Source organism: Pristiophorus japonicus, chromosome 1 (assembly GCF_044704955.1).
Source record: "Pristiophorus japonicus isolate sPriJap1 chromosome 1, sPriJap1.hap1, whole genome shotgun sequence".
Classification (NCBI taxonomy): Eukaryota; Metazoa; Chordata; class Chondrichthyes; family Pristiophoridae; genus Pristiophorus; species Pristiophorus japonicus.
Window position 1 is genome coordinate 385196210 of NC_091977.1, and position 288358 is coordinate 385484567.

General features: G+C 44.3%; 1 protein-coding gene across 6 annotated transcripts; it reads left to right on the forward strand.

Moving 5' to 3' along the window:
- The first annotated feature begins 17469 nt into the window (after positions 1-17469).
- On the forward strand, positions 17470-205559 carry LOC139274021 (junctophilin-1-like). 6 transcript variants are annotated; one of them, XM_070891076.1, is made up of 6 exons: positions 17470-17955; positions 39538-40297; positions 120316-120434; positions 193118-193764; positions 203534-203629; positions 203796-205559. In XM_070891076.1, the coding sequence occupies exons 1-5, from the start codon at positions 17577-17579 to the stop codon at positions 203612-203614; spliced, it is 1986 nt and encodes a 661-aa protein (XP_070747177.1). In that variant the 5' UTR covers positions 17470-17576; the 3' UTR covers positions 203615-203629; positions 203796-205559. The 6 variants fall into 6 exon arrangements, with proteins under 6 accessions (XP_070747177.1, XP_070747184.1, XP_070747191.1 ...); XM_070891083.1 differs by having other exon boundaries at positions 205170-205559; XM_070891090.1 differs by lacking the exon at positions 203534-203629.
- Positions 205560-288358: the final 82799 nt, after the last annotated feature.

A 288358-nucleotide genomic window follows, 5' to 3' on the forward strand; every position in this document is an offset into this window, starting at 1 on the left:
TTCCCCTCGCTGTGGGTCTGCCTAGTGGCACCTCTCCAGTGTGAGGCGCAGGCTGGGACGGTGGGGCACTGGATGTTCCAACATGCATTTCACCACCCGCAACCTCGGAAGGTGTGAAACCATGGAATGTCACCACGGAGCTCATGGAGGTTTCTGGCAGTGTGATGCCCTGTACTATGGACTGGTCCATATCACGATCAACATTCTCCCATGAACACATTTCCATGGACCCCTCCTTCCACCACCCGCCTTAGTCTGGAGCACAGGCATCTGGATCTTCTTGTTGATCTTCAGGATGTTCAGGATTGTCTTCTTCTTCTGCAAAAAACAACAAAACAGTCAAATGGTTAGCAGCACAGGAGGGGTGCAGGATGGGTGGCATGAGTAGTCTCACGCGTAGCAGGCCAGTCAGCAGGTTGATTTGAAGGGCGACGATGCATTTTAATGACTCACCCTCACCCTTGCGTGTGGGTCCAGCTTGTGCAGAGCTGATTCTTTTACTGCCGGTGCAACTCAGCAAGGCAGCAACCCTCTGTTCCAGGGGTGACAGTTGGTGCAGATTTGGCGGCCCTCCTACTGTTCCAAGACTTCCCCTTTTGTTGTGGGCCAATTTCTTCTGCAAAGATGAATATATAACTTTTCACACATGGTGCGCTTCTGATGGGTGGGACACATACAGATGGTCACATTTACATTGCAATTCCATTTAAAGATGAAGATATTACTTACACTCACTACTTGACCAATGTCCTGCCATTTCTTTTTGCACTGGCTTCTAGATCTTGCGGTATTCACCCCTGCTGAGTATTCTTCTGCAACTAGGTTCCATCGTCTTCTCATTTCTTTGGGTGGAACTTTTGTGGGACCACTCTTGCCGATATCCAGCTCCAGCCATTTGTCCTCAATGACAGTGACTAGTTTCTCAACTTCCTCATGGAGGAAATTCTTTGTTCTTGTTGCACGCTCTTGCATCATTGGTGTATTGGACTTACACTCAGGTAATCTTGAAAAATCACAGGTCTCACCTTTCTTCCACCTATGCAGCACTCCTTTCCACTCCTTCAGCCACCCAAAAATCACTATTCACACCATACCTTTATATATGGGCCATTGCCAATGCTGTTGAGACACTGAGGATGCTCTCCCTTTAATTGGCCGATTGCCAAGCTTCCTGTTCATTGCGCATGCGCGCACGCTGAAACACACATTGCGCACGCGCGCACAATGAAATGGACATGCGTCCCCCTGCCGGCACGTGAGGAGACGCTGAGTCCAAGCCCCGCCCCACTGCCGGCTGCACTGAGCACGCATGGCCGAAGTTCCGCCCACCACCCCCGCAGGCTCTGCAGCGCCACACCGCGGGACCAGAACGTTGAAGGAGCGTTTTTTGCCCCACAAAATTGGTGTGCCACGGCTAACTATGCCGCTCTAGGCAGCTGGGGAAATTTGGGCCCATAGTCTTAGACTAAAGGGGCGCCCATTTAAAACTGAGATGAGGAGAAATTTCTTCTCTCAGAGGGTTGTAAATCTATGGAATTCTCTGCCCCAGAGAGCTGTGGAGGCTGGGTCAGTGAATATATTTAAGGCGGAAATAGGCAGATTTTTGAGTGATAACGGAGTAAAGGGTTATGGGGAACGGGCAGGGAAGTGGAGTTGAGTCCATGATCAGATCAGCCATGATCTTATTGAATGGCGGAGCAGGCTCGAGTGGAAAATGGCCGACTCCTGCTCCTATTTCTTATGTTTCTTACGGTTCTTATGTAACACCCAGATCACTCTCTTTCACAAGTGGCTTCAATTCTGTTCGCTGCAGGGTGTATGCATATTTAACATTAGACCTTCCCACATGCACAACACGACGCTTTTCCAAGTTAAACATCATTTGCCAAACACGGGCCGATTCCTCCAACACATTGAAATCTGCTTACAATAGATGAGCATCCTCTCATCTGACACTTGCACATATCTTGGTGTTGTCCGCAAACTTGCAAATTATTCCCCTAACACCTACATCTAGATCATTAATAAAAATAGTAAATAGCAAATAACACCAATCCCTGTGAGACAACAGTGGTAACTGGGTTCCGAGTAGATTCAAATCCATTGACAACAACTTTCTGCCTATGGGAACTCATCCAATTCTCAATTCAATCGCAGCTGATTACTATTAATTCCATAAGATCCTATCTTGTAGAGAAGCCTTTTGTGAGGTACATTAGAAAAAGAATTCTGAAAATCCAGGTAGACAATGTTTACTGGGTTACCTTCATCCACTATTAAAACTAGGGAACCTTCCCTGATCCCAGGGAGTACACGAGGAACCATTTTTGACCTCGGCATACTCTTCAGCCCCAAGCTGAGCTTCTGACTATTTATCTTCTTCATTGAAACACCACCTACTTCATCCCTATGTCACTGCCTGCCTCTGCCCCTATTCCAGCCCATCTATCATGCAAACTCTCACATATGCCTTTGTCACCACCGGACTTACTTTTTTTTTGTTTCCTCGGCTTCCTCGTAACTTGGGGTATTGGACGGACAACCCAGAGATCGTAAGTTCAAAATTTACTACGGCAAGCTGTGAAATTTAATTCAAAAAATCTGGCAATTTGTAGGCTGGCACCAGAAAAATGATCTTGAAAGCTGCTGAATTGTCATAGAAACCTAACTGGTTCATTAATGACGTTCAGGAAATGGAATTTACCACCAATGGCTGGTATGGCCTACATGTGACATCAATCCCACACTATGTGGTTGACTTTCAGGGCAAATAGAGATGGGTAATAAATACTGGTTTCCACTTTCATCTGAAGTGTCCTCAGTGGAAGTCCTGCAGCCTTTCTGCAATCTTGCATTATGTGTAAGATAAGATGTAAGATAAATGTACAGATAAAAGATAATGATTGGATTCACTTAATTCTCTACATGACACATGAAAGTAATGAAAGCATTACACTGTCCACTTCCATGGATCATTTTGCTTGACTAAAACAAGCTCCTCCGCACGCTGGCTTTTTGAGCCATCCTTTTGTGCACCCTTTTTACTCAGCTGTTGCTTCTGTTGCTAAAGCTAGACTGCTTTCTACGTGTCTGACATTCTACTGTATTTCCTGACTTTCACAATCAGAAATAATTTTTTTTTAAATCTTCCTACACAATGGGTGTAAGGTATTTACCAATTACAGAAACAAGCTATCAAATTGCTCATTATGTATAGTCGAAAAGGAACTGAAAAATCCTTAAATGTGATGCTGTGTTGTAGCCAGATCCTTAAAAAAAAGTGTTTTCAGCAGGGAAAATGGGTAAACATAGAAACATAGAAACATAGAAAATAGGTGTAGGAGTAGGCCATTCAGCCCTACGAGCCTGCACCATCATTCAATAAGATCATGGCTGATCATTCACCTCAGTACCCGTTTCCTGCTTTCTCTCCATACCCCTTGATCCCTTTAGCCGTAAGGGCCATATCTAACTCCCTCTTGAATATATCCAATGAACTGGCATCAACAACTCTCTGCGGTAGGGAATTCCACAGGTTAACAACTCTCTGAGTGAAGAAGTTTCTCCTCATCTCAGTCCTAAATGGCTTACCCCTTATCCTTAGACTATGTCCCCTGGTTCTGGACTTCCCCAACATTGGGAACATTCTTCCTGCATCTACCCTGTCCACTCCGGTCAGAATTCTATATGCTTCTATGAGACCCCCTCTCATCCTTCTAAACTCCAGTGAATAAAGGCCCAGTCAATCCAGTCTCACCTCATATGTCAGTCCATCCATCCCGGGAATCAGTCTGGTGAACCTTCGCTGCACTCCCTCAATAGCAAGAATGTCGTTCCTCAGATTAGATGACCAAAACTGAACAAAATATTCCAGATGAGGCCTCACCAAGGCCCTGTACAACTGCAGTAAGACCTCCCTGCTCCTATACTCAAAACCCTTAGCTATGAAGGCCAACATAACATTTGTCTTCTTCACCGCCTGCTGTACCTGCATGCCAACTTTCAATGACTGATGTACCATGACACCCAGGTCTCGTTGCACTACTAATCTGCCACCATTCAGATAATATTCAGCCTTCATGTTTTTGTCCCCAAAGTGAATAACCTCACATTTATCCACATTATACTGCATCTGCCATGCATTTGTCCACTCACCTAACCTATCCAAGTCACCCTGCAGCCTCTTAGCGTCCCCCTCACAGCTCACATCGCCATCCAGTTCAGTGTCATCTGCAAACTTGGAGATATTACACTCAATTCCTTCATCCAAATCATTAATGTATATTGTAAATAGCTGGGGTCCCAGCACTGAGCCCTGCAGCACCCCACTAGTCACTGCCTGCCATTCTGAAAAGGACCCGTTTATCCCGACTCTCTGCTTCCAATCTGCCGACCAGTTCTCTATCCACATAAGTACATTACCCCCAATACCATGTGCTTTAAATTTGCACACCAATCTCTTCTATGGGACCTTGTCAAAAGCCTTTTGAAAGTCCAAATACACCACATCCACTGGTTCTCCCTTGCCACTCTACTAGTTACATCCTCAAAAAAATTCCAGAAGATTTGTCAAGCATGATTTCCCTTTCATAAATCCATGTTGACTTGGACCGATCCTCTCATTGCTTTCAAAATGTGCTGTTATTTCATCTTTAATAATTGATTCCAATATTTTCCCCACTACTGATGTCAGACTAACCGGTCTATAATTACCCATTTTCTCTCTCCCTCCTTTTAAAAAAGTGGTGTTACATTAGCTACCCTCCAGTCCATAGGAACTGATCCAGAGTCGATAGACTGTTGGAAAATGATCACCAATGCATCCACTATTTCTAGGGCCACTTCCTTAAGTACTCTGGGATGCAGACTATCAGGCCCTGGGGATTCATTGGCCTTCAATCCCATCAATTTCCCTAGCACAATTTCCTGTTTTATAAGGATATCCTTCAGTTCCTCCTTCTCACTAGATCCTCGGTCCCCTAGTACTTCCGGAAGGTTATTTATGTCTTCCTTCGTGAAGACAGAACCAAAGTATTTGTTCAACTGGTCTGCCATTTCTTTGTTCCGATTATAAATTCACCTGAATCTGACTGCAAGGGACCTATGTTTGTCTTCACTAATCTTTTTCTCTTCACATATCTATAGAAGCTTTTGCAGTCAGTTTTTATGCTCCCGGCAAGCTTCCTCTCATACTCTATTTTCCCCCTCCTAATTAAACCCTTTGTCCTCCTCTGCTGAATTCTAAGTTTCTCCCAGTCCTCAGGTTTGCTGCTTTTTCTGGCCAATTTGTATGCCTCTTACTTGGATTTAACACTATCTTTAATTTCCCTTGTTAGCCACGATTGAGCCACCTTCCCGTTTTATTTTTACTCCAGACAGGGATGTACAATTGTTGAAGTTCATCCATGTGATCTTTAAGTGTTTGCCATTGCCTATCCACCATCAACCCTTTAAGTATCATTTGCCCGTCTATTCTAGCCAATGCACGTCTCATACCATCGAAGTTACCTTTCCTTAAGTTCAGGACCCTAGTCTCTGAATTAACACTGTCACTCTCCATCTTAATAAAGAATTCTACCATATTATGGTCACTCTTTCCCAAGGGGCCTCGCACAACAAGATTGCTAATTAGTCCTTTCTCATTACACATCACTCAGTCTAGGATGGCCAGCCCTCTAGTTGGTTCCTCGACATATTGGTCCAGAAAACCATCCCTAATACACTCCAGGAAATCCTCCTCCACCGTATTGCTACCAGTTTGGTTTGCCCAATCTATATGTAGATTAACGTCGCCCATGTTAACTGCTGTACCTTTATTGCATGCATCCCTAATTTGTTGTTTGATGCTGTCCCCAACCTCACTACTACTGTTTGGTGGTCTGTACTCAACTCCCATTAGTGTTTTCTGCCCTTTGATATTCCGCAGCTCCACCCATACAGATTCCACATCATCCAAGCTAAAGTCGTTCCTTACTATTGCATTCATTTCCTCTTTAACCAGCAATGCTAGCCCATCTCCTTTTCCTTTCTGTCTATCCTTCCTGAATGTTAAATACCCTTGGATATTGAGTTCCCAGCCTTGGTCACCCTGGAGCCATGTCTCCGTGATGCCAATTATATCATATTCATTCATTGCTGCCTGTGCAGTTAATTTGTCCACCTTATTACGAATACTCATTTCATTGAGGCACAGAGCCTTCAGGCTTGTCTTTTTAACACACTTTGCCTTTTTAGAATTTTGCTGCAATGTAGCCCTTTTTGATTTTTGCCTTGGGTTTCTCTGTTCTCCACTTTTACTTTTCTTCTTTCTATCTTTTGCTTCTGCTCCCATTCTACTTCCCTCTCTCTCCCTGCATAGGTTCCCATCCCCCTGCCATATTAGTTTAACTCCTCCCCAACAGCACTAGCAAACACTCCCCCTCAGATATTGGTTCCGGTCCTACCCAGGTCTGGTTTGTACTGGTCCCACCTCCCCCAGAACCGGTTCCAATGTCCCAGGAATTCGAATCCCTCCCTTCTGCACCACTCCTCAAGCCACATATTCATCTAAGCTATCCTGTGATTCCTACTCTGACTAACACATGGCTGTGCATTACTATACACTTTTTTCCTTCTGGATTCTGGATTTAAATTAAGCCCAGATTGATGGGATGAAAGTCATTGCTAGTTGTAAGGATTGAAATTAATGAAAATAATTTGGCAACTTTCAACTCAACAGCACAAAAGTGGTTGGACTCATGAGATAGAAATTACAACTGACACTGATTTTGTATGAACACTTAACACTGTGTTAAAATACTGCAGAGAGGAATTTAGTATTACCGCATTAAACTTTGTATAAGAACAATACCAATCATAATTGCTACCCTCTGGTGGCAAAGGTATTTCTTGCTAAGTACTCTCTATTTCTGATCAGCCTGCTATGACATTCACTGGGCAGAATATAGAATGTCCAAGATACAATTTCAGAAGCTCTTTGGACCCCATTCAGTTAGTTTCCTGCAGCAATAAGACTGAGTGAATGCCTTAGAAATTAAAGCACAGTTTTCTACCCTTTTCATTCTGTTTTATTATTCTTACTTAAAGGTAAGGATGTCTTTGGTCAGCAGGTGGAAGAACTACTAGAGTTTTCAGGAACACTGATTAAAGTTACTTCCTGTCGGCAGGTTCCACCTGTGCATCCAGTAGTAACTTCTGCTCCAACCACACTCCTTGTAATCGGGACCAAGTTGGATGAGAGGAGGAAAGTCAGTCATTTACCACATGGAGCAACATCATTATTAGATGTTCGGGCCAGGGAAACAAATCATGTTAGCTCTCCTTTACACTTTGAGTCAGAATTCCTGGTGCTCCATGAGCATTGTCCATTTAGATCACTTAGTGAATCAATTTTAAGAGCTATTCTTTTAATAGAGGTATTTTACTGTCCTACGTGTTAAAGGAGCTGACAGCAACCAGGAGTGGAAACATTACAGGACATTACCCTAGAATCTTCCTTTGAAGATGCACTGAAGATTCTTCTAAATGATGTGCACCCTTGCAGTAAAGAATATATAGCTCAGGCATTTTGATATATTGCAGTTAGATTTAAAATGTTATCATGTCAATGATTTGCAACATTTTGCACTGGTGAGTTCTTAGTTGTTCTCATTAGCAAAAGGTTTCCTATCATTCCATCAACACTAATATCCAATCTAATTAACAGCCACGACAGATCAAGGCATCAGTGAGGCATCAAAAAGGTTAGAACAATGAAACAATCATGATGAAACACTGATAGATTCTGTTCAATCTACTGCAAAGGTCAGGTTTGACTCATTCGGTAGCCTCCTGTTTTTGAGTCGATGGGTTATGAAGTCAAGCCCCACTCCAGAACTTAATCCATAGTCTAGGCTGATTCTGACACTGACTTTCAGATGTGGTTGAACTGTGGCTCTGCCTGTTCAAGCGGTTCCACTCTTATCTATCCAGTTGTAGCCAGAGAATCTCCTGCAATTATTTCACTTCCTGCCCCCGCTTCAAAGCCCCCCAAGGATCAATCCTTGCCCCATCTATATGCTGCCCCTCAGCAACATCATCCGAAGACACAATGTCAGGTTCCACATGTACGCTGATGATACCCAGCTCTACCTCACCACCACCTTTCACTGCATCGGTACTGTTAGACTAATTGTCTGACATCAGTCTTGGATAAGCTGAAATTTCCTCTCATTAAATATTGGGAAGACTGAAGCCACTGTATTCAGCACCAGCGACTAACTGTGTTCCCTAGCTACAGATTCCATTCCCCTCCCTGGACAGGTTGAACCAGACAGTTTCCAACCTCGGCATCCTATTTGACCTGGAGCTAAACATCCGAACCTATATCCTTTCCATCACAGAGATCATCTATTTCCACTTCTGTCCCTGCCTCAGCCCATTTGCTGCTGAAACCCTCAACAATTCTTTGTTGCCTCCAGACTCAACTGTCCCAATGCTCTCCTTGCTGGCCTTCCATCTTCCACCCTCTATAAACTTGAGCTCATTCAATATGCTGCTGCCCATATCCTAACTCGCACCAAGTTATGTTCACTCATCACCCCTGTGCTCACTAACCTACATTGGCCTCCAGTCAACCAACATCTCAATTATAAAATTCTTATCCTCGCATTCAATTCCCTCCATGGCCTCATCCCTCCCTATTTTTGTAACCACTACCAGCCCTACAATGCTCTGAGAACTCTGTATTCCTTCAATTCTGGCCTGTTGTCTACCCCCACTTCCTTTGCCCTCACATTGGCGACCGTGCCTTCAGCTGTTTAGGCCCTAAACTCTGGAATTCCCTCCCCAAACCTTTTCATCTAGCCGCCTTTAAGACGCTGCTTAAAACCAATTATTTTACCAAGCATTTGGTCACCTGTCCTAATGTCAGCTTCTTTGGCTTGGTGTACATTTTTATCTGAATATGCTCCTGTGAAGCACCTTTAGATGTTTTACCAGGTTAAAGGCACTATATAAATGCAAATTGTTAAATAAATGCAAGTTCTTTCAATAAGTAACTTCCTCCAGTATACAAAGAATACAGGACAATTTCAGCAACTAGAGGAAATCAATTCCCACAGAGTCGTGAACTTTGATCAATATGTAGAGCAAATGAGTTGTTCTGTTATCAGTCAGATCTGCTCAAAAGCTGGCCTTTTCATTGTCTCTGGGACTTTTTGTGCAAAATTCCAATACTCAGGCAAGAAATTGCACTGCTCAGGTCAAGTGCAGAGACTCGTGGGATTTGTTGTTGATGTAATGCTGCACCAGATCATTTCCCCATCCATAAGTAAATATGATGCATCATTGCAGAAAAAGGTGGACAACACTGTTTATAGACATCTCATTATGGTAAAGTAAGGTGTTATATATAACATAATTAAAAGAAGACAAAATGGTTGTTGTGCCTGGTAGTGTGCTAATTATTTGGTTTGTACTGTATTATATATATATTTATATTCTAGTAATCAAGTGCAAGTTATTTCTCCTGAAAACTTGCAGTGATTGTATCAAAGCAATCAACATTTCAATGAAGATTGTCGTATATAAATAACGCGATGAAATGAGAACTGTTAGCAAACAGAACTGAATAAAACCACCCTATAAAATCCACGGTATATATTGTTATGGAGCAGGAAGTATCCTGGAGTTCAGCTGTGGTTATACATTATTTTTAGTGTGTTCCTGTAGTTTGTGACGTTATTCAAACGCCTTTGTTTACTTTTGGCTTACAATCATTCACATATCCATTGTTATATATTTAATTACAGTAACAATACGATAAAATCATACCAACAAGGTGATGTGTGAAAAGCATCCATGTTTTCCCCATTTAACTAAGCGTCTGATTGATATACTCAGTATTATGTATGTAACCCTTGGCAACCTGTATCACACCACCACCAGAGGGCCTACCTGTTGGCGTCCCAAGGGATCCCAGCATCCCTTGGGAGCACTGTATATCAGCAGGCCCCCCATGCTGTACCAGAAATCTGGAGTTTGATTAAAGGAGCTAAGATCACACTTACTCATTGCATACAGTACTCAGTTATATCACTTTATTATGAACGTAACAATTGGCGACGAGATAACGAAGAACCACGCGAAAATGCAAAGAACTGTTGGTATCCTGGAGAAATTCTCAGAAGGGGACAATTGGGAGGCCTTCGTGGAACGACTCAACCAATACTTCATGGCCAATGAGCTGGAAGTGGACGAGAACACTGCCAAACGAAGGGCGATCCTCCTTACCGTCTGTGGGGCAACAACCTATGACCTCATGAAGAATCTTTTAGCTCCGGTGAAACCAACAACCAAATCCTATGAAGAACTGTGTACGCTGGTCCGGGAGCACCTAAATCCGAAGGAAAGCGTCTTGATAGCGAGGTATTGATTCTACACGTGTCAACGGTCGGAAGGCCAGGAGGTGGCGAGCTACGTCGCCGAACTAAGGCACCTTGCAGGATATTACGAATTCGATAGATTCCTTGAACAAATGCTAAGAGACTTTTTTGTGCTTGGCATTGGCCATGAGGTTATCCTTCGCAAATATTGACTGTTGAAACACCGAACCTGAGCAAAGCCATAACGATAGCCCAGGCATTTATGTCCACCAGCGACAACACCAAACAAATTTTGCAGCATAAAGAGGTTTCGGCCAGTACTGTACACAAAGTAACATAGTTTTCAGGCAGGAATGCATATGGCACAACGTACACGCCGGCAGCTGCACGACCTCAGATGACCCAAAGTCTGCCATCAATCGTTAATGCGAGGCAGTTAACACCTTGTTGGCGCTGTGGAGGTGATCATCGAGCCCATCAATGCCGCTTCAAACACTATCCGTGCAAAGGCTGTAGAACAATGGGACACCTCCAGTGAATGTGCAGATGAGCTGCAAACCCTGCAAACCACCACGTTGCAGAGGAAGATCGATCCATGGTGGATCAGGCTGAACTAGAGACTCGAACCGAGGAGGCAGAAGTGTACGGGGTACACACCTTCACTACAAAATGCCCACCGATCATGTTAAAAGTTGAACTGAATGGAATTCCAGTATCCATGGAACTGAACACGGGTGCGAGTCAGTCTATAATGAGCAAAAAGGCCTTCGACAGGCTGTGGAGCAACAAGGCACACAGGCCCAAGCTTCGCCCCATTCACACCAAGCTAAGAACTTACACCAAAGAGCTGATTCCTGTTATTGGCAGCGCAGAAGTAAAAGTGTCCTATGATGGAGCAGTGCACAAACTCCCACTATGGATTGTGCCAGGGGATGGCCCCACACTGTTCTGCAGAAGCTGGCTGGGAAAAATCCGCTGGAACTGGGACAACATCCGAGCGCTTTCGTCCATTGACGACGCCTCATGTGCCCAGGCTCTGAGCAGATTGCCGTCGTTGTTTGAGCCAAGCATTGGAAGTTTCTCGGAGGCAAAAGTGCAGATCCACTTGGTTCCTGGGACACGACCCATCCAACACAAGGCACAGGCGGTACCATAAATGATGCAAGAGAAAGTGGAAATTGAGCTGGACAGGCTGCAGCGAGAAGGCATCATCGCGCCGGTGGAGTTCAATGAGTGGGTCAGTCCGATTGTTCCGGTTCTCAAAAGCGACAGCACGGTCAGAATTTGTGAGGACTATAAAGTAACGATTAATCGTTTTTCACTACAAGACCAGTACCCGCTACCCAAGGCAGACGACCTATTTGTGACCCTGGCTGGAGGAAAGACGTTCACCAAGTTGGACCTGAGCTCGGCCTACATGACGCAGGAGCTGGAGGAATCTTCGAATGGAGAGCCTGCTAAAGTCGGTTCCACGCACTGTGGTTTTCCAGGACGACATACTGGTCACAGGTCGGGACACCATCGAACACATGAAGAATCTGGAAGAGGTTCTAAGTCAGCTAGATCGCGTGGGACTCAGGTTGAAATGCTCGAAGTGTGTATTCCTGGCACCGGAGGTCGAGTTCTTAGGAAGAAGAATCACGGCAGACGGCATCAGACCCACCGACACCAAGACGGAGGCCATCAAGAATGTGCCAAGACCACAGAATGTGATGGAGCTGCGGTCGTTCCTGGGACTCCTCAACCATTTTGGTAATTTCCTACCTGGGTTAAGCACCTTGCTATAACCCCTACATGTGCTACTACGCAAGAGAGATGACTGGGTATGGGGGAAATCACAAGAGGTTGCTTTTGAGAAAGCCAGAAATCTGTTATGTTCCAACAAACTGCTTTTTCTGTATAACCCATGTAAACGATTAGTGCTAGCTTGCGATGCGTCGTCATACGGGGTCGGGTGTGTGTTACAACAGGCTAACAAATCGGGAACATTGCAACCGGTCACCTATGCATCCAGGAGTTTGTCCAAGGCCGAAAGAGCTTACAGCATGATTGAAAAAGAAGCTCTGGCGTGCGTTTACTGGGTGAAAAAATGCTGTTTGGCCTCAAGTTTGAATTAAAAACTGACCACAAGTCGCTCATATCGCTATTCTCAGCGAGCAAAGGAGATTAACACCAATGCCTCTGCCCGCATCCAAAGATGGGCACTCACGTTGTCGGCATACAACTATGTAATCTGCCACAGACCAGGCACAGAGAACTGCGCTGATGCTCTCAGTCGGTTGCCATTGCCCACCACCGGGATGGAAATGGCACAGCCTGCAGACTTGCTCTTGGTGATGGATGCATTCGAAAATGGCCCACCAGATCAGGACCTGGACCAGCCAGGATCCTTTACTGTCCTTGGTAAAAAAAACTGTGTCCTCCATGGGAGAGGTCCAGCGTCCCACCAGAGATGCAGAAAGAGATCAAGCCGTTCAAGAGGCGCAAAGACGAAATGTCCATACAGGCGGACTGTCTTTTGTGGGGTAATCATATGGTTTTGCCTAAGGAAGGCAGGGAAACATTCATACATGACCTACACAATACCCACCCAGGCATAGCAATGATGAAAGCTATAGCCAGATCTCATGTGTGGTGGCCCGGCATCAACTCAGACTTAGAGTCATGCGTGCGCCAATGCAACACTTGCTCTCGACTGAGCAATGCACCCAGGGAGGCACCGCTAAGTTTGTGGTCATGGCCCTCCAAACCGTGGTCTAGGATCCATGTTGACTTTGCAGACCCATTCCAAGGCAAAATGTTTTTGGTTGTTGTGGATGCTTATTCAAAATGGATTGAATGTGTTAATAATGTCTGTAAGCATGTCCACCATCACCATCGAAAGTCTATGAGCCATGTTTTGCCACACATGGCCTGTCGGATGTCCTTGTCAGCGACAATGGGCTGTGTTTCACCAGTGCTGAATTCAAGGAATTCATGACCCGCAATGGGATCAAGCACATCACATCTGCCCCGTTCAAGCCTTCATCTAACGGCCAGGCAGAATGGGCAGTCCAAATCATCAAGCAAAGTTTGAAATGTGTGCCGGAATGCTCCCTGGAGACTCGCCTGTCCCGAGTCCTGCTCAGCTACCGCACAAGACCCCACTCACTCACCAGGGTTCCCTCAGCCGAGCTACTCATGAAAAGGGCACTCAAAACAAGGTTGTCTCTTGTCCACCCTGATCTCCATGGTCACGTCGAGGGCAGGCGGCATCAACAAAGCATGTACCATGATTGCGCAAACTTGTCACGCGATATTGAAGTCAATGACCCTGTATTTGTACTCAACTATGGAAATGGTCCCAAATGGCTTGCTGGCACGGTCATAGCCAAAGAAGGGAGTAGGGTATTTCAGGTTCAATTGGCTAATGGACTAAAGTGCAGAAAGCATTTGGACCAAACCAAATTGTGGTTCACAAACAGCCACGAGCAACCTGAAGAGGACACAACCAACTTCGACCCTCCAACATACACACAAGTGGCAGCCGACATCATGGTTGACCACGAAGCTGAACTCACCACCCCTAGCAGCCCGGCAAGGCCAGCTGCCCAGCTGCCCAGCAAAGAATCAACCAACTCACCCACACCTGCATTTGGACCGAAACAATCGACAAGGGAGCGAAAAGCCCCAGATTGTCTCACCCTGTAAATAAATGTACTATTGACTTTGGGAGGGAGTGATGTTATGTATGTAACCCTTGGCAACCTGTATCACACCACCACCAGAGGGCCTACATGTTGGAGTCCCAAGGGATCCCAGTATCCCTTGGGAGCACTGTATATAAGCAGGCCTCCCACGCTGTACCTGCACTCTGAAGTTTGATTAAAGGAGCTAAGGTCACACTTACTCATTGCATACAGAACTCAGTTATATCACTTTATTATGAGCACACTCTCAGTATATACAGTATATCACTTTCCCTGCAGTTATATTTCATCCATAATTACTTTTTCTTGGGAAAGATCTTCTAAATGCAGGTAAACGAATCTATGTGAAGTCACCTGATCTACCTGGGTCCCTCCCTGACCCCACTTGTCAGTTCCCTTGTTTGTGTGTGAATGCCAGATTAGTCCCGTTTCCAGCCATCCCTATGTGAATCTCTGCACTCTTACGAACATGACCCTTCCAATCCTCACCGCTGCACAGCCATGACCATATTTATTCTTCCTTCTATTCTGGGAGCCTCGTGACGCACTGTTTCTCCAATTACGTGTTCCAATTACAGTATTTGACAGCCTTTGAAAAACATCTGGCGTCAGACTCAACCACGATCAAAATCGCTGCAGAGCTTGTGTTTTAAAAAATCATACTTGGTGCTTCTTCCTGCCAATAGCATTCGTTCCTTTGAACCATGGATCGGGAATATTACATTTTCTATTTAACATATCAGTAGCAGGGAACCAACTTTTAACAAAGTTCCTAAATTTGTAATGTTCCGATTACAAATAGTTAATGAGTGTACCTGAGTGTAAATGTTTGCAATATGCGTATCTGGTACCCGAAACAGAAGATGGGAAATAGTTTCATTTTGCTATTGATGTAATCCAAATCAAATGTAAATGGTGACGTATAAAGTGTCATCCAATAAGAACAAACTACTTGGTGTTAAAAGTTCAATTGTAAACCCATTACAGTTATCACAAATATGGGAAACCTTGACCTGCCCTCAGAAAAGACAGATGTCGTGCTTGGGGTTAGTGGAAAGGAGAATGATGCAATGAGCTCCACCACCAATGGCAATGAATGAAACTATATGCATATTGAACAGCGACTCGATTCCTTAGTCCATCCAAGTCATTGTTTTGCGCGATAATATTTGCATTTCTTACGTTGGCACACAGAGTTCATACAACGATTGTGCTGCTGTTCCTTCAGGATTTTAAAAACATTTTTACACTTTGGTACTGTTGGGTTGTATAATTCTGTACCCATTCTCATGTCGAGTTCTCACTTTCTTCCTGCTTTACTTCTTTTGTAGTCTCCAACATTTGTTTGTTTTTTCACTTCTCTTATTGACTATCCAGTCCGTTTTTCTGATCTGTCCTCCCATACCCTTCACCAGGAGACCTATCTGAAATGAGCCCGCTTCCCTTCTCTTTTGCTTCCTCTCTTTAACAGGCCTTTGCTCCGTTTGATTGTTTGTCCTCCTCTTCACCTCCTTCCGCTTCATCTTCCTTCCTCGTCGTTTTGCTCTATTCCACGTTTTTCAATATTACCTTTAAACAAATGTTAGCGCTCTTCAGTCTCCATTTTTAATCTCTATTTCCTCGTTCTTCTCGTCGCTCAGTCTTCACGCTTAACTTCTGTTGTTATTCGTCTCATCTTTAGCTTTTTCTGCTGTTGCTCCTTATTGTTTTTTTTCATTTTTCTCCCGTTCTCGTATGTGCCATGTTTTCCTTCTGGTTCTTTCCTCTCTCGCAGTCTGTCTGCAGGAGGGCGGCTACTGGTCGTGGTGACTCTGGTTCGGCCAGTGCTGCCAGTCTCTCCAGTGCTGTGTGCACCTCCCAGTCAGTCTCTCCAGTGCTGTATCCACCTCTCAGTCATTCTCTCCAGTGCTGTATCCACCTCCCAGTCAGCCTCTCCAGTGCTGTGTGCACCTCCCAGTCAGTCTCTCCAGTGCTGTATCCATCTCCCAGTCAGTCTCTCCAGTGCTGTGTGCACCTCCCAGTCAGTCTCTCCAGTGGTGTATCCATCTCCCAGTCAGTCTCTCCAGTGCTGTGTGCACCTCCCAGTCAACCTCTCCAGTGCTGTGTGCAGCTCCCAGTCAGTCTCTCCAGTGCTGTATCCACCTCCCAGTCAGCCTCTCCAGTGCTGTGTGCACCTCCCAGTCAGCCTCTCCAGTGCTGTGTGCACCTCCCAGTCAGTCTCTCCAGTGCTGTGTGTACCTCCCAGTCAACCTCTCCAGTGCTGTGTGCACCTCCCAGTCAGTCTCTCCAGTGCTGTGTGCACTCCCAGTCAGTCTCTCCAGTGCTGTATCCACCTCCCAGCCAGTCTCTCCAGTGCTGTGTGCACCTCCCAGTCAGTCTCTCCAGTACGGTGACTACCTCCCAGTCAGTCTTTCCAGTGCTGTGTGCACCTCCCAGTCTCTCCAGTGCTGTATCCACCTCCCAGCTAGTCTCTCCAGTGCTGTGTGCACCTCCCAGTCAGCCTATCTACCTCCCAGCCAGTCTCCATTACTGTGCCTTTGTCCCAGCCAGTCTCTCTAGTCCGGTCCCCATTACCCAGCTATACCTACTTGCTTGCCAGCCTCTCTCGCACTGTGGCCTCCTCCCAGCCAATCTCTCACTCTGCCTAATTGCCTGCCAGTCTCTCTAATCACAGTTTATTGGCTCTGCCTGTCTCTGGAGTCAGTGCCCATCTTTTTTGCTAGCCTTTCCTATCAGTACTTCTGTCTCATCTGCAAGCGATTTTAGTCAGTAATCGACCTGCCAATCTCTCCCGTCAGTTCTTCTGATGGCCTTTCCATTCTCCACTGTCCCCAATTACTGTGCTACCTCCCCACCAATCTCCCCAGCCCCTGTGCCCATCTCCCTCCCTATTCTCTGCAGCCCCTGTGCCCATCTCCCTCCCTATCCTCTGCAGCCCCTGTGCCCATCTCCCTCCCTATCCTCCGCAGCCCCTGTGCCCATCTCCCTCCCTATCCTCTGCAGCCCATGTGCCCATCTCCCTCCCTATCCTCTGCAGCCCCTGTGCCCATCTCCCTCCCTATCCTCTGCAGCCCCTGTGCCCATCTCCCTCCCTATCCTCCGCAGCCCCTGTGCCCATCTCCCTCCCTATCCTCTGCAGCCCCTGTGCCCATCTCCCTCCCTATCCTCTGCAGCCCCTGTGCCCATCTCCCTCCCTATCCTCCACAGCCCCTGTGCCCATCTCCCTCCCTATCCTCTGCAGCCCCTGTGCCCATCTTCCTCCCTATCCTCCATAGCCCATGTGCCCATCTCCCTCCCAATCCTCCCCAGCCCCTAGCCCGCCTCCTTTGCTGGTCTCTCCAGTCACTGTCGAGCCCGCCTCCCCCGCCAATCTCTCCAGTTAAAGTCAATGAGCCCGCCTCCCCGGCGCTCTCTCCAGTCAGACGCCGCTCGCACTTTCTTTCCACGCTCGCTGGTTTCCTCCCTCCTGCCCGCTCTCTGTTGCTCCTGAGCCCGATTTCGGTCCGCCCGCACCGTTTCATGCATGACTGGAGGAAGGTTTGACTTCGACGATGGCGGGAGTTACTGCGGCGGCTGGGAAGACGGCAAAGCCCACGGTCACGGCATCTGCACGGGGCCGAAGGGCCAGGGCGAGTACAGCGGCTCCTGGGCGCACGGCTTCGAGGTGGTGGGAGGCTACACCTGGCCCAGCGGCAACACCTACCAGGGCTACTGGAGCCAGGGCAAGCGCCACGGGCTGGGGGTAGAGACCAAGGGGCGCTGGTGTTACCGGGGCGAGTGGACGCACGGCTTCAAGGGCAGGTACGGGCTCCGTCAGAGTCTCAGCAGCCCGGCCAGGTACGAGGGCACTTGGAACAACGGGCTGCAGGACGGTTACGGTGTGGAGACCTATGGAGACGGCGGTGAGTACCGGGGACTGGGGGGACCGCTCATCGCTTCCTCCCGAGTGCCACAGCACTGGCCCACGGCAACTTCACCTGGGCTCCCAGCGGGAACACAGGGGTGGAAGCACTAAAACAAAGATTATTTCTAAAACAGGTTCCATTCAGCACCCTGATTCCATTCAAGACTGTTGCAACATTGGACTGGATCTTAATTTAAGTCAAAAACATGACATTTAGGAATATTCCAGCTCACTAAAGCAGGAATGAGCAAGTTGCCCCCGCCTGGGGAAGTGTCCCCTCGCACTCTGGCTCCAGCTCTGGCCACACCGACTGAAGACACAGCCCCACAAACTTGCACTCAAAGAGCAAACTTCCACACCATCGTCTTCTGGGCAACCAAAACACACACACACACACACACGTCAAGCGTGTCAGATTCATAGGAGCTGGATTGAAGTGGGGAAAATTCAAGCAAAATATTCCTCAGTTTGGTGGGAGATTTCCGAGTAGTTGTAACGGGTGTATGGAAGTAGCCACGCACGGTTTTATTGGCGACCTGTGGGGAAATGTTTGGGAAGTACACCCTGTTTAAGAGCAGTTTTGTCTGCTCATGTTTATGTTCTGTACCAGATTGGGGGAAGAGGCTATTTTATTTCAATTCATAAGCGAGCAGACAAGAGTTGAAGCTAGATTAAATTCGACGTTTTAATGCAGCCTTAAATATATTTATTCCGCAGTAAGGGAACATAAACTGCGGAATAACATCGTTTCTTAAATTCTGCTGTGCATGCAGACAACCCCGTGAAATCGGTGGTCTATCAGATGTTCAAAGTGTTGTGTGAGCTGCTCATCGAGTCCAAGATATCCAAAATATCACAGAATTATGGTCATATTTCTTTTTAGAAAACATCAGTAAATTTTGAAGCAACTGAGCTCGATTCACCGTAAACCATCTATAGCAACAGCTGATTAGACGGATAACAGGCGGGGTGTGTGTTAGTGGTCAGTCGCTTCCAATAGAAATATTGACAATATATGAGGCAAGAAGGCAAGTTCCGCACACTTTATAGTCGGCACGATTGCATACAAGGCATTATAACACATGCGGAACATTAATAACTTCAAAATGGGTCATATATTAATGTTCATAAATTTCTGTTTGTATATACTCTGATTGCTTACAATGAATACAGATACTATTCTAAACCTCAGATACACTTTTGTGCACATTTTTAAAGGAAAAGTAAGCATTTAATAAAATTATTCCTCCCCTAGCTCCATTGCAAAGTTACTGAAATATAGTCTAAGTCGAGTGTGGGCATTTCATCTATATTGGCCCTCTGTAGTCTTGCCCCATCTTCCCTAAGTAATCCCCTCCAGTTTTGCTTTCCTGCAAGCACACCGTGCTGCTCCTTGTCCTTGCTCCCTCATTTCCACTACTGGCAGCTGGCACTTTCACATGTCATCCTGTGTGAGAAGTGTTATAGATATAACAAGTTGTCGCTGCAACTTCTGAAAATGGCATATGGATTTAACAAGTCTAGGATGCCACGGTTTTAGCTTTACAAAGTTACAGTTCTTATTTGGACATTTCATATAGGTATAATAATTATTACAAACACCATCTTTGCTAGAATGTTTCCAGAAGAGAAAGTGCTCAGGATAGTGAATTCCCCTGTACAATGGGATATCGCAGGAAAAGAAGCCAAAATTGTACACGTTTGCTTTGAAACAGCATAATCAGTAGACATAATGACAAGATTGGTCAAAGGATTACAATTGTTTTAAATTGCATGGGTAATTATCTGAAATGTAACATCCTTGTACTTCATTTTCACAAAGGCAATTTTTCGGCACGTGCGCTGTGAGAAAGTAACAGATGTGGTTAACAATAAAAGTTCTTCCTGTGACTAAAATATAACATATGCTAGTTGTACTAAAGGTACAAAATATGAGTAGAATATATGTATGTGAAAATATTTTGTTGCTTTTAAAAGAAAAACATAGTTGGGGCCACAATTTGATTTCCATCTCAAAGACAACAGAACTGACTGCAACAAAAAGTAAACTTTCAACCCATCTATAGTTAGGGCCAAGACACCCCAGATTGCTCATCAGTTAAATGCCCTGCCTGGTGAAATACTGAACCATACAGAATAGGATTTTTGGTCTGTTTGCAGTTAGCTAATAACAACTAGGTTGGTAGTATGGCTGCTACAATTTACCTCAGCATTCCCAAGTTAGGGAGAAAAAGAGAAGGTTCCCATTCCTAAAAACGATTCTAAAATCTGTGATGGAAAGTGCGTATGTGTCAATGTCAGGTATAGTCAGGATTGGTATGGTCAGCTTGGTCCAATAGTCGCTGTCTAAGTTTATACAAAGAGAATAGCAACTTGCATCATGTACTGGCAGGCTGATGTCCATGGAACTATACTACAGCACTTAAGAGAGGAGAGAAAACTGGAGAAAAAATAAAATTAGGCTGATAGTCTTTTAACCATAAGTTATATAAATTTGTGGTGATAAGAAAAATAAAAGACCATGTTAGGTCTAGTCACTGATTTATTTTCCTAATAAGGAACATTAATATACAGTATAGCTGTCAAAGTAAAGTCTTACAAACACTGAATTCACCTCATTTTATATCTTCCAAAAGGAGCACTGTAAATCATGATGTTCCTTCAAGCACTGAAACATTAAAAAATATGAACCTAACATTGATTTTCAGAAAAAATCGTGAACTTAGTTTAATGTCAATGTTCAAATGAACAGTTTTGTCACCCGTCTGCTAATGGAAATGACTGGAGTTTATCGAGGTAGTTGAGAGTAATCAGATCATCAACTAAAAATAGTTTTCTAACTTATCAACCTATGTCATCATTGACCAAAATACCCAACCTGGGAGCAGAGTACTGAGTATGACATTTAAACACACTCACAAACATAAGACATAATCTGCATCACATCAAAGCAAAATTAAGTAAGGGTTTATGTGGTTATGCTATTGAAATTAAAAGGCTGGGATGCATTTATTGTACATGATATGAACAGTATTGGTAACTTTTAAGCCCTTAGTGAGAACTCCCAATGCATAAAATCCTTTATACTTTTTAGAGTCTTCCAGAAGTAATATTGATTTGTATCCAAAATGCCACCAACCAGGCAAGAATGTGAGCCTGTAAGTGCGTTATTACATTAACCCATTAGAGTTCCATGAATTAAAATTCAGTCCATATTCATGGTAATACATTATAATCTTTCAGATCTACTGATTAAAATCATATCTATCATAATTAACTTTAATATATGTTCATAAAATATAATTATTTAAAAATTGCTTTTAATAGGGACATAACTGCAACACCATTATTAGTGAATAAATCAATGTATGCCTAACATACATCATTGTGCATTATTTCTACATAGATACCCAGAGTGCTCTCTTTTATAAAATTTAGGATACTGTTATTTAAATGCAGTAATTGTATTGTTAAACTGAAGAAATTCACTGCTTGAGTTGGCAGACTTGGTATGGGGTACAACTTCATGCTGTAACTGAGGAAGAACCAATTCTAGTTTATAATGTACATACTATGTTCTTGAAGTAGATGAAAGTTCGTGACTGCAATATTACTTTCTGTGATTCTATACTGATTTCAGACAGCCAAAACACAAGCCTGCTCAATTTTATGTTAGGAGTACATCCTAATAGTATCAGAGTTTTGCATTGTCCAGAATTTGAATTGATTTGGGGTATTTGGGAATGCTGTGACCAATTACTGCATTATTTTTTCTTGCTAATGTAATGTATATATTCTGAAAAAATGGGATCAATGACTACTTATGTTATAGCAAGGTCCAATTTCTAAATAATTCATTAGTTGAAGTTTAGCTTTTGAAGCTTGCCAAAATGTATTATATAATTTTATGGTGTAACACAGCTTTTTAACTCCGTGGTAAGTTTATTCTCAATATTTCCTCCCACACTCCAGATCAGCATGGTGTTAGGCAATTAATTTTGATGTTCGAGAGGAAATTGAGAAGGCTCAAGCCAGTATCGCCATGGTCCACCATAAAATTCTCTCCATGTGTTGCTTTGTAATTCAGTCCTTCAAACAAATGAACATTTTTGTTTTAGTTAGTTTCAATATTTTTTCCAAGCAATGATACCCACTGCTGGAAAATCTCGAATCAATGTTGTCATGGAAACGGGATTCTTTGGTTGAGAGTATACGTTCGAGGCATTTTTTTAACTGCTTGTGTTTTTTTTTAGCTTTAGCAAGCAATGTTTTGTTTGGGGAAATTTCAGTTTGAAAAATGGATTCTGATTGTATAAGCAGAGATCAAGGGAAATTATTAGAAATGGTTGTCAGCAAAAATCAATTCTTAAATTACATACTTGAAATATTTATTTGTTCTTGTTTATGTGGATGTGAATGAACAAAAGACCCCTATTACCACTGATAAAACAGCACAACAATGGATTCATTCTCAATCAGGCAAACTATTGAAAATATTAGTTATGGTAATTAAGATTTTTAAAAGTTAATACAAAGAATATCAACTGTTGCTGTTATAATTCAGACTACTACTCAATACTCTGCAACAATCAGCTTCCACAGGCAAGACTGTGTTGAGCACCATATGCAAAATTCAAGTTAGCTTGTTACAATGAGGCCTTGTACTAATGCATTGAAAATAATTTGTCAACCCAATTTATACTCCTGATATCTCCAAATCAACAGAAAAGCACCACATTGATACACCGTGTAACTAGGGCTAAAACTACTAATTTAAAGTTATCGAGAGATAAAATTATACAGAACGAAGAATACATTGGCAGATTAGATAGCAATACATTTCTTAACTTGCACTGGTGCATTAAACTGTTTTTTAAGTTTAACATAACAAATCACTTTAGAGATACTTAATCCTTTTTTCTCCAGAGTCCTTAAACCGAGGTTATATTGCCATAGATGGGCTTCTAGGCACTTAAGAGTTCTGGCTCACTGCTGCTAAGTGCAGCTCAACAGTTGAGTCATGTGAACTAAAGAAATCACCATCAGGCTGAGCTGCCTCTGGAAACAGAACTGTGAATCAAAATAAGAATAAGATGGTATCATCCATTTACAATGTTTTCTAGGATGTCTGCAGAAGGTACGGCGGACAAGCAGGAGAATTTCATCCCCATATCTTCTGCTGTTGAGGAAATGCTATTTCTGGCAAAAAGGCATTACCTGTTCCTTCATGCAAATACAGCGTCTCCTTATCTGATTAGTTACCACCAGCAACTTGCACATATATAGTGCCTTTAATGTAGCAAAACACCTTAATGCACTTAACAGAGGTGCAAGCAAACAAAAATAGACACCAAGCCAAAGAAGGAGATACGAGGAGGGCTGATGAAAAGCTTGGTCAAAAACGTGGGTTTTAAGGAGAATCTTAAAGAAGGAGAGGGAGGTGGAGAGAGAGAGGGGATTTAGGGAGAGAATTCCGAAGTGTGGAACCCATGGCTGTCAATGGAGTCTGGGGGTGACTAAGATGTGGATGAGTGTTTCAGCAGCAGATGTGCTGAAGTAGGAGTGGAGGCAGGTCATTCTCAGAAGGTTGAAGTAGGTCTTTGTGATGAGGAGGATATGGGGCTGGGTGCTCAGCTTCCGAGCCCCCTCCACTCCCAAACTGCCTCCCAATTAAAATTGTGGCTTATTTACACTAAAGTATAATGTAGAATTTATATCATTTGAAACAGGATGGATCCTAGATCCATTATAACTACACTGAGTAATTATATGTTTCTTTTCCACCTTGATACCTGTACAGCACTGCTGGATTCAAAACTGCTCTGATTATAAGAACATAAGAACATAAGAATTAGGAACAAGAGTAGGCCATCTAGCCCCTTGAGCCTGCTCCGCCATTCAAAAAGATCATGGCTGATCTGGCCGTGGACTCAGTTCCACTTACCCGCCCGCTCCCCATAACCCTTAATTCCCTTATTGGTTAAAAATCTATCTATCTGTTATTTGAATACATTCAATGAGCTAGCCTCAACTGCTTCCTTGGGCAGAGAATTCCACAGATTCACAACCCTCTGGGAGAAGAAATTCCTTCTCAACTCGGTTTTAAATTGACTCCCCCTATTCTAGTCTCCCCGACTAGTGGAAACAACCTCTCTGCCTCTATCTTGTCTATCCCTTTCATTATTTTAAATGTTTCTATAAGATCACCCCTCATCCTTCTGAACTCCAACGAGTAAAGACCCAGTCTACTCAATCTATCATCATAAGGTAACCCCCTCATCTCCGGAATCAGCCGAGTGAATTGTCTCTGTGACCTCTCCAAGGCTAGTATATCCTTCCTTAAGTAAGGTGACCAAAACTGCACGCAGTACTAAAGGTGCGGCCTCACCAATACCCTGTACAGTTGCAGCAGGACCTCTCTGCTTTTGTACTCCATCCCTCTCGCAATGAAGGCCAACATTCCATTCGCCTTCCTGATTACCTGCTGCACCTGCAAACTAACTTTTTGGGATTCATGCACAACGACCCCCAGGTCCCTCTGCACCGCAGCATGTTGTAATTTCTCCCCATTCAAATAATATTCCCTTTTACTGTTTTTTTACTAAGGTGGATGACCTCACATTTTCCGACATTGTATTCCATCTGCCAAACCTTAGCCCTTTCACTTAACATATCTCAATCTCTTTGCAACCTCTCTGTGTCCTCTACACAACCCGCTATCCCACAAATCTTTGTGTCATCTGCAAATTTTGTTACACTACACTCTTTCCCCTCTTCCAGGTCATCTATATATATTGTAAACTGTTGTGGTCCCAGCACCGATCCCTGTGGCACACCTCTAACCACCGATTTCCAACCCGAAAAGGATCCATTTATCCCAACTCTCTGCTTTCTGTTAGCCAGCCAATTCTCTATCCATGCTAATACATTTCCACTGACTCCGCGTACCTTTATCTTCTGCAGTAACCTTTTGTGTGGCACCTTATCGAATGCCTTTTGGAAATCTAAATACACCACATTCATCGGTACACCTCTATCCACCATGCTCGTTATATCCTCAAAGAATTCCAGTAAATTAGTTCAACATGATTTCCCCTTCATGAATCCATGTTGCATCTGCTTGATTGCACTATTCCTATCTAGATGTCCCGCTATTTCTTCCTTAATGATAGCTTCAAGCATTTTCCCCACTACAGATGTTAAACTAACCGGCCTATAGTTACCTGCCTTTTGTCTGCCTCCTTTTTTAAACAGAGGCGTTACATTAGCTGCTTTCCAATCCGCTGGTACCTCCCCAGAGTCCAGAGAATTTTGGTAGATTATAACGAATGCATCTGCTATAACTTCCGCCATCTCTTTTAATACCCTGGGATGCATTTCATCAGGACCAGGGGACTTGTCTACCTTGAGTCCCATTAGCCTGTCCAGCACTACCCCACTAGTGATAGTGATCATCTCAAGGTCCTCCCTTACCACATTCCCGTGACCAGCAATTTTTGGCATGGTTTTTGTGCCTTCCACTGTGAAGACCGAAGCAAAATAATTGTTTAAGGTCTCAGCCATTTCCACATTTCCCATTATTAAATCCCCCTTCTCATCTTCTAAGGGACCAACATTTACTTTAGTCACTCTTTTCCGTTTTATATATCGGTAAAAGCTTTTATTATCTGTTTTTATGTTTTGCGTAAGTTTACTTTCGTAATCTATCTTTCCTTTCTTTATTGCTTTCTTAGTCATTCTTTGCTGTCGTTTAAAATGTTCCCAATCTTCTATTTTCCCACTAACCTTGGCCACCTTATATGCATTAGTTTTTAATTTGATACTCTCCTTTATTTCCTTGGTTATCCATGGCTGGTTATCCCTTCTCTTACCGCTCTTCTTTTTCACTGGAATATATTTTTGTTGAGCACTATGAAAGAACTCCTTAAAAGTCCTCCACTGTTCCTCAATTGTGCCACCATTTAGTCTGTGATCCCAGTCTACTTTAGCCAACTCTGCCCTCATCCCACTGTAGTCCCCTTTGTTTAAGCATAGTACGCTTGTTTGAGACACTACTTCCTCACCCTCAATCTGTATTACAAATTCAACCGTACTGTGATCACTCATTCCGAGAGGATCTTTTACTAGGAGATCGTTTATTATTCCTGACTCATTACACAGGACCAGATCTAAGATAGCTTGCTCCCTTGTAGGTTCTGTCACATACTGTTCTAAGAAACAATCCTGTATGCATTCTATGAATTCCTCCTCCAGGCTACCCCGTGCGATTTGATTTGACCAATCGATATGTAGGTTAAAATCCCCCATGATTACTGCTGTTCCTTTTTCACATGTCTCCATTATTCCCTTGATTATTGTCTGCCCCATTGTGAAATTATTATTTGGGAGCCTATAAACTACGCCCACCAGTGACTTTTTCCCCTTACTATCTCTAATCTCCACCGTCAATGATTCAATATTTTGTTCATTAGAGCCAATATCATCTCTCACAACTGCCCTGATATCATCCTTTATTAATAGAGCTACCCACCTCCTTTCCCTTCTTGTCTATCCTTCCGAATTGTCAGATACCCCTGTATATTTAATTCCCAGTCTTGGCCACCCTGCAACCACGTTTCTGTAATGGCCACCAAATCATACCCATTTGTAATGATTTGTGCCGTCAACTCATTTACTTTATTTCGAATGCTGCGTGCGTTTAGGTAGAGTGTTTTAATACTAGTTTTTAAACCATGATTTTTAGTTTTGACCCCTCCTGCAGCCCCTTTATATTCATACATATTGTCCCTTCCTATCACTCTGTGGTTTACGCTTACCCCAGTGCTACTCTGCTCTCTTGCCTCCTGCCTTTTGCATTCTTTCTTGGGGTCCTGTTCATCTGAGCTCTCACCCACTCTAACTAGCTCAGAGCCCTCTCCTGGGTTCCGAATACTCCTCGCATTGAGGCACCGAGCTTTCAGGCTTGTCTTTTTATTACACTTTGACCCTTTAGAATTTTGCTGTACAGTGGCCCTTTTTGTTTTTTGCCTTGGGTTTCTCTGCCCTCCACTTTTACTCATCTCCTTTCTGTCTTTTGCTTCTGTCCCCATTTTGTTTCCCTCTGTCTCCCTGCATTGGTTCCCATCCCCCTGCCATATTAGTTTAACTCTTCCCCAACAGCACTAGCAAACACTCCCCCTGGGACATTGGTTTCGGTCCTGCCTAGGTGCAGACCGTCCGGTTTGTACTGGTCCCACCTCCCCCAGAACTGGTTCCAATGCCCCAGGAATTTGAATCCCTCCCTGTTGCACCACTGCTTAAGCCACGTATTCATCTGAGCTATCCTGCTATTCCTACTCTGACTAGCACGTGGCACTGGTAGCAATCCCGAGATTACTACTTTTGAGGTCCTACTTTTTAATTTAGCTCCTAGCTCCTTAAATTCGTCTCGTAAGACCTCATCCCGTTTTTTACCTATATCGTTGGTACCTATTTGCACCACGACAACTGGCTGTTCACCCTCCCTTTTCAGAATGTCCTGCACCTGCTTCGAGACATCCTTGACCCTTGCACCAGGGAGGCAACATACCATCCTGGAGTCTCGGTTGCAGCCACAGAAACGCCTATCTATTCCCCTTACAATCGAATCCCCTATCACTATTGCTCTCCCACTCTTTTTCCTGCCCTCCTGTGCAGCAGAGCCCACCACGGTGCCATGAACCTGGCTGCTGCGGCTCTCCCCTGATGAGTCATCCCCCTCAACAGTACCCAAAGCAGTGTATCTGTTTTGCAGGGGGATGACCGCAGGGGACCCCTGCACTATCTTCTTTGCACTGCTCTTCCTGTTGGTCTTCCATTCCCTATCTGGCTGTGGACCCTTCACCTGCGGTAAGACCAACTCGCTACACGTGCTACTCACGTCATTCTCAGCATCGTGGATGCTCCAGAGTGAATCCACCCTCAGCTCCAATTCTGCAACGCGGACCGTCAGGAGCTGGAGGCGGATACACTTCCCGCACACGTAGTCATCAGGGACACCGGAGGCGTCCCTGATTTCCCACATAGTACAGGAGGAGCATAACACGTGTCTGAGCTCTCCTGCCATGACTTAACCCCTAGATTAACTTAATTTGGCAACAACAATGCTAAATGTTACTTACTGATATAGAAAAGAAAAAGAAAAACTACTCACCAATCACCAGCCAATCACTTACCCCCTTGGCTGTGACGTCACCTTTCGATTTCTTTTTACTTTTTTGCCTTCTGTCCCCGCTGCAGCTGCCTCTCGCTGACCCCGGACTCGCGCTGCTCCGAGCTCCCGCCTCCTCGACCGACTGCTCGATCTGCCCGACTCCCGCTGGCCTTTATAGGCCTCTCGCCGACCCCGGACTCGCGCTGCTCCGAGCTCCCACCTCCTCGACCGATTATTTCAGTTCTGCTCAGATCCAACCAAAGTAGTGCTGCAGCAATGGAATAATGTTTTTGCTTTGTTCGGTCGACTCCAATCTAACACTGGGGGGGGGTAACTAGTTGACTGGGAAACCCGTGGGATTGGGTGCAATCCCCGGCCAAGCCCCCTCCCCATCTAATATTACTCTCCATTGTAAAATCGGGCGGGGTGTAAAGCCAGCATTGCCCCCGATCCCACCTGTTTTCCTACGGACGGGTTAGGATAAAATTGCCCCCAATTGGAATCTACAGTTCCTTGCAATCCAATGGACATTTACATCACAAGGCACAATAAAGCTGTCATTTTTACCCACCCATTAGCCTGACTTGGTTGGTAGATTTATTGGTCACTGGGTATACTGGAAGCAGACATAGGAATCTCAAATTATCCAAATGTCAGAACAACACGGTATAAAATAAGGGTGTGAGCAATATGGGAGCAGTGAAATTTACTTCTCTGGTGTTACTAGAGCTTCCTGCAGATGCTGTGATGTGATTTATTTCTTCTAGATGATTAGTAGCAATTTATGTGAGTGGTTGTTAAGGTGTAACCTGCACATTTGTGTATCTGGGGTTTTGACAATGAGGAGTTTTTTCAGTCTTTGTCTGCTTAATGGCTTGAAGTGTCTCACTCCATTTTGGTAGATGGTCAGGTTCCTCCTCGGGTTTTAGTTCCACTAGCTCCATAGTGTCTTTATCTGTGATGTTAGTTATTATCTGAGCTCTTTAATACAGATGATGAGGTGTAGACTGCTTTTAGTGAGCCACATAAATTCCTTTAATTGTGTTTGCATAAAATTGGATTTTCTTTGCTTTGATATCCTACCAACCCTTTTGCATCCTTCTAAACTTGTACTGGGTGTCATTTCATAGAAGCGTGTAATGTTGTGACTATATTGTTGTTTTGCTAGTTGAGCTATGCTGTTCCTTTCTGATTAGGAATATCTAGAATTTTTTTTACTTCATTCTCATCAAGGCACTTGTAATGGACTCTTGAGTTAAATACATTGGCCTCGAAATTTGTTGGTGCCACGCCCATTTTACAGATGTAAAGCAATACAACAGGCAGCACGTGCTGCACATTTCACGGTGGAAATGTGCCGCCAGCCATGTTGTTACACGCTGAAATATAGGCCTCCAGGCATTGGCAAATGCAAACAGGGGGCCGAACATCTTAAAAATTGGGCTGCCTTGAATACTGCTGGCTCCAGGCTGGCTGAGTTCAGGATAATCAAGTCTACATGTGGCCTATCCAGTGGTCCCGGCTCATGATTTCGACCGCCTTCCACTGCTGGAGGCCACCACCTAAAAAGTAAGTTTAAAAAAAAAAAGTACTTGCATGAATGTGGAGCCACAGCTCTGTAACAGTCCCAAAGACTATTGCCGGCCTCTGTTTGGCCCCCTACCGATTGCCTCCCTCCTTCTCTCTCTCCCTGCCCTTCCCGCTCTCCTCCCAGGAACTGCCTGAGGGCCACTTCCGGCGAAGCAATGACCTAAAATTTGACTCTGCTTCACTGGCAAGCTGCCTGGGGATACGCAGCAGGTGTCTTTCGAGCTTGCCAATCTAATTTTAGTAAGGCCTGAGGCCCAATATTGAGTGTGCCATGGGCATATCTGTTCCAGCGCAAGGATTGGTCCCTGCACTCAGTTCATGTCGGTAGGCCGACTCGATCCATTTTAATCCCTCTTTTCCTAAAGCAACCATTCATTACTGTTCACTCTGTCTGCCAGTTTTCACAATGACATCTCGCCACGCTTCTTGATCTTTTTCAATACAAACGTTTTGAAGATATGAATGCATCAGTTTGTCAGCATTTGCCGCTAAGCTGGTAACTTCCAAGGATGGGATAGATCGACATTTTGATGTTATCATTTGCCATTGTAGGAGCACTTATTACAGCTGCATATCTCTTGTACTGTAGGTGTATTTTGGTGGAAGCGTTAACCCATTAAAATAAACTGATTATAATGCTTGTCTTATTATAGGAGACAATGGAATGTCATAACGACAAATGTCATGATTTGGTTCTTCCAATGATTTTAACTTGTGTTCACACTTAAGAGGCAGTTTTAATAAGTAGACTAAGGGGCCGAAATTACCTTCAGCGGGAAATTGGGTAGGGCACTTTGAATTAACCGGAAATTTAGTGCCCGGCAGGATTCAGAGGGAAGAGCCGGAAAAGTGGGTTCTTTAACTCTGACACCGCCTCCCAGCGCTTTGGGGCACTGTTTGAGGCAGTGTAGGGGCGGGTTTGTGAAGGAGTTGGGTGGCGCTGACGTGTCACAACGTCTCCCCTTCAGTTAAAGGGGAGAGACGCTGCAAGGCCGACGGGGGCAGTTGCGGATGGGTCGGCCCTGCCACTTGCCCCCGGGCTGAAAGGCGGTAACGGGCCTTAAAGAAAGGGACAATTTCCGCCCCCCCCCCCCCGCACCCCCCATGTCTCCTACGGAACCCGCACCCATATGCGTGCATTAATGGAACAGCATGCCACAAGGCTACCATTTACCCTTTTAGTTACAATATAATGCACTGCATCTGACAAGGCCAGTTTATCGCTCTGCCAGCAAGGGATTTGGTTCTCACATAACCAGTCCCAGTCACCTTTTAGCTGGGATCACTAAAGCAGCCCAATAGAGTAAAGAGAAATGCTTTTTATGCTTAAGTGGGACATATGGAGCTGATCATGTGACTTGTTGACATCATTCCATGACTGACACTTTCTTGTCCATTTTGAAACCTTGTTTAACTTTCTAAACATAATTTCATAGCGAGTCAGCACAATATCCTAAAATCATATGGATATTAAAGAAATAACTTGCATTTATACATTTATTGCATTCATGGCCTCGGGATGTTCCAGAACACTTCACGGCCAATTAAGTGCTTTTGTCATCGACCTGAAACATTGACTCTGCTTCCTCTCCACAGATGCTGCCTGACCTGCTGAGATTTCCAGCATTTTCTGTTTTTATTCCAGATTCCAGCATCCGCAGTATTTTGCTCTTGTATAAGTGCTTTTGAAGTGTAATCGCAGTTGTAATGTAGGGAAGCAAGGCAGCCAATTTGTGCACAAGGTCCCACAAACAACAATGAGATAATGACCAGATCATTTGTTTTAGTGATGTTAGTTGAGGGATAAATATTGGCCAGGACACCAGGGAGAACTTCTTTGAATAGTACAGTGAGATTTTTTACTTGCACCTGAGAGAGCAGACGGTTTATCATCGGCACCTTTGACAGTGCAGCACTCCTCAGTACTGCACAAAAGCAACAGCCCAGATTGTGTGTTCAAGTTTCTGGAGTGGGACTTAAATCCACAATCTTCTGATTCAGCGGCAAGAGTGTGACCACTGAGCTAGCTAAACTTTATTTTGAATTTACGTGAAAACTTAAGTTGCCCTGTTTTCTTTTCCTCCACAATTTTAGTTCTTTCCTCCTCTGGCTGTCCAATGTATGCATGAGTAGCCTGATGGGAGTTCCTTATTGATTGTCTTTGTGCATAGAGTCAAAGAGCCCTGTACAGTGAGGAACTGAGCCAATTAATCTAATATACAACTGTGTTTCAATCCTTAATTTTAATACTATCATTATAGATAAAGGTATTGTACTTCATGTAAGTGAAAAGATCTAACTGAATAAAATGAATGATAACAAGGTGAACTTTGTGTGGAATTGGACAAAAAGTTCACTTATGTTTTAAAAGGAAAAATTCTGAAGGAATTTCTGATTTATAAGTAACTTTGATTCATGCACATAGTCAATTAAAGAATATTGACTGGGACCTACTTTGGAGAATAGTCATGTGTATCAAAAGGAAGTGCAATTTGAAACTAACTGCAGCAAACTTCTATTCTGTTGCTGGTATGCTTCGAGTAATTTCATCATGTTGAAGTAACAGCATGTGTGGTACAAGCTAACTGTGTTTAGAAAATCAATCATACTACCTGTATGATGACCAACAAAGGCCAATCCTAAACACTGCCAACTCTGCACTGTTATCGAGCATATTTGTAGACTGCTGTAACATGATATCAAAAAAAAATGTGCTCAGCTGTTTCTTGATAACACTCCTGTGAAATGACTTGGGATGATTTATTACTTTAAAGGCAGGTTGTTGTTATGGCAAAGGGTATGGGGCCCGACCACATCCCGGCTGTAGTGACTTCTGCTCCAGAACTACCCACACATACAGCTCCAACACTGGCATCTACCCGATAATGTGGAAAATTGCCCAGGTATGTTCTGTTCACAAAAAGCAGGGCAAATCCAATCCAGGCAATTACTACTACATCAGCGTACTCTCAATCATCAGAAAAGTGATGGAAGGTGTCATCGACAGTGCTGTTAAGTAGCACCTGCTCACCATTGCTCAGTTTGGGTTCCGCCAGGACCACTTGGCTCCAGACGTCATTATAGCCTTTGTCCAAACATGGATAAAAAAGCTAAATTCTAGAAGGGAGAGTGACTGCTTTTGACATCAGGGCAGCATTTAACTGAGTGTGGCATCAAGGAGCCCTAGTAAAACTGAAGCCAATTGCAATCGGGGAAAACTCTCTGTTGGCTGGTGTCATACCTGGCAAAAAGGAAGATGATTGTGGTTTTGAGAGGCCAATCATCTCAGCCCCAGGACATCGCTACAGGAGTCTCGGGGCAATGGCTTAGGAACAACCATCTTCAGCAATGACCTTCCTTCCATTATAATGTCAGAAGCAATGTTCCAGTTAAGGTACGCTACTGCGCTACGCTCTCGAGGTCCCACGCAGGCCACTCAATGGCTTTTAAATGGAAACACTGCGTATGTGTGGAAATTTGAATATGTCACGCAGCCTGTTAAAGAGGCTGTGCTCCCCCCCAAAAATTAACGGAAGCATTAGTCAGAAATGGGGATGTTCCCTAATGATTGCACAGTGTTCAGTTCCGTTTGCAACTCGTCAGCTGATGAAGCAGTCTGTGCCTGCATGCAGCAAGACCTGGACAACATTCAGGCTTAGGCTGATAAGTGACAAATAACATTTGCACCACACAAGTGCCAGGCAATAACTATCTCCAACAAGAGAGAATCTATCCACTGTCCCTTGACATTCAACGGGATTATTATCCCTGAATTCACCCACCATCAACATCCTGGGGGGTCACCGTTGACCAGAAACTTAACTGGACCAGCCACACACATAATGTGGCTTCAAGAGCAGGTCAGAGGCTGGGTATTCTGTGGCATTTGACTTGCCACCTGACTCTCCAAAGCCATTCCACCATCTACAATGCACAAGAAGGAGTGTGATGGAATACTCTCCATTTGCCTGGATGAGTGCAGCTCCAACAACACTCAAGAAGCTCGACACCATCCAGGACAAAGCAGCCTGCTTGATTGGCAGCCCATCCATCACCTTAAACATTCACTCCCTCTACCACCAGCATACCCTGGCTGCAGTGTGTACTATCTATAGGATGCACTGCAGCAACTCGCCAAGGCCTCTTCGACAGCAACTCCCAAACCCGTGATCTCCACCACCTAGAAGGACAAGGGCAGCAGGCTCGTGGGAGCACCATCACCTCCAAGTTCCCCTCCAAGCCACACACCATCCTGACTTAGAAATATATCACTGTTCCTTCATCGTCGCTAAGTCAAAATCCTGGAACTCCCTCCCTAACAGCACTGTGGGAGTACCTTCACCACGGACTGCAGCTCAACATCACCTTCTCAAGAGCAACTAGGGATTGGCAAATAATGCTTGAGTTGGCAGCGACGCCCATATCCTATGAATGAATTTTTAAAAAGGCAAGGCGTTAGAAATCTTTTGAAGCTTTGAAATGACTAAAAACCTTTGTTACTGCTAATTTGAATGACAAATGCTTCCCCCAGGAGCAGTGAATATTAGAATGTGGATTTCTGATCATATTCCCACATGCTAAGTTTCAAATGTCCACATGCCCGCAAGTGTGAGAAAACTATATAAGCCAATCATTCCTCCCGCTATATAGCCACATACACGCACACAATCAGAGGGATAGTGACTTAAGGCTATTCTGACAAACCCTTGCGTCCCCTATAATAAAAACAGAAAAAAATTGGAAATACTCTGCAGCAGACATCTATGGAGAGAGAAGCAGAGTTAAAGTTTCAGGTTGATGACCATACATCATCACCTCGAGTCACCTGCCCACTATCCGAGAATTGTAGGTTCACCCTATGGACTGGCGAAGCAGAGAGTTCCTTCCAAATTTTTATTTCTAACTAATAATACAAAATTATGGCAACTTTGAACAAATTGGATCCAAGGAAGCTTCTCAGCCATGTGCAGAATTTAAGTATAATGGGTCATATGTATAAATTAAGATCAAAGAAAGAAAATAGGAAATGCAGGAGGAACTTTTTTTACTAAAAGGGTAGTTAGTGTGTGGAACCGATTACTGGCACTGATTTTGGAAAAGAAACTAATAGGTTTCAAGAACCTAGTGAGACCCTATACAGTCAAGCAGAGTCAGCAAGCTTTTATGAAAGGGAAATCACGTTTGACAAATTTGCTGGATGTAACGAGCAGGGTGGATAAAGGGAAACCAGTAGATGTCGTGTATTTGGATTTCTAGAAGGCATTCGATAAGGTGTCACATAAAAGGTTACTGCACAAGATAAAAGCTCACTGGGTTGAGGGTAATATATTAGCATGGATAGAGAATTGGCTAACTAACAGAAAACAGAGTCGGGATAAATGGGTCATTTTTAGATTGGCAAACTATAACTAGTGGGGTGCCACAGGTATCACTGCTGGGGCCTCAACTATTTACAAACTATATTAATGACTTGCATGAAGGGGCTGAGTGTAATGTAGCCAAATTTGCTGCTGATAGAAAGATAGGTGGGAAAGCAAGTTGTGAGGAGGACCCAAATAATCTGCAAAGGGATATAGATAGGCTAAGTGAGTGGGCAAAAATTTGGTAGATGGAGTATAATGTGGGGAAATGTGAGGTTATCCACTTTGGGAGGAAAAATAAAAAGACAAATTATTATTTAAATGGGGAGAGATTACAAAATGCTGCGGTACAGAGGGATCTGGGGGTCCTTGTACATGAAACACATAAAGTTAACATGCAGGTAGAGCAAGTAATTAGGAAGGAAAATGGAATATTGGGCTTTATTGCAAGGCGGATGGAGTATAAAAGCAGGGAAGTCCTGCTACAACTGTACAGGGGGGTATTGATGAGGCCACACCTGGAGTACCGCATACAGTTTTGGGCTCCTTATTTAAGGAAGGATATATTTGCATTGGAGGCAGTTCAGAGAAGGTTCACGAGGTTGATTCCTGAGATGAACGGATTGTCTTATGAAGAAAGGTTGAGCAGGTTGGGCCTATACTCATTGGAGTTTAGAAGAATGAGAGGTGATCTTATTGAAAAGTATAAGATTCTGAGGGGGCTTGTCAGGGTAGATGCAGAGTGGATGTTTCCCCTCGTGGGGGAATCTAGAACTCGGGGGCATAGTTTCAGAATAAGGGGCCACCCATTTAAAACGGAAATGAGAGGAATTTCTTCTGAGGGTTGTGAATCTTTGAAATTCTCTACCCCAGAGAGCTGTGGAGGCTGGGTCATTGAATATATTTAAGGTAGGGATAGACACATTTTTGAATGATAAGGGAGTCGAGGGTTATGGGGAACTCGCAGGGAAATGGATTTGAGACCAAGATCAGATCAGCCATGATCTTATTAAATGGCAGATCAGGCTTGAGGAGCCAAATGGCCTACTCTTGCTCCTGTTACTTATGTTTTTATGTAAGAAGGAATTTGGCAGGTTCTTATGGGATTCAAGGTGATTAGAAATGCACCATGCGTGTACTGTGGATAGACCGACTAGATAGACCGACAGTCTTCTGCCTGCAACTTTTATTATGTTACAAATAAATAGATAGCTATAGTGAAAGTTCTGTGTGTATATTTAGAAATTTGATTCAAACATGTATATCAAAAGTAACCAACAACAACTTGGTAAAACCGAGCCACATAAGGAGATACAGGTACAGCAGAGAGAATCCGGAGTTCCGGAATCTGGACCCAGGGACAATCCGTGGTGGGGTCGTCCGGATTCGGGAAAATGTTCCAGAATCCGGATGGGCCTCAGGCCACCGCCAACCTCTCCGCCGCTGACCTTGCCCCCTCGCAAACAAAATTAACCTTTTAATCTAATTTTGGTGCAGAAATTAAAAGATTAAACTGACATTATGAAATAATTTTGCTATGAAGTGACCATTCATAGCTGGAAAATTAATTTGTTTGAAGGATACATCTTTTATTAAGTAACAAAACTAACCAATTCCATCAATAACATGATTAACTACAACTGGTCATTGGATCATTTTTGTTCAAAATTAAAGGACAGTCACACAAAGCTTAGTAACTAAGTTATGGATCATTTTACGATCTGCTGAATACAATAATAGGAGTGTCCAAAGAGACTGAACTACTTGTACAGCTATTGACACACCTGTTGCCAGTTTTGATAGTCTGATACGTTTTTTTTTAAAAGGTACAATGATGACAACTTTGATCTGCTTCCAAAATGTTGTTTTGGTGAATATCTTTCCACAGCAAAACTCAATTCACTGAGAAATAAAAACATGAATTATTTCACAGTTAAGTGGCAGCTGTTTCAAGACAATATTTAGCCACCAAACATTCAACAATAAGTTTTAACTGATATCATTTCCATTCCATTCTGTTCTGACTAATATAGGGGTTCAAAATTGCCCCAAACGGGAAGCACCTTCTGTTTTTAAGTGTTCTGTCCACCCCAATGCATGGGGCGGACAATCCAGGGAAATTCAGCTCTTTGGTTTTTTTTTGGAGTGGGGCGGATGAGGGGTTGTCGGGTGGGTCGGAACGGCCATCACACCGAGTCATCAGCACCGTGTTAATAACGTCAGCACGACGCAGACATGCTGCGTCGCGCTAACGCGTCACAACATCCTTCCCCTTCAGTTAAAGGGGAGGGCCGCTGCGAACTCAGCAACCACTTTAGTGGCGAACACTGGGCCACCAGGGAAGGTTTCGGCTGGGCCAGTGGCCTGGTACCCAAGAGGGGGTGCCGGGCTGCCTGTTGGCGGCCTGGCCGAACCCATGGCCACCAGTATCGGGCCGACCTGGCAGTCACCGACAATTAAAATAAAATGGTGGCCGCGGCAGTGCGCCCTCCCCTTTAAGGACAGATGCGCCGCCCAGCCACAAGAAGCTTCCCACCAGGGAAAGCTGTCGGGGGCACCGAGCGGCATTCGATCCACTCCCGTGGGGCAATTTCCCACGCAGAGCGGAAAGAGGGTTTCCGCCAGTCGGAAAGGGGCGGCAACACGGGCGGAGCGGAGACGCTCTCCACCAGGAAAATCCATGAGGGCAACTTGTTAAATGGCTGCCCCTCCACGCCGACCAAGCGGTGAGTGCTTACGGACCCGTGGCCGCCTCTTCTAGAATGGCATAATTTCGGCCCCGTAGTGTCCTACATTGACAATTTGGGATTTCATTAATTTTGCTCCAAAGCTGGGGCTGAAGTTGATGGCCATGTGATTCTCAAGAACTGGTAAAAGGGAACCATGCAAAGAGAAACCACATCACTTTTTACGTGCTATGTTGGCGTTACTCACTAGTGTCAGCTGTGGGCTCTGTTGGTAGCACTCTCACCTCCCACTCCAGAGACTTGAGCACAAAAAGCTAGACTGACACTCTTGTGCAGTACTGAGGGAGCACTTCACTGTCGGAGGTGCCGTCTTTCGGATGCCCCCTTAACCCGTCTGCCCTCACAGTCTGACGTAAAAGCTCCTATGGCACTATTTCAAAGAAGAGCAGGGCAGTTAACCCGAGCCAATAATTATCCCTCAATCAACATCAGTAAAACAGATTATCTGGTCATTATTACATTGCTATTTGTGGGAGCTTGCAGTGTGCAAATTGACTGCTGCGTTTCCTACATTACAAAAGTGACTACAATTCCAAAAAGTATTCCAAAGTGCTTTGGATCATGAAAGGCGCTATATAAATGCAAACTTTCTTTTTAAATTTTCAAACTCACCAAATATTTTCACTAAGATATAATCAAAAGATATTGGAATGTCTGTATACTTACTTAAATACCATGCTTATTTAATGTTCTATATTTTGAAGAGAAAAAGTCTAATTTTGCTTTCTGAAGGACTGGAAGTATATTGTATAAATGCATATTTTCTGGACTTTTCTGGTCCCATTCAACTCTAATATGTTGGTTAATTTTATCTTTGAGTTTAATAATAACTTTGCAGAAAGACCCTACGAGGATTAGTCTATATATATTCCAGACTTCAAGTGGACTTTTACCGTGATTCCCAAATCTTTAAAATGCCATAAACCTTTGCACAGTACCTGTGAAAGCCAAAGGCAGTTTTAGCCATTTTATTTTTGAACTTTCACCTTTGGTATGTGCTAAAATCTTCTAAGGCAAAGATCTGCCTGAGCCACCAGAACAGCTTATTACACAGATAAAGCTTAGCTGCACAAGGTCTGCAAAGTTGAGGTTGCTTGGATTACAGAACTCCAACAGAGCATTGCCACTGTCTCTTTAGTTTCTCACACCACTCGACAATTGCATTATATCTTGTTGCATCCTTTGTCCAGTCATAGCAACAGTCTGATTTCTGCCTATGAGACAGATACCTCTTTGTGGCACACTGCTAAGAATGTGATCAAGTGATTCATTTCAAGGTGGCAGAGATTGATAACATAGGTTATTATATATACTTGGCAGATAATGGCAAGTAATCTTATAAGTGCTGAGCTGGAACACCACCCAGAAATCATCAGCCCATATTACAATGTTCCCCACTTTTTTTTTAACCATTCCTTATTTATGAACTTGTGTCAAACTTATTTAATCCCCCTATTTTGAATTGTAATGCCAGATTTTCCAGTACAGTGTTAGTATCTGTATTCAGTAAGTATTCTTGGCAGTGCAATCACAACAGAGATTGGGGCATCTATTTAACATCTTTTGCCATAAATCCATATATCTTTTAACTGTGAGAATCATGGAAACATAAAATGGGACTTAAATGTCCGTTGCATTTTTGTGTTGAGTATTTAAAACTTGAGTTTCAGTTAAGTACACATTGTAATTCCTTTTTAATCCATGTTCTGAAGGAACGTACCAGGGACAGTGGGCCGGAGGAATGCGTCATGGATATGGTGTACGCCAGAGTGTACCATTTGGTATGGCCACAGTCATCCGCTCACCACTCCGAACTTCTCTAGCATCGCTTCGAAGTGAACAAAGCAATGGCACAATTCTACATGATATATCTGCAGATAGTCCAGCTGGCACAAGAGGTGGGTTTGTCCTCACATTTCACAGTGATACAGAATTAATGACTGGCAAGAAAAAGGGCTTTTTCAGAAGAGGATCACTCCTGGGAAATCTAAAGCTCAAAAGGTCCGAGTCCAAGTCATCTTTGGCTAGCAAACGTAGCTCTGCTCGGAGTGAAGCATCAATGAGTAGAATAAGTTCAGCAAATAGTGATGCCAATTCAACAATCAGTTTTGGAGATGGTGATTCTGAATATTTACCAGTGGAAGACCATGTCGATGCTACCACAACCGAATCATATATGGGGGAATGGAAAAATGATAAACGCAGTGGGTTTGGTATAAGTGAGCGTTCAAATGGTATGAAGTTTGAGGGAGAATGGTTGAATAATCAAAGGAATGGTTATGGATGTACGACCTTTCCAGATGGCACAAAGGAAGAAGGAAAATATAAAAATAACATTTTAGTCCGAGGAAAGAAAAAGCACCTTATACCCATCAGAATCAGCAAAATTAAAGAAAAAGTGGGGAGAGCGACAGAAGGAGCACATCGAGCAGCAGCGATTGCCAGAACAAAAGTGGATATAGCAGCTTCGAGGTGAGTAATCATATTGTGTAGGTTAGCTATGCTTTGGCTACCTTCTAAAGTTACTTTAAACATGATTAATTTGAATACATTATGAAATATATATATAACTTTTAACATTTGCAAGTTGTTAAAATAAAAGTAGTTAGTCTTGTTCAAACCTACTATTACTCTGACAGTTTCACAATATAACAACTTAATGAAGAAGTAATATCAATTTAGAAAATATGCTGCATTTCTTTTTTTTTGCATTTTCTCCTGTCTCCTAAAAGCGATGACTCAATAATTATATCCCCCCCCCAGCCTGAGGTCAAATATGAAGCATTTCTGAGATTCTGTTATGCCAGTTTTTAAACCTGTATTACTTTTACTGAAATTAATCCATCAAGAACTGATCTTCCTTTGCAGTATTCAAATTATGCATTGCTTTCAGTGATTGCTGTAAACTTTTAACCATTGGCTGTTCAAGCTATTTTGTACGGTAGACCTGTGCATCATATTATCATAGGCAGTCCCTCGAATCGAGGATGACTTGCTTCTATGTCAAAAAGTTTCAATGAAGGACCTAAAATTCCAGGTCCTGAACTAAATCTTGAAGGGTGGAAGATGTCTATGCATGGATTTTGTTAACGTGTGGTGGCCACTTGACAGAGCTAGGTCTTGGTCCAGTGGCAAGGATTAACCAAGACGACTAGAGACTAGCTCTGCTGCACGGACCTATTGCGGAAACAAAATGCAGTGTGGGCTGGCCCATGCTGCCCCTGGGCCCTCGGCTCTTCTGGGCCCCGAACGCACGCTTCTCCTGGGTCCTGATCACATCCCTCTACCATCTCTCGCCACTCCTTCGCCTCGATCTCGCCGCTCCTGCTGCACCTGCCCACGCTCCAACCACCGACCTGGGCCTTCGTGATGTCCCTCTTCACTGCCGTTGCTCTCCTGCTCCAGCATGTGCTGCTCCCTGGAGTGGTATGCCGCCACGCTGCTCCTTCTGCTCCCCGGCCTGCTCCGATGGTGCTCGCAGGCCGGTGGTCGTGCAGTCTGCTGGGCCAGGCCGGTGCTCCTTCCACTCCCTGGCCTGCTCCGATGTCGACCAATGAGAGCAGTGATGGATACCTTCACTTCCTGCCCATAGAACAATGCTTCTCTTGTTGAACAATCTTTTGTGGCCAGTCACTTATGGTACTGAAAGTACTTGTGAAATTGAAATTCCCAATTTATGTATCTGGAAAATGACAAACATAGTGTGAAACAAAATTGGAGAATTGTGTAGAATATTGGTCATAATTATTTGAGTTGAGAATAGCAAAAATTGTACCATATCAGTGAGGAGTTCAACTATAGTTTTGAAAGTGTTGATACTGAACAATTTTAAAGAAGAGGAATTGTGCCTGGCGACTTTCAAATTGCAACAAGTAATGACTCTCCAAAAACGTGTTGTCAAATTTATGATTCTTTCTTGTTCTCAATGAAATGGTCACAGATGTAATAGCTCTGCTTCTTGCATTGCCTGTTGAACCCATGATATTACTCCGTGAAACCACCAATATGAAAATGCGGAAATGCATTATTTTGGCAAGATATAAATTCAATATTTTTATGAGAATTGTAGATTAAGAGATGGTCTAATTGAATAGTTGTTTAAGATGATTAAAGGTTTTGATAGGGTAATTAGAGCAAAAGTATTTTCTATTTAAGGAGTGTCCAGAACAAGGGGGCATAACCTTAAAATTAGAGCTAGGCCATTTTGGGATGATGTCAGAAAGCACTTCTTCACACAAAGAATAGTGAAAATCTGGAAAACTTTCCCCCAAAAGGGTGTTGAGGCTTGGTCAATTGAAAATGTCAAAACTAAGATTAATAGATTTTTGATTGGTAAGGGTATTAAGGGTTACGGAACCAAGGTGGGAGTAGATGGAGTTAAGATGCAGATTAGCAATAATTTAATTGAATGGCAGAAGAAGCTCGAGGGGCTGAATGGCCTATTCCTATCTTCCTAATATTTTGACTTTTGGGTTTTAATAGAAAGTTTAAAAGGTATGCCGTGCACCTCTCCCTGTCAGATTATTACTTTACCATACAGGCTCATATATGAACTATATTTTTATTAAGTCTGTAACACCGATGAACCTAAATGATTCACTTGCCTTTCACCATGACACCATTAATGAACGATCTAATCAAATCTGGGCTATTCAGCAATAGTGACGTTAATGTCTTTTTTCTCCCAATGCCACCTTTACTCCAACTATTGCCACTGTGCGCAATAGTCAAACTGTCTTTTTTCCCTAGAACATTAAAGGCCCTGTGCTGCTGAAGGTTGGGACTTGAGCCATTTTCAGGCTCCATTTATTAAATAATGACAAAAGAAATGCTGTTTGGCAGTGAAGTTTGTAAGTATTTAATCCAATGGTACAATATATAACAGTCTCTGATGTGTCTGTGACCTTTGGCAAAAATATAATATAATTGTGAATATAAGATCATCAGTTTGGGAACACTGACATCTGAAATTTGGCCCTAGACCTACTCATTGAGCTTCATTCCTCATGGTTATTATCCATTGTTGTTTGTGGATAATCTATTTCATATTTTATCTGCTTATGTACAATAACTAGATCATTGCTAGTCACATATCATTTTAGAACTTGAAAACCCACTTGTATAATTTTCTGTAAAATTCAAACAAGAGACAAGTGGTAATTGTACCCACAGCCTGAAAGCAAATTGCCTAGTTTGGACATTTGTAAAGCAATATTTCAGTCTGCTTTTATTAATGTCACCAGTTTGTAGTTATCACTGCTGCAGTATTATCCTTTTTTTTAAAATTTGTTCACAGGATGTGGGCGTCGCTGGCAAGGCCAGCATTTATTGCCCATGAGAAGGTGGTGATAAGCTGCCTTCTTGAACCACTGCAGTCCATGCTTCTTTGTAGCAGTTTTGTATAACTGAATGACGGGCTAGGCCGTTACAGAGGGCAGCTAAGAGTCAATCACATTGCTGTGGGTCTGCAGTCACATATGGGCTAGACTGGGTAAGGATGGCAGATTTCCTTCCCTAAAGGGCATTAGTGAACCAGATGGGTTTTTATGACAATCCGGCAGTTTCATGATCACCATTACTGATGCTAGCTTTTTTTAATAATTCTCGATTTATTTAATTAAGTGAATTTAAATTCTCCAGCTGCCATGGTGGGAATTGAACTTTTGTCTCTGGATCATTAGACCCGACCCCTGGATTAGTAGTCCAGTAACATAACCACTATGCTATTCTGGTACAGAATATGCTGCATGGTATTTTCTACTATATTTATCGTGTGTCTTTGTTACTTCAGGTACACAATAATAATTATCTCTTCCACAATAACCTAGCTTTGTATGATAGTTCTGCGACATTCCTTGGCACAAATCCCAGTTAAGCATAACAGACTTACTTTATCTGGAGAATTCTTTTAAATTAATTTATCCTATCAATCGCACTGCATTAGGTGCAGTGGAGAGTTACAGAACTTATGTGTAGTTTATCCTCTGATAAATCCTAAACTTGGGCTAAACTGTATTTTGCTGATACAGGTTACTGCACTTGAGAAAGTTCCTACTTCTTGAACTGTTACTCCTGCATAACAGTTTGTAAGTCAAACAGCAACAATGCAAAGATTAGATTCTTATAAGGGACGTCAATAAGGTGCAAGCTACTCATTGTAAAATCCTAATCCTGCTTGCTCCAAGAGGAAATGTTTGAATTCAAGTACATATATAGTCAGGGTTGGGTCCGAGTTAGTGCTTTCATTTTCAGTCTTCAATTACACAGGAACCTAAAGCTGTTACTTCCAGAAGCTTACTGCCATATAATTTTATTTTGAGTTGTTTTCTTCCTTACCCTACCTCCTTCCCGCAGGTACCTCACACCAAGTACTCTGCCAGTGCTACTCTGTAACCACCTGCAAGTCGATGGCAAGGCTTGGCTGAAGTGCCTCAGCTTCCAATTTCTGTTCCTCTGTGGGGAAGTGTATGACCTTGCCTTGTATTACACAGGTGTTGACAATGGGCACATATTGTTAGTTGATCTGTTTTTATGTCAGATACCTCAAGAGCATTGGGTAATTGCACTAGGGTGGATTTGCAATGCAGTGGATGTTGATTGAATACAGAACTCCGAATCTCCCCAACCGTTCCCCCCCCCCCCCCCCCCCCATCACCACCACTACCACTTCGCAGTGGTTAGTGACATTTTTGTCAAAATGGGCAGATTTCCAAAGATAATTTAATGAAATATAACATTCAAGTTATTTGTTTTGAAAAGACCATGGGGCTGATTTTCCTGGGGACAACACTCTGGTAATGCTTATTTCCAAGCACAAAGGTCTGGATAAATTGGCAGAGCCCCATATTACCAGGTCTCCACCTCTTTTATATTGATAAAGATTACCAGGGCTCCCCCACAAGAGGCAGAACAAGGCCTATACCTACAGCAGGCACAGGTGAAACATGACCATTTAACTGAGACAGGAGGGAATGTCCCTGGCCCTCTTACCCCACTTTTCTGTAGTTCCATTGCTTGGGCACCCAGATACAAGAGTGGTCCGCAGAAGCTGGTGCTGGACCTTCCAATTGGACCCACGCAGACTATTTGGACCATGGTGTTGCTGCTGTAGGCCTCGTGGGCCCGCAGCTGTGACTGACTTTCTTGCCCCACTTCCTTATGCAAGCTCCTGCCAGGGGGCAGGCTTGTGATGGGAGTGAGACTGGGTCATGATAATGTCCCACTCTGACAAAACCAGGCATTCTGAGGCACATCAAGTGTGCTGTACCTGTCCAGAACCTGGGACAGGCCACCAAGGAAAATCAGTCCTCACCTATACTATTTTGGCAAAAACAATCCCAACAACAATCATTTTTACTGCCAGAGAGCCTTGAATTTCACTGTTGGTTAACAGCATGTCAATACGGAAGCATTTTTCTGAAATTCTTCTTTCCGCTATTTTAGAACAGGCTTCACAACAGGTTTATTTAACCTGCTGAGTGTAAATGGGCTATCACCGCCACTAAAATAGCACGAGACAAGTGCATTAACCATTCAAATGTTATCACACAGCATAATTTTAATGTTGATGCCTTTTGCTTCAACTTTTTAAACTGATCTTGTTTTACAATCTACCATTGTCAAATTCCTGAATTTTATATTGTTCTGTGAAAAAGTTCTTTTTTATTTTGGAAAATATATAGGCTCACGTATGAACTATAGATTTTGTTGCAAAGTCTGTGACACTAATGGACCTAAATGTTTGATTTACCTTGCACCATGACATAATAGCTGTTAAATCTGTCACCATAAACTGCCAAGTAAGAGATGATGATATAATCTAATCTGGGCTAATCTATTTCTAGCAGTGATGCTGCCAATGCCTGTTTCTGCCAGTGACCCTCTTCCTTCCACCAATGCTACTGTGTGCTCTGCTCACATTTTCAGAACGTTAGTGTTGGGGAACTTGTACTAAATGCGGTGGGTGTTTCCCTAGCAGACACTACTAAAGGAAAATTGTGGAACCTGATAAAACATATCTCCAATAATGTCTCAAATGACTTAATGTCCCTTATATAAATGTCATATTGTAATACTTTCACTTCAGACTCAGAATGGACTTTAAGTAAAACTGTAAACTCCAATGCATTTACAATCAATACACAGACCATTCTTCCAATAGTTTTGAACACCAAATTGTTTTTATCACCACATCTGCATGGTAAAGCAAGGGTATGTTTTCAGCACAGAACTTGACAGTAGAGACTTAAAATAATAAAAACTCACACAAGTTGAAAAATATTTTTCATAAATAAAGACAGAAAATGCCGGAAGTACTCAGCAGGTCAGACAGCATGTATGGAGAGAAAAACAGAATAAATGTTTTAGGTCAATGACTTCATGAGAACTGGAAAAAGAGATGCAACAGTTTTTAGGCTGCATCTATTTGCAACACTAGATATGATCCTGCCTGCTTTTGACAACCCTGCGATGTGTAATTAAATCCAGTCTTGCCATTGAGCATATAGAATGTGGAAGTATAGTTAGCTTTGTGAAGATCCTCTGTTAATAGAATTCTGCAATTGTAATTATAGTTGTCCTTGGCTAGTAAAATAGTAGACTTGGTGGACGAAATTGTCCCTTTTAGCGATGGCTGTTAGCACCTCCGGGCACTGCAAGAAAATCACCCGCGCGGAATTGGGCAGTGGTTGTGCGGAGGTGCTATGAGGTAACACCCCACTCGGCAGTGCGTGGGAATGATGATGTCATGGCCGTGCACACTGCCCCCTTAGCGACCCGGAAGTGAAATTGCCCCGTGCAACCTACTTTAGTGCCTGCCGATGACAATGGCAGTTTGAGCTATTGAGTTGCAGTCGGGAACCGAATGCGCCAGCACTATTTAAAGGCGCCATCTTGCAAAGTTTTTTTTTGTTGTCCATTAGTTATTTCTGGTTTGCAACAGTTAGTCAATGTGGCTGGTGGACCAAAAGCAGCAATTTGTTTGCTCAAGCATTGTTCTGCCTCCAACCTTTCCCTTGTATCACTCACGGCACTTTCGACATGGTACCATTTATGTTGCTTCATGGGGTCCGTGTTGGTAGTCGACTGCCTGCTCCGACTTTACCGTCAGAGGATGCTTCGCTGTGCGCTGCCAATTACAAAGGAAAAGGCATCGAGAGAGGGAGAGAGAAAGACTACGATTAAGACAGTAAGCATCACAAGGAGAGGCCCATGGAGCAAGGCACAGGGACAGGCAATGGGACAGGCACAGAGAACCACAGGAAGAAGCACATCAAGATGTTGCCAGAGGAAGAAGGCACTACAGGGGTGGCAACAAAAGGCCTTACTCTAGGTATGCTGTCAGTAGTTCTCTGACATCTATTTCACTGAGGAGCAGTGTGTGCGAAGGCTGCATTTTAGGAAGGATGTGGTCACAGAGCTCTGTCATCTACTGCAACGAGACCTCAAACTTCAAACAAGAGGGAGGAGGGTTCTCTCTGTGGCAGTCAAGGGTCGCAATCACTCTGTTTCTACGCCAATGGATCTTTACAGGGAGCAACAGGAGACATCTCCAACATTTCCCAGTTTGACATTCATTGCTCCATCCTTGAGGTCACAGATGCTCTGTACAGAAGGAGGAGGGACTACATCTGCTTCCCCATAAGCAGAGAGAATCAGAACGAGTGTGCATGTGCCTTTGCCAGGATAGGGGATTTCCCCATGTTACAGGGTGCCATTGACAGCACCCACGTTGCTTTGAGGGCACCACAGCATAATCCAGAGATCTTCTGTAATCGCAAAGGCTACCACTCACTGAATGTCCAGTTGCTGTGCGACCACACACGCAGAATAATGTCCATCAATGCCTGCTATCCTGGCAGCAGCCACAATGCCTTCATCCTGCACCAGACCTGGTGTGACAGCTCTGTTCTAGCCCCCAAATGAAGCTCGGAAACGAGGGCTATTCGCTTTCCACGTGGCTCATGACTCCCCTCCGTAACCTCACCACTCCTGCCCAGCACTCGTACAATGAAAGCCATCCCGCCACCAGGAACATTATTGAGCAGACCATCGGAGTGTTGAAGTAATAGTTCTGCTGCCTTGACCGTTCAGTCCTGCATTACTTGCCTGAGCGGGTATCCCTATTTGTCGTTGTCTGCTGCATGCTGCACAACCTGGCCACCATGAGGGCACAGCAATTGCCTCCAAGCATAGCCGCACCATCTCAGAAGGAGGGGGACCAAGAGGAGGAGCAAAAGCAGGAGGACGAGGAGCAGGAGCAGCAACAGCCGCGACGGAGGATTCAGCGAGTCCATTGCAATCCTGCAATGGAGGTCCGTGACCATCTCATCAGAGCTCGTTTCCACTGATTTCCATCCCACTTCCTGGTTCCTGTGGACGTCCCCATCACCATATCAATTTGCCTTTCCATACCAAATCTCCGACACTGAAATGAGAGACAACAGTAAACATTAAAGACACCAATTACCATTTATGAAACGAGAATAAAATGTATAACTGTGTATTTAATTATCACCCTTGTGCATTTCCTTATAGCCCCCTTTTCAACGACCTATTCTACAACTTCTCCGCAATGTCTCCCCTGTGGCTGCAGCATGGCTGGTGGAAGGCTGCTGTGTGTCGGGGCCAGAGACTACAGGTGGCCTTGTAGCATGCCCTCGACCATCTCTGGGCCTGGAAGGCCTGGCTGCAGACTTCACCATCTTGGGCTGGGCAGCGGCAGTCTGGGCTGGCTGGGTGATAGGCATGGACAAGTGCAATGATGGAGTGGCAGTGGTGAGATCAGAAAAACTGTCATCCTGAGAGAGGACAGCAGGTTCCTGCTCCACTGACCCAGTGCCACTCCTCCGGGGCAGCACCTCAGCACCCCCTCTGGTCTGACAGAGCACAGATTGCTGGGTTGCTGCGACACTGTGTGATCCCCGGTCCCAGCGGTCCCAGGTGGACCCAGCGGCGATGGCAACAATTGGGGCTTGCGTGGCAGGTAGCTGAGACTGCCTGACATCACCAAGACGTTGAGATCGGTCTGAGCATCCATGCGAGCAACCATTGACTCTTATTGCTGCACCAAGACCTTGCGTTCGCTTCCACCTGTGCCATATTGCTCATGATACGTGTCATGAGGTCTGGATCTGCACGGTCTGTCTGAGTCCATCATCGTCTGCATACTGGCAAAGATGGGCTCCATGGTGTGTGCAGAGCTGTGTACAATGTGGGAAGCGAATTCATCCACACTCCTTACGACTTGCGACTGGCTCCCGGGCACCCTTGCATTGCACCTATCACGTATGAGTGTATGGCCATCATCCTTTGTGTGAACACCTCCCAATCGACGTCCTCATCTGAGTCCTGTGCAGCAGAACTTGGGTGTGAACTCTCCCTCCGGGGAGATGGCTCCCGAGCTTCCCTTTCCCCTTGACCCTTCTGCAGCCCACTCGGCCCTGGTGCATCACCCAGTGCATACCCGTGTCCTAAACTAACCTCTAATGACCGTGTGGTGCCAGTATCTGAGTTGGCGCCTGTGGTTGAGAGAAGCAGTGATACAGTGCTTGGCTCTTCATGCCCCCCGCACCCCCACCTCATCCTCCTCTCGCTCTTATCTCTCGTGACTGGCTCATTATGTGCTAGCTCATTATCTGAAAGCGCAAATGGCACAAGAGTCGGCTTGAGGGAAGGAAGGCAGACAGAATGAGGGGGTGGAAAGTGATAAGGCCGCTGCCTTTAATGGAGAAGAGGGGATAAAGATATTATTGTTGCCCCCAGCGGGCTCGACATCTCCGGCGGCCATGGGGTCCACCACCTGCGGGCCACAGTACTTGCTCCTCCAGGTCGGAAAGCCGGCACAGTTCAGCTTCCCCTCCCCCCCCCCCCCGCTCCAGTCCGCTGCTGTTCCCTTCTGTTGTGTGCCATCTTGGCCTGCAAAAGAAAGGAAGCTGTGAGTATGAGTCCTGTTATGTATGTGGAAGATATGCTTGTCATGTTAAATGCTGTAAATGTAGGCAAGGTATGAAAGGAGGGTGTGACTGTGAGTAGGCACAGATGGTTGGTGATTGCCTGCTGGGTTAACTGCGGGTTTGCAGAGTGTGCACAGACAGAGGTTCCGAGGCTGTTTGCTTTAATCAAGGGGCACTTGAGGTTTAATTGATTTATTGTTTTGCAACAAAATAGTTGTTAGGTGTGTGTGGGTTCTATCCATGGCTCTGCTGCCCGACACCTCCTCAGCACCTCTGCCCACATGGCCCTAAAAACCTGTGGAGTTGGTCTTCTCCCAGATGGAGGGAACAGTACTGCCCTCCTTCCCTTGTCGACCTCCAACAATAACAGCAGCTATCACACACCTTGCTTGCAGCTCAGTCAACTGAAGAAATTATGGGAATGACCAGGTGCTGCCTGAAACGACATCCCCATTAGGAACTGGAATGAACAACAGCCTCATTTTCAGTGCATGAAAGCCAACTGAAATTAGGTGCATAAATGTTGGCACCCCACTGAGGCCATAGCGCCTCTGATACCGCCACGCTGCATTTGAGGGAAAAGTGCCTGAGCTTCTATCCCCTTCCACCCCCCCACACTCGAGCACCTGACTTTCTCCCCACTCACCCCCGCAAATTCCTGCCCTTCTGCCCCCTCCCCGAGCTCCTGACATTCAGTACCTGAGTTCCTGGCCTTCTCTTTTTACCCCCCCCCCCCCGCAACCATATTTCTGACCTTCTCCTTCCCGCGCCTACAAGCTCCTCTCTCTTTCCCTCTTTTTTCCCCCCCCCCACCCAGCATCGGAGCCCCATGTCGGCTACACATGCGCGCGTGCGCAGTACCAAGATGGTCTTCGGGCGCCTCAAACGAGGTCACGTGCGCAGAGGGATGCAGCACCATGAAAATAATCACCGTAGTTTTCAAGCGAATACAGAGGCAGGGAAAGGGACGATGGGAGGAAAGAACAAAAGGAAAGGTCTGTGATAGGGCTGAAGGCAGGAGAGATTAAATGACAAAAGGAATGATGGCGCAAGGCAAAAGGAGATGGTAATGGGACAAGTAAAGAAACAAAAGATGGGTCGAGAGGAGATGGAAATGCGAAGAGAAAAATCTGAAAAAATAAGGACAGAGGTGATGATCTGAAATTGGTGAATTCCATATTGAGTCCAGACAGCTGAAAAGTGTCTAATCAAAAGATGAGGTGCTGTTTCTCGAGCTTGTATTAAGTATCGTTGGTATAGTTGAGTAGGTCGTGAACAGAGAGGTTAGAGTGGGAGTGAAGAGGAGAATTAAAGTGATAGGCGACTGGAAGAACATAAGAACATAACATAAGAACATAAGAACATAAGAATTAGGAACAGGAGTAAGCCATCTAGCCCCTCAAGCCTGCTCCGCCATTCAATAACTTCATGGCTGATGTGGCCGTGGACTCAGCTCCACTTACCCGCCCGCTCCCCATAACCCTTAATTCCCTTATTGGTTAAAAATCTATCTATCTGTGATTTGAATACATTCAATGAGCTAGCCTCAACTGCTTCCTTGGGCAGAGAATTCCACAGATTCACAACCCTCTGGGAGAAGAAATTCCTTCTCAACTCAGTTTTAAATTGGCTCCCCCGTATTTTGAGGCTGTGCCCCCTAGTTCTACTCTCCCCGACCAGTGGAAACAACCTCTCTGCCTCCATCTTGTCTATCCCTTTCATTATTTTAAGTGTTTCTATAAGATCACCCCTCATCCTTCTGAACTCCAACGAGTAAAGACCCAGTCTACTCAATCTATCATCATAAGGTAACCCCCTCATCTCCGGAATCAGCCTAGTGAATCGTCTCTGTACCCCCTCCAAAACTAGTATATCCTTCCTTAAGTAAGGTGACCAAAACTGCACGCAGTACTCCAGGTGCAGCCTCACCAATACCCTATACAGTTGCAGCAGGACCTCTCTTTTTTTGTACTCCATCCCTCTCGCAATGAAGGCCAACATTCCATTCGCCTTCCTGATTACCTGCTGCACCTGCAAACTAACTTTTTGGGATTCATGCACAAGGACCCCCAGGTCCCTCTGCACCGCAGCATGTTGTAATTTCTCCCCATTCAAATAATATTCCCTTTTACTGTTTTTCTTTCCAAGGTGGATGACCTCACATTTTCCGACATTGTATTCCATCTGCCAAACCTTAGCCCATTCGCTTTACCTATCTAAATCTCTTTGCAGCCTCTCTGTGTCCTCTACGCAACCTGCTTTCCCACTAATCTTTGTGGCATCTGCAAATTTTGTTTCACTACACTCTGTCCCCTCTTCCAGGTCATCTATGTATATTGTAAACAGTTGTGGTCCCAGCACTGATCCCTGCGGCACATCACTAACCACCGATTTCCAACCCGAAAAGGACCCATTTATCCCGACTCTCTGCTTTCTGTTAGCCAGCCAATTCTCTATCCATGCTAATACATTTCCTCTGACTCCACGTACCTTTATCTTTTGCAGTAACCTTTTGTGTGGCACCTTATCGAATGCCTTTTGGAAATCTAAATACACCATATCCATTGGTACACCTCTATCTACCATGCTCGTTATATCCTCAAAGAATTCCAGTAAATTAGTTAAACATGATTTCCCCTTCATGAATCCATGTTGCATCTGGTTGATTGCACTATTCCTATCTAGATGTCCCGCTATTTCTTCCTTAATGTTAGCTTCAAGCATTTTCCCCACTACAGATGTTAAACTAACCGGCCTATAGTTACCTGCCTTTTGTCTGCCCCCTTTTTTAAACAGAAGCGTGACATTAGCTGCTTTCCATTCCGCTGGTACCTCCCCAGAGTCCAGAGAATTTTGGTAGATTATAACGAATACATCTGCTATAACTTCCGCCATCTCTTTTAATACCCTGGGATGCATTTCATCAGGACCAGGGGACTTGTCTACCTTAAGTCCCATTAGCCTGTCGAGCACTACCTCCCTAGTGATAGTGAATGTCTCAAGGTCCTCCCTTCCCACATTCCCGTGACCAGCAATGTTTGGCATGGTTTTTGTGTCTTCCACTGTGAAGACCGAAGCAAAATAATTGTTTAAGGTCTCAGCCATTTCCACATTTCCCATTATTAAATCCCCCTTCTCATCTTCTAAGGGACCAACATTTACTTTAGTCACTCTCTTCCGTTTTATATATCGGTAAAAGCTTTTACTATCTGTTTTTATGTTTTGCACAAGTTTACTTTCGTAATCTATCTTTCCTTTCTTTATTGCTTTCTTAGTCATTCTTTGCTGTCATTTAAAATTTTCCCAATCTTCTAGTTTCCCACTAACCTTGGCCACCTTGTACGCATTGGTTTTTAATTTGATACTCTCCTTTATTTCCTTGGTTATCCACGGCTGGTTATCCCTTGTCTTACCACCCTTCTTTTTCACTGGAATATATTTTTGTTGAGCACTATGAAAGAGCTCCTTAAAAGTCCTCCACTGTTCCTCAATTGTGGCACCGTTTAGTCTGTGTTCCCAGTCTACTTTAGCTAACTCTGCCTTCATCCCACTGTAGTCCCCTTTGTTTAAGCATAGTATGCTCGTTTGAGACACTACTTGCTCACCCTCAATCTGAATTACAAATTCAACCATATTGTGATCACTCATTCCGAGAGGATCTTTTACTCAGAGATCGTTTATTATTCCTGTCTCATTACACAGGACCAGATCTAAGATAGCTTGCTCCCTTGTAGGTTCTGTCACATACTGTTCTAAGAAACAATCCCGTATGCATTCTATGAATTCCTCCTCCAGGTTACCCCGTGCGATTTGATTTGACCAATCGATATGTAGGTTAAAATCCCCCATGATTACTGCCGTTCCTTTTTCACATGCCTCCATTATTCCCTTGATTATTGCCCGCCCCTCCGTGAAGTTATTATTTGAGGGCCTATAAACTACGCCCACCAGTGACTTTTTCCCCTTACTATCTCTAATCTCCACCCACAATGATTCAACATTTTGTTCATTGCTGACCAAATGGAGATGCTCCACAAAGCAGTCACCCAATCTGAGTTTGATCTCTCCAATGGTGAGGAGACTGCATCGTGAACAGCGAATATGCTGTATTAAATTGAAAGATGTACAAGTAAATTGCTGTTTCACCTGAAAAGAGTGTTTGGGGTCCTGGGAGGGGAAGAGGTAAAAGGGCAGGTGTTGCATCTCCTGTGTTTGCACGGGAAGATGCCGTAGGAAGGGGAGCGGGTGTTGGGGGTGGTGGAAGATTGAACCAGGGTGTCGCAGAGGGAACGGTCCCTTCAGAATGCTGAAAGGAGAGGGGAGGAGATGATGTATTTGGTGGTGGTGATATCATGATGAAGGTGGCAGAAATGGCGGAGGACAATCCGTTGAATACGGAGGCTGGTGGGGTATTTGTTACATACAGTAGTTGATTTATGGAATGAATTTCCAACAAAAGCCACCTGAATAGGGATTCTCCTGATGGCACAAGTTATTTATGCAATGAACAGCTAAACTATACAAGTTGAATCTCTTGTCTATGTTGAGTTAGATGATTTTAGTTCTCCTGGGTTTGGGGAGATTTGACCAGTGGCCCATGTTGGAAATACATGTTACATTGAATTATGTCGAAAGCCCAGAAACAGGCCATTTGGGCTACGTGGGTGTTTATGCCTCTTCCCACTCATTTACTTCATCTCACCACATAAGCATATCCTTCTATTCCTTTCTCCCTCATGTACTTATCTGGCTTCCTCTTAAATGCATCTATGCCAGTCGCCTCAACCACTCCATGCGATAGTGAGTTCCACATTCTCACCACTCTCTGAGTAAGGAAGTTGTTCCTGAATTCCTTATTGCATTTATTAGTGACGATCTTCTATTTATGGCCATTAGTTTTGGGCTTCCCCACACGTGGAAACAGTCTCTCTCTACCTACCCTATCAAATCCCTTCATAATTTTAAAGACTTCTATCAGGTCCCCTCTCAAATCTTCTCTTTTCTACAGAAAAGAGCCACAACCTGTTCCGTCTTTGATAGTTGTACCCTCTCAGGTCTGGTATCAACATTGTCAATCCTTTCTCCAGTGCTTTAATCTTTCTTGTAAAATGGGAGACTAGAACTGTGTACAGTACGTGTGGTCTAACCAAGGTTCTATATGAGTTTAACATAACTTATATATACACAATATAATCTTATAGCACAAAAGGAGATCATTCGGCCCATCATGCCTGTGCCAGCTCTTTAAACTTCTCTTTTTCAATTCTATTTCTCTAGAAAGGAACCCCAGTGCTTAGTTTATACTTTTTATGGCTTTTTAGCCTGCGTTGCTGCTTGTAATTATATATATATCTGTACCGTTCGATCCCTGTGAGCCTATACCCAATTTAGACTTTTGTTTTCCATGGCCCATTTATTCTTACAGCCTCCTTATTCCTGCAATCAAAATGCACCACCTCACACTGATCTATATTGAAGTCCATTTGCTATTTACATGCCCATTCTGCAAGTTTGTTAACATCTAGTATTTTGTTGCAGTCCTCCTCAGTATTAACTATACCCCCGTAATTTGGTGTTATCTGCAAATTTTGATATTGTACTTCTGATCCCGACTCCAAATCATTTATATAAATGATGAGCAACAGTGGTCCCAGCACCGATCCCCATGGAACACTACTTTCCACCTTCTGCCAGTCTGAGTAATAATCTTTATGCCATCTCTTTTCTTTTCTGTAGCAGCTTGCTATTCATTTTGCTACCTTGTCCCCTGACTCTACATGCTCTGACCGTAGTCATAAGTCTACTACGTGCTACCTTAATCGAGGGCCTTTTGCCTGTGTGGATGTTGAGTGAGGACGGGACTGGGGCTGGGGCTAGGTTTGGTGCACTCCATGTTGGGAAGCTTGCTGATGCTCATTATCATGACTTCACACATGAAGCATATGCACTTGGGAAAGGTACCTGAGTGAATGATACCCTTACAACCATACCCCCAGCAAGAGACCAACGGCTTCAAGAAGGGTACGGGGTAAATTGATGTGGTGGAAAAATTAAAACCAGCTGGCTAAATGTCTGAGAATGGGTTGGAAATGTTCTGATTTTGGAGACATCCTTGGCATCCTTTTCGTGGCTGATGTCACATTTTGCTTAGTAAATCTATGTAACAAAACTACAGATTTCAACGTAGGAGGTGGTTTCGAATTAGATTTCATAAAACAGGTTTTTACTGATGACTAAATGGAAGAGAATTTTCTGTGTTCACAGCTGTTGTGTATGCTTGGGGGCGGGGGTGCGATGTGGAACAAACCCTAATATCTCTAGTTTCCACCATCGGGTAACATTGTCATTGAGGGAGGAAAAGCTACTTCACCATAATCAATGTTTGTATTCTCTTGTCTTTAATTTTGTAGATGAAATGGTAATAATGAAGTAATGCTAGAAACTAGACTTTGGAGTGGGACTATTCTGTGCATTAAATAACTCTGCAGCAAGAAATATGACTAACTGCATTCAATCATGCAGTGTTTATAATTCAAAGATGACCAGTCCCTGTCCCACTTCTCTAATTACTATTCGACAAATTAGAAACCGTTTGCAAATTCTCTTTCATTCTTTGGACAAGAGTTGCACTTAACTGAATCCAAATACTGATATTTCCCCAAATTGAAAGTTTAGCTGTTTAGTAGTTTAATCTACAGCTTGTGATGAAGTATTAAGAATAGACCTATAGGGCTCTAAGTAAAGTGGGATGTTTTTTAGTATCTTTTGTTGAAACCTTCCTATTATTTTGTTTAACAATGTCAAGATAGAAAGCTTCTAAAATTGCCATCACTTCACACAAGATATGATATTAAGAATTGAAATGAGACCTGACAAATCCTGTAATCTGTCTGAATTACTCTGATTAATTTGTATGTTTGTAATTAATGTCTGCTACTTGCTGGTCGTTCAGTTCTAACCACCTATTTAATGAATAGTTCTGTCTGGTCCTTCCAATCTCGGGCAGTTTACAAATGCCAGAGTTGCATTAGTTTGTGTATTCTGTGTGGAAATGTCTGCCCTTTTGTTATAAAATGGAATATACTGACAGTAATTGTAACATGCCCCTTGCAAAAAAGAGAAAAGATATCTACAGAAGGCAGGCATGTACTTGGAATATTTGAGTATTAATGAAGTGTCCAGCTGTTGTTTTTTTTTATATACTGTGGTAACAGCTGACCAGAACCAGAGTTTAAATTTATCAAGTCATTTTCATTGTCAGATCTGCGAATAGAATTCTTAAATTGGTAATAGTAATCAAGGCCTTGTTATACTAAATTTTGTTGTCGTGACTTGCATTGACGAGTTGGACTTAAAACAGATATAGGTATGCTACATATAACATTTGCTATTAAACTCAAGTGGAATGCCTTAACTAAACATTAAATTCCATTCTCATAGTTTTGCAGAGTACATTTTATTCCCTTTGCAGTGCTAGAAACAAATGATTCATGTGATAGCACTGCCTTCTGTTCATAAACACCAACTTGCCATCTCATTAAAGTAGTTTTGGCAGATTTGAACCACACTTGTGTCATCCTGGCATAAGAGACTAATGATGCAAAATTTGGATTGGTAGCGCCGTTGTTTGGGCATTACGGGTGCTGTTCGGGTACCAAAATGGTGTCCGACACGGACAAATTGCGGCTGACGTTATATTGGTGAGAGCATTAACGCGCGCAGCGAACATCCGCCAGAAGTATGCAGAGCTGGCAGATCATGACGTTGATCAGTGTGCAATGCTGATTTGACACCAGCGGTGCCATTTTGGAGCTCATCGCTCCAGCTAACGACCTCGCTTAAGCTCACACAGCTGAACATACGTTCAGCAGTAGAAGGACACCGCCCCCCACTCCTCCTCCAGCGCTTTTTAAAGGAATCATCAACTGCTTACAGGTTAATTGCTGGTTTATTTCTTCTGGATGTTGCCACGATTCTACAAGTGGTTTGGTGCTTTCTATAGTTGTTTCAAGTTGCAAAAGGCTACAAGGAGTAATGTGACAGGTGCTCAAGGCTGCTGCACAAACCATTTACTGCCAGACATGGGTTCTCAACAAGAGGCCATATCCATCCAGAGTGTTCAGGGAGCAATTCTCCTATCTAAACCTTAGCAAGGAACAGCGTGAAACGTCTGCACTTCAATAAGGACATCCTCACTGAAATCTGCCGCCTGCTGTAGCCACAACTGCAACCTCCGAGCCGGGTAAGAATCGCATCACCAGTGGCTGTGAAGGTGACCATGGCGATGAACTTTTATGTGTTGGGCTCTTTCAAGGCTGGAGCTGGAGATATTTGTAATATCTTGCAGTTTGCCATCCATTATTGGGTAAGGTAACTCACTGAGGCTGTCTATTCAAAGAAAGCTGACTAAATTTCATTCTCTCTTGTCGGAGACAAGCAGGTGGATTGAGCATACGGCTTCGTCAGGATTGCAGGCTTCCCTATTTCTCCATTTACCAACAGTCCTACACTTTAACGATGTTGGTGTGCTGATTGCATTGCAATCAATGGGCGCAGGTTAATCGCGCATTGCGACCCCCGGGCCCATTTTGGGGGCTATCCAATTTAGCCTTCCTTTTGAAAATGGCTGTTTGTAGCTATCCATATGTTCTGTTTGCATGCTAGTAATGTTGCCACAATAATTTGAAACTAAAAGGTAATGAAAGTTGGAATACTTAGCCGCGTTCGGAATTTCCTCAGAGCTCTTCCCAAGCTGTTGTAACTTCGCTGGAAGTGAGGCAGAAATTCCACCTACACATGTAAAAAGGCGTTCTCGACGGAATGGCAGCAGCTCCGAGGAAATTCCTTTTAATTGGCCCAGATTTTGCAGTAAAAATAACAGAGAGACAATCAGCGTTCACTATTATTGAGAATAAAACGGACAGCAATTTCTGGCAACCGCAAGTGCGTAGTTAAAGGTGGAAATCGGGAAGTTGCTGTCAGAGTTGCCATGCTCCTCCAGAAGCTTCCGGTATCTCCTTAACCAGAGCGAAGAATTCTTCATAAGCAGCACAGAATCTGAAACAGGAAGCATTAATATTTTATTCAATGCCAAATCAGGTACAGAAAGCGAAAGAGAGAGGGAAAGAAAGATCGGATTGAGAGAGAAATAAAAGAAACAGGAAGAAAAAAACTTTTAAAAAATTACACTTTTTAAAAAAAATCTCCAACAATAATTAACTCTGAAGGAATGAAACTCTACTCTACCGGTATCTCACCCAGAGACTCACTATTGAAACACATGGAATGCATGAAGTTGATCTACTTACGGACTAAAAAGTTAATGTTTATCCATTCTAATGCAAGTGGATTTTTAGCAGCGTGATGAGTCTTAATTACTTTCAAACAACCTCTCTGGCCCTGAAAATTAACTTTGTTTTACAAAAGTAGAGTTTCATTCCTTCAGAGTTAATTATTGTTGGAGATTTTTTTTAAAAAGTGTAATTTTTTAAAAGTTTTTTTCTTCCTGTTTCTTTTATTTCTCTCTCAATCCGATCTTTCTTTCCCTCTCTCTTTCGCTTTCTGTACCTGATTTGGCATTGAATAAAATATTAATGCTTCCTGTTTCAGATTCTGTGCTGTTTATGAAGAATTCTTCGCTCTGGTTAAGGAGATACTCAGTTGTCTGCCCTGTTCACATAGGTTCCAGATCCCCTGTAAATGGATTTCCAATTACCGCCATAGAAAGTCTGTGGGCAAGTGTAAGTGTAATGAACAGCTGGTGTGTTTGTTTGCCACTGACCGCAAAATCCTGGCGATAGTTTTTCCACTCCCCTGGACTGTTTGACCATTTAAACAAATGCAGCATAGTGAAGTTGGTTAACTTTCTTTGAACACTAACCGCCTACAGCAACCTCAGTATATCTGTACACCTAGAAAAGCTTGTATGCCTTTTTCTCCTCAAATATGCACGTTATGGATGTTTTCTATTAAATATTGAATATATTTCTTTGATTCTCACTTTTTTGGTTTTCACCTAATATAATACATTTTCAATCATTCTTTTTAGGATTATGTTAAAAAAAAGTAGCTATTCTAGGAATCAGCAGACCTTGTAGCCTGGAGCTTTTGCCACTGCCTGGTTTTGTGGTATAAGTTGTGGGCAAGGGAGCAGAGAATCCTTTCGACAGGATTCTTGGCCCATTTTTGCACACTCCGTTTTATGTTGTTTTGCAGCCAGCAGAAGAGCCTGCCATTTGGGAGGCTGTATACAAGTGAGGCAGTATTGAAACAGACATCTTGCATCAATTGTTTTTGTTGCTCATTTCTGATTGATTTACACTTTGTTTTTATAATTGCTTCAGTATAAAACTGGAATCCTACATTGCTAGGCATTATTTTGAAGACAGGAAAATGTATAAGGACTGACTTGTACCTTTACAGGTGGTATAGAAGTCTGTCATTTTGTTGCTTTTTGCTGTAGCCTGGTCACCTATTTTACATTTGTCCTTGTACCATTAGCTGAGGGGCAACCATTTACTCCTTCCTCCTTTTCAAATAGACCACAATAACAAATCAAATAGGAACCCCAGTCTATCTTTGCCTTTTGGAAGATGAACATGAGGAGTAATGGAGAGAGGCCAAGCTGGTGAGGCTGGCCAACCCCAGTATCTACACAGAGAATACAAACAGATGCGTTCCTCCCTGTATTTGACTGAGGAGCAGTGATTGTGGAGGCTTCACGTTCCAAATGAAGCCATTACTGAGTGCAAGTGGCTCTGAAGCCCAGCCTCATCATATATCTCATTCTGTTGGTGGCTGTTCGGGCCATACCCACCCTTAACTTCGATGCCACAGAGTTATTTCAGGCTGCTACTGGGGACATCTGTAACATACACCATCAAAGATCCATTGATCTTTTGAGCTGACTGGGTGATCTACACTTTTATCAAAAAAATACTTGCTTCCTTTTCACATTCCAGAGCCATAAATGGGCACCAAAACTGCCGCTGGGTCAGTTGTACCGTTTGAGGATCGAGGTCACTGGAATCCTGTTTTTCCCTCCTCTCACCGTCGCCCCCCCACCCTTTCCCAGGTTCTAACTTCTTAAAGTGGCATTAGCACTATTTTCCTTTGGTTAGCTATCATTGGAGTACATTTTTTTATATTACAGAAATAATGTGCTTCTCAGTTAACAAATATAGAAAAGTACTACATTCTGATGACACAAAGAAATTTGATGTCTGGGATCACCCTTGTGAACTACCATTGACTTCAATTTGTAAACTTATGCACAACATTGTGCCATGTCCCAGATGCCCAGCTCCAGCACATGTGCAGAATACATTTGGGTCCTTTCAGTTTAAGATGATATTTGCATAGTTGAAGTTTTGATATCTTTTCTGCTTTTTTAAGTATTGTTTTGCCAGGTTAATTTTCACAAGGATACTTGCCATTTATAGTTCTCTCTGTTTTCCTTTTTGCATTATTGTCTGCTTGCTACAATGCATCAATAGACTTCTCCAGCCAGGATTGTTAATACTATAATTGGCTGACAAAGGAAGTGAATAAAACTTTATGAGATAGAGAAGATTGGATACTAATGGCTTCCATCCAGAAATTGAATACTTCCACTGTTGCATTATAGTCTCATTGGTAGTTTGGGTGACATTTAAAGAAAGGAGCATGTCTGAGGCAGTCAAGTTTGAAATCCGGACATTCTTTGACCTTTTGATAGCAAATTAAGCAATAGATTATGACTGTTTTATGAGGAGATTGTCAGTTACTCTTGATTAACACAACAATTTAAATTTATATGGTGTTTCTCATATAGAAGAACAAGGGCAAGAGTAAACACAAAGCAAAAGTGAAAGAACTGGAGGGGGAGGAGGGAGAAGAAACCAAGAGCACCGTTGGAGAGTTTTCAAGGGACTTTGGAAAGTCGAGAGAGAGATAGTGAAGCAGATTGGTTTAGAAGAGAATTTCACCAGGCAAGGTGGATGAAATAACTTACAAATAACAACTCAGAAACATGCTGTTCGGCCCAGCCACTCCACGTTGTGTCCACTCTGTTCCCATATCTCTTTATTCCCCTATCCTTCAATCACCTACATAGGCTATTCTTAAAAGTTGACATAAGCTCTGCTTAAAATCACCAACTCTGTTAATGCATACCACAGTCTCATGATCCTTTTTATATAAAAGAAATTGGCGCCTCATGATGCAGTGGAAAATGTTATGCCCAAACTATAACACAGAATCAGAGGAGGCGAGGTTGCTGTCTAGAATATAATTGATGGAGATCATTTCCTAAATAGCGGAGAGAGGCTACGAAGAGATTTGAAAACAAGCCAAGGCCTTGAAATACATTCGCTAAAGCACAGGGAACCAGTTGTGCTTGGAGTGGAGGAAGTGATCGGTGCATAGAACCTCATTCTATATACGACAGACCAGAAAGTTCTAGATTGGGGGGGGGTGCGGAGGGCGGGGGGAGAGGATGAAATAATGGCATAAGTGGGGAAAAGTGACAGACCTGGGGTTCTATTTTCCCCAGTCATTTGCACCATTTTTTTTGGCGTATTTATTTTTGTTCAAGTTTCCCCCTGCGATCTGCGCCGGTGTAACTGACTTAGTTACGATTTTTCTAGGCCAGTTTTATTTTTACGTTCCCTCATGTCTGCGCCGGTTTTTATAATTTTTCGCAGTTTGGCCAACATCTTTTCCTCCCTAGGTTGGCATATCAGGCCACTCTATAAAAACTTTCTGGGCACTGAAGAAAACCAGCGCACATTGACAAATCGGCACTGAAAGACGCCATTGTTTTTACATAAAAGATTTTGGAGGGAGTCAAGAACACTGTAAAAATCAATAATAAAGTTCAACTTTTTTTTACCTGTCAACGTAGTAAATGTAAATTTGTTGGATTTCAGAAGTTTTCTCTTTTTTTTTAATCACTCACACGCCACCACCGAACGTCTTGAAGCAGGGCTGGAGGGTCGTAGCTTTGGCTGTCAGAATCGGCCCCGCTCCTGGACATGGGCTCGGCTAGAAATCAAGCTGTGGGGGTGGGGAAGGGAGAGCGAGAGTGAGCGAGGTGCCGATCGGAAGGATTCGAACCCAGGGAGCAAGGTGCCGATCCGAAGCCTTCTGAAGACTGCAATTGGTGGATGGGGGGGGGCGGGGGAGGCGGGGGGAGAGAGAGAGAGAGAGAGAGAGAGAGAGAGAGAGAGAGAGAGAAGGGGAGAAGTCACAAGACTGCAATTAGTGAAGGGGGGGGGGCGGTGGGGAAAGGAGAAGTCACAAGACCTTGGGTGTGGTCCATCCCTACAGACTTTGGGGAGAGAGAGAACTGCGAACATGTCCTGCCTGCTTTCCTGCTATCTTTCAAAGGTTACATTTAAGTATGGGGGCAATACTGACAATGCCATACCTTGTGCGAGCCTTCTGCATCATGGTGCTACATAGGAGACAATTGATTCGATGTCATCGCATCAGGAACATCAGAGCCCGTAGGGTGCTGGGCAGGAGGCCTCACCCACCTCTGGTATATTGAGATAGGTGCTCGTACCTCCACCCGAGTGATGCAGACTGTGTCAGAAGGCTGCGACTCCACAAAGAAGTTGTAACTGGGATCTGAGTTGGCCAAAGCAGACCTGCAACCTCGAAGCATCAAGCGGACTGCTTTGTCAGTTGAAATGAAGGTCACAGTTGCACTTTCATTCTATGCCTCTGGCTCACTTCAAGCTACAACTGGGGATGTGTGCGCCATCTCTCAACATGAAACACATGTCTGCATTCGCCAGGTAACTGCTGCACTGTATGCGTGTAGAAATGACTTCATAAAGTTCCCCATGATGGCCCAAGCAATCCATGAAAGGGCTGTGGGCTTCTCCAGGATTGCTGGCTTCCCAAAGGTACAGAGCTGCATTGATTGTACCCACATTGCCTTGCAAGCATCTTTGGAGGATTCTGAGATGTACAGGAATAGAAAAGGCTTCCACTCCACTAATGTACAGCTTGTGCGTGATGACATGCATCATATCATATGTCAGTCATTGCGCGATACCTTGGGAGCACCCATGATGTGTTCATCCTACGCGAGAGTGTTATGTCTGCCATGTTTCAGCAGCAGCAACCAGAAAGGCAGAGCTGGCTGCTGGGAGACAAAGGGCACGGCCTCGCCAGCTGGCTCATGTTGCTCCTACGCAAAACCCAGACGGAAGCCGACCGTGAGTACAACATGTCGCACATTGCGACGCACAGCATCATAGAGAGGACCATTGGCATCTTGAAACAGCATTTACGGTGCCTGGACCATTCCGGAGGCTACTTGTTGTACTCGCCTGAGATTGCCGGTCAGTTCACTGTTGTGTGCTGCATGTTGCATAACTTAGCCATCATGTGGCAGCAGCACCTGGTAGTGGAAGACCCACCTGCGGTGCGAGTGGCTGATGGTAATGATGCGGAAGATGCAGATGACGAGTAGGAGGAGGAGGAGGGCGGGCCATTGTGCGCCTTTAACAATTGCTCGAGCCTTGCGCCAGCAGCTCATCCGTGAACGCTTTACTGATGCCCGAGGGCTCAGCGACAACTATTCCACATGGACATGTTTACTGTTTGGAGCTGTTCCGTAACGTTGTGTTGTGTTAATGGAACATGATTCAGTTTTAATGTAAAACATATTTTATTCAAAGGTTTAACCAACAGTTCTTTTGTTCTTAATTTAACTTTAATAAAATTATTCTTGGATCAAACTTTACTTTAAGATCGCTTAAAAACTTTCAGGATCATTTACAAACTTTTAAACTTGTAAATTTACATAACTTACAAAATTTTTTAATTTGAATACAGTTACAACGGTAACAATAATAATAACAATAACAACAACAACCAACAACAACAACAGCAGCAGCAAAGAAAGGCTGCACCCACCCATCTCTCCTGCACCTTATTCTAAGACCACCCGCTGTGCTTGGTCTTGGACACTCCACCACCCCTGCCCACAGGCAGCACAGTGTTTCTGGGCTTGGTACCAAGCTTATTCTTTCTAAGATCTCGAGTACTGCGCACCTGTTGAGAGGGGTGGGGGTGACGTCGGCGGCAGGTGGCAAATTGGAGGTCCCAGGTGGTAAGTTGGAGGGTCCCGCTTAGGGCCCTTCGAGGTTGGTGTGGTGATTGGAGTGGCAGTGACAGTTGATTCTGTCAATAGGTGCGGGGTCTGGGCGTGTTCCCTTATTGCAGCAGCTAACTCCAACAGGCTGTCCCTCATGCGCCCTGACAGTGTCTCAACGACCTGCAACATTCCCTCCCTCATATTGAGCAAAATTCTCTGAACTATCCACAACATTTCCTCCCCCATGGTCAGTGACAGTGTTTGCACTACCTCTGACATTCCCTCCCTCATGGCCACTATTCCCTCACTGATGGTCCCGGACATTGTTCCCAGTTCTCATGTCATTGCTGTTACTTCTCCTGACGGTCCCGCTACCTCATCACTCACCCCACTGATGGCTTCCAGGAGTGATCAGGTAAGGTCAGTGCTCTCCGCACTCAATGATATCATCTGAACCACATCTGTTAGATCCTGCAGCTCAGGAGAGCCCGGTCGAACCCTCCCTCTCCTCCCCACGGGTGTGGCTCACACCCCAATACTGGGACCCACAACCTCGGAAAGTGTGAAATCATGGAATGTCTCACCGGCACCCAAACCACTAGTCACGGAAAGGGCTGTCACCTCAATGAGTGGCACCTCCTCCAAAGTCAGGACAACCGTGGGAGCTTCATCCAGCTCCATCCCCTCCCCCTCACCCCCATGTTCTTGCTCTGGAGGGCTGGATTGGAAGAAGTTCTCCTCTTCAAGCTCGTCCGTGTTTGAATCTTCTGCATCGTCAGGGTTGGCCTCAAGTTCTGCAAAATATAACACAACAGTCAAATGGTTGGCAGCAGAGGAGGGGGCAGGGTGGGTGGCATGAGTAGTCTCACACATCGCAGGCCAGGCAGCAGGCTGATTTGAAGGACCACGATGAATTTGCAGGACTTGCCCTCCCTCGAGTGTGGGCCCAGCTTGTGCAGTGGTGATTGCTTTTCTCCAGGCAGGACCCATCAAAGCAGTGATCCTCTCTTCCAAAGGTGTCAGTGGATGCAGATTTTCCGTCCTCTTCCTGTTCGAGTTCTTTTCCTTTTATTGTGTGCCACCTTCCTCTGCAAAGATGAAAACCTAACTTTTTAAAGAGGGTGTTTGTCTCCTGGGTGGGACATACAGATGGTCACGTTTACAATTGCAATTCCTTTGAATAAATGAAAATATTACTTACACTAACAACTTGACCAAGGTCCTGCCATTTCTTTTTACACTGGCCTCCAGATCTCATGGTGGTCACCATTGCACAGTAATCTTCTGCAACTTGGTTCCAGCGTTTCTTCTTTTTCTTTGGATGTAACTTTTATGTGACCTCTGGTGGTGTGCAGCTCCTGCCATCTGGTCTCAATCACAGTAACCAGTGCCTCCACTTCATCCTGTAAGAAATTCGTGGTCCTTGGACTGCATTACATCTTGTATTGCTCCAGCTGCGATTTTTCCAATGCTCTTACACAGCACTCCTTCTCACACACACAACTGGCTCTTTAAAAATGGGCGATTGCCAACTTGGAGCTGTACTGTGCATGCGCGTCTATTGCAAAGACGTCAGAAATGTGACTTTTTTTCCCGCGCATGCGCAGAAGGTGCAGCATCATTTTTTCGGCGCAGACAGCAGGCTCCACCCCCCACCGAGGTGACTGGACACGCTGCGTGGCACCAAATTCGAATTATACATCAGGGAAACTTTTTGGCAAATTATTTCTGGCACACCTCTGCCTAGAAAAATGGGCGTAACTGGCAATACGCCAGAAAACAGGCTTGGGGAAAATTGAGCCCATAATGTCAGCTGTGGCTCAGTGGTAGCACTCTTGCCTCTGGGTCAGAGGTTGTGGGTTTAAGCTCCACTCCAGAGACTTGTGCGCATGTTCTCGGCTGACATTTCAGTGCGGTACTGAGGGAGTGCTGTTTCAGGTGCGATCCAATTTCTAGGCACTAAATGAAGTTGCCATTTTGTGAAGTACAAGACTGAAAGGGATTTTACTTTGGAGTTTTTTGTCAATCTCTATCAGTATATTTGTAAGGAAAGTGAAAGTTAAGTTCCATTTTCTTGGCATTAGGGTTTAGGAATGGTATTTATGTTTGTAATCGGTGAACAATCTGAACACATTCACTTGTGTATTGATTAAAGTGAACAGGTGCTGGGACTGGAGACATACTATAACTTCAAGTCATTTTGGCACAAAATTGCACTTTCAAATGCTGTTCGGTCCATCTATCACAAGGTTCTAACATTGCTGGAAGCTCCTTGTGCAGACAATCTTCCGTTTAGTTAGTTTAGATTTCTACATTAGCCCCTCATCTGTATTGAAAACTATTGCTAGATATCTAAACTTTCCAGGTGCCTTTCCCCAGAAGGTGACAATTGAGTTGGGACCAAAGGATTTGGCAAAGTCATCCCAGAATGTACATGAACATGATCCCAGTAACTTCATTTACTTCTAGTAGAGGTACAATGTTTACAACAATTATACCATCATCAATGGCTCAAAAATGTTTCCTTATATAACTTACCAATGTAGTCCTATTAAATCTTTACTGTGGACTGTTGAAGGTGAACTTTACTTCTGCAGTGCAATTAGCAAAGGTTTAATATTTACAATGTTTGTATTGTTCTACCAGAGAATATTGATGCTTGTCAGTGCCCAGCATTTGAAAAGGATCCAGTTGGTTTTAAGAAACATAATTATTATAGTGTGTTCGTGTTTTAATCTGTCAAAACCATAAGTGTGTTCATTTGAAGACGATGACTGCATAATTTTTCTAAAAATTTTAGAGAACAGAAGCTTGATTGTTTTGTTCAAAGTTCAATTGGGAATATATGAGATATAAAGAAGAAAATTAATCCATTCTCCATCAATTTTAATCTCTTGCCTTGGTGAGCACATGACATCCAAAATATGTCATGTTAAAAAGAGATATTGCAGAAAGTGGCACTGCCAGAAGCTGCACACATGCTTTCAAAGTGGCAAATGGCATTCAGCACAAGGATTAATATTCAGTCTATGAAGCCACCAGATGAAAGCGATTCTGCTTTCTTTAGACTGGCTTCGTTCGAAGATCCAACTTCTATCCAGTTTATAAAGAAATTATTGTCACAGCTCTCCTATGCAAAGCATTACAGTGTTTATGGATTCCTTTCAGTTGTATGTTTAAGTTTCACTGAGAGGATTTATCTTTCAATGTGTTTTTTAGTGTCACTGGTAGCCAAGTCTTCACTGCCATAAAATCTAGATTATTTGTAGCATTTTATAAAAATAGTTGGGTTAGCAAGAATGAAAACCCCTTCAGATGAGGAGAATATACATGTTCTGGTGTGTCAGCAGAGAACTCTTACTAAATAAGGCAATGCACGAGTTGGCTTATCAGCAGTTGACAGGAATATAGTCTACTAACAGCTGATATAGAAGCCCATCACTACTGCGCTGTCATCTGCTCAGAGTTTTATACAGATTATGTTTATCACCAGCTAGACTGCTGATTCAATGAAAATTCAACTGCTACAGTGCATTTTACATTTTGACTCTTCAAGCCAAATCAGCCATGGTACTCGAGCCTCCTAACATGCCTCTCAAAATTACTCTACAAGGGCTTAACTTTTCATGTGTAGTGTCCAAAGCTATGATGATTTGTAGTCCCTGTTACTCTTAAAAGACACTGTTTTCTTTTAGCTTGCTTCACTGTATGTTGCAGTCTGTAGGTCTCGTGCGAGAGTGTACGGTCTCTCATTCATTCGCAAAAGGCAAAATCTACAGCTGAATGAGTGATGTTCTCAGTTTATTCATTTCAAACTGATCTTAATCCCAGTCTGAAACTTGGTGCATGATTGTGATTGAACATTTCAATTTAAAAAATTCAAATCTTATTGCAATGTCCAATTTGTAAATGAATGAGCAATGCCACTAATTAATTTCAGATTTTTAAAAAAAACGTATTTTCTTCCAAACTCCTTCGGGCCGGAAATTAAGTTGCCGTTTTTTTTTTTTGAGGCGTTACTGTCGGGCGGTAGATAAATTTAGCGCCAGGCAGCCAAAAATTCAGCAGCTGCACACTGACCGTGAAGTGGAGCGCTAAGGGAAGAGTTTCACATTTATCTTAGGGTTCTAGGCTAGCTGAGCAACTGAATATCTGGAGCTAAAGAGCCGGCTTTCTAATGCCTCCAACGAAAAAAAATTGGAACAAACCACATTCTCTATTATTTACTCACCCCAAATAAAGTTAAATTGCAAGAAGATTGTTTTTTTTTTAAATCACGCTTGTCTCATGCTGTCATTTCTTCCCTCCCCACCGCTGGGACAGCTCTGCATGCCAGTTTTTAATGGCGGTGTCACTACGGGTCCAACGCAAACCAAATTTTGAAAGCGGGTTGATACTGGAGGCGATGCTCCCGAGCGATAATCTTCCGCGGTGCCGGTATCGGGATACTGAAATTGCCGAGCGGTGTGAATGCCAGCGCTCACGGCTGCCAACCCTTTAGCGCCTCTGTTCCAACCCTCGCGAGAGGCAGTATCCCAGCGAACTTCTAGCCCTCTATGTTGATCGATCATTGGTATAAATTTGGCATTTTTGGAGTAGAAACATGAACTCATACACTTTATTCTTTATTTTTATATACAGCTAAACGTTGCTCTGAAATTCAATCATTTGATTAATTGCTGCAAAGCACAAATTAATAGAAATAGTTCATTTGCATTTTGTGCATGAAATAAGGAACTAATTTGTATGGGTTTGATCAGTTCATAATGAGAACCCTCTTGATTCAGAATATACATGTTTTATAAAGTGTGCCGAACAATATAATTTAAACCTTAGTTCTAAGAACTTGCCTGTTTGAAAGTTTCATAACTTTGCTATCTGAATATTTTGTTTATTTTTCAAGTTAGTGTACGTGTGAATGATAAATACAGTTGTACCTCTCCAGTCCGGCACCCTTGGGACATGACCGGTGCCGGAACAGAGAATTTCCTGAACCACGGGAGGTCTCTTTTATCGGTAGCGGTGGCCAGCGCCCGGACTCCTGTATGTGTGAGTGTGTTCCCTCAGCACCCGCGCAAGCACTCACTGACTGACAGACGCACCCAGCCGATCGCCGAACACACTGACTGATCAGCCATTGCAGCCAATTGAAACTTTAAAAAAATAAACGTTCCTCTCCTGCAGGCCCAACTAATGCCGAACCACAGCTGTTTCTGGCTGAAAGAGTCCCAGACTAGAGAGGTACAACCTATATCACCAATTTTGTACATTTGCAACAGAAAGGTTATAAAAACAATGAATACAGTTTGCAATGATAAACCTTTTGTTTTGGTCTAGCCACCCAAGTATTTTATAGCTTGCTCTCATTTTTATAATGCACAATACTGTTAACACCTATAATGACTTTCTATACACGTTAGGACTAACCTAATCAAATCAGTAAAGAATAGAACCCCACACCCATTCTAATATTTTTGTTGGAACTGTATAAATGTAATTCACTGAAGTATCACTACAGTGCTTGAAAGGTTTCCTTTGCCGTTTCATTGCCACTTTGCTCAGCATTCACCTCCAGTGTGGTATATTTTTCTCTCTCCATTACTTTTGGTGAAATAGATTCTATGACCTGAAATATCTGTGCCATAGAAGGCAGAAAGCGAAATATTCACTTGGGAAAGGCCGGGAATTTGGGGAAGTACCCAGCTCCATTCGGGTTTGCCTCGTTCGCAGTGACCCTTTAAGTTCTGATGAAGGGACCATTGGCGGATTTTCTGCCAGCCAAATCTATCAAGGGTTCTGGTTTGGAGGTGTTCCCGGACTAGGTGAGAATTTAAAAAAAAAATCTTTCCTGGGATGTAGATGTCACTGGCAAGGCCAGCATTTATTGCCCATCCCTAATTGCCCTTGAGAAATTCCCCCATTATGCCCTTTGGTAGGCAACAGCAGAATTCTCACCAGCTGACAGCTGGCGTGAGTCCTGTTGAGGCCTTAAAAAAATCCCCCAAACCTGTACTAGGCGAAGGTAATCAATCACAGAGGAATTTTGAGGGGCCTGGATATAGTGGATAGCAAGGGCCAATTTCCCTTGGTAGAGGGGTCAATTACAAGTGGGCATAGGTTTAAGGTGATTGGTGGAAGGTTCATAGAGGATTTGAACGGAGACTTCTTCACGCAGAGGGTTGTGGGAATCTGGAACTCACTGCCTGGAAGGGTGGTGGATGCAGAAACCCTCACCACATTTAAAAGGTGCTTGGATGGGCACTTGAAGTGCCGTAACCTGCAGGACATAGAAACATAGAAACATAGAAAATAGGTGCAGGAGTAGGCCATTCGGCCCTTCTAGCCTGCACCGCCATTCAATGAGTTCATGGCTGAACATTCAACTTCAGTACCCCATTCCTGCTTTCTCGCCATACCCCTTGATCCCCCTAGCAGTAAGGACCTCATCTAACTCCTTTTTGAATATATTTAGTGAATTGGCCTCAACAACTTTCTGTGGTAGAGAATTCCACAGGTTCACCACTCTCTGGGTGAAGAAGTTCCTCCGCATCTCGGTCCTAAATGGCTTACCCCTTATCCTTAGACTGTGACCCCTGGTTCTGGACTTCCCCAACATTGGGAACATTCTTCCTGCATCTAACCTGTCTAACCCCGTCAGAATTTTATATGTTTCTATGAGGTCCCCTCTCATTCTTCTGAACTCCAGTGAATACAAGCCCAGTTGATCCAGTCTTTCTTGATAGGTCAGTCCCGCCATCCCGGGAATCAGTCTGGTGAACCTTCGCTGCACTCCCTCAATAGCAAGAATGTCCTTCCTCAGGTTAGGAGACCAAAACTGTACACAATACTCCAGGTGTGGCCTCACCAATGCCCTGTACAACTGTAGCAACACCTCCCTGCCCCTGTACTCAAATCCCCTTGCTATGAAGGCCAACATGCCATTTGCTTTCTTAACCGCCTGCTGCACCTGCATGCCAACCTTCAATGACTGATGTACCATGACACCCAGGTCTCTTTGCACCTCCCCTTTTCCTAATCTGTCACCATTCAGATAATAGTCTGTCTCTCTGTTTTTACCACCAAAGTGGATAACCTCACATTTATCCACATTATACTTCATCTGCCATGCATTTGCCCACTCACCTAACCTATCCAAGTCGCTCTGCAGCCTCACAGCATCCTCCTCGCAGCTCACACTGCCACCCAACTTAGTGTCATCCGCAAACTTGGAGATACTACACTCAATCCCCTCATCTAAATCATTAATGTACAGTGTAAACAGCTGGGGCCCCAGCACAGAACCCTGCGGTACCCCACTAGTCACTGCCTGCCATTCTGAAAAGTACCCATTTACTCCTACTCTTTGCTTCCTGTCTGACAACCAGTTCTCAATCCATGTCAGTACACTACCCCCAATCCCATGTGCTCTAACTTTGCACATCAATCTCTTGTGTGGGACCTTGTCGAACGCCTTCTGAAAGTCCAAATATACCACATCAACTGGTTCTCCCTTATCCACTCTACTGGAAACATCCTCAAAAAATTCCAGAAGATTTGTCAAGCATGATTTCCCTTTCACAAATCCATGCTGACTTGGACCTATCATGTCACCTCTTTCCAAATGCACTGCTATGACATCCTTAATAATTGATTCCATCATTTTACCCACTACCGATGTCAGGCTGACCGGTCTATAATTCCCTGTTTTCTCTCTCCCTCCTTTTTTAAAAAGTGGGGTTACATTGGCTACCCTCCACTCCATAGGAACTGATCCAGAGTCAATGGAATGTTGGAAAATGACTGTCAACGCATCCACTATTTCCAAGGCCACCTCCTTAAGTACTCTGGGATGCAGTCCATCAGGCCCTGGGGATTTATCGGCCTTCAATCCCATCAATTTCCCCAACACAATTTCCCGGCTAATAAGGATTTCCCTCAGTTCCTCCTCCTTACTAGACCCCCCGACCCCTTTTATAACCGGAAGGTTGTTCGTGTCCTCCTTCGTGAATACCGAACCAAAGTACTTGTTCAATTGGTCCGCCATTTCTTTGTTCCCCGTTATGACTTCCCCGTTATGACTACGGACCTAGAGCTGGTAAGTGGGATTAGACTGGATGACCTCTTGTTGGCTGGTGCAGATACAATGGTAGGTACTGCAGGAAGTCGAACACGGCCAGGGTGATCTCCTGGATTAGTTTCGATCGCCTGGATGGGTTGGAGAGGCATTTTCCCAGATTTTTTCCCCGCACAATTGGTCTGGGTTTTTATCTGGTTTTTGCCTCTCCCAGGAGATCACATGGCTCTGGCTGGGATGGAGTGTAGAATGTTTCGGTAAAAGGGGTGTCGCGGTCATGTGGGCTGGGTGCTCTTTACCTTTCCACCATTGTTCATAAGTTTATATGTAACCTTCAGGGTTGCTGATCGAGGGCCGTGCGGCTCTTTGTCGGCCAGCGTGGACATGATGGGCCGAAATGGCCTCCTCCTGCGCTGTGGATTTCTATGTTTCTATGAATCCTGTAGGGACAAAGGGCTAAAACTTTGCTTCCAAAAACGGGTGCGGGGCCCATGCTAAGGAATCCAGGCAGCACACAAACTTTTTGATGTCTGTTGACTAGCATGATTGTGGCGTGCAGCCCAGCTCTGAACGCAATGCTGAATGGCTCGCTCATCAGGTGCCCAAATTCATGCGAGGCTCGCACAAATTAAAGCTAGCCTGTACTTCTTAAAACCAGCCTACACCTCTTAAAGGGGAGGTGCAGTTTGACGAGAGCAGGCGCTAGAAGTAATTGCAGAAGGGATACAGGAATGGCGCAACATGCCAGAGAGGGAGCTCCAAGGTTCCCTGATGCAGCACTGGAGGGCATAGTCCAGGAGGTGGACAGGAGGAGAGAGGTCCTGTAACCCTTGGGAGCCAGGAGGCCCTCCAGACAGACAGTCGATCATGGACAGCCCAGGCAGAAAGGGGTTGTGTTGGTTGCCGACGTCCTTCCTCATCTTCCTTCTCCTCTTCCCCCTCTTTTAGCAGCTTGCCCTGCTCTATGTCACTTGTTCTCATTCTCCCTGCCATGGTGCATAGACTACTGCACTCATGTCTGGGAGCAACTGGTCTGAGCTGAAGCCTTGCAAGTCAGTACCAAGACTTTGAGCCTGTTCCACAACACTCCCTGTAGACTTGAGGCAACTTGAAATAACTGCAGATACCACTAAACACTTCTACAAACTCCGCAGCAGTTAATAGAAATCAATCAGCAACTAACCTGTAAGTAGTTGATGATCCCTTTAAATAGTGCTGGTGGGGGTTCCTTCCTGCTGCTCAACACATGTTCAGCTGTGCGAGGTTAAGAGTTGTCATCAAAAATGGCAGCTGATTGATGTCACAATCTGCGTACTCTGCATACTTCCGGTGCGTGCTCCCTGCAGCAATGCGATCAACCTCACCAAAATGACATCGGAACCAAAAGTGTGTGTGCACTCTTCGAATGCCATTTTGGAATCAAAATGGCGCCTGTAGCACCAAAACATCAGGCGCTACAGAGCTGAATTTCTAGGTCAATGATTATGCTGAGCTCAAAGACCGTTTTGGCCATTCGCTTTGAGCAAGGCTGGCCTAAGGTTCTGCTTTGCTACTCTAGCACCCTCCGAGCAGGCCCCAGAAGTTTCTAAAGTTAGTCAGTGGAGGGAAATATACTCAGTGCTTACACGGCTCTTTCTTTCTTTTTCTGGCTCAATCAATAGCCTTTCACAACCATGATATTCTGTGAGGGAAGTTAAAATAAAAGTTGTGGAAGGTAATGATAAACGAGCTTCACAATGCTAACCATTGCAGGTAGTAATGTACGACCAAGAGTTTTTTCCAAATCACAGCTGGATGGTGAAAGGATTAAGATAAACTAAAAATGTCATGACTTCATTATAGCTTACTGAAGCACATTATGGGCTCAGTATTCATGTGACTACTGCTAAGTTAATTAATCCTGCACGACATTCCATGAACCTTTGCATGCTCTAGTCATCAAGATGCTGGATTTGTTCCATTTTCAATATTATAACTGTTTCAGTTCCGTTTTTTTAAACCATGTTGATAATGGGCCAAAAATTGAGGCCTCACCGTACAATGTGCGCACGCACCTGAAGAGGCCTCGCAAATGCCGCTTCTCAGCGCCGATGTGCATGCGCCGAGAACCGGTTTTTCCGATCTGTCAAAATTTATTTTGTCAGATCCAACGTGTCCCTGTAGGAAGGACATCCGCGGGTCAGAGATCGGGCGATTTTCCCAACTCCGTCCTTCAAACTCTTATGCCTACTTTTACCAGCATTAGAGTTTGAAAACATAGAAAAATTAAATTTAATCACTCATTTTTTAATTAAAAACCCTGTAATTTAAGAAGTTTATTTTTAACCCTATTAAAACGCACAAGAATTTGGAATTTTTAAAAATTTCTCAGTTACATTCAATTTCAGTTAATTTTAATTGTGAATTTTTTAATTTATTGTGGTGCATTTCTTGTTTTAGGGGGGTTTTCTCATTGATAGTAATGGGAGCTTGTACAAACAAAGCACTCCCATTATTATCAATGAGAATATTATATAGTGATTGGTGGTCCAGGCCAAGGTGATTCCAGGATATGAATACGTACCTGGAGGATATGTTCCCGTACACTGCACTGCAAATGGAGGCTTCCAACTGGAATCCTACGTTCCTCTGAGACCACCAGGTATTTTCGTAAAAGAATTTTGGGTCGGAGACATTTGTCTGAAGGAAGCCTCCGACCACAATTTCCCCCCCATGTCCGTTTTAAAACAACCGTGACTGGAAATGAGAGCTGGGGCATTTCATTGCTTGCAGCATCACTCCCATTTCAAGAAATTGATCATTTTTTTTTCCTCCATGGAGAAGATTTGAGAATGAGTTAAACAAAATGGATTCACCCCGATTTTTAAAGAAGCCACGGGCTGGAGGAGTTGATGATATGTATTAAAACCAGACGAGCTGGTTTGTGGAATGTCACAGTTCGTAGTCTATTTTAAACTGATAACGATGAAGGTCACTTGTCTCATCCCAGGTCCATTCAGCCAGGATGTCCCTTAAACGTGTTGAGAATAGTGTGGGCTGTTTTGTTTAAACTCACTAACGGGAGGTGGAAGAGAGAGCCAGTTTTATTGACAGGTCTACTGGCTAATTGCTGATCAAGGAAGGAGTCAAAAGGACAACCTTCCCATTGTCTATGTACTCACAGAAATGGGACAAAGACCCACATGGACAATCAGCCAGACAGCTATGACATGAGAGGAAGTCTGGCCTAGCGAGAGGATGCTTTCCCATCTAAAGTCCTGAGCCATTAAAGAGCAGAAGGCTGACAAACAAAACTTAAGAAAGCCCACGAAAAGGGACAAAAAAACAGAAAATACTGCAAATACTCAGCAGGTCAGGCAGCATCTGTGGAGAAAGAAACAGAATTAACGTTTCAGGTCCATGACCTTATGTCAGGACCTGAAACATTAACTCTTTCTCTCTCCACTAATGCTGAATGACTGGCTATTTCCAGCATTTTCTGTTTTTATTTCAGATTTCAGCATCTGCAGTATTTTGCTTTTCCACTAAAAGTGATAGTGTGGCATTTTAAATATTTTTCTCAAGGTAGTTAGTTAAATCAAGGAGAGCTGTGGCTCCATCTGTTAGTCTGTACATTCACATGTTGTCTTTTACATTAAACAATGTAATGGCCCTGAAATTCCAATGTCCCGGGTCCATACGAAGTTCCTACGGATCCGGGAAGGCATCAGAAAAGCCAGGTTTCAGCACGCAACGCGCATGCCCTGAAAACCAGCTTTTCCGATCTGTTAAGTTTCTGGCTTGATAGATCTCGCGCATATCAGGAGCGAGGACACTTGCAGGGCAAGATTTCCGATATTAACAAATATCTTGCCCTGCAAAAGTCCTTTAAAATCTTGTGCCTGAAAAAGCAGGCATATAACCAACTGTTACAGGCGAAAGTGTTTAAAAATACATAAAATCATTAAAATTAAATTAAATAAACACATATGAAAACATACTTTATTGTTTAAAAAACCCTCCCCATTACGGTAAGTTTGTTTTAAGGCATCTTATAAAAAAATATTTTCCCGACTTTTTTTAAAGATTTAAATGATTCTTAAATATGTCATGTATTTTTCTATTTTTTATTGATTTTTTGTGTGTTTGAGGGGGGTTTCTCATTCATAATAATGGGAACTCCAACTTACGGAGTTCCCATTATTATGAATAAGAAAATACTGTACCTTGATTGGTTGCCTAGAGCCATGTGACTACAGCTCCAGCCCTGCGCACGTCCTAACGTGCACGCGCTCCGATGCATAGGAGTGAAGTCCTCGGGCTCTGAAGTTCGAGCGGGTGCAGCAGCAACAGGTAAGTGTGCAGTTTTTTACCTTTTTTCGTTAGTTTGCCCATGGGAAGACCTCTAGCGGAATTTCAGGCCCATATCTGGCCTCGTCACTCTCAGAATTTCCCTGCTCGCTTTGAAATAGATTGGAGAAGGGAACATGAGGGCATGTGCAAAAGAAATGTGTCCGCAATTTCCATGGGCATTCTCCAGTAAGAGACCAGCAAAACCCCGTGATATGGCATTAAAGGCTAAAAATTCCATTTGCATCATTTCTCTGCAGTTCCAGATGATGTTACAGCGGTAGACTTGGAGAACCCTGTGGAATTTCAGGGCCACAATATCCAGTTCAAAATTACAAGCAGGTCTTATTGTGCCACCCTGGGTTACGTTATTGTATAATATGGTCATGGGCAATCCAGGCACGCTTCTGAATGCAAGACGTTCAGATCACATACAAGTCTGAGAAGCACCCCATTTACCTTCGAGAACATCTAAGGTAGACTCAAAACTTACGACAGCACCCTATAGAATTTTCTCGGGGCTTTTGCGATTGGCTGCGGTAATTTTGCGTAAATCAGATTTACGCGGTTTGTCCGGGGTCTCTGCCGATCTTCCAACAAAATTACAGTGCAAACCGCTGGTAACGGATGACGGCGGGGAGGGGTTCTCTTCAAAAGAAGGCAAATTCCACTGTTGCAAGTGTGTGTGTGTGTGTGTGTGTGTGTGTGTATCTGGTGCTCGTTAATTCCACATCGTGGTAAAGAATTTCATAGGCAGTCGAGATCGAGGAAGACTTGCTTCTACTCCAAAAGTGAGTTCTCAGGTGACTGAACAGTCCAATGCAGGAATTACAGACTCTGTCGCAAGTGGGACAGACAGTCGTTGGAGGAAAGGGTGGGTGGGGAGTCTGGTTTGCCGCACGCTCCTTTTGCTGCCTGCGCTTGTTTTCTGCATGCTCTCAGCGATGAGACTCGAGGTGCTCAGTGCCCTCTCGGATGCTCTTCCTCCACTTAGGGCAGTCTTTGGCCAGGGACTCCCAGGAATCGGTGGGGATGTTGCACTTTATCAAGGAGGCTTTGAGGGTGTCTTTGAAACATTTCCTCTGCCCACCTGGGGCTCGCTTGCCGTGTAGGAGTTCCGAGTAGAGCGCTTGCTTTGGGAGTCTTGTCAGGCAAGCGAACAATGTGGCCGCCCAACAGAGCTGGTCGAGTGTGGTCAGTGCTTCGATGCTGGGGATGTTGGCCTGATCGAGAACACTGATGTTGGTGCGTCTGTCCTCCCAGGGGATTTGCAGGACCTTGCTGAGGTATCGCTGCTGGTATTTCTCTAGCAATTTGAGGTGTCTACTGTATATGGTCCATGTCTCTGAGCCATACAGGAGGGTGGGTATCACTACAACCCTGTAGACCATAAGCTTAGTGCCAGATTTGAGGGCCTGATCTTAGAACACCCTCTTACTCAGGCGGCCGAAGGCTGCGCTGGAGCACTGGAGGCGGTGTTGCACCTCGTCGATGTCTGCCCTTGCTGATAATAGGCTCCCAGAGTCTGTGGCTCTCGTATCGGACTGCTCAACCATCAAAGAATTCACTTTGGGAGTGGAAGCAAGTCTTCCTCGATTCCGAGGGACTGCCTATAGGCTCCCGAGGTCTGGAAAGTGGTCCACATTGTCCAGGGCCATGCCGTGGATTTTGATGACTAGGGGGGCAGTGCTGTGTGGCGGGGTCAGGTTGGTGGAGGACATTTGTCTTAGGGATGTTTAGTGTAAGGTCCATGCATTCTTATGACTCGGTGAAGATGTTGACGATGACTTGGAGTTCAGCCTCTGTGTGCAGACACAAGCATCATCGGCGTACTGTACTCATTGTAATGACTATTAGCTCAGAAATGGATATCACTGAAATTGAAGCATTTTTCTTAGCCTACTTATTCTTGAGAATTTCAAGTACTTATTACAAGATAGATATATACTGCCTAAAGACACAGCTTTTCCATAAGTGGTGACTTTGTTGCTATAAAATGAGCTCCATTTCAAGTCGACACTTTAGAAGGTGCTTGCTGCGCTGGTTTTAAACATGCTCAGCCCCAAAGGCAAGCCAGGTGCAGAAGGCCCGATAGAGATGGGTAATCTAGCAGGAGCTAGCAAGACTGAGGGGTCGAAATTTGGTTCCTACCGTCAGCTGGTGCATGAGTGAAGCGGCAACGGGGTGTGAACAGCTGGCCAGCAGCATTGGGCATGGGTGCCGCCTAATGGGAAATTCGGTTGTTCTTTTTCAAGGACATAAGGATTTGCCGCCCCGTCGACTACCACCATGGAAATCATGACGACCATATACGTGCGACGCCTCCTTGGTGCCGGTCTCTCCAAATTCACTTTGGCCGCCTCACTTACCAGCTGGTGCCGATGACGCCTGAAAAAGTTGCCGTGCGCAAGGTGAGGAATCTAATCCGGGTGGTCATTTACAGGGAGTTGCAGCCAGCCCACAGAGTTCACGGTCCGTGCTGCGTTGGCTGCTCGCACAGTTCGATGGTGCTGGTGCCCTGCGACTACTGACTCCGAAGCTTCAGGACTAGCATCTCGGAGACATTATTGCCTTCACCGTCAGATTCATTTGGAACGAGCATATCGCTTTTATTGTGTTCCTAACACAGATGAGACTACACACAGGGAGATTAAAGTAACAGTGACCTCAGTCTTTATTAAGACACTCCAGAGTGAGGAACAGGGTTTAGGGGCCGGCTTATATACAGTGCTCCCAAGGGATGCTGGGATCCCTTGGGACTTCAGGGGATGCGCTCCCTGGTGGCGGAATATGGGAGTGCATGCTTTACAGATACACAACATCACTCCCCCTGCCAAAGTCAAAGTGAAAACTATTTACAAGGTGAGGCGGTCGGGAGCCTTTCTTTCCCTGGTGGACCGCCTCGGTACAAATGTCTGTTCTGGTGTGTTGTCTATGCCCTCGCTGGGCTGGCATGTTGTTGGCCCTGCAGGGCTACTGGGTGAGCCTGACCTTGCTGGGCTGTTGGGCGTGATGGGTTTGATTTCCTGGTCCAGGGTGGTGTCGTTGATCCTTTGGGTGTGTGTTGTGGGCTCGAAAAAGGTGGTGTCTGCTGTGGATTGTTCAGGGCAGTCTGTGAACCGCAGCCTCGTTTGGTTCAGGTACTCCCTTCTTTAGCTATCAAGGTGCCCGCGATCCACTTGGGACCATGTCCATAGCTTAGCACATACACAGGGTCATTCAGATCAATTTCCCGTGACACAGTGGCACGACCTTCGTTTACATTTTGTTGCTGCCGCCTGCTCTCTACCTCATCATGCAGGTTGGGGTGAACCAGCGAGAGTCTGGTTTTAAGTGTCCTTTTCATGAGTAGCTCAGCCGGGGGCATCCCTGTGAGCGAGTGGGGTCTCGTGCGGTATCTGAGCAGTACTCGGGACAGGCGGGTTTGGAGTGAGCCTTCTGTGACTCGTTTGAGGCTCTATTTGATTGTTTGTACTGCCCGCTCTGCCTGCCCATTGGAGGCTGGTTTAAATGCGGGGGCCGAGGTGACATGTTTGATCCCATTGCGGATCATGAATTCTTTAAATTCGGCACTGGTGAAACATGCCCGTTATCACTGACCAGTATGTCAGGCAGGCCGTGGATGGCAAACGTGGCCCACAGGCTTTCAATGGTGGCGGTGGCGGTGCTTCCTGACATTATTTCACATTCAATCCATTTTGAAAAAGTATTCACCACCACCAGGAACATTTTACCGAGAAATGGGCCCGCATGGTTGATATGGATCCTCGACCATAGTCTGGAGGGCCAGGACCACAAACTTAGTGGTGCCTCTCTGGGCGCGTTGCTCAACTAAGCACGCACGCTGTATTGCCGTACACAGGACTCTAAGTCAGAGTCAGTACCGGGCCATCATTACTGTACCCGGGTGTGTGCTGTGGAGATCCGAGATGAATGTCTCCCTGCCCTTTTTGGGAAGCACTACGCCGTTACCCCACAAAAGGCAGTCTGCCTAAATGGATAGCTCATCCTTTCGTCGCAGGAACGGCTTGATTGGCTCTTACATTTCAGCGGGGATTCTGGCCCAGCTCCCATGCAGTACACAGTTTTTTACTAGGGCCAGCAGAGGATCTTGGCTGGTCCAAGTCCTAATCTGGCGGGCCGTGACAGGTGATTTATCATTTTCAAACGCTTCCATGACCATGAACAAGTCTGCGGGCTGCGCCACCATCAACAAGTTTGCAGGCTGTGCCATTTCCACCCCCGTGGTGGGCAATGGTAGCCGACTGAGAGCATCCCCACAATTCTCAGTGCTTGGCCTGTGGCGGATGGTATAGTTATACGCTGATAGCCGCGAGTGCCCACCTTTGTATGCAGTCTGAGGCATTAGTATTTGTCCCCTTGTTTTCAGCGAACAGGGATATGAGGGGCTTGTGATCGGTTTCCAGCTCAAATTTGAGGCCAAACAGGTACTGATGTATTTTCTTTACCCTGAACACACACGCTAATGCCTCTTTCTCAATCATGCTGTAGGCCCTCTCGGCCTTAGACAAGCTCCTGGAAGCATAGGCGACAGGTTGCAACTTCCCCGCAACGTTAGCTTGTTGTAATACACACCCGACTCCGTACGACGACGCATCACATGCTAGCACATGTCTTTTACACGGGTTATACAATACAAGCAGCTTGTTGGAGCATAAAATGTTTCTGGCTTTTTCAAAAGCAATTATTTGTTTTTTTCCCCATACCCAGTTCTCACTTTTACGCAATAACACATGTAGGGGCTCTAAGAGGGTGCTTAACCCCGATAGGAAGTTACAAAAATAGTTGAGGATTCCCAGGAACGACTGCAGCTCCATGACATTCTGTGGCCTGGGCGTGTTCCTGATAGCCTCTGTCTTGGCGTATGTGGGCCGAATGCCGTCCGCCGTGAACTTTCTCCCCAAAAACTCCACTTCTGTTGCCATGAAGACGCATTTCGACCTCTTCAGCCGCAGCCCTACGCGATTCAGTCAGTGGAGGACCTCCTCCAGGTTTTGTAGGTGCTCGACGGTGTCCCGACCCGTGACCAATATGTCGTCCTGAAAAACCACCGTGTGTGGTACCGACTTGAGTAGGCTCTCCATGTTTCTCTGGAAGATCGCTGCAGCCGACCGAATTCCAAACGGGCATCTGTTGTAGATGAACAGTCCCTTGTGCGTGTTGATGCAGGTGAGGCCCTTCGAAGACTCCTCCAGCTCCTGCGTCATGTAGGCCGAAGTCAGGTCGAGCTTGGTGAATGTCTTGCCTCCTGCCAGCGTCGCAAATAGGTCGTTTGCCTTAGGTAGTGGGTATCCTGTACCGAGGAACGATTAATAGTTATTTTATAATCGCTGCAAATCCTGACCATGCCATCACTTTTGAGTACTGGAACAATCGGGCTGGCCCACTCGCTGAATTCCACTGGGGAGATGATGCCCTCGCGTTGCAGCCTGTCCAGCTTGATTTCCACTCTCTCCCTCACCATGTGAGGTACCGCTCGCTCCTTGTGGTGAATGGGTCATGCCTCTGGGGCCAAGTGGATCCGCACCTTCGCCCTGGAAAAGTTTCCAATGCCTGGCTCAAAAAAGGAAGGAAATTTGTTAAGAACCTGGGTACGTGAGGCCTCATCGACATGTGATAGCACTCGGATGTCATCCCAGTTCCAGCGGATTTTCCCCAGCCAGCTCCTTCCAAGCAGTGTGGGGCCATCGCCCGGGACAATCCAGAGTGGCAGTTCGTGCACCGTGCCCTCGTAGGTGACATTGACCATGGCGCTGCCCAGGACAGTGATGAGCTCTTTGGTGTACATTCTCAGTTTCGTGTGGATGGGGCTCAGGGCTGGTCTGAGTGCCTTGTTGCACCACAGTCTCTCAAACAGGTTTTGCAGAGCTTGCAACTCGTTTGCCAGCTCGTTGGAGGTGCCCCATTGTTCCACAGCTCTTGCAAACATACCCTTTGAAGCAGCATGAATAGGCTGAATGGAAGCCTCCACAACGCCAACAAAGGTGTGAATTGCCTTGCGTTCATCTTTTGTTGGGGATCCTGAGTCATCTGAATCATCTGGGTCACTTGAGGCCTGCTGGCAGTTGCAGACTCGTGGTTTCTGCCCTGTATATTTCTGCTCGCAAACACAGTTCCAGTTAATTTATGAACATTGCTAGCACTTGTATACTGAGACACTTGTTTGGTGTTAGCACAGGCGTTTATGTCCACCAGTGATATCGCAATGGCCTTGCTGAGGGTCGGTGTCTCTACAGTCAAAAGTTTTCGTGGGATGGTCTCGTGGCCAGTGCCCAGTACAAAAAAGTCTCTGAGCATTTGCTCCAGGTAGCCATCAAACTCACATTGTCCTGCAAGTCGCCTTAGTTCGGTGACATAGCTGACCACTTCCTGACCTTCAGATCACTGGCACGTGTAGAACCGATACCTCGCCATCAGCATGCTCTCCCTCGGGTTAAGATGCTCCCGAACCAGTGTACACAGCTCCTCATATGACTTATCTGAGTGTTTCACCGGAGCCAGAAGATTCCTCATGAGGCTGTAGGTCGGTGCCCCGCAGACTGTGAGGAGGACCGCTCTCCTTTTTGCAGCACTTCCTTCTCCATCCAGCTCGTTGGCTACAAAGTATTGGTCTCGCCGTTCGACATAGGCTTCCCAGTCCTCACCCTCCGAGAACTTCTCCAGGATGCCCACAGTTTGCTGCATCTTTGCGTTGGATTCGTATACTTGTCGCCAGTTATTGTGTTCCTAACACAGATGAGACTGCACACAGTGGGGTTAAAGTAACTGACCTCAGTCTTTCTTAAGACACTCCAGAGTGAGGAACAGGCCTTAGGCCTTCGGGGCCAGCTTAGATACTGTGCTCCAAAGGGATGCTGGGATCCCTTGGGACTTCAGGGGATGTGCTCCCTGGTGGCGGAACATGGGAGTGCATGCTTTACAGATACACAACATCTTTTACCTCTGCAAAGTTATGGGGGCAGTTATCGGACAGCACGTTGTCCTGTGGTGACGATTTCAAAGGCGCCGGCTGCAGAGACGGCTTATGGCAAATGTGGATGCTGGCCAGAGGAGAGACCCCAGATGGCTGAGCAAGAGGTCGTACAGTCGCAGGGTTTACTATGGGCATTATTGTTACCTTGAGATGTCCAAGGACCAGTGCCAAAAAAGGCTGAGGTTCTACCAAGAGGTGGTGATGGAGCTCTGCCACCTCCTGCAGACATACCTGGCAGATAACATTGGCACCAGGACCTCGCTGTCAGTGGCAGTGAAAGTGACAGCAGCCCACAACATCTGTGCTATCGGCTCCTTCCAGTCTCCTGTAGGTGATATATGCAACATCGCGCAGTTTGCAGTACATTGCTGCATTCGCCAGGTTACCGACGCTCTCTACAGCAAACGAATGGATTACAGAGAGGACCTGGATGAGCGATCCCATGATGTTGCCAGGATAGCGGGCTTCCCCAGGGCTCAGGGGCCCATCGGGACATTGCGGGCCCCGCCTCACCTGACCAGCTTATTCACCCGGCGATCTGCTGAAGACATCGCGCCCCACCCTCCAAGCCTCCATGCATAAAAATGGCAACAACAAGATTGTGACAAATAAAACAAATTTTTATTTACAGAAAACACCATAGTGTGCTGTAAAGAAGCACTAAAGGACGTCATCATCCACCGCAAACAATAATTGAAACCACACCCCTTGAAACATTATCACCCACATCCACATGCAACTATTCACATTACTTCATGGCCAGCATCAAACAATTCTTTATTGGCTCATCCAACTGCAACTATTTACATGGGTTCACATTTGAACAAGGTCATCATTTCTGGCCACTAGCACACACACATTTATAGGCTCTTTCTCGGTGCTTTCCCACTCCTTCCCTTCTCCCAGACCTACTGCTCCTCCTCAATCGGGTCTCCGTGTCTGTAGCAAGGTTGGTAGAAGATCAATATGTTGGTGCCGCTGCCAAAGCTGATGGCCAAGCAGGACGTTCAGCACCAGGTCTGGCCATGGAAGGCCGGGCAGCGGTCTGAATCACCTCGGCATGGACAGCAGGACTCTGGTGGATGGGTCGCAAAGAGCGGCAGGGACAAGGATGGAAGGATGTCGTTCTGAGAAGACATCACATTCCAACAGACCCAACACACTGCAACTCACCCGGGGCAGAGCTGAGGCATCTAGAACTATCTCGCTGAGCACAGATAGCTGCCGTGCTTCGTCAATGCTAGTTCCCCGTGCAACTAATTGGGCCCCAGACACAATGGCAGTGGTCAGTGCCTGTGTGGATTCAAGTTGACTCTGCATCAGAGCAGATTGTGACTGCATCACACCACAGAGCTGATTGATGCACTGATGACATGACAGTCTGCAGGCCTACCATAGCGTCGGCCTGGTGCTCAACGGCTACTGCCATGTCAGCCATAGCCCATGCCACCATGTCTGGGACCCCACGGACACTTGAAACATCCAACATCCTTTGGTATCTACCAAGGATGGGCACGATGGGCTGCTGAGACACAAATGTAATTGTTGAGGTGGCCTCTACCACACACAAAGCAAGTGCATCAACATTCTCTGGCACCTTTGACAAAACACCCAGCCGATTGCTGTGCATCTGCAATGAACAAAAGAACATAAGAGATAGGAGCAGGAGTAGGCCATTTGGCCCCTTGAGCCTGCTCCGCCATTTAATTAGATCATGGCTGATCTGATCTTGGGGCTCAGCTCCCCAAAACCTTTTACTCCCTTATCGCTCAAAAATCTGTATCTCCACCTTAAATATATTCAATGACCCAGCCTCCACAGCTCTCTGGGGCAGAGAATTCCACAGATTTATGACCCTCATAGAAGAACTTCCTCCTCATCTCAGTTCGAAATGGGCGACCCCTTATTCTGAAACGATGCCCCCTTGTTCTAGATTCCCTCACGAGGGGAAACATCCTCTCTACCTTGTCAAGCCCCCTCAGTATCTTATGTTCCAATAAGATCACCTCTCATTCTTCTAAACTCCAATGAGTATAGGACCAACCTGCTCAACCTTTCTTCATAAGACAAATCTCTTCATCTCATGAATCAACCTAGTGAACCTTCTCTGAACTGCCTCCAATGCAAGTATATCACTCCTTGAATAAGGAGACCAGAACTGGCCTCACCAATACCCTGTACAGTTGTCCTTGCTTTTATACTCCATCCCCTTTGCAATAAAGGCCAACATTCCATTTGCCTTCCTGATCACTTGCTCTACATGCATACTAACTGCTATGCTCAAAATAAAGGATGAAACTGAGTACTATGAGCAAGTGTGACCTTAGCTCCTTTAATAAGACTCTGGAGTGCAGGTACCTCGTGGGTGGTCTGCTTATATACCATGCTCCCAAGGGATGCTGCAATCCCTTGGGACACCGACAGGTAGGTCCTCTGGTGGTAGGGTAATGCAGGTTACAAGGGGTTAAGTACATAACACTAACTTTTTGTGTTTCATGCACAAGGACCCCGAAGTCCCTCTGTACTGCAGCATATTGTAATTTCTCTTCATTTAAATAATAATTTGCTTTTCTTTTTTCCTGCTAAAGTGGATACACTCACACTTTCCTACATTATACTCTACCTGCCAAAAGTTTGCCCACTCACTTAGCCTGTCTATATCCCTTTGCAGATTCTTTGTGTCCTCCTCACAACTTGCTTTCTCACATATCTTTGTACCATCAGCAAACTTGGCTACATTACACTTGGTCCCTTCATCCAAATCATTAATATAGATTGTAAATAGTTGAAGCCTCAGCACCGATCCTTGTGGCACCCCACTAGTTATTGTTTAATAACCGGAAAATGACCCATTTATCCTGACTCTCTGTTTTCTGTTAGGTAGGCAATCCGTTATCCATGCTAATATATTACCTCCAACCCCGTGAGCTCTTATCTTATGCAGTAACCTTTTATGTGGCACCTTATCGAATGCCTTCTGGAAATCCAAATACACCACATCCACTGGTTCCCCCTTATCCACCCTGCACGTTACATCCTCAAAGAACTCCACCAAATTTGTCAAACATGATTTCCTTTTCATAAAACTAAGCTGACTCTGCTTGACTATTATGCTTTTCCCAATGTCCTGCTACTGCTTCCTTAATAATGGGCTCTAGCATTTTTCCAACGGTAGATGTTAGGTTAACTGGTCTATAGTTTCCTGCTTTCTTTCTGTCTCCTATTTTAAATAGAGGTATTACATTTGCGGTTTTCCAATCCACTGGGACCCTTCCAGAACCCAGGGAACTTTGATAGATTACAACCAATACATCCAGTATCTCTGCAGCCACTTATTTTAAGATCCTAGGTTGCAAGCCATCAGGTCCAGGAGATTTGTCCACCTTAGTCCCATTATTTTACAGAGTACTTTATCTCTCGTGATAGTGATTGTTTTAAGTTCTTCCCTCCCTATAGCCCCTTGATTATCCATTATTGGGATGTTTTTAGTGTCTTCTACCGTGAAGACCGATACAAAATATTTGTTCAAAGTCTCTGCCATTTCCCTGTTCCCCATTATTAATTCCCCAGCTCATCCTCTGAGGCACCAATGTTTACTTTAGCTACTCTTTTCCTTTTTGTATACCTGCAGAAATTCTTACTATCTGTTTTTATATTTCTTGCTAATTTACGCTCATAATCTATCTTTCCTCTATTATTTTTTAAGTCATCCTTTGCTGGTTTTTAAAAATTTCCCAATCCTCTGGCCTCCCACTAATATTGGCCACTTTGTTTGCCATTGCTTTCAATTTGATACCATCCTTTACTTACTTAGTAGATTGTCTTGCGAGATCCTCTACTTCGGCCTCATCATCAGAATGCTGCTGAGCATCACTCAGGCACACACTCACCCTGCAGGGAGCTGGCCCCCTGATCTCCCATGGCATTGCTATATGCCACTGGGCCCCGGAGCATCACCCATCTCCATCTCTCCGACCACGCCTTCTGACCAAAAGCTGCTGGCCCCGCTCCGTGAGGATGCTGGATCCTCTGTCGCATCCAGAGAGGTGTCCTCCAACTGCTGGTCCTCTTCACCATCACCCGCAGTGGAAGGCTGACGTGCAGGCCCCTGGCTGTCTGAGTCATCATCTGAAAACACAAAGCCAGAGAAGAATGGTTACCTGCAGGGGAGAGGGCCAGAAGCGGCAAACGCATTTGAGAATGGCAGTCCCATTGAAAGAGCTGAAGGATTATGGTGTCAGGCCTAAGTGTCCTGCTGGATGCTGCAAATAAACTCAACATACCGTCACTGTGCCCAGGGGGTTCGGCCTCACCCACCCCCATGGCGCCAACTTGAACGGCCATCAAGACCGAGACGCGTTCCTCGAACAGTGTCAAGTCCTGGAGTTCTGAGTCCCCTCCTGCAGTCCGCATTGTGGGTGAGCTTGTCCTGTGAGATTAAAGAGAACGGCTGAGTTAGAGCCATTCTATCAGTGTGTCTTAAGTGCCCTACATAGTTCAGTGGATATAACTGTATGAGAGTCTTCATGGTTAGATGTAACTTCCATTTACTGCATGGACTTGCATTGCAATGCTTGAATTAAGGGGCCAGGACCTAACAATAACAGGGAGGCAACCATCTTTGAGATGCATATGAAGATTGAGGAGTCAACAACATCAGAGATGGGTCTGCAGAACCAAGTAGCAAAGTTAACAGCACATGCAGGCCCTTGTAGTGGGTGAGGCTTCAAATGGGAACCTTGCATCTGGCCTCACCCACGTAGAGCATGGAATGTGAAACATTACATTGGGCAGAGAGTGCACATTGAGCTCAGCATAGCATGTTGACAGTTCAAATTTAAGATACTCAGCCGCACCATCTCATTCCACTTTTTTCAGCATTGAGTGGCTGTCCTGGCCACCTTGTTACTCGCAGACACTCGTTCTGCGATTTCCCTCCATAGCCATCTGTACATCTGTGGTTGTGGTCTCATCCCAGCCTTTGTCCTGAGCAACCTCCTCCGCCTCTCCAGGGCATCAAGGAGTGCATCCACGGCGGCATCCGAGAACCTGTGGGCACGCTGATGAGGTGCTGCTGCTCGGTCTGCCATCCTCACCATCGTCATCTCAGCTGGTGGCACCACCTCAAAATCTGCGGTACCGAATTTCAACCCCTGAGTCTCCTCATAGAATCCCACTGCCATCTACTATGTCTGTGGCGCAGCTCCAAATTCTGCCTAACGCCCGGATGTTGAGCCCCCGCTTAACAGGCTGCTTACCACTCCCGGGTAATTGTGCGACTCCATGATTTTACGCTGCAATCCACTTTTCAGGCAGCAAAACTGATTTTCGCGTTTTGGAGCCTCGCCTAACGCCTGACTTTAAAAAATCATCTCAGCAGGTGATACCGCCTCAAAATCGGCAGCACCGAATTTCAACCCACATAGAATCCCACAGCCAGAGAGAGTGCGCAGAGAGTTGGAATGGGTGGAACTTCCGAGCGCCCCAATCATGATCCGCGATATCCGAGCAGATGGTGCTGGGTAGTGGTTCCTTGGCCCTGGCCTCTCTACCAGGGTGAATTTGGTGCACAGATCTGCTTGGCAGCAGAAATGGGCTTAGCTGCAGGTCTTGCCTGGATCCCCATAAGAAAGCTGCTTAATATTTATTGTCAAGCGTATGAGGGGTATCGTGGGATATGGGCCTAGAAATTGGCCCACTTCCCGCCATGAGTCACCACCACGATCCCGTCTAAAAATGGCGGCCGCCTCTCTAGCACTCTTCTGTGGCATGGGACTCTGCGGCTACCATTTTGATGAGGGCCTTCGTGCTGCCGATAGCAATGCTGGCCCTGGAAATGTAAATTAAGAGAAGGTGACAACTGCTACCCCAGTGGCTGCAGCATGGCTGGTGGAAGACTGCTGAATTGTGGGGGACACTACAAATGGCCTTGCTGATCGACTTTGAGGAGCTGGTGGCTGGGAGTGTGAAATCAAGTGAGTGTTTCCTCTTCCTCCACCTCCATCTCCACCTCCACCTGCACTGACTGGGTGCTTTCTTTGTGTGTGAAAAATGAGGAATGCACAAGGATGGAGTTTTGTTGAGGGGGAGGGCAGGAAAGCAAGAGGTGCATATGAGAAGAAGGATAATGTATGAGGATACTGTTATGTATGTAAACATTACCAATGTGTAAGACTTGTCACCAGGGGGCGCACCTGTGGGAGACCCAAGGGTCATCTGCACACCTTGGGCAAGCAGATATAAAAGGCAGTCTACCATGCTGCTTCCTCACTCTGGAGTTACATTAAAGAGACCAAGGTCACAACAGTTTGAGCTTACAATATACAGTCTTGTGGAGTTATTCTGAACATAACAGATACCAACATCTTGTAACCTTTCAGCCTCTCCACTGGCCAAGGTCTCGGCCATGCTCCTGCCAAGAATGGCCTGTACCGTCTCCTCAAGCGGGGTGGGGGCGGGGAGGAAGTGAAGCTAGGAATGGGAGATGTGCCTCGTGATTGGTACAGATTTTTGGTAGGTGAGTGATTGTGGAGACGGGAGAAAGGGGGGTGGGGATTGTATGTTGAGAAGTGTGAACCTAGTGATGCAGTTGATAGGAGATGGCTTTTTAAGATGAAGTCATTGACCAAGAGCACTGGTCATAGGTCATGCAGCTTCTTTGGGCACTGGAGCCAGGTAATGGGGTGACACTGCTGGCAGTGACGTTCTCCATGGTATGATCCCACGTCGTTCTTTCAGGTGGGCTTCCTGGCCCCTGTGGGCAGAGGACCGCTCTTGCAGTGTTAACCCCTGCACAAAGCTGGAGTGCTGCGTGCGAGTCCCTGGGTGTCCCTTCACTGGCTTGCTGAGCCATTTGTGTTAGTGCTGAAGCACCTTTCCCATTTGTTTTTAGGTGTGGAAGTGAATTCAGCTTTAAGAGGTGAATGCTTCCATTTGGGACTTATTTTTAATTTTTTTCAGAAGGCAGTTCAGCTGTAAGGGCTGTAAACTGAATAATTTTACATCATTTTTCTAATTTCAGAAGGCATTGTCCTTTTCAGAAAACCACAATACATTGCCCTTTTGAGATTCCACAATGCTTTGCAAAATCACAGCCTCGCTTTCAGACTGCTCAAAGCTGCTTGTGGACACCACATTGGGGCCTGATTCTGGGACGAACGCCAGCAGGGAGGGTGTTGCACGATGAGTTTAGCCCTAGGCTAATAATCATTGGTCCCCAGCAACCAGTTTTCAATCCTACCAACACCACCATTTTCGGTGGTTGATAACCCGCGGCCACGGTGGCACTGACAGCTTTCGTGTCGCACTCACATTTTTAGCCCATGATGTTTTGTAGACTGGAATCAGCCAAATAGACCACAATAGTCTGGTTCTATACATTTCTATATTCATGTTTTTCATGTCCTTTTTTGGAAACTCTCTATAGGTGCAAGTTTAGCATTGATACGAAGCAGCTTGTAGATTGTAAATTGGATCAAAAGCAAAGCTGGGCTTCCTCCTTTGGAAGTATCGCTCTGGTATCAGATTAGGTCATGAATCCAGAGTCAGTCTGCAGTTACACCATAACTGTTGTGTTATTGTGAAGTGAAACGGCTTCACACTGATGCATCAGTTGTAGTGCAAGTGTACCCTCATCTCAATGTACTGGTCAATCTCATTACATTGTTGTTTGCTTTTAAATCTTTTGCAATATTGTGAAATATATTCACAAAGTGTGGGAGTTTGTGGAGAGCATGGCGATCCCGGACAACCACGTGTGCAGTAAATGTCTGCATCTCGCGGAACTTCCAGCTCAGAGTTACCTGGACACTTTGATCCAGGAGGCAGTCACACCTGTTAGTTTAAGTAGTGATGCAAGTCTGGTTAGTGATCCGGGACAGGAGAACTCCTGACCACCCCACCCCACCCCCGCTGCAGGAATCCTGACCATCTCTTCCCCCGCCCTTCTCCCCTCACCTCCCTCCCCACCCCCACCTCGAGCGCCTGACCTTCTCCCTCTGAGCTCCGAGCTCCTCTCTGCACAGTTTTCGATTCGATCCCCGACCTTCTCCACAGGGAACCAAGGAAAGGTGCCGGTTGAGGTTGAGGCTACAGGCTGTAGTCACCGCAGCACCAGATGCACATGTCTGGTACCAAAACGGTCTTCGGGCTCCCCAGACAGTCTTCAGGTGCTCCAAGCTCCAAACGGTGGTGCATGTGCAGAGGGACTCGGAACATGGTGAAAATAATCACTCCGAAGCTTTTTCTTCGTGCTGGTCAATAAATTCTAAATCAGGACACCAAGTTCGGTTGGTATCAGCAACTTAAGATGTATGAAATTTAATTGGAATGTGGGTTTAATTGTTACCTGCAGCTCCAAGCCTCAAGGCTCCATGGTGTGCACCTCTGCAGCCCACAAAAACAAAAGCTTAAGACCCTTTTCTGTACCAAAGGTTGCTGAGCAAAATGTTTCCATTAGCTATTTGGGAAGAGTTCTGCCTTTCCCCCTTTTAAGTATTCTGTATGGCTGATGGTTGCCGTAGAAATGGCTCCTTCTATCGCATCATCTATAAACTCATTTTCTACATAGATGATCAGCTGTAAGGAAAGATTCTATTAATGTTTCGGGCTCAACCTTGGCCAACATTAAAATCTTCCATCACCAGTCTTGTAATAACCTGATTTGTTCTTGTGATTGTTTTGAACAGTTTTACTAAAAATGGATCGATGCATGTTATTGGCAAAGATCGTTCAGCTCAAAATCAATGCGATCAGGTTGTGTTTCATGTACCCTTTTCATTTTTTTTCAACTATCTCATGCTGTAAATATTGTACTTCTATTTTATAATCTATTTCCTCCTCTCCATTTACTTTTTCACATCCAGTGTATGGTATAACATTTTTATGTGTTTTTAAAAAAATCAATTGGAAGTCTAATATTATTTGCCAGTATGATCATTTTAGGCAGATAAAGTATGGATGAAACAGACTGAACATGCCCTACATTATTAATTAGTCCAATTGAAGAGCAATATTGATAGCCATACAGATCTCTGAATAATTACTTCCCTTTAACAGTACAGAATTGATCATGACTTTACGCTTAAAGAGTTGGGCCTGTGTGGATAGGGGTGATTTGATTTGGGGTTTCTAATATAATGAAGGGACCAGATTGTGTTTAAGTACACATTATTTCAAGTGGATAGGTTAGGGAGCTCACAGTACAAAGAGTTGGGTATTGTATAATATAAGTCAGGGTCAGTATGGCCCCCTCAACTAGTTTTGATCGTCTAAAGAGTTCGGAGAAGAATTTTCCAGGTTATTCCCCCCCCAGTTGGCCTGGGTTTTTACCTGCTTTTTGCCTCTCCCAGCAGATTACACAGCACTGAGTGGATACGGAGTGTCTATATCGTGATGCATAAGGTATCTGTTAGGATTATTTAGGGCAGGCTAGATGGACCTGGTCATTTCCTGTCTGACATTTTTGTATATTCGTATGTAATCATTGTCAAACAATAAAGCTTGTCAAAATCTTTTACTTTCTATAAAATAATAGTATAACAAAGCTAAGATCTTGATTAAGAAAGTGGATGAATAATCTATCACCTATTTTGAACTAAGTTTCTAATAATTCTATATCCCAAGTATGAGATATTCTGTAACTAATTCACTGCACATGTTGGGCCAATTTTTGCTTTGGATGGGCAGCAGGCAATGCGAGAGGCCTGAGCCATTTTGATGGCGGGGCATTTGCACTTCATCGGCGAGCTACAAGCATTGAGCCAGCACTCAGGCAGCTCAACAATTGGCAGGTGGGTGGGAGTGGGGAGAGTGGGTGGCAAATCTGGCTGTTCCTCCACAGGGCTGAGTTAATGATTGGCTGTTAAAGGAGGACATTGTGGGGGTGGGGCTCGGACATGCGGCCAGCAGATGGGAAGATTTTTGTAAGAGATTCATGCTCCTGGCTCCCCAAATATCTTTTTAAAAAAAGTATCTGGTTTAGGAGTGGCCAGCAGTAATCCATTTAAGGACTACGGGAAAGGCTGCTCTACATCCAATACCAATGGGCGGAGGGTGCGGGCATAATCTCCACCCATTTGTATCTTAAAATTGTGTCAAAGCCGCCCATGAGAGGGCCCTAATGAAAATGCTGGTGGGCGGATCCGGAGGCGGAACGGAATAGTAAATTCAGCCGGGCCATATATGGAACACTAATGCCCCATGTCTGCCTGGTGGAGGCCATGAAAATTGGTGCCACTTGTAATACAACATCATTTTCAAGATTCATGGGAGGAAAATATCATGAAATTCAATGTTTCATTTGTTTTGTAGAGATGTTTTGTAAGCACCTCAAAGCACTGGAGAAGTACCACCAACGCTACCTCTGCAAAATCCTACAAATCCATTGGCAGGATAGGCATACCAACGTCAGTGTCCTCTCTCAGGTCAACATTCCCAGCATGGAGCGTGGTCAATGCTTCGATCAGCTCCGAAGGGCAGGCCACATAGTCGCATGCCTGATACAAGACTCCCGAAACAGGCACTCTATTCCGAGCTCCTTCACACCAAGCAAGCCCCAGGAGGGCAGAGCAAATGCTTCACGGGCACCCTCAAAGCCTCATTGAAAAAATGTAACTTCCCCACCGACTCTTGGTGGTAGTATGCAGGTACAACAAGTAATCAGGAAGGCAAATGGAATGTTTGTCTTTATTGCAAGGGGGATAGAGTATAAAAGCAGAGAAGTCCTGCTACAACTGTACAGGGTATTGGTGAGGCCGCATCTAGAGTACTGCGTACAGTTTTGGTTTCCATATTTAAGGAAGGATATACTTGCATTGGAGGCTGTTCAGAGAAGGTTCACTAGGTTGATTCCAGAGATGAGGGGGTTGACTTATGAAGATAGGTTGGGCCTATACTCATTGGAGTTCAGAAGAATGAGAGATGATCTTATCGAAACATATAAGATAATGAGCAGGTCGACAAGGTGAATGCAGCGAGGGGGCATAGTCTCAGAATAAGGGGCTACCCATTTAAAATTGAGATGGGGAGGAATTTCTTCTCTGAGGGTTGTAAATCTGTGGAATTCTTTGCTCCAGAGAGCTGTGGAGGCTGGGTCACTGAATATATTTAAGGCGGAGATGGCCGGATTTTTGAGCGATAAGGGAATAAAGGGTTATGGGGAGCGGGCAGGGAAGTGGAGCTGCATCCATGATCAGATCAGCAATGATATTAAATGGAAGAGCAGTCTCCAGTGGTCAAATGGCTTACTCCTGCTCCTATTTCTTATGTTCTTCTTGTGTTCTTATAGAAACATAGAAAATAGGTGCAGGAGTAGGCCATTCGGCCCTTCTAGCCTGCACCGCCATTCAATGAGTTCATGGCTGAACATGCAACTTCAGTACCCCATTCCTGCTTTCTCACCATACCCCTTGATTCCCCTAGTAGTAAGGATTTCATCTAACTCCTTTTTGAATATATTTAGTGAATTGGCCTCAACAACTTTCTGTGGTAGAGAATTCCACAGGTTCACCACTCTCTGGGTGAAGAAATTCCTCCTCATCTCGGTCCTAAATGGCTTCCCCCTTATCCTTAGACTGTGTCCCCTGGTTCTGGACTTTCCCAACATTGGGAACATTCTTCCTGCACCTAACCTGTCTAACCCCGTCAGAATTTTAAACGTTTCTATGAGGTCCCCTCTCATTCTTCTGAACTCCAGTGAATACAAGCCCAGTTGATCCAGTCTTTCTTGATAGGTCAGTCCCGCCATCCCGGGAATCAGTCTGGTGAACCTTCGCTGCACTCCCTCAATAGCAAGAATGTCCTTCCTCAGGTTAGGAGACCAAAACTGTGCACAATACTCCAGGTGTGGCCTCACCAAGGCCCTGTACAATTGTAGCAACACCTCCCTGCCCTTGTACTATGTTGGGAATCCCTGGCCCATGACAGCTCAAAGTGAGAAGAAGCATTCAGGAAGGCGCCGAATACTTTGTGAGTCTCATCATCAGGAACATGCGAAGTCAAGTACAAACAGCGGAAGGAGCATTCGACAAACCAAGTACCCCACCCACCCGTCCCTTCAACTGCCAGCTGCCCCACCTGTGACCGAGTCTGTAGATCCCGCATTGGACTCATCAGCCACCTTAGAACTCATGTTAGCATGGAAGCAAGTCATCCTTGACTCTAAAGACTGCCGAGAAGAAGAGGTGTAAATATATCATCTATCTTTAATGCATTTAAACATAATAATTAGGTTTTATGATCTTGGTTTCTTTTAGTATTTGATCGCAGTGGGCCGCATATTAGAATGGACAAGCTCTAATCTCGTACACTATTTTCATGCTACATTAGATTGGGATTGATGGTGCAAACACTGACAGTAATATGCTCTGTCAGTTGGGCTCAAGATTGCGAGCAAGCTCCAAAGTAGTTTTCAATCCAACTTGACTCAAATTTGTTTCAAGTGTTCTGAGTAAAGATCAGTTGAAACGTTGGATGCCGCAGCTGCATATTTCATGTAGGTGTTGTGACGATTAATGGCTGAGGTCATTGCTTGGAAAATTTTATTTTTTTACTGCTAGAGAATCTGAATCTGAAATTTAATCTTTGAATCTGTAAATGAATTCTGCAACCAAAGCTCAAATTCCTTCAATGTGGTCAAGCAAACTTGAGATATTTGTCTCGAAATTGCGGTCAGCGGCATATCTCCGGAGTACTCCTCCGACCCGCGAAACATTTGCCAATGTGCCTCCTGGCGCTCCAGCTGCGTAGAGTTTCAGGGGCCGAAATTGCCCCTTCCGATAAGGCCTCTGGCTGGCTGAAAGCAGCGGCAATGGGGCGGCGCGGAATGGCCACCAACTCTGCGTGGAGGGGCTGCCATTTTGGAAATTGCCTTTCGTGAGTTTTGGAGCGGTGCCCGAGACCGCTCTGCCCGTTTTCCCACCGTGGTGTACACGCGCCGACCCCTTACCGACTGGTGGGGAAATTGCCCCTTTCCCGGTATTGCCCCGCGGGAGCGGCCCCGCCGCTAATCGGTGCCCCCGACAGCTTATGCTTATGCTGTCGGTACACTCTCTGTGGCAAGACGGATCGACCGCAGTCGCCATGTTGTTTTTTTTGTTGGCTGACTGCCAGGTCGGTCCGACAATTATGGCCGCAGGCCTGGCATCCCCTCTTGGGTACCAGGCCGCTGGCCTGACTGAAACCCTCCCTGGTGACCCAGTGTTTGCCACTAAAGTGGGTGCAGAGTTTGCAGTGGCCCTCCCCTTTAATTGAAGAGGAGAGAAGTTGTGTCATGCCAGCGCGATAACGTCATCAGCTCGGCGCTGATGACTGACGGCCTCAGCTACTCCGCCCTGCTCCCACTTCCGCCCCGCTATTGACAGCCACTCAACCCTGCTCAAAAAAATCCCTGAAGTGGTGAATTTTGATGGATAGGCCACCCCAATACATGGGGCAGCCAGAACACATCGAAGACGGTAGGCGCGCCTCATTTCCGGCAGTGGGCAATTTTGGCCTCCCAGTCTCTGGCCTCCAGGCGTACGGCAACGTAAAGGCCCAGGGATGCAGGTGATTCGGAAGCGTTCCTGAGATTATGTGGACCCAGTCCTCCAATCACAAAGGAGGATTCCATTGCACTCATTTATGAAGGGAATACCCTAATGGTATGCAATGGAATCCCCAAATAATTATACAATGTACATAATTATAATAAATATAAATGTATATAAATGCAATTTTATTCATAAGTCCCTTCATTTCACCAACCTCAATAAAAATTTTATTTTTTGATAAATAATTTTAAACATAATATTTGCATAAACTCATTTAAAGGCCCTATGCCTGCTTTTATTAGCCGTAAGAGATTCATAGGCAATTGCTGGACAGTTATTGGACAAATAGTCCATCTCTGTGCCAGCAATACTAAGTTTCTATGTGGTTTGGGTGATCTGTCAAGGTATACCTTGACAGATCGCAAGTTCCGGATTTTGCGCATGTGGAAACCCGGACGCTGCAGGGCCTTTCAAATGGATTACGATAGCATACTCCGAGATTATACCAGCTAGAGTTTCCTATAATTTTTGGCGATTTTTCTCAACGGTACAGCTGTTTTTCCACCCGGCGAAAGTTTCCCCCTTAGTTTTTTAATGGTATCGCCCACATCTGAACATGCCCGCGGGAACCAAACCGCCGACGTGCACTGCCGAGAAAAATCGCCAGGACATAAGTTTGGCCTCAGTGGGAGCTTGTCCAGATCGCCGAGGGAACCGCCCTGTAAAAGCTGCTTAAACAGGGTGGTAGGTGAGTGCTCTGCAAAGAAAGGTAAGTTAAAGGTTCTTTCTTTATTTTTTTAACATTTTAAAGTGCCGATTAGGTGTAAAAGTGTCTTGGGATGTTTTTTATTATTTTTTTATTGAAAATTTTTTTTTCAAGTTTTCCCTCCTTCTTAAGCCTCGGACTAAATTTTAAATACTTACCGTCCATTCTGGTAAGAACTGTCCATTTTACTTAATTTTCCCTTAACCGTCGAGAAAATCGGCGACAATAAAGGCGCAACGCTCATTTTCTCGCTGGGCGATTAGTTTTAATTATATATAAATTATTTAAATATAAAACTGGAAATTCTCGCCGGTGTTACTCACCAAACATTAGCGTTTTTTCTGAGCGGGCAATCGGGCGTGAGGGGCTCATAGGAAAGTCTAGCCCCGCAAGTTCAGGGCCATTATAATTAAGGAGGAAATCTGTTCAAAACAGTAGCTAAATAAATACAGTATTTTCAAAGTCATTGGTTAATGAGATGGCTGTCTTGATTTTAATGTAAATTGAATAGTTTTGTACAGAAATACAGCATCCATTTATATTTTTATGATTTTGAGTTTGACAGCCGCATCTACATTACACTACATTTTTGGAAGTGCTAATTTCCCAGTATTTTCTCATAATCATTCAAAAAAATTGCAGCGTTACCCTGGCCTCACAGGTGTACTTCAAAAAGAAAACCACATCCCAGAGTCTGGTTGTAGTATCAGGGTTTGACAGCTACACTGCTGCAACAACAACAACAATTTGAATTTATATAGCGCCTTTAAAATAGTAAAACATCCCAAGGTGTTTCACGGAAGCGTTATCAAACAAAATTTGGCATGAGCCACATAAGCAGATATTAGGGCACATAAGAAGTCAGTTTTAAGCAGCGTCTTAAAGGAGGAAAGAGGTTTAGGGAGGGAATTCCAGAGCTAGGCAGCCATTAAGAATCCATTAAGTATCATTTCAAATCTGCTGTGCAAATAAAAATAAAAATAACACTAAATGCTGGGTATTCACAGCAAGTCAGTCAATATCTTCACAGTTTTAAATTAAATCTGCTTTTGTATTTCTCAATCCATCATTAAATTTGTGGCCTATTTTTAGACTGTCCTTTAGACAGTTTTTTGGGGCAGAAAATTACTGCCCAGCTGCAAATGCAATAATTGCAGTTTAATAGTTGAACAAAAAGGAAATAAGGGAATTGACTCCATAAGAATTACACGAGCCAAGCTGATCCCCGGAACCAAAAAGCAGGAACTTGAGATTCCCAGAGGCGGTGATGGCTCTGAGAGTGGCGGAAGGTGCGGCTGGGAAATCTCGAATATTGGGAACTGGTCTCAAATTCCCCTTCCTCCCTAATCCACATACCAGGAGGGATGCCTGGTAGTTGAATGCAAGCTCCATGAACAAAAGAACCTGACAGAAGGTCAGAAATTATTCAACACCGTCAGGAAACCCCTGAGAAGATTACGTTCGCCCATCGAGCATGGGGATAACTGGACAAGAAAAAGATGATGAAAAAAACGCATGAAACTGAGCTCTTTTTGGCTGAAGCATGTGGCAGAAGCTGCTATTGGGGCCTCTACTAATTGCTCTGGTAAGAATCTTCCCCATGTATATTTTATGTTGGAGATCTAGAATTAATTCACAAATATTAATCTTTGAAGCCAAGAAGCAAGAAATTCAAAGATTTACAGAGCCAGGAGTCCCAGCTATTCACAATCTATATCAGTGATTTGGATGAGGGGACCAAATGTAATATATCCAAGTTTGTTGATGATACAAAGCTCAGTGGGAAGGTAAGTTGTGAGGGGGATACAAAGAGGCTTCAAGGGGATATATTCAGGCTAAGTGAATGGGCAAGAACATGGCAAATGGAATATAATGCGGAGAAATGTGAAGTTATCCACTTTGGTAGGAAAAATAGAAAAGCAGAGTATTTTTTAAATGGTGAGAGATTGGGAAATGTTGGTGCTCAGAGTGACCTAGGTGTCCTAGTACACAAATCACTGAAAGTTAACATGCAAGCAATTAAGAAAGCAAATGGTATGTTGGCCTTTATTACAAGAGGATTTGAGTATAAGAGTAAATACAACTTACTGCAATTATATAGGCTCTGGTGAGACCACACCTGGAGTATTGTGTACAATTTTGGTCTCCTTAGCTAAGGAAGGATATACTTGCCATAGAGGGAGCGCAACAAAGGTTCACCAGACTGATTCCTGGGATAGGGGGATTGCCCTAATGAGGAGACATAGGGTGCAAGTTTCCCCAGGAGTTGCTCCTTTTTTTTTGGAGCAACTTGATTTTTCTGCATTATCTTTTTAGTTGCAATTCTGGCTATTTAATTTGCACCAGTGTAAGTGAGTTAGTTAGTTTTTTTTTTTAGTTTTTTTTTCAAAAGGGGGCGTTCCCAGCCATTTACCCCTGTTTTAGGCATTTGGCCAGCAAATAGTTGCTCCAAACTAACTTAGGCCAGCATATGTTGCCACTTCTGTCCGCATAGAAAAACCTTACCTAGAGTTTAGGAATCGGTGCAAGTAACTACATTTAAAGCACCACCAAGCACCAAACAAAGCACAAAAAGTAATAAGCATTCAATAAAAAATAAAAAAATAAAGTAAATAATTAAATTAACAAGTAAAGAACTGAAGTAAATCTTACCTTGAACTAAAGTTGGCAGCGACTGTCCGTGCTGGAGTCCCTTCGGCCTGGGATGGGGAGGGAGAACTCGGCATCCTAAGTGGGGGGGCGGGCGGAGAATGCTCAACGTGACAGGCTGGTGGCGGGGGGGGGGGGGGGGGGTGCTGGCATCTGAAGTGGAGGGAGGGAGAAGGCTGAAATCGGCAAGGAGGCGTGGCGGGGGGAAGAGGGAGAACGCTCAACGCGGCATTTTAAGGGGAGGAGGGAAGAGATGCACTGCAGGCCCGCACCAGCTGGTGCGGGAGTCCCTTCGGCCTGGGATAGGGGAGGGAGAACGTGGCATCCTGGGGGGGGGGGGGGAGAATGCTGAACGTGGCAGGCTTGGGGGTGGGGGGGTGGGGGGGTGTGCGTGCTGGGCGTGGTTTGTGCTGGCATCTGATAGACCATTGCGCATGCGCGACCGCTCCATTGCGAATGCGCAATGCTGCCGGCACTGAAACCAATGCTGGACCCTAGCTCCGCTTCCCCCTCACTCACCTGCACCATGCTGTGGCTGAAGACACCCCGAGGATCGGCCAGAATTGCAGGTTATCTTTTCGGTGCAATTTTTCTCCCAGGAAGTCGGCAGACCTCCGTGAGATGCGCCGTTTTTTAAGGGGTGGGGGGGGAAACTTCAGCTCATACTCTCTAGAGGTTAGAAAAATGAGAAGTGATCTCATTGAAACATACAAAATTCTTACAGGGCTTGACAGGGTAGATGCAGGGAGGATGTTTCCTCTGGCTGAGGAGTCTAGAACCAGGAGTCACAGTCTCAGAATAAGAGATTGGTCATTTAGGACTGAGGAGGAGAAATTTCTTCACTGAGGGTGGCGAATCTTTGCAATTCTGTACCTCAGAGGGCTGTGGAAGCTCACTCTTTGAGTATATTCATAGCAGAGATTGATAGATTTTTGAATATTAAGGGAATCAAGGGATATGGAGACAGTGCAGGAAAGGTGGGTTGAGATAGAAGATCAGCCTTGATCTTATTGAATGGCGGAGCAGGCTCAAGGAGCCAAATGGCCTACTCCTGCTCCTAATTCTTATGTTCTTGTGAGTAACTTGAGCGTCAAGGTGCCTGTGGCCAGGATTTCTTCAATATTGGAAATTGACATAGGTGAAACCCCGCCCCCCACCTCCCCCCTCCCCTTCCCCAGCAATATAGTAAAATCACAATACCAGGATCTAGTACTGAAAAAGAACCAGTGCTATCATTGTGTATCGTGTGTTAGATTTATTTATCAATAAATACATTATCAATATTATGGATGTGACCTGTACTGTAGATATTAATCAGTCTATTAATCTTTGCTGCAGAACCCAGGATGTTGGGTCTCCAATTAAATAATCATCACGTCAGAGAGCCCAGGTCACCTATCCACACACACTTTTTTAAATTTATTCACTGAATGTGGGTGTCACTGGCAAGACCAGCATTTATTGTCCATCCCTAATTACCCTTGAGAGGCGGTGAGCCACCTTCTTGACAACTGAGTGGCTTGCTAGGCCATGTCAGAGGGCAATTAAGAGACAACCACATTGCTATGGGTCTGGAGTCACATACAGGCCAGACCAGGCGAGGACATGAGTGAACCAGATGGATTTTTATGACAATCCAATAGTTACATGGTCACCATTACTGATGCTAGTTTTTTTATTCCAGATTTATTTTTAAATTCCCCACTGTCTCTGAATCAGTAGTCCAGGCCTCTGGGTTACTGCTCCAGTAACATTCACCATCCTCCAAATCCAAATCGCACTTCTCCTGTTGGATCTGATGCTTTCTGTTCCCTCCACAATGGCCATGAACAGAAAGCCTAAACGTTTCTTTTTATTCATTCATGGGATGTGGGCGTCGCTGGCAAGGTCAGCATTTACTGACTATCCCTAATCGTCCTTAAGAAGATGGCGGTGAGCCACCTTCTTGAACCGCTGCAGTCCATGTGGTACTCTCACAGTGCTGTTACAGAGGGGGGGTTCTAGGATTTTGACCCAGCGATGATGAAGAAACGGCAATATACTGCCAAGTCAGGATTTTGTGTGACTTGGAAGGGAACGTGGAAGTGGTGATGTTTCCATGTGTCTGCTGCCCTTGTCCTTCTAGGTGGTAGAGGTGGCGGGTTTGGGAGGTGCTGCCGAAGAGGTCTTGGCGAGTTGCTGAAGTGAATCTTGCAGATGGTACACACTGCAGCCACAGTACGCCAGTGGTGGAGGGATTTAATGTTGAAGGTGGTGGATGGGGTGCCCATCAAGCAGGCTACTTTGTCCTGGATGGTGTGGAGTTTCTTGAGTGTTGTTGGAGCTGCACTCATCCAGGCAAGTGGAGAGTATTCCATCACACTCCTGACTTGCACTTTATAGATGGTGGAAAGGCTTTGGGGAGTCAGGAGGTGAAACACTCACTGCAGAATACCCAGCCTCTGACCTGTTCTTGTAGCCACAGTATTTATGTGGTTGGTCCAGTTTAGTTTCTGGCCAATGGAGACCGCCCCAGGATGTTGATGGTGGGGGATTCGGTGATGGTAATGCCGTTGAGTGTCAAGGGGCGTTGGTTAGACTCTCGCTTGTTGTAGATGGTCATTGCTGGCACTTGTGTGGCGCGAATGTTACTTGCCACTTATCAGCCCAAGTCTGAATGGCATCCAGATCTTGCTGCATGCGGGCATGGACTGCTTCATTATCTGAGGAGTTGTGAATGGCACTGAACACTGTGCAGTCATAGAAACATAGAAAATAGGTGCAGGAGTAGGCCATTCGGCCCTACGAGCCTGCACCACCATTCAATAAGATCATGGCTGATCATTCATCTCAGTACCCCTTTCCTGCTTTCTCTCCATACCCCTTGATCCCTTTAGTCGTAAGGGCCATATCTAACTCCCTCTTCAATATATCCAATGAACTGGCATCAACAACTCTCTGCGGTGGGTAATTCCATGGGTTAACCACTCTCTGAATGAAGAAGTTTCTCCTCATCTCAGTCTTAAATGGCTTACCCCTTATCCTTCGACTATGTCCCCGGTCCTGGACTTCCCCAACATCTGGAACATTCTTCCTGCATCTAACCTGTCAAATCCCGTCAGAATTTTATATGTTTCTATGAGATCCCCTCTCATCCTTCTAAAACTCCAGTGAATACAGGCCCAGTCGATCCAGTCTCTCCTCATATGTCAGTCCTGCCATCCCGGGAATCAGTCTAGTGAACCTTTGTTGCACTCCCTCAATAGCAAGAATGTCCTTCCTCCGATTAGGAGACCAAAACTGAACACAATATTCCAGGTGAGGCATCTCTAAGGCCCTGTACAACTGCAGTATGACCTCCCTGCACCTATACTCAAATCCCATAGCGATGAAGGCCAACATACCATTTGCCTTCTTCACAGCCTACTGTACCTGCATGCCAGCTTTCAATGACTGATGTACCATGACACCCAGGTCTCATTGCACTTCCCCTTTTCCTAGTCTGCCGCCATTCAGATAATATTCTGCCTTTGTGTTTTTGCCACCCAAGTGGATAACCTCACCTTTATCCACATTATACTGCATCTGCCATGCGTTTGCCCACTCACCTAACCTGTCCAAGTCACCCTGCAGCCTCTTAGCGTCCTCCTCACAGCTCACACCGCCACCCAGCTTAGTGTCATCTGCAAACTTGGAGATATTACACTCAATTCCTTCATCTAAATCATTAATGTATATTGTAAATAGCTGGGGTACCAGCACTGAGCCCTGCGGCACCCCACTAATCACTGCATGCCATTCTGAAAAGGACCCGTTTATCCCGACTCTCTGCTTCCTGTCTGCCAACCAGTTCTCTATCCATGTCAGTACATTACCCCCAATATCATGTGCTTTAATTTTGCACACCAATCTCTTGTGTGGGACCTTGTCAAAAGTCTTTTAAAAGTCCAAATACACCACATTCACTGGTTCTCCCTGGTCCACTCTACCAGTTACATCCTCAAAAAAATTCTAGAAGATTTGTCAAGCATGATTTCCCTTTCATAAATCCATGCTGACTTGAACCGATGCGGTCACCGCTTTCCAAATGCACTGCTATTTCATCTTTAATAATTGATTCCAACATTTTCCCCACTACGGATGTCAGGCTAACCGGTCTATAATTACCCATTTTCTCCCTCCCTCCTTTCTTAAAAAATGGTGTTACATTAGCTACCCTCCAGTCCATAGGAACTGATCCAGAATCGATAGACTGTTGGAAAATGATCACCAATGCATCCACTATTTCTAGGGCTACTTGCGTAAGTACTCTGGTATGCAGACTATCAGGCCCCAGGGATTTATCGGCCTTCAATCCCATCAATTTCCCTAACACAATTTCCCGCCTAATAAGGATATCCTTCAGTTCCTCCTTCTCACTAGACCCCCGGTCCCCTAGTATTTACGGAAGGTTATTTGTGTCTTCGTGAAGACAGAACCAAAGTAATTAACTGATCTGCCATCAGCAAACATCCCCACTTCTAACCTTATGATGGAGGGAAGATCATTGATGAAGCAGTTGAAGATGGTTGGGCCTAGGACACTGCCCTGAGGAACTCCAACCATCAGAACCATCTTCCTTTGTGCTTGGTATGACTCCAGCCAGTGGAGAGTTTGCCCCCTGATTCCCATTGACTTCAATTTTATTCGGGTTCCTTGATGCCACACTCGGTCAAATGCTGCCTTGATGTCAAGGGCAATCACTCTCACCTCACCTCTGGAATTCAGCTCTTTTGTCCATGTTTGGACCAGGGCTGTAATGAGGTCTGGAACCGAGTGATCCTGGTGGAACCTAAACTGGGCATCGGTAAGCAGGTTAATTGGTGAGTAAGTGCTGCTTGATAGCACTGTCGATGACACCGTCCATCACTTTGCTGCTGAGTGAGACTAGACTGATGGGGCAATAATTAGTCAGATTGGATTTTCCTGCTTTTTTGAACTGGACATACCTGGGCAGTCTTCCACGTTGTCGGGTAGATACCAGTGTTGTAGCTGTACTGGAACAGCTTGGCTAGAGGCGCGGCTAGTTCTGAAGCACGAGTCTTCAGCACGACAGCCGGGATGATGTCGCAGCTCATAGCTTTTGCTGTATCCAGTGCGCTCAGCCATTTCTTGATATCACGGGGAGTGAATCGAATTGGCTGAAGACTGGTTTCTGTGATGGTGGGGACCTCGGGAGGAGGCCGATATGGTTCATCTACACGGCACATCTGGCTGAAGATGGTTGCAAACACTTCAGCCTTGTCTTTTGCACTCTCATGCTGGGCTCCACCATCATTTGAGCATGAGGATATTCAAGGGCTCCTCCTCCCATTAGTTATTTAATTGTCCACCACCATTCATGACTGGATGTGGCAGGACTGCAGAGCTTTGATCTGATCCGTTGATTGTGGGATCGCTTAGCTATGTCGATAACTTGCCACTTCCGCTTTTTAGCATGCATGTAGTCCTGTGTTGTAGATTCCCCAGGTTGGAACCTCATTTTTAGGCACGTCTGGTACTGCTCCTGGAATGCTCTTCTACACTCCTCATTGAATCAGGATTGTTTTCTTGGCTTGATGGTAATGGTAGAGTGAGGGATATGCCGGGCCATGAGGTTACAGATTGTGGTGGCATACAATTCTGCTGCTGCTGATGGCCCACATGGATGCCCAGTTTTGAGCTGTGAGATCTGTTCTGAATCTATCCCATTTAGCACAGTGATAGTGCCACACAACATGATGGAGGCTGTCCTCGGTATGAGGATGGGACTTCATCTCCACAATAACTGTGCAATGGTCTCTGCTACCAATGCTGTCATGAACAGATGCATCTGCGATAGGTAGATTGGTGAGGATGAGGACAAGTAGGTTTTTCCTTTGTGTTGTTTCTCTCACCACCTGTCACAGGCACAGTCTGGCAACTATGTCCTTCAGGACTCGGCCAGCTCAGTCAGTAGTGGTGCTACCGAACTACTCTTGGTGATGGACAGTGAAGTCCCCCACCCAGAGTACTTTCTGTGCCCTTGCTACCCTCAGTGCTTCTTCCATGCGGTTTTCAACATGGAGGAGTACTGATTCATCAGCTGAGGGAGTAGGGGGTGCGGGGGGGGGCGTTAGGTGGTAATCAGCAGGAGGTTTCCTTGCCCATGCTTGATTTGAAGCCATGAGACTTCATGGGGTCCAGAGTGGATGTTGAGGACTCCCAGGGCCACTCTTTCCTGACTGCATACCACTGTGCCACCACCTCTGGTGGTTCCGACCTGCCAGTGGGACAGTACTTACCCAGGGATGGTGATGGAGGAGTCCGGCGGAGTTTGATTCTGTGATTATATCAGGCTGGTGCTTAACTAGTCTGTGGGACAGCTCTCCCAATTTTGGCACAAGTCCTCAGATATTGGTGAGGAGGACTTTTCAGGGTGGGCTGGGTGTGCCGGTGTCGTGTCTGTAGCTGGTGCTGAGGTCGATGTCGGGTGGTCCGTCCTGTTTTATTCTTGTTTCTCGTAGCGGTTTCGTTACAACTGAGTGGCTTGCTAGGCCATTTCAGAGGGCAGTTAAGAGTCAATCACATTGCTGTGGGTCTGGAGTCACATATAGGCCAGACCGGGTAAGGATGGCAGATTTCCTTCCCTAAAGAGCATTAGCGAACCAGATGGGCTTTTACGACAACCCGATAGTTTCATGGTCACCATTGCTGATACTAGCTTTTTAAAAATTAACTGAATTTAAATTCCCAATCTGCCGTGATGGGATTTGAACTCATGTTTCTGGATTATTAGACCAGGCCTCTGGATTACTATTTCAATAACATTACCACTATGCTACCATTCCCTTGCAGATAAAAACAATTAAACTAACAAAATAGTGCCATTATTTTGAAGAAATAAAGCACTTTACAGTACAGAATGTGTTTCACTGATATGGTTATAGAATTGTAAGTGTATTTGTTCTGACATAACATTGATAGGGCTGTAAGTAGGTAGGATTTCAGAAAACTAATGGCCTTTACTGATGCCACAGAATATATCGATCTTTCAGTGTGGTTTGATGATGGCTTTTTATATTGCACCTGTACAATGATGACTAGCCATATTGGTACAGCAAATTTCTTTAATTTAAATGGGCCTGAATAAAAAGTGTACAAGTCTTTATGCCACTGTTGACTCATTCTCTGTTGGCATAGTCTGTTGAAGTCCATGGTAATCCGTAGCCATGGCTTGAGGCATTTTTGGAGGGGTGAATAGTGAAGTTATGTTGCATGCAGCACAGCACAAATAACTCTGATGTTTCATTCTAAGTGGTGCAAGCACTGAAATTACTGTTTGGGAACATTGAAAGTTTCTGTGTAATCAATTGCTCTGTTTTGTATACCCAGTTGTACCTGTGCTCTTCTGTTGTGGTACCCCAAACACCATTCTTGCAGTTGGTTACCCAGTCCAAAAAGCCAAACGATGTAACTGGCTAAAGTTGATGGAGCTATATGTTGATAGTGGGTATTGCACCTTCATCACAGGATTATTTTCTGGCAATCACAGATCACTTGCATATTAAAAAATTAAAGTTCCTGCAATATGTATGGCTGCTAACACTTGCACCTTCACATGCATGATTTTCAGCAAAGCTGTTCCATCAGTGAAATCTTGTTATTTTATCCTCTGTTTTTCTGCTCATGGAACAGTGATAGATCAGCTTTCATTGCCTTGGACATCTTCAGTTATTGGGGGTCTTATTTGGTATAAAAGAATTCCATAGTTTTGAGATCCTCGGAAAGACTGCGATAGAGTAGCAAGCTTTGTAATAAATCTGCATTTCAGCATGGCGAAAATGTAGACCGCAGGCAGAAATGTGAGCTGTTTAGAAGCAGATTGAGAAATGGAGGAGCGATGCAAGTTCCACTTGAGGTCAGAGGCAATATAGAGGTCAAGAACGCTGATCAATTAAGAAGGACTAAGGATGGAGCTATCAAAGGTAAAAAGTAACAACTTTTGGTAAGACTTCAGAAACAAAAAGAAACGATCTTTGAAGAACAGAAAAAAAACAAGAGTTTCAATCCCCCATTTTGTAGAGGCCAAGATGTAATTATTTCACTGGAAGTAGACTGGAGGTTTTTTGAAAGAGGCACGATGGGTCGAATGACCTCCTTGTGCTGTAAGATTCGATGATTGACAACTGAGAGGAGAGCATGCAATCTGAAGGAAGTTGATGAATCTAAAGTGGAACCTTCAGAAAACAAAAAGATAGGGTTAGATTATGAATGGACACAATCAGATGAAGAGGGACCTGAGTGGTAGAGACGACAGAGCCATGCAAGTCCCTGCGTTAAAGGCAAAAGAGCCAGAGGATGAGTTGTCGATTGCAGCACAAATAAAGCAATTTGAGAGGAAGCTGGATAGTCATGAGCATAATTATAGTAGAGGCCAAATGATGGAAAGTTGTTTAGAAGTGCAGAGTGCCAGATCTTTAAAAGACTTTAGAAATGTCCAAAGAAAGCGCTCCAGAATGAGTTTCAAAGATGCAGAGCATCTGCAACAAGATCATCACTAGAATGGGCATGGCAAAAATCATACTGACGATCGGGAAGTGGGCCAGAATTTCATGGTGATGGGTAATTTGAGGGTAATTGTGGGTAATGTGAATTTCTATAACTGTAGAGAAGGACATATGTAAGTGCAGAAGGTGACTGTTGGAAATGTGAGAGGGATCACTTTTCTTAGGGGTAAGGTGAACATGACCAAATTTCCACGAGAAAAGATGTGGACTGAGAGTGTATGAAGATTAATAATGGAAACATAATAAAAATGTTCTCCTGGGTTGAATTTTCATTTGCATGAAGAACTAATTCCCCAAATTAGCTTCTCATGTTTCCAAGCCTCATTATACATCAAAGAGCACAAAACAAAAAGATTAAAACTGGTAGTTGCCTGGAAGGAGTCAAGAGCAGACTGCTACATTGTGAGCAGACTAAATGGTGCTGGTTTAGGACTGCTATTCACATCACCGTGACTGCAGTGCTCTTGGGTGACGAGTGGAAAAGAAATGCGATGTGGGCATACAGACAGGGTACGAAGGAATTGCAGGAAAGGGACTGTATAAACCAAGTGGATTACACAAAGGCCATTTGTTGTTTTAAACTAAATATCTAACAGTGGCAAAAATGTGAACCTGAATGTAACTAAACATTGGATAAGACAGACTTACCTTTATTTCAGTGCTGTCTGGGATTGGCTTTACTAGAAAATGTCAATACACATGTTCAGTTAGATATAGTTTTTTTTTATATTATGCAGCTATGTAAGCAGTTACCAACACTACTGCCTTGGGTAGATGGGTGATCCAGAGCAATAAAGTCATAAAACATTGTACTGATTAACTAAATTTGCAATGTTATGGTACACGGATGAAAGAGGTGACTGCACCTGCAGATCTAGGCTTGTTATTCTTAAACTCATAGCTCACCAAATAAGATTGCAGATCTTATTTACCTGTCAAAATGAGCAAACATGAGAATTTCTTTTGTCAAGTCACTTTTTCCCCTCTGCAAAATATCAGTATACTTTTCTTTAGATGAAACCAATTACTAGGATTAATTATCACTAACTCCAAGTTTCCTAGTCATTCCCTGTTCAGCAGAGATAACAATAATATCTTGGTAACAGAGGTCATGTATAGTAATTCATCTCTGATCACTTAGGAATGATCAACTCTTCAATCAAATTTTCAGTATACATTATATAATCACATAGATGCCTGCAGAATATCTGATTCACATATAAAGAGATTTACTTGGAAGGAAAACTGCATCCATTCATATATACTAGTATGCTGTAACTCTAACTGAAGTAAAGAAGGGACAGTTAATGTTTCTGTTACCAAGATTTAAATTTCTATTAATGATTAAAGCCATTACTTATCAAAATTGGTAAAGGAATAGCAGGATATGCTGATAGAGTTAGATGAAGTAGGGTGGGAAGAGGCTCATTTGATGCATAAACACCGGCAGAGACCAGTTGGGCCGAATGGTCTTTTTCTGTGCTGTAAATTTTGTGAGTCCTGCCTTCAAGTCCAAATGTGGTTGTACATACAAGCAATTGAAAATGGTACACACTCTGTTAACTTGCTGTCTTTCAGTGAGGAGGTACTGCAGACTGGTAGAACAGGAATTTTTGGCATTTTAAGTTGCAGCTATGCCATCTAGTGCATGCTGATTATGGCTCTTTATAACTCCAACTAGCATGCTTCTAAAATTAGCAAAACCAAAATGAACATTTAGGGTTATCTGTAGACTCTGCAGAGTCTACAATCACTAAAGATCCAAGATAACCCTGTTCTGTTGCCAGTGTTGACATCGTTAGATATGATTGAAAATATATTGCCAATACGAGGTATTCCCGTCCAATATTCTACAGATGATTCACAATTAAGTTAGCAATTCATTTCTAATCCATAAAGCATTGATACTTTATGCAGTACAGATACTAATTGCTGCCACTAAATATTATTGGCCAATATTTTATGTAAAGTTTTTAACCTAAAATAAAAGCAAGTTTAAAAAAAAAAGATAGACATCAGTTTTACCCTTATTATATCCAGTGGATTTCAGCTATGACAACACCTCCTAGCCTGCAAGATACAAAATTATATTACATTAGGCCAAGATGTACAGGTGCTGTACCATCACTCCGATCATACAGATGATGTACATAGGGCCAGATTTTGCTGTCAAAGTAGTGGTGAGGCTAATGGCATTCGCTGTTTGTGCATAAATGGTACAGCAACTTCAGGCAAATATCCAAAAGTTGCTGTCCGAATTGCGCAGCTCCGCCATTAACTTTGCAAAAATGGCATCTCGCCGTCTGCCTTGCCATTAAAATGCATTTAATGGCGTGAAGTTGCTGTATTTGCATGGTAGATACAAACTAAACCCGCCACCGATATTTAAGGTTAGTAATTACAAGTGAAAATACCCTTTTTAGCAATACGATAATTGTTAATGCTCCACTATGGATCCAAAAATTAACCATTCTAAATGTGGTGCCTCATTCCTTCAAGTTGTGAATTGTTTTTGGAGATTTTATAAATTTCATTTTAAATGTTACATTTTTTTTTCCTTTCTGTCTTTTTTCGCTCTCTTAATCCAAGCTTCCTACAAATTGAAATGCTATGTGCCAGTTAGTAGAAGTATGGCCCAGTTTAATAAGAGTTAACTCTTCCGTTGCTCAGATACTTAATGCTGACCTGTGTGCCTGAGTTTCAGCAGCTCAGTAATAATAATTGAACTTGTTTAGAAATGGAGACTGCGATTGTTTAGTATATGGCTGGCTATTTTAGTAGAAGGCTGGTTATATCGGCTGCTATTTCTTTCATGCCAAACGTTGTCAGTCAAGTATCAGATCCAAATTGGCCATAGGCATCACAAGACCATTGTGCTCTCCTCCCTGCCAGCTCCTGCGTTGACTGTCTGATGTCACCATTCCATAGAGATCTTCTTGTTCAATTCCACCATCTCATCTGTTGGCTTTTTTCCCAGCTGTGTCCCATTCCATCAACTGCTGGCTGTACCAATCCTCAGCAATGCATGTGCAGGCCCTGCTTGTTGAAATATTGTCACATAATAGGTTGTGTTACCGCAGATAAAAGCATGGAAATTATGCTGGGTAATATTGTATGTTAATATCACACTTCAAAATTATCAAGATATATAGATACTAATGTTATCAGTTTAAATGCCAACATTGGCTCCCGCTCCACCAACACATTAGCGTTTAAAATTCTCATCCTCACGTTCAAATTTCTCCATGATCTTGCCTCTCTCTAGCTCTCCAACCTTCTCCAGGCCTACAGCACTCCAAGACTCTGAATTCATCCAGCTCTGGTTTCCAGACCCTTTGTTCCACCATTGGTGGCTAGCCCTTCAGATGTCTATGCCCTAAGCTGTGGGATTCCCTCCCCGAGCCTTTCCTCCTTTCCACCTCTCCTCCTTTATGACCCTACTTAAAACTTACCTTTTTGACCAAGCTTTGACTCTGCCAATTTTTGTCTATTAACGCTCCTGTGAAGCGCCTTGGGACACGTTACTACATTAAAGGTGCTTTATAAATGCAAGTTGTTGTAACTTCATTGAAGGAGAAAAGAATTTGATGCATTTATACAATAATGCACAGCATAATTTCCAGACTGCAGTATTCTCCAGCATGAAGTTGTCATGCTGCTGGAGGACATTAGCAGTGGGGTTTGTAGAGGAGGCGGTAACAGGAAGTGAGCTGGGGCCTGCCCAGAGACTTCAAGGTAATAACATCACTTTAAATTCCACATAATATACCTCCTTTACTATCACAGTGAGCATCACAGAAGTTTTTTTATATGCAATATTAAAGGAATCTGTGAATTAAGGGCTGCAGCTGTTAATCCAGTCCTGAGTCCAGATGGATTTAGAAACCACTTAAGCTTCACATGGTTTGTAATAAATCTAGCTTTTTCATGAAGTCATATCTTTTCAGTTACTTCCACATACTTGATTCTTTATCCTAACATACTTTTAGGACATTGCCAAATAAAAGTTTTGAAGCATGAGCTTTAGAGGGGAGGAGCCTAAAGCTCAGTGTGCCCACATGATGATGAAGGATCTCGTCATCAAATATTAACCTATCTTTTCTCTTCTTAGATATTGGTGGATTTACTGTGTATTTCCAGCATGTTCTGCTTCGAGCATTCATAGCTCACAGATATTATACTGTTTGTAAGTTACTGGATCCAGGATACTGGTTTCTTTTTGATTGTTTTTGAATTGTATTTCATCCAATATGATAAAATTGAAATATTACACTTCCAATGAGAGGATTCATGTATTTTGTCATCCATGGTAACTCTTAGGTACATTTGAGTTCCCTCGATATAAGTGCCTCGCTGATTTAAACTGAATCCTGGGGCTAAAATATTTGCATTTCTGTAGCAAGGTCCAAATACGTTCAAGAATGCGGTCACCAAAATCACACAATAGGAGTTGATGTTGCTGGTCTTTTTCCTGTCGTTTGGTAGATGTGAAATAACTGACCATTTGGCCAGAAAATGGGAACATCTCCAGCTGACTTTCAGTTTTTCCTTGAGTTGTGCATATTTCTTGATTTACTATTTCTGTGAAAATCCTTGGAAGAGAAACCGTAGGATAAATATAGCTCATGTTTACCAGTTTTTGCAGAGACAGGTAATCCAAGTGATTTATCCAGGAATTCTGTAAAGTTTTCATTGTTCGAAATTAAATGAAATGGGCAATTTCATTAACTTACTTCTATTAAAGATACTGGTACTGTAGTTAGTTGCTGTCTTTTCGCCTTCTCCCACCTATTCGGTTTACATTTGATTTTACTTAGATTCTTGATTTTGCTGAACTTGGTACCAAAGTCGTCTCGGCATGAAAGGATGGCATCTATACGTGTGTCATGATGCTTGTAACATTTATCTGTCATGTGACTGAGTGGCATTTTGTAAGATATCTTGGCCTAGAAATTCCTTACCTTAGTGCCACCTGTTAGCACTGGAATCCTGGCAAGAAATGGTGGCCATCGCTCCAGCACCTTTCTTTGGCACGGGAATCAGCGGCCGCCATTTTGGTGAGGGTCTTGGCCCTGCTGGCCCTGGAAATGTAAATGAAGAGAGGGTGACGTCAGTCAGTGTGCAACATCAAGTTGACGCCATGTCTGCAAACTTCGACCTTAGCGCTGAGTGCAGCGCTGGGTTCTAAGCTCGCTAAGCGAGCGTTCAGCTGATTGACAGAGATGCTGTCAGCACCTCTTAAAGGGGTACACACATCTTTCAGGTAAGTTTGCATTTAAGCTTTTGGACTAGATTTTTTTTATTGAAGTAGTGGCTTGGAAGCTTGTAAGGTCTCGGATGGTAAAGAAAGGCCCCTGAGAAGACAGAAAATACTGGAAATACTCAGCAGGTCGGGCAGCATCCTTGGAGAGAGAAACAGAGTTCACATCTTGGGTCGAGATGCTACCTGACCTGTTGAGTATTTCCAGCATTTTATGTTTTTAGTTCAGACTTACAGCATCGACTCACACAGGGAATGGGAAGACGCAGAAGGAAAGATGCAACCCAGACAGCCCCTTTGTGGCCAGGATATCCGGGATGGAATCATCCACCTACAGTACCAGTGACCATAACCCCAATTCCCCTTTCATCATTAGTCCCACACCTTACCTTCCCTCGGTTACTGACCATCACAGCATCGTCCTGGCCACAATACTGAAAGGAAGTCACCACAAAGCAAACTTTCCAATCCAACTTTATACATCTATCATCCAATATGACATCAAGAAATCAACTCCTCACCCTTATGCATCCCCTTAGTGACTGCCTTATGTGTGCCTTTGTCTATCCTACTAATGTCATGCATTACAGTGGTTGCAGCATGGCTGGTGGAAGGCTGCTGACATTCAGTGGGGGCCACTGCAAATGGCCTTGTTGGTCGAGTTGGTGGTTGGGAGTGTGAAGTTGAGTGAATGTGTGTGTTTCTTCATTCTCATCTCCCTCTTCTTGGTCAACCACAGGCTGGGCAGGCTGCATTTCATGGGTGTGTGAAATGAAAAATGCACAAGGGTGGAGTTGTGGTGAGGGGAGAGCGAGAAAGCAAGACGTGCACGCGAGAAGGAAAGAAAGACTTGCATTTATAAAGTGCTTTACAGTCAATGAAGTACTTTTGGAGTGTAGTCATTGTTGTAATGTGGGAAGGAGGATAACATACAAGGATACCAGCATCTTCTTTCCTTTCAGCCTCGCCACTGACCAAGGGCTCAGCCATGCCCCTGCCAAGAATGGCCTACACTATCTACTCCAAGAGGGTGAGGTGAAGCTAGGAATGGGAGGTGTGCCTCGTGTTTGGTACAGATTGTTGGTAGGTGAGCGATTAGGTGGAATTCGTGCATTGAGCAGTGTGTGAGGCTAGTGGTACAGTTGGTAGCAGACGTCTCTTGACGATGCATTCACTGACCTGAGATCATGAAGCTTCTTTGGGCACTGGAGCCAGGTCGTGGGGGCAGCACTGCTGGCAGTGATGGCCTCGGTCATCTTGTCCCACATGCTTTTTTCAGAAGGGCCTTCTGGCCCCTGTGGGTAGAGGATCTCTCTTGCCATGTTAACCCCCTGCACAATGCTGGAGTGCTGTGGCGAGAACCTGGGTGCCCCTTCCCTGACTTGCTGAGCTATTTGTGTTCGTGCTGAAGCACTTTTCCCATTTTTTAGGTGCAGAAGGCAATTCAGCCAGAAGAGCCGAAGACTCCCATTTGGGGATTCTTTTAAATATTTTTTTCAGAAAGCATTTGAGCTGTAAGGGCTAATAACTGCCTATTTCTACATGATTTTATTTCATTTCAGAAGGCAGTTCCCCTTTAAGATACCGATCTGCTTTCTGAAATGACAGCCTTGCTTTCCGAGCAGGCTGTTCTAACTGCAATGACACTACGGCCATGCTACATTGGGGCCTCCTGTTGGGACAAACGCCAGTAGGACGGCGTTGCACAGTGAGTTAAGTGCTGAGCTAATGTTAATTAGACCCCAGCCCCAATTTTTCGGACCTACCAGCACCGCCATTTTCAGCCCGCGGTGGCACTGGCAGCTTTCATGAATTTCTAGGCCCTGGAGTTGACCTGCCTTTGGAAGTTTCTTCCCATATAACCCTGCAAGCCAGTGCCCTAATGGGTTGGGTGGTATTGACAAGTAGCAGGAAGTTTACCTGTGCCCTGTGTTGGCGAACTGCACAGGTTTAATTTAGTTAAACTCTAACAGTGTCCCTGCACACTCCCGAGTTTCTATGCCTTGGATCTTGCCGACCTGTGCTCTCTGACGTAGGTAAGTGCAGCATGCCCCAACCAGAGAGAGGGTGTGCACTTCACAACAAACCTCGGCCTGTGTGGATTTCTGAGTAACTTGGTTATGGAGGCTCTTGAGTATAGTGATGGATTATTGCATGTGTCACATACTCAAATAATCAAAAATAAAATATTGATAGTTATTCACCATCTTGTAATCTTTTAAATATTATGTGGATTACATGAATAGCATACTATTATTTAATATGCTATAATATGAGATTATGTAGATTACGTTGCTTTAAGGTACTTTGATGCAACCAACCAATCTGATCATTATCATAGTCCAACTTTTCATTTCTCGAACTTAAAATTTGTATACCTATTTCAAAGAATGGCTATATTTTTGCAGAGTAAATTAACAAACAAATCCCTAAAATTCACATAACTCTCTCAGAAGCATCATCAACAAATATGAAACAATTCCCTGTAGCTGTTTTTTCAAAATAGGTTCAGTGCTGTAATGTGATATGTAATTGATCAGATTACATGGCCTTACTATAGCTATATCACAGCTAAGTCACAAACCTAAGCAGTTTCTTCATCTTGCTAAATTCTGGGAAGTAATGGAAACCTTATTAAAATGATGTTGAAGCATTTAAGGCCTGGATTTTCCTGCCAAAATCTGTCTATGACTTTGAGTTGTATGGAAATATGTAAAGGACAGTGGGACAGGGAAGTCCTTCCACTGAAACACTGCCACAAAAAAATGGGCATCACAATTTTCTTCTGATCGCTCCAATTGTCAGTCGTGCCTGAGGCTGCCCTGCTACGTGTAAATGAAGGCAGGGATTTTGCCACATTTTCCCTGGGATTTCCCTATGTTTGCACCAAGTTCCCGGCCCAGGAAACAGTGGTAGTGTTGGGACCAGTACGGTATTCATGAGAGAAAAAAGCCCAAAGATATCAGTCTTGGTTCATTGGTGGTTCTCTTGCGTCTGCGTCAGAAGGTCGTGGATTCAAGACCTACGATAGAGACTTGAGCACATAATCTAGTCTGACACTTCAGAAATGCACTGAAGGAGTGTTGTACTGTCAGATGTGTCACCTTTCGGAAGAGATGTTAAACCAAGACTCCGTCAGCTTTTTCAGGTGGAATTAAGAGATCTCATGTCTTGAAGAAGAGATGGGGGTGTTCTTCCAATGTCCTGGCCAACACTTCACTCAACCAACAACACTGAAACAGATTATCTAGTTATTTATTTCATTGTTGTTTGCGGGAACTTTGTTGTGGGCAGTCAGTGGAGTACCATTTTATCTAGTAGTAGGATTACACCCAGGATGCTGGCCCATGTGGCATAAGTGCAGGTTTGAGCTCTTGCTAGATGGACAGCTGATCACAGGAGCTGCTTAATGAGTGGCAGGTTAACAGAACAACTTATCATAAGATTTGTGTGTATTGTTACCATTTTCTTGAGCACTGCATGGACACAAATCATACCCAATTGAATGGTGATTTCACCAGTGGTTGGTGCAAAGCTTTAGTTACAGATGCATTCTTCTTTGCGACCCAATCGTGGAAGGCACCTATGCCCAGCCTTCAGATAATGCCTTCCAGTAGCTGTTGTCCCAAATCTGAATTTCCTCATTAGCTTTTCAATGCATGTCTGCTTCGGCATCATAACAGAACCTACCCTGGACATCTTGCAAAGTGCCAGTAACCTTGATGTTCTCGGCATCTAAATTCAATGCCATGCTTATTCATCATCAACTACTCAATCTAGGTCCTCTTGTGAGGGACTTTGGCAGAGAGATGTGGCATTTTGAGTCTGATTCACCCTCCGGCATACGCAGTATTGACCGGAATTCTTCTTTCCTGCAACCATTTCCCCCTTTTTTCCACAATTCATCTCACCGTTTCATTGTTTCATCCTGTATACCGCACATAGTTATTTTGCATGCCTAAGATATGTACCATGAAGGAGCACTGTTTGGACAGATCTGCCGCAAGCTTAATCTGCACTAGGACTTTGTTGTCATTGAAGAAAATTAAGAAAGGCCAAAGCACCCTTCTCGGCATGTCCATGAAGGCTTGTGTGCACACTGAAGTTGGCATCCACTGTGCCTCAGAAGGACAATCTGAGGCAAGCCGATGGTTCTGCGCACTGTTCACCATTCTCTTCACACCTACAACAGATGTTAGGCACATATAATATTTATACCAAATTACTAACATTCTACCATTAGCTAACCAATGTAGTGTGGAGTCATTATGGCCTATCTGTGCAGCACACTGCACCGGCTTTTCCAGCCTTCATGCAGGTGGGTCTACAACCTGTTGGGCAACTAGGTATAATGTTCTCTCCAGTGCACTCACGGGTTTGTCGAGCCATGCTGTAAGTTTAGAGTTGAAAGGAGTTGATATTTTTTCTGCTAATCTGACACTTCAGACATTTTAACAAGCGCAGCAGCAAAAGCAAGGTCCAAGTGCCCTCTGTGCAGTGGTTTCTGTACAGAGAATAGCCAGCGGCAATGAGCTTTCGAACTGACAAATCCAATCAGAAATCTAGTGAATATTAAAGACATAGTACCAAAGGTATGCATCAAAAATAGTGCTAATTTAAATTTAAATTGTTTGTCATTGCACTTTTACACAGATGCCTTGATATCACAGGTTAATCATGCTGGATTATTTTATTCGTAAAAAATGTCAGGATTGGTCCATTTAAAAAAAAAATACTCACTATAGCATAATCAAAGTCCTTTTTAGTTGAACAAAAGATAATAATTTCAGCAAAAATGATTGCATTAAATTTGACTGTCACACTATTGCTGTAATATTTTCTGCAGTGATAATTATGATTTTGTAAAAACAGTATTTACAAAACTGACATTCATCTTTATTCAAGAGGACTAAAGGGATATATTTTAGTTATATAATTGTAGATATTTGAAATACACATTTTAGTAGATTATGCACTTGATAAGAATGTAATGTAGATGTTATCTTAATTTTTGAAATTCATAGCGATGAAAATAATAATTCTCCCTCTAAACAGTAAAAACAGAAATTATCCAAGATGGAATATTTTTCTCTCCTTTGCTGTGCATGTGGCAAATTGTAACATTGCTAAGCTGTTGTTCATGTTTATTTTGTTTATGGTATGCATGGAGATTAAAAAAAAGAGAATCCTACTAAATTATATGATTCTACATTAAGTGACTCATAAGCCCAAATACAGTGCAAGATAAAATAATGCTGGCAGTACATTGCTGAAGTTTATTTTTATTTTTTAATCTAGAACTGCACACGCAAGGGCCAAAGCTGATGGAGCGGATGCAGCCGCACAAGCCGCACGCCAGGAATCGGACATTGCAAGGGGAGTTGCCAGGGAGCTGTCACCAACCTTTTGCCAGCCAGGTAAACCTCCGCGTCTAAACACCCAGAAAACTAATTCAGCAAATGGATTTCATTTTATGTTTTTTCAGAAATAGAAATTTGGTACTTAGAATTTACGAGACCTTTCCTTTGAAGTGAAGGCAGTTCATGTATGCAAACTTGTAATGGTATGGTGCACCGGCTTATTGCTGCATTTAGGGTAGAATTTCTTAAATAAAGCTCTTAAGTCTAATTATGTCATTTCTTTAGTGAGTTCCAAATACCTCACTAATTTCAATTTTCAAAACCTCTCGTGTCTGCAGTATTACAGTATTACAATCATAACTAACGGCGGTAAATCTGGGTAATTGCTACGTTAATAGCAGAAGTTACAAGGCAGTAATCATGAGTTCACGAGTAATGAATCATGATAACTGTTTCAATAGCTTATAACTAAACATTGTTTAACAGCCTTCAAATACAGTTTCAGTTTTATGTTAGGGAAAGTGTTTTATTTTCTGGTCAGATCGTTTTGTGAATATTGTGTAATTGCCAATGTGAACCCTGTCTCTGATGTGTGAAAACATTCACATGAGGATCTCCTGGACATCCATTACTTATCAGGACATATGGAGGTGATTTTAAAGTAATTGGTTAGAAGGGTTAGCGGGGAGTTGAGGAGAACTTTTTTCACCAGAGAGTGGTGGCGATCTGGAACTCACTACCTGAAAGGGTGATAGAGGCAGAAACCCACATCACATTTAAGAAGTACTTGGAAATGATCTTGAGGTGCCATAACCTACAGGGCTACGGATCAAGAGCTGGAAAGTGGGATTGGACTGGATAGCTCTTGGTCGGCCGGCCCGGACACGATGGGCCAAATTGTCCTCTTTCCGTGCTGTAAATTTCTATGATTCTAAGATCCAAGGTAACCCTGTTCTGTTGCCAGTGTCGTCATAATTAGATACGATTGAAAATATATTGCCAATACGAGGTATTCCCTGCCAATATTCTACAGATAATTCACAATTAAGTGAATAGCTCTTGATAGCTCTTTTTCATCCAGCACAGACACGATGGGCCGAATGGCCTCCTTCTGTGCGGTAAATATCTGTGATTCTATGGTAAACCCTATATCCAGTATATGTTATAAACTCTCAGTATGCTTTCACAATATCCGTTTGCTGACAGCATTATGCATCAGATACAAGAGTACTCTATCGGTCAAAAAAGAATAAACCAGCAAACCAAATTGTACATAGTATACAAGAAACACTCAGGAGTGAGTTTCAAGTATTAACCTAATTGTGGTTTTCACATATTGGTTGTAAATGTAGCATTGCTATTATGGTTTATGAAGTCCTCTGAACCCTTTGATTAGATAACCAACTTTCAACTTACTTCTAGGAACGCATTATATAATCAAATAACATAATTTTCTGTGCACTATTATAAATGTCCACTCTTCTGTTTGCAGTTTCCTTTTTCTTGCTCCTAAACCGTGTCTCCTCATGAGCTTCTGGTATTTGGAAGTTCTCTCACCATCAGTTTTTCTTGCTGAATTTTCTACCTAAAGCTGGCTCAGGTTTTATATTCCTCATTATTGCATATAATTGATGTAGATTTGCTGGAGGTGGAATTCTTTTATTTCTCTGAACGTTTTTATGTTCCTGAATACCATTAGGCTATTAAACATGCAGTCCTCTGAAGAGACACATGCTTATAATATGTATGCATCGAGAGGCAGTTATTACATAAGAACATAAGAAATAGAAGCAGGAGTAGGCCATTTGACCCCTCGAGCCTGCCATTCAATAAGATCATGGCTGATCTGATCTTGGCCTCAACTTCACAGCGAAGTATTTTCGCCAATGTATTTCTCTTGTGTCTCTTCGACCTGAAGGTGTTGAGTTGTGTGGAGGTATATTCCACGGCATCTGAAAAGTTACCAGTATCTGAACCAAGTGGCCTTTCAACATGTGTGAACCTAGATACTGAGGGGTCAATTTTAACTAGGGGGCAGGAATCGGGGGTGCACGTGCCAAAGCGAGTGACAAACCGTCTGGTCGCCCAGAGTGTGAGACCCAGAAGATTTGAACTCTCGGGCCTCATTTGAATACCTCGAAACTGATTCCTACCTGAAGACATCGGGAATGATGTCACTGCCAATGGGCAAGAGTTGAAAGTCCACCAGTTCAGCCAAAGCCTCTTTAGATTCTGAAATATAATACCATTACTTACTACCTTCAATAAATAAATAGCTGATCAATGTACTTAACTGATGCTTTTTCTTTTCTTATTTACTGCTACAGTTAGGTAGAACATTCACAGTAAGTGCTGCACAGACCTGCTCCCCCTTCCATGTTTGAAATGGGCTTTACTTCTATTTGGCGGTTCTCTTCTCTCCCAAGTTAATGCAATTGTTTTTGTAATTCAATCATTAGTCTATAAAATAATATGCACCACTGCTTCAAAAAATATTGAAAAAATGTGTAAGGGATAATTCTGTGAGGGTCTGCTTCTGATGTGGAGCCTCACTGGAGCAGATTTCGGGTCAGAGACAGGGCTGTGACACTATAGGACTGATTCTGCAGCCTGTATTCCCATTTACTGAGGCATTGTGCCAGAAACAAAGTCTTTCAAAATTGCCTCGCAAAATAATCAATTTCAGTAATTTGTATAGATGACACATCTTATGAACATTAACAGTTAGTTCTTCCTAAATAAGAGGTGGAGTCACGAGGTGGGGTCTTAACTGTTTCATTTGACCCAGATTTGCATATATGAATGAGGCCTGCATCGATTTTCAGCCGGAGATCTGGTCACCAACATTGAGGTCATCTCTGCCTGAAAATGGGATCAGGCAGACAACCAGTGGTCTAGTCAGCGGGTCAATCTTCTACCAGCAGCCATTTCTACTGGAATTTAATGTTTATTTTAGAACGGATGTAACTTTGACATAGCTGACTTCCAATCCAAATTTCAGTCCACTGAAGCAGAACCACTTTTGAACCAAAACAAAAATCAGAATTTCAAGCCCTATTTCCTGGAGCACCAATATGTTGTCCATTGCACCAAGTGGCATCTAATATAAGTCAGTGCAACAAAAGGTTTCCAATTTTTTTGTAGTAGCATTTATTCTGGGAGAGAGAAGGGCGGGGGAGGTTGTGCCCATGTAGCTGGAGACAACAAGGCTGGCCATTCCAGTCACTCTTGTGAAAGCAGTTCCATTAACAGAAGCTTGGCAACAGATCCTCTTGGCCATGGAGGTTGGATGGTGAAGGGAAACTGAGTGAGAAAATTGGAGAGAAGGAAAGCAGTAAACTATCAGCAGAAAATGACTACCTTCCATCATTCTTGGTTTCTTTTGCAACAGATATTCCATAAAGGACAGAGGTCACCCTCCACTGGTATTTCACAGTTCATTATATATTTTATTTGTTGCAAGTGTGTAGACATTTGTAAATCTAAATTTTCAACTTTGGTCTTAAATTACGGAAATTATAGCAGGAGAAGGATATTTTGACATTTGAGCAATTGTAAATAAAATAAAGTGTAATTTTTCATCCTCTGAAATGTTTGTTACATGTCATTGGAAATGTTTTTATTCGTTGTTACCAGCATAGTTTGTTACAGAGGGGATACTTGTTCTGAACATAGGCACCCAGTTGTGGAAGCAGCTGCTCCTCAGTGTTAATAATGAGATTACATCCTCAATCTGAGCTGACTTCTTTGTTTGCAGTGGTTCAGCTCATTGCTGGAACTTGCCGGGCATTTGCTGATGATTAAATCGAAGATTTTAACTTCACATAGGGTAGTTCCCGAGAGCGTGGAAAATGTAATTCTTGGATTTAACTGGAAACCCAAACTCCTGCAGGCAGCCTCAAAATTGTAAAATTTGCCACTCCGAAAATAGTTTGATTTGGGAAAAAAAGAACTTGCATTTATATAATGCTCTATTCATATCTCAAAATTGTTCCTAAACACTTCAGATAGAATGAATTACATTGTGCAGTGCCTATTGTTATCCTCATCATAGGCGGTCCCTCGAACGAGGATGACTGGCTTCCACGAGTTCACAGGTGTTTCGATGAAGGACCCGATGTTCCAGTCCTAAACTCCAATTGAGGGGATGGAAGATGCCTGTGCGTGAATTGTTTTAACGTGTGGTGACCGTTGCACACCAGCCACCACACGGGCTTGACAGAGCTCGGCCTTTATCCAGTGGCAAAGGTTAACCCAGGACGACTGGAGACCTGCTCTGCTGCACGGACCCAGCGCGCACACATATCGCAGTGTGGGCTGGGCCCTCGGCTCCTCTGGGCCCCGTACCCACATCTGTCGCACCTCCGCAATGATCTCTCACCGCTCCTCCGCCATAAATGTTCACCGCATTTCGCCATAAACACTCGCCGCTCATCCACCCCGACTTTCCCACTCCTCTGTACCTGGGCCCTACCAATGTTCCTGCCCGCACTCCAAAATGGCAACCAGAGTTTTGCAGCTGTGCAGTCGCCTGGGAAATTGTTATGTGAGTAAATGCAATAGCCATTTTGTGTACAGTACAGTCCCACAAACAGCAAAGGGATGAATGACCAGTTAATCTTTTTTCTGTTATTATTGATGGAGAGGCCATTATTGGTCAGAACTCTCTGATCTTTTAATAGTGCCATGGGATCTTTAACATTCTCCTGAACCATCAGAATAGGTAGATGATGCCTTAGTTTAACATCTCACTTGAGAATGGATTTAACGGCCAGTGTGAACCTTACAGATATGGGAGCCACTTTGAAATTGTCTTCCTTTACCTACCACTCTGAAACTACTTAATCTTATTTGACCTTTTGTGATTAAAAACAAACCCTCCACTTTAGATTCTCCTCTCAGTATTTGATGGAGTATAGCACCAAGGGGTGCAAGCAAACTGAGGTCAATGGCCAAAGTGAAAACCCTCCAGCGGTTGGAGTCATACCTGACACTCAGCATTAAGGAAAATGATTGTGGTTGTTGGAGGCTATTCATTGAAGCCCCAGCACCTCACTGCCAGAGCTCCTCAGGGAACCATTGTTGCTGCTTCATCATTGACCTTCGGTCTGTCATATGGTTAGGAGAGAGCGGTTCACTGATAATTCTAGTGTTCAGTTCTATTCACATTTCCACTGATAATGAAACAGTCCATGCTAGCCCACAGCAAAAGCTGAACAATATCCAGGCTTTGATTGACAAGTAGCAGGTAATATTTGCATCACTTAAGTGATAGGCAATGACCATCTCCAACAGGAAATGGCCCAACAAGCCCTGACCATCAACTGCACCATCACCAGTGAATACCCCACCATTAACATCTTGCGGATCATCAGTGACCAGAACCGTAACTGGAGCAGCTATAAGATCAGGACAGAGGTTGGTTATTTTGAGTAGCTCACGTCATGACCCACTGCACTATCTACAAAGCTCAAGTCAGTAATGCAAGGGAATATTTGCCACTATTCTGGGTGGGTGCATCTACAATAAAACTGAAGAAGCACAACACTATCAAAACAGAACATTTCACTTGATCTGTCACTAGACGCAATATGCACCCTGCACTACTGATGCACTGCGGCTGCATTATTTAGGATCTACAGCGTGCAGTATAGCAGTTCACCATGGTTATTTCCAACAGTGTTTCCCATCCCTATGATCTCTACCATCAAGAAGGACAAAATCAGCAATGTTGTTGGTATTAACATCATATCTGATTTTCTCTCCTAAATCACACAATTGGATATATAATGTTCCTTCATCATCAATATCCTGGAATTCTCCACCGAACATCATCGTGGGAGCACCATTACCACGAGGTAATATAAAAGAAGCGGACAAGGTGGTCAAGGTGCCCACCGAGCGAAGAAAAATGGTCAGATTTGGGACAGATTCCTCAACGGAATGTGCATGATGGTGGCATATCAAAATACGTTCAGAGTGAGAAAAATAGTTTTAAGGTAGCCCACCATATCTACAGGACTCCGCAGTTGTATTTGAAGCAAAGAATTCAAATGTCTGGAGCTCCAAGACACCTTCCACCCCCATACTGCCCCTGCTCACCAGTCACTGAGGATCCCTGCACCATGTGAAATTTAAATGCACAATGCAACGCATTACTACTCCCCAAAATTTTGGAAAAAGTTGTCACTTGTTGTCGTTTATTGAGAGCAGGGTGCTACCGTGTTTGTCACATCATAATGAATTTATGAATGCTGTACAACTTTAAAAAATCTCGAGTATTTTGTGATTAGGTATTTTTGAGGTCTGCACAGTGAAGCATGTATATAGAGTATTTTTACGACAGAAGCAATCATGAGAGTGCAGAGTTTTAGTACGCAGTACTTTATCTTCTACAGCCTCCCCCCCCTCACATCACTAGAATAATGATACAATGATTTGGGGTTTATTTGGATTTTTTGGAGGATATTTTTGCGGAGGCAAGAATATTGAGATCAGTGCAGTGAGTCAGATGCCACAAACTGCAGAGATGTAAGTTTGATGCCTTATTCACCTCTTGAGTAAAACTGGTCCCGAAGTTTTGCGGGTATTTCCTGCTCTCCGCCCGTAAGTGTCCCAAAGAAACCGTGTCAATGGCCGAAAATGATTTACGTGGTTTCTCCGTGGGTTCCACGAGCAGGAGACGGGGAGGACCCCTGCACAATTTCATGAAAATGTATTCCCTGCAATGTGGTAACACTGATTCATAACACTCATGAGTGCTGTTCATGATTCTTATCAATGAAACATAAAGCATGAATGAATTGCATTTATGTATCTCTCAGGAGCCTCTCAAAGTACTTCAGGTTCAATCAATCGCATTGAATTGCAGTGCTTGTTGGTTATATAAGCAAACAATAATTAATTTCAGAAAACGATTATATATTATATCACATAAAATTTTAACTAAAAGTTAAACATTATCGAGAGGAAATTGCTGAGCTATAAAATAGCAAAGATATTTTCATTTTTCACAGTAAAACAGATTTATGTTTCAATCAACCACATATGAAGAGATATTGTAATCCATTACAGTATGGGCCTCAGGCAGTGAAGCTGCAGTGGGCGGAAACTAGGTAATCTATCTGACTCGCTCTTGAGCTAAAAGATGCACTTTGTGTAGCATTGCTCACCTGCCATAGGAGCGGGAGGTCGAGAGGCGGAGCGGCAGCATCCCAGGCCTACAAAAGGCCAGCGTGAGTCGGAGGCCTACCGGTGCAGCTGCAGCAGGGAGAGAAGGCAAGAAAGTAGAAAGAAATTGAAAGGTGATGTCACAGCCAAGGGCGTAAGTGATTGGCTGGTGATTGGTGAGTAGTTTTTCTTCTTTCTTTTCTTTTATCAGTAAGTAAAATTTAGCATTGTTGTTGCCAATTTAAGTTTATTTAGGAGTTAAGTCATGGCAGGACAGCTCGGACACGTGTTATGCTGCTCCTGTATGATGTGGGAAGTCAGAGACGCCTCCGGTGTCCCTGACAACTACGTGTGCGGGAAGTGTATCCGCCTCCAGCTCCTGACGGACCACATTGCGGCACTGGAGTTGCGAGTGGATGAACTCTGGAGCATCCACAATGCTGAGAATAATGTGACTAGCACGTTTAGCGAGTTGGTCTCACCGCAGGTAAAGGGTACACAGCCAGATAGGGAATGGAAGACCAACAGGAAGAGCAGTGCAAGGAAGGTAGTGCAGGGGTCCCCTGCAGTCATCCCGCTGCAAAACAGATACACCGCTTTGGGTACTGTTGAGGGGGTTGACTCATCAGGGGAGAGCAGCAGCAGCCAAGTCCATGGCACCCTGGCTGGCTCTGCTGCACAGGAGGGCAGGCGAAAGAGTGGGAGAGCTATAGTGATAGGGGATTCAATGGTAAGGGGAATAGATAGTCGTTTCTGCGGCCGCAACCGAGACACCAGGATGGTATGCTGCCTCCCTGGTGCAAGGGTCAAGGATGTCTCAGAGCGGGTGCAGAACATTCTAAAAAGGGAGGGTGAACAGCCAGTTGTCGTGGTACATATAGGTACCAAAGATATAGGTAAAAAACAGGATGAGGTCCTACGGAACGAATTTAGGGAGCTAGGAGTTAAATTAAAAAGTAGGACCTGAAAAGTAGTAATCTCAGGATTGTGACCAGTGCCACGTGCTAGTCAGAGTAGGAATCGCAGGATAGCTCAGAAGAATACGTGGCTTGAGCAGTAGTGCAGAAGGGAGGGATTTAAATTCCTGGGACATTGGAACCGGTTCTGGGGGAGGTAGGGCCAGTACAAACCGGGCGGTATGCACCTGGGCAGGACCGGAACCAATGTCCTTGGGGGAGTGTTTGCTAGTGCTGTTTGGGAGGAGTTAAACTAATATGGCAGGGGGATGGGAACCTATGCAGGGAGACACAGGGTAATAAAATGGAGACAGAAGCAAAAGATAGAAAGGAGAATAGTAAAAGTGGAGGGCAGAGAAACCCAAGGCAAAAAACAAAAAGGGCCAATTTATAGCAGAATTCTAAAGGCTCTAAGTGTGTTAAAAAGACAGCCTGAAGGCTCTGTGCCTCAATGCGAGAAGTATTCGGAATAAGGTGGACGAATTAACAGCGTAGATAGCAGTTAACGGATACGATGTGATTGGAATCACGGAGACATGGCTCCAGGGTGACCAAGGCTGGGAACTCAACATACAGGGATATTCAGCATTTAGGAAGGATAGACAGAAAGGAAAAGGAGACGGGGTGGCATTGCTGGTTAAAGAGGAAATTAATGCAATTGTAAGGAAGGACATTAGCTTGGATGATGTGAAATCGGTATGGGTGGAGCTACGGAATACCAAAGGGCAGAAAACTCTAGTGGGAGTTGTGCACAGGCCACCAAATAGTAGTAGTGAGGTTGGAAACAGCACCAAGCAAGAAATAAGGGATGTGTGCAATAAAGGTACAGCAGTAAATCATGGGCGACTTTAATCCACATATTGATTGGGCTAACCTAACTGGTAGAAATGCGGTGGAGGAGGATTTCCTGGAGTGTATTAGGGATGGCTTTCTAGACCAATATGTCGAGGAACCAACCAGAGAGCTGGCCATCCTAGACTGGGTGATGTGTAATGAGAAGGGACTAATTAGGAATCTTGTTGTGCAAGACCCCTTGGAGAAGAGTGACCATAATATGGTAGAATTCTTTATTAAGATGGAGAGTGACAAAGTTAATTCAGAAACTAGGGTCCTGAACTTAAGGAAAGGTAACTTTGATGGTATGCGGCGCGAATTGGCTAGATTAGATTGGCAAATGATACTTAAAGGTGGATGGGCAATGGCAAACCTTTAAAGATCATATGGACGAACTTCAACAATTGTACATCCCTGTCTGGAGTAAAAATAAAATTGGGAAGGTGGCTTAACCGTGGCTAATGAGGGAAATAAAGGATAGTGTTAAATCCAAGGAAGAGGCATACAAATTAGCCAGAAAAAGCAGAAAACCGGAGGACTGGGAGAAATTTAGAATACAGCAGAGGAGAACAAAGGGTTTAATTAAGAGGGGGAAAATAGAGTACGCAAGGAAGCTTGCCGGAAACATAAAAAATGACTGCAAAAGCTTCTATAGATATGTGAATAGAAAAAGATTAGTAAAGACAAACGTAGGGCCCTTGCAGTCTGATTTGGGTGAATTTATAATGGGGAACAAAGAAATGTCAGACAAATTGAACAAGTACTTTGGTTCTGTCTTCACAAAGGAAGACACAAATAACCTTCCGGATGTACTAGGGGACCGAAGGTCTAGTGAGAAGGAGGAACTGAAGGATATCCTTATTAGGCAGGAAATTGTGTTACGAAATTGATGGGATTGAAGGCCGATAAATCCCCAGGTCCTGATAGTCTACATCCTAGAGTACTTAAGGAAGTGGCCCTAGAAATAGTGGATGCATTGGTGATCATTTTCCAACAGTCTCGACTCCGGATCAGTTCCTATGGACTGGAGAGTTGCTAATATAACACCACTTTTTAAAAAAGGCGGGAGAGAGAAAATTATAGACCGGTTAGCCTGACATCAGTAGTGGGGAAAATGTTGGAATCAATCATTAAGGATGAAATAGCAGCGCATTTGGAAAGCAGTGATAGGATTGGTCCAAGTCAGCATGGATTTATGAAGGGGAAATCATGCTTGACAAATCTTCTGGAATTTTTTGAGGATGTAACTAGTAGAGTGGATAGAGGAGAACCAGTTAATGTGGTGTATTTGGACTTTCAAAAGGCTTTTGACAAGGTCCCAAACAAGAGATTGGTGTGCAAAATCAAAACACATGGTATTGGGGGTAATGTACTGACGTGGATAGAGAACTGGTTGGCAGACAGGAAGCTGAGAGTCCGAATTAACGGGTCCTTTTCAGAATGGCAGGCAGTGACTCGTGGAGTGCCGCAGGGCTCAGTGCTGGGACCCCAGCTCTTTACAATATATATTAATGATTTAGATGATGGAATTGAGTGTAATATCTCCAAGTTTGCAGATGACACTAAACTGGGTGGCGGCGTGAGCTGTGAGGAGGACGCTAAGAGGCTGCAGGGTGATTTGGACAGGTTAGGCGAGTGGGCAAATGCATGGCAGATGCAGTATAATGTGGATAAATGTGAGGTTATCCACTTTGGGGGCAAAAACACGAAGGCAAAATATGATCTGAATGGCGACAGATTAGGAAAAGGGGAGGTGCAGCGAGACCTGGGTGTCATGGTTCATCATTCATTGAAAGTTGGCATGCAAGTAGAGCAGGCGGTGAAGAAGGCAAATGGTATGTTGGCCTTCATAGCAAGGGGATTTGAGTATAGGAGTAGGGAAGTCTTACTGCAGTTGTACAGGGCCTTGATGAGGCCCCACCTGGAATATTGTGTTCAGTTTTGGTCTCCTAATCTGAGGAAGGATGTTCTTGCTATTGAGGGAGTGCAGCGAAGGTTCACCAGACTGATTCCAGGGATGGCTGGACTGACATATGAGGAGAGACTGGGTCAACTGGGCCTTTATACACTGGAGTTTAGAAGGATGAGCGAGGATCTCATAGAAATATATAAGATTCTGACTGGACTGAACAGGTTAGATGCGGGAAGAACGTTTCCAATGTTGGGGAAGTCCAGAACCAGGGGACACAGTCTTAGGATAAGGGGCAGGTCATTTTGGACTGAGATGAGGAGAAACTTCTTCACTTAGAGTTGTTAACCTGTGGAATTCCCTGCCGCAGAGAGTTGTTGATGCCAGTTCATTGGATATATTCAAGAGGGAGTTAGATATGGCCCTTACGGCTAAAGGGATCAAGGGGTATGGAGAGAATGCAGGAAAGGGGTACTGAGCTGAATGATCAGCCATGATCTTATTGAATGGCGATGCAGGCTCGAAGGGCCAGATGGCCTACTCCTGCACCTATTTTCTATGTTTCTATGAGAGTGTATTGTAGGTTAAAAGAGATCACACGAGCTTTCAAGTACTAAAAAGTGATGGAAGGAGAGGAGAGCTTTGCTTCCTGCCACCGCACCTAATGAAGTCAAGAGACCAATTTCCATCAATAAAAGGAAGGGAATCCAGCACAATCCATTCATTGTAATGGGCAGCAAATTGTGGGCAGTGTGCCCCTGGTTTCCCATCATGCGCTCCTTGTGAGAGCCACTTCCTGCTGGGAACATGGGAGCATAGGATCGGCCCTCGTATCTCTACAGTGCTGTACTTCAGGGACTGAAGGAAATCTGATGCGATCAGCCTGAACAGAAATGCTCCTCCTGTTTGCTAATTGCAACATGGCATTGATAGGAGCCATGGCACTGCCCTCGATCATCCTGTAATCCTGGCTAGACGAGGAAGCGTTTTGGCAAGAAATGGACATAAAGGAAACTAAATAGGGAAAAGGAGGAAATAAAGAAGAAAATTCTGCAACTGTGTAGCAATGCACTTGAAGTCAATCCAGCTGGTTAATCAGAGCTGAATCCATCAGCTGTAGTGAGATTTTTTTCTTGTTCATTTCCATTGGGCATTTCACTTCTGTCTGTTGCCTGCTGCTCTCCTCCTGAGGATAATGTTATGATTAACTGTGAAGGGTAACTGTAGCAGAGCAATGTAACCTATCTTTTGTGGAGATACTTACAATCTGTCCTTTGGAGAGATGCAAACCTGATTTTTTTTTAAACAACTTTTTTGTAGCTATCTTCAATTATTTGAAAGTTATATAGTCGATTGTATTTTTTTAAATCTTTCTTTCTAACCCATTTTAGCAATGACTGATACCACATGTGTTTAAATACACTTTACACAATGTTATTTAATAACCTGAGACCAGAGGTATAAAAATAATAAACATTGATTTTGTTTATTTGTAGCAAATGAGAGGGACTACTTACTGTTGGTAGTATTAGTCACGTGGTCCTGTGGAAGTGTATTAGTAATCACTAATTAATATGTTTATTGTGGTGTTGGTTGAGGGAGGATGGTTGGCCAGGACACAGAATAGCTCCATGCTGTTGTTCAGATAGAGCCATGAGATCCTTTACATCCACCTGATTATACCTTGGTTTAATGACTCATTTGAATGGCTGCATTCTGACAACACATCTTACTTCACTGGAGTGTCAGCTTTAGATTATAAATTCAAGTCCTGGAATAAAGCTTAAACCTACAATTTTCTGATTCGGAGGCTTAATTTCATACATTCGAGGGAGGGGTATATACGACCACCAGACCTTTGGCAATTTGCTTGAATATTTGTGATACATCCCCTGACGAGGACCCTGGACTCACCACTATAAACTGGCCTGCTGGATGGGTGCTGAGACTTGCAACCACGCCCCCCACCCTCAAAGAGGAATATGGCTGCATCTCCAGCCTTGTGTGAGAGGGCCACTTTAAAGACATAAAGAGAAAGACCTTGCATTTATATGGTGCCTTTCACGCCCTCAGGATGCCGCAAAGTGCTTCAAAGCCAATGAAGTACTTTAGCAAAGTAGTCACAATTGTAATGTAGGGTAACGTCACAGCCAGTTTCCACACAACAAGATCTCTCAAACAACAATGTGATAATGACTAGATAATCTGCATCAGTGGTGTTGGTTGAGGAATAAATATTGTACAGGATACTGGCAGAATTCTCCTACTCTTTGAATACTGCCATGGGTTCTTTTGCATCCAACTGACAGGGCAGGCAGGGCCTCGGTTTAACGTCTCTTCTCAAAGACTGTGGCCTCAATATTAACACGCCTGCCCGCACCCCCATGACAAGTGTGAAAGGATTGGCGTTAAAAAGCGTAACATACACAACAAGACCTCCACCTGACATGCACGTCCTTGTCGCCATTTTTGTGGTGGCAGATAACAGTCTTAATTAATATATGTTAGTTGGGCTATCACAATGGAAGGTAAGAGCCTGTATCAGCACTCCTTGTGGGCCGGGAGTGCTCCCCGATCTCCAGCCTCCCACCAGCCCTCCCGGTCGCAGGCCCCTACCCTCCTCCTGATTGTCAGAAACAGTTCCATGGGTGCCTGGCTGCGACTTAGAAACATGGAATCATAGAAAATAGGTGCAGGAGTAGGCCATTTGGCCCTTCGAGCCTGCACCACCATTCAATAAGATCATGGCTGATCATTCCTTCAGTACCCCTTTCCTGCTTTCTCTCCATACCCCTTGATCCCTTTAGCCGTAAGGGCCATATCTAACTCCCTCTTGAATATATCCAATGAACTGGCATCAACAACTCTCTGCGGCAGGGAATTCCACAGGTTAACAACTCTGAGTGAAGAAGTTTCTTCTCATCTCAGTCCTAAACGGCCTGCCCCTTATCCTAAGACTGTGTCCCCTGATTCTGGACTTCCCCAACATCGGGAACATTCTTCCTGCATCTAGCCTGTCCAGTCCAGTCAGAATTTTATATGTTTCTATGAGATCGCCGCTCATCCTTCTAAACTCCAGTGTATAAAGGCCCAGTTGATCCAGTCTCTCCTCATATGTCAGTCCAGCCATCCCTGGAATCAGTCTGGTGAGCCTTCACTGCACTCCCTCAATAGCAAGAACGTCCTTCCTCAGATTAGGAGAGCAAAACTGAACACAATATTCCAGGTGAGGCCTCACCAAGGCCCTGTACAACTGCAGCAAGATTTCCCTGCTCCTATGCTCAAATCCCCTTGCTATGAAGGCCAACATACCATTTGCCTTCTTCACCGCCTGCTGTACCTGCATGCCAACTTTCAATGACTTCCTGCTGCTGATGATCCTTCCCGCCTGCGGGCCAGGCTATCCATTCGGCTGGCTGCTGGGCAGGAGGCAAAGCTGCAATATGCCAAAGAGGCTATACCATTAAGATTGTCAGGACCTCCACGTCCCAGACCTTGATGGGTTCTTTAGGCGTTTTCGACCTCACCCACTCCCTCCGCGAATCCCCATAAATATCAGGGCCAATATTTGTCAAGTCTCTGGAGCTGGACTTTGAGCCCATGTGTTTTTGATTCAGAGGCAAAAGTGTAAGCAGAGCCAAAGTTGTCCCTAAAAAAAACTTGAGACGCCAGGTATTGAACTCTGGCCTCACATGCAAAAGCATACATTCTATCACTGAATTCTAGCCCACCCACCTCCCCAAATAATCCCTCAATCGTTAAGTACCACAGTCCACTGCTATCGGCCAAGTCCATTTGGTGAGATCAGGCAGACCTGTGTCAATGGTGTGGCTAGCTTCTGATTTAGCTTTGTTAGTCCCCACCCCATCACGCGGTTGGTTTGTAGGAGTGCGCGGAGGCTCCACTCCCACAAGGCCATAGAGGAAACTTGCACTTAAGGCTGGGACCTGGTGTACCCAGATTCCAACTGACTTTAAAGCCATTCTGATGGATTTTCACAGATTTACGGTGGCAGTCTGGTGAAGTAGCCATACAATTTCAGGCCCCATTGCAAATTGCGTCCATGCAAATCTAGTTTCTGCAATCTTTTGCGCAAGTTTAAACAACGTCACGCTAGAAGTTCAAAATTATGTTTGAAAACCCCCTCTTGGGAGCAAGACCACTGGCCCAGCCAAAAACCCTCCCTGGTGGCCCAGTGGACCTAACTAAAGAGGAGAACATAACTGAAGAGGAGAACATAACATAAGAAATAGGAGGAGGAGTAGGTCATTTGGCCCCTCGAGCCTGCTCCGCCATCTCATAAGATCATGGCTGATCTGATCCTGGCCTCAACTCCACTTTCCTGCGCTTTCCCCATAACCCTTGACTCCCTTATCATTCAAAAATCTACCTGTCTCTCCACCTTAAATATATTCAATGACCCAGCCTCCACAGTTCCCTGGGATAGAGAAGTCCAAAGATTCACGACCCTCTGAGAGAAGAAATTCCTCTCATTTCTGTCTTGAATAGGCGACCCCTTATTCTGAAACTATGCCCCCTAGTTCTACATTTCCCCATGAGGGAAAACATCTTCCATGCATCTACCTTGTCCAGACCCCTCAGAATCTTGTATGGTTCAATAAGATCACCTCTCATTCTTCTAAACACCATGAGTATCGGCTCAACCTCTCTTCATATGACAACCCCTTCATCTCAGGAATCAACCTCGTGAACCTTCTCTGAACTGCCTCCAATGCAAGTATATCCCTCCTTGAATAAGGAGACTAAAACTGTACGCAGTACTTCAGTTGTGGTCTTATCAATGCCCTGTACAGTTGGTGCAGGATTTCCCTGCTTTTATACTCCATTCCCCTTGCAAAAACGGCCAACATTCCACTTGCCTTCCTGATTACTTGCTGTACCTGCATACTAAATTTTTTGTTCATGCACAAGAACCCCAGATCCCTCTGTACTACATCATTTTGTAATCTCTCCCCATTTTAAATAGTAATTTGCTTTTTTATTTTTCCTCCCAAAGTGGATAACCTCACATTTTCCCACATTATATTCCATCTGCCAAATTTTTGCCCACTCGCTGAGCCTATCTATATCCCTTTGTAGATTCTTTACGGCCTCCTCAGAACTTGTATCATCAGAAAATTTGGCTACCTTACACTCAGTCCCTTCATCCAAGTCATTAATAGAAATTTAAATAGTTGAAGCCCCAGCACGGATCCCTGTGGCACCCCACTAGTTACAGTTTGCCAACCTGAAAATGACCCATTTATCCCAACTCTCTGTTTTCTGTTAGTTAGCCAATCCTCTCTCCATGCTAATATATTACCACCAACCCCATGAGCTCTTATCTTGTGCAGTAACCTTTTATGTGGCACCTTATCGAATCTTTCTGAACTCCAAATGCACCACATCTACTGGTTCCCCTTTATCCACCCTGCTCGTTACATCTTCAAAGAACTCCAGTAAATTTGTCAAACATGATTTCCCCTTCATAAAACCATGCTGACTCTGCTTGACTGCATTTTTATTTTCTAAATGTCTTGCTACTACTTCCTTAATGATGGACTCCAGCATTTTCCCAATGACAGATGTTAGGCTAACTGGTCTATAGATTCCTGCTTTCTGTCTCCCACCTTTTTTAATTAGGGGTGTTACATTTGTGATTTTCCAGTCCGCTGGGACCTCTCCAGAATCCAGCAAATTTTGGTAGATTACAACCAATGCATCCACCATCTCTGCAGCCACTTCTTTTAAGACCCTAGGATGCATGCCATCAGGTCCAGGGGACTTGTCCACCTTTAGTCCCATTAGTTTGCCTAGTACTTTATCTCTAGTGGTAGTGATTGTTTTAAGTTCCCTCCCCCACTAGCTCCTTGATTATCAGTTATTGGGATATTTTTAGTGTCTTCTACTGTGAAGACTGATACAAAATATTTGTTCAAAGTTTCTGCCATTTTCCTGTTGCCCATTATGAATTCCCCAGTCTCATCCTCCAAGGGACCAACGTTTACTTCAGCTACTCACTTCCTTTTTATATACCTGTAGAAGCTCTAACTGTCTGTCTTTATATTTCTTGCTAGTTTACTGTCATATGCTATCTTCTCTGTCTTTATCATGTTTTTAGTTGTCCTTTGCTAGTTTCTAAAATTTTCCCAATCTTCTGGCCTTCTACTGTTCTTCGCAACATTGTATGCCTTTGTTTTCAATTTGATACCATCCTTTACTTCCTTAGTTAGCCACGGATGGTTCATCCTTCTCTTAGAATCTGTCTTTCTCACAGGAATATACCTTTGCTGAGAGTTATGAAATATCTCCTTAAATATTTACCAGCACGGTGCTGATGACTGACAGTGGCGGTCACTCCGTCCCGCCCCCACGATGAGGCCACTTCCGCCCCACTGGAAAAAAAACATGAAGAGCTGAATTTCAACAGATAGGCTGCCACATCCATTGCAGTGGCCGGAACACTTCAAAAACTGTATGTGCTCCCCGTTTTCAGATGGAGGGCAATTTCTATCCCAAAGTGTCAGCTGTGGCTCAGTTGGGAGCACTCTTGTCTCTGGGTCAGAAGGTTAGGATTCAAGTTCTACTCCAGAGATTTGAGCACAAAAATCTAGTATGACACTCCAATGCAGTACTGAGGGAATGGTGTGCTGCCTTTCAGATGAGGCGTTAAAACCGAGACCCCGTCTGCTCTCTCAGGTGGACATAAAATATCCCATGGCGCTATTTTAAAGAACAACGGGGGATTATTCCTGGTGTCCAGGCTAATATTTATCCCTCAATCAACACCACAAAAACAGATTCATTTGGTCATCATCACGTTGCTGTTCGTGGGAGCTTGCTGTGCGCAAATTGGCTCCCGCATTATCAACATTACAACAGTGACTTCACTCCAAAAGTATTTCATGACTGTAAAGCGCTTTGGGATATCCTGAGGTCAAGAAAGGAGCTATATAATTGCAAGTATTTCTTTCTTCACAGTAGTTACAAAGTATTTCATAGCAAGGGCAGCAGCTTGGGACATTTCTGAGAGGTGTGATAAGGCGCGATCAGTTGGGTTCTCGGTTATGACATAAAGAGAGAATGTCCCACTGTAGTGAAAGATGGTATGTTATCTTCTGCATCAACTCAGTAACTTTAGATACACTTCTCGCTACTGTCTAATGTTACCAGGCTGTCTTCAGTTACAAATGTTCAGAATCTTGGGTTGGTAATCACATCCAAACTATACTTGGTCAGATAAGTGCGATAACCTGATAGAGGTGTGAGGAATACTGAAAAGCAATTAGGACCAATTTGTCAAGCAAAAACTCCAGGATGTCAGTTTAATATTGCAGTGCACATTATTTAACCATAACCACTCCATATTTGTTAATTCCACAATCTCCACACACCATAGTAGACTTGATTGGTTTCTGGGAAACATGTGCTTAGCACAGAGTGTCACGCAAAACAAATTTAGTGTTGGCACGTGGCAACAACATGAACCCCTTATGGATTGATTCTATAGCCCTGACAGAAGTCATGTGGCTGAAGACCAAGATGGACAGGAAACCATCCAGCCTCCTCCAGCGTGAGGCCCAGGAGATTTTAACATAGAAACATAGAAAATAGGTGCAGGAGTAGGCCATTCGGCCCTTCGAGCCTCCATCAGCATTCAATAAGATCATGGCTGATCATTCGCTCAGTACCTCTTTCCTGCTTTCTCTCCATACCCGTTGATCCCTTTAGCCGTAAGGGCCATATATAACTCCCTTTTGAATATATCCAATGAACTGGCATCAACGACTCTCTGTGGTAGAGAATTCCACAGGTTCACAATTCTCTGAGTGAAGAAGTTTCTCCTTTTCTCAGTCCTAAATGGCTTACCCCTTATCCTTTAGACTATGTCCCCTGGTTCTGGACTTCCCCAACATCAGGAACATTCTTCCTGCATCTAATCTGTCCAGTCCCGTCAGAATTTTATATGTTTCTATGAGATCCCCTCTTATCCTTCGAAACTCTAATGAATCCACTCGATCCAGTCTCTCCTCATATGTCAGTCCCGCCATCCCGGGAATCAGTCTGGTGAACCTTTGCTGCACTCCCTCAATAGCAAAAACGTCCTTCCTCAGATTAGGAGACCAAAACTGAACACAATATTCCAGGTGAGGCCTCACCAAGGCCCTGTACAACTGCATTAAGACCTCCCTGCTCCTATACTCAAATCTCCTAGCTATGAAGGCCAACATACCATTTACCACCTTCACCGCCTGCTGTACCTGCATGCCAACTTTCAATGACTGATGTACCATGACACCCAGGTCTCGATGCACCTCCCCTTTTCCTAATCTGCCGCCATTCAGATAATATTCTGCCTTCATGTTTTTGCCCCCAAAGTGGATAACCTCACATTTATCCACATTATACTGCATCTGCCATGCATTTGCCCACTCACCTAACCTGTCCAAGTCACTCTGCAGCCTCATAACATCCTCCTCACAGTTCACACCGCCACCCAGCTTTGTGTCATCTGCAAACTTGGAGATATTACACTCAATTCCTTCATCTAAATCATTAATGTATATTGTAAAGAGCTGGGGTCCCAGCACTGAGCCCTGCGGCACCCCACTAGTCACTGCCTGCCATTCTGAAAAGGACCTGTTTATCCCGACTCTCTGCTTCCTGTCTGCCAACCAATTCTCTATCCACCCCCAATAACATGTGCTTTAATTTTACACACCAATCTCTTGTGTGGGACCTTGTCAAAAGTCTTTTGAAAGTCCAAATACACCACATCCACTGGTTCTCCCTTGTCCACTCTACTAGTTATATCCTCAAAAAATTCCAGAAGATTTGTCGAGCATGATTTCCCTTTCATAAATCCATGCTGACTTGGACCAATCCTGTCACTGCTTTCCAAATGCGCTGCAATTTCATCTTTAATAATTGATTCCAACATTTTCCCCACTACTGATGTCAGGCTAACCGGTTCAAAATTACCCATTTTCTCTCTCTCTCCTTTTTTAAAAAGTGGTGTTACATTAGCTACCCTCCAGTCCATAAGAACTGATCCTGAGTCGATAGACTGTTGGAAAATGCTCACCAATGCATCCACTATTTCTAGGACCACTTCCTTAAGTACTTTGGGATGCAGACTATCAGACCCTGGGGATTTATCGGCCTTCAATCCCATCAATTTCCCTAACACAATTTCCCGCCTAATAAGGATATCCTTCAGTTCCTCATTCTCACTAGACTCTCGGTCCCCTAGTACATCCGGAAGGTTATTTGTGTCTTCCTTCATGAAGACAGAACCAAAGTATTTGTTCAACTGGTCTGCCATTTCTTTGTTCCCCATTATAAATTCACCTGATTCTGACTGCCAGGGACCTACGTTTGTCTTCACTAATCTTTTCCTTTTCACATATCTATAGAAGCTTTTGCAGTCAGTATTTATGTTCCCAGCAAGCTTACTCGCATGCTCTATTTTCCCCCTCCTAATTAAACCCTTTGTCCTCCTCTGTTGAATTCTAAATTTCTCCCAGTCCTCCGGTTTGCTGCTTTTTCTGGCCAATTAATATGTCTCTTCCTTGGATTTAACACTATCCTTAATTTCCCTTGTTAGCCACGATTGAGCCACCTTCCCCGTTTTATTTTTACTCCAGACAGGGATGTACAATTGTTGAAGTTCATCCATGTGATCTTTAAATGTTTGCCATTGTCTATCCGTCAACCCTTTAAGTATCATTTGCCAGTCTATTCTAGCCAATTCACATTTCATACCATCAAAGTTACCTTTCCTTAAGTTCAGGACCTTAGTCTCTGAATTAACTGTGTCACTCTCCACCTTAATAAAGAATTCTACCATATTATGATCATGCTTCCCCAAGGGGCCTCGCACAACAAGATTGCTAATTAGTCCCTTCTCATTACACATCACCCAGTCTAGGATGGCCAGCCCTCTAGTTGGTTCCTCGACATATTGGTCTCGAAAACCATCCCTAATACACTCCAGGAAATCCTCCTCCACCGCATTGCTACCAGTTTGGTTAGCCCAAACAATATATCGATTAAAGTCGCCCATGATAACTGCTGTACCTTTATTGCACGCATCCTTAATTTCTTGTTTGATGTTGTCCCCAACCTTTCTGCTACTGTTTGGTGGTCTGTACACAACTCCCACTAGCGTTTTCTGCTCTTTTTTGGCGTTCCGCAGCTCCACCCATACAGATTCCACATCATCCAAGCTAATGTCCTTCCTTACTATTGCGTTCATTTCCTCTTTAACCAGCAACGCTACCCCACCTCCTTTTCCTTTCTGTCTATCTTTCCTAAATGCTGAATACCCTTGGATGTTGAGTTCCCAGCCTTGGTCACCCTGGAGCCATGTCTCTGTGATGCCAATTATATCATATTCATTAATTGCTGCCTGTGCAGTTAATTTGTCCACCTTATTACGAATACTCCTCACATTGAGGCACAGAGCCTTCAGGCTTGTCTTTTTAACATACTTTGCCCCTATAGAATGTTGCTGTAATGTGGCCTTTTTGATTTTTGCCTTGGGTTTCTCTACCCTCCACTTTTACTTTTATTCTTTTGCTTCTGCCCCAATTCTACTTCCCTCTGTCTCCCATAGGTTCCCATCCCCCTGCCGCATTAGTTTAGCTCCTCCCAAACAGCACGAGCAAACACTCCCCCTAGGACATTGGTTCCGGTCCTGCCCAGGTGCAGACCGTCTGGTTTGTACTGGTCCCACCTCCCCCAGAACTAGTTCCAATGTCCCAGGAATTTGAATCCCTCCCTTCTGCACCACTCCTCAAGCCACGTATTCATCTGAGCTATCCTGCGATTCCTGCTCTGACTAGCACGTGGCACTGGTAGCAATCCTGAGATTACTACCTTTACGGTCCTACATTTTAATTTAACTCCTAGCTCCCTAAATTCAGCTTGTCGGACCTCATCCCGTTTTTTTACCTATATCGTTGGTACCTATATGCACCACGATAACTGGCTGTTCACCCTCGCCCTCCAAAATGTCCTGCAGCCGCTCCGAGACATCCTTGACCCTTGCACCAGGGAGGCAACATACCATCCTGGAGTCTCGATTGCGGCCGCAAAAACACCTATCTATTCCCCTTACATTAGAATCCTCTACCACTATAGCTCTCCCACTCTTTTTCCTGCCCTCCTGTGCAGCAGAGTCACCCACGGTGGAATGAACTTGGTGGCTGCAGCTGCCCTCCCCTGATGAGTTATCCCCCCTCCCCCAACAGTACCCAAAAAGGTATATCTGTTTCGGAGGGGGATGACCACATGGGACCCCTGTGCAAGCTACCTTCCACTGCTCTTCCTGTTGGTCACCCATTCCCTATCTGGCTGTGTAACCTTTACCTGTGGAATGACCAACTCACTAAACATGCTATTCACGGCATCCTCAGCATCGCGGATGCTCCAGAGTGAATCCACCCACAACTCCAGTGCCGCAATATGGTCTGTCAGGAACTGCAGTAGGATACACTTCCTGCACATGTAGTCGTCAGGGACACTGGAAGCGTCCCTGAGTTCCCACATAGCACAGGAGGAGCATGACACGTGTCCGAGCTCTCCTGCCATGACTTAACCCCGGGATTAACTTAATTTGGCAGCAACAATGATAAAGGTTACCTACTGATAAAGGAAAAGAAAAAGAAAAACTACTCACCAATCACCAGCCAATCACTTACCGCCTTGGCTGTGATGTCACCCTTCAATTTCTTTCCACTTTTTTGCCTTCTCTCCCTGCACCAGCTGGCCGCTCCTCCGAACTCCCACGCCGCCTCCCGACTGTTGGGCGTTTTATCGGCCATTCCTGCGAATTCCTGGGCCTCATCTGCATAGGCCAGGCCCAAACTAGTGTGATTTTGGGCAGCAGAAGGAACTCGAGGGAAAGATCCCCAGCAGCCAAATATGTGATTAGGAAGGGGTGGGGTGGTTAGGGTCAAGAGAACATAACGATCGAGGGAGATAGAGGGAAGAACTGGCTTGGTGAGGGCCACAGTTTCCTTGTGGGATCAGAGGAACATCCTGCTCCTTGAGCACACCAATCTAGGCTGACAATCCAGGGCAGTGCTGAGGGAGTGCTGCACTGTCGGAGATGCCGTCTTTCGGATGAGACGTTAAACCGAGGCCCCGTCTGCCCTCTCAAGTGGACGTAAAAGATCCCGTGGCAATATTTGGCAGAAGAGCAGGGGAGTTAACCCCATTTTGCTGGCCAATATTTATCCCTCAGTTAACATAATAAAAACAGATTATCTAGTAATTATCATATTGCTGTTTGTGGGAGCCAGCTGTGAGCAAATTGGCTGCCGCAGTTCTCGCAATACAACAATGACTGCAGTCCAAAATTACTTCATTGGCTGTAAAATACTTTGAGTCCGATGGTCATGAATGACGCTATATAAATGTCGGTCCTTCCTTCACTTCCTTTTCCTTCCACTCCCTTCCTTTTCCTTCCACTCCCTTCCTTCCTTCCCCTTCCTTCCTTCCTTTTCCTTCCTTCCCTTCCTTCCTTTTCCTTCCTTCCCTTTTCTTTCCTTTCTTCTCTTTCTTTCCTTCTCTTTCCTTTTTCTTCTTTTTTTCCTTTTTTTTCTTCCTTCTTTTTTCCTTCCTTTCCTCTCTTTCTCTCCCCGCCCACCCCCACCACTAGATTTTCAGCAGATATGTCACCGAAAGCTGCTTGGAATGCATTGACATCAATGGAAAGAAAATTGGATGTGGTGTAAAACGGCCTGAAGATTTGCTATATTTTGCGCTGGTGGCATTGAAGTATTTCACTCCATTGAATTCAAAATTCTTTACAAATCCTCAACAGCCCGGCCCACCCTATCTCTGGAACGTCCATCAGCTTTTCATCCCTGGCCTTCTGAGCTCTGACTCTGGCCTCCTGTGCAAAGCTGCAATCACCACTCCTGCATCAGGTGGCAGAGCTGTTTCAGCTCGCTCCCTATACCCTTCCAGCTTGCTGCTTATCTCCCCTTTAAAGGCCTCCTAAAAGCTATGCTCTTGGTTATCTCTCCTCACTCTTCTATTACTGCTCTGGGTTCATTTCTCCTCTGTGAAGCACTTTGGGGCATTTTACTATGTTAAAGATGTTGGGATAGAACTTATCTGCTTGTTCTGCTGCAGATGGTAGTCAATAACAGTTTTAAGTGATTCATTTATCGCCCTTACTGAGGAAGACCCTCCTTATTTCAGAAGAATGGACTTCCTAAAATGTTCCTGATCGCCCTGCGAGAAAGCTTGATACTCCCTGAGGAATGGCTGAGATACGGAAGCAGCAAGGTATCAAGAGTTCAAATCCCATGTCATGCCATTCTCCATTATTGTGCGTTATCTTACCTCAAATGTATACTTGGTGTGTGAACGAGTGGCTGGTCTCTTTGTTTACACAGGCAGCATTCCAGTAACACAAAAAAGTTTTCAGTATGTCTATATCAAACTCTCGTGCACAACTCAGTTTGGAAAACAATACAAAACTGAACTGCTGATAGTTGTGTTTTATCTGAAACACATTACTAAAGTAACTTTTCACAATCTGCACACATTGAAGACTTGAACATATTTGGCTTATGTAGTCAGTGAGTTTACTCAGTTACCTAATCCTAATGGGATACAAATGTCAGTGGTGTCGTCTGACTAAAAGCTCTGCAAACCAATGAGTGTTGTAAACGGCAGGAGGCCAGCTAATTTTATAATCATGTAGTTGTTGCTTGATCAGCAACAAATAAAATGCAAGTGCAAATCTCAGTTATAAATGCATACTCAAGTCACTATGGCAGAAAAAGAGGTCGTAAAGTGCCCGGAATCATGAATTCAAGCGTATTTGATTGGCAGGTGTGTTTGGTAAAGGAGTACTAGTCAAGCAGTAGCAAATGCAGTTCAGCCGCAAGGTCAGCAAATTGCGCAAACATTGTAGGTCTTTTGGGACCAAGGAAGAACTGAAAGTTGCTACATGCATTACAACTGCACCACTTTTAGTCTCGTTCTGTACCAGATAATATGATGGCTTTTCTTCAAGCATCTACTTTTCTTATCCAGCTTGTTGAACCATTCAACGAAAACGTGCCATGAAATCCAGCATCTTTAGTTTTAGTACTACTACAATGAAATTCCCGCCCGTCGGCTCAGCAGCGACGATGGGGCTGATTTTTAGTGTCGGAGGTCTAGAATTCACTAAGTGTTCAACCATTAATCCTTGGGTACTCTCACTAGGTTTAACATGCCAACAGCCAAGTTGCTGGGGTGGCACTTGGAGCTACTGGTAAGAGCTTAGTGAGTAGTCGGGACCAACTACTGGTAAAGCTACCCTTCTGGGTGCTGTTGTTTACCATGCAGAGGTGCTACCTTTAACGCACACCCATTAGTTTTAGTATATGATCATGTTTTTACTGGATCAGCTTTGCGTTGTAATTGTATTGTAGCTCTAGATGGTTGGGTAGTAAAGTCTGAGGATTCAGTTTTACTGCTTTTTAGTTTTGGTGTTAGCCTTGGCTCACTGGTAGCTCGCTCGCCTCTGAATCAGAAGGTTGTGGGTTCAAGCCCCACTTGAGATTTTAGTGTAAAATCTAGACTGATACCCCAGTGCAGTACTGCAGGATTGCTGCACTGTTGGAGGTGCCGCCTTTCAGATGAAACATTAAACCGAGGCTTTGTCTGCCTTCTCAGTTGGACATAAAAGATCCCAAGATACTTTTTGAAGAAGAGCAAAGGAATTCTCCCCGGTGTCCTGGCCAATATGTATCTCTGAACCATCATCACTAAAACAAATTATTTGGTCATTGTCACATTGCTGTTTGTGGGATCTTGCTGTGTGTAAGTTGGCGGCTGTGTTTCCTACTTTACAACAGTGACTACACTTCACATTGGCTGTAAAGCACTTTGGAACGTCCTGAAGTTCTGAAATGCGCTACATAAAATGCAAACTCTCTTACTTCATGTACTGAAAACTTTACTTCTCTACAACTGGTAACGTCTTTTATTTGAGAAACCACACTCCTATCAAGTGCATGTTCTTCTCTGTGAACATGTACACTATTTTCTGCTATTTCACCTCTTTTGTTCCACCCTACACATTCAATGATGATCATTGTTGACTGCTCAGCGCCACAGAGCACTTGTCATTTGTCATAAATAAATAAAAAAGGGAAGGAAAAGTAATGTTCTTACAAAATAAGAGATCGTGGATTAAATTAAATTTAGGGGTTATACCAAAAGTAAAACCATCCTGACATCACACGCTAGCAATAATTATGTAAATTATTAAAAATCTTTATTTTAGTGATAATGAGGACCCCTATCCCTTTTATATTATGAAATATTTATTCTATTTCTCAACTCTCTTATTTGTGCATCATCCAGGGCTGAGAAGGCTGGTGACCTGTGCAAAAGCAACCTTGGATGACTCTCCTTCCACTTTTTACACCAACCTCTCTCCGCTGCTCTCCCCTCAGTACTTCCAATAACACCAAAGCTAAAATTGGATACTCGTAGGGTGATCATCATCATAGGCAGTCCCTCAAAATCGAGGAAGGCTTGCTGCCACTCTAAAAGTGAGTTCTTGGGTGACTGAACAGTCCAATATGGGAATTACAGTCCCTGTCACAGGTGGGCCAGACAGTCGTTGAGGGAAAGGGTGGGTGGGACTGGTTTGCCGCACGCTCCTTCCGCTGCCTGCGCTTGTTTTCTGCCTGCTCTCGGCGACGAGACTCAGCACCCTCCCAGATGCTCTTCATCCACTTAGGGCAGTCTTTTGCCAGGGACTCCCAGGTGTCAGTGGGGATGTTGCATTTTATCAAGGGTGAAATTGGTCTTGGGTATTAGTACAGATGGGGATAGCAAATCGTCAGTCGGTATTGCATCCCGCCCGATTTTCTTTTTCATTGACTTCAATGCCCATTTTACGCTATTGCCCAAGACCCATTTTACCTCGCATGTCTGGGATCTTGCGCATGAAGCCACGTCCCATTACTACATGGCACAAAGTATTGATGCCTCAACACACTGCTTCACTGTACTAGTAAATGTTTAGCTTATAACATCGTATAATTCTATCCAATTTGAAACCGCTAGAAATAATGCATTATAAATGTATTTAACTGTCGGGGTGATAGAGAGGGACATATTTTGGTGCCTTTATAGCTGACATTAGTCTCACTGGTTCCAAAAGGAAACTGTTCCATACCCTAAAGCCGCTATCTCTCACTTTTGGATGCTGCTATAAAATATTGAGTTTTTTTATGTCAATTATACTGACTACATGAGCTAAAAGGCCCACTGATTTATATTTGTGAAAAACTACAACCTGTAAATGAGAGATTTATAATGGTTCCAATTTGGATTCCAAGGCAATCAACAGATTTATTATTTTGGACAAGAAATGGGAGCTGATATGATAAAATGGCAAGAGATTACCCTAAATAATTTTACCTTTGAAAGAGTGACCTTTACTTGCTGTCAATTGACATAGTACCAGTTACAGCTGATGAAACTTCATACAAATTACGAAGTGACATTAATTTGAACTATATTAGGCAAGTGCAGGTCTTCAATGACGGCTAGCGGAGACATAGCTGAAATCCCATAGAGTTGGAAGCCATCTGGGAGGTTACAACCATAGAGTTCAGCTCACAGAGAATCTGCAGCAGCTGTACATTCTTTCTCTTTCAAGCTTGATACCATGCCCACTGAAAACAAATAGTAATCCATATTCAGTGTGGTCTAATAAATACAGTCTGTTAAATTTCAATTTCTGCTTCAGAGCTCGAAACACTATAGAGGCAAACTGCCATGTCTAATCATTTGCATTAGGATTCTGACTTTGGAAATCATCAGAAAACTCCAGTCACACATTTAAGTTTGATTTAATATATGTCCATCTTAAAATTGCAGTAGTCAAATTGGTGTTTTGGTAATTGACAATAGTTTGCAGCACAACATATAAATCTGAAGATTAAGCCTCACTACAGTTATGTTTCTTGTTGTGCAGTATCTTTTTTCATCCTTATTTGTTCCCCCGTTTGGGTTGTCACCTCCATGCATCTTTCTCAAGCTTCTGAAAAAAGTGGGAGAATTGGCAGGATCCTCCGTGGCTACCCTGCTAATGGTATGCTATGTTCAGCCAGCAGCAGACGCGATTGCTTTTAGGGTGAGAAGCAGAATAGCATTTCTATTTTGGAAAAAGTCCAAGGTGAGGTGCTATGCTCCGAAAATAAACTTCCTACTTTAGGAACCTGAAAAAAAATGAAAATACCCAGAACTTGAACATGAATCCAGAGTTATCTAGAGTATGTATTTTGATTGCTGCTCTACCAGGCCATTTTAAACAGGCCACACATTTAAAATATCACTATCTCTAACTTAAGATGTGCATTAACCTCACGTTCAAAACTTTTCTGACAAATTGTACTTGTCCAAGAAAAGTGTCATCAGTAAAGGCACATTGGATCAATTAGTTGTGTGATGTGGTATTGAACTTTCCAGACTAGAAAGGTCGCAAATTTGATCCCTGGTATCCACTGTTATAGGCCAATTGTAGCATGCTGTACCGACTGAGTTCAGCTAAGTTCTCAACCTTTTTGCTTCTGAAGCCACCCCCCACCCCAGAGTGGGGTGAGGCACATTGGGAGAGAATGGTAATGAATCAAACATCATGCAGTCATAAAATAACCGTTTATTATTGGATTTAAACAGTGGAAAATGCATTAAAAATATTGTTGGCACTTTAGTTTTAAAGTTAAACTTTGTAAATGAATTGAGAGAGAGAGGTGAGAAGTCAGGCGAGTCACATGACTGATATGGTGCTGATTGTGATGGCTGCCGATCAGTCAGTAAGAGCTGAGCCAATCCTGGGGCTAGATTGATGTTGTTGGGAGAAGCCATGGGGCGGCAGACCCCTTGAAATCTTCTCAACGAGCCCTTGGTTGAGCACTCCTGCTCTAGGGAAGGGAGGGAAATAAATCACCGGCTATACAGTGACCCCTTACTAAAAAGTTCACCTACGTCCGAATGACTTGGTGACATTTATCGGTACAGTGTATTTATAGCAAAATAAACTACAATAAATGTACAAAACTAGAAAAGAAATGGACATTTTTAACAACCCTAGAATGGTGTTACTGTCAAATGTTAAAAATGCAACAATTCTTAATGAAAATAGCAGTCCACAGTGAAGACCAAAGACTTCCAACAAAGTTGTCTGTTTCTTGCACTCTACATTTGAAGGTTTTATTTTGTTGAAACAATTTTTCCAATCATTATACCAGCATGGATTACCAATATGGTTCAGCGTTAACTTTGCTTACTGAACGGCATTGTGTTTTAAGGAAGTATTGAAATTTTGAGAGTTGCATGCAGCCTGCTATTTCTGAACAAATTGGTAATGCAGCTGTGAAATTTAGTCATAATGGGCCCAATTTTGGCCATGACTTGCATCAATTTTTTTGGAGTAAGTTGTTTTTTCTGGCATAAGTTTAAAAAAAATGTCATTTTCCCCAAAACATTTGCTCCAGAGTAAGTCAGTTAGGTACAATTTTTTTAGTTCTGTTTTTTTTTCAAAAGGGGGCGTTCCCAAACACTTAATGCCAGTTTTGGCCATTTATGCCACTTTGGCCAGCTAAAACTTACTCCAAATCGACTTAGGTCAGTGTATGTGGCCAGCTCTGAAAAACATTGCGGGCAGTTAAGAATTCGGCGCAGGTTAGTAAATTTAAAGCACCAACACTTACAAAGCACTTAACAAAGCACAAAAATAAGCATTCAATAACAAATAAAAAGTACAAGGAAGCTGAGGACCTGCACCAACACTTACAAAGCACTAAACAAACCACAAAAAATAATAAGCAATCAATCAGTAACAAATAAAAAATAGAAGTCCACCTTTATGCCAGAATCAAGTCACCCCCCCCCATCAAAACACTTTCTCCCCCCCCCCCCCACCCCCCCATCAAAACACTCTTTCTCCCCCCCCCCCATCAAAACTCTCCTCCTCTTTCCCCCCCCCCCTCCCCATTCAAAATACACTTTTCTCCCCCCACTCCCGCCCATCAAAGCTCACCTCCTCCTCACCGCGCCCCCCCACAATCATAACTCTCAAGCACAACCATCAATAAATAAAACTGAAATCCTACCTCGGCCCGGGAAGTCAGTGGGCTGGCCGGCCGGTGCGGGAGGCCACTCAGCTGGAGATAGGCTGCGGCGAGAATGGGGCGTCCCTTCGGCCGGGGATAGGGGCTGCGAGCATCGGGTCCTGCTCACAGCCCGTAGGACACGCTGGGAGGGCAGGAGCATGCCGCAGACTTCACTGTGCATGTACGCAGCTGCCGGCAGTGCTTTCTGTGCTGGCCTGTTGCTCCGCCCCCCACTTCACCTGCTATGCCACGCTGGGACACCGGAGAGTCGGCAGAGCGGGCAGGATGGGGCCCCTTTTTTATCGGCACCATTTCCAGCGCGCAAAGTTGCCGCATTTAAGGTAAGTGCGCCGAAAAAGGGGTTGCCGAAAATTGGGCCCCACAAGAGTAAAGGTTTGAAGTGTTCATTATATTCAATTACCTTTGTTAGTAAGAAGCACAGTGCAACTTCACTAATTCCTCCATGGGTGAAAGCTCATTGTTTGTATAAGAGAAAGCTTTCATTCACTAATCAATTATTTTGGCATACTTGCCAACAATATTCCCTCTAATTTTGTTTGGCGTCACATGGCCCCTTTAAGGGGCTGCGTGGGCCATTCAAAATAGCACGCATGCGCGGTTTTTGTATTGAAAAGCCGGCAAACTGGCTGCACAGGATCCCTGGAGCGCAGGGAACATTGCTTGCCAATATAAATTGCTGACTCACGATAACCAACTAGATTAAATCTATGCAGTATTAGTGTATGAAGTGATTTTGATCCCTTGAGATAAGCTACTCGTTTGAAGGTCCTGCTAAAGGGCCAAGTTCTCTAAGATGTTTTTGACATCAGGATGTGCAAGTGCACGTCCAGCTAGTTTCCTCCTCTCTCACAGTATATTAAGTGTTGCATGTTCACCATCATTCTTTTTTCTACAATTTGACAAACATTTAACACTGGTAGACTTCAAAGTGCAACATTAGTTGAGATTTTGGAATTTGTAAATCTGTTGCACAGTAATCATTCAGACCTCCTCTACAGCGTATCCTACTGTTCATTTTTCAAATTTGTACCTTTTTGTAAATGTTTTTCAGCTAGTTGACACTTTTCACATTGGTTGACGTTAATTATCAGTGTTATTCAATGCTGCACCAAGGTACTCAATGTCAACATAGCTTGATGGGCATTGCGCAATGTACAATAAAAAGGCACTTACAACAGTGCTAAATCAAACAGTACAGCAACCAATGCATGATTGCGCTCTTTGGTACAAGCATTGAACATTATCATTAATAACCTAATGCCAACTAGTGCAAAAAGCATCAATTAATTCCAGTGAGAAAAATTAAAGACCTCCAAAATCTGTAAATTAAATGCACGAATGACCTTTCGTCTGAACTGGAAAAAGTTAGAGATGTAACAGATTTTTAAGCAGGTGTGGGGGCAGGGAAATGGGGAGGGGAGGATAGGATAGAACAAAAGGTCTGTGATAGGGTGGAAGGCAAAAAAGATAGAGACAAAACGGATGACTGCAAGGCAAAAGGAGATGTTAATGGGACACTTTAAGAAACAAAAGATGAGTCTAGATAGGGTGTAAATGGAAATGGCAGAATCATCAACAGCTGATGTGGGAAAGAGAGAAAAAAATGAAATAGAGGCAAAGGTTATGGTCTGAAATTGTTGAACTCAATGTTAAGTCCAAAAGTCTGTAAAGTGCCTAAATGAAAGATGAGGTGCTGTTCCTCGAGCTTGCATTGAGCTTGGTTGGAACAGCATAAGAGGTAGAGGACGGAGAGGTCAGAATGGGAGTGGAGCGGAGAATTAAAGTGACAGGTGCCCGGAAGCTCGGGGTCACGCTTACGGACTAAATGGAGATGTTCTGCACAGCAGTCACCCAATCTGCGTTTGGTCTCCCCAATGTAGAGGAAACCACATTGTGAGCAGTGAATACAGTGTACTAAATTGAAAGAAGTACAAGTAAATCGCTGTTTCACATGGAAAGAGCGTTTGGGGCCCTGGACAGTGGGAAGAGAGGACGTAAAGGGGCAGGTATAGCATCTCCTGTGCTTGCACGGGAAGGTGCCGTGGGAAGGGGAGGGGGTGATTGAGGAGTGGACCAGGGTGTCGCGGAGGGAGCGGTCCTGTTGGAATGATGAAAGGGGAGGGGGAGATCAGTTTGGTGGTGGGATCATGCTGGCAGTGATCCTGTTGTTTGGTGCCAAAAGAGTTTCTGGTGTGTTAAAGCAGGATAAAAATATAATTTAGGGAGCTAATTTTGTGTGGTTTAGGGGATTGTACAGTTTTATCTCATCATAGAAACATAGAAACATAGAAAATAGGTGCAGGAGTAGGCCATTCGGCCCTTCTAGCCTGCACCGCCATTCAATGAGTTCATGGCTGAACATTCAACTTCAGTACCCCATTCCTGCTTTCTCGCCATACCCCTTGATCCCCCTAGTAGTAAGGACCTCATCTAACTCCTTTTTGAATATATTTAGTGAATTGGCCTCAACAATTTTCTGTGGTAGAGAATTCCACAGGTTCACCACTCTCTGGGTGAAGAAGTTCCTCCGCATCTCGGTCCTAAATGGCTTACCCCTTATCCTTAGACTGTGACCTCTGGTTCTGGACTTCCCCAACATTCGGAACATTCTTCCTGCATCTAACCTGTCTAACCCCGTCAGAATTTTAAATGTTTCTATGAGGTCCCCTCTCATTCTTCTGAACTCCAGTGAATACAAGCCCAGTTGATCCAGTCTTTCTTGATAGGTCAGTCCCGCCATCCCGGGAATCAGTCTGGTGAACCTTCGCTGCACTCCCTCAATAGCAAGAATGTCCTTCCTCAGGTTAGGAGACCAAAACTGTACACAATACTCCAGGTGTGGCCTCACCAATGCCCTGTACAACTGTAGCAACACCTCCCTGCCCCTGTACTCAAATCCCCTTGCTATGAAGGCCAACATGCCATTTGCTTTCTTAACCGCCTGCTGCACCTGCATGCCAACCTTCAATGACTGATGTACCATGACACCCAGGTCTCTTTGCACCTCCCCTTTTCCTAATCTGTCACCATTCAGATAATAGTCTGTCTCTCTGTTTTTACCACCAAAGTGGATAACCTCACATTTATCCACATTATACTTCATCTGCCATGCATTTGCCCACTCACCTAACCTATCCAAGCCGCTCTGCAGCCTCACAGCATCCTCCTCGCAGCTCACACTGCCACCCAACTTAGTGTCATCCGCAAATTTGGAGATACTACATTTAATCCCCTCATCTAAATCATTAATGTACAGTGTAAACAGCTGGGGCCCCAGCACAGAACCTTGCGGTACCCCACTAGTCACTGCCTGCCATTCTGAAAAGTACCCATTTACTCCTACTCTTTGCTTCCTGTCTGACAACCAGTTCTCAATCCATGTCAGTACACTACCCCCAATCCCATGTGCTCTAACTTTGCACATCAATCTCTTGTGTGGGACCTTGTCGAACGCCTTCTGAAAGTCCAAATATACCACATCAACTGGTTCTCCCTTATCCACTCTACTGGAAACATCCTCAAAAAATTCCAGAAGATTTGTCAAGCATGATTTCCCTTTCACAAATCCATGCTGACTTGGACCTATCATGTCACCTCTTTCCAAATGCACTGCTATGACATCCTTAATAATTGATTCCATCATTTTACCCACTACCGATGTCAGGCTGACCGGTCTATAATTCCCTGTTTTCTCTCTCCCTCCTTTTTTAAAAAGTGGGGTTACATTGGCTACCCTCCACTCCATAGGAACTGATCCAGAGTCAATGGAATGTTGGAAAATGACTGTCAACGCATCCACTATTTCCAAGGCCACCTCCTTAAGTACTCTGGGATGCAGTCCATCAGGCCCTGGGGATTTATCGGCCTTCAATCCCATCAATTTCCCCAACACAATTTCCCGGCTAATAAAGATTTCCCTCAGTTCCTCCTCCTTACTAGACCCCCCGACCCCTTTTATAACCGGCAGGTTGTTCGTGTCCTCCTTCGTGAATACCGAACCAAAGTACTTGTTCAATTGGTCCGCCATTTCTTTGTTCCCCGTTATGACTTCCCCTGATTCTGACTGCAGCGGACCTACGTTTGTCTTTACTAACCTTTTTCTCTTTACATATCTATAGAAAGTTTTGCAATCCGTCTTAATGTTCCCTGCAAGCTTCTTCTCATACTCCATTTTCCCTGCCCTAATCAAACCCTTTGTCCTCCTCTGCTGAGTTCTAAATTTCTCCCAGTCCCCAGGTTCGCTGCTATTTCTGGCCAATTTGTATGCCACTTCCTTGGCTTTAATACTATCCCTGATTTCCCTTGATAGCCACGGTTGAGCCACCTTCCCTTTTTTATTTTTATGCCAGACAGGAATGTACAATTGTTGTAGTTCATCCATGCGGTCTCTAAATGTCTGCCATTGCCCATCCATAGTCAACCCCTTAAGTATCATTCGCCAATCCATCCCAGCCAATTCACGCCTCATACCTTCAAAGTTAGCCTTCTTTAAGTTCTGGACCATGGTCTCTGAATTAACTGTTTCATAGGCGGTCCCTCGTATCGAGGATGACTTGCTTCCACACCAAAAAAGAATGAGTTTGCAGGTGTTTCAATGAATATTCCAGGTCCCGAACTACATGTTGAAGGGTGGAAGATGCCTGTGCGTGGATTTTTTTAACTTGTGGTGGCCGTTGCACACCAGCCACCACACGGGCTTGACAGAGCTAGGTCTTAGTCCAGTGGCAAGAATTAACCAAGATGACTAGAGACCAGCACATATCACAGTGTGGGCTGGCCCGTGCTACCCCTGGGCCCTCGCCTCTTCTGGGCCCCGAACCCACACCTCTCCTGGGCCCCGATCACGTTGCATCATGATCATTCGCCGCTCCTGCACCCCAACCTCACCGCTCCTGCTGTACCTGCCCACGCTCCAATCAGCAACCTAGACCTTGGTGATGTCCAATCCAGTCGCCCTCTTCACAGCCGTCACTCTCCAGCTCGTGCTGTACCTTGAAGTGGTACGCTCCTTTGAAGGCCCCGACCTGCTGCTGATCAGTTTTATAGTGCACCAATTGGCTATTAAACGGCCAATTATGCTAGTATTTCCAAGGGTACCCTATGAGGCGTGTCCTCAATCACAACTGCAACTCCATCCTCAGAAAATCAGTTATGGATCCTGAATCGCCTCTTGCTGCTGTGTTGGGAATGCTCACTTCTGCCAAGTGAGAACTGATTTGTGCAAGGGAACAGTTGATGGGGGGAAAAAAACGAAGAACAACAACTCCCCAATGTATATATATCAATGGGAAGCTTATGAAGAAGGGGAGATTGTGGAGAAGGAGATCTAAAGGAGAGGCTGGTGAATATTAGGGAGCAAAAAAAGGTTAAGGGAAATCAGGCAGAATCCAGATTAGACAGACTAGAAAACAGGGTGAGTGGCCACAAGGCATTGTTTTTATATTTGTTCTCTGGCTTTGGGCGATGCTGACAGGACTGCGTTTATAGCCCATCCCCCATTGCCCTGGACAACTGAGCAACTTCTAAGGGAACTTCAAAGGTCCTTAAGAGTCAATCACTTTTGTGTGGGACTGGAGTTACATGCAGGTAAGACCAATTAAGGCCAGCAGTTAGCGTTCGCTAAAGGAAATTCGTAAACCAGTTGGGTTTGTACAACAATCTGGCGGCTTAACAACCCAAAGGTTATCAGGCCACAATGAGATTGTAAACAGCATCCCCTGAGTTCCTAGTCCAGTGCCATAACTGTATCCAGATTGAGAGGCGCTACCTGGCCACTACTGTAGAGCGGGTATTGAGAAGTATTTTGTTTATTTAAATAAAGCTATGTTCCATCTGTATCCTTATTTTTCCAGAGGATACTTTAAAAACAAACCTAATAAAAAAATTTTATGTTTGTTAAAAACATACCTTTAATCTTAAACACCCGATTAACCATTCAGACCTATTTTGTCAGCTCCTGAATGTGAATCTGCATTTGCATCACTGTGCTGAACTTTAGACATGTAAAGCCAGGATGATTGGTCTCCATCCATTATAAAGGCAGCAGGGGGTGGATGTTGTTAATGTGTTAAGATGAACCAATAAATACATACAGAAATACAGGTGAAAACATTCTGTACTCAGAGTTTGTACACTCAAAGCCTATAGTAGAGTAACAATGAGGGAAATTTTAAACCCCCCTCCCCCGCCAACGAGGATCTTCTGCCATGATCAGCCGACTCCCTACATTACCCCCCCTGCCCCCACCCCACAAACCCACGATCATGAGCCTGTCTCCTGACCCTCCTGCCTGCCAGTCCGACACCCCCTCACCAACCCCCAATCTTTCCAGGGTGCCAGGAACTGACCCCAATGGTCCACAGCTCTGTCCTTCTTCCACTGGCTTTCCTGCCCAGCGACCAACTAGTCTGTCAATCTGGCTGGCTGTTGGGTGGAAAATGGAGTAAAAAAAATGATAATGCCCTGCCGTTAAATTCAGCAGGACCTCACGCCTTTCCGAGATTCCCTCCGCAGACGCTAACCCGCTCTCTCCTTGCCTCCCTCTAAATATCGGTGCTAATATATGACTTGTTTACTCATGGTTAAGTAATTTTTTTTTTTAATGACTGACATAACACATAATTAGAATCTCAATATCAGACAGCTTAGGTTTTACATGCACAACACAAGATGCATCAATGTTCGATCAGTGACCTTGTGACTAAGGAGCCACATTGTACTTAATAAACTAAAAGGCCATTTTCATTTCTGTAGTGGAAACCATTGTAATAAAATCTTGTTTCCTTTAACTGCAAGTTTCCTACATTTGGAGATTCATTAAACAGGAGGAGGCAGCAGATTCGGCTGCATATAAACTGAAAATAGGCATTTGAGGGAAACAGAGAAAGAAATGAAGACAATTAAAAGAAGAATTACATTTCTAAAAAAAAAATCAAAGAAATGCACCGTCATGCTTAATGAAGTGACTGAAAAAGCTGTAGGCTGAAGAATAGATGAAACACAACTCCAAATAAAGAAATGAAATAATTACAAACCTGACTAGAAGTTTCTAGAGTTTCGGTTTAATGTATAACATAGATAGACTTGTATATTCTAGCCCCCGCTGCCCAAAAATCAGCACAAGATTGGAAAGTGTGGGTAGAAATTGACTAGATCATAATCTGCTAAGTTTCCATTTCTGCCCCCCACCCCCCTCCCCTTCCCAACATCAAGAATGCAGCAAAGGTCCACCAGTTAGGCAATGTAGGCCATGCAAAGAATGATGTCATCCACCACATTTCTCATCAATATAAGCTTAAGGATTTCTGTTCCATTGTCTTCCTTCATAGGACAGAAATACTCTGTACCTGTAGAGGGAAAAGTTGCTCAAACTGCAGACATTTTTAGGAACCTGATTGCTTTCATTACAGAGGGCTAATAGAATATTGCGGCAGTCAAAATCTGACTGTACAACTGCATTAATGATGAATCCTTGTGAATTCATGTTAGAAATAGTAACATTAGTGGGAATTACAACAAATGGTATTATTAAATCCTATAAACCCATTGAGGCACAAAGTAATAGTGCTGGTAAACAGAACCTCATTTTCCTAGTATTAGAGTGAAGCTTCCTCATTGTTGTCCCAATAATTTGCCCTCGCTCCATCTTGTATGGTTAACCTCTTGCTGCACAATATGATTTTTTTTCATTTCCTGCACCAGCCATCCTTTGAGCTTCTGATTGAGATTGCCATTTCAGTGTTAATTTCTGCTAAACTGTGAGTAGTTTTATGCTCTAGATTAATGCCAAACTAATGTTGTTTAAGTCACTTTGAGCCAACAGACAATCATAGAAGGATAGTGGGCCCAAGTTTCCACATGATTTGCGCCTGATTTTTAGGAGCAACTGGTGGAGAACGGACTATCTTAGAAATCGCAATTCTCCACATTTTTTTTTCTGCAGTTCTAGTCAGGTAGAACAGTTCTACTTTAGAACAGAATTTTTTCTTCAAAAGGGGGCGTGTCCGGCCACTGACGCCTGATTTCAAAGTTTCCACAGTAAAAACGTACTCTAAACTAAAGTAGAATGGAGCAAGTGAAGATTTTTGTAGAACTGAAAAAACCTGTTCTACACATTAAAAAATCAGGCGCAGGTTACAAATTAGGCGTCCAGAACGAGGTGGGGGGGTAGGGAGGGGGAAGGGAACTCATTAAATTCTACAATCAATCCTTATTTATACTTCTACAAATATTAGACAAATAAATCCAACCTGAATAAACATTTATAAGCAAAGAAAAGATTACATAAACCATCTTCCTACCTGTGTGAAAGTGCATCAGCCATCGTTCGACGGAAACCGCCGTTTGTTGCCGCGCAAGGGAGGGAGGGGAAGGAGACAGCGGCTTGTTGCCGTGGAGGGGAGGGAGGGGAAGGAGACAGTGAGAAGGGAAGCCTCAGTGCTGATGGCAATGTGGTTTTATTAAAAAATGTTCAAAAATTAAACAGCTACAAAGAACGACAAAAATGGCCGAGTGCCAATGTTTTTTTTCACACTGAGCATGCACGAACGCTCCAACGCGCACGAGCAGCGTTGCCGGCAGGAAAAAAACTAATTTAAATAGTACCCACCCCCTCCCACTTACAAAATCGGCGCGAGTGTAGGCTCCGCCCCCCTGGGCGCCGCGCCAAACAGACAAGGAGCTGCAAAGCGCTCGAGAATAGCGCGTTTTTTTTCTGCCGCCGTTTTAGGCGCGAGAAACAGGCGCCCAGCTCGGAGGAGCGCCCGTTTTTCATCCTGTGGAAACTTGGGCCCAATAGCACTAGAAGGACACCATTTGGCTGACTTTGTCTGCCAGCTCAATGCCAAAGTAATCCAAAACAAGTCTCGCTGTCGTTTCTCCCATGGCTCTTTATCATCTTCTGCTTTAAATATTTATTCAATTGAAAGATGTAACCACTCCCTGTGGCAACACCCTCTGGGTGAAGAATTCCTGCTAAGCTATTTCCTCATTCTTCTGGTGACAATTTTAATTTGAGGACCCCTTGTTACTGACTCCTCAGACAGAGTAAATAGTCTTTCCCTGTTCATTCTATCATTTTAAAAACCTCCTCTTAACCCTCTCTGTTCCAGTGGAAATAGTCCCAGTATTTCGGGTCTTTCCTCATACCTACAATTTCCTATCCCTGACATCATTCTGGTGAATCTACACTGTATGCGCTCTGTGGCTTTGATGTCCTTTCTATATCGGGGCACCTAAAACTGCACATGTTTCAGTCCACAGATAGAGTACCATTACTTTGTACAAATTTATCATTACTTCTTTACTCTTGCATTCTATGTCCCTATTTATAAAATGCAAAATACGGTTGGCTTTTCTGTGGTTTTAACTGTCTGGATTTACCCATTCAAGGAAGCATGTAATGAACCCTGTTGGTCTCTGTCCATCCAGTACTGACTGCTGGGGTCCACCACTTCCCATCTCAACAACCTCCATTTACCGTAACTCACTGTTCCCTGTCCATCAACAACTTTATATGCATGCTGCTACATTTCATCTTACCACCAAGCTTTTGTAAAACACCTTATCAAATGCCTTCTGAATATCTATAATCATTACATCTACAGTATTTACTTTATCTATCCAATCAGTTACTTTTTCAAAAACTTCCATTAAATTTGTCAAACATAAGTTACCTTTAACAAATCCATGCAGGCTGGCCTTGATGAATCCATTTCTAAATAATCACTAAATTTTGTTTGAATTGTAACTTCTAATAAGAGGTTGCCACAACTGACAGTTTAGCTGCCTTTCCCTTCTCGAACAAAAGGGTTCCATATGCTACTTTCCAGTCCCTTGGCACAATTTGAGTATTTAAGGAGGATATGCCTTTACTCTTTCTTAGAAACATAGAAAATAGGTGCAGGAGTAGGCCATTTGGACCTTCGAGCCTGAACCACCATTCAATATGATCATGGCTGATCATGCAACTTCAGTACCCCTTTGATATTATCTGACTGTCTTTTTTCACGTTCCTTTTAGCCCCTCTAAACTCTCTTTTGACTTCTCTAATATACTTTCTATGGCTCAATTTTCCCCAAGCCTGTTTTCTGACGTATTGCCAGAGTTACGGCCATTTTTATAGGCCAGAAGTGCAGCAGAAATATTTTGCCAAAGTTTCCCCGATGTATAATTTGAATTTGGTGCCGCACAGCATGTCCAGTCACTTCAGGGGGTGGAGTCTGCTGTCTGTACTGAAAAACGAAGCTGCGCCTTCTGCGCATGCGCGGGGAAAAAAGTTATGTTTTTGACGTCGTTCCAATGGACGCGCATGCTCCGTACAGCTTGGATTTGGCAATCGGCCTTTTTTAGAGTCAGTGGTGTGTGTGAGAAGGAGTGTTGTGTGAGAGCATTGGAAAAATCACAGCTGGAGCAATACAAGATACAACGCAGTGCAAGGACCAAGAATTTCTTACAGGATGAAGTGGAGGCACTAGTTACTGTGATTGAGAAGAGATGGCAGGAGCTGGACACCAGCAGAGGTCACATAAAAGTTCCACCCAAAGAAATGAAGAAACACTGGAACCAAGTTGCAGAAGATTACTGTGCAATGGTGACCACCATGAGATCTGGAGGCCAGTGTAAAAAGAAGTGGCAGGACCTTGGTCAAGTCATTTAGTGTAAGTAATATTTTCATTTATTCAAAGGAATTGCAATTGTAACTGTGACCATCTGTATGCCCAGCAGAAAGACACACTCTCTTTAAAAAGTTGCATTTTCATCTTTACAGGGGAAGGTGGCACATAATAAAAGGGAAAGAACTCGAACAGGAGGAGGCCCGGCAAATCTGCACCCACTGACACCCTTGGAAGAGAGGATCACTGCTTTGATGGGTCCTGCCTGGAAAAAAAATCAGTCAATACTGCACAAGCTGGGCCCACACTCGAGGGAGGGTAAGTCCTGCAAATTCATCGTGGTCCTTCAAATCAGCCTGCTGCCTGGCCTGCGATGTGTGAGCCTACTCATGCCACCCACCCTGCCCCCTCCTCTGCTGCCAACCATTTGACTGTTCTGTTATATTTTGCAGAACTTGAGGCCAACCCTGACGATGCAGAAGAAGATTCAGACGAGGACGAGCCTGAAGAGGAGAACATCTTCCAATCCAACCCTCCAGACCAAGAACATAGGGGGGGGAGGGGATGGAGCTGGATGAAGCTCCCACTGTTGCACTGACTTTGGAGGAGGTGCCGCTCATGGAGTTGACAGCCCCTTCCGTGACTCGTGGTTTGAGTGTTAGTGAGACATTCCATGGTGTCACACCTTCCGAGGTTGCAGGTCCCAGTGGTGTGGTGCAGCGAGGCACACCCAGGGCCCCACCTTCCGAGGTTGCGGGTCACAGTAGTGGGGTGTGAGCCACACCCGTGGGGAGGAGGGGAAGGAGAGCACGACCGCGCTCTCCTGAGGTGCAGGATCCAACAGATGTGGTTCAGATGATGATATTGAGTGCGGAGAGCATTGACCTTACCTGATCACTCCTGGATGCCATCAGTGGGGTGGACTGTCGGGAGAAGTAACAGCAATGACACGAGAACTGGGAACGATAGCTGGGACCATCAGTGAGAGAATAGTGGCCATGAGGGAGGGAATGTTGCAGGCCGCTGAGACACTGTCAGGGCGCATGAGGGACGGCATGTTGGAGTTAGCTGCTGCAATAAGGGAACATGCCCAGACCCTGTGCCCATTGGCCCATTGACAGAATCAACTCACTCCCACTCCAATCCCCACACCAGCCTCTGAAGAGCCCAAAGGCTGGGCCCTCCAACTTGCCACCTGATGCCCCCCCCCCACCCCCCCGCCCCCCCCCCACCTCAAGAGGTACGCAGCACCCGAGATGTTAGAAAGAATAAGCTTGGTACCAAGCCCAGAAACACTGTGCTGCCTGCGGGGAGGGGTGATGGAGAGTCCAAGACTAAGCGCAGCGGGCGGTCTTAGAAAAAGGTGCAGGAGAGATGGGTGGGTGCAGCCTTTCTTTGCTGCTGCTGTTGTTATTATTATTGTTGTAACTGTTCCCAAATTAAAAGCTTTTGTAAGTTATGTAAATTTGCAAGTTTATAAGTGATCTTAAAGTTTTTAAATGATCTTAAAGTAAAGTTTGATACAAGAATAATTTTATTAAAGTTAAGCTAAGTACATTGTAAACTTTTGAATAAAATATATTTTACATTAAAACTGAATCATGTTCCATTAACAAAACACAACATTACGGAACAGCTCCAAACAGTAAACATGTCCATGTGGAATAGTTGTCGCTGAATCCTCAGGCATCAGTAAAGCGTTCACGGTTGAGCTGCTGGCGCAAGGCCCGAGCAATCGTTAAAGGGGCACGATGGCCCGCCCTCCTCCGCCGTCATGCTCCGGCCTCGGGCACTTGCCTGACTTCCTCATCATCGTCATCATCCTCTTCCTCTTGCTCGTCACCTGCCATCTTCCACATCATTATCATCAGCCACTCTCATCGCAGGTGGGTCTTCTTCCACTACCAGGTGCTGCTGCCTCATGATGGCTAAGTTATGCAACATGCAGCACACAACAGTGAACTCACCGACAATCTCAGGGGAGTACAGCAAGTACCCTCCGGAATGGTCCTGGCATCAGAAAAGCTGTTTCAATATGCCAATGGTCCTCTCAATGATGCTGTGCATCGCAATGTGCAACATGTATTGACGGTCAGCTTCGGTCTGGATTGCGCATAGGGGCATCATGAGCCAGGTGATGAGGCCGTGCCCTTTGTCTCCCAGTAGCCAGCTCTGCCCTTCTGGCTGCTGCTGTTGAAACATGGCAGATATAACACTATCGCGTAGGATGAACACATCCTGGGTGCTGCCAGGGTGTCTTGCATCGACTGACATGATATGATGCATGTCGTCACGCATGAGCTGCACATCCTGTACACCTTGGAATCCTTCAAAGGTGTTCGCAAGGCGATATGGGTACAGCCCTGTACCTTTGGGAAGCCAGCAATCCTGGAGAAGCCCACAGCCCTGTCATGGATTGCTTGGGCGGTCATGGGGAACTTTATGAAGTCATTTCTACACGTATACAGTGCAGCCGTGACCTGGCGAATCGAGATGTGTGTTGCGAGATGGCTTGAAACGATCTGGAGACATAGAATGAAAGTGCAGCTGTAACCTTCATTTCAACTGACAAAGCAGCCCTTCTGATGCTTCTAGGTTGCAGGTCTGCTTTGACCAACTCACAGATCTCATTTGCAACTTCTTTGCGGAAACGCAGCCTTCTGACAATCTGCATCACTCAGGTGCAGGTACGAACACCTGTCTCAATATACCCACGGTGGGTAAAGCCTCCTGCCCAGCACACTATGGGCACGATGTTCCTTATGCGATGAAGTCGAATTAATTGTCACTTACGTAGCACCATGATGCAGAAAGCTCGCACAAGGTATGGCATTGTCAGTATTGCCCCCATACTTAAATTTAACCTTTGAAAGAAGCTCAAAACGGCAAGAAAGCAGGCAGGACAAGTTCGCAGTTCTCTCTCTCTCTCCAGGTCTGTATGGATGGACCACACCCAAAGGAAGGTCTTGTGACTTATCCTCTCTTTCCCCCCCCCCCCCTTTACTAATTGGAGTCTTGTGACTCCTCTCTTCTTCCCCACCCACTCATTGCAGTCTTCAGTGCAGAAGGCATCTCACTCCCCGGGCTCCAAGCCTTCCCTTCGTTCCTCGCTCTCCTTCCCCCTCCCCCCACAGCTTGTGTTGTAACCGAACCCCGAAACCCTGTGTCCGGGCGTGGGGCTGATTCTGCCGGCCAAAGCTACGACCCTCCAGCCCTGCTTCAAGATGTTCGGAGGTGGCGTGTGAGTGAGTGAAAAAAGTGAGAGAACTTCTGAAATCCAACAAAGTTACACTTCTACGTTGACGAGTAAAAAATGTTGCACTTTATTATTGATTTTCACACTGTTCTTGACTCCCTCCAAAATCTTTGATTTAAAAACAATGGAGTCTCTCAGTGCCGATTTGTGAATGTGCGCTGGTTTTCTTAACTCACCAGAAGGTTTTTCGGGAGTGGCCAGATACACCGTCCTAAGAGAAAAAAATGTTGGCCAAAAAACCGGCGCAGACATGAGGGAATGTTTTTTTTAAAAAACTGGCTGTCAAAAATCGTAACTAAGTCAGTTACGCTGGCTCTATTATTCGTTACACCCCATCATCATCCTAGGCAATCCCTTGGAATCGAGGAAGACTTGCTTCCACTCTTAAAATGAGTCCTTAGGTGGCTGAACAGTCCAATACGAGAGCCATAGTCTCTGTCACAAGTGGGACAGATAGTCGTTCAAGGAAAGGGTGGGTGGGACAGGTTTGCCGCGCGCTCTTTCCGCTGTCTGCGCTTGATTTTTGCATGCTCTCGGCGATGAGACTCAAGGTGTTCACCACCCTCCCAGTTGCACTTCCTCCACTTAGGGCGGTCTTTCGCCAGGGACTCCCAGGTGTCAGTGGGGATGTTGCACTTTATCAGAGAGGTTTTGAGGGTGTCCTTGTAATGTTTCCTCTGCCCACCTTTGGCTCGTTTGCCGTGAAGGAGTTCCGAATAAAGCACTTGCTTTGCGAGTCCTGTGTCTGGCATGCGAACAATGTGGCCTGCCCAGCGGAGCTGATCAAGTGTGGTCAGACCTTCAATGCTGGGGATGTTGGCCTGGTCGAGGACACTAATGTTGGTGCGTCTGTCCTCCCAGGGGATTTGTAGGATCTTGCGGAGAAAGTGGTATTTCTCCAGTGACTTGAGGTGTCTACTGTACGTGGTCCATGTCTCTGAGCCATACAGGTGGGTGGGTATTACTACAACCCTGTAGACCATGAGCTTGGTGGCAGTTTTGAGGGCCTGGTCTTCAAACACTCTTTACCTCAGGCGACCGAAGGCTGCACTGGTGCACTGGTGTTGAATCTCATCGTCAATGCCTGCTCTTGTTGATAAGAGGCTCCCGAAGTATGGGAAGTGGTCCACGTTGTCCAGGGCCGCGCCATAGATCTTGATGATGGGGGGGGGGGGGGTGGCGCAGTGCTATGTGGCGAGGACGGGCTGGTGGAGGACCTTTGTCTTATAGATGTTTAGCATAAGGCCCATGCTTTCGTAAGGCTCAGTAAATACCTCGACTATATCCTGGAGTTCAGCCTCTATATGTGCGCAGGCGAGGCACCGCCCACATACTGTAACTCAACGACAGAGGTTGGGGTGGTCTTGGACCTGGCCTGCAGATGGCGAAGGTTGAACAGGTTCCCACTGGTTCTGTAGTTTAGTTCCACTCCAGCTTGTTGACTGTGAGGTGGAGCATGACAGCGAGGAAGATTGAGAAGAGGGTTGGGGTGATAGAAACATAGAAACATAGAAAATAGGTGCAGGAGCAGGCCATTCAGCCCTTCTAGCCTGCACCGCCATTCAACGAGTTCATGGCTGAACATGAAACTTCAGTACCCACTTCCTGCTTTCACGCCATACCCCTTGATCCCCCGAGTACTAAGGACTTCATCTAACTCCCTTTTGAATATATTTAGTGAATTGGCCTCAACTACTTCCTGTGGTAGAGAATTCCACAGGTTCACCACTCTCTGGGTGAAGAAGTTTCTCCTTATCTCGGTCCTAAATGGCTTACCCCTTATCCTTAGACTGTGACCCCTGGTTCTGGACTTCCCCAACATTGGGAACATTCTTCCTGCATCCAACCTGTCCAAACCCGTCAGAATTTTAAACGTTTCTATGAGGTCCCCTCTCACTCTTCTGAACTCCAGTGAATACAAGCCCAGTTGATTCAGTCTTTCTTGATAGGTCAGTCCCACCATCCCGGGAATCAGTCTGGTGAATCTTCGCTGCACTCCCTCAACAGCAAGTATGTCCTTCCTCAAGTTAGGAGACCAAAACTGTACACAATACTCCAGGTGTGGCCTCACCAAGGCCCTGTACAACTGTAGCAACACCTCCCTGCCCCTGTACTCAAATCCCCTCGCTATGAAGGCCAACATGCCATTTGCTTTCTTAACCGCCTGCTGTACCTGCATGCCAACCTTCAATGACTGATGTACCATGACACCCAGGTCTCGTTGCACCTTCCCTTTTCCTAATCTGTCACCATTCAGATAATAGTCTGTCTCTCTGTTTTTACCACCAAAGTGGATAACCTCACATTTATCCACATTATACTTCATCTGCCACGCATTTGCCCACTCACCTAACCTATCCAAGTCACTCTGTAGCCTCATGGCATCCTCCTCGCAGCTCACACTGCCACCCAACTTAGTGTCATCCGCAAATTTGGAGATACTACATTTAATCCCTTCGTCTAAATCATTAATGTATAATGTAAACAGCTGGGGCCCCAGCACAGAACCCTGCGGTACCCCACTAGTCACTGCCTGCCATTCCGAAAAGTACCCATTTACTCCTACTCTTTGCTTCCTGTCTGACAACCAGTTCTCAATCCACGTCAGCACACTACCCCCAATCCCATGTGCTTTAACTTTGCACATTAATCTCCTGTGTGGGACCTTGTCGAAAGCCTTCTGAAAGTCCAAATATACCACATCAACTGGTACTCCTTTGTCCACTTTATTGGAAACATCCTCAAAAAATTCCAGAAGATTTGTCAAGCATGATCTCCCTTTTACAAATCCATGCTGACTTGGACCTATCATGTCACCATTTTCCAAATGCGCTGCTATGACATCCTTAATAATTGATTCCATCATTTTACCCACTACTGAGGTCAGGCTGACCGGTCTATAATTCCCTGCTTTCTCTCTCCCTCCTTTTTTAAAAAGTGGAGTTACATTGGCTACCCTCCACTCGATAGGAACTGATCCAGAGTCAATGGAATGTTGGAAAATGACTGTCAATGCATCCGCTATTTCCAAGGCCACCTCCTTAAGTACTCTGGGATGCAGTCCATCAGGCCCTGGGGATTTATCGGCCTTCAATCCCATCAATTTCCCCAACACAATTTCCCGACTAATAAAGATTTCCCTCAGTTCCTCCTCTTTAATAGACCCTCTGACCACTTTTATATCCGGAAGGTTGTTTGTGTCCTCCTTAGTGAATACTGAACCAAAGTACTTGTTCAATTGGTCTGCCATTTCTTTGTTCCCCGTTATGACTTCCCCTGATTCTGACTGCAGGGGACCTACGTTTGTTTTTACTAACCTCTTTCTCTTTACATACCTATAGAAACTTTTGCAATCCGCCTTAATGTTCCCTGCAAGCTTCTTCTCGTACTCCATTTTCCCTGCCCTAATCAAACCCTTTGTCCTCCTCTGCTGAGTTCTAAATTTCTCCCAGTCCTCAGGTTCGCTGCTATTTCTGGCCAATTTGTATGCCACTTCCTTGGCTTTAATACTATCCCTGATTTCCCTAGATAGCCACGGTTGAGCCACCTTCCCTTTTTTATTTTTACGCCAGACAGGAATGTACAATTGTTGTAATTCATCCATGCGTTCTCTAAATGTCTGCCATTGCCCATCCACAGTCAACCCCTTAAGTATCATTAGCCAATCTATCTTAGCCAATTCATGCCTCATACCTTCAAAGTTACCCTTCTTTAAGTTCTGGACCATGGTCTCTGAATTAACTGTTTCATTCTCCATCCTAATGCAGAATTCCACCATATTATGGTCACTCTTCCCCAAGGGGCCTCGCACAATGAGATTGCTAATTAATCCTCTCTCATTACACAACACCCAGTCTAAGATGGCCTCCCCCCTAGTTGGTTCCTCGACATATTGGTCTAGAAAACCATCCCTTATGCATTCCAGGAAATCCTCCTCCACCGTATTGCTTCCAGTTTGGCTAGCCCAATCTATGTGCATATTAAAGTCACCCATTATAACTGCTGCACCTTTATTGCATGCACTCCTAATTTCCTGTTTGATGCCCTCCCCAACATCACTACTACTGTTTGGAGGTCTGTACACAACTCCCACTAACGATTTTTGCCCTTTAGTGTTCTGCAGCTCCACCCATATAGATTCCACATCATCCAAGCTAATGTCTTTCCTAACTATTGCATTAATCTCCTCTTTAACCAGTAATGCTACCCCACCTCCTTTTCCTTTTATTCTATCCTTCCTGAATGTTGAATACCCCTGGATGTTGAGTTCCCAGCCCTGATCATCCTGGAGCCACGTCTCCGTAATCCCAATCACATCATATTTGTTAACATCTATTTGCACAATTAATTCATCCACCTTATTGCGGATACTCCTTGCATTAAGACACAAAGCCTTCAGGCTTGTTTTTTTAACACCCTTTGTCCTTTTAGAATTTTGCTGTACAGTGGCCCTTTTTGTTTTTTGCCTTGGGTTTCTCTGCCCTCCACTTTTCCTCATCTCCTTTCTGTCTTTTGCTTTTGCTTCCTTTTTGTCTCCCTCTGTCTCCCTGTATAGGTTCCCATCCCCCTGCAATATTAGTTTAACTCCTCCCCAACAGCACTAGCAAACACTCCCCCTAGGACATTGGTTCCGGACCTGCCCAGGTGCAGACCGTCCGGTTTGTACTGGTCCCACCTCCCCCAGAACCGGTTCCAATGCCCCAAGAATTTGAATCCCTCCCTGCTGCACCACTGCTCAAGCCATGTATTCATCTGCGCTATCCTGCGATTCCTACTCTGACTAGCACGTGGCACTGGTAGCAATCCCGAGATTACTACTTTTGAGGTCCTACTTTTTAATTTAGCTCCTAGCTCCTTAAATTCTTTTCGTAGGACCTCATCCCTTTTTTTACCTATGTCGTTGGTACCAATGTGCACCACGACAACTGGCTGTTCTCCCTCCCATTTCAGAATGTCCTGCACCCGCTCCGAGACATCCTTGACCCTTGCACCAGGGAGGCAACATACCATCCTGGAGTCTCGGTTGCGTCCGCAGAAACGCCTATCTATTCCCCTCACCATCGAATCCCCTATCACTATCGCGCTCCCACTCTTTTTCCTGCCCTCCTTTGCAGCAGAGCCACCTACGGTGCCATGAACTTGGCTGCTGCTGCCCTCCCCTGATGAGTCATCCTCCCCAACAGTACTCAAAGCAGTGTATCTGTTTTGCAGGGGGATGACCACAGGGGACTCCTGCACTATCTTTCTTGCACTGCTCTTCCTGTTGGTCTTCCATTCCATATCTGGCTGTGGACCCTTCTCCTGCGGTACGACCAACTCACTACACGTGATACTCACGTCATTCTCAGCATCGTGGATGCTCCAGAGTGAATCCACCTTCAGCTCCAATTCTGCAACGCGGACCGTCAAGAGCTCGAGGCGGATACACTTCCCACACACGTAGTCGTCAGGGACACCGGAAGTGTCCCCGAGTTCCCACATGGTACAGGAGGAGCATATCACATGACTGAGCTCTCCTGCCATGTCTTAACCTTAGATACCCTTAAATTGGTAATAACAATGTTATAGTTCACTTACTGATATAAAAAATAAAAGAAAAGCTACTCACCCAACACCAGCCAATCACTTACCCCATTGGCTGTGACGTCACTTTTTGATTACTTTCTACTTCTATTTTGCTTTCTCTCCCGCTGTAGCTGCACCGGTATGCTTTTGACAGGTCGCTCCCCTCTCACCAACTGCCGCTGGCTCTCGATCTCCCGCTGGGCTTTTGACAGGTCGCTCCCCTCTCACCAACTGCCGCTGGCTCTCGATCTCCCGCTGGGCTTTTGACAGGTCGCTCCCCTCTCACCAACTGCCGCTGGCTCTCGATCTCCCGCTGGGCTTTTGACAGGTCGCTCCCCTCTCACCAACGTAGCCCTGTTTGATCCCGGTCCGGACGTGGATTGGGTCTGTAATGGATCCATTGGTAAGGATCACGGCCTGCATGTCGTCGTGGAGCAGGCGGAGGATGGTGACGAACTTTTGGGGGCATCCGAAACGAAGGAGGACGCTCCATAGACCCTCGCGGTTGACGGTGTCAAAGGTCTTCGTAAGATCGAAGAATGCCATGTATAAGGGCTGGTGTTGTTCCCTGAGTTTTTCCTGCAACTGTTGCGCTGCAAAAACCATGTCTGTTGTGCCCCGTAGGGGACGAAATCTGCACTGTGACTCCGGGAGGAGCTCCTCAGCCACAGGGAGAAGACGGTTGAGGAGGACTCTAACAACGACTTTCCCAGTGGCTGAGAACACGGAGATTCCTCTGTAGTTGCTGCAGTCGGACTTGTCCCCTTTTTTAAAGATGGTCACGATCACTGCATCTGAGATGTCCCAGCATGCTCTCCTCCCTCCAGATGAGAGAGATGAGGTCATGTATTCGCGCTAATGTATATGCGGCACTGGACTGCGGATGGATGAACTCTGGAACATCCACGATGCTGAGAATGACGTGAATAGCATGTTTAGTGAGTTGGTCTTACCGCAGGAAAATGGTACACAGCCAGATAGGGAATGGATGACCAACAGGAAGAGCAGTGGAAGGAAGGTAGTGCAGGGGTCCCCTGTGGTTATCCCCCTGCAAAACAGATACACTGCTTTGGGTACTATTGGGGGGGATGACTCATCAGGGGAGGGCAGCAGCAGCCAAGTTCATGGCACCGTGGATGGCTCTGCTGCACAGGAGGGCAGGAAAAAGAGTGGGAGAGCTATAGTGATAGGGGATTCAATTGTAAGGGGAATAGATAGACGTTTCTGCGGCCGCAATCGAGACTCCAGGATGGTATGTTGCCTCCCTGGTGCAAGGGTCAAGGATGTCTCGGAGCAAGTGCAGGGCATTCTGAAAAGGGAGGGTGGACAGCCAGTTGTCATGGTACATATAGGTAAAAAAAGGGATGAGGTCCTATAAGATGAATTTAGGGAGCTTGGAGCTAAATTATAAAGTAGGACCTCAAAAGTAGTAATCTCAGGATTGCTACCAGTGTCACATGCTAGTCAAGAGTAGGAATCGCAGAATAGCTCATATGAATATGTGGCTTGAGCAGTGGTGCAGAGGGAGGGTTTCAAATTCCTGGGACATTGGAACCGGTTCTGGGGGAGGTGGGACCAGTACAAACCGGATGGTTTGGGACCGGAACCAATGTCCTAGTGTTTGCTAGTACTGTTGGGAAGGAGTTAAACTAATATGGCAGGGGGATGGGAATCTATGCAGGGAGACAGAGGGAAGTAGAATGGGGGCAGAAGCAAAAGATAGAAAGAAGAAAAGTAAAAGTGGAGGGCAGAGAAACCTAAGGCAAAAAGCAAAAAGGGCCACATTACAGCAAAATTCTAAAGGGGCAAAGTGTATTAGAAAGACAAGTCTGAAGGCTCTGTGTCTCAATGCGAGTAGTATTCGGAATAAGGTGGACGAATTAACTGCGCCGGCAGCTATTAACGAATATGATATAATTGGCATCACGGAGACATGGTTCCAGGGTGACCAAGGCTGGGAACTCAACATCCAGGGGTATTCAACATTTAGGAAGGATAGACAGAAAGGAAAAGAAGGCGGGGTGGCATTGCTGGTTAAAGAGGAAATTAATGCAATAGTAAGAAAGGACATTAGCTTGGATGATGTTGAATCGGTATGGGTGGAGCTGCGGAATACCAAGGGGCAGAAAACGCTAGTGGGAGTTGTGTACAGACCACCAAACAGTAGTAGTAAGGTTGGTGACAGCATCAAACAAGAAATTAGGGATGCATGCAATAAAGGTACAACAGTTATCATGGGTGACTTTAATCTGCATATAGATTAGGCTAACCAAACTCGTAGCAATGCGGTGGAGGAGGATTTCCTGGAGTGTATTAGGGATGGTTTTCTAGACCAATATGTCAAGGAACCAACCAGGGAGCTGGCCATCCTAGACTGGGTGATGTATAATGAGAAAGGACTAATTAGCAATCTTGTTGTGCGAGACCCCTTGGGGAAAGGTGACCATAACATGGTAGAATTCTTTATTAGGATGGAGAGTGACAGTTAATTCAGAAACTCGGGTCCTGACTTAAGGAAAGGCAATTTCTATGGGTTGAGGCGTGAATTGGCTAGAATACACCGGCAAATGATACTTAAAGGGTTGACGGTGGATAGGCAATGGCAAACATTTAAAGATCACATGGATGAACTTCAGCAATTGTACATCCCTGTCTGGAGTAAAAATAAAACGGGGAAGGTGGCTCAACCGTGGCTAACAAGGGAAATTAAGGAAAGTGATAAATCCAAGGAAGAGGCATATAAATTGGCCAGAAAAAGCAGCAAATCTGAGGACTGGGAAAAATTTAGAATTCAGCAGAGGAGGACAAAGGGTTTAATTAAGAGGGGGAAAATAGAGTACGAGAAGAAGCTTGCCGGGAACATAAAAACTGACTGCAAAAGCTTCTATAGATATGTGAAGAGAAAAAGATTAGTGAAGACGAACGTAGGTCCCTTGCAGTCAGAATCGGGTGAATTTATAATGGAGAGCAAAGAAATGGCAGACCAATTGAACAAATACTTTGGTTCTGTCTTCACAAAGGAAGACACATATAACCTTCCGGAAGTACTGGGGGACCGAGGGTCTAGTGAGAAGGAGGAACTGAAGGATATCCTTATTAGGTGGGAAATTGTGTTAGGGAAATTGATGGGATTGAAGGCCGATAAATCCCCGGAGCCTGACAGTCTGCATCCTAGAGTACTTAAGGAAGTGGCCCTAGAAATAGTGGATGCATTGGTGATCATTTTCCAACAGTCTATCGACTCAGGATCAGTTCCTATGGACTGGAGGGTACCTAATGTAACACCACTTTTTAAAAAGGGAAGGAGAGAGAAAGCGGATAATTATAGACCGGTTAGCCTGACATCAGTGGTGGGGAAAATGTTGGAATCAATTATTAAGGATGAAATAGCAGTGCATTTAGAAAGCAGTGACAGGATCAGTCCAAGTCAGCATGGATTTAGAAGGGGAAATCATGCTTGTCAAATCTTCTGGAATTTTTTGAGGATGTAACTAGTAGAGTGGACAAGGGAGAACCAGTGGATGTGGTGTATTTGGACTTTCAAAAGACTTTTGACAAGGTCCCACACGAGATTGGTGTGCAAAATCAAAGAACATGGTATTGGGGGTAATATACTGACGTGGATAGAGAACTGGTTGGCAGACAGGAAGCAGAGAATCGGGATAAACGGGTCCTTTTCAGAATGGCAGGCAGTGACTAGTGGAGTGCTGCAGGGCTCAGTGCTGGGTCCCCAGCTCTTTACAATATACATCAATGATTTGGATGAAGGAATTGAGTGTAATATCTCCAAGTTTTCAGATGGCACTAAACTGTGTGGCGGTGTGAGCTGTGAGGGGGATGCTAAGAGGCTGCAGGGTGACTTAGACAGGTTAGGTGAGTGGGCAAATGCATGGCAGATGCAGTATAATGTGGATAAATGTGAGGTTATCCACTTTGGGGGCAAAAACGCGAAGACAGAATATTATCTGAAGGTTGGAAGATTAGGAAAGGGGGAAGTGCAACGAGACCTGGGTGTCATGGTTCATCAGTCATTGAAAGTTGACATATAGGTACAGCAGGCGGTAAAGGAGGCAAATGGTATGTTGACCTTCATAGCTAGGGGATTTGAGTATAGGAGCAGGGAGGTCTTATTGCAGTTGTACAGGGCCTTGGTGAGGCCTCACCTGGAATATTGTGTTCAGTTTTGGTCTCCTAATCTGAGGAAGGACGTTCTTGCTACTGAGGAAGTATAGCGAAGGTTCACCAGACTGATTCCCGGGATGGATGGACTGACAAATGAGGAGAGACTGGATCAACTGGGCCTTTATACATTGGAGTTTAGAAGGATGGGAGGGGATCTCACAGAAACATACAAGATTCTGACAGGACGGGACAGGTTAGATGCGGGTAGATTGTTCCCGATGTTGGGGAAATCCAGAACCAGGGGGCACAGTCTTAAGATAAGGGGTAGCCATTTAGGACTGAGATGAGGAGAAACTTCTTCACTCAGAGTTGTTAACCTGTGAAATTCCCTGCAGCAGAGAGTTGTTGATGCCAGTTCATTGGATATATTCAAGAGGGAGTTAGATATGGCCCTTATGGCTAAGTGGATCAAGGGGTATGGAGAGAAAGCAGGGAAGGGGTACTGAGGGAATAATCAGCCATGGTGGTACAGGCTCGAAGGGCCGAATGGCCTACTCCTGCACCTATTTTCTATGTTTCTAACAGTGCCTCTGTGCCATACTTCAGTGCCTCAGCAGGGATTCCATCCGCTGCCGTAGCCTTGTTGTTCTTAAGCTGCCTATGCCACATCCCATAGATGTATTCTAAAAAGCATTCCCCAATTTGGTCACATCTATTATGGCCCGAATTTTGTTGTGCTAATAATGGCGGGGCTGACAGCGCTTGCCATTATTAGAGTAAAATTGACTGCAACTTCTGGCGTCTGCACATGCACAGTTAAACGCAGAAATCCAGAAGTTGCGATCAATGATGCCCTGCTCCTCCACAGGTAGCACCGTTGTGGTCGTTGCTGATGGAATCTGCACCGAGATCACTGTGATGACATGAACTTAGGCTAATTACCCACTATTCTCGCTCTGAAGACAGATGAAAATGTGAGGGCTTGTACAATCAGGAGTAACTGAATTTTTAATGGCATAATAAGTGGTAAATATTGCTGAACAATCTCTCTGGCCCTGAAAAATTTATTTTACAAGTGTGGAGTCTCATTCAGAAGAAAATGAATGTTGCATATCTTTTTCAGAATTCAAATTTTTACATAGTTTTTCTGTTTTATATCTCTTTCTTAATCCATATGTATGCCCCAATCTTCATTTTGCTTCCTGTACAATAATTCAAATGTAATTTATATTTCCTGCTTTTTAACTTCCTGCTTTGCAGTCTGCGTGGCTCGGTAAGGATTCTTCAATCTGATTGATTGAAGAGCTTCCCTGCTGCTTGCTCTGCTCACAGATGCTACAGATCCCCTGTAGAGGGCGCCGCCTAGAAATCTCCACTGACAAGCCCGTGAAAAGTTTCTGGGCAACTCGACATGAAGAGAACAGCGAAAGCTGTTCCTTCGCCGCTCACAATAAAATCGGGGCCAGCATTTATTCCACTCTATCTTGGGATGATTAAAAGCACCTTGTTGTTCTTCCTTTTACTTCAGAACTATATACAAATTTCTACTTCTATCTCCATTGCTTGATGGCCTGTAAACACAACAAGAAGTGTACCATTTTCTTTTCTATTCTTTTACTCTATATGGATTCTGTCTTAATACAACCCCAGAGCATCCTTTTGTTCTGGCACTGTGATAGAATACTCTAGTAACAATTCCACCACACCCCCATTTTCCCTCCTTATCTGTCCTGAAAATGTTATATCCAGGAATGTTAAGTGTCCATTCCTGTTGAATTCTAAGCCAAATTTCACCCTATCAATCTGGGCTGAATTTAAATCCAGAATGAAAGGACAGTGTGTTAAATGCACCGTCCAGACATCTTTGGAATCCAGTGTTGGCATCAAGCATTTCCAGGTCAAGTAACCCTCCGGCCATTTGCAGAGTAAGCTTCCCTCCACCCTGCTACAATAATATGACTTCATTCCAACATTGTGAGATAACCCCTAATGCACCATTATGTTCAGTCATCCAGATGTCATTTTTTTTCCAAGTCAATGAGTTGCTTATATTTTTTAATCCTCAGAAGTGGCTGCAATAGAACTACTTCAGCCTGCCTTGTACTTTGATATGACAGTAATTCTTGGTTGACAGCATCATGCCTGTCAACAAAAACTAACAGTATCCCCATAACCCACCATAATTTGCAAAAAAAACACAAGCTGTATTTCTGAAAGCAACTTTTATCTTGTTAGAAACAAAAACAAAAGTTCTGTCCTTCAATTTAACACCTCTACTATCAAGGGTATGTTCTTTGGAGCCTATACTATGCTATAAGGACTGCCGCAAATTAGCTCTATCATTTTAACAGCAGTCCTGTTTTAAAAATGTGCGCAACAGAGCCATGACGTACTAAGGGTTGCCATGGTTTCAGTTTCTCACTACAGTAACGGTATTTAAATTTTGAAATGCAATGATATTGGACTACTTTAAAATCGAAAGTTATTTTGTCTTAATTTGTTAAAATTCCAGAAGTCTGTTTTGGGCTGTCATCTGTTGTACTGCAATGTAGTTCATTTTTTTTAATGTTTATTTTAACAAAGTATAGCAGAATTTCACTGAAGAGGTTTTCATTCTGCTGAGAGGCTTTTGCTGCAACACGTTCTAGTTGTCATGCTTCACCGGTTTTGACTATTTCCAATAGATATTTTGGAGCATTACTGCTTTGAATGATTGTTACTGTTATTATTTCTGTATAGTGGTTGGCTATCTTTAAATATATATTTGAATTGACTGGATTTTTCTGGTGTACTTTGCTTGTATTTGCTAGTGAATTTCCTCAGAAATCTGGAGGTAAAAATGTTGCTCCTTCTCCCCAGCTCTCACTGGGGGTACATATCCTGAAATTGCACACTCCCAGCCCACTATTTTCCATGTATGAAAATTAATGGATGGAAAAATCCCAGGCTGGGAATGCGCAGTTGCACGAATTGCACTCCTGACACGTACCAGGAGAGCAGAAGCTGAATTTTTGCCCCGTAGTGGAAAACTTATTCAGCGCCTCATTCCCATTCTGTTCGTGTGTTTTAATTGCCAGTTCACCTTTTGATGATGTGAGATTACTTGCTTGCCACTCATAGTCACAATCTTGCTGCATGATGATCATGAACTTTGACTAGGAGGTTCCTTGCAATTTTGTTTCAAGTGATCTTTCAAAATATTAAATATTTTTCAGCAGCAAGATGCTGGGCATAGAAGATTTTTTTTAATTAGTAGTACCTAATGCTCTAGAGTTAATCCAGTCTTAACTTGTGATACCTGTACTGCATCCACAGTCACTATACCTTTGTATCTGTGGATATCTTCCCCAATCTCCACCCCCCCCCCCCCCCCCACCCCGCCCTCCCCCATGCTGGGTTTAAGCATTCTGATTTATACAATACAGGGTAGATGTGTTTCCAAGTACACCCACAGTATGATAATCAGAGAAGTCAAGTTAAATGATGAAATAATAATCCCCATTTTCATTCAACTGGAAGAAAGCAAATCCACTCAAACAGCACTACCCAAATATCGAAATGTCATCACACGGAACTATCTGATTCAGGACATGTCTATTGTATTCCATGCCATGCAGTGCTACCTCCAGGGTTAGCTTAAAATCTACCAGTGTCTGCCATGGTTAACTAGCTTAAAAGAAAAAGAAAAAATAATGTAAAATAGTTCATAGCCATCTGTGTGTTCTACCATTGTCTGAGCCTGCCACTATTGAAAGTGAATTTGGCAGCTGTGGTCACTCAGTGTAGCCTTCTAAATGTTGAGAATGTTTGGAACTCAAACAAGAATCTGAAAATATGCTGAAACTGCAACAACCTTCAGTTATAAATGGAGGCTCCTAATCTCATTTGAAGCAATAGTGCTTATAGGTACATAGTGCAAGATCAAGTTCAGGGTTTCCTATTGGACTTTTTAAAAGAGTATGTTTAATTTTCTGTATGTAAAAGTATTTTCAACAGCAGTACTCTAATGTATTCAAAGATCATCTCTGTGCTGCTTTGGACAACATAATAATGCTTAGGGTTTTTTATTTTTAAGAAGGATCAGGAAGGATTTACAGCAGCTGTAGCTCACAGCATGGTTAGGGCTGAAAGAAAGACAGGCACCCAGATATCTAGTCAGCTAAAGATAGTAACTCTAATCTCAGCACCAAGGTACGTCTCTGCGTCTGTCTTTCAACGTGCAGACAAAGCGTTATGTAAATGATCCAGATGCTACTCATGTGAAACACTAAATGGATGTCAGAAGCTCAAAAGTGTGTCCTGTATTGTTAATGTTACCTGGCTAGCCGGTGCATGGATTTTCTGCCCATTGACTATGAATACACATTAATCTAGGTCATCTCCAGACTCTTATCTGGATAAATTCAGTCCCTGGCAGCTCTTCCTTTTAATTTCAAAAGTTTAAGTAACTCAACTGTTTTCAGTATTTATCAGATACCAAACTGATTTTTGTGATGTTGGCACTGTACTTATCATGTATCAGAAGAAACTAGCACTTAAACAATTTTATTAATTTGTAATCTATCTATATTATAAAAGTGCTACATTGAGATCACACTTGGGCATCATGTCCGCATTACTCCAGGATATTATCGATGTATTCACCGAGGCATATGAAAGCATGGGCCTTACGCTTAACATCCATAAGACAAAGGTCCTCCACTAGCCTATCCTCGCCACACAGCACTGCCTCCCAGTCATCAAGATTCCTGGTGCGGCCCTCGACAACATGGACACCATACCTCGGGAGCCTCTTATCAACAAAGGCAGACATTGATGTGGAAATTCAACATCGCCGCCAGTGCAGCCTTCGGCTGCCTGAGGAAAAGAGTGTTCGAAGACCAGGCCCTCAAATCTACCACCAAGCTCATGGTCTACAGAGCTGTAGTAATATCCGCCCTCCTGTATGGATCAGAGGCATGGACGATGTACAGAAGACACCTCAAGTCGCTGGAGATATATCACCAATGATATCTCTGCAAGATCCTGCAAATCAACATCAGTGTCCTCGCCCAGGCTAACATCCCCAGCATTGAAACACTGACCACACTCGATCAGCTTCACTGGGCAGGCCACATAGTTCGCATGCCAGACACGAGACTCCCTAAGCAATTGCTTTATGCGGAGCTCCTTCACGGCAAACGAGCCAAAGGTGGGCAGCAGAAACATTACAAAGACACCCTCAAAGCCTCCCTGATAAAGTGCGACCTCACCACTGACGCCTGGGAGACCCTGACCGAAGACCGCCCTAGGTCGTTGAGGGCGTTGAGCTCTTCGAATCTCAACGCCGCGAGCGTGAAGAGGTCAGGCGCAGGCAGCGGAAGGAGCTTGCGGCAAATCAGTCCCACCACCCCCCCCCCTTCACCCGACGAATGTCTGTGGCTCTCGTATTGGACTGTTCAGCCACCAAAAAACTCACTTTAGGAGTGGAAGCAAGTCTTCCTCGATTCCGAGGGACTGCCTATGATGATGATGATGAAGCAGATTTCAGTGTCACACTTACAATTTATTGAACCTCCATTTCCTCCACCCTTTACCGAGGTGTACATTTATTAATTTAATAAATATGATTGAAATTCTCCAAATTTTTCTAACCGATCAACTAATTCTCAGATTTATTAATTGGGATTCAAATTTATTAATCCTAACTCAGTGATATGCTGGAAAGAAGAAAGCAAACTAACCAAATCACTGCATAAAAAATGGTATCCATCAATTTTTTTCTCTCAGCCAATTAGCTACTCCAGTAAAAAAAAATTAGAAACTAACCAATATGGAAAAAAATGCAAAATATGTTTTAAAATTGGCCAACTCCTTATTGAAGCACAGGTATTAAGTTTCCCCTCCCCGTGCCCACCCCCACAACCTCCTGGCCTAACTTCTGTCAGGATCCTGGGGCTATCGACTACATATCTGCAGCATAAATAAGATCGTCTATTTCCATCTCTGTAACATGGTCCATCTCCGCCCTTGCCTCAGCTCATCCGCTGCTGAAGCCGTTATCCATGCTTTTGTTACCTCTAGACTTGACTATTCAAACGCACTCCTGGCTGGCCTCCCACATTCTACCCTACGTAAACATGAGGTTATCCAAAACTCGGTTGTCCGTGTCCTAACTCACACCAAGTCCCGCTCACCCATCACCCCTGTGCTCGCTGACCTACATTGGCTTCTGGTTAAACAATGCCTCGATTTCAAAATTCTCATCCTTATTTTCAAATCCCTCCATGGCCTCGCCCCCCGCCCATCTCTGTAATCTCCTACAGCCCCACAATCCCCCGAGATATCTGCACTCCTCTAATTCTGCCCTCTTGAGCATCCCTGATTATAATCGCTCAACCACTGGTGGCCATGCCTTCTGTTGCCTAGCTCTGGAACTCTATGCCGAAACCTCTCCACCTCCCTACCTCTTTTTCCTCCTTCAAGACGCTCCTTTGACCAACCTTTTGGTCACCTGCGCTAATTTCTACTTATGTGGCTCAGTTTCAAAATTTTTTAAAATCTCATAATACTCCTGTGAAGTTTCTTGGGATGTTTCACTTCATTAAAGGCGTGAGAACAATTTATAATGTATTCTAAATTGCAGTAGCACTTTAATTTGTGTTGTTCATGCTCAGATCTCTAGGGATCAGTGTTGGGACCACTTCTGTTCTCAATATATGTAGATAATTTAGATTTGGGCACAGGGAGCATGATATTAAAATCTGTTAATGACACAAAAGCAGGGGGTTTGACAAACAACCAGGCAGACTGTAAAATATTTCAGTAGGACATAGTCGGATTAGCAAAATGGGCAGACAGGTGGAAGATACAATTTAATGCGGAGAAGTGAGAGATAATACAGTTTAGGAGAAAACATAAGGAATAGAAACGTGAACTGAAGATGCTGAAGGGTGTGGAGGAACAGAAAGATCTAAGAATTCAAATACATAATTTGAATTATATAGTTTCTCGACAGTGTGGGTGCAGGTAGATAAAGCCATAAAAATGCCAACCGAATTTGGGGTTTTACTAATTGGGACATGAAGTACAAGAGTAAAGATGTGCAGATAAGATGTACTGTGTGTAATTTTGGGTGCCCCATTATAGAAAGGACATTAAAACCATAAAATAGCATAGATTCACCAGGATGATGATACTGATGAAAAACTATGTATATGAAGAGAGACTAGAAATACTCGGACTATTTCTACCAGTGCCGTGAAGGTTAAAAAGGGATCTAATCAAGGTTTTTAAAATTATGAAGTGTTTCAGTAGGTTTAATAGGAAATGAGTATTTCCTCTGGCTGGTGTACGTTACAAGTTGTATGTTCAAGAATGTTGGTGCTGGTCACTCCCAGAAGATAATCTTATGTTCAGGATGTGCCCAATATCTAACTATATGATGATGTAACTCAGCCATAGGGCCCCTTTGTAATCTGAACTGGATATTGTTTCTTTTGCACATACCTTCACATGTGCTTCTCCAATCTTTACAAAGCCTGACTGAAATACAACTTTTAAATTACCTCCAGCATCTGCAGATTCCAGGTCCAGCTTCAGGCCTTCACCTCATTATCATCTCTTTGAAGCCTGATGAGCTCAAGACTCTCTGGGGCCGAAATTCAGGGTCTCAAAGAGACCCGTTAATGTCCGTTTGCGGCGGCCATTCCTAAAAATCGAATGGCCACCGCTGTAGGCGGACCCAACCTAAATTCTGATCGGGGATTTTTTGGCTTGGACCCCATCCCGCCCGAGTGGTTGCACTGCCTATGAAAACAATAAAAAAGCAATAAAAATACTTACCCATCGATATTCAGCTCCATCATTGATCCCCCGCCACCCTTAAATGAGAGAGCCCACTGTCGCGGCCGCAATGCAAACATTTTTGCCAGACAACTTGCCAGTTGGCCAGCAAAATACTGCCTCCGGGTTTGGCCGTGCTGCCAACAAGCAGCCTGGCACTGGTCCAGCCGAAACCCTCCCTGGTGGCCCAGTGGCCAAAGTTTAAAAAATAATAGACTCTCTCTTTCCTTTAACGGGGGGGGGGGGGGAAAGAGTGTGGTGACGCACACACGCTGTGACCTCACCACAACCCCACCGCTGATTGACAGCGGCGGAGGCCCCAACTGACCCATTTTCAGCCAGTCAGCCTGGCTTTGAATCTATGGCCCGCCCCTGTATGAACCATTTCCTGTAGGATTTTGAAAACATTTCAAAGTCCTGAAAATGGACCTACTTTTACCGTACCAGGAGTTCCATCGGTAAGTACCATTCAAAAATTCATAGGTGCGCCAGCTTTCTGGTTGCACCTGAATTTCGGCCCCTCTCTCTCTTCCCAGCCGGTAATTCACAAATCAGTAAAACTGAATACCTCTCCTTCACCCTTTGTGGTGTGGGCTCAAGAAATCATCTGCGATTCTCTAACTGACCATCATTGCTTCATGAGCCTGGGATTAGTCAATTGACATTCATTGCGCTCAAATTTGGCCCACCCCTTTTTTCGGCACACTCACCAGAGATGCGCCGACTTTGTAGGCTGAAAACAGTGCCTAAAAAATCTTCCCTGATTCTGGCCGCTGTGTTGCAAGTTGCGGGGCTTGGCGCGGCGTGGCCAGTCGATTAGGGGAGCGGAGCTAAGGCCCTGAACCAGAAACAGTGCCGGCAGCTCTGCACATGCGTTTTGGAGTGTGCGCGCATGCGCAGTAACTCCTGTCCCCAGCATCTGTGTGCGTGCTGCAGCGTGGGACCTGATGCATCCCGGGCCTGCCGCACAGTAACAAGACTTTGATAGAGAAGCCTGCCTTCTTCCAAAGCACTTGGTTCTTTTGTTGGCTGCCTGCATTATTGCCACTTTATGCCAATATTCTACACACAACTTGAGGACATTGCCATGCAAAGGTTCAGGTAGAATTGTCTATTTTGAAATCCATCTCAAAAGTTATATCCAGGTATTTTTGTAGAAAAACGATTATAAACGTCATTAGGTTGGCAGTTTAATTTTCCACACACTCAATTTCCCCAGGGGGTGGGGGGGCGGTGTGATAACTGTGTAGCCAGTAATTTTAATGAGCTTATTCAAGACTTTCCTTAACCCTGTAGATGAAAATACTTTCCTAACCAAGTTAATAGAAAATACTTTCAAATACATTTATAATATATTCTTGAACATTAGATTTGGTGGAATAATTTTGCTTGAATTTTCAAAATATTTAAAAGCATAAAATAAACAGTAAATTTCCTGGCTATATGGTATAAAATATTTCTATGATGGTGGGTGAGCTTAGGCGGCTGGGAGAACATAAGAACATAAGAATTAAGAGCAGAAGGTACTTCTATTTTTATTTGGATATTTTGAAAAAATTATGTAAATATGTTTTGTCTCTTTACTTCTTTTATATTTGTAGTTTAAGCTTCCATGAATGCTTCTGTTATATAGTAAATTAACTTTGTGAACTTTGTCATATGACGTCCTATATAGCTGTTTGATCCTATTCACATTCTTTAGTCTGCTGGCCTCCGATGTACCTGCGCTGATTTCTTAACTCGCCAAGGGTTTTCTGTGCGGCCACAAGTGGCCACATACGCTGGCCTAAGTTAGTTTGGAGCAACTATTAGCTGTCCAAAGTGGCTTAAATGGCCAAAATGGGCGTAGGTGGCTGGTAATGCCCCCTTTTGAAAAAAACTAAACTAAACTAAACTAAAAAAAATCCTAACTAACTCACTTACACTGTCACAAATTGAATGTGCAAAATGGGGATTTTTAAGATGCTCCAGAAAAATCAAGTTGCTCCAAAAAAAAACGGAGCAACTCCTGGGCAATTTTGAGCCCATTGTTTCCATTTGAAGTAGACTGTGAGCTACAGCATTCTCACACTGGCTTGTAAAGCTTCAATTCATAGCTTCAGTGCCTGGCCTATTAACAACTAAACCCTTCGCCTCAGTGCCTGCCGTCTGTGGCTTTTTTAAACCTGTGTGACTTCACTTTGTTTTAAAACATAATGTTTAAACATAAATTATCCCCAAATTCTTTCAGGATGGAAATGATCAAAATTCCAAAATGTGACAGGGAGTGACTGCTGAGGAATCATTAAGTTTAAGTCACCGTGAGTGAGGTGAGAGATTAGGAGAGATTACTTTATGCAGAATCACAGGGTGTAGTTAAGGCAGAGACCATTGCATCTTTAAGTGTCAGTGGTTGCACTCGTGGGCCACCCGACCTACGAGAGGACACCACCGCAGGTTGGGAGTATAAAGAGCTGGAGCATGCCACTACAGCTTCCAGCGCGAGTCGTCCCAAGTGTGCGACGACTTTGAGGTGGGCGACTGGGTGATGTTATCAAGGCCCAGGTCGCCGGTTAGAGCGTGGGCAAGAACATCGGCGCGCCCAGGCACAGCGGAGGAGAGGGAAGGTCGTAGCGAAGGTGCAGCGAATGAGGGTACGGGGCCCAGAAGAGCCGAGGGCCCAGGGGCAGCATGGGCCAGCCCACACTGCAATTTGTGTGTGCACTAGGTCCGTGCAGCAGAGCTGGTCTCCAGTCGTCCTGGTTAACCCTTGCTCTGTCAAGCCCATGTGGTGGCTGATGTGCAACGGTCACCACACGTTTAAAAACCACGCACAGGCACCTTCCACCCCTGGAGTTCAGGACTGGAATATCGGGTCCTTCATTGAAACATCTACAAACTCATCCCTTTTGGTGTGGAAGCAAGTCATCCTAGTTCGAGGGATCGCCTATGATGATGATCTTGTCCTGAGTCAGAAGGTTGTGCATTCAAGCCTCACATCACAGACTTCAACACATAATCTTGGCTGGCAGCTCAGTGCAGTACTGAGGGAGTGCTGCACTATTGAAGGCGCCGTCTTTTGGATGCAGCGTTAAATCGAGACCTCATCTGCTTTCGGGTGGATATAAAAGAACCCACGACACTATTACAACAACAACAACTTGCATTTATATCGCGCCTTTAATAACAACAACTTGTATTTATATAGCGCTTTTAATGTAGAAAAACATCCAAAGGCAACACAGGAGCGTTATCAAACAAAGTTTGATGAGCGACATGAGATATTAGGGCAGATGACACAAAATTTGGTCAAAGAGGTAGATTTCAAAGAAAGAATGACTTGCATTTATATAGCGCCTTTCATGGCTACCGGACGTCTCAAAATGCTTTACAACCAATTAAGTACTTTTGGAGTGTAGTCACTGTTGTAATGTGGAAAATGCGGCAGCCAATTTTTGCACAGCAAACTCCCACAAACAGCAATGTGATACTGACCAGATAATCTGTTTTTGTTAGGCTGATTGAGAGATAAATATTGGTCAGGACATGGGATAACACCCCTGCTCTTCTACTGGTGCCATGGGATCTTTTACGTCCGCCTGAGAGAACAGGCAAGTCTCACCCAAAAGAAGATATCTCCAACAATGCAGCACTCTGTGTTTGCCAAGATTTATGTGCTCAGGTTCCTGCAGTGGAACTTGAACCCACAACCTTCTGACTCTGAGGCAAGAATTCTACCCACTGAGCCACAGCTGACACCTTAAGGAGCATTTTAAAGGAGGAAAAAGAGATAGAGAGACTGAGAGATTTAGGGAGGAAATTCCACCTTGGGGCCTTGGCAGCTGAAGGCACGGCCACCAGTGGTGGAGCGATTAAAATCAGGGATGCGCATGAGGTCAGATTTGCTAGAACGCTGAGATCCCGGGGGAGGGGGATTGTCGAGCTGGAGGAGATTACAGAGATAGGGAGGGGCGAGACCATCAAGTGATTTGAAAATGAGGATGTGAATTTTAAAATCGAGGTGTTACTTAACCAGGAGCCAATATAGGTCGGAAAGCACAGGGGGAATGAGTTAACAGGATTTAATGTGAATTAGGACGCCAGCAGTCGAGTTTTGGATGACCTCAAGTTTATGGAGGTTAGAACCGTGGGAGGCATGCCAGGTTGCTTTGGAAATGTCAAGAGCAAGGGAGTTTTCCCGCTATCCTGGCTAGAATTTATCCCTTAACCAACACCTAGAACTGATGATCTGGTTATTTACTTCATTACTATTTATGGGGCCTTGCTGTCAGTAAATTGGCTGCCATGTTTTCTACATTACAACAGTGACTACATTTTAAAAGTACTTTATGGCTGTAAAGTTCTTTGGGACATCCTGAAGTGGTGAAAGACACTATATAAATGCAAGTACTTTCTTTCCCTTAAAGGAAAGATCAAATAAATATTTTAAACAGAAGATGGTACAGGGCTATGGGGAGAAAGCCGAACAGCGGAATTAGTTCTGGGTTGTGTTATGTATGTAAACATTACTAATGTGTAAGACTTGCCACCAGGAGGTGCACCTGTGGGAGACCCAAGGGTCACCTGCACACCCTGGGCAAGCAGGTATAAAAGGCAGTCTACCATGCTGCTTCCTCACTCTGGAGTTACATTAAAGAGACCAAGGTCACAACAGTTTGAGCTTACAGTATACAGTCTTGTGGAGTTATGCTGAACATAATAATTGGCGATGAGTAACAGATCACGAACTTTCACACGGTTATGGCTGCTGTTGGTATTCTTCAGAGCTTTGTTGAGGGTGATGATTGGGAAGCCTTCGTTGAGCGTCTTGACCAGTACTTCATGACCAACGAGCTGGATAAGGAAGAAACCGCGGTCAAGCACAGGGCGATTTCTCCTCACCGTTTGCGGGTCCACGATATATGGCCTCATCAAAAATCTGCTATGAAACCAACGGACAAGACATCTGAAGAGTTGTGCACGCTGGTTCAGGAACACCTCAAGCCGAAGGAGAGCATCTTGATGGCCAGGTATCGCTTTTATACGCACCATCGCTCCGAGGGCCAGGACGTGGCAAGCTATGTCGCCGACCTAAGACGCCTTGCGGAACCGTGCGTATTTGCTGGATTTTTGGGGGACGTGTTGCGGGACTTTTTCGTGCTTGGAATCGGCCACGAGGTCATTCTTCGCAAGCTGCTGTCTGCCAAATCCCTAGATCTGAGCAAAGCCATCACAATAGCCCAGGCTTTCATGTCCACGAACGATAATACTAAACAGATATCATTGCAGCATCGAAGTTCACCGGCAAGTACTGTGCATAAAATAACGCATTCAGCAGGCAGAACTGTACATGGCAGTGCCTAGAAGACCTAGGATGACTCAGAGTCCGCCGTGGGGCGTGATTGCGAATCCATTAACACCATGTTGACGCTGCGTGAAGTAATCATCGAGCCCATCAATGTCGATTCAAGGTCTACGTGTGCAAGAGCTGTGGAACAATGGGGCACTTCCAGCGAATGTGCAGACGTGCTGCGACTCACCACGTGGCAGAGTCGGCAGAAGATGACCGATCTGGCGCGGATCACGCTGAATGAGTAAGAGAGGCAACTCAACCCGAGGCTGAAGAGGAAGTGTATGGGGTACACACCTTCACCACCAAAAGCCCTCCGATCATGTTAAAAGTCAAATTAAATGGCATTCCAGTTTCCATGGAATTGGACACTGGGACAAGTCAGTCAATTATGAGCCAGAAAGCTTTTGAGAAACTGTGGGGCAACAAGGCACAAAGGCCAAAATTAAGCCTGATCCAAACCAAGCTGCGCACTTAACACCAAAGAGCTGATACCAGACATTGCCAGTGCGGCAGTGAAGGTATCGTATGATGCAGCTGTGCATGATTTACCACTATGGATTGTACCAGGCGATGGCCCAATGCTGTTCGACAGAAGTTGGCTAGGAAAGATCCGATGAAAATGGGACGACATCAAAGAACAGCGGAATTAGTTCTGGGTTGTGTTATGTATGTAAACATTACTAATGTGTAAGACTTGCCACCAGGGGGTGCACCTGTGGGAGATCCAAGGATCACCTGCACACCCTGGGCAAGCAGGTATAAAAGGCAGTCTACCATGTTGCTTCCTCACTCTGGAGTTACATTAAAGAGACCAAGGTCACAACAGTTTGAGTTTGCAATATACAGTCTTGTGGAGTTATTCTGAACATAATTGGTTGCTCTAGCAAAGAGCCAGCACATAGAAACATAGAAACATAGAAAATAGGTGCAGGAGCAGGCCATTCAGCCCTTCTAGCCTGCACCGCCATTCAATGAGTTCATGGCTGAACATGAAACTTCAGTACCCCCTTCCTGCTTTCTCGCCATAACCCTTGATCCCCCGAGTAGTAAGGACTTCATCTAACTCCCTTTTGAATATATTTAGTGAATTGGCCTCAACTACTTTCTGTGGTAGAGAATTCCACAGGTTCACCACTCTCTGGGTGAAGAAGTTTCTCCTCATCTCGGTCCTAAATGGCTTACCCCTTATCCTCAGACTGTGACCCCTGGTTCTGGACTTCCCCAACATTGGGAACATTCTTTCTGCATCTAACCTGTCTAAACCCGTCAGAATTTTAAACGTTTCTATGAGGTCCCCTCTCATTCTTCTGAACTCCACTTGATCTGCCGAATAGCCTCCTTTTATGCTGTAAACTTTTAGAATCCTATGGTTTCAAACAAAAAGCAACTATTGTCCATATAAACAGTAGCAACTCATACACTGATATGTCTCTATTTTGGAGAGGGATTTTGATTAAAGGCTAATTTATATTTTATAACATATGCTATATAATAAAATATATCACATCATCATGAATATATTGAAATACAAGCGATTTCAGACCTCAGTGCAGAGAGTGGGAAATATTAGAGGGATCTTCTGAACAAATCAGTTCTCTGTGGGAAAGCTGATGCTCAAAATGTAAGATCTGTACATCTAAACAACTAAGACAAGAACTAAATATGAAATGATAGTTTCTCCAATTGTGAAGCTGCAATGTATATGGTGATGTGATCCATTGAAGAGGGTAGAGTTAAACCTCACAGGAGCAATCTCAAATCATATCTTTAGAAATGTACTTGCTCATCAATGCTCAGTTTAGGTTCCACTAGGTTGGGGATAATATATTAAGATGGATAGAGGATTGGCTAACTAACAGAAAATGGAGAGTCGAGATAAATGGGTCTTTTTCATGTTGGCAAAATGTAACCAGTGGGGTGTCACAGGGATCAGTGCTGGGGCCTCAACTATTTACAATCTATATTAATGACTTGGATGAAGGGACCGAGTGTGATGTAGCCAAATTTGCCCATGATACAAAGAGAGGTGGGAAAGCAAGTTGTGAGCAGGACACAAAGAAACTGCAAAGGGATATAGATAGGTTAAGTGAGTGAGCAAAAATTTGGCAGATGCAGTATAATGTGGGAAAATGTGAGGTTATCCACTTTGGTAGGAAGAATAGCAAAGCAAAATATTATTTAAATGGAGAGAGACTACAAAATGCAGTGGTACAGAGGGATCTGGGTGTACTCGTACATGAAACACAAAAAGTTAGTATGCAGGTACAGCAAGTTATTAGGAAGGCAATTGGAATGTTGGCCTTTATTGCAAGGGGGATAGAGTATAAAAGTAGGGAAGTGTTGCTACAACTGTACAGGGCATTGGTGAGACCACACCTGGAGTACTGCGTACAGTTTTGGCCTCCTTACTTAGGAAGGATATACTTGCATTGGAGGCAGTTCAGAGAAGGTTCACTAGGTTCATTCCTGGGATGAAGTGGGTTATCTTATGAGGAAAGGTTGGGCCTGTACTCATTGGAGTTTAGAAGAATATGAGGTGATCTTATTGAAACATTTAAGATTCTGAGGGGGCTTGACATGGTAGATGCAGAGATAATGTTTCCCCTTGTGGGGGACTGTAGAACTGGGGGCATGGTTTCAGAAGAGGTCACCCATTTAAAACCAAGATGAGGAGGAATTTCTTCTCTGAGGATTGTGAATCCTTGGAATTTTCTACCACAGAGAGCTGTGGAGGCTGGGTCATTAGCCTGGAAATCCTGGCCTCCCCAGGTCCGTACTGTGTCTACAGAACCGGGAAGGCATTGCAAAAGCTGATTTTCAGCGCACAATGCGCATGAGCTGAAAACTGGCTTTTCCGATCTTTCAAGCTCCAGCTTGACAGATCCTCCACATCTCGGGAGCGAGGACATTTGCAAGGGCAAGATTGCAGTATTTACCCATATCTTCCCCAGCAAATGTCCTGAAAACTCTTGCGCCTGATAAAAGCAGGCACATAGCCTACCTTTACAGCCGTAAGAGTTTTAAAACATACAAAAACATAATAAAATAAAATTTTAAAAACCCATGTTATTGTTAAATACCCTGCCCACCACGGTAAGTTTATTTTAAACCATAATCTAAGACATTTATTAACTTTAATTTCAATTAATTTTAATAATGTGAGGTGTGTTTTTTATTTTTTGTTATGTTGTTTAGTGTGGTTTTTTTTCTCATTAATAGCATTGAGAACTCGTAGATACGGAGTTCTCATTGCTATTAATGAGAATGCTGTGGAATACTGTACTGATTGGTGGTGTGGTGCAGTCACATGTGACTGCACCTTCTGTGTCCGAACTTTGAGGACGGGAGCGCACTTCGCAGCGCGGGAAGAGAAGGCCTCCCCACCGGAATCGCAGGCTCTCTAGGGAACAATAGGTAAATTCGTAAAAATTCTCCAGTCGGAGGCGTTTGTCCGAAAGGTAGAGAGGCGTAGAGGTTTAGGTAGGGAGTTCCAGAGCTTGGGGCCAAGGCAACAGAAGCCACATCCACCATTGGTTGAGCGATTACAACCAGGGATACTCAGGAGGGCAGAATTAGAGAAGTGCAGACATCTTGCTGGGTGGGGGGTTGTGGGGCTGGAGGAGATTAGAGAGATATGGAAGGATTTGAAAGTAAGGATGAGACTTTAAAAATTGAGACGTTGCTTAACCGGTAGCTAACGTAGGTCAGCAAGCACAGGGTGATGGGCAAGCAGGACTTGGTACGAGTTAGGATATGGGCAGCCGAGTTTTGGATCACCTCTAGTTTACATAGGGTAGAATGTGGGAGGCCAGCCAGGAGACTGTTGGAATACTCAAGTCTCGAGGTAACAAAGGCATGGATGAGCTGAGGCAAGGGCGGAAACGGGCAGTGTTACAGACGCAAAAACAAGAAAGTTATGCTCAACCTTTACAAATCTCTGGTTAGGCCTCAGCTGCAGTATTATGTACAATTCTGGGCACCATACTTTATGAAGGCTGTCAAGACTCTAGAGAAAGTACAGGGGAGGTTTGCCAGGATGATACCAGAGATGAGGAAGTTCAGTTATGTGGAGAGATTGAAGCACCTGGGGGATTGTTGTCCTTAGAACAAAGAAGGTTAAGGGGAGACCTAATAGAAGTATTCAAAATTGTGAGGAGTTTTGATAGAGCAAGTAGGAAGAAACTATTTCCTCCGGCAAGTGTATCCATCACCAGAGGTCATATATTTAAATAATTGGCAAAAGAACTCGAGGAAAAATGAAGAGAAATGTCTTTACACAGAGGGTTGTTAATATCTGGAATGCACTACCTGAAAGGATGGTGGAATCAGATTCCATTGGAACTTTCAAAGGGCAATTGGACATGTTCTTGAAGAGGACTAATTTACAGTGCTTTGGGGAAAAGGCTGCAGCCTGGGACTAAATTGGACAGCTGTTTCAAAGAACTGGTAAAAGTGTGATGGGCTAAATTGCCTCCTTCTGTACTATAAGATTCAAAGTATTAACCCATTTACTTTGAACAAGTAAAACTCTTAATAGCAGAGGGAGGAATTTCAGGCCAATGAGTTAAGCATTCATCTTTGTGGACCACATTTTCAGACCATTTTGATTCTCTATTTAATTCTGTTTATTCTATTCTTTGGCAACAGTAAGCCCGAGCCATTTTCTTTTAGTACATAAAGCTTTTTGTTGCTACTTTTCCCATCTTGTTTTTTAACTGTTACACCTTGCCAATCTTTTTATGTTTGAATTTTGTTCTCCTTTTATGTTCACTTTGTTTCTTTCCCCATCTTAAAAGTTTCATCTTATCTCTTGATTCTTCTTGAATCTCCTTTTGTTTTACTACTTCACCTCTGTTGTGTTTTTGAACTTTGTTGTCATCTTCTGTCATTTGCAGAATTCATTTGATTATTTTTGTTTTCTTACTTTTAAGTATTTATCTGAATGTACTAAGCCTCACTAATCTGCCATCAGCAAAGCAAACCTGGAGAGTGATGAACTCTATGCTGTTCTATATTTTTGAAAGAAACACTGCAAAATATTTTAAATGTCTCAATTTTCAACAAAGACTGCCATGCAATGCTGGTAAGTGTTAGGTGGCATCTATTGGCCTGGAATTTTCAGTCCTGATGACAACGAACTGGCAACGTTCACCGTCATGTCACCTTTGAAAGTAACTGCAACTTCATGATTTAGCATCATTCACAGCTCCTCCACAGGCTGTGATGTGCCTCCACTCCCCCCCTCCCCCCCAAAAACAGAGCCAGCAATCAGTGACATCTCTCGAATTATAGAAACAGATGAAAACTTCGGCTCTTCTGCAGTATTACGCTGTTAAATTCCCCACTAAAAGTTAGACCCAAAGGGATTAGGGTTTTAACAGCATATTGACTGCTAAACAAAGGTTATGGCCCTGAAAAACAAATTTTAATTTTGTGGACTGTCAAATTTATCTATTTTTAAATTTTTAGAAACTTTAAACAAAATTATTATTTTTTTAAAGTTTGTTCATCTTTATTTCAGATTTGCCGCGATCTTTGTTTTGCTCTCACTAACATTTTTAAGAAGTTAGAATTTTAGGAGCTTATCCACTTCCTGCTTCACTATCTGTGAGAATTCTGTGTTTTGATTGGCTGCTTAGACAGCTTGTTGACAGCACAGCAGTGAGTACCCTGGGTTTAGAACGACCCTTGTCTCCCACCAAAATAAGGCCTAAAGGCTACCAGCTCTTTCAATCCTGAATGTCTAAATTTTTGTGTCATAATTCTCTAAACTCCATAAATGTAACATTCAGTAATTATCCATTTTGCAACAATTTTTTTTAAACAGACACTCTTCACATCTGTAAATGACTATCATTTAATTGAAATGTATGCCCTTGTTATTTAATCAGTATATTAAAATACATGTATTTCCTCCTTTGTCACTTTCACCCCCTCACTATTAGTCTTTCCCTAATTATTGTTTTATCACAAATATTTTCCTCTTTCTCTAGGTCTAGATTACATTAGACAGAGAATGCAGGAGGCAATGGGATATACAGAGAAGAAAGAAGAGCCTCCACTTCCACAAGAAAAGAAAGCGTCTTCAGCAAATAACAGCCCTCATTTCTACAGGAAAGGTACAACTCCACCGCATACTCCTGGACACAGTCCTGGCCCGACACCTCCTCCTTCACCACCAATATACAAGAAATCTCCAAATACCAGCTGGAATGAAGGCTCTGCCAGCAGTGTAAACAAGGACGTATCAGGAGCTTCAAGGAATAGATCATCATCAAAAAGTGCCAGCAAGATAAGTACTAAGCAAGGGAGCGAGTGGAAACCGCTCAAGTCAGCGACTGCTGGCAATGGCCAGTTACATAGTGCATACCATAGCTACTTTGTGCGCACCGATGTAACACTGCCACCTGAGGAGCCGGAGGAACAGGCTAATCCTTCACCAATGGCACTCGGAAGGTTACCACCACCGCCAAAGCCAATGCCTGCAAGGCCATCGTCTATAAAGTCTTCTGTCAAGGAAACTAAATCTGAGCCAAAATTGAAGAAACAGTTATCCATTGTTGTTCCTGAACCAAAGAAACTATCAAAATCTCAATCACGTGGAGTTAGTGTGGAAGAAATAGAAGAAATTGTAGAGTCGGTATGTATCCATCATTTATTTATCACTTTGTTTTATATAGCATCCTGTAAAGTACCACTAAGGGAAAAATAAAAAGGTTATTCAGACTAATCCTACAGCAATTCCTCTCACCTGACATAACCAGAGCATATCGTATGTTACCAGTCAGCTTTGTTCAAGTCTTTGAGACCATCCAACCGCTTCACCTGAGAAAAGAGACCTTGTAACCTTGTAGGTGTTTCAAATAATATTTCCAGGAATAAAAAACTAACAAAGATGAACGGTTCAGAGCTGAAGAAAATCTGTAAATAATAACCAAATTTTTGGTACATTTTGGCAATACCAGATTGCCATATAAAGTGCCCCAATAGCGCTGGTACTGGGCATTGGCAACAGCCCCTATTACTTAAATGACCCTGTCCCACGGATTTGGGACAGGGTCAAGGCAAGGTTAAACAGAACAGTAATTCTACCCATAATCCTTCCTCAATGCACCAGCAATGGGCAATAGTTTTTTCCATCTGCCTATTCCTCTTTTTCCCGTGCTCCCCTAGAAATTCTTCCAATTTCACCACCGATATGGCCAATGAAACGTCTGCCTGCAGGTAGCAAGCGTATCTGGTATACAGGGCCCACAATGCCATTTTGAAATGACAGTCGATCCCAGAGTGATCGGTTGCCATTTGGAAACTGGCTGATCGGAAAGAAAAACCTTTTTGGCACTACACCGAATGTGGCTCATTCTGGCCCAACAGGCTCCTGTTGATCTGGGACAGGTGGCTGAGATTAGGTGGCTGGCTGATGACTAGTGTTTGCCTGTTGGTTCTGCATGGGTAGTTACTGGTAGCAGACTGATGTAGATCGGTGGCTGCTTGCTGGTGATGGAAAGCTGGCTGGCTCAACTCAGGCACAGGGCTCATCACTGGTTGTCATCATCATCTTAGGCAGTCCCTCGGAATCGAGGAAGACATGCTTCCACTCTTAGAAAGAGTCCTTAGGTGGCTAAACATTCTAATGCGAGAGCCACAGTCCCTGTCACAAGTGGGACAGACAGTCGTTGAGGGTAAGAGAGGGTGGGACAGGTTTGCCGCACGTTCCTTCTGCAGCCTGCGCTTGTCTTCCGCATGCACTCGTCAACGAGTCTCGAGGCGCTTAGCACCCTCCCAGATCCTCCTCCTCCACCCAGGGCGGTCTTCGGTCAGGGTCTCCCAGGTGTCGGTGGGGATGCTGCACTTTACCAGGGAGGCTTTGAGGGTGTCCTTGTAACGTTTCCTCTGTCCACCTTTGGCTCGTTTGCCATGAAGGAGTTCCGAGTAGAGCGCTTGTTTCGGGAGTCTCGTGTCTGGCATGTGGACGACGTGGCCCGCCCAGCGGAGCTGATCAAGTGTAGTCAGTGCTTCAATGCTGGGGATGTTGGCCTGGTCGGGGACGCTAATGTTAGTGCAGCTGTTCTGCCAAGAAATTTGTAGGATCTTGCGGAGGCATCATTCGTGGTATTTCTCCAGCGACTTGAGGTGTCTACTATACATGGTCCATATTTCTGAGCCATACAGAGGGCGGGTATTACTACAGCCCTGTAGACCATGAGCTTGGTGGTAAATTTGAGAGCCTCGTCTTCGAACACTCTTTTCCTCAGGCGGCTGAAGACTGTGCTGGCGCACTGGAGGCGGTGTTGAATCTCCTCATCAATGTCTGCTTTTGTTGAAAAGAGGCTCCCGAGGTATGGGAAATGGTCCACGTTGTCCAGGGCCGCGCCGTGGATCTTGATGACTGGGGGGCAGTGATCTGCGGCGAGGACAGGCTGATAGAGGACTTTTGTCTTACGGATGTTTAGCGTAAGGTCCATACTTTCGTATGCCTCAGTAAATGCGTCGACAATGTCCTGAAGTTCAGCCTCTGAGTGTGCACAGACGCAGGCATCGTCTGCGTACTGTAGCTCGATGACAGAGGTTTGGGGTGGTCTTGGACCTGGCCCGGAGACGGCGAAGGTTGAACAGGTTCCCACTGGTTCTGTAGTTTAGTTCCACTCCAGCGGGGAGCTTGTTGACTGTGAGGTGGAGCATGGCAGCGAGGAAGATTGAGAAGAGGGTTGGGGCGCTGACACAGTCCTGTTTGACCCCGGTCCGAACACGAATTGGGTCTGTAATGGATCCGTTGGTAAGGATCAGGGCCTGCATGTTGTCGTGGAGCAGGCTCATCACTGGTTGTACTCACTGAGCCATCAAGAGAGCTTATTTTCAGCGTTTTTGTGCCATAGTGTGCACATGATCAAATATTTCGGTGTATACAAGTCTGCACTAAAACAACGGAAAGTGTACAAAATAAAGCGGCAAAAATGCCTACAGAAGAAATCTTTGATATAATCGACAGTAGTGGTTTTCAAACTGGGGTTCATGAACCACTGGAGTGCTTAGAGTCGGTGATGGAGAGCAAGCCGGTGCGGAGCGGTCGGCACTGCTGACCACGGCAGTGAATGGTTACCATGGCGGTGGCAGCAGCAGCCAGACGCTACAGGAAAAAGAGGAGAAGGAGGGAGGGAAAACGACTGCGGGCCAACAGTGGCTGCAATGCCACTAGCAGCAACAGGAGTCGGAGGCGGAAAAGCGCAGGGCCAGCTGTTCAGAGAAAAACCGACCCTCTCGAAACAAAGATCCCATCCCGACTACCAGCCGGCTGCAGCTGCGCCGGGATTTAGCCAAAAAGAACAAGCCCTGTAAATCGGACATAACATTACATTAAATCTGTTTGTCCACGGTCACAGGCTGGTCAAGGAGCAAAACTGACATAATCTGGGCAGCACTTGAGTACACTGAATAACCAATGCATTTGTAATCTTTTAAAACATCAATGCTTCACAATCACTATCATTTTATACATACGTACTTGAAGGATTCCTGTTTTGTAAATGTCACCATAGCTATATTACAATTCATTGTCAGAAAATCCTGGTACAGTATCAATACAAGGGGGCAATAATAATTTAGATGAGGGGGCTGTGATTACTAATCCATTTGAAAAGGGGTCGTTCAACCAAAAAGGTTTGAGAACCATTGATCCACCACATACACAATTCTAAAATTGCCACTACTGTCCCATGAGCCCATCCCTTCCATTCCAGTGCTGAAAGTTAGGTATCTCCCTCCAGCCTGCTATTTCTTGCTCATTGTGTTGCTAAGGATCCTATACTTCAAAAAGGTATGAGATAAAAATTGAGTGCTCGGTAAAGAAGCCAATTTATCCTTCGACTTCCCATAAGAAAACCCACGGAAGATACTTTGAGAAGTATTCAAAAGGCAAATGTTCATTCCAGGACTTGTTCGGCTCAAGTTATTTGCATTGGGGAAAAAAGATAGAGGTGGAATGTAATTAAGATTTTCAAACTGATGAGAATTTGGTCAATATTTGGATTTTTTTTCTTTACTACATTCTGAATGAGGAACCACAGGATATTTACCATTTAGCCAGATGTTCCGATTACTGTAGAGTGAAGTAAATTAAGTGACTGACCCTTTTATTTATTCCTAGTCTTTTAGCTGCTTTTTTGGAAGAACAGAATGTTGGTTTACCACAAAAAGAATTGGTTGTTTTTCCAGTTCTTCAACTGTTTTTCCTTGTAATCCTGTCCTATACATTGATTTTGTAGTTTAAAAAATAATTTCAGAAAACCAATTTGAAAATTTAGTAGCTCAATCATTTTGAAGAAGTTCCCCATCCCCCACCCAACTTAGAGATGCAAGGCCTATTTTAATTCCCAGCTTGGGAGCCTTCGTCGGAGGCCCGGGAGATTTTAACTGATTTTTAACGCATTTGTGTTTTCAAAAAGAAAAAACCTAAAATATTTTTTAAAAGGCCATTCTGGAAGCTCACTTTATATTTTAATTTGAAACCACCTCTATAACCATTTATTCCTGTCCACAGAGATCCCTTAAGAGTTCTAAAATGTGCTAATTTACTCAAATTTCATTGGTGGAAGTTTTGATCCCAGCATGGACATGACAACTGAGTCTGGAGTATAAGCAGCAAAGAAGATGAAGAGGCAACTTTTAATTCTGTCCAGCAAAGTTTCAATTGTATATACTTTTTTAACAAAAACTTGATATGTGTTTAGCGTGTGCTATTTTGCTGATTATTGATTTTTAACTTTGTCATGATCATGAACTTTATTTTAGCAGCAAAAAGATAAGTACATTAGAAATAATAAAATGGAAAAAGTCCATTCAGCCCATAATGTTTCCACCTTCCACCAACGATATAGGCCCTGAAAGCTCACACTGTTTGCAGCGGTTCTGGGGGCTAAAGTCGGGACAGCTAGCCAATAAATTTTGGTGGCAGCCATGTCCGCAAGTTTCTTGCTCCAAAAAATGAAAGGTACTAATTTTCAACTATGATTTGGTCGTTCCAGCGACCCACCCACCAAATCCCCATGTTCCTAATTAACATCTATGTAAATGAGGGCCATAGCCCTGAATTTCCTGTATTTACAAAAAGCAAATTATTGCAGATACTGGAAATCAGGAGAAAAAAAAGAGAATACTTTTGCAACTCACCACATGGAATTACGCGTACTCCCAAATCTCCATATATTATCAGTTAAACCTCAGAGCCTCAGTATTTTAAGGACTTCCTGGAAGCATTATCCCTTCTCCCATCATTGTGTCTCATGAACTATTCGATCATTTCCATCTATACCTATGCCACAAACAACCAATTGTGCTCCCAACCAGACATTTAACCAACTCCTTTTTGGAGGAGCTAAATTGACTGAGCCTCAACTGCAGTTGCTGGGTGCCTGTTCTGTAAACAATGGAGGAAGTCACGTGAGTTAAGTATTACTGAATATAAGAATCTTGTTTAAAAAATGTTACACATGAATTGAGGAGGTGACAAGCAAACCAAAACAAAGCATGATGAATTACTGGGATTTAATAAAAAATATATTATCAATTAGGTTTAGAATGTAAAAACATAAGAAATAGGAGCAGGAGTAGGCCATATGGTCGCTCGAGCCTGCTCCACCACTTCCCTACCCGCTCCCCATAACCCCTTATCCCCTTATCGTTTAAGAAACTGTCTATCGTTCATTTGGAAAAGCAAAATTTGGTCAGGCAGAGTCAGCATGGATTTATGATGGGGAAGTAATGTTTGACAAATTTGCTGGAGTTCTTCGAGGATGTAATGAACAGGGTGGATAAAGGGGAACCAGTGGATGTGGTGTATTTGGACTTCCAGAAGGCATTTGACAAGGTGTCACATAAAAGGTTACTGCACAAGATAAAAGTTCACTGGGTTGGGGATAATATATTAGCATGGATAGAGGATTGGCTAACTAACAGAAAACAGAGAGTCAGGATAAATGGTTCATTCTCTGGTTGGTTGGCAACCAGTAACTAGTAGGGTGCTGCAGGGATCAGTGCTGGGACCCCAACTATTTACAATCTATATTAACGACTTGGAAGAAGGGACTGAGTGTAACGTAGCCAAGTTTGCTGACGATACAAAGATGGGAGGAAATGCATGTGTGAGGAGGACACAAAAAATCTGCAAAAGGACATAGTCATCATCATCACAGGCAGTCCCTCAAAGCGAGGATGACTTGCTTCCACGCCAAAAAGGGATGAGTTCACAGGTGTTTCAATGAAGGACCTAATATTCCAGATCCCGAACTACATCGTGAAGGGTGGAAGATGCCTGTGCTTGGATTTTTTTTAACGTGTGGTGGCCACACGGGCTTGAAAGATCTAGGTCTTGGTCCAGTGGCAAGGATTAACCAAGACTAACTGGAGACCAGTTCTGCTGCACAGACCGAGCATGCACACATATCGCCCATGCTGCCCCTGGGCCCTCGCCTCTTCTGGGCCCCAGATTCACGGCTCTCCTGGGCCCCGGTCGCTTCCCTCTATGGACTCTTGCCGCTCCTTCGCCCCTCCTGCTGTGCCTGCCCACACTGCAGTCAGCGACCTGGCTTCGTAGCCATCGCTATCTTGCAGCAGCGTGCACTGCTCCCTGCAGTGGTATGCCACCGCACGCTGCTCCCTCCAATGGCCCCGGCCTGCTGATAGCCTGTCTATGTCCTTTTGGAGAAAGACCAAGTGAGTGGGCAAAAATTCAGCAGATGGAGTATAATATTGGAAAGTGTGAGGTCATGCACTTTGGCAGAAAAAAAATCAAAGAGCAAGTTATTATTTAAATGGAGAAAGATTGCAAACTGCCGCAGTGCAGCGGGACCTGGGGATACTTGTGCATGAAATGCAAAAGGATAGTATGCAGGTACAGCAAGTGATCAGGAAGGCCAATGGTATCTTGGCCTTTATTGCAAAGAGGATGGAGTATAATAGCAAGGAAGTCTTGCTACAGTTATACAGGGTATTGGTGAGGCCACACCTGGAATACTGCGTGCAGCTTTGGTTTCCATATTTACAAAAGGATATACTTGCTTTGGAGGCAGCGAAGGTTCACTAGGTTGATTCCGGGGATGAGGGGGTTGACTTATGAGGAAAGGTTAAGTAGGTTGGGCCTCTACTCATTGGAATTCAGAACAATAAGAGGTGATCTTATCGAAACATATAAGATTATGAGGGGACTTGACAAGGTGGATGCAGAGAGGATGTTTCCACTGATGGGGGAGGCTAGAACTAGAGGGCATAATCTTAGAATAAGGGGCCGCCCGTTTAAAGCAGAGATGAGGAGAAATTTCTTCTGAGGGTTGTAAATCTGTGGAATTCACTGCCTCAGAGAGCTGTGGAAGCTGGGACATTAAGAAACTGTCCATTTCTGTCTTAAATTTATTCAAACGATAAGGGGTTATGGGGAGCGGGCAGAGAAGTGGAGCTGAGTCCATGATCAGATCAGCCATGATCTTATTGAATGGTGGAGCAGGCTCGAGGGGCCATATGGCCTACTCCTGTTCTTATTTCTTATGTTCTTATTTCTGTCTTAAATTTATTCAATGTCCCAGCTTCCACAGCTCTCTCAGTATTCCAGGTGCGGCCTCACCAATACCCTGTATAGCTGTAGCAAGACTTCCCTGCTTTTATACTCCATCCTCTTTGCAATAAAGTCCAAGATTCCATTGGCCTTCCTGATCACTTGCTGTACCTGCATACTATCCCTTTGTGTTTCATGCACAAGTACCCCCAGGTCCCGCTGTACTGCAGCACTTGGCAATCTTTCTCCATTTAAATAATAACTTGCTCTTTGATTTTTTTCTGCCAAAGTGCATGACCTCACACTTTCCAACATTATACTCCATCTACCCATTCACTTAGCCTGTCTATGTCCTTTTGCAGATTTTTTTGTGTCCTCCTCACACATTGCTTTTCCTCCCATCTTTGTATCTTCAGCAAACTTGGTCACGTTACACTCAGTCCCTTCTTCCATGTCGTTAATATAGATTTTAAATAGTTGGAGATCCCAACACTGATCCCTGCGGCACCCCACTAGTTACTGATTGCCAACCAGAGAATGAACCATTTATCCCGACTCTGTTTTCTGTTAGTTAGCCAATCCGCTATCCATGCTAATTTTACCCCCAACCCAGTGAACTTTTATCTTGTGCAGTAACCTTTTATGTGGAACCTTGTCAAATGCCTTCTGGAAATCCACATACACCACATACACAAGTTCCCCTTTATCCAACCTGTTTGTTACACCCTCAAAGAAATTTGTCAAACATGACTTCCCCTTCATAAATCCATGCTGATTCTGCCTGAATGAATTTTGCTTTTCCAAATGTCCTGCTTCTTTAATAATGGACTCCAACATTTTTCCAACCACAGATGTTAGACTAACTGGTCTATAGTTTCCTGCTTTTTGTCTGCCTCCTTTTTTAAATAGGGGCGTTACATGAATGTTAAATGAAGTTCAGTCTGCATAAGTCCTTCCACTGCTTTGTTTTTGTTAAACGTTCATGGGATGTGGGCGTCACTGGCAAGGCTAGCATTTATTGCCCATCCCTAATTGTCCTTGAGAAGGTGGTGGTGAGCGGACTCCTTGAACTGCTGCAGTCCTTGCACCTTATACTGTAGTGTACACCTTTTTGCGCCATCTCTTCTTTCCATCTCCCTGCAAAGATAAAAACCTGTTTGCAGGGTCCTTGTCCCTCTACTTTGAGGGTGAGGATTTGCTATAAGCCCCATTTAATTACAGGTTGCCTCATATGCCATTATTTCCTGTTAGTTGAGGGCTGTTTTTTAAAATGTGTTTTCATTCATTCAAACCAGTTAATTTTCAGTGTTAGTCAGAATGCACCATTTGACTGATGTTGAATCCCATTTTATCAATAGGTCCTTATATACGCAGATATAATTATTAAAGAGTCAGTAAAATTTATATTAAATATAATGATAGCACCTTCTGGGTTGTTCTCAACTTGACCTGAAGAAATTGGAAATTATTAATTAATATTGTGTAATACAGAGCTAGTTTGAAAAGAAGCCCTTTGGAAGCATAGAAACATAGAAAATAGGTGCAGGAGTAGGCCATTCAACCCTTCGATCCTGCACCGCCATTTAATATCATGGCTGATCATTCACCTCAGTACCCCTTTCCTGCTTTCTTTCCATACCCCTTGATCCCTTTAGCCGTAAGGGCCATATCTAACTCCCTATTGAATATATCCAATGAACTGGCATCGACAACTCTGTGCGGTGGGGAATCCAACAGGTTAATAACTCTGAGTGAAGAAGTTTCTCCTCATCTCAGTCCTAAATGGCTTACCCCTTATCCTTAGACTGTGTCACCTGGTTCTGGACTTCACCAACATCGGGAACATTCTTCCTGCATCTAACCTGTCCAGTCCCATCAGAATTTTATATGTTTCTGAGATCCCCTCTCATCCTTCTAAACTCCAGTGAATACAGGCTCATACGATCCAGTCTCTCCTCATATGTCAGTCCTGCCATCCCGGGAATTAGTCTGGTGAACCTTCGCTGCACTCCCTCAATAGCAAGAACGTCCTTCCTCAGATTAGGAGACTAAAACTGAACACAATATTCCAGGTGAGGCCTCACCAAGGCCCTGTACAACTCCATGCTCCTATACTCAAATCCCCTAGCTATGAAGGCCAACATACTATTTGCCTTCTTCACCGCCTGCTGTACCTGCATGCCAGTTTTCAATGACTGATGTACCATGACACCCAGATTTCATTGCACCTCCCCTTTTCCTAATCTGCCACCATTCAGATAATCTGCCTTCGTGTTTTTGCCCCCAAAGTGGATAACCTCACATTTATCCACATTATACTGCATCTGCCATGCATTTGCCCACTCACCTAACCTGTCCAAGTCACCCTGCAGCCTCTTAGTGTCCTCCTCACAGCTCACACCACCACCCAGCTTAGTGTCATCTGCAAACTTGGAGATATTACACTCAATTCCTTCATCTAAATCATTAATGTATATTGTAAATAGCTGGGGTCCCAGCACTGAGCCCTGCAGCACCCCACTAGTCACTGCCTGCCATTCTGAAAAGGACCCGTTTATCCCGACTCTCTGCTTCCTGACTGCCAACCACGTTAGCACATTACCCCCAATACCATGTGCTTCAATTTTGCACACCAATCTCTTGTCAAAAGCCTTTTGAAAGTCCAAATACGCCACATCCACTGGTTCTCCCTTGTCCACTCTACTAGTTACATCCTCAAAAAATTCCAGATTTGTCAAGCATGATTTCCCCTTCATAAATCCATGCTGACTTGGAAAATGGAAATGTTAAGATATACTAAAATTGTACTGCTAAAATAACTTGCACCAATCACATTAATAAGAAAGCTTCTTTACTAAAATTACAGAGTCCAAATACAATCTTGGTCATCCTGGTTATGCTGTTGAATATTGGTTTAGCTATTCTTTTTGTCCACTTCCTGACTTGACAAGAATCTGCCAAGGTAAGAATTTAATTGTCTTTGTCAAAGATTGTACTATAAAATTTTCAGCAACTACTTTATCCTCTTATCACTGTCATTAAACTTCATTTTTTCTTGTCTAACTTTAGCTGTGCCTGAATGTGATTCAACATAGTTATTTAATGATCTAACTGTTTTGACCCTTCAGTGAAGTCCTGAAAACTAAGGGTGTAAGCCCACAGTTCTCTACAGTTGTGCCATCAGCCTTATTATTGACACCAGACATGCTGAGACACAGGGAAAGAGGCTTGGAATTGGTGTGGGACTCAGAAAAGCTGAGACGTGGAAATTAAGTCAGGGGCTGATGTGTGCCCTGGTGATGATTTGTGGCTCTGGATCCTCTGAAAACTGAAGCAAGTGGCCATGTTCTTGGAAAAATCTGCTGAACCAGCCTAACCATTGAAGTGCATGGCTGCTCCATCTGCTCTAGTGGAGTGTGACTTAACTGGAAATGTACAGACTGCACTTTTGTTGATGGACGCTAACAGCTGCCTTACTTTTTTACTGTCTTGACGTTTAGTTGGGAGAAGGGAACGGCTGCCAGAGGAATGTGGTTGGAGGATTCTGTGCTGTGGATGCAATTTCCAGTGGTCTCCTATCTCGGTAGAAGAAATACATTAGCAGCATCACTCAACCAGTCTTATTCCATTACCTGCTGCTCCTAACATCTTGTACAGTGTTCTGGGAGATTATTTTGAAAAAGTTCACACATTTTTGCATGAAAATTATAAATTTTCTGTCACAGATTAAACTGTTTTTGTCTAATGTTTAGAGCATTTATTTAGATCAACCTGAGTTCATTTCCTTTGCTTTCAGTGACCGAATTAGGACCCTCCATTTAATTTATATGATTACTGAAGTGCTGGTGACCAGTAACCCAAATTTTCATATCTATCAACACTGAGGAACTGCCAGTTAAGGAGGGTTTTTTTTTTGCATGTAGAATTTTTTTTTAAGTGAAGTAAATTTTATTATGTTGAATACATTCAGGTAGAGCATTGTATTTTGAATGTTAACAAAGCTGATGCCTTTATAAGTCTTCAGAAATGATAATGTTTACCTCAAACATATTGGCCTCTAAGGACATTTTTTTGGAATGTTTGTTGAATCTTTGTGTCTTAATTATTTTAAGTGACACTAATTAATGTGGTCAAAGATGATTTCTGTACCATTACCTTGTATCACCCTTCATGTTATTGTGTTGGCATGTTTATTTCAAAAGGTTGGGTATTTGATGTGGTTAATTTTAGACTAGATTTATTTTAATCTCAAAAACACAAGGGCTGGATAAGTTTTTTAAAAATTATATATAACTGTTGAAGAAAGATTTCATATTCCACAAGTACTGAATTTAAATGTAAACTGTATGCTAGTTTGCATGGTTAGTGCAAAATGTTGTCAACGGTACACAATTTCAATTGACAACATGAAGGTGGTACTTTTTGGAGTGTATAGACGCTACATAATTTATTATCTGAAATCAGGCTGATTTCAGATCAGTAATAAATGGTATTTTTTGCAGAGGTGTTTTCAGAATCCTGTGTGTGTGGCCAGTGTGAAATGAAGAAGAAAATTGCAAAGACAGAAAAAGAGAATGAAAGACAAATTGTTGCCAATGTGGAGCAAATCTGACCATGCTTCAAGTGGAAATTTAACTCACAAATATGTCTTTGGGTCAGTGCTAATGTAATAAAAGCTTATGTAAAACCTTTTTGTCTGGCACAAAAATCGAGAGTTGTTGGGAATGTTTTTTGAAATGAAGTTCACTTTAGTAATTTAATTTTTAAAAAAAAGGATTTTCTTATATTAAAATCATGAGCTTTTTTTAAGAAGCATGAGCCAGAAACTACTGGCATTTTTCTAAATGTACACAGCTCTATTTTAGCATGGATCCTTTTTTCTTTTTTAAAAATAAATGACATGCTATACACTGCTTTATATTTATCAACCGATGCTCCAAGTGGACAACACTTGACAGTTGTCAATAAATTGTTATATATTCTAACACTTTGAATGTCTTTTTCTGGTGTTTTGAAACTCAGAATTCTTTAATTCTGTTCTTTGTAAACTTATGATCCTTCATTTGTTCTGTACAGTTTTCTTGACTGTAATTGCTTGAGAATAAAACTATTATTTGTTCCTACAGTCATGCTGTGTGTGCCAGTTATCTGAATGCCAGCTACATGTTACTCATATTCACTCCTTGATCACGGTCACATTTTCAGGATCTTACGACCAATTTTGCTCAAAAAGGATTTGGAAAAGGAGTTACTTTTAATGTTTTCAAAGCATAATACATTCACAAATTTTTCAGGTGCAGAAAGGGGACCAAAAGCACCAATTTCACAGTGCTGTCTCCCACACCACAAGTGTACCTCAAATACCTATGACCCCAATTTGAGGTCAGACAACTTTCCAGGCATTCCTGGTGAGTCGGGTCCCTTTCATATGTCAATGAGGGGTCTGATGCCAGTGTTCTGTTCCCTCCGAGAAATTGGGCTGTCCTAAGTGGAGCAGACATCGGGCCTGCACGGCTCAGGTTTTCTGGACATGGATGTAGCCCAGCAAGCAGCCGCCACCAAAAAAGGTAGTTTTCTTTTAAGTTAATGCAGAGCCAGGAGAAGTGGGTTTGCTCCTCTCGGCTCCACAGCACTCCTCGGGACCGCTGCCAGCCCGCAAAACATTCCCAATTGGCTTCTCCCAACCTTCGCCCAGACTTACCCAAGGACCATTGCTGGGAGGCAAGAGACACAAAATTCAACAGTTTCAAATAGGCAAGCTGCCTCTGGAGGCATGATAGACAGTGGCAGTATACCTAAATTATTGAAATAAGGCCCAAGGTCCAATTTTGAGCCATCTGGTGGGGCAGGTACTCCATCAGTTATGAACCTGAATATGAGACATTTCCAATTTCCACCCCAAATTCTTTCTTAAATTGGCACAGAGACAATATGTAGTTAAGATGCAAATGAGCTAGCGTTTACATTGTTTCTCCATTGACTAAATAATAAGCAATCCTTTAATTGCCTTGGCAATTAAAAAATACCACATACCCATTGTTTCAAAAGGCCATTGATCTATTTTCTGGGTGTGACCTGAGCGAGAATAAAATACCGAAACACAGACATATCCAGTCATTTTGGTTTTTGAAACAGAATGCTGTGAGGCAGCCGGGTTGTAAAAACTGCAACAGGTTGGAGTGCGAGAGAGAGTAGCAATCATTTTGTTTAACTCAAGCTTTTATGAAAGGGAAATCATGTTTGTCAAATTTGCTGGAGTTCTTTGAGGATGTAACGAGCAGGGTGGATAAGGGGGAACCAGTGGATGTGGTGTATTTGGATTCAAGGCATTCGATAAGGTGCCACATAAAAAGTTACTGCACAAGATAAAAGTTCACGGGGTTGGGGATAATATATTAGCATAGATAGAGGATTGGCTAACTAACAAAAAACAGAGAGTCGGCATAAATGGGTCATTTTCTGGTTGGCAAACAGTGACTAGTGGGGTGCCATAGGGATTGTTGCTGGGTCCTCATCTATTTACAATCTATATTAATGACTTGGATGAAGGGACTCTGTGCAATATAGCCAAGTTTGCTGATGAAATAAAGATGGGTGGGAAACCAAATTGTGAGGAGGACACAAAAAATCTGCAAAGTGATATAGACAGGCTATAGAGTGAGCAAAGATTTGGCAGATGGAGTATAATGTGGAAAAATGTGAGGTTATCCACTTTGGAAGAAAAAAATAGAAACGCAAATTATAATTTAAATGGAGAAAAATTGCAAAGTACTGCATGCAGGACAGAGGGACCTGGGGGTCCTTGTGCATGAGGCACAAAAAGTTAGTTTGCAGGTACAGCAAGTAATCAGGAAAGCAAATGGAATGTTGGCCTTTATTGCAAGGGGGATAAGAGTACAAAAGCAGGGAAGTCCTGCTACAACAGGGTATTGGTGAGGCCACACCTAGAGTACTGTGTACAGTTTTGGCCTCCTTATTTAAGGAAGGATATAGTTGCATTGAAGGCTGTTCAGAGAAGGTTCACTAGGTTGATTCCGGAGATGAGGGGGTTGACTTATGAAGATAGGTTGAGTAAATTAGGCCTATACACATTGGAGTTCAAAAGAATGAGAGGTGAACTTATCGAAACATATAAGAAAATGCGGAGGCTCAACAAGGTGGATGCAGAGAGGATATTTCCACTCATAAGGGAAACAAAAACTAGGGGATATAGTCTCAGAATAAGGGGCCGCCAATTTAAAACTGAAATGAGGAGGAATTTATTTTCTGAGGGTTGTAAATCTGTGGCATTCTCTGCCCCAGAGAGCTGCAGCGGCTGGGTCATTGAATATATTTAAGGCGGAGATAGACAGATTTTTGAGCGATAAAGGAATAAAGGGTCATGGGAAGCGGGCAGGAAAGTGGAGCTGAGTCCATGATCAGATCAGCCATAATCTTATTAAATGGCAGGCTCGAGGGGCCAGGTGGCCTACTCCTGCTTCTTATGTTCTCATAAGCCAGATGACCCAGTGATGTGATGAATCATTAGTGTGTTCACTATTGTATTATTGCATAGTCCACATGCTAGAGACACGTGACTCCCAAAGCAAGCGCTCTACTCGGAGCTCCTTCATGGCAAACGAGTCAAAGGTGGGCAGCGGAAACATTACAAGGACACGCTCAAAGCCTCCCTGATAAAGTGCAACATCTCCACTGACACCTGCGAGTCCCTGGCCAAAGACCGCCCTAAGTGGAGAAAGTGCATCCGGGAGGGCGCTGAGCTCCTCGAGTCCCGTCGCCAAAAGCATACAGAAATCAAGTGCAGGCAGCGGAAAGAGCGTGCGGCAAACCAGCCCCACCCACCCCGTCCTCAACGATTATCTGTCCCACCTGTGACAGAGACTGTGGTTCTCGTATTGGACTGTACAACCACCTAAGGACTCATGTTAAGAGTGGAAGCAAGTCTTCCTCGATTCCGAGGGACTGTCTATGATGATTACGTAAAGACAAGTTGTACTGATAAAACCAAGTGAATCTAATTACTGTTGCTCTGTATGTTTACTCGTAGTGAAATAAATCACCTTAATCAATTGTATCAAACTCCGTCTCACCAAGTGATTTATTGCTTGGTTCACCTACAGAGAGAAGTAGTTCTTGTGCAACATATCCAAATATTTGGTTCAGGTTGCAAGAGGGATACTATTGTTACACTTCTGATTATGCTATCTTGTAAGTAGATGTAGGGTAGGCAGCATCTGTGGAGAGAGAAACAGAATTAACATTTCAGATCGCATCGACCTGAAACGTGAACTTTGTTTCTCTCTCCACAGATGCTGCCTGACCTACTGAGTATTTCCAGCATTTTCTGTTTTTATTTCAGTATTCGCAGTATTTTGCTTTTGTAGTGTGTGTTAACTAAGAAAGTAAGCTGCTCAGACCACTTGTGGTTGCGACTGACACCACTAAACCTAAAAAGGTAACTGGCTGACCTCTCATGCTGTCCTTTAGATTTGAGGCGGTGCAGTACACTGGTACCATGCAAAATCACACATGGTAAGATGCAGTTTTGTCCCTTCTGAGTCAGCAGGTTGTGGGTTCAAGTCCCACTCCAGGGACTTGAGCGCATAAATCTAGGCTGACACTCCAGTGCAGTGCTGAGACGATAAACCGAAACTCCTTCTCAGGTGGACGTAAAGGATCCCATGGCACTATTTCGAAGAAGAGCAGAGGAGTTATCCCACATGTCCTGGCCAATATTTATCCCTCAATCAACATTAAAAAAAACAGATTATCTGGTCATTATCACATTGCTGTTTGTGGGAGATTGCTGTGCGCAAGTTGGCTGTCGCGTTTCCCACATTATAACAGTGACTACACTCCAAAAGTACTTCATTGGCTGTAAAGCACTTTGAGACGTCTGGTGTTGTGACAGGCACTATATAAATGCAAGTCTTTCCTCCTTTATTTTCCATACAGATTTCCCAGAGTTGGCTGGACCATGGAGGAAGGAATAAAGACTCCCTCTCGCTCCCTCACCATATGCACACACAGCTGACTCTTGGGGTGGGGGTTGGGGGGGTGGGGGCTCGGGCAAGATAGGTCGGGTGGGAAAATGTTTTTCTAAGACAGCGGGTCAGGATCCCACCACCACGCGCCTTTCCTAAATGTCAGGTCTGTCAACGCTGAGCAGACCCAACACGCAGTGGTCGGGGAGGCAATTCAGGTCATTCTGACCTTATTAACAGACATCAAGAACTATTTTAAGGTCACCTTCAGAGTTTACCAGGTCGCCCACAGGGTCTACGCTGCTCGGGGATAACGTCAGGTAAGTAGAGTAGGTCAGGAGTTGTATGACCATGGAATCGTCTCATTACTTGACAGCTGGAAATGTGCTATAAAAGCTCCCATCTCACAGCTGTTCACTTTCCAAGCTCAGAAGCTGGTGCTTATTACATTTGGAAGACAGATTGTGCTTTATGCAAGTTGACAGTGTTTGGAGTAAACTATCCCGTGTCACCTCATTGTAACAACCTCTCTCACCATTGACAGATCACTTCTGTCATCTCAAGTTCACCTGCCATCGATTACATCAGCATTGGTGTCCTTGAAGCTATCTCACCTTGGTCATCGGAATCCCACCATGATCAGCCTCAACACCAGCAGCACCAGTAATAACACCAACCTTTTCCACAATCAACTGATGCTGCACAGGACAGAGGGCTTCAGCACTACATTGCTGGCCGGGAGGCCAAGGATGGCCTCACCACGGCCAGATTTACTTCACTTGATGCTGTGCACCCTTGGCTTCCACATGATGTGCCAGGTTGGCACCACCCCACACCAACACTGTCAAGCATCCCTACAATGCCCAAGCCATTCCTTTCACACTCATCACTATTGCAGGGGGTACCGTTATGTGTCACCATTCACTACAACTCACTAAGCCACTTCCAAAGGTGCATACAGATCTGTCCAAGAATGCAAAGTTTGAAATGAAAGGTTTCAATGTTTGACACCACATTAACAGAAACTTTACATGAACCTTGCATAAACCACCCAAGTGCCTACCCTTGTGTGTTAGTTAGTATGATTGGACTAGGATGAAGGTGAGTGTGAGGGGAGGCTGGTGAGATGGGAATGTGAAAATGTAGATGGAGAGGAATGGATGGAGGTGCAAGGTAAAGTGATGTGTGGATGTGCAGGATTAGGGTAGGGAAGGCAGGCTGATGGGAATGTGATGAGTGACACAGCAGGATGAGGTTGAGTGTGGCTTTGTAGTAATGTTTCGTGATCGACGGAGATCATTTAAAGGTTTGCACCACTGCAGCCTGGCCCTACTAACGATATCCCTGCTTGTATCCTCCTCTGCAATGTGCAACCAGACTGCATTGGTCTCCTGGGGAGGTCCCTTCCACCCATTGGGATAGCCTGGGTGCAGCTGTGCACCTCTGTGCAGTGATGGTCAATGTTTGCAGTACCTCAATGTTGTAGAACACTGACAGCACAACTGTCAAAATAAATTTGCACATGGTCCCTAACAGGAAACCGGCTGATGACGCATCATCAAATGACATCATCAGACCCGCTTCCTTCAGTAGGCCGGGAATCTCGCTGGGCAGGCTTAACAAGCCCAATCAGGGGAAAATAATTTTAGACAGCAGGCTGGAGGCATCAGTGAGGCCGGGACCTGCCACCGGCATCGCCCGCCACTTAGGGGAAATTACGATCTACGTGCACCTGCACACAAGCAAGTTATTTGCATCATGGTCGCATCTTCCTGAACTAGACTCTGAGAAGCCAAATTACCACATTTATTCCTAGATGGATTTACTAGTGCCACAGAAATGGTTGGGGGCATCTTGGCAAGCATGGGTAAACAAGCAACGTGGCTCCTGAGTACCCTGACATTCCTTCTTTCATTCAATACAATGTAAAGCATAACCTACTGTGATTGGGCTGCTTCAGGAGAACCTACCAGCATTCACATCTCTTTGTGATGCCATCAGGAATCGGATGGCACAGCCATCATTGGGACGAGGAACCTCCACCAACAATATTTGCCAAAGTGAGTTATGCTACTTCTCTGTGGCAGATGTTGGGGGTGCAGGTGCTGGCTGTTGCATCAGTGCATGTAGCAAAAATTCCTATGAATCAAGGTGAAAATGGAAATCCAACTGGACTCGAAAGGGTGGGAGCGGGTTTCAGGTGGGCAGGGTTGGAGCAAGTGTTAAACCTGCCCAATGAGGGTTTTTTAACCAGGAGTGGATTTTGGACGGGGCAAGTGTCACATCCCCCTAACATCATTAGTTTGACACCTGGATTATTTTAGCTCCCAAGCCTCATTTACATCCCACCAGCACGGACTGCCCAAAATGGCCTATTGATGTCATAGGACCCTTACTTGCACATGTGGACAAGTCTCCCATCTGGGTTAGGCAGGTGCCTCATCCGTCACTAAAATGAGTGGCTTTAAAATTAACGCCGAGTAGGTAAGGTACAGATAATTAATTCGTCCCTTCTTAACTAGGACCCCCCCACCACACCCGGCCTGGTTTTCACTGCCTGGCCCCCCCCTGAAAATTTGTTTTTAAAAAAAAGAGGAAACAAGTCTCTGGATGCAATTCCAGATTGGGTCCTGATGACATTTGCAAATTTAAAACTGGACTCCATTTCCTTCCTGCAGATGTCCCTTCATCTGCTCAGAAGAGCAGGTTAATTAATATAGGGACACGGCAGGAAGGAAGCGGGATTGGCGGGGGTAAGTGACTCGCGTTATTTAAATTGACCCCCCCAACCCAGTTTCAGTCAGTTAAAATCGGGGCCATTAACTCAGTCTCTCCACAGATGCTGCCTGATCGGCTGAGTGTTTTTCAGCATTTTCTGTTTTTATTTCAATATTTCTTGCAGCTTTCTAGTACAATTCCAATTTCTGATTTTACCTCATGTGACATTCATGGTTTAGAAATAAAATATTCTATAAAGTGGTGGAAATCATATTCCAAAAATTTGATCTAAAAACCTAGTCATATCATTTTTTTTTTAAACTCATCAATTGTCTCCAGTAAACTTTGTGTTAATTCAGATATTGTCCAGCACATTATAGAATAGAATAGAAATTTACAGCATGGAAGGAGGCCATTTCAGCCCATCATGTCCACGCCAGCCAACCAAGAGCTTTCCAGCCTAATCCCACTTTCCAGCTCTTGGTCCATAGCCCTGTAGGTTACAGCACTTTGTGCACATCCAAGTATTTTATAAATGTGGTGAGGCTTTCTGCCTCTACCTCCCTTTCAGGCAGTGAGTTCCAGACCCCCACCACCCTCTGGATAAAGATATCTCCTCTATACCTCCCTGCAATTACTTTAAATCTATGCCCCCAAACGATATAAAGCAAACAGTGTTGTGACTCGGATTACTGGTATTAGTTTCTTATTATTAATAGTTATATGTGAGTAAACCGCCTCAGAGTCCTTGTGCAGATGTCAGCAATGATAAAAGTGTATTCATTAATCCAATCAATAAGTCTCTTACCAGTTACACCCTGTTGCAGGAGTTATGTGTGTTAATCGAGGCCGACAGCAGTGAGTCATGTCGAGTTCCAGGAATGGATTGGCGTGGCTTTAGAATGGTTATGTTTGTCTTGAGTTTAGTGAAATGGGGAAAGTCCATTTTCAACAAAAAAAATTCCAGGATTGTATAATGCATTTCAAATAATCCCCTTTAATATTCAAAAACTCTGCAGTGTTTTGAGTCAACATCTAGATGTTTGAATGAAAAAGTAACTTAAGGTTAAGTATTAGGAATGGTCGATGATTACCCCAATTTGGGGTAGATTTTAACTTTCCGGCAGTCGACTTCCAGAAAGCACCGGCCACCTACCCAATCCCTCCAGCAGGAGGCCCCGACATCACTAACACATTGCTGGGGAACTGCAGCCCCAAACGACATCCCGCTGCTGCGCGCTGTCTTTAGGCCAGTGCTGTATCGAGCACATACAACGGTCGGCGGAAAGATAGGTCCAGGGGAGTGGGGCGCAATCCTGGAGTGGAAGAGCCTGGGATGGCAACGGCATCCAATATTATTCTTGTGGAGCTCAAAGGAGCACTCCTGCACCAGTTGACACCACAAACATAACTTTAGACTTAGCGCCAAGTTTTGCTCAATAATATGCATGCCTCTCATCTGGATTGATCCATGGTCTCTCTGCATGCCTTGCTACAGCATTTTTAGTGCTGCATTCTTTATGGTGATAAAAATTGATTTGCATCACACTGACTTTCTAACACAAGAGTAAAAGCTTAGTCCTGGGCTCAGTGTGATATACAGTTCCCAATCCGAACACTATGTAGCAAATTGGAAAATTTAGTGTAGCTAAAGTTAATTTGATATGCACTTCCAATATTTGGCTAAATTGTTTTTTTGAATCACCAGCATGAAAGATTTATACCATTTTATAATAACTTATGTCAAACAGCACGTACTTGCTGACAGCTGTTTCCCAGCTGATGAAATGTAAAACTTACCAACAGCTGGACAGATGCCTCTGATATACTTTTTAAGCTGTGTTTTCCTCGCAGTGAGCAACGCGCAAAGTTGCCCAGGTATGTCCTGTCCACAAAAAACAAGACAAATCTAAACCTGCCTGGTAGAGCCCAATCAGCCTACTCCCAAACATCAACAAAGTGATGGAAGGAGTTGTCAACAGTGCTATCAAGTGCCACTTACTCACCTTATTCACTGATGCTCAGTTTGGATTCCACCAGAATCAGTCAGCTCCAGACCTCATTACAGCCTTGGTCCAAACATGGACATGAGCTGAATTCCAGAGGTGAGGTGAGTGTGACTGCACTTGACATAAGAACATAAGAAATAGGAGGAGGAGTAGGACATTTGACCCCTTGAGCCTGCTCCACCATTTAATAAGATCATGGCTGATCTGATCATGAACTCAGCTCCACTTCCCTGCCCGCTCCCCATAACCCTTTATTCTCTTATCGCACAAAAATCTGTCTATCTCCGCCTTAAATATATTCAATAACTCAGCCACCATAGCTCTCTAGGGCAAAGAATTCCACAGATTTACAACTCTCTAGGAGAAGAAATTCCTCCTCATCTCAGTTTTAAATGGGCAGCCCCTTATTCTGAGACTATGTCCCCTAATTTTAGTTTCCCCTATGAGTAGAAATATCCTCTCTGCATCCACCTTGTCAAGTCCCCTCTTATATGTTTCGATAAGTTCACCTCTCATTCTTCTGAATTCCAATGAGTATAGACCTAACCTACTCAACCTATCTTCATAAGTCAACCCCCTCATCTCCGGAATCAAGCTAGTGAACCTTCTCTGAACATCCTCCAGTGTAAGTATATCCTTCCTTAAATACAGAGACCAAAACTGTACGCAGTACTCTAGGCATGGCCTCACCAATACACTATCCTCCTGCAATAAAGGCCAACATTCAATTTGCCTTCCTGATTACTTGCTGTACCTGCATACTAACTTTTGTGTTTCATGCACAAGGACCCCCAGATCCCTCTGTACTGCAGCACTTTGCAATTTTTCTCCATTTAAATCATAATTTGCTTTTCTATTATGTCTGCCAAGGTGGATAACCTCACATTTTTCCACATTATACTCCAACCGCTAAATTTTTGTCCATTCTATAGCCTGTCTATATCCCTTTGCAGATTTTTTGTGTCCTCCTCACAATTTGCTTTCCCACCTATCTTTGTATCATCAGCAAACTTGGTTGCATTACACTCGGTCCCTTCATCCAAGTCATTACTATAGATTGTAAATAGTTGAGACCCCAGCACCGATCCCTGCGGCACCCCACTAGTTACTGTTTGCCAACTGGAAAATGACCCATTTATGTCGGCTCTCTGTTTTCTGTTAGTTAGCCAATCCTTTATCCATGCTAATATATTACCCCCAACCCCGTGAACTTTTATCTTGTGCAGTAACCTTTTATGTGGCACCTTATCAAATGCCTTCTGCAAATCCAAATACACCACATCCACTGGCTCCCCCTTATCCACCCTGCTCGTTACATCCTCAAAGAACTCTAGCTAATTTGTCAAACATGATTTCCCTTTCATAAAATCATGCTGACTCTGCTCAGGTAGCATTTGATCAAGTGTGACGTCAAGGAGCCCTGGTAAAACTGAAGTCAATGGGAACCAGGGGAAAACTGTCTGATGGGTGGAGTCATAGCTAACACAAAGGAAGATACTTATGGTCGTTGGAGGTCAATCATCTCAGGAGTTCTTCAGGGCAATATCCTAGGCTCAACCATCTTCAGCTGTTTCATCAATGACCTTCCCTGCATTATAAGATCAGAAGTGAGGCTGTTCGCTGATGATTGCACAGTATTCAGCTCCATTCGCAATTCCTCACATTATAAAGTAGTCCATGCCACATGCAGCAAGATCTGGACAACGTCCAGCTTGGGCTGATAAGTGACAAGCAGCATTTGCACCACACTAGTGCCAGTTGGTGACCATCTCCAACAAGTGAGAGTCTAACAACCTCTCCTTGATATTCAAAGACGTTACCATCACCAAATTCCCCACATCAACATCTTGGGGGGTCACCATTGATGCTGTGAGTACTGGAGCAGATCAGAGGATGCATATTCTGTTGCGAGTGGCTCACCTCCTGACTCCTCAAAGTCTCTCCGCCACCTACAAGGCACAAGTCAGAAATGCTATGGAATACTCTCCACTTGTCTGGATGAGTGCAGTTGCAACAACACTCAGGAAACTTGGCACCATTCGGAACAAAGCAGTCCACTTGATTGGCACCCCATCTACCATTACAAACATGCACTTCCTCCACCACCAGCGCACCGTGGCTACAGTGTGTACCATCTACAAGATGCATTGCAGTAACTCACCAAGACTTCTTCGCCAGCACCTCCCAAACCTGCGACCTCTACCACCGAGAAGGACAAAGGTGGATAGGAACATCACCACCTCCAAGTTCCTCTAGAAATTACATACTATTCTGGACACATATCACTGTTCCTTCATCGTTGCTAGATAAAAATCCTGGAACTCCCTTCATAACAGTATTGTGAAAGTACCTTCACCACATGGAATGCAGAGGTTAAAGAACGAAGCACACTATCACTTTCTCAAGAACAAGTAAGGATGGATAATAAATACTGGCCTTGTCAGCCACATTCGAGAATTAATATTTTAAAAATAGTGCAGATTGGGATAGATGTGTTGGGGCATGGTAGAGAGCTGGTGCCGCAAAGCTAGTCTCCAGTTGTCTTGGTTAATCCTTGCCACTGGATCAAGACCTAGCTCTGTCAAGCCCATGTGGTAGCTAGGATGCAATGACCACCACACATTAAAAAAATCCACACACAGGCATCTTCCACCCTTCAAGATGTAGTTCAGGATCCGGAATATTAGGTTCTTCATTGAAACACCTGTGAACTCATCCCTTTTCGGCATGGAAGCAGGTCATCTTCATTTTGAGGGACTGCCTATGATGATGAGAGATGTGATTAACACTTGTGTAAAATAGGGAGGGTGCATGAATTTTGGCAATTGAATAGTTAAGAGTGAATCAGAGATGGCAAACAGTGTGGTGATAACACCCACTAATTGATTTACTTGGTCTATTTGTTATATCTGTAAATGTGTAATAGCCTACTAGTCCATGACTGTAGGTTCTCTTCAATGTTTACTTGCCACAAGAAGCTCGACAAAGAGAAAAGTATTTGTATGCTTTCCCATCTTTCCTAAAGATGTAACTTCTGTTTGATGGGGAATGGTTTCAGTGTCCTTGCAGAACCTGCCCTGACTAACTGTCTTCCACGTGTGAGCTTTGACAATGAAGCCTAGACCTTCTCAAGCAAATACTCGAATGGAAGTATAGCAGGATGCCATTTGCCAATCCAACAGCAAGTGGGCCGACTTCACCACAGTTTCTGGAGTCAGCTTAATTTTAATAATCATGACAAATCCCAACATTAATAATGCCTCTAACTGCATGCTCACCATTCACTGGGGTTGGGAACTTGTGCCTTTTTGCAGAATGTAAAGGCCTACAGCAACTTAAAGTGGGGATCACCTGAGAATGTTCTCTTAAATTGTAATTTTGGATTGTGAAAATGTCCATGAGATCTGCTGCAGGTTTTCTTAAGAATATGTGGAAGTGCTTGAACAAAGTTAGATAGTGAAGGGATGTCTTGCTTAGCTCGGAGCAGCACTGCGCCCAAACAACAGGAGCATGGCAGCTGTGGTCAGGGCAGTCACTGCCAACTCCATGATCTCATGCTTGACAACTCAGTGCCTGAAAGAATTTAATGGCCAACCAAGTCTGGCAAGGTCAAAGGAGTCAACCATACATTTCAAGGATGCACAGTACAAAGAGTGCTGTCTTCTCTCCTTATACTGTGTTAAAGTGCTTGAATTACTTACCACCAATGCCCAGGGGACGATATGGGGCCCCTTGCATCTCCAGCCATCACCTGGAAATGTTTCTTCACTCAGACTTACATGCAACAGCTCTATAAAAAAACAAGGGGCTAAAAATTTGACTGCCTTCAAAAACAGACGCAGGGATCACGATGCGTGATCAACCCACGCCAGTTCAAAGTAATTCAGGCAGCATCCAAACTTCGTGCTGCCTACTAATTAGAATGACTGTGGCGTGGAACCCAGTGCTGAACGCGCTGCTGAGTGGCTGCCACCTTAGCAGTAAACCCAAGTTTCTGCGAGACCAGCACCACTTAAAACTAGTCCGCACTACGTAATGGAAGCTTACAACTCTTAAAGGGGAGGTGCCTTCTAGCTGCAGCAGGTGATTCAACTGGGTAGGGAACAGAGTCTGAGCAGGAACAACACAGAGTAATGGCACAACAGGGCAGAGAGTGGGCTCCAAGATTCTCTGGCCAAGGTTCACTGGAGGCCTTGGTGCAGGTGGTCAACAGGAGGAAAGAGATCCTGTATTCACAGGGGACCAGGAGGCCCTCCAGGCAAACTCTGAAAAGACAATGGGAGCAGATCACCATCATGGTTAATGCCAGCAGTGTAGCCCCGAGGACCTGGATGCAGTGCCACGAGAAGTTTAATGACCTCACACGAGTGGTCAAGGTCAGTGAATTAATCCTCAAATGCCATATTGTTACAACTGTACCACTTTGCTGAGACACTGCTCACTTCACCAGCCCCGCCCCCCTCCACTCACCTAAAACAATCTCTCGCAATCACGACTCATACCTCACAGTCATAGCTTCACCTCACCCTCACACATTTAGCACTGCTACAAGCCTCACACCCAGTTCTCATAGCTTGCACACACTCCCAGCTAATCAACATGACAGGCACATCACCCAAACACATTGTACCACATTCACTGACACAGTCCCCTTTCTCTTGCAGGACAAGGTGGCTCATAATCGGAGGCAGCAGAAGATGGAGAAAGGCTTGCCTGCATGACCTTACCTCCATGGAGGAAATGGTGCAGGAGATTATTGGAATGGCCACCACTGAGCCTGTGGCCAGCAGCGGGGCTGAAACAATGAAAGGTAACATTATCCTCAGAACTAATCCTCCTTCTCACATCCCACTTCCCCCTCATCCCTCAATCTCTTCTGATTTACAAGCTGCAGATGGTGCAAGCATGCACCTCTTACTCTTCCCCCCTCCACCCCCATCCCCTCACCACTAACCTACTCTTGTGCCTTTCTCCTTTCAGATAGCCAAGAACTGCAACATGGCCAAGCATTGCAAGAGGAAGAAGCCATTGATGCTGAAGACACAGCACTGTCATTCAATTTCACACTTGCAGCCACCAGCTCAGATACTGACACTCCACGTAATTTAGAAGGTAGCATATATAGAATCATAGAAACTTACGGCACAGAAGGAAGCCATTCGGCCCAACATATCTGTGCCGGCCAAAAAGCAGCTGTCCAGCCTAATCCCACTTTCCAGCTCTCGTAGGTTACGGCACTTCAAGTGCATATCCAAGTACATATTAAATGTGATAAGCATTTCTGCCTCTACCACCCTTCCACGGTCTGGGTGAAAAAAAGTTCCTCTCAAATCCCCTCTAATCCTTCTACCAATCACTTTAAATCTATGCCCCTGATTATTGTTGTTATTGCTCCTCCTCCCCCCTCCTCCCCCTCCTCCTCCCTCCTCCTCCTCCTCCCCCCTCCTCCCTCTCCCTCCCCCTCCTCCTCCCTCCTCCTCCTCCTCCCCCCCTCCTCCCTCTCCCTCTCCCTCCTCCTCCTCCCCCTCCCTCTCCCCCCTCCTCCTCCTCCTCCTCCCCCTCCCTCTCCCCCTCTCTCCTCCTCCTCCCTCCCCCCTCCGCCTCCCTCCCCCCCTCCTCCTCCTCCTCCTCCCTCCCCCGCCTTGGGTTGTCATGCGCTCCTTGCGCTGTTTGCGCTTGGCCTTCTCTTGCTCCCGGCGAAGAGACTCGATGTCTTCGCCGCATTCCCGGATGCTTCTCCTCCACTTTGAGCGGTCTTGGGCCAGGGATTCCCAGGTGTCGATGGGGTTGTTGCGCTTTTTCAAGGAGGCTTTGAGGGTGTCCTTGAAGCATGTCCTCTGCCCACCTGGGGCTCTCTTGCTGTATCAGAGCTCTGAGTACAGTGCTTGTTTTAGGAGTCTAGTGTCGGCCATTGGAGCTGATCAAGCGTGGTCAATGCTTCGATGCTGGGGATATTGGCCTGAGCGAGAACACTGACGTTGGTGTGCCTATTCTGCCAATGGATTTGCAAGATCTTGCGGAGGCAGCATTGGTGGTACTTCTCCAGTGCTTTGAGGTGCCAGCTGTACATAGTCCATGACTCTGAAGTGTATAGGAGGGCGGGTATCACTACTGCTCTGTAGACCAGGAGCTTGGTGCTGGGTTAGAGGTCCTGGTTTTCAAACACTCTCTTCCTCAGGCGACCAAAAGCTGCGCTGGCACACTGAAGGCGGTGTTGTTCTTCATTATCGACGTCTGTCCTTGTTGAGAGTAGGCTCCCAAGGCATAGAAAATGGTCCACATTATCCAAGGCCTCGACATGGATTTTGATAATTGGGGGGCAGTACTGTGTGGCAGAGGCAGGTTCGTAGAGGACCTTTGTCTTATGGATGTTTAGTGTAAGGCCCATGCTCTCGTACGCCTCGGTGAAGGTGTTAACAATGGCTTGGAGTTCGGTCTCCGAGTGTGCGCAGACGCAAGCCTCGCCTGTGTACTGTAATTCAATGACAGAGGATGGGACAACCTTGGATCTGGCCTGGAGGCGGTGGAGGTTGAACAGTTTCCCGTTTGTTCTGTAGATTAGCTCCACTCCAGCGGGGAGTTTACTGAGGGTGAGATGGAGCATTGCAGCAAGGAAGATCGAGAAAAGCGTTGGTGCGATGACACAGCTTGCTTGACCCCGGTCCGTTCGTCAATTCGGTCTATCGTGGATCTGTTGGGCAGGATCATGGCTTGCATGTCATTGTGAGCAGATTATTCACCTCTCTGCAAAGGAAAATAGGTTCTTCCTATCCACTCTATCTTGGCCCCTCATAATTTAATACACCTCAATCAAGTCTCCTCTCAGCCTTGTCTGTTCCAAAGAAAACAACCCCAGCCTATCCAATCATTCCTCATAGCTAAAATTCTCCAGTCCTGCAACAATCACGGAAATCTCCTCTGTACCCCCTTTAGTACAATCACATCTTTCCTGTAATGTGGTGACCAGAAATGTACACAGTACTCTAGCTGTGTCCACAAAAAGCAGGATAAATGTAATCTGGCCAATTACCGCCCCATCAGTCTACTCTCAATCATCAACAAAGTGAAGGAAGGTGCCATCGACAGTGCTATCAAATGGCATTTACTCACTGTAATGTATGCACCTGTGAGTATGTTCACAGGTTTGTAGAGCTGTTGCCGGAAAGCCTCCTCGTAGGACTGCTCCTGGGCACGGCCAAGGGTGCCATCAGCCGGTCCAGGCAGCGGGCGGTCGAGGGGGTCGTTCAGCCTGACTGCCTGCCTCTCTTCCGCGCTTACATCCGAGCCAGGGTGTCCTTGGAGATGGAGCACGCGGTGTCCACCGGTACGCTCGCGGCCTTCCGTGAGAGGTGGGCGCCGGAGGGACTGGAGTGCATTATCAACCCCGGCAACCAAATTTAAATTTGATTTTATGTTTTAAAGTTGAATTTGTTTTAATTGCCGGTGTTTTTAGTGTCCCCCTCCCCTTTTATAGGGGGCACTTGGAAAAAAAAAATTTTTGATTTTAGTGCCCAAAAAAAACAAAACAAAACAAAAAAAAATACAAAAATAAAACCAAAAAAAAGGAAAAAAGAGAGCAGTTATAAGTGTCTGGAGTGTCCCCCAGATCGGGGGGCACTTGATTTAACTGTTTAATTTTGTTCTCCAATCAAAAGAGTTGTAGAGCTGTTGCCGGAAAGCCTCCTCGTAGGACTGCTCCTGGGCACGGCCAAGGGAGCCATCAGCCGGTCCAGGCAGCGGGCGGTCGAGGGGGTCGTTCAGCCTGACTGCCTGCCTCTCTTCCGCTCTTACATCCGGTCCAGGGTGTCCCTGGAGATGGAGCACGCGGTGTCCACCGGTACGCTCGCGGCCTTCCGCGAGAGGTGGGCACCGGAGGGACTGGAGTGCATTGTCACCCCCGGCAACCAAATTTTAATTTGATTTTATATGTTTTAAAGTTTAATTTGTTTTAATTGCTGGTTTTAGTGACCCCCTACCCTTTTATAGGGGGCACTTGTACAATGTATGGATTTAATGCCAAAAAAAACAAAAACAAAAAGGCACTTGTAAACTATTTGGAGTGTCCCCCAGATCAGAGGGCACTTGATTTAATTGTTTAATTTTGTCTCCAATCAAAAGAGTTGTAGAGCTGTTGCCGGAAAGCCTCCTCGTAGGACTGCTCCTGGGCATGGCCAAGGGGGCCATCAGCCGGCCCAGGCAGCGGGCGGTCGAGGGGGTCGTTCAGGCGGACTGCCTGCCTCTCTTCCACGCGTATATCCGCGCCAGGGCGTCCTTGGAGATGGAGCACGCGGTGTCCACCGGTACTCTCACGGACTTCCGCGAAAGGTGGGCGCCGGAGGGACTGGAGTGCATCATCACCCCCGGCAACCAAATTTTAATTTGATTTTATATGTTTAAAGTTTAATTTGTTTAATTTGCCGGTTTTAGTGTCGTTCCCCCCCCCCCCCCCACCCCCTCTGCCTTTTAGCCAGGGGGCACTTGTATAATTTGTGTTCATAATGCCCTCAAAAAAAATACAAAACAAAAAAAAGGGGGGCACTTGATACGTTTTTGGAGTGTATGCCCCCCCCCCCTTTAATCAGGGGGCACTTGATTACTGATTACAACTTAAAATAGTTGTAGAGCTGTTGCATTGTGAGTGGCTTTGCCAGTCACGTGATGTTCAGAAGACTCAATAAAACCCCAGTCAGTTGGGTCTAGATCATCCACAATGAGGTGTACAGCTGTGAGCCTAGTGGGTGAACTGGTAATGTGCAGTGTGATTGTTAAACCTTTGTTCATAAACCGACTATTTCTTAATAGCAATGTGTTACTATGAATTCTTAAGCAAGAACCCATGAAGCAAATACATTACACTCATCAATAACCTGCTCACCGATGTTCAGTTCAGGTTCCTCCAGGATCACTAGGCTCCAGATCTCATAACAGCCTTGGTCCAAACATGGACAAAAGAGCTGAATTCCAGAGGTGAGATGAGAGTGACTGCCCTTGACATCAAGGCAGCATTTGACCCAGTGTGGCGTCAAGGAGCCCCAGTAAAATTGAAGTCAATGGGAATCAGGGGAAACTCTCCATTAGCTGGAGTCATACCTAGCACAAAGGAAGATGCTTTGTGGTATTTGGAGGTCAATCATCTCAGTCCCAGGACATCGCTGCAGGAGTTCCTCAGGGCAATGTCCTAGGCCCAACCATCTTCAGCTGCTTCATCAATGATCTTCCCTCCATCATAAGGTCAGAAGTGGGGATGTTCGCTGATGATTGCACAGTGTTCAGTTCCATTCACAACTCCGCAGATAATGAAGCAGTCCATACCCGCATGCAGCAAAACCTGGACAACTTTCAGGCTTAGGCTGATAAATGGCAAGTAACATTTGCGCGACACAATTCCCAGGCAATGACTATCTCCAACAAGAGAGAGCCTAACCACCGCTCCATGACAATCAATGGCATTACCATCACCAAATGCCCCACCATCAACGTCATGGAGGTCACCACTGACCAGAAATGTAATTGAACCAGCCACATAAATACTGTGGCTGCAAGTGCAGGTTAGAGGCTAGGTATTCTGCGGCAAGTGACTCACTTCCTGACTCCCCAAAGCTTTTCCACTTATACCCATAAGGTTTAAGTCAAGTGTGTGATGGAATACTCTCCATTTGCCTGGATGAGTGCAGCATCAAAAACACTCAAGAAGCTCAATACCATCCAGGTCAATGCAGCCCGCTTGATTGGCACCGCATCCACCACCTTAAACATTCATTCCCTCCACCACAGGTGCACCGTGGCTGCAGTGTGTACCATCTAAGAAAGAACATAAGAAGTAAGAAATATGAGCAGGAATAGACCATTTGACCCCTCGAGCCTGCTCCACCATTCAATAAGATCATGACTGATCTGATCTTGGCCTCAATTCCATTTTTCTGTGCGCTCCCCTTAACTCTTGACTCCCCTGTAGTTCAAAAATCTGTCTATCCCCACCTTAAATATATCCAATGACTCAGCCTCCACAGCTCTCTGGGGTAGAGAATTCCAAAGATTCATGACCCTCTGAGAGAAGAAATTCCTCCGCATCTCCATTTTAAATGGGTGACCCCTTATTCTGAAACTATGCCCTCTAGGTCTAGATTCCCCACGAGGGAAACATCCTCTCCGCATGTATCCTGTCAAGCCCCCTCAGAATCTTATATGATTCAATATCATCACCTCACATTCTTCTAAACTCCAATGAGTATAGGCCCAACCTGCTCAACTTTTCTTCATATGATAACCCCTTCTTCTCAAGAATCAACCTCATGAACCTTCTCTGAACTGCCTTCAATGCAAGTATATCACTCCCTAAATAAGGAGGCCAAAGGAGGCAGTTCTCCAGGTGTGGCCTCACCCAATGCCCTGTACAGTTGTAGCAGGACTTCCTACTTTTATACTCCATCCTCCTTGCAATAAAGGCCAACATTCCACTTGCCTTCCTAATTATTTGCTGTGCCTGCATACTAACTTTTTGTGTTGCATGTATGAGGACCCCCAGATCCCACTGTACTGCAGCATTTAGTAGTTTCTCTCCATTTAAATAATATTTTGCTTTTTTAATCTGCCTACAAAAGTGGATAACCTCACATTTTCCCACATTATACTTCATCTGCCAAATTTTTGCCGACTCACTTAACCTATCTCTATCCCTTTGCAGATTCTTTCTGTCCTCTTCACAATTTGCTTTCCCACCTATCTTTGTATCATCAGCAAATCTGGCTACATTATACTCGGTCCCTTCATCCAAGTCATTAATATAGATTGTAAATAGTTGAGGCCCAGCATTGATCCCTGTGACACCCCACTAGTTACAGTTTGCCAACCTGAAAATGACCCATTTATCCCGACTCTCTGTTTTCTGTTAGTTAGCCAATCCTCTATCCATGCTAACATATTACCCCCAACACCGTGATCTTTAATCTTGTGCTCTATAAGATGCACTACAGCAACTCGCCAAGGCTTTTTCAGCAGCACCTCCCAAACCCACGACCTCTACTACCTAGAAGGACAAGGGAAGCAGGCGCATGAGAACACCATCACCTACCAGTTTCCCTTCTAAGTCACACACTGTCCTAACTTGTAAATATATCTTCATTCCTTCATCATCGCTAGGTCAAAATCCTGGAACTCCCACAATATGAAAAATGCAAACTATAGGGTATAAAAAAGGAAGACTTGTATTTATATAATGCCTTTCCCGACCACAGGACATCCCAAAGTGCTTTCCATCAATGATGTACTTTTTGAAATGTAGTCACTGTTGTAATGTAGGAAAAACAGCAAAAAATTTGCGCATTGCAAGCTCTCACAAACAGCAATGTGATAATGACCAGATAGTCTGTTTATTTTTCGTGATGTTGTTTGAGGGGTAAATATTAGCCAGGACACCCTGTTCTTATTCAAAATAGTGTTGGGGATCTTTTACGTTCTCCTGAGAGAGCAGACAGGACTGTCAAATTACAGCAGACACAAAAATAGGTCGACATGTCTGTTCCTGATCTTTCAACTATCAACAGTTACAGTCTTTTAATCCCATATTTATACTCTGACAATCAGGTCTGAATATGTTACAGTGAATCACACTAAAATGATGTAATACTTGGAAAAGTGTATGAGCTCCTACAGGCAAAGGGAAATACAGAGGTTAAGTGAGTAGGCAAAAATTTGGCAGCTGAAGTATCTATAGACCCCATGTTTTGACTAAGATGGACAGTAATTTAATTATTCACTGCAGACAAATATTAATCTCATATTTAATTAGCTTGTTGTTTAATATTCCAGTATTGATAAGTGGTGTCCTCATTCAATGACTGACAAATCATAACTTTAAATATGCACATTTTATTTTGGTTGCAAAGCTTACTTATTGATAAATAAGAATTTTTTCGAACTTCAGAAAAAGATCGATGGAAATCCTGGAGAAATGGTGTCAATAACCAAATTTTAGCCATTTTACGCAATTTCTGCGGAGGCTCTACTAGGATCTACTTAGATCCCCGCCAAAATTCCAGGAATAAATTATTTGACATTTCAAGAGCTCTGAAAAGTCTGGTCCAAGGTAAAATGTTCTCAAATCAATGAATTCTCTTTATTTGGTTAAAATTAATATGTAAACATTAATGCTTAGCTTTTAATAAAAATGAAATGATTGTTTACCAGTTAGACAGCTATTTATATTGATACTCATGATAATCCAGTGGAGTGTACGACTTTTAGTGAAAATGACTATCGAATGAGAAAATCTAAATTTAATGATGAGACCTGCTGGTAACATCTGTAATAAAGCACATTTTTGATGATGGAGTACAATGTTCGTTTATGCAAAGGAGGTGACATGACAGAATCTCCCTCCTCAAAAGACACTCTTCCACTTTGAATGTTATATGGTTGCTCTGTGAAACAAAGTCACCCTAACTCTCTAAACCAAACTTAAAACTTAATTCAAACCCTAAACCTAATTTTATTCGCAAATAAAATTGCCAGGACAGCATTCTATAAGGGGCGGATTTATTTCATGTCACCACTTAACTGATTCTGGAGGGGGAGAGAGAGAGAGCGAGAGCGCGAGCGAGCACCAGGAGCCAGAAACTGTCAAAACAGTATTCGAAGCTGCAGTCATCCCATGGGCTGTTCAGTGAGTGTCTCTAGTGTTACCCAGAATTGAATAATAAAATGAGAGCAATATAATGAACAACAATAAATGTGCTTCTACAATATAATAGAAATAAAGAGCCTCTTAATCTAACTGTGCTTTTCTGCTGTTTCAGTTGCTACCTTCCTGATGCTCCCCTCAAATCTGTAACTCCTGCTGAGGTCCTGTTCCATGTTGTTCATTTTCTCTCAGGCTCACTAGCTGCTATTCCTGGTGAGTGCTATAGGCTCATTCTTGGGAGGAAGTGGATGATTGGCGATGTGCGTGAAGAGGTGCTGACAGGGCCTGAAGCACAGGAGCCAGAATCCTCTTACTGCTCTTCCCCTGCTTATTGCTGTCGCACACATTGAAGAGCCAAAAGGTAATCATGGGTAGATGAGCTGAGCAGTGGCTATTCCATTTTTACCACAAACTATGAATGAGAGGGCCTCACCGGTTATTGTAATGACAAGTTACGCTTATGCAAGAGCTGAAAAGACATGAGAAGTTAAATATATGTTCAACTACAACTGTCATCACCCCTCCTATTTCTCCGTTTTCCACTTCTTCTCATGTGTGCTTGGCCAAGAGTTCCAGTGCTTCAACTTCATATGGAATGAGAGGCTGGAGGTTAGAGGGTCTATCACTGACTGCTCTCTGGCATTGGTTATGGTCCACTTTTTCCTTTAAAAACAAAAAAAATCTGAAGGCTATATGCTTGCCATCATATGGAATCCAAACTGAGATGTCAGTAATCATTCCTTTTTAAATGCAAGATGTTGGGACACCAAGAGCCGAGTGTAATGGATGAAAGAGATTTATGGAAATGGAGGTAAGTAGTCTTAGTGGGAGAGAATATGGAGTCAGATACTATTCTCGGCAGGATAAGTTGCAAATAATCTGTTTCAGCCCGAGACAGTGGCTGGGGAAGGAGCTGGATTTGGTGGCAAAGGTAGAGTTTGTACCTAGGCTAACGACAATGGCTTCAGTCTTCCTATTGTTTAGCTGGATGTCGGACAAGCAGTCTGACAAAACAGAGGTAGTGGAGGAGGCAAGGTAAGTGGTGGAGTGGTTGAGCTGGGTGTCAGTATATGAGTTTTGAGATATAGTGTATCAGTAATTTGAAACATGACATGTCGTGAGTGCAGGAGGCTTGAGAGGAACAGGTGACTTTGGATCTATGATTCCCAAAGCTCCATTTAAAAAAGGAGGCAGACAAAAAGCAGGAAACTATAGACCAGTTAGCCTAACATCTGTGGTTGGGAAAATGTTGGAGTCCATTATTAAAGAAGCAATAGCAGGACATTTGCAAAAGCAAAATTCGGTCAGGCAGAGTCAGCATGGATTTATGAAGGGGAAGTCATGTTTGACAAATTTGCTGGAATTCTTTGAGGATGTAACGAACAGGGTGGATAAAGGGAAACCAGTGGATGTGTATTTGGACTTCCTGAAGACATTTGACAAGGTGCCACATAAAAAGTTACTGCACAAGATAAAAGTTCACGCGGTTGGGGGTAATCTATTAGCATGGATAGAGGATTGGCTAACGAACAGAAAACTGAGAGTTGGGATAAATGGGTCATTCTCTGGTTGACAATCAGTAACTAGTTGGGTGCCACATGGATCAGTGCTGGGACCCCAACTATTTACAGTCTATGTTAACGACTTGGAAGAAGGGACAGAGTGTAATGTAGCCAAGTTTGCTGACGATACAAAGATGGGAGGAAAAGCAATGCGTGAGGAGGACACAAAAATTCTGCAAAAGGACATAAACAGGCTAAGTGAGTGGGCAAAAATTTGGCAGATGGAGTATAATGTTGGAAATTGTAAGGTCATGCACTTTGGCAGAAAAATCAAAGAGCAAGTTATTATTTAAATGGAGAAAGATTGCAAAGTGCTGCAGTACAGCAGGACCTGGGGGTACTTGTACATGAAACACAAAAGGATAGTATGCAGGTACAGCAAGTGATCAGGAAGGCCAATGGTATCTTAGCCTTCATTGCAAAGCGGATGGAGTATAAAAGCAGGGACGTCTTGCTACAGTTATACAGGGTATTGTTGAGGCCACATCTGGAATACTGCGTACAGTCTTGGTTTCCATATTTAAGAAAGGATATACTTGCTTTGGAGACAGTTCAGAGAAGGTTCACTTGGTTGATTCCGGGGATGAGGGGGTTGACTTATGAGGGAAGGTTGAGTAGGTTGGGTCTCTACCCATTGGAATTCAAAAGAATGAGAGGTGATCTTATCGAAACATATAAGATTATGAGGGGGCATGACAAGGTGGATGCAGAGAGGATGTTTCCACTGATAGGGGAGACTAGAACTAGAGGGCATAATCTTAGAATAAGGGGCAGCCCATTTAAAACTGAGATGAGAAATTTCTTCTCTGAGGGTTGTAAATCTGTGGAATTCACTGCCTCAGAAAGCAGTAGATGCTAGGACATTGAATAAATTTGACAGAAATAGACAATTTCTTAAATGATGATGGAATCAGGGGTTATGGGGAGCAGGCAGGGATGTGGACCTGAGTCCATGATCGGATCAGCCATGATCGTATTAAATGGCAGAGCAGGCTCGAGGGGCTGTATGGCCTACTCCTGCTCCTATTTCTTATGTTCTTATGTTCATATGTCTGGGTCTGTTGTAGACTAATTGATAGAGATTGTTTGATCTGATTATTAACAATTCTATTATCATTGTATCATGTGACTGCCAGGATGGTAGCAGGCAAACTAGTTTGACGGGTTTTTCTCGTCTAGCAAATCCTATTTTCCGCCGGAGGAATCTGTGGTATTGGAGGCTTTATGCTCTTGGACATGTTTCTTTGTGGCACAATTCCAAATCCTTCTTCCCAAATTTTAAATCCGTGGCCCAACCCTTTAAGCTGCTGCTGTCATTTGAATGCTCCAACAGTACAGATACACGCTTGCAGAAGTGAGCTCCCAATAGGTAGTGTTACCATCCTCATTACCATAATTAGCCAGATCTTGCAAAATTTAGAGGGGTCAAAGCAGTGTGTTGCCAATAGGAGGAAGTGCTTCCCTTATGCACTTTTGATGGGAATCTCGCCAAATTAGACAATCTAGCCCAAAATATTAGAAATTGTCAGAGCACCCAGATGACTACTCCAATGGCCAGTCCACATCTCTCCTTGTTTGAATGCATTCCAAATGCAGTATACACGTACTTTCTGGTGGTAGTGCTGGTTCTCAGTCCAGAACCAAGTCATGTTTTAAAGTGAACAACTATTCAACATTAAATGTCATTCAATATTTATCAGTCATAGGGCAAACATACATCTTACAGTTTTTCTGCAATAAAAGACTGCAGAAAAGCAGAAAAACTTTTTTCCATGCTTTTATAGAATCATGCAGCATAGAAGAGGCCATTCAACCCACCATGCATGTGTCGGCTCTTTGAAAGAGCTATCCAATTAGTCCCACTCCCCTGCTCTTTCCCCTTAGACCTGCAATATTTTCCTTTTCAAGCTTTGCATACTACCTGCCTGCAGTTTCTGCAACTCACATTTTTGTTTTACGCTACAAGAACAATGCCCCCATAGTAAAATATTGTCTGTGAAGGTAGATATGATTACTTTGGAATTCCTGATGCCAAAGAATGTCTTCTGTGTTTGCTCCCAGATTCTCCATTCACTCCCTGAAATCTCCATACAAGCAGCAAGGTAGCATTTCTCTCCAAACAAGGCCATCCTCCTTGGCTGCACCTCCATGGCTTCATCCTCAAAAGGAGGAGTTTTGCCAACATTTCTCCTGGTCTCCATTAACCTTACCAAAAACATTTCAAGGCAGGAAAAGCACTTGCTTTTAATGGCAAGCAGTGGTTCTTTTAAAACGTTTGTTTTCTCTGATTTCCTCCCCACCCCCAAAAATTGTATTTCCATGGGAATGAAGCTTAGAAGGGGTTGTCTCACCAACTTCAATGGGACCAACCCTCCTCACTACTGCACAGGCATGACATATGACATACACAAGAGTGTAAAAAGATGGTTAAAAGTAAAGTGAGAGGAACTGCTATTAAAAATGACTGTCTGTACAGCAATGCACACAGAGTCCATAATAAAACAAGGGAACTGGGGGTAATAATGTGTTGCAAGGAACCAGATATAGTAGGGACTGATGAGACATGGCTGCAGAGAAATCAGGACTGGGAATTAAACATTAATTACATATTTTAAAAAGATAGAGAGGGGAAAAAGGGGAGGTCAAGGAGCTGTACTTATTTGAAATAACACAATGGTAGTAGAAAAAAGTGACGCAGCCATCAGTAAGACAGAAATAGAATCGATGTGGATAGAGCTAAAAGATAATAAAGGATCAATCATACTAATAGGTGTAGTCTACAGACCACCTAATAGTGGAAGGGAGGTGGAAGAAGAAATATGCAGCTGGGAGAAAAAGCAAAAAAGAAGCAGAAAGAAATCAAAAGGTGAAGTCACAGCCAAAGGGGTAAGTGATCGGCTGGTGATTGGTGAGTAGCTTTTCTTTTTCATTTTTATATCAGTAAGTAACCTGTTAACATTGTTGTCGCCAATTTAAGTGTATCTAAAGGTTAAGTCATGGCAGCAGAGCTCGGTCACATGATATGTTCCTCCTGTACTATGTGGGAACTCAGAGACACTTCCGATGTCCCTGACGACTACATGTGCGGGAAGTGTATCCGCCTCCAGCTCCTGACGGACCGCGTTGCGGAATTGGAGCTGAGGGTGGATTCACTCTGGAGCATCCACGGTGCTGAGAATGATGTGAATAACACATTTAGTGAGTTGGTCATCCCGCAGGTGAAGGGTCCACAGCCTGATAGGGAATGGAAGACCAGCAGGAAGAGCAGTGCAAGGAAGGTAGTGCAGGGGTCCCCTGCGGTCATCCCCCTGCAAAACAGATACACTGCTTTGAGTACTGTTGAGGGGGATGACTCATCAGGGGAGGGCAGCAGCAGCCAAGTTCATGGCATCATGGCTGGCTCTGCTGCACAGGAGGGCAGGAAAAAGAGTGGGAGAGCGATAGTGATAGGGGATTCAATTGTAAGGGGAATAGATAGGCCGCAACCGAGACTCCAGGATGGTATGTTGCCTCGCTGGTGCAAGGGTCAAGGATGTCTCGGAGCAGGTACAGGACATTCTGAAAAGGGAGGGTGAACAGCCAGTTGTCGTGGTGCACATCGGTACCAACGATATAGGTAAAAAAAAGGGATGAGGTCCTACGAGACGAATTTAAGGAGCTAGGAGCTAAATTAAAAAGTAGGACCTCAAAAGTAGTAATCTCGGGATTGCTACCAGCGCCACGTGCTAGTCAGAGTAGGAATCGCAGGATAGCTTAGATGAATACGTGGCTTGAGCAGTGGTGCAGCAGGGAGGGATTCAAATTCCTGGGGCATTGGAACCGGTTCTGGGGGAAGTGGGACCAGTTCAAACCGGAAGTTCTGCACCTAGGCAGGACCGCAACCAATGTCCTAGGGGGAGTGTTTGCCAGTGCTGTCGGGGAGGAGTTAAACTAATATGGCAGGGGGATGGGAACCAATGCAGGGAGACAGAGGGAAACAAAATGGAGACAGAAGCAAAAGACAGAAAGGAGATGAGTAAAAGTGGAGGGCAGAGAAACCCAAGGCAAAAAACAAAAAGGGCCACTGTACAGCAAAATTCTAAAGCGTCAAAGTGCAATTAAAAGGTAAGCATGAAAGCTCGGTGCCTCAATGCAAGGAGTTTTCGAAACCCAGGAGAGGGCTGAGCTAGTTAGAGTGGGTGAGAGCTCAGATGAACAGGACCCCAAGAAAGAATGCAAAAGGTAGGAGGCAACAGAGCAGAGTAGCACTGGGGTAAGTGTAAACCACAAGGTGATAGGAAGGGACAATATGTATGAATATAAAGGGGCTGCAGGAGGGGTCAAAACTAAAAATCATGGTTTAAAAACTAGTATTAAAACACTCTACCTAAACGCATGCAGCATTCGAAATAAAGTAAATGAGTTGACGGCACAAATCATTACAAATGGGTATGATTTGGTAGCCATTACAGAAACGTGGTTGCAGGGTGGCCAAGACTGGGAATTAAACATACAGGGGTATCTGACAATTCGGAAAGATAGACAAGAAGGGAAAGGAGCTGGGGTAGCTCTGTTAATAAAGGATGATATCAGGGCAGTGGTGAGAGACGATATTAGCTCTAATGAACAAAATGTTGAATCATTATGGGTGGAGATTAGAGATAGTAAGGGGAAAAAGTCACTGGTGGGCGTAGTTTATAGGCCCCCAAATAATAACTTCATGGTGGGGCGGACAATAATCAAGGGAATAATGGAGGCTTGTGAAAAAGGAACGGCAGTAATCATGGGGGATTTTAACCGACATATCGATTGGTCAAATCAAATCGCACGGGGTAGCCTGGAGGAGGAATTCATAGAATGCAAACAGGATTGTTTCTTAGAACAGTATGTTACAGAACCTACAAGGGAGCAAGCTATCTTAGATCTGGTCCTGTGTAATGAGACAGGAATAATAAACGATTTCCTAGTAAAAGATCCTCTCGGAATGAGTGATCACAGTAAGGTTGAATTTGTAATACAGATTGAGGGTGAGGAAGTAGTGTCTCAAACGAGCATACTATGCTTAAAGAAAGGGGACTACAGTGGGATGAGGGCAGAGTTGGCTAAAGTAGACTGGGAACACAGACTAAACGGTGGCACAATTGAGGAACAGTGTAGGACTTTTAAGGAGCTCTTTCATAGTGCTCAACAAAAATAAATTCCAGTGAAAAAGAAGGGCGGTAAGAGAAGGGATAACCAGCCGTGGATAACCAAGGAAATAAAGGAGAGTATCAAATTAAAAACCAATGCGTATAAGGTGGCCAAGGTTACTGGGAAACTCGAAGATTGGGAAAATTTTAAACGACAGCAAAGAATGACTAAGAAAGCAACAAAAAAAGGAAAGATAGATTATGAAAGTAAACTTGCGCAAAACATAAAAACAGATTAATAAAAGCTTTTACCGATATATAAAACGGAAAAGAGTGACTAAAGTAAATGTTGGTTCCTTAGAAGATGAGAAGGGGGATTTAATAATGGGAAATGTGGAAATGGCTGAGACCTTAAACAATTATTTTGCTTCGATTTTCACAGTGGAAGACACAAAAACCATACCAAATATTGCTGGTCACGGGAATGTGGGAAGGGAGGACCTTGAGATAATCACTATCACTAGGGGGGGTAGTGCTGGACAGGCTAATGGGACTCAAGGTAGACAAGTCCCCTGGTCCTGAAGAAATGCATCCCAGGGTATTAAAAGAGATGGCGGAAGTTATAGCAGATGCATTCGTTATAGCCTACCAAAATGCTCTGGACTCTGGGGAGGTACCAGCGGATTGGAAAGCAGCTAATGTAACGCCTCTGTTTAAAAAAGGGGGCAGACAAAAGGCAGGCAACTATCGGCCGGTTAGTTCAACATCTTAGTGGGGAAAATGCTTGAAGCTATCATTAAGGAAGAAATAGCGGGACACCTAGATAGGAATAGTGCAATCAAACAGACGCAGCACGGATTCATGAAGGGGAAATCATGTTTAACTAATTTACTGGAATTCTTTGAGGATATAACGAGCATGGTGGATAGAGGTGTACCGATGGATGTGGTGTATTTAGATTTCCAAAAGGCATTCGATAAGCTGCCACACAAAAGGTTACTGCAGAAGATAAAGGTACGCAGAGTCAGAGGAAATATATTAGCATGGATCGAGAATTGGCTGGCTAACAGAAAGCAGAGAGTCGGGATAAATGGGTCCTTTTCAGGTTGGCAATCGGTGGTTAGTGGTGTGCCACAGGGATCGGTGCTGGGACCACAACTGTTTACAATATACATAGATGACCTGGAAGAGGGGACAGAGTGTAGTGTAACAAAATTTGCAGATGACACAAAGATTAGTGGGAAAGCGGGTTGTGTAGAGGACACAGAGAGGCTGCAAAGAGATTTAGATAGGTTAAGCGAAAGGGCTAAGGTTTGGCAGATGGAATACAATGTCGGAAAATGTGAGGTCATCCACCTTGGAAAAAAAAACAATAAAAGGGAATATTATTTGAATGGGGAGAAATTACAACATGCTGCGGTGTAATCCTGGGGACCCTGGTGCATGAATCCCAAAAAGTTCGTTTGCAGGTGCAGCAGGTAATCAGGAAGGCGAATGGAATGTTGGCCTTCATTGCAAGAGGGATAGAGTACAAAAGCAGGGAGGTCCTGCTGCAACTGTACAGGATATTGGTGAGGCCACACCTGGAGTACTGCGTGCTGTTTTGGTCACCTTACTTAAGGAAGGATATACTAGCTTTGGAGGGGGTACAGAGATGATTCACTAGGCTGATTCCGGAGATGAGGGGGTTACCTTATGATGATAGATTGAGTAGACTGGGTCTTTACTCGTTGGAGTTCAGAAGGATGAGGGGTGATCTTATCGAAACATTTAAAATAATGAAAGGGATAGACAAGATAGAGACAGAGAGGTTGTTTCCACTGGTCGGGGAGACTAGAACTAGGGGGCACAGCCTCAAAATACGGGGGAGCCAATTTAAAACCGAGTTGAGAAGGAATTTCTTCTCCCAAAGGGTTGTGAATCTGTGGAATTCTCTGCCCAAGGAAGCAGTTGAGGCTAGCTCATTGAATGTATTCAAATCACAGATAGATAGATTTTTAACCAATAAGGGAATTAAGGGTTATGGGGAGCGGGCGGGTAAGTGAAGCTGAGTCCACGGTCAGATCAGCCATGATCTTGTTGAGTGGCGGAGCAGGCTCGAGGGGCTAGATGGCCTACTCCTGTTCCTAATTCTTATGTTCTTATGTTCTTATAAATGAGGGAAATGAGTAAAAAAAAATAATAATCATGGGGGATTTCAACTCATCACCATACGCAGTCTCTCGGAATCGAGGAGGACTTGCTTCCACTCTTAACACGAGTTCTTTGGTGGCTGATCAGTCCAATCTGAGAGCCACAGACTCTGTCACAGGTGGGACAGATAGTCATTGAGGGAAAGGGTGGGTGGGACGGGTTTGCCACACACTCTTTTTGCTGCCTGCGCTTGATTTCTGCATGCTCTCGGTGATGAGACTCGAGGTGCTCAGCGCCCTCCCGGATGCACTTCCTCCAGTTAGGGCAGTTTTTGGCCAGGGTCTCCCAGGTGTCAGTGGGGATGTTGCACTTTATCAGGGAGGCTTTGAGGGTGTCCTTGTAACGTTTCCGCTGCCCACCTTTGGCTCATTTGCCGTGAAGGAGTTCCGAGTAGGGCGCTTGCTTTGGGAGTCTCGTGTCTGACATGAGAATTATGTGGTCCGTCCAGCGGAGCTGATCAAGTGTGGTCAGTGCTTCAATGCTGGGGATGTTGGCCTGGTTGAGGACGCTAATGTTGGTGCATCTGTCCTCCCAGGGGATTTGTAGGATCTTGCGGAGACCTCGTTGGTGGTATTTCTCTAGCGATTTGAGGTATCTACTGTACATGGTCCATGTTTCTGAGCCATACAGGAGGGCGGGTATTACTACAGCACTGTAGACCATGAGCTTGGTGGCAGTTTTGAGGGCCAGGTCTTCAAACACTTTTCCTCAGGCGGCTGAAGGCTGCACTGGCGCACTGGTGGCGGTGTTGGATCTCGCCGTCGGGGGATTTCAACTATCCCAAAATGAATTGACATGAAGAGGTAGATAAACATAGAAACATAGAAAATAGGTGCAGGAGCAAGACATTCGGCCCTTCGAGCCTGCACCACCATTCAATATGATCATGGCTGATCATTCAACCTCAGTACCCCACCCCAGCCTTCTCTCCATACACCCTGATCCCTTTAGCCGTAAGGGCCACATCTAACTCGCTTTTGAATATGTCCAACGAACTGAACTCAACAACTTTCTGTGGCAGAGAATTCCACAGGTTCACAATTCTCTGGGTGAGAAAGTTTCTCCTCATCTCGGTCCTATATGGCTTACCCCTTATCCTTAGACTGTGACCCCTGCTTCTGGACTTCCCCAACATCGGCAACATTCTTCCTGCATCTAACCTGTCCAGTCCTATCAGAATTTTATACGTTTCTATGAGATCCTCTCTCATTCTTCTAAATTCCTGTGAGTATAAGCCTAGCCATATGTCAGTCCTGCCATCCCGGGAATCAGTCTGGTGAACCTTTGCTGCACTTCCTCAATAGCAAGCATGTCCTCAGATTAGGAGACCAAAACTGTACACAATACTCAAGGTGTGGTCTCACCAAGGTCCTGTACAACTGCAGCAAGACCTCCTTGCTCCTATACTCAAATCCCCTTGCTATGAAGGCCAGCATGCCATTTGCTTTCTTTACTGCCTGCTGTACCTGCATGCCTACCTTCCATGACTGATGTACCGTGACACCCAGGTCTCGTTGCACCTCCCCTTTTGCTAATCTGTCACCATTCAGATAATAATCTGCCTTCCTGTTTTTGCCACCAAAGCGAATAACCTCACATTTTTCCACATTGTACTGCATCTGCCATGCATTTGCCCATTCACCTAACCTGTCCAAGTCCCCCTGCAGCCTCTTAGCATCCTCCTCACAGCTCGCACTGCCACCCAGCTTAGTGTCATCTGCAAACTTGGAGGTATTACATTCAATTCCGTCGTCTAAATCATTAATGAATATTGTAAATACCGGGGTCCCAGCACTGAACCCTGCGGCACCCCACTAGTCACTGCCTGCCATTCTGAAAAGGACCAGCTTATTCCCACTCTTTGCTTCCTGTCTGCCAACCATTTCTCTCTCCACGTCAATACATTACCCCCAATACCATGTGCCTTAATTTTGCACACTAATCTCTTGTGTGGAACCTTGCCAGAAGTCTTTTGAAAGTCCAAATACACCACATCTACTGGTTCTCCCTTATCCACTCTTCTAGTTATATCCTCAAAAAACTCTCGAAGATTTGTCAAGCATGATTTCCCTTTCATAAATCCATGCTGACTTGGACCGATCCTGTCTCTGCTTTCCAAATGCGCTGCTATTACATCTTTAATAATTGACTCCAGCATTTTCCCCACGATGTCGGGGGCTAACCGGTCTATAATTCCCTGTTTTCTCTCTCCCTCCTTTTTTAAAAAGTGGTGTTACATTAGCTACCTTCCAATCCATAGGAACTGATCCAGAATCGATAGACTGTTGGAAAATGATCACCAATACATCTACTATTTCTAGGGCCACTTCCTTAAGTACTCTGGGATGTAGACTATCAGGCCCTGGGGATTTATCGGCCTTCAATCCCTCAATTTCCCAAACACCATTTCCTGACTAATAAGGATTTCCCTCAGTTCCCCCTTCTCGCTAGACCCTCGGTCCTCTAGTATTTTTGGGAGGTTATTCGGGTCTTCCTTCATGAAGACAGAACCAAAGTATTTGTTCAATTGGTCTGGCATTTCCTTGTTCCGCATTATGAATTCACCTGATTCTGACTGCAAGGGACCTACGTGAGTCTTCACTAATCTTTTTCTCTTCACATATTTATAGAAGCTTTTGCAGTCAGTTTTTATGTTCCCTGCAAGCTTACTCTCATACTCTATTTTCCCACTCCTAACTAAACCGTTAGTCCGCCTCTGCTGAATTCTAAATTTCTCCCAGTCCTCAGGTTTGCTGCTTTTTTTGGCCAATTTATATGCCTATTCCTTGGATTTAACACTTTCCGTAATTTCCCTTGTTAGCCACGGTTGAGCCACCTTCCCTTTTTTATTTTTACGCCCACAGGGATGTACAATTGTTGTAGTTCATCCATGTGATCTTTAAATGTCTGCCATTGCCTATCCACCGTCAATCCTGAAATTACTACCTTTGAGGTCCTACTTTTTAATTTAATTCCTGGCTCCCTAAATTCAGCTTGTAGGACCTCATCCCATTTTCTACTTATATTGTTGGTACCTATATGCACCTTGACAGCTGGCTGTTCACCCTCCTCCTCCAGAATGCGCTCCGAGACATCCTTAACCCTTGTACCAGGGAGGCAACATACCATCCTGGAGTCTCATTTGCGGCTGCAGAAACACCTATCTATTCCCCTTACAATCGAATCCCCTATCACTATAGCTCTCCCACTCTTTTTCTTGCCCTCCTGTACAGCAGAGCCACACCTGGTGCCATGGACTTGGCTGCTGCTGCCTTCCCCTGATGGGCCACCTCCCTCAACAGTACCCAAAACGGTGTATCTGTTTTAGGGGGAGATGACCGCAGGGGACCCCTGCGCTACCTGCCTTCCCTTGCTCTTCCTGATGGTCACCCATTCCTTATCTAGCTGTGCAACCTTTACCTGTGGTGTGACCAACTCACTAAACGTGCTATTCACGACATCCTCAGCATCGCGGATGCTCCAGAGTGAATCCATCCGCAGCTCCAGTGCCACAATGCAGTCTGTCAAGAGCTGCAGCTGGGTACCCTTCCCACACACATAGCAGTTAGGGACACTGTAATGTCCCTGATTTCCCACATAGCACAGGAGGAGCATGACACGGGTCTGGGCTATCCTTCCATGACTTAAGCCTTAGATTAACTTAATTTGTAACAATGCCAAAGGTTTCTTACTTTAAGAAAAATAAAAGATCAAATACTCATCAACCAGCCAATCACTTACCCGCTTGGCTGGGATATCCCACTTCAATTTCTTCTTACTTCTTTGTTTACCTTCTGCCCCTGCCCCTCCACCAGCTAGCCTCCTCCAACTCTTGGGCCTTTGTAGGCCACTCGACTGCCCAAACTCCCGCTCCTGTGGCCGCCTCCTCCGACTCTCGGGCTCTTTAGAGACCACTCGACTGCCCGAAATCCCACTCCTGTGGTTGCCTCCTCCTCCGACTCTTGAGCCTTTATAGGCCGCTCGACTGACTGAATTCCCGCTCCTGTGGCCGCCTCCTCCGACTCTCGGGCCTTTATAGACCGCTCGACTGCCCAAACTCCCGCTCCTGTGGCCGCCTCCTCCGACTCTCGGGCCTTTATAGGTCGCTCGACTGCCCGAACTCCCGCTCCTGTGGCCGCCTCGTCCGACTCTCGGGCCTTTATAGGACGCTTGACTGCCCGAACTCCAGCTCCTGTGGCCGCCTCCTCCGACTCTCGGGCCTTTATAGGACGCTCGACTGCCCGAACTCCCGCTCCTGTGGCCGCCTCCTCCGACTCTTGGGCCTTTATAGGCCGCTCGACTGCCCGAACTCCCACTCCTGGAGTTCCTACAATATGTGCAGGACTCCTTCCTAACCCAGTATGTAAGAAGCCCAACAAGGAAGGATTTGCTACTAGATCTAGTAATGGGGAATGAACCAGAGCAGATAAGAGAAATAAAAGTAGAGGAACATCTAGGCCAATAGTGAGCATAATATAATATGCTTCAAGATAATAATTGAGAAGGACATAAACGTGACAAAGACTGAGGTAATAAATTGGAGAAAAGCCAATTTTGAGGGGCTGAGAATAGAACTTGGGACAATAAAATTAAAAGAATAAAGATATGCACAGCAATATTGACAATGATACAAAAGTAAAATACTGCGGATGCTGGAAATCTGAAATAAAAACAGAAAATTCTGAAAATACTCAGCAAGTCAAGCAGCATCTGTGGAGAGAGAAACAGAGTTAACATTATTGGAAAATAATGATGTTGAACAGCAATGTGAAACATTTAAAATGGTGTTCAACAGAGACCAAGAAAAATATACTCCACTAAAAATCAAGAATAAACTAAATACTAATGAGACGCAATAGATGAATAAAGATGTAAGGGAAAAATTGAGGATAAGGAAAGAGGCAGCCACAAGTACATGGACAGCAGGGGAGAGCATTAAAAGATAGAATACAAATAGATTACGAGAGAAGTCAAAAAAAATTAGAGAGGCGAAAAGGAACATTAAATTAAATTATCAAGGAACATAAAATAAATTGCAAAATATTTTACAGGCACATAAATTTAAAAAGGAAAGTCAGGATGGGAATAGTGCCACGAAGGATTGAATGCTGGGGTATGATTAAGAAGTTTGCAGATGACACTAAAATAGGCCGTGTGGTTGACAATGAAGAAGAAAGCTGTAGACTGCAGGAAGATATCAATGAACTGGTGAGGTGGGCAGAACAGTGGCAAATGGAATTCAATCTGGAGAAGTGTGAGGTAATGCATTTGGGGAGGGCTAACAAGGCAAGGGAATGCACATTAAATGGTACGACACTGAAAAATGTAGAGGAACAAAGGGACCTTGGAGTGCAGGTCCCCATATCCCTAAAGGTAGCAGGCCAGGTAGATAAGGTGGTTAAGAAGGCTTATGGAATACTTGCCTTTATTAGTCAAGGCATGGAATACAAGAGCAAGGACATTATGCTTGACCTGTATAAAATACTGGTTAGGCTGCAGCTGGAGTACTGTGTACAGTTCTGGTCACCACATTACAGGAAATATGTGATTGTACTGGAAAGGGTGCAGAGGAGATTTACAAGAATGTTGCCAGGACTGGAGAATTTTGGTTATGAGGAAAGATTGGAGATGCTGGGTCTGTTTTCTTTGGAACAGGGGAGCCTGAGGGGAGACCTGATTGAGATGTATAAAATTATGAGAGGCCTGGATAGAGTGGATAGGAATGACCTGTTTCCTTTGGCAGAGGCATCAACAACCAGTGAGCATCGATTTAAAGTAATTGGGGGAAGGTTTAGAGGAGATATGAGGGGAACTTTCTTCACCCAGAGGATGGTGGGGGTCTGGAACTCACTGCCTGAAAGGGTGGTAGAGGCAGAAACCCTAAACACATTTAAAAATTACTTAGATGTGCACTTAGAGGTGCTGTAACCTACAGGGCTACGGACCAAGAGCTGAAAAGTGGGATTAGGCTGGATAGCTGTTGGTTGGCCGGCGTGGACATGATGGGCCGAATGGCCTCCTTCCGTGCTGTAAATTTCTGTGATTCTAAGGGATGGACAGGATAATATCACAGGCAGCGATAGGTATTAAAGAATTACTTTGCTTCAGTATTTACCAGGGAGACAGATCAGGCGGACATACCATCGGAAGATGAGACTGGAAATGAGATTTAAAATAAAAAGAGGAGCAATATTAAATAAGCTAATCAAACTCAAAGAGGATAAAATCCCTGGTCTGGGCAGATTGCATCTGTACATTTTAAAAGAGTCCAGGGAAGAGATAGCAGAGGCACTATTACACATATTTAATAATTCATTAGAAAAAGGTGCAGTGTCAAAGGACTGGCGGATAGCTAATGTTATACCTATATTAAGAAGGTACACAGAACATGTCCAGGGAACTATAGACCAGTCAGCTTAACATCAGTGGTAGGAAAATTAATGGAAACCCTACTAAAGGAGAAAATAGAAAAACATTTAGAAAACAAAAATATAATAATGAATATTCAGTTTGGATTTCAAAAGAGAAAGTCTGGCTTTACCATTCTCATTGAATTATTTGAAGAGGTTACAGAAAGAGTAGACAAGGGTAATGCAGTAGATGTAATTTACCTAGATTTCCAAACGGCCTATGATATGGTGCCACATCATGGACTAATAAATAAGGTAACAGCATGTAGAGTCAGGGGACAAGGAACAGATTGGATAGCTAGCTGGCCTCAAGACAGAAAACAGAGAGTAAAGGTAAAGGGTAGCTATTCAGAGTGGGAGAGGGTGGATATTAGCACCCCACAAGGATCAGTGCTGGGCCCACTGTTATTCACAAGTTGTATTAATAATTTAGATTTTGGAATCAAAAACACAATTTCTAAATTTGCGGATAACACCAAATTGGGGGAGATAGTCAACACTGAGGAGGACTGCACCAAATTACAAGAAGACATTAATAAACTTGCAGAATAAGCATATCATTGGTAAATGAATTTCAACTGAAATAAATGTGAGGTATTACATTTTGGTAAGAAAAATAGGGAGGTCACATTAGTTGGAAAATAAGAATCTAAATGGGGCAGAAGAGCAAAAAGATCATGGAGTTAAATACACACATGTCTAACAATAGTGACGCCATAATAAGGCCACAAAAAAAGCAAACCAAGCACTAGGATTAATTTCTAGAGGGATAGAATTGAAAGGTAGAGAAGTTATGCTAACCTTATATCGAACCATGGTTCAATACAGAAAACAGAGAATAAAGGTGAAGGTTAGCTATTCAGGGTGGGAGAGGGTGGACATTTGGAATACTGCGTACAATTCTGGTTGCCATATTATAAAAAGAATATAGAGGCACTGGAGAGGATGCAAAAAGGATTTACAAGGATGATACCAGAAATGTGAGGTTATATCTATGAATAATGGATGAACAGGCTGAGTCTCTTTTCTCTTGAAAAGAGAAGGCTGAGTGGTGACCTAATAGATGACTTTACAATTATGTAAGGTTTCAATAGAGTAGACACCGAGAGAGTGTTTCACTTGTGGGGAAGAGCATAACTAGAGGCCATCAAATAAGATAGGCACCAAGAAATCCAATAGGGAATTCAGCAGAAACTTCTTTACCCAGAGAATGCTGAGAATGTGGAACTCGCTACTACAGGGAGAGGTTGAGGCAAATAGCATAGTCGCATTTAAGGGGAGGCTAGATAAGCATATGAGGGAGAAGGGAATAGAGGAATATGCTGATAGAGTCACACCTGTGCTCACTGACCTACATTGGCTCCCGGTTAAGCAACACCTTGATTTTAAAATTCTCATCCTCCTTTTCAAATCCTTCCATAGCCTCGCCCTTTCCTATCTCTGTAATCTCCTCCAGGCCCACAACTCCCTGAGATATCTGCGCTCCTCTAATTCTGGCTTCTTGAGCATCCCTGATTTTAATCACTCAACCATTGGTGGTCGTGCTTTCAGCTGCCAAGGCCTGAAGCTCTGGAATTCCCTCCCTAAACCTCTCCGCTCCTCTACCTCTCTTTCCTCCTTTAAGACAAATCAAATTAGCCAAGGTAGACTTGAGAAAGAGTTCATAGAGTGTATCCGGGATGGTTTCCTTGGACAGTATGTTGCAGAATCAATCAGGGAGCAGGCTGTCCTAGATCTGGTACTGTGTAATGAAACAGAATTAATAAATTATCTCATAGTAAAGGATCCTCTAGGAAAGAGTGATCATAATATGGTTGAATTTCAAATTCAGTTAGAGGGTGAGAAAGTTGGATCTCAAACCAGTGTCCTGATCTTAAATAAAGGCGATTACAAAAGTATGAAGGCAGAGTTGGCTAAAATGGACTGGAAGAATAGATGAAAGTGTAAAATGGTTGATAAGCAGTGGCAGATATTGAAGGAGATATTTCATAACTTTTAACAAAAATATATTCCAATGAGAAGAAAAGACTTTAAGAGAAGGGAATACCATCTGTGGCTAACTAAGGAAGTAAAGGATGGTATCAAACTGAAAACAGTGGCGTACAAAGTGGCCAAGATTAGTGGGAGGACAGAGGATTGGGACATTTTTTTAAACCAGCAAAGGATGATTAAAAAAAATAATAAAGAGAGGGAAGATAGATTATGAAAGTAGACGAGCAAGAAATATAAAAACAGATAGCAAGAGCTTCGACAGGCACATTAAAAGGAAGAGAGTAGCTCAAGTAAACATTGGTCCCTGAGAGGATGAGACTGGGGAATTAATAATGGGGAACAGGGAAATGGCAGAGACTTTGAACAAATATTTTGTATCAGTCCTCATGGTAGAAGACACTAAAAACATCCCAATAATGGATAATCAAGGGGCTATAGGGAGGGAGCAACTTAAAACAATCACTATCACTAAAGAAAAAGTACACAGTAAAATAATGGGACTAAAGATGGACAAGTCCCCTGGACCTGATGGCTTGCATCACAGAGTTTTAAAAGAAGTGGCTGGAGAGATAGTGGATGCATTGGTTATAATCTATCAAAGTTCCCTGGATTTTGGAGAGGTCCCAGCGGATTGGAAATCCGCAAATGTAAGGCCCCTGTTAAAAAATGAGGCAGACAGAAAGCACAAAACTATAGACCAGTTAGCCTAACATCTGTCGATGGAAAATGCTGCAGTCCATTATTAAGGAAGCAGTAGCGAGACATTTGGAAAAGCATGATTCAATCAAGCAGAGTCAGCATGGATTTATGAAAGGGAAATCATGTTTGACAAATTTGCTGGAGTTCTTTGAGGATGTGACGAGCAGGGTGGATAAAGGGGAACCAGTGGAAGTGGTGTATTTGGATTTCCAGAAGGCATTCGATAAGGTGCCACATAAAAGGTTACTGCACAAGATAAAGTTCACAGGGTTGGGGGTAATATATTAGCATGGATAGAGGTTTGGCTAAATAACAAAAAACAGAGACTCAGGATAAATGGGTAATTTTTTGGTTGGGAAACGGTAACTAGTGGGGTGCCACAGGGATCAGTGCTGAGGCCTCAACTATTTACAATCTATATTAATGACTTGGATGAAGTGACTGAGTATAATGTAGCCAAGTTTGCTGATGATAAAAAGATGGGTGGGAAAGCAAGTTGTGAGGAGGACACAATAAATCTGCAAAGGGATATAGACAGGCTAAGTGAGTGGGCAAACATTTGGCAGATGGCGTATAATGTGGCAAAGTGTGAGGTTATCCACTTTCGCAGAAAAAATAAAAAAACAAATTATTATTTAAATGGAAAGCGATTACAAAATGCTGCAGTACAGAAGGATCTGGGGGTCCTTATGCACAAAACACAAAAAGTTAGTATGCAGGTACAGCAAGTAATCAGGAAGGCAAATGGAATGTTGGCCTTTATTGCAAGGGGGGTGGAGTATAAAAGCAGAGAAGTCCTGCTGCAACTGTACAGAGTATTGGGGAGACCACACGTAGAATACTGCGTACAGTTTTGGTGTCCCTATTTTATGAGGGATATACTTGCATTGGAGGCAGTTCAGAGAAGGTTCACAAAGTTAATTCCAGAGATGAGGGGGTTGACTTATGAAGAAAGGTTGAGTAAATTAGGCCTCGACTCATTGGAGTTCAAAAGAATGAGAGGGGATCTTATTGAAATATATAAGATACTGATAGGGCTCGACAAGGTGGATGCAGAGAGGATATTTCCACTTGTGGGGAATCTAGAACTAGGGGGTATAGAAACATAGAAACATAGAAAATAGGTGCAGGAGTAGGCCATTCGGCCCTTCTAGCCTGCACCGCCATTCAATGAGTTCATGGCTGAACATGCAACCTCAGTACGCCATTCCTGCTTTCTCGCCATATCCCTTGATCCCCCTACTAGTAAGGACTACATCTAACTCCTTTTTGAATATATTTAGTGAATTGGCCTCAACAACTTTCTGTGGTAGAGAATTCCACAGGTTCACCACACTCAGGGTGAAGAAGTTTCTCCTCATCTCGGTCCTAAATGGCTTACCCCTTATCCTTAGACGGTGACCCCTGGTTCTGGACTTCCCCAACATTGGGAACATTCTTCCTGCATCTAACCTGTCTAAACCCGTAAGAATTTTAAACGTTTCTATGAGATCCCCTCTCATTCTTCTGAACTCTAGTGAATACAAGCCCAGTTAATCCAGTCTTTCTTGATATGCCAGTCCCGCCATCCCGGGAATCAGTCTGGTGAACCTTCGCTGCACTCCCTCAATAGCAAGAATATCCTTCCTCAAGTTAGGAGACCAAAACTGTAAACAATACTCCAGGTGTCGTCTCACCAAGGCCCTGTACAACTGTAGCAACACCTCCCTGCCCCTGTACTCAAATCCCCTTGCTATGAAGGCCAACATGCCATTTGCTTTTTTAACCGCCTGCTGTACCTGCATGCCAACCTTCAATGACTGATGTACCATGACACCCAGGTCTCGTTGCACCTCTCCTTTTCCTAATCTGTCACCATTCAGATAATAGTCTGTCTCTCTGTTTTTACCATCAAAGTGGATAACCTCACATTTATCCACATTATACTTCATCTGCCATGCATTTGTCCACTCACCTAACCTATCCAAGCCACTCTGCAGCCTCATAGCATCCTCCTCGCAGCTCACACTGCCACCCAACTTAGTGTCATCCGCAAATTTGGAGATACTACATTTAATCCCCTCGTCTAAATCATTAATGTACAATGTAAACAGCTGGAGCCCCAGCACAGAACCTTGCGGTACCCCACTAGTCACTGCCTACAATTCTGAAAAGTACCCATTTACTCCTACTCTTTGCTTCCTGTCTGCCAACCAGTTCTCAATCCACGTCAGCACACTACCCCCAATCCTCCATGTGCTTTAACTTTGCATATTAATCTCTTGTGTGGGACCTTGTCGAAAGCCTTCTGAAAGTCCAAATACACCACATCAACCCGTTCTCCCCTGTCCACTCTACTGGAAACACCCTCAAAAAATTCCAGAACATTTGTCAAGCATGATTTCCCTTTCACGAATCCATGCTGACTTGGACCTATCATGTCACCTCTTTCCAAATGCGCTGCTGTGACATCCTTAATAATTGATTCCATCATTTTACCCACCACCGATGTCAGGCTGACCGGTCTATAATTCCCTGTTTTCTCTCTCCCTCCTATTTTAAAAAGTGGGATTACATTGGCTACCCTCCACTCCATAGGAACTGATCCAGAGTCGATGGAATGTTGGAAAATGACTGTCAATGCATCCGCTATTTCCAAGGCCACCTCCTTAGGTACTCTGGGATGCAGTCCATCAGGCCCTGGGGATTTATCGGCCTTCAATCCCATCAATTTCCCCAACACAATTTCCCGACTAATAAGGATTTCCCTCAGTTCCTTCTTCTTGCTAGACCCTCTGACCCCTTTTATATCCGGAAGGTTGTTTGTGTCCTCCTTAGTGAATACCGAACCAAAGTACTTGTTCAAATGGTCTGCCATTTCTTTGTTCCCCATTATGACTTCTCCTGATTCTGACTGCAGGGGACCTACGTTTACTAACCTTTTTCTCTTTACATATCTATAGAAGCTTTTGCAGTCCGTCTTAATGTTCCCTGCAAGCTTCCTCTCGTACTCTATTTCCCCTGCCCTAGTCAAACCCTTTGTCCTCCTCTGCTGAGTTCTAAATTTCTCCCAGTCCCCGGGTTAGCTGCTATTTGTATGCCACTTCCTTGGCTTTAATACTATCCCTGATTTCCCTTGATAGCCACGGTTGAGCCACCTTCCCTTTTTTTATTTTTACGCCAGATAGGGATGTACAATTGTTGTAGTTCATCCATGCGGTCTCTAAATGTCTGCCATTGCCCATCCAATGTCAACCCCTTAAGTATCATTCGCCAATCAATCCTAGCCAATTCACGCTCATACCTTCAAAGTTACCCTTCTTTAAGTTCTGGACCATGGTCTCTGAATTAACTGTTTCATTCTCCATCCTAAAGTAGAATTCCACCATATTATGGTCACTCTTCCCCAAGGGGCCTCACACAACGAGATTGCTAATTAATCCTCTCTCATTACACAACACCCAGTCTAAGATGGCCTCCCCCCTAGTTGGTTCCTCGACATATTGGTCTCGAAAACCATCCCTTATGCACTCCAGGAAATCCTCCTCCACCGTATTGCTTCCAGTTTGGTTAGCCCAATCTATATGCATATTAAAGTCACCCATGATAACTGCTGCACCTTTATTGCATGCACCCCTAATTTCCTGTTTGATACCCTTCTCAACATCACTACTACTGTTTGGAGGTCTGTACACAACTCCCACTAATGTTATTTGCCCTTTGGTGTTCTGCAGCTCTACCCATATAATTTAAGAATAAGGGGTCACCTATTTAGAACTGAGATGAGGAGGAATTTCTTCTCTCAGAGGGTGGTAAATCTCTGAAATTTCTGCCCCAGAGAGCTGTGGAGGCTGGGTCATTGAATATATTTAAGGTGGAGATAGACAGATTTTTGAAAGATAAGGTTATGGGGAGCAGGCAGAGAAATGGCGCTGAACTCAAGATCAGATCAGCCATCAGCCGTAGAGTGGCAGAGCAGGCTCGCGGGGCCAAATGACCTACTCCTGTTCCTATTTCCTATGTTCCTATGTAAGACGTTCTTTAAAACCTACATTTAACAAGCTAATTTCTCCTTATGTGGCTCAGTATCAAGTATTTTTTATAACACTCCTGTGAAGTGCTTTGTGACATTTTACTTCATTAAAGGTGCTATATAAATATAAATTGTTGGGAGGAGGCTCGAGTGGAGCATTACTGCTGGCATGGACTGAATTGTTTCTGTGATGTATATTCTATGTAATTCTATGTCATTCAAAGAGTAAAGAAACTGATTTTTTTTTAAATGGTGAGGAACTATTAAATGTTGGTAGAGAAATTTCTTCACTCAGAGGGTTGCAACTCTTTGGAATTCTGTACCCCAGAGGGCAGTGGCTGCTCAGTCGATGAGCATTTCAAGCCTGACAGCGATAGAGTTTTAGATTTGAAGGGAATCAAGGGATATGGGGATCGGGCAGGAAAGTGGAATTGAGGTCGAAGATCAGCCATGATCTTATTCAGTGGTGGAGCAGGCTCGATCGGTTTACTCCAGCTCCTATTTCTTATGTTCTTATGTCCAACTCCATTTTCCCACCTTTGCTCCATATCCCTTTAAACCCTTATCTACCAAAAATCTCTCCTTCTCAGTCTTGAATGCTCCAATTGTCCTAGAATCCACAACTCTTTCAGGGTGAGAATTCCAGATTTTACTACCCTAACAGCAAAACTGAGCCTATAATCAAATGCCTTTCAGAAATATTCCAGTACTTGATTTGCATTTTTGAGAACCGACTAGATCCTTTTGAAGAGTTGCCATTGCTTTTCCTATTCCATCTTAGTCAACAGGAGCAAAGGGCTAGTTGACCTCAGTGCCTAAATGTGCAACCAGATCACAGCACATCTTATGTCAGCTCCTGGTTCTCTGGTGATGTCTCCAAATGATGTCTCAAAATAACCAGCTACTAGCTGGACAGTGTTTAAATCATTCATCAAAATGATTACACTATGCTCGCTGGTGACAGCTTGCCATTTCTTTGGGATCAGGAACTTCGTTGAAGTTGCTCACACTCCACCGCCATAACCTCGGCAGAAGTATAGCGAGCACAGAAGCCCACTCGATAGCAGCATCTATCTCTCTATCTTCCCTAATTAGAAGTAGAATCGTCCGATGTAAACTTTCAGCTTCTGAGAAAAGTGCGAGTAGAGCTGTTTTCTCCACTTAGCATCGACTGGTCTCTTAGCAGACCTAGCATTAAATTTGGTTCAGGCTATTTTGGAGGCTTGGAATCGAAATTCCTCTTTGGAGGAGTTCACAACTTTGTAAACATAGTGCACACAGGAATTTGACATGAAGGCTTTAATCAGTTTGCTAAAAATACTGTTCACAGAAACTTCAACCCAGCCCTTCTATTGTTTATTGCACAAAATTAACAATAGATTTGTCTTAATTTATGTACATCTCCAATGTAATTTTTGTACAGTAAACAAGGTAAAAGTTACAACTTTTAAAATTGATAATTCAGTTCAGTTATAAGGAAACAACAGTCTTAATTTTTGCAAATTAAACAGTGACAGTTCAGAATTCAGAATAACTGTACAATTGGATTCAAAATGAAACTAACAGCTTACTCAATTTGAACTTGCTGTCAGACTGTGGCCTTGCCAATTATTCACTTTCTGATGTGAAATGCTATGGAAAAGAAAGCCATCTATTGTATGCATTTATTCTGCACCAATGTATAAGTTTTATTTGCAGATGATTTTTCTCTGGGCCATATATTCAGAAGGATCGGTGGCTCATTGCCAACTGGTTTCCAACAGCAAACAACTATGGCTTTATTGTAAGCCTGGAGAATGCAAACGTCATGTATCAGCAAACCCCAGGAAAATACTGCATCATACTAACTATCTGAACTAAGTGTTGTCAACTGGTTCACTCATACAGGGAGCATATTGTCAGATGATGCACTAATAGATAAAGTGTTCTTTTTATCAGAAAAGCCAGCTCTGCATTTGAAAAACTGAAAGCAGTATGGGATTATCCTCATAACAAAGGTGAAAGTGTACAGTGCTCTTGTCATCATCATCCTTCTGCAAGAATGTGTATACTGTCATCATATTTGGCAGTTTGACAAATTCCACCTCAAACTCCTAAGGTTCATCATGCACATCAAGTGGCAGGACAAAATTGCCAACTGTGTGATCCTTGAGTGTACCAAAACCAATGCTATTGAGGCCATGCTGATAAGAACTGGTCAAGACTTGTCAGCCATATAGAAAGCTCCAGAATGTCAAAGTTGTTCCTGTTTCACAGCTGGGACAGTGCTAACAGAGGCATGGTGGGCATTGAATGAGATATATAAATATGCTCAACCACCACCGCGAGCTACGTAATATCAGTGTTGATGGCTGGCTAGTAGTGACACATGGCGGTGTCAGCCAGTACAAGTACTAATATATCAAAGTCTTGATAAGCAGCAGCAATGACAAAAATGTGAACAGCAGCAGCCTGTTGACCTCAGACAAGCTGTTTTGGTCTGTGAAACATGCAAGAGAGCTTGATCTCTCACACAGGCCTTAACTGTCATCAGTGCACTCATTGAGACTGATTCTCTTTCCAAAATGGGTCATCAATTTACAATGCACAAGAAATGAATTCATAGCATGTCACATTTAGGGTCACATCCTGTATAAGTCAGAGGTCACATAACAAAACCTACATGGCTTTGCTCCAATTGTTGCATGTCCCATTGAAGTATATTTTTCAACGTTTCTTCATTTCGTAACAAATTAAAGGCACATGATTGCTAAACTGATTATCGTGAAATGGCCATGGATTAAACTATTGGGGTGTATTTTCAACTGATAGGCTTGGTGTTATCTGTACAGAATGTGCATCTGAAAGCCAGGAAATTAAGCAGGGATTCCACTTGCCAAATCCCCATTCCATTAGTGTGGTCTGAGATCTTCCATCTGCCCTTTTACATAACCTAAACTGCTTTTGTGGTAAATGTTAACATAATAACATAATAATATTTTAACATTTTAACATAATAATGAATATTAATATTAAAAACATTTTTTGGATTTTTATGATAGATATTCTCCTTGGGTTGTGAATCACCTGTAAGCAGATCTCGTGCCCGTAGCAAATCAGAATGTGCTTTTGCCTGTCCAGGTAAACCTAGTGAAACCTAAGGTTTGAACAGAGAACTTCTGTCACTATACTCCAACTTACTGGAAAACATCTGATTTGAAAACACGTGATCTCCTTGACTTCAGTAGGTGGATGAATATACATTCTATCAGACTGTAGCACAGGCTAAATACCAGCAGAGAAATGGATTTAACATAAAACAGTAATTTCAACCTTTGCTATTCACTTAAAATTGTCAAAATAACAAAGATATTTCTCCTATGCTACCTCTCATAAAATTGATCTTTGAGGGGCCGAATTTGGTCAAGGCCTCCCTCCGCCCGCCCAAGTGCCGCCCAAAGTGCCACCAATGGCTGCTAAGATACCAGACAATACTTTGGGCGGGATATTCATCATTGAGGTCCCTTATATCTGGCAGCCTGTCAGATATAAGCCCACAATTGGAAACTCCTGGTCACTGAGTTGTTTGTCAAAGGGACTACAAAAAAATAATTGTCCTGACTTTTAGGCAGACCCAACTTTGATACAACTGTCAATCAAAACCATTATTCCAGGACATCAATTATATAGCATATTTTGAATTGAATAGGAAGGATTAATTCAACACCAAATACTTTGAATGACCTGTTAGACAAATTCCCGTCCAGGTACAATGTGAGCAATGAAATCACGCATACTGAGTCGACTTGAATTATTGATGTAGTTGCCCTCAGTTGTGAATATTAGCCAGATTGTATTATATATTCCCTACAGCTTGCAGAAACTTAGCCATAATGTACCGTAATACTGTGTGTGTACTGTGGCCAATAATAAAGAGTCCAATGGATAACCAAATAAATAACAAAGACAAAGATACTTCATTTTTGTCACAGTGTGCTCCTGCAGAAAATATAGAAGAACTTAGTGCCTGATGCACCCTGGGTCTGACTACTTTTTGCTGGCAGGTTCCCGGGCGGACGCTATATCGGGCCATATACTGGAAAGTTCCGTCTGGGGCACTAGCGCAGCGATGCACGATGATTTACATTATCCAAATGGTCAAAACAGTGGGCAGGCATTAAGTTTTAGCGCTGCCGCAAAACCATTGCCGAAAATTCCGCCCAGACACAAAGTCTTGTGCGCTTCGCTTCACGGCAAAAAAAAATCATTTTTGCGCCCCGCCCGGGTGCTAAATATGGTGCAAATCAGCCAAAAATCCAGCTCTTTATTTTAATATGACTAGCAGATCTACTATAGCATTGCTAATGGTAAATTGGAAGATACCCAATTTTAGAAAAGCAGCGATGGTTATGATATGTAAGAGGTAATCGCCAAGAATTTCCTTGAGGCTTTTCTCATTCTGCCACTGTAACTTCGTTGGAGAAGGATGTGGCGAGGCAGAGGGGTTTGGGGAAGGAATTCCAGAGTATGGGGCCTAGGCAGCACAAGATATGGGCACCAATGACTGTACAAAGAGAGGTGAGGAGACACAAGAGCCTAGGTTCATAGTGATGGAGAGTATGTTAGGGTTATAGGACTGGAAGAGGTTACATAGATAGGAAGGAACAAGGCCAGGGAGAGATTTAAAGACAAAAGTGAACATAAGAACATAAGAACATAAGAATTAGGAACAGGAGTAGGCCATCTAGCCCCTCGAGCCTGCTCCGCCATTCAATAAGATCATGGCTGATCTGACCATGGACTCAGCTCCACTTACCCGCCCTCTCCCCATAACCCTTAATTCCCTTATTGGTTAAAAATCTATCTATCTGTGACTTGAATACATTCAATGAGCTAGCCTCAACTGCTTCCTTGGACAGAGAATTCCACAGATTCACAACCCTCTGGGAGAAGAAATTCCTTCTCAACTCGGTTTTAAATTGGCTCCCCCGTATTTTGAGGCTGTGCCCCCTAGTTCTAGTCTTCCCTACCAGTGGAAACAACCTCGCCGCCTCTATCTTGTCTATCCCTTTCATGATTTTAAATGTTTCTATAAGATCATCCCTCATCCTTCTGAACTCCAATGAGTAAAGACCCAGTCTACTCAATCTATCATCATAAGGTAACCCCCTCATCTCTGGAATCAGCCTAGTGAATCATATCTGTACCCCCTCCAAAGCCAGTATATCCTTCCTTAAGTAAGGTGACCAAAACTGCACGCAGTACTCCAGGTACGGCCTCACCAATACCCTATACAGTTGCAGCAGGACCTCCCTGCTTTTGTACTCCATCCCTCTCGCAATGAAGGCCAACATTCCATTCGCCTTCCTGATTACCTGCTGCACCTGCAAACTAACTTTTTGGGATTCATGCACAAGGACACCGGTACGCTCGCGGCCTTCCGCGAGAGGTGGGCACCGGAGGGACTGGAGTGCATCATCACGCCCGGCAACCAAATTTTAATTTGATTTTACGTTTTTAAGTTTAATTTGTTTTAATTGCCGGTGCTTTTAATGTCCCCCTTCCCTTTTATAGGGGGCACTGGGGAAAATTGTGATTTTAGTGCCCAAAAAAAAAACCAAAAAAAGAAAAACACAAAAAAAAAAGGGGGAAAAAAAAGGGCCTTGTAAATGTCTGGAGTGTCACCCAGGTCGGGTGGCACCGTTTAATGTTTTATGTTTTTGCAGGTGAACTCCAAAAAGTTCATGCACAAGGACCCCCAGGTCCCTCTGCACCTCAGCATGTTGTAATTTCTCCCCATTCAAATAATATTCCCTTTTACTGTTTTTTTTCCCAAGGTGGATGACCTCACACTTTCCGACATTGTATTTCATCTGTCAAACCTTAGCCCATTCGCTTAACCTATCCAAATCTCTTTGCAGCCTCTCTGTGTCCTCTACACAACCCGCTTTCCCACTAATCTTAGTGTCATCTGCAAATTTTGTTACACTACACTCTGTCCCCTCTTCCAGGTCATCTATGTATATTGTAAACAGTTGTGGTCCCAGCACCGATCCCTGTGGCACACCACTAACCAACCCGAAAAGGACCCATTTATCCCGACTCTCTGCTTTCTGTTCGCCAGCCAATTCTCGATCCATGCTAATACATTTCCTCTGACTCCACGTACCTCTATCTTCTGCGGTAACCTTTTGTGTGGCACCTTATCGAATGCCTTTTGGAAATCTAAATACACCACATCCATCGGTACACCTCTATCCACCATGCTCGTTATATCCTCAAAGAATTCCAGTAAATTAGTTAAACATGATTTCCCCTTCATGAATCCGTGCTGCGTCTGCTTGATTGCACTACTCCTATCTAGATGTCCCATTATTTCTTCCTTAATGATAGTTTCAAACATTTTAATTGAAGGCATTGGGGGGCCAAGAGCCAATGTATGTGAGAGAGGACATCTAGAAACCTAAAATATAATAATGAATAATCAGCATGGATTTCAAAAGGGACCAAACTCATTGAATTTTTTGATGAGGTAACAGAGAGAGTAGACAAGAGTAATGCAGTAGATGCAATTTAGCTAGATTTTCAAAAGACCTTCGATAAGGTACCTCATAATAGACTGATGAACAAGGTCAGAGAATGCAGGGTCAGGGGACAAGTCGCAGAATGGATAGTTAGCTGGCTTCAAAACAGAAAGCAGAGAGTAGGGATAAAGGAAAGCTATTCACAGTGGCAGAAATGGGTGCTGCTGTTCCACAATGATCAGTGCTGGGACCACAATTGTTTACAATTTACATTAACGGTTTAGACTTTGGAATCAAAAACACAATTTCTAAATTTACGGATGACACGTAATTGGGGAGGGGGTGGGGGGAATAGTCAATACTGAGGAGGACTGCAACAAATTACAGGAGGATATTAATAAACTTGCAGAATGGGCTTATAATTGGCAAATTAAGTTCAACACAGATAAATGTGAGGTGTTACAATTTGGTAGGAAGAATAGGGAGGTGACTTATTACTTGAAATGTGTGAGTCTAGGTAGGGGTAGAGGAACAAAGGGATCTTGGAGTACAAATACACAAATCACTAAAAGTTGCAACTCAGGTTAATAAGGCCATAAAAAGAGAAAACCGAGCACTAGGGTTTATTTCTAGAGGGATAGAATTGAAAAGTAGGAAAGATATGCTAAACCTGTATCGAACCTTGGTTAGACCACACTTAGAGTACAGTTCTCATCGCCATATTATAAAAAGAACATAAGAACATAAGAAATAGGAGCAGGAGTAGACCATTTGCTCCTTCGAGGTTGCTCCACCATTCAACAAGATCATGGCTGATATAGAGGCACTGGAGAGGGTGCAGATAAGATTTACAAGGATGACACCAGAAATGCGAGGGTATACATATCAGGAAAGGATGAACAGGCTGGATTTCTTTTCTCTTGAAAACAGAAGGCTGAGGGGTGACTTAATAGAGGTCTTTGAAATTATGAAAGGTTTTGATAGAGTGGATACAGAGAGAATGTTTCCACTTGTGGGGAAGAGCATAACAAGAGGCCATCAATATAAGATAGTTACCAAGAAATCCAATCGGGAATTCAGAAAAAACCTCTTTACCCAAATAGTGATGAGAATGTGAAACCGCTACCACAGGAAGTGGTTGGATAATATAGATGCAGTTAAGAGGAGGCTAGACAATCATATGAGGGAGAAAGGACTAGAGGGTTATGCTGATAGATTGAGATGAGGAAAGACGGGAGGAGGCTCGAGTGGAGCATAAACGCCAGCATGGACTGGTTGGGCCAAATGCCCTGTTTCTGTGCCATTTATCCGATGTAATCCTATGTATGTAATCCTATGCTGAGCGAGCGGCACTGAGTGTAGGATAGGATATACACAACAAAGATTTGGCTAAGCTGTAGTTTATGGGAGGTGGGGAATAGGAAGCAGCCAGAGTAAACCCTAACTTTGGGAGAGCACTCAGGAGTGTGAATTTTTCATTTTACAAACTAATCTTCATTTGGGGCTCAATTAATATTTTAGTCCCAACTGGTTCATCTCCGATTGTGTCACGGATACCTGACAAACATTTTTTTTTAAGTATTGCCTCTTTCTTTCTGTAACTATCCTTCATATTCTATAATTCTCTGCTTTCTGTATACATTTTATTTTACTATTTTGACTTTTTCCTTATACCTTTTTCATCTTATCTTTATTGCCAGCTTCTCTCTGCCCATATCTCCAAATATTTTTGACTTCATTGCCTCATATTCTTATTCCTTTCTGCTCTCTCTCATTTTTACTTTCTCCACTCCCTATGGCATTATCTATAACATGAGGTAGTTCCAATTTATGCTGAATTATCAGCAATTTTGTATTATAAATCTATGTGCATCGGTTGAGCTTATCCACTCTTGCCTCTGAGTCAGAAGGTTGTGGGTTTGGGTCTCACTCCAGGGATTTTAGCACAAAGATTACTGATACTCCAGTGCAGTCTTGAGGTTGTGAAAAATGCAATATAGATCCAAGTTGTTTCTTCCTTTTACATAGAGGACTCTTTATTGATGGTGGAGAAAGGCGACCTTCAGGCCATTGAATCGGCTGCATTCAAATAGAAAGTCACTGCACAATCCAATTGCCCTTTCAAAGTTCACAGTGCTAAATATCCTGCACAAGGTTCACTGGTATAGAAGTAGAAAATGAAACGCTATCTGAATATCTGACTGCAGACATAACATTTTTAGATACAGTTTAAACTTAGAATGACAGCTGGTTGCACCAAGAAAAAACTGGGCTTGAATTTCCATGGGGGTACGACTGCTGTAACTCCGCCAGTTGGATATTAAGAGAATTAAGGGATATGGTGCAGGAAAGTGGAGTTGAGGTGGAAGATCGGCAATGATCTTATTGAATGGCAGAGCAGGCTCGAGGGGCCAAATGGTCTACTCTTGCTCCTAATTCTTATGTTTTTATGTTCTCAGAAGGTCCACGATAACCCCAGAGCAACAGCGTCAGTTGCATTTATGCGATTACTCCGGACTTTGTGCGGATCTTGCACCCAAGTTACTGTAGATGATTGGAGAAATCGCTGTGGAAATCCAGCCTCAAAATATTTACACTAAGGCATGAGGATAACACAAACAAAATCTCTGAATTTTAGGGACTGATTTTCGTATGGAGCACAGTTAAAGCAGGCAATGGGTAGAGCACCTGACCATGACGGCTGGAAGCCAAATTTGTTTTGGCAATTGGGCGTTTTTTTTAAATACAGGAGGTGAGCTTCCAGTGTTAATCACACTGCTTTAGGAAGCCTGCCGTGTAGGAGGGCAGAAAATCAGGCGGGCCTGTGGCTTCTTAAAGCCAGCCTATAGCTCTTAATGGGATGGTAGCGTTTTCAGTAATGGTGAGTGCACAGTGCATTGTTAAGGCAGAAAGAAGAATGACAATGGCCAGGGTACACTGATTTTCAAATACTGCTGTGAAGGTCCTCATGGAACAAATGAGGGTCAAATGGGTAATGGGTGCCCCAGTAGCAGCCAGCAGTAGTGTAGAGAAGTGGCGGGGCAGGTCAATGCCAGCAGTATAGTTTTTAGGGCCTGGCTGCAATGCAGAAAGAAATGTAATGATTTCACCAGGATTGCCAAAGTTAAGACTCCTCTTCACATCTTTCTTACTCTCTACATAGCCATGCAACACTAGGCTATAGCCGCAGCACTAGCAAACCTTCCCTCTCCCCAGGTCATTTGCCTCTCATCAATCACAATGGGACAAGTCATAAGAACATAAGAATTAGAAGTAGGAGTAGGCTATACGGCCCTTTGAGCCTGCTCCACCATTCAATAAGATCATGGCCGATCTAAAACCTCAACTCCACTTTCCCACCCAGTTCCCATACCCTTTGATTCCCCTAGAGTCCAAAAATAAATCTATCTCAGCCTTGAATATACTCAACAACTCTGCATCCACAACCTTTTCGGTAGAGAATTCCAAAGATTCACAACTCTCGGAGTGAAAAAATTCCTTCTCACCTCAGTCTTAAATGGCAGACCCCTGATCCTGAGACTATGCCCCCTAGTTCTAGACTCTCCAGCCAGAAAAAACAACCTCTCAGCATCTACCCTCTCAATGCCCCTCAGAATCTTATATGTTTCAATGAGATAACCTCTCATTCTTCTAAACTCCAGAAAGCACAGGCCCAATCTAATTAATCTGTCCTCATAGGAAAACCCTCTCATCCCTGTGATCAATCGAGTGAATCTTCATTGCACCACCTCTAAGGCAAGTATATCCTTCCTCAGATAAGGAGAGCAAAACTGTGCACAGTACTCCAAGCATGGTCACATCAAAGTCATAATTGTAGTAAGACTTCCTTACTCTTGTATTCCAAACCCCTTGCAATAAAGGCCGAAATGCCACTCGCCTTCTGAATTGCTTGCTTTATATGCATGCTAGATGTCTGTGTTTCCTGTACGAGGACACCTAAATTCCTTTCAAGACCAACATTTAATAGTTTCTCACCATTTAAAAAATATTCTGTTTTTCTATTCTTCCTATCAAAGTAAATAACCTCACATTTCCACATATTATATTCCATCTGCCACCTTATTGCCCACTCACTTAACCTGTATATATCCCTCTGTATGCTCTTTGTGTCCTCCTCACAGCTTACTTTCCCACCTAGCTTTGTATTTGTTATGTATCTGGATTGTATATACTCTCTTTAGCCACCAGAGGGCTCATTCCCTGGAGTCCCAAGGGATCTCATAATCCCTTGGGAGCACAGATATTTAAGGAGGCATCACAGGTTGGAGAGGCACTCTGGAGACCTGCAATAAAAGACTAAGGTCACGCTTTACTTTGAGCTCACAGTGTTCAGTCTGACTCCTCCTCCATTCACCACAACTGGCGACGAGATACAGATAGCGAACCCAAAGATGCAGAGAACAGTGGGCATCCTGGAGAAATTCTCGGAGGGAGCTGATTGGGAAACTTTTGTGGAGCGACTCGACCAATACTTCATGACCAACAAGCTAGATGGGGAAGAGAGTACTGCCAAACGTAGAGTGATCCTCCTCACCGTCTGTGGGGCACCAATGTATAGCCTCATGAAGAATCTTCTCACTCCAGCGAAACCCACGGAGAAATCGTACGACGATTTGTGCACACTGGTCCGAGAGCATTTGAACCCGAAGGAAAGTGTTCTGATGACGAGGTATCAGTTCTACACCTACAAAAGGTCTGAAGGCCAGAAAGTGGCGAGTTATGTCGCCGAGCTAAGATGCCTTGCAGGACATTGCGAATTTGAAGGACATTTGAAGCACATGCTCAGAGACTTTTTCGTACTTGGCATTGGCCACGAAACCATACTTCGCAAGCTTTTGACTGTAGAGACACCAACCGTGAGTAAGGCCATAGCGATAGCCCAGGCGCTCATTGCCACCAGTGACAATACGAAGCAAATCTCTCAACACACAAGTGCTGCTACAAGTACTGTGAACAAAGTGATGTTGTTTTCGAATTGTGACGGACAGGGCAGGTCACACATACCTGCAGCTACACGTCCGCAGATGTCTCAGAGTCCACCATCCAGGGTGATGAATGCAAGGCCATTAATACCTTGTTGGTGCTGCATGGATGATCATCATTTCCAATCATGCCGATTCAAAGGATACATTTGCAAGGGCTATGGAACAATGGGACACCTCCAACGAGTGTGCAGGCGAGCTGCTAGGCCTGCTAAACCTGCAAACCACCACATTGCAGAGGAGGACAGATCCACGGAGGATCACAATGAAATAAAACCTCTGATAGAGGAGGCAGAGGTACATGGGGTGCACACATTCACCACGAATTGTCCCCCGATAATGCTGAATGTTGAACTAAATGGACTCCTGGTATCAATGGAGCTGGACAGGGGCGCGAGCCAGTCCATCATGGACAAAAAGACTTTCGAAAGGTTGTGGTGCAACAAGGCCTCAAGGCCAGTCTTAACTCCAATTCGCACGAAACTAAACTTACACGAAAGAACTGATTCCTGTAATCGGCAGTGCTACCGTAAAGGCCTCCTACGATGAAGCGGTGCACAAGCTACCACTCTGGGTGGTACCGGGCGATGGTCCCACGCTGCTCGGCAGGAGCTGGCTGGGAAACATACGCTGGAACTGGGACGACGCCCGAGCACTATGGCCTGCTGACGAGACTTCGTGTGTACAGGTCTTAAACAAATTTCCTTCGCTGTTCGAACCAGGCATCGTAAAATTCCAAGGAGCAAAAGTGCAGATCCACCTCATTCCTGGGGCGCGACCCATTCATCATAAGGCAAGAGCAGTATCGTACATGATGAGAGAAAGGGTAGAAATCGAGCTCGACCGGCTACAAAGAGAGGGCATCATCTACCGATCGAGTTCAGCGAGTGGGCCAGTCCTATTGTCCCAGTCGTCAAGGGAGACGGCATCGTCAGAATCTGTGGCGATTACAAAGTAACTATCAATCGATTCTCCCTGCAGGACCAATAACCACTTCCAAAAGCCGACAACCTCTTTGCAACGCTGGCGGGAGGAAATACGTTCACGAAGCTGGATCTGACCTCAGCCGACTGGAGGAATTATCGAAGGCCCTCACCTGCATCAACACGCACAAGGGTCTTTTTGTTTATAACAGATGCCAGTTTGGAATCCGATCAGCGGCGGCGATATTCCAGAGAATCATGGAAAGCTTACTGAAATCGATCCCATCCCACACACCGTGGTCTTCCAGGACGACATCTTGGTCACAGGTCGGAACACAGTCGAGCATCTACAGAACCTGGAGGAGGTTCTTAGTCGACTCAACCGCGTGGGGCTCAGGTTAAAACCCTCGACGTGCGTATTCCTGGTGCCTGAAGTGGAGTTCTTGGGAAGGAGGATTGCGGCGGCTGGCATCAGGCCCACCAACGTGAAGACGGAGGCAATCGAGAACGCACCGAGGCCACAGAACGTGACGGAGCTGTGGTCGTTCCTGGGACTCTTGAACTACTTCGGTAACTTCTTACCGGGTCTCAGCACCCTGCTAGAACCACTACATGTCTTACTATGAAAAGGGGGCAAATGGGTTTGGGGCAAAAGCCAAGAAAATGCCTTTGTAAATGTGAGAAAATTGCTTGTGTTGTATGATCCATGTAAGCGTTTGGTACTAGCATGTGATGCGTCGTCATATGGCGTCAGGTGTGTATTGCAACAAGCTGATGATTTCGGGAAACTGCAACTGGTTGCTTATGCATCCAGGAGTCTGTCTAAGGCTGAGAGAGCCTGCAGCGTGATTGAAAAAGAAGCGTTAGCGTGTGTCTACGGGGTAAAGAAAATGCATCAATACCTGTTTGGGCTAAAATTCGAATTGGAAACCGACCATAAACCACTTATATCCCTGTTTTCCGTGAGCAAAGTGAAAAATACCAACTCATCGGCCCGCATCCAAAGATGGGCACTCACGTTGTCCGCATACAACTGCGCCATCCGCCACAGGTCAGGCACAGAAAACTGCGCCGATGCTCTCAGTAGGCTGCCATTGCCCACCACGGGGGTGGAAATGGCGCAGCCCACAGATCTAGCCATGGTTATGGAAGCATTTGAGAGTGAGCAATCACCCGTCACTGCCCGGCAGATCAAAACCTGGACAAGCCAGGACCCCTTATTATCTCTAGTCAAAAGCTGTGTGCTTCACGGGAGCTGGTCGAGTGTCCCAGTGGAAATGCAGGAAGAGATAAAGCCGTTCCAGTGGCGCAAAGATGAAATGTCTCTACAGGCAGACTGCCTTCTGTGGGGCACTCGAGTAGTGGTCCCCAAGAAGGGCAGAGACACCTTCGTCAATGACCTCCACAGTACCCACCCAGGCATCGTAATGATGAAAGCGATAGCCAGATCCCATGTGTGGTGGCCCGGCATCGATGCAGACTTAGAGTCCTGCATTCACAGATGTAATACATGCTCGCAGTTAAGCAATGTACCCAGGGAGGCGCCGCTAAGTTTATGGTCTTGGCCCTCAAAACCGTGGTCTAGGATACACATCGACTATGCAAGCCCGTTTTTGGGTAAAATGTTCCTTGTGGTTGTAAACGCGTTCTGCAAGTGGATTGAATGTGAGATAATGTCGACTAGCACGTCTGCTGCCACCAGTGAAAGCCTGCGGGTCATGTTTGCCACACACGGCTTACCCAATGTCCTGGTGAGCGACAACGGGCCATGTTTTACCAGTGCTGAGTTCAAAGAATTTATGACCCGTAATGGGATCAAACATGTCACATCTGCCCCGTTTAAACCAGCGTCCAATGGTCAGGCAGAGCGAGCAGTGCAAACCATCAAGCAAGGCTTGAAGAGGGTCACTGAAGGCTCACTGCAGACTCGCCTATCCTGAGTCCTGCTTGGCTACCGCACGAGATCCCACTCGCTCACTGGGATCCCACCTGCTGAACTGCTCAAGAAAAGAGCACATAAGACAAGGCTCTCGTTAGTTCACCCTGATCTATATGAACAGGTAGAGAGCAGGCGGCTTCAACAAAGTGCATACCATGATAGCGCAAATGTGTCACGCGAGATTGAAATCAATGATCTTGTATTTGTATTAAATTATGGGCAAGGTCTCAAGTGGCTTCCCAGCACTGTCGTGGCCAAAGAGGGGAGCAGGGTATTTCGGGTCAAACTTTCAAATGGACTCATTCACCGGAAACACTTGGACTAAAATCAAACTTAGATTCACGGACTACCCTGAGCAACCCACCTTGGACCCTACCTATTTTGATCTCCCTACACACACTCCAGTAGCAACCAGCACCACGGTTGACCACGAAGCAGAACCCATCATCCACAGCAGCCCTGCAGGGCCCAACACACCAGGCAGCCCAGCAAGGCCAGCTGCATAGCAGCCCAGCGAGGGCCCAACAAATAACTCAACAACACCAGCTTTCACACTGAGACGATCAACCAGGGCAAGAAGGGCCCCAGATCGACTCACATTGTAAATAGTTACACTATTGGCTTTGGGGGCGAATGTTGTTATGTATCTGGACTTGCTTATACTCTGTACAGCCACCAGAGGGCTCATTCCCTAGAGTCTCAAGGGATTTCATAATCCCTTGGGAGCACAGGTATTTAAGAGAGCTTCACAGGTTGGAGAGGCACTCTGGAGACCTGCAATAAAAGACTAAGATCACACTTTACTTTGAGCTCACAGTGTTCAGTCTGACTCCTTCTCCATACACCACAGTATTATCACCACACTTCCTTCTCCTTGCACTCAACACCTGCTACAGCTCTCACAATTACATCCCTCTCTTGTCCACACTTACTGCTTCTTCCTCTCAGCATGTACACGGTTCTCTGCTTCACAACCTTTCAACAGGGCATACACTAACCAACATTCACTGTTTGGTGTATGAAATGATACAATGAACTCCGCACTGTGAGCCAGTGACCAGATGTAACCTGGTCAGTCTTTAATGGCTTCCAGAAGTGACAATATAAAGGTGAAGTTCAGGTTATATACCAGGCCCAGCACGAGTGTACCTATGACCCTAGGATCTCTGACAGTAGTGCCCCTGGTGGTGGGCAGACTTTATGTACATACATTACATCAATCCCCCCCCCCAGTTCTCGGCATTCGTCCATATTACAAGTTCAGGCGGTCCGGAGCCCTTCGCTCCTGGTTGACCGTCTCAGCACAATCCCAGTGCTTTCCGAGTGTCTCACAACTTGGGGCTGGGCGCTGACCACAGTGGGTTCTTATGATGGCTGGACGTGAGTTGGTTGGTCGTCTAAGCTCGCGGTGTCTTCTTTCAACTGTTCCGGTTCGTCAGTGTGTCTTAGTTTGATTTGATCAATGTGTTTCCTGCACATCTGCCCATTCTTGAACTTAACCATATACACCCGGTTACCCTCCTTATCCGTAACATTGCCCGGGAGCCACTTGGACCCTTGACCATGGTTAAGTACATACACTGGGTTATTTACAGATATGTCGCGTGACACTGCGGTGTGGTCGTGATACCACTGCTGGCGTTGACATCGGGTTTCGACATGATTGTTAAGGTCAGGATGGACTAGAGAGAGCCTGGTTTTGAGGCCTCTCTTCATCAATAGTTCCGCAGGCAGGACCTCAGTGAGCGTGTGTGGCCTTGTCCTGTAACTGAGCAGTATGCATGACAGGCATGTCTGCAAGGAACCGTGAGTTACGCGTTTCAGGCTCTGCTTGATGGTTTGAACTGCCCGCTCCACTTGACCATTGGACACGGGTTTGAACGGGGCTGACCTCATGTGTTTTATGCCATTGCGTTTCATGAACTCTTGAAACTCCAGGCTCGTGAAACACGGTCCATTGCCGCTGACAACGATGTCTGAAAGACCATGTGTGGCAAACTTGGCTCTCAGGTTCTCAGTGGTGGCAGTGGAAGTGCTGGATGACATGATCACACATTCTATCCATTTGGAGTATGCATCCACAACCACAAAAAATATTTTACTGAGGAAGGGACCCGCAAAGTCGATGTGGATTCTAGACCACGGTTTGGATGGCCATGGCCACAGACTGAGCGGAGCTTCCTTGGGGGCATTGCTTAACTGCATGCAAGTGCTGCACTGATGCACGCATGACTGTAAATCTGAGTCAATGCCAGGCTACCTAACATGGGACCTGGCAATGGCCTTCATCATGACAATACCGGGATGCGTACTATGTAACTCCCGTACAAATCTCGCCCTGCCTTTCTTGGGCATTACAACACTATTACCCCACAGTAAACAGTCGGACTGGATGCAAAGCTCATCTTTCTGACAGCTGTACGGTTTGGTTTCATCACCCATTTCCTTGGGGATGGTTGACCAGTCCCCGTTAAGAACGCAACGTTTTACAATCGATGGGGTCGGATCCTGGCTGGTCCAGGTCTTAACTTGTTGAGCAGTGACAGGCGACCCGTCACTCTCAAAGGCATCCATGACCATAAGTAGCTCTATGGGCATTGGCGTTTCCACCTCCGGTGTGGGCAACAATAACCGGCTCAATGCATCAGCGCAGTTGTCGGTGCCTGGTCTATGACCAATGACATAATCATAGGCAGATAATGTCAGCGCCCACCTCTGGATGCAGGACGACGTGTTGGTATTGATACCTTATTGTACCGAGAACAACGATATAAGTGGCTTGTGATCGGTTTCCAGCTCGAAGCGAAGCCCAAACAGGTACTGGTGCATTTTCTTTACCCCATAAACACATGCTAAAGCCTCTTTCTCTAACATGCCATAGGCTCTTTCCGCCTTGGACAGGCTTCAAGACGCGTATGAAACTGGTTGTAGTTTGCCTGACTCATTGGCTTGCTGGAATACACAGCCGACCCCATAGGACGACGCATCACGGGTCAAAACTAGACGGTTGTATGGGTCATACAGTACCAGTAGCTTGTGGGAACACAACAGATTTCTAGCCTTCTCAAAGGCTCTGTCTTGAAGGTCACCCCACACCCAGTCATCTCCTTTCCTGAGCAGCTTGTGCAAAAGCTCTAATACTGTGCTCAATTTGGGTAAGAAGTTACCGAATTAGTTGAGAAGATCCAGGAACGAACGCAGCTCCGTCACATTCTGGAGCCTGAGCGCATTTTTGATGGCCTCTGTTTTTGCGTCTGTGGGCCTGATTCCGTCTGCAGCAATCTTTCGTCCAAGAATTTGACTTCTGGTGCCATGAAAATGTACTTCGAATGTTTCAGCCTGAGTCCCACTTTGTCCAGACGACGCAGAACCTCTTCCAGATTGTGCAGGTGCTCGGCGGTGTCACGACCTGTGACTAGGATGTTGTCTTGGAATACAACGGTCCTGGGGACGGGTTTCAATAGGCTCTCCATGTTTCGCTGAAATATGGCTGCCGCCAAACGAATGCCAAAAGGGCACCTGTTGTAAATAAACAGTCCTTTGTGCGTGTTGATGCACGTAAGTTTCTTTGATGATTCAACCAGTTCCTGTGTCATGTAGGCCAACGTTCGATCCAATTTAGTGAACGATTTTCCCCCGGCTAGCATTGTAAACGGGTCATCAGCTTTCGGTAGCGGGTACTGATCTTGTTTTGAAACTTGGTTGATCGTGACCTTGTAGCCTCCACAAATCCTGACCGTGCCATCGCTCTTTAAAACCGGAACAATGGGACTGGCCCATTCATTAAATTCGACTGGTGAGATGACCCCCTCGTGTTGTAGCCTGTCCAATTCGAGCTCGACCTTTTCTCTCATCATGTGCAGGATCGCCCTGGATTTGTGATGGATGGGCCTTGCATCTGGACCGAGGTGAATCTGCACCTTGGCTCCCTTGAAGCTGCCAATTCCCGATTCAAAGAGTGAGGGAAATTTGCTCAGCACTTGAGCACACAAATCATCATCCGCTGATGACAAAGCTTTGATATTGTACCATTTCCATTTTATTTTCTCGAGCCAACTCCTGCCGAATAACGATGGGCCGTTGCCCGGGATAATCCATAACGGTAGATCATGAACCGCTCCCTCGTACGACACTCTTACTGCTGCACTACCGATCACTGGTATGAGCTCTTTGGTGTAGGTACGCAACTTCGCATTTATTGGACTCAGCTTGGGTCTCTCTGCCTTGGTCTCCCACAGCTTTTCGAAAGTCCTCTGGCTCATTATCGATTGACTCGCACCCGTGTCTTTTTCCATGGATACCGGCACGCCGTTTAATTTTACCTCCATCATTATTGGTTGGCTCTTTGTTAGGAAAGCACATACACTATACACTTCCTCCTCGGAGCTCTCAAATGCCTCGGGCTGCATCACCAGATCCGCACTGGGTTGCTCATCATCCACGTGGTGTGTCGCAGCTCGCTTGCTCTGCTGTGGACACGTCCACTGAAGATGCCCCGTCTTCGCACACCCTCTGCATGCACACTGCCTGAAGCGCACTGTTGGGGTCAGTGATTGCCCCCACAACGCCAACACGTTGAGCTCGAATTTGCACTGGGCTTTGAGCGGCTCCCGTTCTCGCATACGCATTTGAGTAGGCCCTCGGTGGCGAACTTTGAGCCGCTCACGGCCTTGCAGATGCAGTCGAGTAGGCCCTGCCATGTGCAGCTCTGCCGGCCGTCGATACAATTTTATACACAGTACTTGCCGTGGAGTTCCTGTTTTGTCGCGATATCTGCTTCGTGTTTTTCTGCGTGGACATACAAGCCTGGGCGATGGTGATGAGCTTGCTGAGGTCTGGCGTCTGCGCAGCCAGCAGTTTACTTAAGATCGCCTCGTGGTTGATCCCGATCACGAAAACGTCATGCAGCACGTCTTCCAACGCAGGCCCAAATTTGCAAGGCCCTGCAAGACGTCTCAGGTCAGCAACAAATGCTGCTACATCCTGACCTTCTGGACGAACGTGCGTATAGAAGTGATATCTAGATATGAGGATTCCTTCCATGGGTTTAAGGTGTTCCTGAACTAGAGCAGACAGTTTTTTGTAATCCCTTTCTGTAGGAAGAGTGGGTGGGAGCAGATTCTTGATGAGTGCATAGATCGTGGGGCCACAGATGGTGAGAAGAACTGCCCTGCGCTTCTCTGCATCCTCGTCTTTGTTTAGGTCATTTGCCATGAAATACTGAACAAGACGATCTGAGAAATCTCCCCAATCCTCTCCCTCATTGAATCACTCGAGAATTCCAACAGTACTCGATCGTGCTGTGCTCGCCATACTTTTGCGTGGGTTCGTATTTGCCTCGTCGCCAGTTGTGGTGTATGAAATGATACAATGAGCTCCGTACTGTGAACCAGTGACCAGGTGTAACTAGGTCAGTCTTTAATGGCTTCCGGAAGTGAAGATACAAAGGTGAAGTTCAGGTTATATACCGGGCCCAGCAAAAGTGTACCTATGACTCCAGGACCTCTGACAGTAGTGCTCTCTGGTGGTGGGCAGACCTTATGTACATACATTACACAATGTTCATGCAGGAGAAACTTGCACACAATCATAGAATCATAGGGCTGGATTTTACGGTCGTTTACCCTCTGGGTTTTGCCTCGGAGCAGCGTGAAAGGAGGCGGTGAGGTCTCCTGTGCCCCATCATGATCCTCCGTCGGGTTTTTCGGCGACACTGCACAGCACCGCTGGGAAGAGCTGCGCCGGGTGTGCAGTACATCTGATTGTGACACCAACAGGAGTTTTGACTCTTGCCCGATCCGTCCACCCGGAAGTGTGCCCGCAATGACCGCCTGGGAAATCAGAACGGTCCAGCATAGCCAGCGGCGCAGAGCAAGATAAAGTACTACAAAGATAAGTGCGAATGCTTGTTCTTTTAATTTTTTTAGCGATTTGTGTCGTGGTGGCATGGCCAATGCAGTGGAAATATTTTTGTGGTATTTTTTAAGGTACCCCACCATACCCCACGCCCTCCCCACACCCCTGCGCTCCCGCCCCCTCCCCCCCATCCCCAGTCCTCTCTCGGAGGACACACGGCCCGGCACTTAAGTTTGTGAGTTTCCCATCCTTGCGCCACGAAAAGTGTACAGCTCCCTGAGCGCTGCGCTCCCTGACGCAGGGCCCAGATGCCCAAACTTGCATACTGAAATGCCTCTCTATTCCCCTAACTATTGAAACAGAGAAACATAGAAAATAGGTGCAGGAGTAAGCCATTCGGCCCTTCGAGCCTGCACCGCCATTCAATAAGATCATGGCTGATCATTCCCTCAGTACCCCTTTCCTGCTTTCTCTCCATACCCCTTGATCCCCTTAGCCGTAAGGGCCATATCTAACTCCCTATTGAATATATCCAATGAACTGGCATCAACAACTCTCTGCGGCAGGGAATTCCACAGGTTAACAACTCTCTGAGTGAAGAAGTTTCTACTCATCTCAGTCCTCAATGGCATACCCCTTATCCTAAGACTATGTCACCTGGTCCTGGACTTCTCCAACATCGGGAACATTCTTCCCGCATCTAACCTGACCAGTCCCGTCAGAATCTTATACGTTTCTATGAGATCCCCTCTCATCCTTCTAAACTCCAGTGAATAAAGGCCCAGTTGATCCAGTCTCTCCTCATATGTCAGTCCAGCCATCCCTGGAATCAGTCTGGTGAACCTTCGCTGCACTCCCTCAATAGCAAGAACGTCCTTCCTCAGATTAGGAGACCAAAACTGAACACAATATTCCAGGTGAGGCCTCACTAAGGCCCTGTACAACTGCAGTAAGACCTCTTGCTCCTATACTCAAATCCTCTAGCTATGAAGGCCAACATACCATTTGCCTTCTTCACCAACTGCTGTACCTGCATGCCCACTTTCAGTGACTGATGAACCATGACACCCAGGTCTCGTTGCACCTCCCCTTTTCCTAATCTGCCACCATTCAAATAATATTCTGCCTTTGTGTTTTTGCCCCCAAAGTGGATAACCTCACATTTATCCACATTATACTGCATCTGCCATGTATTAGCCCACTCACCTAACCTGTCCAAGTCACCCTACAGCCTCTTAGCGTCCTTCTCACAGCTCACACCGCCACCCAGTTTAGTGTCATCTGAAAACTTGGAGATATTACACTCAATTCCATCATCTAAATCATCAATATATATTGTAAAGAGCTGGGGTCTCAACAATGAGCCCTGTGGCACTCCACTAGTCACTGCCTGCCATTCTGAAAAGGACCCGTTTATCCCGTCTCTCTGCTTCCTGTCTGTCAACCAGTCCTATCCACCAATCCAACACTGCTTTCCAACTGCGCTGTTATTTCATCCTTAATGATTGCTTCCAACATTTTCCCCACTACCCGATGTCAGGCTAACCGGTCTATAATTACCCGTTTTCTCTCTCCCTCCTTTTTTAAAAAGTGGTGTTACATTAGCAACCCTCCAGTCCATAGGAACTGATCCAGAGTCGATAGACTGCTGGAAAATTATCACGTGTGCATCCACTATTTCTAGGGCCAACTCCTTAAGTACTCTGGGATGCAGACCATCAGGCCCCGGGGATTTATTGGCCATCAATCCCGTCAATTTCCCGAATACAATTTCCCGCCTAATAAGGATATCCTTCAGTTCTTCCTTCTCACTAGACCCTCGGTCCCCTAGTATCTTCAGAAGGTTATTTGTGTCTTCCTTTGTGAAGACAGAACCGAAGTACTTGTTCAACTGGTCTGCCATTTCTTTGTTCCCCATTAAAAATTCACCCGAATCCGACTGCAAGGGACCCACATTTGTCTTCACTAATCTTTTTCTCTTCACATATCTATAGAAGCTTTTGCAGTCAGTTCTTATGTTTCCGGCAAGCTTCCTCTCGTACTCTATTTTCCCCTCTTAATTAAACCCTTTGTCCTCCTCTGCTGAATTCTAAATTCCTCCCAGTCCTCCGGTTTGCTGCTTTTTCTAGCTAATTTGTATGTCTCTTCCTTGGATTTAACACGATCCTTAATTTCCCTTGTTAGCCACGGTTGAGCTACCTTCCCCGTTTTATTTTTACTCCAGACAGGGATGTACAATTGTTGAAGTTCATCCATGTGATCTTTAAAGGTTTGCCATTGCCTATCCACTGTCAACCCTTTAAGTATCATTTGCCAGTCTATTCTAGCCAATTCGCACCTCATACCATCAAAGTTACCTTTCCTTAAATTCAGGACCCTAGTTTCTGAATTAACTTTGTCACTCTCCATCTTAATAAAGAATTCTACCATGTTATGGTCACTCTTCCCCAAGGGGCCTCGCACAGCAAGATTGCTAATTAGTCCCTTCTCATTACACATCACCCAGTCTAGGATGGCCAGCTCTCTGGTTGGTTCCTCGACATATTGGTCTAGAAAACCATCCTAAATACACTCCAGGAAATCCTCCTCCACCGCATTGCTACCAGTTAGGTTAGCCCAATCAATATGTAGATTAAAGTCGCCCATGATTACTGCTGTACCTTTATTGCACACATCCCTTATTTCTTGCTTGGTGCTGTTTCCAACCTCACTACTACTATTTGGTGGCCTGTACACAACTCCCACTAGCGTTTTCTGCCCTTTTGTATTCCGTAGCTCCACCCATACCGATTCCACATCATCCAAGCTAATGTCCTTCCTTACAATTGTATTAATTTCCTCTTTAACCAGCAACGCCACCCCGCCTCCTTTTCCTTTCTGTCTATCCTTCCTAAATGTTGAATACCCTTGGATGTTGAGTTCACAGCCTTGGTCACCCTGGAGCCATGTTTCTGTGATGCCAATCACATCGTATCCGTTAACTGCTTTCTGCGCAGTTAATTCATCCACGTTATTCTGAATACTCCTCGCATTGAGGCACAGAGCCTTAAGGCTTGTCTTTTTAACACAGTTTGACCCTTTAGAAATCTGCTGTAAAGTGGCCCTTTATGTTTTTTTCCTTGAGTTTCTCTGCCCTCCACTTTTACTATTCTCCTTTCTATCTTTTGCTTCTGTCTCCATTTTATTTCCCTCTGTCTACCTGCATAGGTTCCCATCCCCCTGGCATATTAGTTTAACTCTTCCCAAGCAGCACGAGCAAACACTCCACCTAGGACATTGGTTCCGGTCCTACCCAGGTGCAGACTGTCCGGTTTGTACTGGTCCCACCTCCCCCAGAACCGGTTCCAATGCCCCAGGAATTTGAATCCCTCCCTTCTGCACCTCTGCTCAAGCCACATATTCATCTGAGCTATCCTGTGATTCCTACTCTGACTAGCACGTGGCACTGGTAGCAATCCTGAGATTACTACTTTTGAGGTCCTACTTTTTAATTTAACTCCTAGCTCCCTAAATTCGTCTCGTAGGACCTCATCCCGTTTTTTACCTATATCGTTGGTACCTATGTGCACCACGACAACTGGCTGTTCACCCTCCCTTTTCAGAATGTCCTGCACCTGCTCCGAGACATCCTTGACCCTTGCACCAGGGAGGCAACATACCATCCTGGAGTCTCGGTTGCGGCAGCAGAAACCCCTATCTATTCCCCTTACAATAGAATCCCCTATCACTATAGCTCTCCCAATCTTTTTCCTGCCCTCCTGTGCAGCAGAGCCACCCACAGTGCCATGAACTTGGCTGCTGCTGCCCTCCCCTGATGAGTCATCCCCCTCAACAGTGCCCAAAGCAGTGTATCTGTTTTGCAGGGGGATGACCGCAGGGGACCCCTGCACTACCTTCCTTGCACAGCTCTTCCTGTTGGTCACCATTTACTATCTGGCTGTGTACCCTTTAAAGGCGGTGAGACCAACTCACTAAACGTGCTATTCACGTCATTCTCAGCTTCGTGCATGCTTGCATCATGCATGCTCCAGACTGAATCCACCCGCAGCTCCAGTGCCGCATTGCGGTCTGTCAGGAACTGCAAGCGGATACCCTTCCCGCACATGTAGTCATCAGGGACACCGGACGCATCCCTGAGTTCCCACATAGTACAGGATTGAATCCCCTACAACTACAACTCTTTTATTTTTTGTCCCTGCCCCGCTGTGCAGCTGAACCATTCGTGGTGCCTCGGACTTGGTTATGATTAAGAAGTTTGCGGATGACAATAAAATTGGCCAGTAAAATTAAGAAAAACCCAAAGATGTTCTATAAATATATTAAGAGCAAGAGGATAACTAAAGAAAGTGTAGTGCCTATTAGAAACCAAGAGGGTAATCTGTGTGTGGAGGCAGAAGATGTTTGGTTCTTAATGAATACTTTGCGTCTGGTTTCACAAAGGAAAGGGGCAATGCAGATAATGCTATCGAGGAGGAGTGTGAAATTCTGGATGAAATAAACAAAGTGAGAGAGGAGATATTAAAGAGTATAGTGGCTTTGAAAGTGGATGTCCCCAGGCCCGGATGAAATGCATCCCAGGCTATTGAGCGAATTAAAAGAGTAAATAGCAGAGGCCTTGACCATCATTTTGCAGTCCTCTTTGGATTTGAGCCTGGTGCTGGAGGACTGGAGGACTGGAGGACTGCTAATGTAGTACCCTTGTTTAAGAAGGGAGAAAGGGATACGCCAAGTAATTACAGGCCTGTCAGACTAACCTCAGTGGTGGGAAAATTTTTGGAAAAAATCCTGAAGGACAGGATGAATCTAAATTTAGAAAGGCAAGGATTAATCAGGGTCAGTCAGCACAGATTTGTTAAGGGAAGATCATGTTTAACTAACCTAATTGAATTTTTCGAGGAGGTAACCAGGAGGGTCGATGAGGGTAGTGCTTATGATGTAGTGTATATGGACTTTAGCAAAGCTTTTGATAAGGCCCCACATGGCAGACTGGTTAAGAAGGTAAAAAGCCCATGGGATCCAGGGCAAAGTGGCAAGCTGGATCCAACATTGGTTTAGAGGTCAGAAGCAAAGGGTAATGGTTGTTGGATGGTTTTGTGACTTGAAGGATGTTTCCAATGGGGTTCCGCAGGACTCAGTCCTGGGTCCTTTGCTTTTTGTGGCATACATTAATGATCTAGATTTGAATATAGGGGATATGATTAAGAGGTTTGCAGATGACACTAAAATTGGCTTTGTGGTTGATACTGAAGAGGAAAGTCATGGGCTGCAGGAGGATATCAATCTACTGGTCGAGTGGGCAGAGCAGTGGCAAATAGAATTTAATTAGGAGAAGTGTGAGGTAATGCACTTTAGAAGGGCTAATAAGGAAAGGGTATACACATTAAGCGGTAGGCCACTTAATAGTATAGATGAACAAAGGGACATTGGAGTGCTTGTCCACAGATCCCTAAAAGTAGCAGGCCAGGTGGATAAGGTGGTTAAGAAGGCATACAGAATGCTTGCCTTTATTAGCCGAAGCATAGAATACAAGAGCAGGGAGGTTATGCTTAAATTGTATAATACACTGGTTAGACCACAGCTAGAATACTGCGTGCAGTTCTGGTTGCCGTATTATAGAAAGGACGTGATTGGACTGGAGAGGGTGCAGAGGAGATTTACGAGGATGCTGCCTGGAGTGGAGAACCTTAGCTATAAGATTGGATAGGCTGGGTTTGTTCTCACTGGAACAGAGGAGGCTGAGTGGAGACTTCATTGAGGTGTATAAAATTTTAAGGGGCCTGGATATAGTGGAAAGCAAGGGCCTAATTCCCTTGGTGGAAGAGTCAATTACGAGGGGGCCTAGATTTAAGGTGGTTGGTGGAAGATTTAGCGGGGATTTGAGAGGAAGCTTCTTCACGCAGAGGGTTGTAAGGATCTGGAATTCTGCCTGGAAAGGTGGTAGAGGCAGAAACCTTCACCACATTTAAAAAGTGCTTAGATGGACACTTGAGGCGCCATAACCTGCAGGGTTACAGACATAGAGCTGGTAAGTGGGATTAGATTGGATAACCTCTTGTTGGCTGGCGCAGAATACGATGGTAAGGACTTCAGTGAATCTAATACAGCCAGAGTAATCTTCTGGAGTAGTGGAGTAGTTTCGATTGCCTGGATGGGTTGGAGAGGAATTTTCCCAGATTTATTTCCACAATTGGCCTGGGTTTTTATCTGGATTCTTGCCTCTCCCAAGAGATCGCGTGGCTCCGTGTGGGGTGGAGTGTAAAATGTTGCGATCTATGGGATGCCGCAGTTGTGTGCGGTCGGACTGGTTGGGCCGGATGCTCTTTACCTGTCCACCATTGTACATTGTTCATAGGTTTATATGTAATCTTCAGGGCTGCTAACCGAGGGCCATGTGGCTCTTTGTCATCCGGCGCGGACACGATGGGCCGAAATGGCCTCCTTCTGTGCTGTAAATTTCTATGTTTCTATGTTTCTAAAAGCTCAATGCAATATTTTTTTATTTATAATCGTCCTTCTAATATTCTGACAATTATTGTCTGGACAGAATTATCATATGAATTAATATAGCAACAATGGCCAAGATTTAAAATAATTATGTCTAAATTGGAGTATGTACATCATTCATTCTTCATTAATGAATTAACAAGAGTGCAGCCACTCATTCTAAGCATAAGATCATTACAAAGCCTTTTATCAACATAATTCTAGATGTATTTAGAACTAGTCATGTGGTATATTCTCTGTGACATCACAAGCACACAGGGCTAGACTTTCCACTTTGCTGGCTATTGCCCAAAAAATGGGTGCTGGACCAGCGATGTACGATGTCTCAGCCTTACTGATCGCTGGGACATAGCCCATTTTTTGGCTATTGATTTTCCACTCAGCAATAGGCCAGCGGTGTGAAATGGGCAATGCAAAAGGTCGGTGATGTGATGTTCGCTCATTGAACGGCCAGTGATGTGGAAGACCAAAGCTTCCCTAGCAACGGTCTACTGCGCATGCAATTTTTTTTTAACTTGACTGGTTTTCCCGCGTTTCGGGAGGTCAGTGGTCATCCACACATGCGCAGAAGGCACAGGGAGGGGTGGAGAGAGAGAGAGAGAGAAAGAGAGGATAGAGAGAGAGGAGGAAGGCAGTGACAGAGAAAGAGTTTAAATAAGTGATTTAATTGTAAAAGAGTTTAAATAATTGCTTTAATTGTAAACACTTTGCAATATTTAAATTTTTTTTGTAAACACTTTGCAACATTTCAAAAAATGTTTTAAGAATGTCGGATTTGCAATATGATGCTGAGGGGGAGAGAAAGAGGGCAAAGCTCTTTAGTGACGAGGCCAATGAAGCCCTAGTCAACGAGGTCCATTCCCTGTGGGCTGAACTGACTCTGGGTGCGCACGGGAAACCCTCCACCCCGAGTTTATAGAAAAATTTGGGTGGAGATCGCCGCAGTGGTGTCCTCCACATCCCATGAGGTGAGGGGGTTGGATCAGTGCCGTAAACATTGGAACAGCTTGGTTGCTGCAGCAAGAGTAAGTTGCATTTTATATTGCACTGATGCAAATTTTAATTATAATAATCAATCTCCTGTATTGAATTTAATTTGTTTATTCATAAATGTTTTACATTAACGACATGTTTAGATCCAGACAGGGCTCTGAACCTGGGACTATGTATGGGACAGTGCGGAGGGAGTTTTACTCTGTATGTAACCTCATGCTGCAGCTGCCCTGGGAGTGTTTGATGGGACAGTGTAGAGGAAACTTTACTCTGTATGTAACCCCATGCTGCAGCTGCCCTGGGAGTGTGGAGGGAGCTTTACTCTGTATGTAACCCCATGCTGCAGCTGCCCTGGGAGTGTGGAGGGAGCTTTACTCTGGCTGCTGCAGTATAGAGAGATGTTTATGTGTCACGATGTAGCACGTAACATTTTAAACTGTTGTGACTACATGATATTACCTAGTCAATTAGCTTATGCTATGCTCTTTTCTCATTTGCAGAAGAAGATATCAATCAATAGGGCTGAGCAGAGGCGCACCAGGTGGGCGGGGGGCTCTGCTCAGCTTCAGCCGCTGACGGACCTGGAGGAGCGTGCAACCGCGCTCGTGGGCCACGAAACACGTTCGGACACCACCCGTGGTCTGGTGGAGCCCAGCTATGTGTCTCGTGAGTAATGTAATGTCCTTTAATTATAATGCAACATGCAATATACGAATGATGTCATGTCATGTCATGCATGCAGCTTTTGTGCATAAGAAGCAGGGGATGCAAGAGATGCAGCCGCTACAGCTTTCTGGGGTAGTGAAATGTATTGACATGTAACGTCTCTCGTTAATGTGCACCGTTATGTTCTAATAAGCTCTGTAATAAGGTCATATGTGTTTTTAAGGTCATCCTGAGAGGCTGGTCGAGGTGCAACCAGCACCTGCACCAGCACCTGCTGAAGAGCAGGAGGACTAGCTGGATAACATTATCAACACCACTGAGTTCATGGAGGAAGAGGAGGAGGAGGAGCACCAGCAGCAGCTGCAGACAGCTGTGGAGGGAAGTGGGATGAACCTGCGGTTATCTCACTGGAGACAGAAGAGGCACCGGGACCAAGCGGTGTGCAGCCGGCAACACCAAGGCGCATCATATTTCGCACGCCAACCCCACGGAGGCCGGGTCAGTGAGGTCAGCAATCGCCTACCTCAGACGGTCAGATGGAGGGCTTGATCTCCCTGTGCTCGGAGACCGTCGTGATAGGTCACAAACTTCTCCAGGGGTTCAATCAGTTCTCGTCTAACTTTTCCGAGGTGTCTGCGATGCAAGTGGAGTTAGCACAACAGACCCTGGAGGGGATGCAGAGCAGACTACCGCAACCAATGCCCTTCGACATGCACTGCTGGCTGGACACGGCACTGCACCCCAAGGTGTCATGTTGGGTCTCAGTACAACCCCGAGCACTCAAGCGAGTTCTGAGGATACACTTCCTCTTGACTCGGAAGACGAACAGCCAGATTCATCTTCCACTCCAACACCTCCACCATGGCAGGAAGTCTTGCTATCGCCCGCTGTACGCCAGCGTTGTTTCGGTCTGCGGGGACCAAAACGGGCGGGTGGTGTGAAAACACAGGGTGGTAAAGGACCTGGAGGGAAACGTGGCCGCAGAGGCGGGTTGTTTTTGCAATGTTAATGTTACATTTTTTATAGTTCATGTGCGTTCATAGATGTTTGCGGGGGAGGGGGCGGTGGTGGTGTGTGGGGTGGGGGGGGGGGGTTGGGTGGGGCGTGGGGGGGGGGGAGAGGGTGTTGATAAAAAAAATTAAAAATTCATTGTTTGAAATAATTTTTTTTACTGAATTTAACAATTGTTGTGCATTCTCTTATAGTTAAGTTAAGCATTTTTTTAAAATGTAACATTTGAACAATTGTTCTGCATTTGTTGTGCATTCTCTTATAATAACATAAATTTACTTAAGTTAAGCATTAATGCAAATGTTGTACAACAAAGGCCAGGCCAGTGCAGGCAAGGCAAAAAAGTAACTCAACGCAAATGCAACTTTTGTTCAACCGTAACTGTAAATGTAAATGTGACTATCCCCAATGTAAGTTCATGCAAAGCATTAATAAATGAGCTGCTAATGCAACAGCTTAGCAGCCGCATAACTGCCGCGAGGTACTGGTCTTCTGGGGGGTGCGGGGGTGGGTGGGACCATAGCTAGATTGCCAGGCTGATCGGCCTCCACGAGGTCCTCACCAGCCTCCTCTTCTGCCTCCTCATCCTCTTGCTCCTCGCCGGCTGGCTCTTGCATCTCCCGTCCTTCTGGAGGTAGACCTGCAGCCCCATCTGGCATTAGTTGTCGTCTCCTTAGAGCTAGGTTATGCAGCATGCAATAAACTCAGCGACCAGGTCAGGGTGGTACTGTAGGCTGCTACCAGAGTAGTCCAGGCATCTGAAGCGCTGCTTTAGGATTCCAATTGTCTTTTCGACGATGTTGCATGCGCTATGTGGCTTTCATTGTAACGTTTCTCTGCTTCAGTGACGGGATTACGCAGTGGGGTCATCAGATAGCTGGCAAGGCCATATCCTTTATCCCCCAGCATGCAACTGTGGCCTTCTGGCTAATTGACAAACAAGTCAGGGATGGCACTCTCACGTAGGATGTGCGCATCATAGATGCTGCCTGGAAATTTAGCATTTACTGTCATGATTATTTGGTTGTGGTCGACAACAAGCTGCACATTCAGGGAGTGGAATCCCTTTCTGTTATGAAACACCTCCGCGTTCTGTAAAGGGGCTTTCAGGGCAATGTGCGTGCAGTCTATTGCTCCCTGCACCTTGGGGAAGTTTGCTATTCTCGAGAAACCCAAAGCCCTCCCAGTTTGTGCCTCCCTGGTCATAGGGAAGCTTATAAAGTCCATCCTGCGAGCGTAAAAGGCTTCAGTCACCTGTCGAATGGATCAGTGTATGGCGTGCTGAGAGATACGACAGATGTCGCCAGCTGAAGCCTGAAAGGATCCCGATGCGTAGAAGGATAGTGCCGCAGTAACCTTCACCTCAACGGGCAGTGCGGTTCTGATGGTGCTGGAAGGCTGCAGATCCCTCTTGGTGAGATGACAAATCTCATCGATGACCTCCTTCCGGAAGCACAGCCTCCTAAGACACGTGTTTTCAGACAAGTTGAGGAAAGATTGCGTTTCTTTGTACTTTTGTCGGCTGTACACTTGTCTGCTCTGTCTCCTCTGTCTCTGTCTATGCATTACTCTGCCACCTCTTCGATTGATCCTTTCAGAAACCAGTGTGTGAGCAGTTACGAGTAATGCAGAAAGCATAGGCCTCATCACTATCAATAATTATTTTCACTTGCTATAAATGCACTTTTCAGTAAAAAGAAATGCCTAAGCTACTAAGCTATGATTAGTACAATGAACTATAAGTATAAATCTGAGTGGATCTATCTGTAAAAGACCCTTAAATAACTCACAAATATCTTAGCTCGATTTTTTTAGCTGCTTCCTCCCTTCCTCCAAAATTAAAAATGGCGTCCGTAGTGCCCAGTTCGGTCAGGAAAGCCCGGGAAAAGCAACTATTATACAGCGATGTTCTCGGCGAGCGATCAGCCCGGCGATGTGACGACGATGTGCCGGAAGTTCAAATCGGCGATGTGCAGGCGATCAGCTCGGCGATCTGCTCGGCAAAGTGAGCCGAAACTTGGGGGCTTAATTTTCCGGCGATGTTGAGGCCTGAGTTGCCTTTTTTTGCTCAAAATGGGCGATAGACGTCCGTTTTGGGTGATATATGGGCAATATATGGGCCATGTGAGGTGGAAAGTCTAGCCCACAAACTTTACAAGATGGCTCCATTCCTTTTTTATTGTTAACAGCAGAGGTTGCATTACCATATTACACTTCTCCCTCCTCAACGACGTCATCATACATGACTTGCATGGTTATACATAACAAAAGATATGGGGCTAGACTTTCATCTTTATTTTCGGCGGTTTTCTCGGCGGTAAGCTGTTTTGTAATGAAAACTGCCCGGCGAATTTTTCCTCTTTATTTTTTAAAGAGTTCCGTCCACATTTTGAAAAGACTGCCGGGTAGTGACCCCCCGTGTGCACCGCCGAGAAAACTGCCAGAATCTAAGTTTTGCCTCAGTAGAGACACACTGCCGAGGAAACCGACCACGAAAAGCTGCTGGAACAGGGCAGTAGGTGAGTACCCTGCAAAGAAAGGTAAGTTAAAGGTTTTTCTAAATTATTTTTTAAATTCTAAAACGGCGATTACCTTGAAAAGTGTCTTGAGAATGTTTTATAACTTTTTATTTTTTGTTTAACTGAAAACATTTTTTTTGAGTTTTTCCCTCTCCTTAGGCCCAACTGCAGCCTTGGACTAAATTTTAGTACTTACAGTCCATTCTGGTAAGACTGCCAGTTTCACCTAGTTTCGCCTGAAAGCGCCGGGAATATTGATGCAAGATCCATTTTCTCGCTGGGACATATTTTTTACCTTAATTATGGAAAGTTTCGCCAGCGTTAGTTGCAGATCGTTAGCAGTTTTTCTGGGTGACAATCGGGCGTTTAGGGGCTTTCGGAAAAGTCTAGCCCATGGATTTATTTTGTTATATTTACAAATCAAACTTAACCACTGGTTTTCTGTTTCGAAGAGGCTACCTTCGCTTTTGAACAGAACTTTCCAAACATGGTGTCGAAATTACTCATTCTAGGCTGAGCCTGAGGAGAATTTGTCTCCAAGGGATGCCCTTGATCTACATTTGAACTCTCTTCAACTGCAGACTGTTTATCTGCCTCACCCAGACTCAGACTTAAATTTTGACTTTCTCGTGGACTTGTTTCTAGTACATCTGCTGTAGGATTTGCTATTGGTACTTTACATGTAACAAAACTATCTGATGAGTCAGAAATAATCAAATCATTCCAACTTTCAACTCCTTCCACATCTGTAGGTAAAATATGATGAATGTGAACAAACCTAACCTTTCCATGATCAAACATCTTGACCAAATTTGTGTGAGGTCCACATATCTTCACCATTCTTCCTGGTAGCCACTTTAACCATTCACTCTCACCTTCTGATTAAATTTCACACTCTCTCTCTTACTTTACCTCTCTCATGATTCTCTTTCTGTCTTAATTGTTTCTCTTCTACTGACTGTGCCAAATTTGGATCGAACAACGAGAATCTAGTTAGTGGCTGTCATTTGAGAAACAACTCTGTTGGTGTTGTATGACGAGTATTATGATATGTAATTAGAAAATTAGCCAATTTGTGGTCCAATGACAACTATTGTTTTCTTGGATTTCAATCCAACATTTCTTTGATAAGAGCATGTTTTATAATTTGTACTGTGTGCTCTACTGCACAATTTGAAGCAGGGCGGTATGGTGGAACCTTGGTATGTTTAACACTGTTTCTGCTCGTGAACTGTGCAAATTCTTCCGAACAAAATTGTGGCCCATTATCAGACACAATTTCTTCTGGGAGGCCATATGAAGAAAATAATCTTCGCAAATTGTCTAGCGTTTTACTTGTTATTTTCCGCATCGAAAACACCTCTACCATTCAGAATGGTTATCAATAACAATGAACAATTGCTGTCCTTCTAGCTCAGCAAAATCAATATGTAACCTTTGCCACAACCTGGGAGGCCATTTCCATGGCTGTAACGGTACTGATGGTGGTTTCTTGCTTACCGATTGACATGTTGGACACTGACTAACGATGTACTCTATATCTTTATCTTGACCTGGCCACCATAAATAACTGCATGCAAAGCTCTTGGTCAAGCACATTCCCAGGTGTTGGTCATGAAGCTCTCCTAATAATTTGGACCAGAATTTATTTGGGATAACCACTCTTCCACCCTACATGATACAATATTTATCCACTGATAATTCATTCCTATGAATGAAGTATGGATGAATATCTTTCTCTGATACCTGGTTTGGCCAGTCATTTGCTATGTAATCATACACCTTTGACATAACTGGGTCATGTTTAGTTGCTCTAACAATCACTTCAGCTATGACTGGCCGTTCTTCAATGTATGAAAAATAGAACACTTCTTCCCTATTGGGTGTAACATATGATGGGGATGGAAACCTAGACATAGCATCAGCATTACTGTGATCAGCTAATCGCCTGTCCTCAATGTCATACATATATGCTGACAAAATCAAAGCCCATCTCTGCATTCAGGCTGCAGCTAAGATTGGAACTGAGGATTTTGGATGGAGGATTGCTGTCAGGGGATTATGGTTCATAACGATGGTAAACTTATGACTATACAAGTATTTATGGAACTTCTTGACCCCAAAAATTAATGCCAAAGCTTCTCTTTTGATTTGCGCATAATTACGCTCACCGGCACTGAGAGTGCATGAAGCAAAAGCAATTGGTCCCTCCTCCGCACTATGTAGTAAATAAGAGATCATTGCCCCAACTCCATATGCAGAGGTGTCACATGCTAGCTTGATCTCTTTATATATATCATAGTGAACTAACATTGTGCTCCCTACCAACTGGCTTTTACACTCCTTGAATGCTGCATCGCATTCTTCTGACCACTTCCAATGGCCTTTTTCAACAGCTCATTCATTGGATGTAACACTGTTGCCAAATTTGGTAGGAACTTCCCATAATAGTTCAAAAGACCCAAAAATGATCAAAGTTCAGTGACATTCTTGGGAATAGGTGCATTTCTAATTGCAGCCAGCTTTCCCTTGGTTGGATGTAAACCATCTTTGTCCACTCTGTGCCTTAAGTATTCCACTGAGTTTTGAAATAACTCACATTTGTGAGCAGTCACTTATACTCTGTGCTTCTCTAGCCATTTGCGGACTTCATTCAATATGTTATTATGGATTTGCTTCTTTGGTGCTGAAATTAGTATGTCATCTAACCAACATACTACCCCTTCAATACCTTGCAAAATTTGATTCATCAGCTCTTGAAATATGGCGGGGGCGGAAGACACTCCAAATGGTAGCTGATATAGGCCTAGATGAGTATTTATAGTCAAGCATGACTTGGACTCCTCATCTAGCTCCAGTTGTAGGTAGGCATTTGTAAGATCTAACTTTGATAAGATCTGACCACCTAGCAGCGTTGTGAACAAATCTTCTACATTTGGCAATGTATTCGGGAGATTACCCTCTGGAACCTGGTTTACGGTTACTTTATAATCACCACGCAACGTTACCTTACCATCTGACTTCGGTACAACAACAATGGGTGTAGCCCAATTACATAGATCTATCTTAGAGAAAATGTTCTCAGTCTCTAGTCTTTTGAGTTCTTGCTCAACTTTCTCCTTGAATGCATGTGGTGCGGGACATGGCTTGCAGTAAACTGGTCTAGCGTCCTTCTGTACCCTGACACTCGGCCTTGAAGCCTTGGATCGGACTGCCTGTTTCACAGAACACCTTGGGATACTTCTTGATGACATCATCCTTCGATGCAAATCTTGTTTCAACACAAAAAATCTCATTCCAATCCAGCTTCAGTGATCCCAACCAATTCCTATCTCATAAGGCAGACTTGTCTCCTGCCACTACTAAGAGAGGCAAGCTCTGAAATTGATCCTTGTATTTTACTGATGCTGATATGTCCTACCACAGGAATTTGCTCTCCAGAGTAGCCTTGTAGCTCTATCTTTGACTTCTCCAGTGGAAAATCATGAAATTTGTTGAGATATAGCGATTCCGGTACTATGTTCATGGATGTGCCAGTGTCGATTTCCATGGGTATCCTGCTTCCTGCAATGTCTACTTAGATGATGATACTTTTCGAATCACTGTTAGATATCGTCGTGCTCCTGGTGACGTGTATCTCTTTGTCCTGTTGCTTTTCTTCCATGCTATGTAGTCTCTGGAGATTTCTACTTATAGCCTTGAAAGTTGGTTCACTCTTCAGTGAGCATACCTTTGCAAGATGCCCAGTTTTCCTGTAGAAGAAACACTCTGCCTTCACATATAGACAACTTTGAGCAATGTGTTGTCCCAGGCACCGATAGCATGACTTCAATGCTCTGTTACCATTGTCAGTTGCTGAGGTCTTCGGATCCAACTGCCTTTTACTTTTAACCTGCAGGCGATTCACCTCGGTTGTCTGACAACTGGAAATGGTACGAAATTCTCGGGAATATTGGTCGGCCATATCCATTGACATAGCTGTCTGACAAGGTAAATCAAAAGTCAAGTCAGGGGTTGTAAACAACTTTCTTCTGATCGCTTCATTTTTCATCCCACAAACAAAGTGGTCATGCAATGCTCAGTCCTGAATGTTTCCGAAATGATAGCGAATAGATAGCTTCTTTAATGCTACAATGTACTCACTGATACTTTAGTCAATGAATTGATTTTATATTCCAAAATAATAACTTTCAATAATTTACAGGGGCTCAGGATTGTAGTGCTGTTCTAACTTGCTTAGAATATCGGTAAGTGATGTGTCCTTTGGCTTGATGGGTACATTTTTCAGGGTTTCATACACCTCGGGGCCTGCTTCAGTCAAGAAAATAGCCCATTTTCTTTCTGAAACCACCAGATTACTGTTTTCATCATCGGGAACTTCGATGATACTATTTGCACTGAAAAGCATTTCTAGCCACTCCACATACGTTCTGAACGTCTCTTGGTCACGTTGGAATTTACCCAAATGCCTTATTATTGCCATAGGCACGGCCATCTGGACTCTGGCAGTTCAGCCAAGTTTGCTCGTAATTTACCTTGGATTTTTAGCTGTACTGCAACACAAAGGACCTCTCCAGTCTCTCTGTTGTTTGGCTGGAATCATCCACCAACAAAATTTTCAGCTAGTGTATCCAGGAACCCGATCCTATGTCGCCAAACATGGTATATTCTCTACAACATCACAAACAAACTGACTTTCCAAGATGGCTCTATTCCTTTTTTTAATGTAAACAGCAGAGCCTGCATTACCACAGTAGTCCACTAGGTGGAACAGTATATATTACAAGTCACTCCCAACATTGCATTCCCCTGGATTTTGTATCTCTTTCTTTTTCAATACAATTCTTTGTGGGATTGTGTGAACAAAACTATCAAAATTGTTCATTATTAACCAGATATATATCTCAATTTCCCAATGGTTAAATCTTGCATACTTTGAGAACTTTACACATTACATCGGGGAGGATTTGTTAAGCTTTTGTAGCATTTTCAAAGCCATGTGGCATCTCATAGTTTACCTGTAAATTCTGCGACTGTGCCAGAGTTTAGGTGTGTGGATCAATGTCATCACAGAAAGCTTATGATTTTTTTCTCCAAACAAGGGCAAAAAGCAAAGATGTCCCCATGTCTCCCTGCTTTGCAACAATGTAACCTTGTAACCTGTGTTTTGTAATAAGAAAGATCTCAAGTTAATTGTTAGAAAATAAACTCTGCCTTTATATTTTTGCCGAGATATCTACTGTGGTTCTCAGAGGCACGTTCCAGATCTCATTTGAAACTGTTTCAAAATGTGATTTTTTTTTAAGCCCTGTTTGTAAGTCCCCATGAAAAATATTTGGGATGATGCGATCCTCTACACCCATCTTTAAATTTGCCCCCTCTCATTTTTAAATGTTGTATTTCCTATGTCTTTCTCACCGCAAGCCATTCCCAGCACGGACAGCAAGTGACCAGCTCCCAGGTTGTACAAGTGATCTTATGTAACTACATTCTGTGAACAAAAGCAGCTGATTGGGCGGCCCTCTAATTTATTCTCCTTTTCAGTGACAGCCTACCTGGGATTGGGTACTCACAATATAGGGACTTGTAGTGGGCAATGTGACTCAGTACATTAGCAAGGGTGAGGAACCAGTGGGTAACACATTGTCCCTTCATTACTGAGAGATGAATCCAGGCTAGATGGACGGTGTTCACTCCTTGCATCTAACATGAATTGGTTTTGGGTGGTCTTAACTAAGCTTCTAATAGGCTTGAACACACAAGGAAAAACAAATCACACCGAAATGGTGAGGCAGAGTAATTCTTCTAATTTTCATATTAAGATACAATGTGAAAGCAGTCCTAGGATTATTTGATACTGATGGAAGAACTGATAAACTCATTTTTGTACAAGTTACATTTTTGGTGCAATTGCTCAAATAATGTTAGATGGCATCTTCGGAACATATCACCAATCTTTGCTAATCCTGTCTCATTTTCCACCCTCTGGTTTATCAACTTGGTTGAAATAACAAAATAGAAAAAATTATTGTGACTACGTAAACCAATGCAACACAAATATCACTTCATTTTTTGTTCAGTAGTATCCCTGTTCACAGTTTTGAACTCACAAGCCCACCAATTCTAGCATATTTCATAAAGGGATTGTTTAGAATCATTTAGAATCTTTAAAGGAAAATAGAAAGTTAAGAGGCAAAATTAAAAAGGATATTAGGAATGCTAAGAGAGAGTACGAGAAATTCTTGGCCAGTAAAATTAAGGAAAACCCTAAGATGTTCTGTAAATATATTAAGAGTAAGAGGGTAACTAAAGAAAGGGTAGGGCCTATTAGAGACCATGAGGGTAATCTTTGTGTGGAAGCGGAAGATGTTGGAAGGGTTCTTAACGAATACTTTGCATCTGTCTTCACAAAGGAAAGGGGTAATGCAGATACTGCTATCGAGGAGGAGTGTGATATTCTGGATGAAATAAATATAGTAAGAGAAGAAGTATTAAGGGGTTTAGCAGCTTTGAAAGTAGATAAGTCCCCAGGCCTGGATGAAATGCATCTCAGGCTGTTGAGCGAAGTAAAGGAGGAAATAGCAGAGGCCTTGACCATCACTTTCCAGTCCTCTTTGGATCTGGGCATAGTGCCGGAGGATTGGAGGACTGCTAATGTAGTACCCTTGTTTAAGAAGGGAAAAAGGGCTAGGCTGAGTAATTACAGGCCTGTCAGCCTAACATCAGTGGTGAGAAAATTATTGGAAAAAATCCTGAAAGACGGGATAAATCTGCATTTGGAAAGGCACTAATTAGGGACAGTCAGCACGGATTTGTTTAGGGAAGATGGTGTTTGACTAACCTGATTGAATTTTTTGAGGAGGGAACCAAGAGGGTCGATGAGGGCAGTGTGTACAATGTAGTATATATGGACTTTAGCAAGGCTTTTGATAAGGTCCCATATGGTAGACTAGTCATGAAGGCTAAAGTCCATGGGATACAGGACAAAGTGGCAAGTTTGATCCAAAATTGGCTTGGAGATAGGAAGCAAAGGGTAATGATTGATGGATGTTTTTGTGACTGGAAGGATATTTCCAATGGGGTTCCGCAGGCTCAGTATTGGGTCCCTTGCTTTTTGTGGTATATATCAACAATTTGGATTTGAATATAGGGAGTATGATTAAGAAGTTTGCAGACGACACTAAAATTGGCTATGTGGTTGATAATGAAGAGGAAAGCCATGGGCTGCAGGAGGATATCAATCTACTGGTCAGGTGGGCAGAGCAGTGACAAATTGAATTTAATTCAGAGAAGTGTGAGGGCACTTTGGGAGGGCTAATAAGGAAAGAGTATACACATTAAGCAGTAGGCCACTTAATGAACAAAGGGTCCTTGGAGTGCTTGTCTACAGATCCCTGAAAGTAGCAGA

Coding starts and splice junctions, on each gene's coding strand:
- LOC139274021 (XM_070891076.1), top strand. CDS start 17,577: ATGACTGGAGGAAGGTTTGACTTCGACGATGGCGGGAGTTACTGCGGC. Junction 17,956..39,537: donor GGAGACCTATGGAGACGGCG/GTGAGTACCGGG, acceptor CATGTTCTGAAG/GAACGTACCAGGGACAGTGG. Junction 193,765..203,533: donor TAGAAGAAATTGTAGAGTCG/GTATGTATCCAT, acceptor CTAAAATTACAG/AGTCCAAATACAATCTTGGT.